We start from the raw sequence: 281423 nt of genomic DNA, 5'->3' as shown, positions 1-281423 counted from the left end.
CATGCTGCCTCCACCTCCCACTGCAGCTCCTCTACACATTGATCAAGTGTCAGCTATGGAAGAGGGCCCAGCGGCTCAAGAGCTTCTGGAAGAGGTTATAAAGTTGGAGCCCATCCACCCTCCTGTCTTTAAATCCTAGAGGGCTGTCGGGGTTTGCTCTCCCATCCTGTGCTTGCTGCTTTGTCTGTTGAGCGTAAGCAAAATCATTCGTGTGAGAGTCCAGCTCCTCCTCTGGTTGGTCCTGGTCCAAATCCCAGCTGCTGCTGCTGCTGCCTGGCTCCTGGCCTCAGCACAGTCCAGATAAGAGGATTTTCCCCGGAAGCATTTTCCTACCTCTGTTGCCAGCTGCTGACTACGCTGAGGTGAGGTTGTCAAATGTAGTTTCACAGCAATGTCATGTCTCATCAGGGGGGTTGTAGTGTCTCTCATGCAGTTTTACTCTGTTTCTCTTTCGGCTGTTACAGCCTCAGAAGCAGCAGTGGAACAGCTTCACAGAGTGCAGGACAGGTCCAACCAGGGGCCCTTAACTTTGTCGTAGCTTCTCATGTGGGTATCAAGGATGGATTACTGAAAAGGCCTATAAGCCACAGGCACAGGTTCAAAGGACTACAGCCTCAGTTTATAATGTTGTTGGAAAATGTCAATGAAACGGTGCAAGAGGACCACGTTAAACAAAAATGATCATATGAACTACATGGACATGAGCAAATATACTACAAAGACCAAACTACTACAATTACAGTTAACAACTGTAAAACAAAATATACAAATCTATAATGATTAAATGCAATGAGCCACAAAAGAGTCATTAAAAAATATAAGCAGCTGCAACCTCTGATGTTGAAAAATAAAGCCCATGTGAAAGTGCAAAAGGCTGCAGTTCCTCAAGTGTCCACTTGATGCTGGCTTCAAAAGCCCTTCAAAAGTCTTATTAACAGCCATGGTAAAATGGCATTTTGTTGTAATGGCTAACTGGCAGATTACACTTTATCCATGTGTGCCGTATTCTGTTGTATGGCACCGTCTCTAGTCAATGCTCATTTCCACTGCTCGGGCCACAGGTCATCTCTGGAGCGGGACAGCAGTGCCAGTCTGCGCTACGCCAAGCCTACTCTTGCACTCGTCAAGCTGATCAGAGCAGATCTAACGGGACAGGAAGTCAGACAAGGGAACGCAAAGAGCATTCTGTCAATTTCAAAATAAAACACAATAAAGGGACACCAAGTTGTACTTACATCTCTTTATCAACATTATTTGGAAAGCGGTACTAAATGAACAACAAACCAACCTCAGCAAAGTAAAGTAACCTTTTGTTTGTACATTTTTCTGTTTATTTTCACATGATCTTTGTGTTTATCTTGATCATATGAACCACCTTTTCTAGCTGCTCATGACTGCGCTGAGCTCCCGCTTCAGAAATGGATCCAGGTTTGAGGGCAAGCCTTTGAAAAGAGCAAAACCACTGCAGAAATTGAGTGTCCACACACGGATGCTGTCGACAAGAGTTTAACATAATAAGTGGTGTGGCTGATCTTTCTGTAGCTGTTAGCAAGGAGGCTCAAGGCCCTTCTCAGCTCTAGCTGTTTTTCTGTTACAAGGTTGACTGAATGTTACTTTGAGACAGCATTTCTAATACGGCCACCGCCATCATTGGGCTTCAAAACTTTGATTCAGAAACCAATGGGTGATGTCATTGAGACTACATTCATGTCCCCTTCTCCTTCATGAGCCACAGCAGGAGAGGTCCAGACGTGCAGAAGCTGCTGCAGCCTGTTCAAGATAAGACACAATTGTTCCCTGTGCGGGCTAAAAGCATGAGACGATGTCTTGACAAACAAAACAGTCCAAACTTACTGCAATGCGGCCCTGTCACACACAATGTTTCCTAGTAAGTATGACTGTTGTTGCAACTTGTAAAACTCCTCTTTTCTTTTTAAAGGTCAGCAGTATTATCGCCATTGTTGGTTCATTGTTGGTTTTCAAAACCAGTTTGCATCACGGCCCGCCTCGTTGATGTGCTTCAACACAAACACAGCTTATTACCCCTGTCTCTGTCACTAACCACTAACCCGGGCTGACACTGATAACTACAACACAGACATACACAGAGCTCTGCCTGCAGCTGGAGATATATGTTTCACCCCCCATGTGGAGCAAGGCTTTACTTCATGTGTCTTTGACAATAAAGAGAGAAAGGAAAGTTAGCTTTCTTCAAAAGTTGGTGTGACAAAGACAGAACCATCATTAAAAATCCGATTCAAGCAACAAAAAAAAAGTGGAGCATAGATACTAGAATATCAAGCAAAGATGAGGGGATGGAACATCTGCTAAATAGGGCACAGATAAGTAAATGTGCAAGGATATGCAACCACCCTCAACCATCTGTGGGCGTTTGCCCTCCAGGACCCATGGCATCTCTCCCTGCCCAGAGGGCAATGCACTGAGCTGGGCAGAAGATAAAAACATCCACGGATGACGCTCCAGAGGCTGGCTGGGTGTGTGACTGAGTGGGCGAGAGCTGGGAGGGGCAACACTTAGATGAAGTTTAGTGGGGAAGAGATGGGAGAGAGAGAATGGGGATCAAGTGTAGATATGATGATGAGAACAGAAACATGGCAGGTGTAGAGAAGACAATTAGACTACATCATAGCCCTTAAAACTCAGTTATAGGCAATATACAAGCATCTTAAGTCGTATAAATAAAAAATAAAAATTTTAGGCAAATCAAAAGAAAGAGGGGGAAGTTCAGCTGAATAGGCTACTTGAATTAAAATACAATATGTATCATTTTATTAGAATTTTACACTAAAATATTTACATTGATTCAAATTGACTATATAATTTTTTGTTGAGTACTTACATTACCTCAAATTATTCCAACAGTTTTTAAAGCCAGAGAAATCCTTAAATTTACAGTTGTAATAAGACGCGCTTTTTCCTTGTCAGACTTTGTTGACTTGAAAAAGGTAAGCTTTTGCTACACATTTAGCTTTTTGTTTATTAAATCAATTCTTTAGTTTTGTCTTGGGCCCTCTTCGTTGTCTTTTTGTACTAACTGTGGCAAGTCCTATATGCTCCCTTTGACATTGCAATGTGTTTCTCAGAATAATATACTAATAAAGACGTTCAGTCAGAGCCAGACTAACCATTTTTCTGTTTCTGATCTTCCTGCTAAGCTCTTTTCTATGAACTTACATGAGATTCATATCAGTCTCTCTAATTATGAGCAAGAAATTCAAAACATTTCTTTAGACATATGTTAGTTTCCTTTTTTCCATTCCAGTGGCACAAGCTTAACGTCCCTATAAAAGTGTCTCATCAAGTATGGGGGCTGTCAGACTGCTGGCGATATATAAGTCATCATCTGCCTCCACTTTGAAGGTGCAGCCAAGCCAAAACAGCCTGCTGAGCGTCCTTAATGTATAGAGATGAATAATCAGACTGGAGCAAGGTTTAAAGGGAACACTTTGATCTGTAAGCACTGCCAAATGAGATGTTTGGAACATTCAGAAGCCATAAAGGATTTACAAATGTAAAGACAGCCGATATTTACCAGCCAGAGACACATCAGTCACTCTTAACTTGTTAAGTAGCAGAGGGTTATTTACGCAGGCAAGGTCAAACCCAAAGCTGAAAGGTCTGCTGAAAGAGAAAGCTGTAAATGAAATCTCTTTCATTTGAGGATAATGCTTCGAGCAAGGCTGTGGCCTTTAATAACAGATGCCACGACAGCTCTTGAATTACATTGGTTTCACTAAATGGTCTTGACGGGCAAAGTGGCAACCTGCCTCTACCTTTCTCTAATTACAATAACACATTGTGTTTATAAAAGAGAGACCACTGAAAGCTCAAGGAGAGCGAAGGTAAAAAAATATATTTTTAAGGCAATCATTCAAGATTTAATATGACAACTTATTAACCTATTATTGCTGTAACTATGAAGCAGTCGAAGGTTTTGACCTTATAATGTGACTGTTACTGTACATTTTGTTGTATACGACGCAATTAAATACACGTTTTTTCATCTAAAAAAGGGCTTTGTCCCATAGACTGGTGCAACAATTATACCAGATTAGACCTGCACACAAGCTAATATGATTGAAAACCATTGCTGGTGTATTAAAATGGACAGCGGTTCTCCGTGTCCTTCTGTTCAAATGAGTTGAAGCCAGAATACCTCCTCGACGGGGACTGACATGCTGATGTTATCTAGAGCCAAGACGTGCACAGGAGGAATCTAGCTGGTCGAATCGCAGAACTGACGCCGCAGCCCTTCCGCTAACCACCGCACACGCTAATCCTACCCATAAAACGTTCAAAATTTGTCAGGATGGTACAGTTCACAGCAGATATTTTGCAGCAGACACTCAAAGTTATGGAAAGTTAGTTGACTGTATTAATAGTTTTTGTGAAGTTCTCTCTAACTGTTCTCATTATGGAGGCAGGGTTTATGGCAGGACCTTTACTGCAGCCAGTCAGTATATAACAGACATAAACTGTCTGTTATAGACCGTTTTCAAATCCCTGATATGGTGAATAAAGGTCGGTCCGTTAGATCAATCAACACATGCCCCTTTTTTTTGCACTCTAACCTTCCCAATAGAAGATGACATATCAGACCGTTTTTGAAAGTCACCCAGCGCTTATTTCTCCCGTTTCATACTGTTTCCATTATGTCATGTTGAAAAGACCTTCCTAATATGTTCTAGGGAACTATTCCAAAACCTCCTGCTTTGCCTCTCAGGGCTGTTGAGTCAGTCATCCCTCCCATCCTGTTTCCATAGTATACCATCCATTCCGCTTCCTCTCCTTCCATCTTCCCTCCCCCTCAATCCACAGAGTCCATCAGTGTGTGAGTCAGTGTTTCAGAGCCGTGGGGAGTCGGGCAGCCTGTCTGCCACTTCATCACTGACCTTCCTCCTTCATCTCCTCCTCCTCCTACACTGTTTCTTTCCCATATGTCTCTGTTTTTGTTTCTGTACTTGCTCTTTTCTTGCTGTTTCCCATTGACCTCTCATGTCTTTTCTTCCTTTCGTTCCTCACTCTGTCTCTCTTCCCTGACCTTTTCTCTCCCCCACTCTTTTCTATATTTTTATAATTGACCTCTCGCTCTGCCTGATGGTCTCTGTCTCTCACCCTCGCTGTCTCCATCTCCCGTTTTCATGTTGATGATTGCAAAATTACTCCGACTTGTTCATTTTCATATAAAGTGTAGATCTGCACCCAAAGCATATTGGAGGAGAGATGGGATGTATTCCTCTGAGTTTTATTAGTGGATATTACAGAGATTGCAGAGCTTTATTGCAGAGAAGGTGAGGAAGGTAGCAGGTGAGGGGAGAGCATTGCTAGAAGCTATATGGAAGAGGAAACGTAAATGCATGAAAAAGACAAGTATATTGCTTAGATGCACATTGCTAGCATTTCAATGCATTTATAGCATTTAAATCTAGATTAAAATATACTTCACTTCTTCAACAACTTTGAAGTCATCATTCTTTGAGCTAATGAGTGGGGAAAAAAGGGGCTTTGGAGTTCCATGGATGATCGAGAAGGACAGGAAGTCAGACAATGAAACAACATTAAAACATCCGGTTTATTTTCAGAATTAAACATTGTGTTTTGACGCTTCAGCGCAATTACGTGTGTAAACCAAGCGGCAACCTCTGGTTTAAAAATTAAGCCAATGGAGTGCAAAAAAGTGCAACATCCGGCAGCTTGTCAAGTGTCCGCTTGAGGCTGGCTCCAGAAACACCAGAAGTCACATACACACCCCAGGTAAAAAATACTTTTTTTTACAGCATACATTAACATGTTTTACAGCCTGGTACAAAAAAACAGAATCGGTCTGATTAGTTATTGTCATAATACTGCTTGTATTATCTTGCGCCGTAATGGAGTGGACATGCAATGCACACATATCTGGTGAAAGTTCTTCGTAATTTTCAGTGACAGATTAAACAACAACAATTACAAAAAAAAATGCTTTTGCAGCAATGGAAACACACAATTAGGGTTGCTGTCTAATTGCAGTTTTACGGTACAGGACTTTGTGATGAGTCTGTTTCCTTTTTCTGTTGAGTAAGAATCTGATGACTGCACGACTAACAGCTCACAATTGGGCTTAAAACTGTACGAACTTCAAAATCATGGGCCTGAAGCTGTACAGTGTACACACAGCTGAAAACACCCTTCATTTAAAAGCTGCAGGAAAAATATTTTGTGATTCAAACTAGAAATCACCTGAAATGTGTTAAAATCAGCCTTGAAGGACCTCAACTCCTCTATTCTGTAACTGACATTGAAAAGTTTGACAGAGGACCTTAGCCTGTGTCAACAAAAGTCCATTCAAGTGCTGTGTGAAATAAACATGATAAGATCAGCTTTATTATACCCCAGGAGGAAAATTGTCTTCTTGGTCTACGAGACAGTTTTTCCCCCCAGAGGGACAGGACAACTTATCTCATGTCATCTCAGATCAAGATGCTTTTGAGGTTCGAGTCAGAGCTGGTAGGCAGCTGTGGATCAATAAAACCCTGTTATGTTTGAGAAACAGATTCATAGCTGCAGTCTGACGCTACAAGCTGCCTGCTTTGTACTTGCTGTTTGTGTGACAACTTTCAACCTGCTGTGCTGTTTAAACCTAATATGTGAGTGAACAGAATAAACATGAAAAAAAAGGCAACATATGAATAATCCACAGCAAACATGAAAATATGAATAAACTTCTGAATATCCGAGATCTGTTCAATAGGCAGTTTACACTGTGTAGTGAAGGGAATTCACCGAATAACCATTAAGAAAAACATACTTTTTTATGACGTGTTTCTTAACTGACTTTTCCCACTTTACAGAGCTTGACAGGCGCTTCATGCCATCAGTAATAATTTAGTCCCAATTTCAACATACTCCCTGTTCCGTCGGATGGCGCATGCCTTTACCTAACGGCCAACTTCCACCAGATGTGTGTTCGGTCCGTCTGCAATAGGTTTTCACTTTATTCAAAGTGCTTTCACTGGGCCCGCTGCACTGCGTCTCAGCTTCTATTTTTGACGGTTGCCGGGGCACGACACATTAATTTAGCACAGAAAAGAACAAGCAGGACAGGAAGTCAGACACCGAAACAACATTAAAACATCCGGTTAATTTTCAGAATAAAACACTCTGTTTTAACGGTTTAGAAAAATGACCATATGTGTGTTTATAAGGTTTATATAGAGTTTTATATTATATATTATATATATTATTATATATATTATTATATTATATTTTCACTGTCACGACTGAATCTGTAAAATTACCGTGGGAATTCCTTTGTCTCGGCCCTCTCTGCGCTGTCCGGCTGCATTCTCCGTGCGGACAGGCAATAAGATAAGATAATCCTTTATTCATCTCACAATGGAGAAATGTACAGTGTTACAGCAGCAAAGCAGGATAGCCAACAAAAGAAAAACACGCAGTGCACAATTAAATTATATAAAATTGTAAAAAATATAGATCAAATAGTTAAAAGAGCCAGCACTAATATCTGGTGGAAGTTCGGGGTTTAGAACTACAAGATCACGTGGGAATAACATTAATAACAATAATAATAATATAACAACATGGAGCTCATGGAGCTTTCTTCAAGATCAACCAATCAGATTTGGGCACAACCTCTCCCATCCAATCATCCTGCAGCAGCAAAAAGGCTAAAACAACTCTCTGTCTTCCGCAGCCCTTCTGTCTTTTCAGGCAACCGCTGTAACCCACCACCGCCACCCCAGGCACCTCCATTCCAGCTCAGCAGAGTCCAGATCAGGCTCGGATACCAATTCCTCATCGCAGCCTCCATTCATCTTCACCACCACCAGTGTCTAGACTCCATAGGGGGGTCTCCTAAACCTGATGTCGGCTTCATTACCTTCCGAGCGTGAAGTTGTCACGATGGAGTCTAATCCCCCAAAGACTTTGCACATTTGGAATTAATTGTTGCACATTTATTGTAAATAAATAATTGTTCATTCTCAATTAAGTCTCTCCTGATTGAAATGTTGCTTTGTCTTTCTGAGGATGCTTAGTTGTTCATTAGGTGTCTGTATTGCACAGTGCTATAACAAACATTTTAATATTTGCTAATAACACATTCAAAAACGTAAAAGAATTGGGAATCGATTTGTCCTTCACACATAATCATTAACATCATTATATTGTTTTGTTGTCCAGACCATGTCTCAGGCTTTATCTTAATAACCTTGTGCTGTAAATGTATTTCACTGAGCCTCCAGGAACAGTGCCAGAATGTGAGGTTCTTTTTGTGTAGTATAGACTAAGAATCATGTCCATTTATCTTCTCTTGTGTCTCAGAGAACTTGGGAAGAGAGAGAGGAAGCTGAAACTGCAACTGACTGCAAAAAATACATGGTGTAGGACACAAGTACATTTCCTTTATACTTTCTGATTTTGCAGAACCAATCCACAGGAAAACACAGGAACATTTCCGCAGTTATCCGAGGCTTTAGAAATAGCTATTCCTTGTGAAAGTGTATTTTAAGTAGTTTTGTTTGTAAATGTAAATAAATATCAGAAAATCTCGAGGTAAATCTAGGTGCTTTCTGACGAACACTTCTGGGGACTTTATGTAGAAGAACTATCCACGAGGGAGTTCCCTGAGGAATACACACCATGAGGACTTTTTTTTGTGAAATACATTTTGGTGTCTTCTTGGCTCATGTGGATGAAAGACACCAAATCCCAGAATGCACAGCATCGCAGGCCAGTCCCACTAAGGTCCTCTATATTTACAGACATATTTACGACAACTCATACGGCCGTTTCCTCAACTGATTCCGAGATTTCTTCCAGAAGTAATTGGCATCTTGCAAATTCCTGGCAGAAAACAGACTCTGTATGTGTCCGTAGGCAAAAAGTGAGAGCACCGAAACCCGGCTCCTCGTCCTCACCGCCACCGACAGGCAGGCCATATGACTAGGAGCTGCCGCAGCAGCCACAGGAGCCAAGCTAGCGGCGGCCGGCGGCCAGCGGGACTCAAGAACAGCTTGTCGGCAGCAGCTGTCGCTATATTGCGGTTTGTAGAGATAGCACAAGCACAAGACCTTCAAAATCCAAGCAATATGGCGGACGTTAAGTTTCGATTCTGGGAGTGAGGTCCTACCCACTGATCTGTGATAGGTCTGTAGCTTCAGTGGTCGAAAATATGTTCTGAGGGCCAGGACAAATGTGGGGACCGACGGTATCCGGCCAGCTAGCTGTACTCTGGGGACCCTGTTAGGACTCGGCACGAGAGTACGGACCCAAAAGCATGACTCCGGACACAGAAGCACAATCCAAACAGTTCTTTAATTGTGCAACAACAAAAAACACAATGCCAAAAAGGGCATTGGCAGCGAGTAACCAAAAAAAAATCGTCCAGGGAGAGACGTCAGCAAGTAAGCAGGCAGGCCAGAGAACGAAACACCGGACACTGAGGCAGAGACACAGAGGTAGAATTTTAGTAACGAGCAACACACGGGAGTAGTTCACACAGAACTATAACCAAAGATGAGAGCCAAACGAGGATAATACCACAGAGAAATATTGTATACTCAGGCGACGAGTGGTGAAAGGACTGGAGTAGATAAACTGTAGATGATGAGGTTGATTCTCTGCTCCTGGGCTGCCTGGGGAGAAAATCATGCCCACCTGCACTCACACACACAGCCATGCACACCTGACACGGGAGGAGAAACAGAGGGTTGAGACAGACAGAGGAAAACTAACAACATACATGAGGAAAGGAGGGGCTGCTAAGGGTGAACCATAACAGACCCCTTCTACACAGCGTCCATTTGGGAGGAAAAAAAAGCAGATGAATGGTGGAAGAGCGTTGTTTCAAACTTTAATGAGCAGTGGATGCAAAACTTCTGAATTAGTGATGTGAAAAGCAGTTCTTTTGAGTGTATTGAATCAGTAGAATCAATTCAGTAAAACGATTCGTTCAAAAGATTCGTTCACCGAATCGTTCTCCCGACTCCGTCCTTTTCTGTGCAGCAGCACAATCAGTCAGTACGTTCAGTACACGAATCGAATCACTGACTGACCAATGCCTTGGAGGCACAAAGTACGAGACATGAAAGGGAGAGGGAGGGTGGGCGTTAGCGACTTTTTGAACGAATCGTTCACCAACGACACATCACTAGTTGGGTCGGAACAAGTGGTTAATGTTCTTACTATAAACAAACTGCACCTAAACTTGAAAAATCGGACAGAGGCCCACCTTTTCAAGCGGTCTGAGTGTTGTGGTTTTGTGCGCACCAGCTTTCACATGAGCACAAACAAACCGCACTAACTAGTACCCAAATGTATCCAAATTTGTTTAGACGGAACCTAACATGTCAGATGTAAAAACGCCCTAAGATGAAGGCTATGGACGCATAGAAAAGTAATCTTTTAGCTCTTTCTGCCTGGAAGATTAATTTTTTTCACAGTAAAAGGAGCACAAAAACCTCAGCTGAAGTCAAGTTTCCAAGCTACCACAATGCCTTTTTTTTCAATTCTGAATATGAATTTGTTTTCTGAGAGAAAAGTCTCCATAAAGTCCCAACCTAGTAGAAAGAGCCATTCAAGGCCTCACAGGAACATATTAGCTGCACTTTATTGGTAATAAAGTAATGCAGAATGCAAAGACTGCAAATTGAAAAATGTACATCTTGTTGAAATGATTGAACTTGATACTATGCTGCTTTCCCCACTTAACTCCTTTTGGCTTGGACCCTAAATAACCTGTATTTTTTTTACCAAAACAAAAAAAAAACTCAACAGCAGAAAGTTGTTCTTTTCTCAGCCAACAATAACAATCAGCCAGGCAGAGTGAAGAGAACCTTTGGTGTAATCAATAAGTCTGCCAAACACTAATTCAACTGGTGGGACAGGAGAGAAGAACAGTGCCTCAGTGTTTGTGAGAGTGCAGATGCTGAGAGTGCAGAGTGTGTATTGTATGTATATGACAGGATGTTGTGTGTGTGTGTGTGTGTCTGTGAGCAGCTGTTTGGTAATCTTGTCCCATGAATTGCGGAGAAGTTATCTTTTCTGACAGAAGAAAGGCCCGGCAGAGGGAGAAGGTGTTCCAAATTCTAATCTCTCAAAGGTTTGTCGATAACGCTACTGGCGGTTGCACAGACTATTCTGCACACCGCTCCGTTGATTGGGTAAACTCAGGACTGGCCAGGATATGCTCTCTCTCTCTCTCTCTCTCTCTCTCTCTCTTGCACACTCCTCACTTTCTGTCTCTCCTTAATCATGATAGGGAAGGAAGGGCATGAAAAGGTTGTCTCTCTGGAAATATGAGTGCCATCCAGCATGTCAGGCTCTCTGCTGAATAATTCTCCATGTAGCTCTGCTCCTCACATGATATCGTGTTGTACAGTAGCTGCTCCTCTAGGAGGAGTCCCTTCTCTGTCCTTATAAATGACACATAGATCAAGCCAATAATCATGGTCACCTATTCACCTTTTTCAACAGTAATTTGGAATTTTATTGTACAAATAATTACACTAACAATAATTTATTTTAACATCATTTTTTTTTTTTTTTTTCTTGATTACAAATGGGCTCTTGCCTTTTTTGCCGTTATTGAAAGGGGCAATTGAAGAGTTTTTAGCAAATTTTAGGAGGTGGGTGGGGTAGGACAGGACATGCATTAAAGGACCAAGGTCAGATTCAAACCCACGGCAGCTGCAAAAGGACTATAACCTCTGTACATGGGACGGACAAAATAACCACTAGTCTACCCCGTGCCTCTTGGTTAATCACATATTTGATTGCACGATTGAAATTCCATTATCTCACATTTAAAAAAAAAAAAAAAAAAAAAAAAGCTTTTATTTTCATTTCCTTTTTTTCTGCTGTCTCAAGATGAGCGTGCTTGACTTGCTGTTTGAATTCAACCCTGCCTTTATTTTGAAAATAAAGTAAGGACTTCCTGGTCGATCGAAGGTTACAAAATGAACTCATACCACAAAAAATGAACTTGTAAAAGAACACAAACTTACGTCAAACAGCTCAAAGGAATGGTAACAAAGGTAAATGTTTGATGTCATTGTTCTCAACTGTCAAAACGGAGTGTTTTATTCTGAAAATAAACCAGATCTTGTAATGTTGTTTAGGTGTCTGACTTCCTGGCCTTTTCGGTCTGCTCTGTGTTAAATTTATGTGCCGTGCTCCAGCATTCAGCCAAAAAAGAGGCAAAGCAAATCTGCTGCAGACAGCATCAATCTATTTTTGGCTCTTCTTTGTCATGGATAAAAAGTCCCTAATATAATATAATGAACACTCCTGGAACAGGGTACAATTAGCCAAGAATTCACCCTGTATTTCCAGTGTTAGTTGCTAAAAGGTCAAATGATAATCCAGCCTTTTTCTGCTTTCTCAGCTTTATATCACCATATAATTATCCAAGGTATAGATGTAGAAGTCTGTGATCAGAGCTCTTACACAATGAATCAAGATTCAGAAATGCACATGTATAGGGACTTTGGCTCACAATGGTGAATGAAAAAAATGACAGATGGAGAACTGGAACTCAGGAACTGGTCAGTGCAGCATTCAAATGTGCAAGAACTGGGGGACCTTTCTGTAAAGTGCTAAAGATGCTTCTGAGTTTCATCTTTTTTCCACATCTGTAGGAGTTCAGCGATGAGCCATCTGCCCATAAACAAGTCACACAAAGCTTTTAGTCAGAATGCATTGGTATGATGGAAATGAAGGGTTATAGTCAGGTTAAAATATGCTTCCATCTGCACTTTGCAGATATTGAATGTGGGAGATAAGTTAAATTTCAAAGGTCCTACCTTCTTACTTACATAATGTAAAATCAGTAAGTCAGAACTCTGTGCAAAGCACTCGATCTGACAATGTTCTCTTCTAAATGGCAGGTGGGTGAGGGATACTGTTGGGGCAAGTTTATGACACCATACTTACTGCTTGAAAATGTGTCTTAAAGTGTAAGTGTTCGCACAGAAAGCTGGACTCTTGAATTTATGAAAAGGCGACATATTCCATGTTTGTAACGGGGGATTGAAATTAAAAAGTTTATGGAGCTTCAAAAACTTATGGTATGACTTGTCTTCAGATTAAAGGTAGAGTCAGTAGCAGTGTTTGTCGAAGTTCTTGAACACATCATTCATATGGGGCCTATCCTCCTGGGCACATCACCACGCGGCCCATCAACAACTTGCAGCATCACGATTCTATGCATGACCTGAAATGTCAAGTTATTTGCATTGGGTGACATTGCCCTGACACACCAAGTAGACATCAAAGAACTAGTGGCGACGAAGGCTGCCTGTGGCGTCGCCTCAAAAAAATCACTGCTGTGGCTCAGTGGTAGAGTGGGTTGTCATGTCATCAGTAGCTTTGTAGTTTGATTCCTGGTTCAATCCATGGCTCCTGCAGTCCATCCGGAAATGCCTTTGGGTACTGAACTATTGCTCCCCAAGGCTTAGCAATTAGGATGTGATGGACAGCTTGGCACTTGGCATAGCATCCTCTGCCAACAGTAAAATAATATGTATAAAAGTGACATGTTGTATAAAGGGTTTTAAGTGGTTGAAAACTTTAAAGATACTTTATAAAAGTATAAATAAATAAATACTTTATTTATGTAGTGCATTTATAATTTGCATTCCATCTAGTCTGAACACACCTTTAGAGCTCAATGGTACACTATTTGTTGGAGAATAACTTTGTTGGTTTGCAATGAAACTCAGCAAATATCTTTAATATACACCATCAACATTTATTTTGCATGTGCGTATTGTCATTCTACCAACAGAAGCTAACTGGTTTGGTGGCATGCATTTCAATAAAAGTCACAATAATGTCAACTTCCTGTTAGGTGTCCTCTGTCCTCTGTAAAATGCTGAATATAATTTTAAAACTAGGTCCAACATGGAGGATGTGGGAGCAGCACAAGGATTATCTGCTATTCCACTTTTGCATTAGAAAGGCAAGTAGCACCAATCAGCTTCAGCTACACAGAGCTTTTATTAAATATGATGGACATGGACACATTAAGACAATCATTGTGTCTACACAGTGATGATGTCAGGGGATTCAAACAGTTACAAAATCTAGGAAGAAAAAAAAGTTGACAGCAGTGTTTTCCTGCCTGGAGATGAGTTCCCCAAGAGACCATACCCAGCAGCAGAATTTAATTTGAGCAAATAGGACCAAGACAAATACACACACTAACACACACACTTAGGCACACAGGCTGTGAGCAGTGAATGTTGTGTAGACTTTTCAGAATGGGGATGGCAGGTCATTCTCTCCTTGGACTCCAGACAAAGCTTTTCCTTGGATACAAACATCCATTATCACCTGTGTGTCCCTGGTGTCCGGTGGCAGGGACGGAAGAGAACACAATAGAAAGCAGTAGCACGCTCACACAGACTGACAAACAATAGTACACAAACTTTGTCTCAGACAAATAATACGTGACTTTAAACAAAGTAAATCATGAGTAAGGGATGAAGATTCAGAAAAATCTCTTTCTATAAAGATTGGACTTTGAAAGATGATGATTCAAAAGGGTTGAGGCTTCAATAGCTTATTCTGATCTACTGTTTCTTTCACTGTTGGAGCAGAGGAGAAGCAGACATTTGAGGATGACAGTGGTCATTGAGGGAAATGCAGAATGTTAAGTCCAGAAACGTAACTGGGGGTGAGGTCAAGGGGTGCCTTCTATTTGATTAACTAGATGTTCTTATTTATTCAGCTCTACCTTCAGCTTTCGTATATGGCCTTATCCATTCTTTGCTGTTGTATTAAAAACATTCATGGAAGGGAAATGCGCAGCAACGTCAAGGGCTGATGAACAAAAATCATGAAACTACCAAACACAGTCTCTCTACACATATTGGGTTAGATTCCTATACGAATCCTCTAAAGAAAAAGAAAAAAACCCTGGCTGTAACTACTGTACTTGAGGAGGAAATTAACATTTCGCTAAAAAATATCACGCTGTAGAAAAATATATTGGACATTAGTGAATAAAAAGCTTAGAAATAACCTGTTGAAAACTTACAAAACAGAGAAAAACATCCTTAGAATTAAAAGTGTTGGTTTTGCAGTAAAAGAGCCCTAGAATCTTTGGAAAGTGAAAATGGATAAATAACAGACAACACCAAAAGAAATGAATGATTTAAAAAAAAAGAAGCTATTATTCACATCTGAACCACTAGATGATTTAACTATGGTTGCTACATTATCAAAGACTTTATTGATCTCCCCAAACAAGCGAGAAGTGGGAATCTGACTTGTGTATTTCTTTAGACAAAGACTAATGGTCTGATTTATGTCAAAACAGTAAATTTATTGTAAATGCTAGATTCACACTCATCAACTACAATTTTCTTCAAACGTTTTAGCTTACCCCACAGAAATGACACCGATATAACTAAACTATCTCAAAGCAGCGATTTAGATGTGGTGTTACTGAGGGCCTCATGCTGCACTGTACGTTGCGGTGTACTAGAATCACAGCTTTTTATGAACTATGTGCAGTACTGGCTAAAAATGTAGAAACACCAATACCAGACCAGACCCATAGATCTGCCTTCTTGGTAACATGGCAGGTCTGTATCTAAACAAAAGTTTCAGAAAATGAATTGATATAGCTCTTGTTGCTGCCAGAAAATGTATTGCTTCGACCTGGAAGTCAGAGTCCCAACTCTCCATCAATCAATCAATCAAGCACACTGTATTTCTATAGCACCTTTCATACAAATTTAAAGCAATTGAAAGTGCTTTACAGAGACTGCAAAACAAGAAAAAAAACATAAAATAGGGACAAAACATGGTATAAACAAAAAGTGCCAATAGCCTAGCGGTCATGACGCGTACCCTGTGGAAGGAGGCAATTATCCTCAGCATAGCAGCCATGGTTCAAATTAGGTTAAAATAAGTTAAAATGTTAAACATGAACAAAAATATAGTTAAGATAATTAAAGATAAAGCGTAATAAATACATTAATAAAATCTCTAAACATATTGACAAAAAATGAGTACTTAAATAGTTAAAGATAAATGATTAAAGACAAATAAAACATTAAAATCAATAAACAACATGATAAAAATTAAAGTATAAAACCCCTACATAAAAGCCAGATTGAATATGTATGTCTGTAGTCTACATTAAAAGGTCACATCTTATGCAGAATACACTTCACCATGTGTTTTTCTCTATGTGTCTGTAGCTTGTTCACAAAATGACATCAGATATGTTCATAGATAATCAATCAAGGGTTACCCTTTATAACGTGTGTGGCCAGAGACAGGCAGCAACGTTCACGATTTTTAGACAGATTTCATGAAACTCTAGGATTCATAGTTGATTGAAGACAAAACCTAAAAACTTCTTAAATTCATCATTGAATGTAGATCCTATATTTTCTCTGAATGAGTGAAATGTCAGGTTAGGGTCCGGTGTGGATTCTGTGTGATTCTTTTGCAGTCCTGTTTAGCGGCTATGAGGTCATGTGGAGGAATCTGTGGACCGAAACCCAAGATCAAAGATGTGAACTGGTACATCAGTTATTATTCCATATATGTTGGCTGCTCATTGTTTCATGTGCAAGGTTGTAGTCATTTTAATCCTAACACTGTTGTCACAAACTATTCCTATTTCTGCCGCAGTGTAATTAAAAACAGACTCTTGGATATGGTGTAAATTGGATGGATTAATAAACTGACGATAGAGGATTAACTGACAAATCTACACCACCACTGAGAAGGATCACACAATCCACCACATACACATCTATTATCCCTTTCACCCCTGTCCGTACATGTCACAGCGTGACATCTATGAGGTTATTAATCACAACCTGCCCTCCCCTCGGCCACTGTATCTTCTGGCAGACCTGACACCCATTACCGCGTAATTGCTAAGCTCCCATTAACATCTGTTACTGTCACAGTGTGCAATATTTATCCAGACGAGACCATCATGTTTAATCTTACCTCATTTACGCCCATCATCGTAAAGCTGTCATATGTCTTACATGTACCATGACCTTGAAGCAAAGTCAACTGACAGTGCATTTATCATATAAAAAGCTTGTGGCTTCAAAGCGGGAAAAACAGTCATCTTTTGCTACAATCAGAACTGTCATATCAACACACTAGGTTTTTTTGTTTTTTTTTACATAATGATGATTGATTGAATTTATATGGTGCCCTGTAAAAGTCACATATTATGCAAAATACACCATGTTTACCAACACTAACATGTGTCTCTAGTCTGTCTCCAAACACCGCAATTATAAGAAAGATCCAGAAAGTCTTTGTCCTGCTCCACTTTTCTGAAAGTCTTTGTCCTGCTCCACTTTTCTGAAAATGTGCATTCAAACAGGCTGTTTGGAGATTTTCCCTTCATGACATCACAGAGGGCAGTAACCCCTCCTCCTGGTGGGTGACACCCCCACAGCTAGGTGTTTGTTCTGCCCTCTGAGTCTGGCTTCTTACCGTATGCAATAGGTCATGGGGCAGGAAAGCCCAAGCCCTTCCGGAGAGGGGTGTGGTCAGATACAGCTAATTTGCATTTAAAGCTACAGACACAGAAATAGCCTTTTCTAAGCAGGGCTGAAGAGGGGTTTTATAGGCATGATAAAATACAGGATCAGGGTGGATTTTTACCAACAAACTTCACAGATATGTTTTGGGGAGCTATGAGGCATATCTAAACTAGTTGAAAATGAGGATAATATGTGACCTTTAAGGGACACATGGACGCTTTAAATGGTGGATTGACCAAACATAGAACACAACTCGAACAGAAAGCAAAAGGATGGGAGACCAATGGAGAGTCAGAATGTCTTTGAGAAGATTTTTGAATGAGGCATTGCAAATGTCTGAGGGGGTGGGGGCTGTGGCACTGAAAGCCCTGTCTCCATAGGTGTGGAGTCCGGTATTTAAGAGAGGTATTTAATCATGCTCTTTATATTATATCTTAAATTGTCCCAAGTGACATCATTCTCTACATGTGCTGCTTTTACTGACCTCACAGAAAAACAGATTATGTGAAGCAGTAGCTTCAACTCAACAAAAACTTAGTTATTATTGGAGGAACTTTTGCATGTTTCTGTGATAAAGGAACCCACAGTGGAAAACAAAGAGTGCCATTTTCTATGCTAAATATATTTTACACTCCACTTGGTCTCCATTTGGTTCATAGATCGTATAGTTTGTAATGTATTCAGCCTCTATTGTGTGAAAGAAACCACTTTTAATAGGCTGACCAAAACAAAAAGTTTGTTGACACTTTATCTTTCGACCAAGCAAAGTTTTTTTTTGTCCCTTGTCTTAATAATTGTTGAGCTCTAATGTGTTGGCAGCGACGTTTGTCTTTTTTCTGTTAAATAATATCCCCGTCTTTATTTGACTGAATGAGGAAACAGTCAGGAAATGGGAAGAGAGAGAAGAGCTGGAAATACAAAACACGTTTGAATTCTTAGCCACTTATTGGGCTATGGAGGAAAAGGCCGAACACATACAAATATTCAAACACTGTGTTCAGATGATTTACAATAGTAAAACAGGGTTTGCTTTTTGAGAAGTCTTAGTTTAAAAATGGTGGCACAAGGAAAGCATGTTTCATTTATTATGGATTAAGGTTATGGATTATGGTTATGGATAAAGCTATGGGTAATGTCAACTTTTTAGGGTTTATTTTGAGCAGACTTGAAAAATGTAATATGAGTTTCACTGTTTAAAACAAAGCTTCCACCCTGAATGGAGCAAGAAAGGGTAACTCGGAAAGAAAAAAAAAACCTTGCATCTCTGTGTGTAACAGATTACCGTCTCCATTGATGTGGATGTAAGCACGCGTTGCTGACAGTCTGCTGATACAAGCCCTGGTTATGGTAAAAAAAAGTCAGACTTACAGACTTTATTTACAGAAAATGTAATTTAAAGTCATAAAGACTTTTTTGCGTGTGACATCTCTCATAAATTCTGAAGCGCAGTTACCACCAGGTCCCATGAGATACTATTTCCTTCACTCTAACTGCATGTGGCTGTTAGTGCTGGTGTATGTGAATGAGACTATTTTTTACAGGTAGGCTGATTTCCATAGAAAGGGGCCAATTGTTCCCCTAATTACAGCTTTATGGATCATTTAAATACGCACAAACAGCGCCAACAGAAACACTGTTGGCACTGCAAGGCAGTTTATAGTAAGTATCAGCAAATATAGTATTGTTAAAGTAAAGTTAATTTATAACTGCACTTTTCACAGACAAAGGTCACAAAGTGCTTTAAATCAACAAAATACAACATACATAATAAAAACAGGAACAATTATCTCATGGGCCGGTATTATAAGATCCTGCTATGACAAGGAACAATAATTATCACAATTAAATGTTAAATGCTGTCTGTGTTGTTGTCAGAGCCGTGTTTACATCATGTTTACATGGCAAAACAGCCTTGTGTATAAAGCTGTTTTAGTTAACCTGGTTTAGTTAAAGAAGAATAACATAGCCTACTCATTGCTTATTTGGATGCCACCTAAGCGTCTTTAAATCACGGCCATTCTGTGTCAATTTATGTGCAATATGAAGCTATGAGTTAACCAAAGTGTGCTAACATTAGCCTGCTAACAAAACAATGCAGGCCACAGGCAATTGTAGCTTGCGCTTCACGGTGCTCAATTATAGAGGTGTCGCCAAACAGCAGTTTGTTTTGGTTTAATGCTGGTGCTCGAGGGTGACACCTACTGGATCAAACAGATGACATTATTCTTCCAAACTTGATGTGCCAAAAAATGCCACTTTACCCTCTTTACATCTGCAAAGACCAGACTGGTTTGTAATAGATTTAAAAAAAATCTATTTATCTATTTAGCTAAATGAAGACATACAACAGGCCACATTCCAGGCTAACATCACGTTATGAATACACCCAAAGGATTGATGAGCATTATTTGTTATCACACCCTTTATAATAGTTTGTAATTGTCCTGAAATGATACATATCATTATGATTTTTCTTTGGAAATAAGTGTTTTTGTCACCTCAGTATGTCTCTTGTAGTCATTATAAACACAATGACTAACAGATGTTCACTGATTAAAAGGTAGAAGGTGTCAAACTGGCACCAGTAGAAGTGTCAGTGCTGCATGTAGCGTTCTTGGCGAGCACATAATGTGTTTATTGTGAGTGTGTTGAATCGTGTGTCTGTTTTGAGCGTATATGTGTGTGTGTGTTTGCGTGAGATAAATGATTCATTAGCACCATGACAATCTGGACAATTGGTATCACTGTCGGGGAGCAGGGATTTGACACACTGAGTAGTAAGCCGGCGTGTTTACACGCAGATATGCTCTTGAACACAAGTATTTCCAACCACACCACTCGCTCTCTCTCCCTCACACACACACACACTCACACACACACACACACACACACACACACACACACACACACACACTCAAAAGCGGTTAAATGTGAGCAGGTGGAGGCAGAGGCCACATGCGTCTGGCTGGTTGACTGATGAGTTTGAGTGTGAATCAGACACATGTGACATATCCTTTAAGCCTCAGCCCGGGGTTTATGACTACTCTCTGTATGTGTGTTCTCAGGATGTTTGTATGTGACCATCACAGTGTGTATGACGGGGTAGGGTGATTGGATAGTACATGAATCGCCATGAAGGGAATAGGAAATTTGTTTGTTAGCATTACGCCCAGGCCTTCAGGAGAACCTCAGGGAAATAGAACAGTAGCCCACGCTGGCTGCATGGGCAGATGATGTCATTCCCTTCATACAACCAGCCAGACCTCCAGCTGTGTGCTGCTTCATTAAGCTTGACTGTGGATGGCTTTGGGCATCATTCACACAGCTTGAGAAGTTACCTGGAAGAGCAACAACAACCTAGAAACTCTACATCATAAAACACCAAGCCTATCTGATTCTTTTTGTAAGAAGAACAAAACACATCAAGAAAAAATGTGGCATTTGCTATTGTTGGGAGAAACATGGAAGCCTGCAGAGAAGAAACAATTTGGCTACTTAAGAGCATCATAAACGCTCACTTGTGCAAGTTTAACCCTTTAGACCACGGAGCAACAAAGAGCTAAGCAGTACTATGATTCACAATAGCACCTGTGAGCTGACACAAAGATAAGCACACTATGGACTTACACAAGAGTCAGAGAGAGCGTTAAAAAAGAGTAAAATGTTTCATGAAGTCCAAGGTTTGGTAAAAGGCAGGGCAAAAAAATAGGAATAGGTTAAAGGCTGGGATAAAATACAGAGATCAAACACACGGAGGCAATACAGCTCTATAGTGACCACCAATTTATTTGGCGGCTTTGGGTCCAGAAGTACATTTTCCCATTCAAATCCTCGGTTGACATTTCACATAATCCTTATATCAAAAGATTGACGCCAGGAACAAAGGCAACCTGCTACTCCTATACTCATGACTATAGTGAATTTGATTCAGCGCCAAAAGGGCACTGAAAAAGGCAAAGGTACAAGACTGCATAATAATAATAATAATAATAATACATTTTATTTAAGTGCTTTTCAGAGACTCAACGACACTGTACATTAGATAAAAAGACAGAAGGAACAGCACAGTAAGGACAGACTAACAGACATTGCAACATTACACATAAATCGTAACGACAACAACATAAAGGTACAGCTACAGAAAACAGAACACACATGACAATCATACATTAAAAGCTTGTTTAAAGAGGTGACTTTTGATCAGTGATTTTTGTACATAATTTTCATCTGGAGTCAAGGAACTACCAATCCCACAATCCTTTGCGAATGATATTGTATTTTCCTAAATGTAACTTTTGTAGTTTTTATAGTGTTTGAACTGTTTATACAAGTGTTGTACTATTTGACATTTGTATTGTGGAATATATAAATTACATACAGTATACTGCTACATAGCAAGGTTATTAGTACATTTCATGTTAGCTTACTAACTAGCTAGCCTAGTTAGTCCATTGTAGGGTGGGAAACTTCGACATGGTAACAAAACAAACAATCAACTGAGTGAACCTTATCAAGGGCACTAGTTACATTTTACAGCTTTTTCACAATTGCTTGCAAACTCAAAGTAAAAATCAGCTATTGAAACTGCATAACACACCATAAATGTCTTCCCTTTGATGTCCTCATTTAGGTCGACATGTTCCCTGAGACTTAACAAAACAGACATTTAACTTTTGACCCATGTGGTTCCACCTGTTTTGTTCAACAGCTCACACCGTAAATAACACAAATTTAAAATCAAACTCCTGCAGTCTGCAGAGTAAAGTAGGATAATTAACAATAATAATAACACAACATGAGTCATGCTATTATCTGTGGGTTTACATACTTGCTCTTCAGGAATAATTGTATCCTTCAAGCAAACATTTTTTACATGTTCTGAAGGGGTTGGGGGGCATAAAACACAGTGTTCAATGTATTGATGTGAAAAAATACAGCTGTGATGAACACAAATACTAATAAGAATTATTGTTATTGAAAGAAAAGGCCTGCCTGCAGTGGTTTTCTTGTGCTGCTACGATGTGTATACAAGTGTATTCCCAGTAAAGCTTTGGAAGAAAAACTCATTAGGACACTTCGGCTCTCTTTCACATGAGCACAATGAGAGTTAGAAACATGCAGTGACCAAGAGAAGGGTCACGTGTGCTTTAAGATACTGATATAGTATATATTAGATATAGTGACTGTCTAAACACACATGGAGAAAAGTGTGTTTATTATACCGGCAAGGTCAGGCGTAAACAAACTAACATGCTGAGGTTAATGCAGTCGCATATGTAGCTATCTGCAATGTCCAAAGGTTATAGCTCACTTAATCACATCTTCTTTGGAAAACAACATTCAGGTTGTTGTTTTTTTTCAACTGCTGTCATAAATAATTCACGAGACCATTCACAGACTGAATCTTGTATTAAACATATTTTGGGATCAGTTTTCAGCATGTGCAGATAATCAAACATAATAAGTCTTTAAGCTGGAGGAGCCATCTGTCTATGTATTTGTCTCACATTTAAAACTATGAATCTGAACCATAATTATTTGTTTGAATTAACCTTTGTGAGTGTTGGATATGGTGTCAGATTATGCACAATTGCACGCTCGCTGTCCACACTGCATCCGTTAACAGAAGCAGCAGGAGCAATTCAAGGTTAAATGTCTTGCCTAAGGACTCATGGGACATGTGGCTGCAGGAACTGGGGATTGAACCCCCAACCTTGTGGTTGAGAGGTGACTGACTACCAACTGAGCCACAGCTGCCCAAGTTGTTATAACAAAGACATCATCAACAACGTCAACTTTGCATTACATGTGACATAATTGACCGAATGACAACATTCATAAACATTCATAAAGCCTCCTTCATGTTAATGATAGTGTCATGTCAGTCTCATGCATACCCCTTCAAATCCAGTGATACCACAGCTTCTAAGTATTTCAGACATGTGGCAGCACACATGACAGGAATCTAAAAGGCCCAGTCATCCAGAGGGCTAACATTTGAATTCAGCTATTTAAAACTGAATGGTCCAGGTGGGAGTCTGAACCACATACCAGCTGCTGCGGAACAAAAATAAAAGAACAAAAAAATAATAATTAGCCCTCAAAGTTCCCAAACTTTCCTTTCTACGGATTAGATTGTGAGGGGATAATAAAAGTTGAAGCAGTTCCAAATGAAGCTCCTGGTAATCATTGTCACATACTTCCGGACCCCCAAAGCAGCTGCTGCAGGATAAATGTTACTCGTTCATTTTCCCCACCAACATCTCTCCACTTGGGGGACTTAAAAGTGTTCATGTTTAACAGCGACAAGCCTGCTGCTCCAAACTCAACAGTCTCCTGGCAGGAAAATGAATTGTGGATTATGTGTGTAAATCCTACAGAGAGGAATAACATTGCACCCACTTGGGGACAGTGCGGCATTAACCTTTGATAGAGCTTTCTCTGTCGGTCCGTTTGACTGACTGTCAGAGGTACTCTGAATTGAAGGCAGTGTATTGGTGTAAAGAGTTATTGCTCAACTGTTTAACACTGTTCGGCTGAAGTGTGGCACATAGTGATTGTTGTTGTATTTGGCCTTGAATCATATTGATTTTCAGGCTAATTTCAAAACTACCTGCAGAGCCAAGGCTTTGTTTTTTTCAGAGAAGATAAAACAAAGTTTTTCTTTTTCTCAACGCAATAATAAAAGTAAAAGTCTAAAACATAAACACAGCCAGGCAGGGCTGCAGTGTACCAGTTGGATTGAACAAAACAAGGTCGACTTTTTAGCCACTGGGGTTACCTCTTAAAATAAATGAGGATTTGAAAGATAAACAAATCAATTAAATTCAGCCTTTATTATCCACGAAGGGTCTCTTCTCTCTCCATTTTAAACACATATACATGTATTATAATGTTTATGTGATGACTATTTATTTCAGTTATTCTCATAAATGTTTACCTAAGCTTCATACAGGGTTGGGGGAGGAAAGGGAGCGGGTAAGACTGGAGGGACAAAGAAGATATGAGTTAATTATTTACTGAGATATGGAATTTGTCCTCCATTAATAAAAAATAAAAAACGTTTGATCACAAAAAAAAAAAGAAATATAGTATAGTGGACATTTTGTTATTGGCTTAAGGTCTGTAAAGTTTTGGTGTGAAACTGTAAAAAATATATATATATCCATGTATCCAAATGTCTCTGTAGCTGTTTTAATTATTTTGCATGCAATACCTATAAAACTGCCAAATAAATGAAACCTACAGTAGAAAAAAAAATGCCTTACTCAAGGAGACGTAAACAATCAGAGAAAAAGTGATTGCAGCACCAGTCAAGTACAACAATACTTCACGTTGAATCTTGTGATATAATATACTTACCACTGCAACACATTCAACAAATGGATGTGAGGGTAAAACACTGCCTTTAAAAAGCCAGTTTTCCTTTAGATTTAACAAGTTGCTTTATTTAAAAACAAATGGTCCTTTTTGTGATGCATCAAGATGCAAACCTTTCACTGAAACAACACCACTCGTCATCTTTCACTCTCTGTTTCCTGCCGTCTTTGTCTCTCTACCCTTTTTCTCAGTCATTTTAGCTGATTAGAGCAGTTAGAGTGGATAGTGGATATCTCTTTCTTCCCCTGAATTCTCTCTCTCTCTCTTCCTCTGGCCTTGATACTGCAATCCTTTCATCATCATCTTATTTCTTCTGAGTGGCTAATTAGGGTATTGGGAAATGTATGCTTTGTCATATTGCCCCCTATCTGAAATAAAAGGGAAAGAAGGAGGGACATTTGTCAGATAACTCACAAAGTTACTAAAATGAACCTGGTTTCATATAGAAGTCGACTTTGAACCTACTGATCAGATTTTATTCACGTTTTGTTCACAATATGAACCAACATAGATGTTGATGAAGTTATTTGGTATGAACAAACAATTATAAAACTGATATTATTATTATTAACATATCGCTTTTACACCGCATGTCGCAACTACCCATTAGCACCCATTCACAAACTGATGGCAAAGGCTGCTTTGTAAAGTGTCCATCAGTGTAATCTAATGCAGGTGCTCCTAAACTTTACCACCCCAAGTATATAGCATTAACCTCAGGCGGAACCCTTCTCTTGCTCTTCTTAAATTCCTTGGACATTATGATGGAAAAAATATCAACCTCGAGACCGAGAACACATTTGGTCACTTCACTGGGATTCTTACTTAATGTATTCAAATTTTAGATATCCAAGTGACATTCTGTGGTTGTGGTTCAGTGATGTTCAATCAGGTTTCCCAGAGGTCTGTTCTTTTTAGCAATGTTTCCATATAACGAGGAAGAAGGTAGCTAGTTTTCAGTGGTCCAAAATGTTCTTATACATCAGTGTCCCTCATAGCAGCTGCTTGATTCTGATTGGCTAGAGTTGTGTATTTTCCATTTTTTTACAGTGCAAGATCTTCATGAAAAAGAACATATTTCAATATGCAGTTATTTATAACATCTCAAAAGACACATTTCAGTTTCATTGTCACAAATAATGTTATATGTTTTTATTCTTGGTTTCTGCAACACCCAAGCTTTATCTGGTGACCCCTACTTTGAAAACACTGAACTAATGCATTCATACACGTTTACACACAGCCGTCGAAGCAGTGGGTGCAACTTGAGGTTTAGTGTCTTGCCCTAGGATATGTCGGACATGTGGCTGCAGGAGCTGGGGATCGAACCCATGAGATGACCGACTCGTCCACTAAACCACTGATCATTGCAGTTGTTATGTGCTAGCAATAAAGTACAGTGTCAGTTCTCCATGCAATTTATATTGTTCTGTTGGAATCGTGTGTATATTTTTTTAGTTAAAGAACACTAACGTGCAGTTTTCATAGCAATAGTAATGAAAGTGAGACACTGACAGCACATTAAATACTGCTTTGTGACACTGACTGTAGTTGTGGGTGGATCGTCCATTTTTGTGTCCTAAATGATGAAGGCCAGGGATAGTTTAACTTGCCCTTTGATGTCTGTGTTGTGAATCTAATCGTGAAGAGGAACCTCAGGGAAGAAGGTCAGTCTCAAAGCAATACATAAGTTCAAAGGGTCTTAAGTGGGTGCAATTAGCCACATCTGTCCTGACTGGCTTGCATTCCCAGGAAATCGAGGTCTTTCAAATTGAACTGAACATTAACCTCCCACTTCAATCGTCTCCTCACAGATATGCTCCTGTGTGACCTGAGACATACAGGCCATAATTCGCTTAAAAAAAGCTTTTACATCTACAGGTAGATGTCTGACTGTTCCTGAACTTTTTGAAACATAGCTTCACATGACATCACAATATTACCTGTATTCCTTGTGTAACACACCTGTGTATGCCCATGGAATTATGCTGGGCGAACCAGAGGAAGCTACTGTTGAAATGCGTTGTTCGCTCTCAATGAAGTGACAGTGAAGTAATTTGCAGTGAGCCATGGTTTAGGTTTTTTTTTTCACTGCATGTTCCTGCAACCAACTGGCACCTGAGAACGTAGTTTGGCTGTGCAAGGGGTACCCTGTTGGTCATTTACACTCATGACAAATTGAGAAACTCTGGATTGACATGCATTGTTAATGACTGCTAAATGCAGTGCTTTGTATGGTTTCCATGGCGAGGCTCAGAGTGGTCAGTTTATGAGAAGATATCCTGAAGATATCTTCACTAAAGGATTCAGGACTGAGACTTGTGACTTGTACTGTTACAAACAGTAGCCATCGAACAAACTAAAAATGTAAACAAGACAACATGGAGGGGCAGCAGAACCTAAAAGGCCACCTCTCAACTAATTTCAGCAAATACACCAGTTATTCAGTGATATCCGATGTGTTGGATTCCCATAAAAAGTTGTTTTATTTATAAACATCGCTCAAAAAGTAAGGACATTTGTGCATGGTAGATTATTTCTTTGTTGTAACAATGCTTCTTGGCAATACATTTTATACTGTTGGAAAGCCTGTTTATTTCCCTTTTCAATGGTGCCACATTTGTAAGGAACATGCCTTTGTGGGATGAGCAGCAGTGCTGAGTATGTGGGTTGCACCCATGAAAAACTTGCTAAATCTTCTCTGCCAATGCCACATGACAACCCTACATAATATAATACTATGAACACTGTGGAACAATGTATATCCTGCTTGGTACAAAGCAACTTGGTATAAAAAAAATATATATTTAAAATGATTGATTGCATGTAGGGGGGCCTCACACAATGAATAACAGGAGGATGATAATACACACTGGACAATATAATACACAATAGCTACATTTTAAAGTGACCAAGAAACTTATGCAGATTCCTTGCTCAATAAAAACATGCATAGTAGAGGCTGCAATATCAGCAACACAGTTATTACATTTAAAAGTAACCAACTTGCTAGTACAGGTTCTTTACTTATTAAAAACCTATAAGTATGTAAGTATACGCTGCTGAGATAGAAAGTGGTATGTAAAACATGCAATAACTGTATTTAAATTTTACCTGATTTACCTGATCAAGGATCAGTGCTGACAAGACTAATTAATTAAAATCAATGGAAAAAATGTAGTTGTTGGTGTTGCTTTTTAGATTGGGAGGAAGGTTATTCCATTCGTTGATGGCCTTATACAAAGTCAGTCAGTTTGGGATGTTGTAGTCACCTCTAGAACATTGGGAGGAGAGAGCGGGTGACATGCAGTAAAGGGCCGAGGTCAGATTTGAAACCACAGTCTCTGCAACAAGAAAGATTGCCGCTGCACATTCTGCTCACAACATAACCACTAGGCTATCCGCCGCCCACTTTGGTTAATATTTTTGTTGAATTTAAATATACTTCACATCATTTTCTTATATGTGGATCATTACATATTGAAGACATCTTCAAATACAATCACAGCCTTATAAAAGAAGAAACAATTACAGTTAACATTGCATTAAACACTCACTCTTACTCTCCTCCTTTTCTTTCCGTCTCTTGTCCTTCATCCCTCTGTTGATCAAGACTTACCTGGAATAATTAGACAAATATTTGGGGATATCTGCAGATGTAAACAGTGTATGTGTGGCTTCAATTTGGTGGGACAGTAACTATGCTCAATAACAAACACAATTATGTACCTGAACAGATGACTGCATATGCTGCTTATCATATGATAAACGAGATTAATATTTGGTAAGGTTATTTGAAGTATGTTTTTTTCAATAGTTTCCTTTCCTTTTCAGAGACAAGGACATTTCACTACTTCAAGCATTTGCATCACATCTTTAAAAACATCATTTTATTTTAACAAGCTTAGAGTGGAGCAGGTTGTCATATTGCAAAGGCTGGAATTATTGTTATTGTGATGAAACATTTTATACTAGCTGAAAGATGAAACTCCATAAGTCAGTTTCCTTTCCCCCCTTTTAGTGGTATGAAATGTAATGCAAGGGTAAAGGATTCTTTCTTTCTCTCTGCCTTTCAAAATACTGACTGCTGTGTTTGACAAGTAAACCATGCCTAAGTTTTCACAGACTTTTTTTCCAGGGGTGAAGTCAAAAAATGTATGAAATTCCCAAACGACTTTCTTTGACCTTGATGGAAAATATCAAGGCAAGTTGTGAAGGACAATCATGGGTGCTTAGGAATAGAGGCATCTAGAGAAGAAATATCAGTGGGCTCCAATTATGGCATTGATGGATGACATGACAGTGCTGTAGTCTAAAGCCTGATTTATACTCCTGCGTCTGAACTACGTTGTAGCATACACTGTAGGAGAGGGTAGCCCTGGATCTATGCAGAAGCCTTCGTACATAGCCTGACGTCAAATTGACGCTGAATGCAAACCCTGTGATTGGTCTACATTTCCCTCTCCTGACTTGCATGTAAAACATCAGTAAACCGGGTCTAATAATGAAGAGAATATAAATATGTTCTTTGTATCATGGCCCTCTGTGTGTTTAACATAGGCTTACAAGTAGCCTGAGCTCACAATACTATAGAATTGAACAGTCCATCAATGCCTTTCCAATGCTGTACATCCATCACCTCAGATGTCTCCTATCTTTTCTTCTTGGCAATAACTGCAGTATGATCAGTTGCTGCACAATATTTATCATCTCCAACTCCAACATAATGTGCTCCGATTCAGTCGCCATGGTTTCCTGCACACAAACAAGTAGAGAATGTGTTCGAGCCAGAAACTGCCAATATAACCAGCATGGAAATCACACTGCCAACTAGCGTTTGTAGGCAGAGTATTGCAGAGCAACATAGACACAGAAACATCCAAGTATGTAGTGCTCACAAAGGCATACAGCACTATAGTATACTGTATACATACTGTAGGTAACTACAGTGAGCTACAATGGAGATTTGGCACAGAAGAACCAGGCATAATGGAACATATAGCTACTTTGTAAGATGCAGGGAATCATCAAGTGGACCCAGATGAAATTCAAACTAAACAAATCCTAAAGCATCACTTGTCTCCTCACAGTTAAGATAAATTGGTAACTGGACTTGAGCTTGTGTAGCGCTTTTCTAGTCTTCTGACAACTCAAAGCTTTTTTAAACAGCACCGCAGGTCTCAACTACCCATTCACACTCTCATTCTCACACTGATGCAGAGGCTGCTATGTAAAGTGGCCATCAGTATAACTAATTCATTCATACACATTCACACACCGCCAACGAAGCAGCGGGAGCAACTTGGAGTTAAGTGTCTTTCCCAAGGATACACTGGACATGTGGCTGCAGAAGCTGGGGATCAAAACCCTGTCTTTAAGGTTGAGACACAACCGACTCTACCAACTGAGCAGAAGCCACTCAGGAGGGGAGCCACCAAGTTCTGCTTTGGCGAAGAGTCAGTTCAAATAGTGTCCAAGCAGCAAATCCAAACCAGGGACAAATGGACAAACTGAGGAACATCCACATGAACCTGCTGTTCTAGAAAGTAAATGTGTGTGCCCACAGCTTTGACTTCTCTTTTGGATAATGTAGCCACTCAGTTTCTTTTATTGTCCAAAGTCCTCTCACCAGTCTGAATAAAAGTCAATTTGTTCCCTATGATGGCTGTCTCTTGTTTGTGATTGATGATGAATGAATGAAAGTTGAAGTAAAATCAAACAGGCTCTTTCCTAGAGCCGTGCACCGTGTAGTTTTTTGTCGGGTGTCCAATTTTAAAGCCTCTGTGTTGTAGTAATCTTCAAGGAGGACCATTTTTTTGTTTGTTTTTTCTCACCAGAATGAGGCGGGTGACACAACTCATGAAAATCATAGTTCGGCCTTTCTGCCTTTAATGCTACCGGGGACAAATACAATGACTAGGTGATGGATAAATCAATGGAATGAAAGCCAACCGATTCTACTTCAAATGAGTCATTTGTTACGGATGCCATCAAAAGGATGCCTTTGTCTTAAATGGATGGAATGGCTTTAAAGATGTATTTTGTAAAATCACACTAAGAGAGGTTTAGTAAACTAGGAAAAACAAAACACTCTTTTTGTGTATATGCAGAATAAATTGGGAACTAATGGTTTGATTTATTTGCTATTTTTTTTTTTTTTTTTTTAACATTTCTCCACAATTCAAACTATAAATATGCCCACAGTTTCCCAATCAAAACCAAATGCTACATTATGCATGCTTTAGTGGCCTAATTTGTGCAACATGTGTCTGACAGCAGCTATGGAGAGGTGAATACATTCTGTACCACACATATCTAAGTGCCCACACAAACACAACTTATACATCATCACTATATATATAGTGCAGCCATTTATTTAGCATATACCCTCCTATTCTAATTCAGGGTCAACATCAGCCTGGAGCCATTTTCAGCTGGCGCTCGCTGGAGAGCATTAAAATAATAATGTAGACTTGTCATTGAATTGAACTGCTGAATGCAAACATGAGTCATATCATGCAGTTGAATAGGTACCTGTGTGTGAGTCACCGAGCATGACTGCTTGATTTACTGCGTGCATCTTATAATTAAATGGCCATACATTAGATTGGTTGTGTTGGTATAGGTGATGTTTGTGTGGGTTTTTGCATGTTGCTCCAATATTTACTTCAAAGCTGGTATACACCCAGTTACAGACACACAGACACAATGTGTATTTAAAAAAGGGTTTATTCCTCAGGTTAATGGGGGAAAAACATAGGCTAAAGGGTTTGGCCTAATTTGTCAACAACACAAATACATTTAAATAAAGCAAAACTAATAATAACTAGTTGCAACTATACCAACATACAATAGGTCTCTTGTAATTACAAGTAGGATATTACTTTGCAAATGTTTGGACCCTATTAAAATCCCACTTTGTTTTGTTGGTGCATACCTGAAACTTAAGATCAACATGCATCCTTATCCATCATAACAATATAAAAAATGCTATAAATAGAAAGGTATATGGTGAATGAAAAACTGTAGTAAATTATATTAGTTTTATTTCTGCATGGGCACTTCAACATGTTCAGTAAAGAATGGAATCACCTCACCTACACAAATCAGCCATAACATTATGACCACTGACAGGTTAAGTTATTAACGTGTATTATCTCTTAACAATGGCAAATAACTGGCAATAACTAGGCAAAAGGGCTCAGAGCATCTCACAAATCTGCAGCTCTTTCAGGTGGGTCTGCAGTGGTCAGTTCTTATCAAAAGTGGTCCAAAGAAGAAAATATGTCAAACAGGGTCCTGGGTGGAATAGGCTCATTGATCAGATGTGAGGTGGAGTCGATCTCAAATTTCGGAAAAATTTCATGTTGGCTTTGATAAAAATGTATCAAAACACACAGTGCATCACAGTTTGTTGTGTGAGGGGCTGGTAGACCTGTCATAGTGCCCATGCTGACCCCTGTCCACCACCAAAAGTGTCCATAAGGGGCAAGTGAGCATCAGAATAGAGCAACAACCTCCAAGTATTGACTTCCATGGTCCCAATTCACAAATTCCAATTTCCAACATCTTGTTTCAATTGAGCATGTGGGTTGCTTAGTGGCGACAGTAGTGTAGTGGTTGGTGCTTGCGCTCCATGTGCAAAGGCTATGGTCCTCCGGCGGCTGGGTCCGGGTTCAAATCCGGCCTGTGGCTCCTTTCCTGCATGTTATTCTCTGATTTCTGGCTCGGTCTACCGTCCTATCTCTAAATAAAAGTCCAAAAAGAAATAAAAATTGAAATGTCACAGACCTCTTTTCAAAGACGGGCATTTCCTTTGGACTTGTGTTTTTGCCTGTGCATTACCAATGTGGAATGTAGCTTTTGTTTTTCTTCCGACAGCTCTCTTTCTTTCTTCTTCTTTATTTCTTTGCCAATCCTGTCCAGTGGTACATTTACATGTTGATTACATTTACAACACAAACTAGCGAGGGGGTTGCCCACCAAAAGTTGCCATATCTGCTGACACACCCTGACATGAGATAAACTTCACCCGCAGCTGCTAAATCCTTATACTGTCTTTGTAAAAGTTTAGACTACTGTTTCAGTAATTTTATGCTGCCTGTGAGTGTTTGTTTAGTGTTTATGCTGATCGGAATAAACAACAACTTCTTAATGTGTTGACTTCAATGATGGATGAAAATGACATTTGATCTCTGTATTAAATGCAACTATTATTCTCAATGTTCACTCTGATTTTGAAAAAAGAAATCAACTATACAGAGCAAACAATCAACACTGAGTATGACTGCTGATTAGCATGCAGTGGGAGTGTTCACACATGCCTCCAGCATTGTTCCTAATCAGACAGCAGACAATACAGATGAGTTTGAATTCCTAGTAGAACAAGATAATGACAGATAACAGAATGAATCAAACTGTACTGACACCAATAATGATGAGCCCCATCCATTCCCTCTTTTTGTACATTCTTTTTTGCTATCTTTCCCTCCTCTTTTCTCCACTCATTTCTATCAGTTGTATCATATCTTTCACTTTACGTCTATCGCTCTGTCAACGAACAGACACTCTCTCTATTAGAACACGGCATTGATAAGAGGCAAACTAATTCTCAGTGGAACTCTAACAATGCTTTACAATAATGTCATGCACCAGACACCAGAACTGATTCATTTTTCTTCCCTCAGTGTTAATCCCCCATGACCAAAATGTTAATTTTTGCAGCGGGGACCCAAAAAAAAAAAAGAGAGGTTTTGTTTCAGTGTCTCATCCAAGACTTTTGAAATAAAGCCTAAATGTAGGGTGTTAATTTTGCAAGAGTTTTTCAAGATGACAGTTTTATTCACTTTGTCCTTCAGCTCATTTGACATCTATTTATGGTTTGTATGGGAAGTACACAAAGGTTATATGGAAGGGATGAAGAGTGAAAGAAAAAGACACGGTACAAGAAGCAACAAAGGCCGAAAAGAACCATTTTAAGAGAGTTTACAGCACAGTTAGAGGTAGGGTTGGTAATTTCCTCCAGATACACATTTTAAGATTATGGTTGAAATTGTCTATAGGTCCTGAAATAAATTAATAACTCATGTGCTCTGAAAAAGGAACAAAGAAAATCCATCATCTGTAGCAGTTGTAAGCCTGTAAAAACTTTGACCAATGTCTGCCATGAGGTACCAATCTGATGAACCAATCAGGCCTCCCTGTCTCCCTGCTTGTTCTCTACCCCTTGCGTGAACTAGCCCACACTCAAAGCGTGTCCCCGATGACATGCAGGAGGAGACTCGCCAAAGGCAATGTTATTGAGGTTGCTGAGTGGACTGGACGCACTCGTCATTGCAACGCAATTTTTCAGTACTCACATGAAATCACTCCGCCAGGATTTTTGAGCCTACTTTTTTGGTATCCTTTTTTGGGGGTGCCAATGGTACCAATCTGACCCTAAAGGGTCCCAAGCTTACTGTGTCCCTTTCTTCTTCTTCTTCTTCGTTGAACTTAAATAATAGCGGGCTTGACTGGGTTGGGCTGCTATGATGTCACACTATTACATAAATGACATGGCTATCTCCATCTGGCTTACACTCCGCTGAACAAATAAGGGTATGGTTGGCTGTGGAAACAGAAGCAAGATCAGGGTTGGTGGGATCAAACTGGACTGCTTGGTGGAAACGGGGCTATAGGTCTTTCTTCGCCCATGACTGTAGAGCAAACCCCCTCGGGCAGCCCTGCAGCATTCTGCCTGCCAGAAGGCTCCCAGAGAGCTCTCCAATCAGAAGAAAGTGGTCACATGCCTTAAATAGACAGCAGGTGAAAAGACACCATTTTAAGGCAGAAAAAAATAATGAATTTTTCAGTTAACCGTGCAGCATTACAGTTGTGAACACAAACTTATGACACCAATTTAAACAAGATTGCTCACGCTGTACGCTGTACGCTGTTGCTGTACAGCTATGCAAGTCAAAGGAATACTGGTAATTAACACAGGGTAACAAACAATGTGTCAGTTAATTATATGGTTCTAGTGCATAGGTGAAACCATGTAAAGGTGTTTAAAACAGAAGTGTTTAAGAGAAGGTACGTTCATGTGTCACAAGTGATATCCAGGTTACTTAATACAGATGAGCAATATGCATCATTTATGAAACTATAGCAGAAGTAGTTGGATACTCCAGACATTTATTTGATGTATGTGTTTGTGTATGTGGTTGTGTGGGAGACAGAAAAATAGATGACACAGATTGTTGCATAGTTCCTGAATAAGAAACTGACATGCATAGTCCTCCCACGTCTCTCTCTCTCTCTCTCTCTTCCCCCCCCCCCCCTTCTTTGAGCTTCTGTCTCTGTATCGGGGTGTGAGTCTTAAACAATACAGGCGAGCAGATGTGGCCCAGAAAATAAGACAGGAATTGAGTTTGTTCTGTTTTCACATACAGTACACAGCCATAAGTTATTCTTCTCAGAGGCCTATGCCAGATTCTCTGAGTTAAGAGACAGCTGGAGCATGTTCAGCTCTGCGAGGTATCCTCAAAATAGAGGGGGATATTCACATTGTGCTGCACTGTTGATGTGTTTTGCTGCATTACTCTTCCCTTAGAGGAAGGAAGTGTATGTAATAGTTGGGTGATTATGAATATTAGTATTGCTTTGTTTACACTTGACACAAATTGTCTACAATCAGCATGTCATTGTCATACCAGTCGGGGACTAATGGATGTTTTATCAGCAATAAGATTTCAAATGAGAAGCATATTTAACTCCCAAAGATGTTCTGAGAGGAGAAACAAAGAATAAATTACATTTTATACCACATCCTGTTGTGAATATCATTATGTTATTATCAGAATAACACTATTCTTAACTTGACTAAGGTAAGAATACCTTGACTCAGACTCAGGAGCCGTTTAGAATGACATCATAAAGCAGTACATTTGCTTGTTTAAGCACCGTTGCGGTCAAATCTCTTGTGGACCATACTCGAGTAAACATGACTTGTGCCCGAGACCACCTCTTCAAGGAGACTTGGGCACAGTATTCAAGTATGGTACATTTGTGTTCATACTGATCAAATGAACCAGACTTTGGGTTCAAGTGTACTCAGAACTCGGCTGGGGTTAGCCATGTTACCAGGTTGCATCTTGTTTGTCGTCTTTTGTTGTCTTTGTAGTGGCCCTGACTTAATCTTAGTTTCTGGCAACTTCAAAATATGTGAGGAAGGAACATAGGTGGATATAAAACAGTGAAATACAACAATTCATTTAGCAGACGCCTTCGTCCAAAGGCAAACATGTGAGAGTAAGCTGTTCAGCTATTCAGTTTGTTTTCTAGCTCCTTATCACACTAGTGATTGAAACAGTCAGAAATATATGATGGAAATTTATTTTATTTTTTTCACCATTAAATACAAAGTCAATTCAAAGATACATAGAGGCCAACATTCACAAGGTGATGTTGCAAAATTAATCAAACAAATACGTGTGTCCGGGTGAGTTTGAAATGTTCACCTCAAGTGAGAGATTGTCTCAAAGGCTGTATGGTTTTCAGATTTCCCTGATTTCCTGACATTGCATCAGCATTGGTCCATCTGTTCAAAATACAAGCAATTTCCCCATTTTTCTGCATGTCCTGCCTTCAAGACAGACCAGGTAATTTACAACATTTTGATATCTCGATCTTGAGTTTTTTTTTTCTTTTTTACCTCACTCGGTGTATTAAACAGAATCAAAGCAAAAATCTGTTCATAGGCCTGCTTTCATCTGTACTGCATACAGTGAAACTTCCACTGACAAGAAACAGATGGACATGCTCTCTCATGCTTAAAAAGAACATAGACAGTTGGAGTCCATCTGAGCTATTCTGGTATGTCACGAATACAAGTCTGACTTAGCTAAACAGTCCTAAAAACTGGGCATTGGTCAGCATTAGGTAGCTTAACCCTCTGGGGTCTATGATCGCGCAGGCGTGATCATGGAACGTGACGTCATCAAACCGCCGTTAAAAAAAACGACGCTCTGGTGACATCACGTGATCTGACCACCCAAAAGTGCAGACTTATACTTCCTCCCAGTTTTTATTTGACCTTCCTAGGTCATGTAAAACCGGAGATATGATAGTTTTAATTTCATGTAACAAAAATATTTTTACAAAATGGAAAAAGTGTTCCAATCAGCTGGTACCTGGAACCTGAAGTCAACCGTGGGGACTAGCCGCGGTGCTGATTCTGAGTGGAGGGAGCGAGTGAAGATGAGAGCGAAAGTGTTTGAGGAAAGAGAAGACAGAGTTTGACACGAATAAGAATAATAATAAGAAGAAGAAGAGTTTCGAGGTGAAAATGCATTCACTGAATGTCCATCAAGCCCTCGGGCTGTTTTACAAACTGGATGAGGCTGAGGGTGAGCCTATTTCTAGTTCATCATCTTACAAGGAGAGCACAGAGGATGAAGAGGTGACTGATCCGTCTTTTGTCGCCGTTGATGAGAGGTAAGGCAAACTTATCATGAATATTTATGGCTTTCGGACTGTTTATTGCTCTACTGTAAACTTTATAAACCTGTTTTATATGCATAAATAGCCTATATATAGGTCTATGTGCAGTGTTTCCAAACCCAAGTAGGCTATATTTACGACCTGTTATTATTTAATTTTTCATTTTTTCATAAATATGCTGCGAGAGATAGACCAGGGTAGAGAGAGAGCACGCGCAAAAGAGTGCAGGCGAGTGCAAGGACCTTATCGCGTTTTATGTACAGTCTATGGTTTATATGTGCCGCTACTTTTCCCTGCTCTTCTGTCTGCTGTCATGACTGTGATGTCGCGGGCCACGCTGAGACACACCAACATACACTGTACACACAGTGTAACTCATCGGATTTTATTCTATTAAGGAAAACGGCTATGCCCATATAAGGGTTGTGTCAGATTTGATTGACAGCTGTGCGCGCTGCATCTGTCTGTCAGGTCAGCAGGTCAGGAGGCTAACAGCTTGATCCGTCTGATTTCTCCTCTTTCTTACTTCGTTTGGAGAGTTTGTTTAACACATATCTGACAACATACATGGCTTGCTGTGCGGTTAACAGACCATCCAACAAGTTTATGCTTCAGTTTTTTTCGGTAAGTGATATAGTAGTGTTATATTTACTGCTTACTCATGTGTTTATATTTACGGACCTAGCTTGTTTAGCGTTAGCTTGTAAACCAGTCGGCTAACTGTATGCAGTGTAGCTCATTATTGACATTATTTATATTATTTACATTATTTACATTATTTAGAAATGTTTGTTGTTAAGATGTTGTTGTTGAAAATAATGAGTTTGTGTGATGTTAGAAGCTAAAGGTTCACCTCGGTGGTTAACCACAGACTGTAAATATGGTTATCTGACATTATGATGAATGTTATTATTAAAAAACAAACTTTGTGTAGTAATTATCCGTCAGTAACATAAACTAAACTGAACCTAATGTGCTGTGTAGGTTATAGAGGATGACATTAAAGTTACATGGTTGATGTAGTGTCTTAAGATTTGTGCAAACTGTTACCAAATTAAAAAAGAAAATCACTTTTTACGAGTTCAGGTAAATTTAATATGGTTATTAATATAGTTCTTAATCATTACAGATGCTCTTATAAAGAATATAGCAGTGAAAATATAAAATATAAATAACATATGGAATGAAAATAAGATATAAAGCAATAAGTATAAGAAATAGTTTGATGAATACAGCCATGTACTGAGCTCATGTTAATAATAAATGAGTTACTGTATGTTCTGTACTAAAGCACAGAGAGTTGGGACCTGTTAATGATTTAAATAATTCAGGTTATATTTGTTTCATGTTAAGATGAAGTACTATCCATAATAAATTGCTTAATTTTTCCTCACACAAAATCTGAGACAATTTGATGTGGAATATCATTGTGTGAGTGAGAGAGCTGAAAACAGCATGATTACAATAATGTTTATCTTCTTAACTTTGAATAGATGTTGATTACCTGAATACTGTACCTTTGTTGTCTGGGTAGTACACTGTTGAATTTATAAATGTAATCTTACACACAGATGAATACAGAAAAATAGATGAGAACAAACAAAATGATTTAATGAATAACTGATATTTTCTCTCTTTCTTTGCCATCCTGAAGACCCCTCACTAAAAGTCCATGTTCTCCTGGATCCATGTCACATGCTCGAGCTTTTTCTGAATGACTTTTCAACAGTTGAAGTTCTGCTGAGAGAAGATGGCCAGCAGATAAGACAGCAGTACATCAAGGAGCTCCACAGGCTTCAGGAGGAGGAGGGTTTGCACCTTGGAAGACTGTATTCATGCTGTTCAAATAAAACTAGATCTCCTCCAAACAATTTGCAATCAAACTGTTTTCTTCCCATTTTAAAACCCTTTGTCCAGTTTAGATGGGAGAAGTTGATATTATGTGATATTGATCTGGGAAGACTACATTTCTAATTCATTTTTAACTGTGTTTTTATTCCCAAGTTATTGATCTTATTTACTCTCCATGTATCTTGATTTAAGAATGGGGCTGTGTTTAAGGTCATCATTTTGCAATGACTCTGTTCCATCCCACTTTCAGAAGTATTTGGTAAAAAAAAAATGTCAAAAGAATAAAAAGTTGTGTAAAAGTAGACTTCCTTCCCTTAGCTATTGAGTTGAGCATTAATGCACATTTTAGTCTTGTCATTTCAAATCTGAAATGTATACTCATAAGTAGACATAATGGAGTGGATTTATATAGAAATATTTATTCAAACTGAAAAACAACATTCAAAAAGTCTATTTTTTACAGCAGAGATTAACATGTTTACAGCTTGGTACAAAACAAACAAATAGGTCTGATTAGCTCATGTCTCGATCGACACACACTGTACGGGGGGTGAATGTTTTGATGAAGGATAAGAGTTATTCACAATAAGGCGTGTAGCTGACCAGCTTGACAGGCGGGCGCGGTGTAACGGTTCGTCAAGAGGCTTAAAACACGTCTCAGCTCTCAGTCTGTGGGTGACATCACTCAGGCCATCCGGGGGAGACCTCCCTCACAGCAAGCTGTTGAAGAGAAGCAATTGAAGTCCACCCCAGAAGAACCAACAAATACAGATGTTGTTGAGGCTCAGTCTTCCTCTGTCTCTGCAGCTCTCTGGGCACCTCGATGGACCAGTCACCAATAATCCACACTGTGTCTATAAGAGAAATACAAAGGTGTTCAATTAATACCTCAGACAAGACAAAATGTACAGTTAACTACATGTGACAGCTCAGGCTGTTTTTTTTGTTATTAGCCACATCTGCAGGAATAATATTGAACAAGGTAGCTGCAACTCATAATAATAGATGCCAGTCTTAAACACTATTTTTTCTAATACTTAAAGTTTTTGGTGTGAAGCTGACGCTGTCCACAGACTTCATGACTTCACAGGTTCAATAGAAAACAAATGTCTTATAATAAATACTAAATAATTATTTTTCAATTGCCATGTTCACCCACCTCGCTGTTGACATCAGTAAATATAAGACACAGACATTCCTCTTTTTGTCAGAACAGTAACATGAACTGTATGCTTTGTAATATTGATTTCTTCTGGATGTCTCATATTTATTTACAGTCTATGGATAAAACTTTGCTAATGTATTTCTCTGCTAACTCTGACAAAGTCTAACTGCTCTGACAAATAACTAATAAACATAGTTGTATATTTAAAAAAGTGTAGTTTTAAGACTTTAATAAAATATTTGTGTTGAATATAATTCGTTTTAACTGTGTTGTAGAAAAGTTAAATGTTAACTTACTGTGTAGAGTTTTCTCAGGACGAGCAGGAATAGTTGATGATAGCAGCCTAGCTGTTAGCTATGCTGTCAAGTGGACTGCTAACATCGAGCTGAATGGGCGGAGTTAAGTCCCGCCGGTCCCGCCTTACTGCTGTTGCTAGGTTGATCCGAAGTTAGGTTGAGACTGCAAATCCAATATGGATGCGGCCGTCGATTGGACTCATTTGCTGCCTATGTAACAGACGGGTCAGGGTTCGTCCAGTAATATTTACAGTCTATGGTGCCAACTAAACTTTTTCACTGTCTGTTTTGCCTTCCAGGCTATTTCTATGTTTTATAATCAGTTTTTTCTGTAATTTAACTCCCCCTACTGTATAGGGTGGTTTTGCATCACTTCCGAACAGGAAGTAGGAAGTTTTAGTATGCACATGGTCTAGTAGAGGGCTAGAATTTGTGGCAGGAGCTCAAGAATAAATCCAGTGCCATTCAGTTGTTTCTCCAGCAGAGGCATTGCTTGTAAGTTGTTCAGATGTTTATTTAGGTTTTCACCTTAAGATATTGGAAAGTATTTTTGTTACATTATTACATTTGCATACATTAAGTAAATTAAGACACAGCTACAAGCATAAAAGTAGTTACCTTGTTTATTATTTTGATGATTACAAATTATCTTTGTATAAAGGACATCTTGTTAATTGTGTAGCTAGAACGCTACATCCTGACTCCCGTGTCGTTTTATATGGAGTTTGGCTGGCTGTCTAGTTGAAGTAACGGCACCTCAGCGAGGACAGTACACTGTCCATCATGTGCACATGATAAATGACCTGAGCAATCTCTAATTTTTACACATACTGTATTATTGTCATGCACGGACAGAGATGAGGAGCCTGTACCCTCTACAGTGAGGCATACCCAGAGAGGCTGTGGGAGAGTGCATGGGAGGAGGAGTCAGATGAGGTCCAGATCTCCACACGCGCAGCCACACCATCGCTTGGAGCCCTGGAGAACTGAAAATGACCCTGACCCTGTTCCACAAATTAGCCGGTTCACACTACGGAGTACACCAGGAGCCCAGGTGGACAGCCATGCAGCCTATTCACCTCTGCACCTGTTCCAGTTATGTTTCTCCCAAACCACAATGCAGACCCTCTGTAGAAACACCAATAGGTATGCTGCAGCCAGGAAATGGGAAAGAAGTATAAATGGGATGACATTGAAGTTGAGGAGCTCTACAAGTTCCTTGGACTACTCATTTACACGTCACTGGTGTCACTGCCGAGTATTGTGGATTATTGGAAGCAGAACAAGATAACATCTGTGCCATTTCCAGCAACCGTGATGTTGAGGGACAGATTCAGGGCTCTGCTGTGGAATATCCACCCCAGTGACCTTGGCCAACATAAGGTTTGGAGCCTGTGGCACATACAGGGATAACAGGAAAGGGTGTCCAAGAGAAAATCACCTCACCAAGAAATCAGAGAGGGGCATGTGAGATGGATCAGGGAGGACCCCAATTGTATGAAGTTTGAAATATTTGTATATAGTGTGATTACATCTCAATTTTACCTTTTATATGTTACATTTTTTATATGTCTGGAACTCTGGGAATACTAAGCACTGATGTAGCTGGTGTGTAATTTTGCACATAATTTGTTTTGAACAGTTGCAGCTAACAAGGAAAAAAACGCCAATAAATAAACATGTTTTTATGGGAAATATATTGTGTATAGTGTTATTATATTTCAATTTTACCCTTATATGTTCATATGTACAACCTATGCAATAATTTTCAAGTTCCAAAACGTTTCATTGAGCATGTTCGTTGCTTTTATTTCAATAAACATTTCAATTTGTCAACTCGGATTTGATGATATTTGTGTATTTTTGGGCCCAATGTGTGAATAAAGTAGGTTAAAGTGAAAAAATAATAGTCAGATCAGATAGTGCTGTAAAAAAGGGATACCAAACATGGGTATGGTAAACATGTTTTATGTGGTATATAAAGAAAAAATCAAAAGTTTTCAAAAACGGGCAAAATAGGCTCAGACCCCAGAGGGTTAAGGTAGCATACAGACAATTTAGACAAAATCCCAGCAGAGGGCAGTGAAAATAACTGAATGTGCACCATCTTCTAAACTTCTAAAACCAGTTACAAATGCATATAGTTTTGTGTCATATCTGTGGAGTGCTGGTTTGCAAGTTGTGTTGTACACAACTGACCCCACAGTCAAACTCAATGTCAAATATATTAAAAATGCAATCCCTTTTGGTTTTGATAAAGCTTATAGTTAGAGCTTGCTCAGGCTTGGACCAGCTCCTAGTTATGCTGCTATAGGCTTAGACTGCTGGGGGACCTGGCAAACTTAACTCTCTCTCTCTCTCTCTCTCTCTCTCTGTATGCATTCATATCATATTACTGCATGTCACTGACTGTAAATATTCATGTACCGATTCAGTAACTAACCATATATATTCCTTGGATTACCTCTGGATCGTTGCTGCAGACAGCCTGCTGCTGTGGATCTGCTCGACTCCAACTGCTACAAGTATTAATATCAGCCTTATGTTTATTATCATTGAACAAATCTTAGAGCTGCTCGCCTTAAACTGCTGTAATGAATATTTTCAGTCCTCCCCTATGTTTCCCATTGTAGTTGGTAGCTTTAATATTAGAATGATTAGTCTATATCACACTTATTTACTGCTAATACTATGGATACTTTTACCATTAGTATTGGCATTGTAGTCATAATATTTGTCTATTTCCTTATCGCTCTGTCCCTCCCTCTCTCCCCTCTTCAAACCCAACACAGTTTTTTCATTTTTATTTTGTATTTATCCTTTGTTTTAGCAGAGAGAACCCACTGAGACTGAGATCTCTTTTCCAAGGGTGCCCTGCAGCAATACAATAAAAGATAGAACAAAAAAGAAAAAAACACATATAAAACACAGTTTAAAATAATTACAAAGCCATTCTTAAACACACAATGATTCTGGCAAACCCATGCTCGGGTTAAAAAGTCACATTTTAAAACAGTTGCAAATACTTTCCATGAGCAGTAAAGAAATGTCTCTCTGAGTCATGACTGTCGACAATGAGTGAGAAGCGTGAGTCCTGCCAGTTGTAATATTGTCGGAGCTGTGTTTACATTATGTTTATAATAATAATAATAATAATACATTTTATTTAAAGGCGCCTTTCAAAACTCTCAAGGTCACCTTACAGAGCAGAGATAAAAAACAACAAAGTAACAACACAATGAACAATGAAAATGAAACAATGAAATTGTTTTATTTTTTATTATTAATTTTATATGGACTGGACGGCCTTATGTATAAAGCTGTTTTAGTCAAGGACTAGAGAAAAGTAGAATAACATAGAATACTCACTGCTTATTTGGATGTCACGTAAGTGTTTTTAGATTAAGGTCATTCCGTGTCAATTTATGTGCAATATGATGCTATAAGTTAACCAAAGTGTGCTAACATTAGCCTGCTAATCCAACAATGAAGGCCACAGGTAATTGCAGCTTGAGCAAGGGACAATTTTGTCCACCACTCTGTTTTGGTGTTGTTCTGGTGCTCAAAGGCGACATTTACTGGATCAGAAAGTTGCACATTCTTCCTTTATAGAGCTAGTGTGGAAGATGATGAATGTATAACAATCTAGAATGAAAATGTGAAGAACTGAGTGTTTGTACGTATGAAACTGTCTAGAGTGGCATGTGTACATGTGTACATTGTGCATGCGCCTGTGACTGTAGGAGTGAGTGTGTGTGTGTATGTGTATGGATACGTAAGCAGACGTTTGGGTCAACTGTAGCACGGATAAGCTAAATGTTTTTTGCACATTTGTAATTACTGTTTTTATATTGTTTTCGATGTATTGTCCATGCAGCAATTTCCCAGCATCCTAGACAAGTTTCTCCCTAGGGAGACGAATAAAGAAACCTTGACCTTGACCTTGTTCATTAATTACATTGAGAGTGTATGGCACTCATGGTGACGTTTATTGTCTACTTACACTAACACCAATATGTAACTCACCAACTGGCTGGATGACTCAGTGGCACAGTTATGCAATATTTATATGGGGACACGTTTTTCTCCAGCACCAATTCATACTGCATTCCATTCATATACAAGTTGAAAAACCTCTTTCCAGTTGTTCCCTCAGCTACAAAAACAAATGTCAGATATATCAGGAAAAAGCCAGCTGGAGAATAATACTGCTTGTTTGTCAGCTATATCAAGAATTCCACTCACCATACTGGAGTGACACAGGTGCATGTGGAGCTTATTGTGAATATCAATAGGGTATTATATAAATCCCATACTGCCTCCAGAAGACTGACAGGTCTTTGGGATGAAGCTTGTTGGCAGCAGAACACGGGAGTGTGTGTGTGTGTGTGTGTGTGTGTGTGTGTGTGTGTGTGTGTGTGTGTGTGTGTTTGAGTATGTGTGTCAGGAACAACACTTTCTGGTAATATTAAGTGTGGGAGTGTTTGTGTGTCTTGAACAGGGACGATGTTAGGGTGCTAAAGATTGTTTTTCTGCCTGTATCAGTTTGCAATATTTCTCGTGCTGCCAAAGAATATGTGTAGATGAATCACAGAGTGTATAGGTGTCAATTGGCAGAGCTTGTGCAGTTAATCTACGTGATTCACTCTTTCATGTTCATAAAATCCACTTGATGATCAATGATTCACTTTGTTATGAAGCAAAGTTTTGACCCACAACAGACTTGTTTTGTCTGTCATACAAGGGCCCTGTCTCTTATTAATCGTGAAAGCGGAACAAAGTTACTTATTCAAGTGTTGGCCTACACAATTTGGTTAAATTGGGTCTTTAGTCGAGGTCAACAAGTAGCAAGTCAGGTACCAAGTCAGGACCAACAAGTCAGAAGTCAAGGGAAAAAAGTCAGGAGTTCCAGAGTTGGATTGCCAGTCATAAGTGACAATTCTGGTCAAAATTAAAGACCATTGAAAACCAGTGAGGAATAAGAATAAGTCCCAAGGCAAGACCAACATGGCAAAAAAGTCCCAAATGAAGGTCCTAGCCTGACAAGGTCAAAGCAAAAGCCAACAAGTCACAGGATATGGTTTCATTGCAGTCAAGACTAATATGTCCCAAGTAAAGTCTAAAGTAGACACCAAAATGGCACAAGTCAAGACCCCAGTAATACCAACATGTCTTATGTCAAGTCTTGACTATATCTTAAAGTCAACAAGTCAACACGTCCAAATTTGTGAGTGAAAAAGTTGTTAGGTAGTGTTAAAGAATCTCAAGCTAAAGATCTGCACAAGATCATTGCATACAAGACAAGTCCAAAGTCAGTTCCAAGTTCCAAGTTAGCTTCCCAGTCTAGAGAATAAGTCGAGTCCCAAGTCAAGACCAACAAGTCCCAGGTCACTTTCTGAACCAAGGATTTTCAAATCATTATTTACTAGTAAGGACCACGACACAACAATATTTGTTTAAACATTCAGTGTAAATTTGTATGGTATATCGAGTCAGTTGTATGAATTTGTATGAGAGGGGTGAGAGATGGCCATCGTCTTTAAGGCCGGTCTAGGAGGTTGATCAGAGATCGGGCAAAGGGAAACTCAGAGTGGGGGTTCCGTCTCGGGCATTAGTCTACCCTGAACTGATTACGGCCCAGACTGTACCCGGAATAAGAGAGACATGTGCCAAGTTGAATAGAAAGGGATGAGGAAGGAGGGTGAATGGATGAGAACTGAGACAAACAGAGTGTGGTGAGGGGACCAGGTATAAGTAGGCTTGCCACGTAATTAAGCGATGGTTTACTGAACCTAAGTTAATACATTAACTTCATTGAATTAGATTACTTTAACAAGAGACATGCTACCAAATTGTTTAATGAATTCCTGAAATTAAGAAATGCTCTTTATCTAAATATTAATGGATGGGATGATTGAATTTAATCTGTCTTCTCCTCGCAGAATTTGTGACCTAACTAAAAAAAATATTTTTGAATTATAGAAGCTGGCCCTCTGTTCTTATGCCATTCACAACAATGTTGAAGTACGACATAAAATACTGTTTTTTATTAATCATGTTAATGTTGTTATACACAGGTTAATGGCTAGAAGAGGGAAAGCAAAGTACTTCCAAGTATTACTGCAAAGATATAAATGCCTTCTATTTCATTCATATATTGTTTTTTCCTATAGTGAATACACTTCAGCAGATAAGTGGATTTTTTCCCGTTGTTTTTTGCATCATGAAGGGAAGCATGTCCTCAAGCCACAGAGCAAGTAAAGCTGTCTCAGAGGTCTCCATAGGGACGTCTTCATCAATGTAACAATATTAGAAGGCCTCAAGGTCTTCAACTGGTCCAGAACGCTGCAGCTCGTGTACTGACCAGAACCAGGAAATGGGACCACATCACTCCTGTCCTGGCTTCTCTGCACTGGCTCCCCATACAGTCTAGAATAGGATTCAAGATCCTTCTTCTCACCTAAAAAGCTCTAAATGGCCAGGCACCATCTTATCTTAAGGAGCTACTAGTGCCGTACTGTCCCTCGAGAGCGTTGCGGTCCCGGAGTGCAGGCCTGCTGGTGGTACCTACAGTCTCCAAGTGTACTATGGGGGGTAAAGCCTTCAGTTATCGGGCTCCTCTCCTCTGGAACCGCCTTCCAGCCGGGGTCCGGGAGGCAGACACAGTCTGTATTTTTAAGAATAGACTTAAAACTTTCCTTTTTGATAAATCTTATAGTTAGTGCTGATGTAGACCAGCTCTTAGTTATGCTGCTATAGGCTTAGACTACCGGGGAAACTGGCACCTTGAGCTCCTCTCTCTCTCTCTCTCTCTCTCTCTCTCTCTCTCTCTCTCTCTGTGAATATACAGAACATCATATTACTGCATGTATCTATCTGTAAATCTCAGTAACTAACCACCTACTTTCCTGAGAGCTCTTGAGCTCTCTTAGGCTCCTCAAGACCGTTGGTTGACGGCCTGCCAGAACAAAAATGACAGCAGCAACCGCACAATGCATGTTCCTCCTCAATAGGAGAAAATTACAGCCTGGGCTTAATTTTCTTCTCAATAGAACTAAATAAGGAAAAAGTAGGTTTCTCTGAAGCGTACTCTGTGAACCTCCAACTATCCAACTTGCAGCATTTTCAAGCTGGTGAGTGAGTTACCTTAAGTATAAATTTAAACGTGCACTTTTTTGGTGCACAACTGCACTAGCAACCCCTCTAACACTGACACGTCAAATTCTAAAACAAAAACTTAAATATTAACAGTTCAGCAAATCCAAGATCAAGTAAAAAAGTCATCATACAACAGTGATACTCAGTTTTGTCTTCAATGAGAGCCACATTAGAAGGAGCAAAGTCAACAGGAGAGCAACTTTTACCACAATCCATCAAAAGCCAGCCAAGTCATTGAGCATTTCTGCATACTTGTTTGCAATCCAGTAACATACAATATGTAACAGAGCCAAGACAGTCCTAACTTAAAACAGGCATGCTTGGGTGATGGTGGCGCAGTGGTTGGTGCGTGTGCCCTATGTGTGGGGGCTATGTTCCTCCAGGTGGGCAGCCCAGGTTCAGGTTTGGCCTGTGGCTCCTTTCCCGCATGTCATTCCCTACTCTCTCTCTCCCTGATTTCCAACTCAATCCACTGTCCTATCTCTCTCCATTAAAGGCACAAAAGGCACAAAAATAAATCTTTAAAAAAACAAAACAGGTTAGCTTTAATACCTGGATGAGCAAAAGCAGGTATACATTACCTGACCTTTATGTTTTATTCATAGTTTGTTGTAACAATCATTCTCAGGCCTTTAAACTTGTATTGGAGAGCCAGTGATGGTTAAAAATATTGACTCATACGTGCATGTGTTCATAAAGAAAGGCATCACTTTTTTGCAAAAGTGATTTTAAAGTTGAAAAGTCTGCTGCAGTAGTGGCCAACATCTGATCTGAGTTCAAATTGTTGAATAGAACCTAGATTGTCTACAACTCAATTGTTTCATGTACCAGAGCAGCATGATTATAAGGGCAAAGCTGCATCAAAGAGTGAGTAAGGACACATCCATGTAGACGGGGATTTTCAGTAATAAAAAAAAAGAAAGTTCTAGAAGAAAAAGATGTTTGCTCCTTGTGCGTTCTCCAGTGTTTTTGTGTAGATCTTTGTTTGCTGCATGATTCTGTACTTTCGTAATCTATCACACATTTTTGTGTCTGTATGTCTGTAATGCAACTTCCTCTGATTAGAAATCGATTCATTTTTATTGACTGTGCATGTCACACAGTCTAGCATGTGACACATAACCAAACTAATGTTACTACTCAGGTGTGCAGTGTTGCCAGGTTGGTGACAGATTCCTCCCTTTTAGGAACATACATTTATTATAGTACACAGAAATATAATGTGAACTAATGCAAACTGTTCTGTGAATACATGTTACACATTTTATTATGTATTGGCTTAATTATCATATGATTATAAACTACCATACTAGCCACCAGTTAAAGCTTGGTGAACCGCATGAGGCTTGCAAGCCTTGCAATGATTAACACTGTCATAGAGGCTTTGAAATGTTACTCCTCTTGCTGAGAACAGTTGAGTAATTGGTGATCACATTGTTGTTAATGTCGAAGAAAAGGTTGCTTTTCTATTGTCTACTTAGTCAGAAATGTGACTTATCTCACTCACAGTAGGGGAACCCTGATAATGAAAGAGATAACCTGACTTGAGGAATGACTGTGTTCTGTTCTCAATGTGTGGCAACACACTTTTAACATCTCAGTTGTGACTTTTAATAACATGCCATTGCAGATGCATTTTGAGTGAACCTGTAGAAAACATGAAATATGAAAAGAAATCAATATTCAACTGACAAGGTAGCTGTAGCTTACTGCTTTATTCTACATGACTTTTAAACTAATCAGAAATGTCAAATTGAATTGTTATTCAGATTAAAGTGTAATGCAATTAATAAATAATATCCTTTCAACAAAATCAGCTTAAACGAAATCAGCTTAAACAAAAGGATGGCAGCTGATTGGACACGTCTGCTCCTTGCTCTGCATGTGGAGAAAATGGCCTCCTTTCTGTATAATAAAGCTACTCTAACAAAACAACCACTAGGAGTTGCTAAAACACTCATAAAGGCACTCAACAGCCTGAGGCAGGATAGACTGCATAGATCCACAAACAACAAGTAGCAGTCAGATGTTGAAGTTAAGTTTAAAAAAGTTAATAGAGTCATATAGTCAATAGTATTTATTTCATTTCCGTTTAATAACCATCATTAAAAGTGAGTAGTCATCTAAAGTGGGATGCCTATCACTCTGCAAGTTCCCACTGAACGGATACTTTGACAACTCCTCCCAACTGTGCCACATTCTCAAATCAAAGCAGTATGCAGCTACAGTGCATGGCCCTCAGAGCACAGAGCAATCGGCTGAACAGGTAAGAGTAATGGTGTGCTGGAAACCCATGTGCAGAGCGTATCAGTCATCATGCGGTGTTGTGTTGGTCCTCCATCAGAGAGATCTCTCGCTTCATTGCCTTTCAGTGCTCTGTTCCCATGGGGAGCATCAGCAGGGCAGCGGCCGGTCAGTGGATCACTGCTCTCCACTGACTTTCATTATTTCTTTCACAGATCCTCCCACCGTCTCTGCACCAATAGATCCCGCTGCTCTATGCAACAACAGTTGGGCTTTGATATGTCTCCTCTCCCCATGAAGGTTAGCTTGTAGTCTATTTTCAGGACATAATAGATTGCTGGACACACTATTATCCATACACTGGTATGCAAAATAATTGAACAAAATGAAATAATTTAAAAGACAGTTGGCATCAAATAGGCTAATTTTTTAAAATGTTTAGAGAACATATAAACCCGATAGTTAAATCTATCCATCATGTCAATGTTGCGTTGGGGACGGTAGGGAGGTAACTCTTAAGGCTTATCTTAGTATTAATTCATAATTAAAGATCACAATTTAACGCTCACCCATGGTCAAGGCAATTGTGCATTGACCAAAGAATGAAATCCCTGATATAAGTGCCATCATGAGTTTCTGCAGCAGGGTGGCCTTACGTAACTTCTAAACATATAGTAGTTGAAAGACCAGTGCTAAAATGAGCAACTATAGAGGTCTACAGGGGGGAAGACACAGATGTTTGGTGTCGCTCTTGATTTCCCCCTCTGCAAATGAAGAGCAGGTAAAAAAAAAAGCAGTAATATAGTTTAGGTTAAGTGATTTTTCAAACAAGCATCACATTAGTCGAACTGTCCCTAGATGTCAGTGTCTCTGAAATTATATATTATCTCTCTTTGGTCAAATCAGAAGTAGTTCCAGACCCGCCATCTTGAGGATCATTCAAAAGCTCTTACTACTGCTCGGAGGATGAAGGAGAGAGGAGGGACATCTGAGGAGAGATGAGCGAGGATACACCAGAGCAGCCTTCACAAAAATCTTTTACTGACAAACACAGCCCACTTATTGAATATCACTTATTGATTGGACGCTGCTGAGGTTGCTGCTTTCTCCGTGCATCTCCTTCTTTTGGAGGTTTTCTAGGTATGTCCAAATGGGACGAGACTCATGGGCTAGATCTGGAGCTCGCTGAAGGGATTATATATCCCGCCTTGCCAGGGTAAGCCTCCCAATCCCCCAGGAAGAGCTGTAGAGCACTGCTGAATTCTGAGTTATCTAGCCTGCTGCCAATGAATAAGACTTTGAGTGGATGGACATACAGGGTGCGTCCAAATTGCAAAGTGTCGATATTTGTTCCTACTTCGTCTGATTCATGTAGTGTGGAAGTGGCGTCATTAGCCCGCCTCATGTTATTGACACTCCAACTCAAATGTGATATGCACGATGACACTTCACACTGCATGTAAACAAGTTTACAACTTAACATTTCAAAGGTGTGTTTCCCGAACTGGCCACATCTATCCTTGTTTTTATTTTTTCATCCTTGTTTGTTTGAATTAATTTGATTTATTTTCGCACAGCATTGTGGGTGTTAAAATGCAACGAATTTCCTGAAAGGATGCATCCAAACCATACTACACAAGCCCCAGAAGTTAGCATCCATCGTGAAATGTTCAGTCCACTGAGGTGGGCCCAAAAATGACCACGACGGTTCAGTCTCCTGAAACCCCCTACTGAAAAGTTTACACTCCATACTGAACTGTGGCTTTTCAGAAAGGGCCACGGACATTAAGAAAGAAATAAAAACTCTATAAATCCTTATGTGGGTAAAGTAAATTGAGCTCCTAAATACAGCATTCCCTGTGCTGTTTGTCCCTTCTCCCCTACTGTATTGTCTCCAGATCTGCCCAGGTGAAGCTACTGAGGTGCACCTGGCCGCAGAGCTTAAAAGCCCAGTGGTGACTTCAGGAGGAGAGGCTCTTTGAGTTGGGACTGCTGTGTGGTGCTTCTCAGTCAGGGATTGTGTGTTGTCTTGTTGATTTAGTCCTTTTTTGACTTTTGTTACAGTTTGAGTTATTTTTGTGTCTCATTAAAAGCCCTTCCTTTTGACTTTGTTCAGGTGTTTTAGGTGCTTTATTGGGTCAAATTGTGGGTTGTTGTTCGCCCTATAGGGCCGCCTTACTGTATAGTGGGGCGTAACAATTCTGTTTTATTCATGCAACATGTGTTTCTGCTGTTTGAAACATCGCGCACGGTTCATGTTTCGTAAAAAAAGTTTTACTCCTCTATGTACAGGGCATAACAAAACCCTGTGTTTACAATAAAAACATTAAAAGATAATAACTCTTTAGTCTTCCTGTTTTTGCTTTCAGTGTCATATTCATGCACCATTACTCAAACTTTATCAATGGATTGGACCTGTGGCACACATTTCTTTTTTATTACTAGGTATATTTATTTCTCAAAAGCTTCTCTGCAGGAGCCGATCAAATTACAGCGCGGAGTGACAGGAAAGACTGCGCAAAACGTCAATTACATCTGACAAGCCATCCAACTAACAGCCTCACACCGCAGGCTGCCACACTCCAATGTGTCTCCAGTTCATTTCCGTTCTCTCTCATATTCATGAGTTACATTTGTGTTATGACTCCCTTGGACTTTTCAATGATTTTGTAAAAAATTAACTTATAACAGTGTGTTTGTCATTTGGAGATATGCAATGACGAGTGACAGAGGCATTGAAATAATGGGAAGTCGAGTAAAAAGAACACTTCCAAAAGAGAAGTGTTACTACAAACACATTTAGCGTACGTTATCCTACACAGAATGGTAATTAAGACTAGTTCATCTATAGGGAGATAAAAAAAGAAGGGGGGGTGTATTTGTTCAAGCATGGGTGACATGTTAGGCCTCCTTAAGCACAAGCCTCCATGAAACATACTGTCCTGAATCAACAAAACAAGGACGTGGTGACCCTGCAGTCCTGTTATAGTGGGCCAGGGAGGGCAAGCATGTGTCTGCTTTAATACATTTCTAAATGATGACAATCCTCTTTGAGCTAACCGAATACAACAGAGCAAGGCTAAGACAATGATCAGCATGTAGCAGCAGTGACCAGGCACATTACCCTGTTTTTTCCTCCAGGCTTTTTTGTGGCTAAATTCAGCAGACCGCAGTTTAGTACAATTCTAAAAACTCTTAAACGAGCTGCCATCTCTTTTGGCTTTTTTGCTGCAGGCGCCACCTGAAAAAGTCAAATGCTGTCTGAACGGGGAACCTTGATTTAAAGTCCTGAGGCAAACTGTATCCTTGTCTGGAATAGGCAGTTTCAAGCACAGTCTCCTGGGCTGCCGTGCTCGGCTGGTGGCTCCATTCTTTGTACTAATTTATACTTGTACTCAGCAAGCATTTCAAAAAAGGTGCCCTGCAGGTCAGCTTCAAACAAAATCAACATTTTTAGTAGGCTAAATAATGATTTTGGAAGATTAAAAAAAAAAAAAAAAAAAAAATTTGAGGAAGCTGCCCAGGGACAAACATGACAGAGGGCTCTCTCTGTCACAGAGATGTATCATTGAACTTTGAACTGTTTATGGCCAGACTTATGCAGATTTTATATTTCAAGCAGATATTTTCATTTCTTTCAGAAAAAAAAAAAAAATTATTGCCGTATGTGCACAAGGAAATAAGTTTGGATGGGGTTTATGTAACAGCTCCATGCAGGTCCCTCATACTCCTCCACTCCAAACTGGGAAAATCACAGGGTTGTTGTAATGTACTAGAGAGAAAGGACAGTGGATAGAGTCTGACATCAGTGAGAAGGAGAGTGGGAAATGACATGCAGCAAATGAGCCACAGGACTGTAGTCTCAGAATGTGGACCCACAAGTCCACCTTGTCACAGGAAATCAATTATTTAAAACTGTCATGTTATCGAATCCAGAGGAATCCGTAATTTTACAGTTGTAACTGGAGTGTCTTGTCAAGGCGGCTGCCATGACAGAGCTGCCATGAATGGCACAACAAGTTTATTGTTGCCGTGGAAACACCGGCTGTTACGTCAAAGACCGCTGCATAAGGACTAGGGAACTGCTACTGAAAGCTGCCGTATTGTTGCTGTTTGTGCTGCTCTGGTAAAAACATTATGTAAATTATAATTGGATAAATGAGCTCGCCTGTAAACATATTCTCTTCCTCAGGTCGGTTTTGCCAGTTCCTCTTCAATACGGTCTACTGGTAGTTCGTTTCATCAGGGGGACGGGGGGAGGGAGTAGCAGAGAGAATCACTCCAATTATTCCCAAAAAACCTCAATGTCATCTTGTGTTATTGTATTGATTGAGAGCCCCCTGACGGCAGAATCTAAATACTGTGCCTTTAAGGAAAGACACTACAGGTGAATAGGGTATAAAAATTAACTCACAGATATCAACATGACACTTCTCCAGTTTATTACCTATATCAAGGCAAATATTTTCAATATTACAAGTTTTCTGAAATGTTATGTTTAAATATGCAAATAAGGCATTATCTAATTAAATTATGTGCTAATCTGCATACATTTCCATCTGAGAAATCTGAACATTGGATAAATCCAGGTTCAAGATTATGTTTTCATTTTGTTGACATATTAAAGACACAGGTATTTACAGAGGGGATCTTGGTTTGAAATTGAACTTGTAGCCGATATTAGCAGCCACGTTTTACAACCTTTGTTTCTGCAGGACTCAGCACTGTGGAATTAACATCTTGGTTACTTTTTACCAATAAACAAAGTAACTGATTAATGTTTTAAGTCTCCCTCTCAGAAAAGCTCTGGAAGACAGGATATTATAAACTTTTACAACGCCTTGTATAAACAACCAAGCAAAAACAACGTGGACCTCTCTGGTAGACCTGGAATGGACATCTTGTCGGAGACTGAAACGGGACCAGTCGGCGGAGTTCATCTGAACCACCTCACAGTAAGAGCATTTGTTCCGCAGTGGGTTTGAGAGATTAGGTCGTGAGTCGTGTCTATTCAGAGCTCCTTTAAATACAAATAGAATCCCAAAATTTGCATATCAACTTTTTCTCCTTCGAGAATTTGCTGATTAAGTCATTCAAAATAATACCACGTTTTAGCCTGTTATTAAATATATAATGTCACCATACGTTATAATTGCATTATCCCGATCCCAAGAATCATATTCTTTATCTGTTTCATCGATATACTTCATTGTTTAGCTTACACTTAAAATTCTGAACTTTGTCTGTGTGTTTTCTGGTTTAAACATTTCTAGAACTTACTTCCTTCAAGATATGAAACTGACTCATTAATGAATTACTACAAGTTATATTAATTTCCTTACTTTGTAAGGTGGTGCTCCGAGGTTAAGGCGAGACACAGCAGGCTAAAACATCCATTTTTTATGTACTGGTCAATTTTGATTTTGTCCAAATTATACATTTATGTGTATATTTTAATACATTTTGTCTGATCGCGGCGTTAGATTTCTCGTCAATTTTCCCGAATGTTAGCATTCTAATGCGACATGCAGTATAACGGCTGTTCTCTGCTGCCCGTCATGACTGATATCTCTGTAAAGCTCTCTCTCTCCTGTACAACGCTATGTAACCCAAATAAGGACACTTCCTTTCTACCAGCAACCAATCGTGAAAGTTCAGAGGGGGGTTTAATGCTAAGAACATAATCTCATTGGCTTGTGTTTGGTTTCTGACAACGTGATGCGTTTCTGATAACGTGATGCGTGATCACGTGGTATGCTTTGACACTTCCTTGTTTATCTTTCCGCGGGACCTTTGAGGAATGAATGAAAATATCTTTGTGTAAATCAATGAAAAGAAAACAACAATTGTCACTTGCAAGGGGATGTAAAAGGAAAAATTGTGATGCATTACCCCGCAAAATGATCTCGGGTAGCGCTTCTGAACGTAAGCTGTCGATGGGAAACCGGGGGGGTGATTTAGATATTAAAGTAACGCGCATGCCACACAGCAGTGGCTGCTTGTTCATGTTGCGCGATTGAATGAGCTACTTTGTGATTTAATTTGTCCGAATTGTGCTGGGTCAGGGCTGAAAATAAATATAGATCCACAGAATCATGGGTTCTGTAGCAGTTTATTGCTCGAGTGCCGTGTGTGTGTGTGTGTGTGTGTGTGTGTGTGTGTGTGTGTGTGTGTGAGAGAGAGAGAGAGTACCGCAGGAGCGTGTAAACATACGCGACTTCAAGATGAGTCCAGGAACGATGTCCCGGTGCTGAACTTTTATAAATAACAGAATTTTTTATATATATATATATATATATATATATATATATCATCTTCTTACTGCTGATGCTGTGCTGAACTCTTAGAAATAACGGAATATCGAGTGGAACTTTTCAAAACGGGAGGGGTCGTCGTTGTATTTATGTCTGTGCGGGTTCGCAGATAAATTAAATAGATTGAAGTTGTTCGTTGAAAAAAAAAATTAATTTAGAGGGGAAAACACATTTGATATAAATACACAACTAATATTAAAATATACCCTAAAATAAGAGTAAAAAAAGACAATATGTCTGTAAATAGTCATTTCCAATAAGAATTTATAGAATTTTACAATACAAATCTTTAATGTCTGTCTTTTCTCAAAATGAGTTTTTTCTCATACTCTGAGACAGAAATCTCCACTTCAGTAGCACTTGCATACACCAAACTTTCCAGTTTTATTCCTATCTGTATTCTGAAGGTATTTACAGAGGGGTTTGTTGATATATCATTCATAGCCTGATTTATATAACAGTTTGTTCTATCCCCTCTGTAAATACCTGTGTCTTTAATATGTCAACAAAATGAAAAAATAATCTTGAACCTGGGTTTATCCAATTTTCAGATTTCTCAGCTGGAAATGTATGCAAATTAGCACATAATTTAATTAGATAATGCCTTATTTGCATATTTAAACATAACATTTCAGAAAACTTGTAATATTAAAAATATTTGCCTTGATATAAGTAATAAACTGGAGAAGTTTCATGTTGATATCTGTGAGTTAATTTGTTTACCCTATTCACCTGTAGTGTCTCGCCTTAAATAAAGATATAATATCTTAATAAATTAATTACGCTACAAACTATAACTTTATAATATATAGTTCACATTATCAATATGTTTACAATAATGGGTAAATATACCAACTTTTCAATTACTTTAAACTTTTCATATTTTTTGGAAGGCATCTCGCGACCCCTTATTGGTGGACCCCCAATTTGGGAACCACTCTATTAATGCACCTTGATACCATCACAGAGGCTGGCTTTTGAGCAGTAATAGGGGGTTGTTTTAATATAATTGTACTATAAATATTGTTTTTACTTGATAAAAGTCAGAAAAGGAGAAAGGAATGGTACATATGTCATCTCATCCACTCAGAGCTGCAGTCTCCTCTCCTCCGTACTAATTTCACACTGGCTGGACAGATACACAGAGTACAGGCTGACTCCTCCTACCTCGCAGCTCACTGACTGATGGGTGCAGGCTGGTTCATGTGTACTTTGTGTGTTTTTTCCCTGTGCATGTCATGATGACATATTGGTTTACACAGCTAAAGCAGTCTGTGATTTGTCTTTGTTGTCTGTGTCCCTGATTAGCTGGCATGTTGGTGACACGTTTTGTGTGATAATGTTGTGAAGCCCCTTGAGTGCTCTCAGAGCCTGTGTCCTCTTCCTCATGCCAGTGTAATTTTTTACGACAAAGACATGTCTTTAATAATTTTATGTGAGCTTGTTATAAAGTTCTCACATGAGCTCTCATGGCTGTATCAGTGGGTGTTGGTGTGTGAGAAAATGGTATAAGCAGACACGTTCTGTGTTTACTGTGACTAACAAACTGTGACCGGTGAACAAAACAAGCAGTACAGGAAGTGAAGGGCGGACATATATGTCACATGTGAGACAAATTACTTTGATGTGAACAATTTGAACCCCCTTCGGTATGAACTCTTAACTTCAGCGCATAGGTACAGAATGAGCAGGATGAGGGGGTGTCACGTCATTGTGTATATACCACGCAGCATTCAGCTGCTCAACAAGCTCTGATCATACAGTATAAACTTGGCACTATGTACTTTATTGAACTTTTTCAGACGATATACTTGATTAATCCTGCAAGAGGAAATATAATTCTAAACTCTGTGGATTGTGGCATTGCTCAAGAAGTGAACTGGCAATCGGCTTTTGGATACAAAAAGAAACTTTATAGTGAAGCTTGTGCCAAGTAAAATACTGGAACAGAGTCTGCTAATGTTAGTACCACTAGGATTTGTGGGGTGACCGATAGCAGCAGCCAGCCAGATCCATGATGAAGTCCAAAAGCAATCTAAGACCTCAGATATCCCCATCAGTGTCCGTTTCCCACAAGACTCGGATACTTACAAGACACAACGGCAAATATCCACAGTATGAGCTACTTCAGCTTCTCCAGGAGACATCGTCTTGATGATATATAAAGGGCGTCAAGTCAATACTGACTTTTACGTCACTTTTCTCTGGAATAGCTTTCACGGTATATAACACTACAGTTTTTCCTCCCAATAGCTGGCGGTTGTTTTTGAGGCCAGTTGTCTACTTGTAGTTAATACAAGTATTGGTGTTGTTTAGGTAGCATCAGTCTGCTGTCTCTTTGTGGTCGTCTGTCTCTGTGTCTCTCTCTCTCTACTTGCTAATTGCTAATAGCTGAGAATCTGGAGACTTTACAATCTATGATCATTGTGATAGGTGAAAATCTGGATACTCTTCTGTGCCACTTCTCACAGGTCCCCATCTGTTCCTTGGTCATTTCATCAACAGACCCGTGCCCTGTGACCATGGTGAGATACCCCATCAGGTAACCCATTCATGTGTTTTGTTGAGGAACTGAGTCTCAACCTCTTGTTTTGCAGTCACTTGATTGTCTATTACAAAGTTTGACATGAGTAACCTCCATTTTTAATTGCGGAGTGCCTAATCCCAACACATAATCACATACCCGTCTTCATGGCGTCTCGCTCAGTCATTGTGACTGGGTTTGTGTAAGTAGGAAGCTAAAGATAAAAATGTCATACATGCACTGGGATGGTTCTTGTGTGTACTACACATTTTAATCCTGCCAGCGACCCAGTGGAACATTTTACACTTACATTTATCTTGACTCTTCCTGAAGCAAAAAAGGTGTGACTATTGTGACATGTGACACAACAGCATCAGTTATATATTCATGAAATATATGGGCAACAATATTACTTTGACACAAAATCTCTGATTTATGATGGCATATTGTGGGGTGAGGAGCTCTTTGTTTAACCAGTTCATGGCCATAATGGGCTGCTGTTGGAAAGCTGTTAAGTGTTTGTTTTGTTGATGTAGCTGCTAAGTGCTAGTAGGTGGCACACATAAAATAAAAAAGTCTAAACTTCACTTTAAAACAAAATTGCACTAGTTAAGAGTAAAAGTTAAGTGAATATCTGGACAGTCCAAAGTGGGCTCTACATGTTTAAGTCAGTTTTATTCCTGTAATTTCACTGTGTGACTGTTAGTGTCCCACTGTGAAGTTATTCTCACAATGCTAGAATGATAACAAACCAGGCTATTGGGCTGTTCATATCCCATTTTTTTACTTTCAAACTGGTGAAATGAAAACCAGACAAACCACCCTGGGAATGCACAAAGATACCTAAGTGAGATGAAAGGAAATACCCACAGGAAGTGATGTTTGCTCAGAATTCTCATCCATCAGGCTATGCTTTCAATTACTGTTATGCTGCCCGCACAACACAAAGTTTGACTCTGCAAGGTGCCAAGCTGGATAATTCAAGGGGAACATATATACAGTACAAACTGTGTACCACACAGAGGAGAACTCTCTTCTTACCTTTCTAATTGTCATTCTAATTGTCTCTAATAGCTATTATCGTCACCGTTCCAATCTGATAGACTCCTTAAAAGACCTCATTACAGTTGGCATTTACTTCCAGAGGTGACTTGCATGTCAAAACCAAAATACTGTTTTGCTATGTAGGAGGTTTGTCAAATGTGGATCTGAATCCTTTTTATGTTAAACTAAGAGAACATGTAGAGATTTGACAGTAGAGGAACAACTACTTACGGGGCTCTTAATTATATACTCCTTAAGATGTGATCATGAATGCAATAATGCTCCAAAGATTTCCTGATCACGAAAAGGTTTTATCTTCCAACGATTTTCTTGTGATTTACTTGCAATTAATGGGAATGAAGTTTGCTGAAATATCAACATCATGATGCAGATTTGTAGAAAATTAAAATACAAGCTTTGTCCGTTCTGACATCAAGAGGAGATGAAAACATGTTCAATGAATGGAGGTCAGACGGATCCTTTCTGGTGATTTCCAGATAGTCAGTGGAAATAGTTAATTGAGAGTTGATTGGCTTCCGTGACACAGGGTCAAGCAGATTTATCACCCAGGATGAAATCAATCATAAAAGTGTTACAGACTTAGGGTCCAGATAAGATAGTACATCTGACAGCACAAAGCACTGTATAAAAACATACAAAATAAATACAATGCATGGTATGAAATCACTAAATAAATCAAAACAATGCCGTCAGAGGATACAACTGTATCAGTGTTTCCATATCTTGGATCGATAGCTTGTACTGTTGCATTGTCATGGCCAGGATCATTTCATTTTGTGAGTTATAGTGTTGTCACATAAATTGAAATGTTTAATCTTTATTTGATCTTTAGCTGCACTTTTATACAGGTTTCTCTTTAGAGACAAATTAATCTTCATTGGAATAATGCCGACGGGAGCCCATATGTCATCAGCAACTGTTTTTCCTTCATACACCAAAGCCTGCTGACACATATTTGGTCAATACAGCTGGGAATTCAAATGTAATACAAACGGTAACCAGAATACTTCTCATGCTGACAATCCAGTTCACTTAGAAAGATTCTTAAATGTATATGTACAATCTGTCAATAGAGATTAGTGATCACATAGCTGCAAGACCAGTGGCACTTTGGCTGAAGAGCTAATTAGCAGATGTTGCTAACATGTTAAATAAGAAGACGATACAGGTAAACTTACCTGCCAGACATCATAATTTCTGGAATTGTAACAGCAAGCATGTTAGTATGCCAAACAGAACCATTGAGCCGATTCAAATATTCTCTGTTCAAGTTTTTACTCTGATGTCATGGGAACACTTTGGCAAGTTGGATGTTAATACCAACAAAAGCAAAAACTGACATCCACACAATAAGCCTGTGTCTTGAATTTGATTTCACACAAAGACCTGCATGAAAATACCCCAAAATAGCCTGGAGCTAAGCTACATCTGTTTTGCATTTAGAAAAACTAATGGTCCCTATGGAAGCTGAATTTTAAATGTGAAATATTCTCAGTGTTTCTTTAGTTGAATTCATAAAAATAGCGAGCTTACTCCGGGTGCAAACAAACTGCCGATAGCAACATTTCACATAATTGTATATGTTTGAACAGTGAAAATGAAATAGATATGCCAAGTATTCATTTACAATTGAAAGTACAAACAAAAGAAAATATGCTAAGCCGATGTGTAAAGAACTCTACTAGCAGCCTTTTGCAAAAAAAACAAAAAAAACAATAGTCGGTTTAACACAAGTCTTTGAAAGGGCAAAATCCAATCACAGTTTGGGATTTTGGGGTGGCCAATTCGATTTCAAGCCATGGCAATCAGATGCCACCCCTGGCTCCCATCATGCCACTGTTCACAACGTACAGGCTGTCTACAGTATCATGGCCACCTGCACCATATCAAAATCCGACATCTTAAATTATGCTCTATGCTCTATGTAACATAGGAGAGACTTGGACCTTTGTAAGTATAAAAGGTTGTACCTGAGGCCAGAACATTATTCAAGTTCTTTAAGTCTACCATTTGTATCTTTGAGTGTGTGCTATTGTAATCTTCTCAGCCATGCTCATAAAGCTGAATGTACTCCCTCTCTGTTTACCACCATACTGTATAATTACCCTGGTAGTATATTCACACAGAATGAGCTGTGATGAGACTGAACACTGATGTTCACTCTAGCTAGCAGTGGCATGTACAATGCATTACTGCCTTGCTATAACAACTAACTCAGAAAGTCACAACTCAGACCCCTTGGTACTTATGTTAACCAAAGATGTATTTTTATTGCTTCCATCTCAATAAAAACCGCTGGTTGCACAAAGTCTTTCATAGTGCTCAATGACTTTGGGGGAACTTTTCTGCTAATCAGGAATAATGTCTGATAAAAAGTTGAAAAAGACACTCGTGTTGTCAGCCCTTGGTCTTTTAGTGGAAAAAGAAAGAAGAGGTGGAGGCGACAAATAAGGAGAAACAGCACTAATGGGGGAAAGCATGGATACTACAGCGGCATGCTCAAGGGGCTTTCCCGAAACCACTGTCGACAGCTTGAGTTAAATGAAACCTCTGAACAGCCAATCAGAGAGAGTCCTCTCACCAATCGTGCCGGCGCCAACCGACACTGATTCAACATGTCGATTTGGCCGAAAAAAGGTTGACGGGGGCCGACGGGTAGCGACGGAGCCAGAAACACCACAAAAACTAGGGCGACAATCACTCACAGACCGACGGCCGACAATCTTCTTGGTGTGTCAGGGCCTTAAAGGGGCAGATGCTTTGCTCCACTTTCAGATGCAAAACAAATACCAGCTTGCCAGAGGACGACAACTTTATGCGCTTGCTTGCTACTTAACATTATTAGCAATAGATAGTGGGAGTAAATGGTACACATTTTCTGGAGCTATAAGCAGCCGCAGTCCACTCTCAGTGAATCAGGTCCTGAGAGTGCACAGAAAAACGAAAGCTGTGGTTCAAGTGGAATTGCAGAATTAACTAATTTTAAGTAATTTCAATCAGATAATTCACCCAAACTTAATATAAAGTTATGCGCAGCATATATAGAAATGGTGCACATTCAAAAGCAAATGCAAACTACCACAACAAATGCAAAGGCTGAAACTCGATGCAAAGACACAAACACGCTGCAAAAGAAACAAAATTATGCAGTTTCATCCTTTGCATTTGTTGTGGTAGTTTGCATTTGCTTTTGAATGTGCAGCGTTTCTATATATGCTGCGCGTTTTTCTAAATGTATGTCGTTTCATCAGTTGCTGAGTGTTTGAGCCCTACCGGCCAAGTGACTCAAAAGAACATGTCAGGGAAAAGAAATGAAGTGAAATTGTCTTTTTTCTGACTTTGTAAGATTATCTACTATATGTGTATCGCCTTTGCCAAAAGGCTCCAGTAGTATTACATTTGGCTGTAAAAACGGTGCTCTCTTTGGCTTCTCCATCTGAATCTTATCTTATTAAAATAGATTTTCCCTGCCTCCAGAATAACTTTGCCTCCCAAAAATGTTTGTACGACTCAAACTCCAATCTGCATTTACACCACTGAGCTCAGCACCATGGACAAAGACTGAGAGTTTCAATGGTGCGCACTAGAGGAAGAGCTGTTCAGTCTAATGTACCAATTCAACATTAAAGACATGAAACCAAGTGTGAAAATCCTAATAATTACTTTCACTTTAAAAAAAATATGGGTGATGGTCAGTGGTTTCCCGGGGAAATAAGCATGCAATGAACTTGTAGTTTACAGAACGAGAAGGTCTGCTTGTAGGCTTCACAGCCATCTCCTCAGCGGGTCAGCGGGCACAGAGAGGTCTGATCTGGGAAAGACACTTTCTAGCAGCTGATGCAGAAATATCACATAAGAGGCTGAAGTGAGGAGTTACAAAAGCACAGGCATCAACGTGTTTTCTTATTCTGTAAGCTTCAGACACCAATAAAGAATATAGCTTTACCCAAAACTCATTCTCAGGGCACAGGGCTTATGAAGCTGTATAAAACTATAAGAACGCAGATTGCTAGGTAAAGGTATGGAACAACACAGACAAGCAATAAATAAGAAGAAAAACCAACATAAATAGGGCTTTAACACTTGCAGAAAACTCCTTAAAAACTGCTGATATTTCCAGGAGGAACTGTATGTGTGACCGCAAACAACCACATCTTTCGCTTGGAATTTAACCCAGAGTTTCTCCTGCCAGACCCCTAGTATTTCTTCCGCAGCAGGAGCCCCCCACCCCCACTCCTGTCTGGCTTAGTATCTCCGTCAGGTGCACATGACAGCCAGGGCAGGAGAATATCCGGAGCAGTCCTCCTAAAATTATCTTGATATTTTCGGGAGTGTATAAGGTAAAACGGCTAAAGTGTCTTCTATCTTTCCGTCTGTCAATTCGTCCATGCTGATATATAGATAGATGAAGAGTTCGGAGAGCTTGTCTTAGAGTGACAATAATAGGAGAATTATATCAGCCTGTTTAGACTCTGTAAGTGGTTTCTCTACTTTATAAATACCAGAACAAATGCAGCTTTATGTATTGCATCCATTAGACATGAAACTGCTGTGACATGTCAGCTGCTAAGGCACAGCAGAAGTTTGTCTGAATGCTGTTGGAAATGTTCAAATGTGAGGTGACAGAGTTTGTCTGAGTCACTCACTCTAACTCTAAGTGGGAGACATTTTTGCTAAAATACAAAATGTTGCGGGGATACTTTTCTTTTTCATCACTTGTCAGACCTATTGAGAGATAAAAATAAAAACAAAGCTACACAAATGAAAAACATGGATGCCGGCACTTATGTCTGCCAAAACAATTTAATCTGGCAAGATTTTAATTTTTCTGGGTAAGCATATCAGGTTTTAATCTCTGATTATAACTTAATTATGGGATGGATTGTTCCATAAAATTGAATCACATACCAATCCAAATTATACCAGAGGATGTTCGCAGTGCTCCATCAGTAGATCAGAATAGTTCTTTTTAATTAAAGCTGATGTTAAGACCTCTCCAGAGCTCCATTAATTAAAACTATACACCGACAGAGCTGTTTTTAAACAATTACTGCACTTTATTGGCTGGCTGACAAAACAGATTTAAAGACAAATCAGATGAGTTAGTTATTTCTGTACATTTTGTGATTATGTACTTCCCTCCTTCATGTGGAGATCTGTAAGTAAATAATGTATATAATACTCATCAAATGCAGTTTAAGAGGAAAAAGCCAATTCAGCTTGAAACAAAGAACCCAAAGGTGGAAGGTTCTCTTGAAAGCAACACCATGTGAGTGCTTCATCCAAAGTCAGAGGTATTTACTGTGACTGTGGCTACAGGATTTGTGTTTTTCAAGATTTTGATCCTTTATTTGCAGTTTGTGCTTCTTTTTTTGTGGTTCCATAGCAGTACTTCAGCTAAAAGCAACTACACCATATACATTGCAAAAGCAAGCAGCAATACTTTGTTTTCCTTGCAAAGTGTACCACTGCCCATTCGTATCCCTTATCTCAGGGGTTCCCAAACTTTTCACACCAAGACCCCTGAAATAAAGGCATTAGAGACTGGGGACCCCCACTGTTCCTGGAGGCGATTATTGCATATAACATTGCGTACAGACGGGCACACGCACTAATAAACCTATTCAAACACTTGCATTAGAGCTAGTGATGTGAAAAGCAGCTCTTTTCAGGGAATCAGTAGAAATCAGTTCAGTAAGGTGATTCGTTCAAAAGACTCGTTCACCGTATCGTTCACCGCATCATTCACCGTATCGTTCAGTACTTCTCCGCAGCTCTGCCTCTGAATCAGAATTTAATAAGCTGAAACACGGCCGAACGTTTAGTTCTGCTCGTGATCGTACTGAGAACAGCCGGTGGTGAATAATAAGCCAATGAGCTGAGAATTTAGTTGGATAAAGCTACAGTTTGCAAACTGAAAGCTGCTAAAACAATCATATTTTCCCCGACCGTTCCGTTCAGTACGTCCAGTGAACTACTGACTGAGTGAGAGGGAGAGAGAGACTCGGAGCTCCAGTTCAGTACGTTCAGTGAACGAATCACTGACTGACTGATGCCGTGGGAGAGAGAGAATCAGGACTCCTGCAGTACTACTGTTCAGTGAACGTGCAAGACTGCGAGTCACACACATACTACTAAAACAGTCAGCTGAGTGAAAGTAAGTTGGATATGAAAGCCGTTTGCAAACCGACAGCAGCTATAAAAAGCACATACATTTTCGCTTCACCTAAATGTTAAATAAAATATTTGCGACTTCCTCAATTTTCGAGACATGAGAGGGAGATAGAGGGGCTTGAGGGACACAGGGCTCCTGACCGACTCTGTCCTGTTTGTTCAGTCAGGACGTATCACTGACATGAAAGGGAGATGGAGGGTGGTCTTGAATGACTTGAGAGAGTGACACGAGATGGGAGAGAGGAGAGCGCAACCGAATTGGAGAAATGAACGACTATTTTCAGTACGTGATTCAGTTCAGTTCGTTCACCCAGATGATTTGTTCTTTTTGAACAAATCTTTCACGAACAACACATCACCAATTAGAGCAACACATACAGTAAGAACACAACAGCCTGAATACCCCAAAAAAATATTTTAGTAATTTATTGAAAGACAGGCTAGAAGCAGAATAAAAATAATCTCCATGTAGGGTCTGTAGCACAGAGTGGACATACAGACAAACAGGTGTGTGTTTGTGTGTTTAGGTGAACCGATACATTGTTGCTGTCATGTGCAAACTTACATTTTAGGGATTCTTTACACATTGTTTTCATTTAGGCACATATCTCAGTTAATGACTATGGTTTTATTTAAAATGTAACTACTATTTTTACAACAATGGGTAATATATATCAAATTTTGATTAATCTAAAATTCGAGTTTTTGGAAGGCATCTTGCAACCCCCATCTTATATTCTCGCAACCCCCACTTTGGGAAACACCTAAAACCTGTGATGATCCCAGCTGTTATTGGGCGAGAGGCGGGGTACACCCTGGACTGGTCACCAGTCATTCTGAAAAAAAAAAGAAGTATAGGTTATGGAAATGTTGTAGTCACTCTTGATAGTGATGGATGATGCAAACGTGTTATTTGGTAAAAAAATAAAATAAAATAAAAATAGCGCCACTCCATCCCCATAATAAATCAGATTTAGTAGCTGAAATAAATCTAATGTTCAAACTTGATTATGCATGCTGACAAAGTGTATGCGCTCGATAAAGTGGGCTCTTGAGATTTGCACTGGGAGCCTGAAAACAAATACATTTAATAGAGTAAACATGGTAATTATAGTAAGGAGTCAATGGTGCAGGTCATGGAAGGGAAATCATTTTGGATGAGGATATATTGTTCAGAGAATCGGGATCACTTAATGGATGCATTCTGCATCAGGCTCAGACCTAATGCACATGTCACAAATGAAAAACAGTCAAAAGTCCAATTGTTTTCAAGCCAGTTGTAATAGAAGGAAGTAGAGTATGTGTCGATAAAGATATACACGTAGCTTTGTAAATTAAACCCAATTAAATAAAGCAGTTTACACTGACAAGACTGAGAAATGGGACCACATGGCGGCAGCAGGATTGCAACCTGAGCACCCTCTGCATCACATAACTGTGTGAATAAATGTCAACTTCCTCTGATATAGTGACATGGTGAAGCTGTTCTCCGTAGTGCACAGTCAACAAACATCTGCTGAATGGCTTCTCTGCAAAGTCAGACACAGAGGGGGAAGACAGATGAAAAATGACGAGGCAGACAGAGATGGAGAAAGTGATGAGATGGGAGGGGATCATTTCCCATCCACACACACGCACACAAACAGAGCTGGGCCTGATCACACTGCATGGATTCGAAAGGAGCTCTTCATCACCTCTGTTGTCTAAGCCTACAAAGCTTGGGATTGAATATTGCTAGTGAATCATGATGAGCAGCAATGTGACTATGAGCTGTCAGTAACACAATTCTTTCTTGTGCAGGCCAAAAAAAGACTAACATGGGATTGCAAAATAATAATGGATCAAAAGTTGACAGAAAATTGAGGGCACTGTGATGGTCTATAGAAGATGCTATGCTTGACCTTGGTGGAAAGCCATTCACCATTTCTCTCTCAACCCTTACTTTTTATCTCCATTGTCAATTTACATAGAAGGCTTTAAAAAGCAAATTCAATGTTACAAGAAAGTTGACATGGTGGTCTTTTTTGTATCCATCCCACAATAAGTGAACATTTGACCAAAGTTGTTCTAAAGAACAGGATGCCCATAGTTAGGACTTTCAAACTGAAATACATGTGCCACACCTTAAAAGGCAACAATCCTATGGTCAGGACACCATAAGACTACACTGCAAACCCCATGTACGGAGGCTATTTCTCTAAGCGGACGGGCCTGTGTTGAGTCCGACCTGTGTCTTCCCACACTTCATTTCCCACTCTCTCTCTGTCTGCACGATTTCTGACTCTACCCACTGTCCTGTCTCATATAACAAAGACAATATAAAAGGCCCAAAACAATCCTGTGGTCTGCTGCACTGTGGAAGAAAAAAAATGATGGCTAGGTTAATTTAGAGCGTCTTTTGATTTCTGTCTGAAGCTTCTTCCCTTCAATCAAACCAAGTGTGCTGAGACATGAATCGTTTTCTTCTTTTGTGAACATGTTTGGCTTTTTAATCTGAGCAACACACAAATTGTGCCATTTGTGTTTAATGTGAATTTTGTTAACCAGCAATCTGACATGATGCCATTGGAAAGATAAAGCCCAAAATGACAACAGAGATAATCTGCCTCCAAGAAACACCAACAGAGAGACTTATCAATAAGTTAGACTTAGACTTAGACTTTCTTTATTGTCATTCAAACTTGTACTTTACAGTGCAGATAAGAACAACATTTTGTTGGATTTGGCTTGTTGTAGTGCAGGATAAAAACAGCAGCAAGTATTTACATAGAAAAATAAGGTGCAGATATAAATAGATATAAAAAGAAAAGTTATGTATAAAATTACTATACAGATAAATATATTGGGTAACACTTTATATTAAGGTGCTTGTAATAAGCACTAATAACAGGTAATAAGTCACTTATAAGACCTTATTAGATTCTTATTAACACAAATAAGACTATATAAGTGTTAATATAGGCATAATTAACACATTTATTATGTCTTATAAGACACTTATAGGCTCTTATTAGATATGTACTAACACTTTATATACCGTCATAAACATTAATAAGATGTTTATTAACATTAATAAGACTTCACGAGTGTTAACTAAACTATAAATTAATTTATACTTGGCTTGTAAGATATTAATTAACACAAATAAACTTGTTTATAGACCACTTATCATCGTTCATAAGCTGTTTATTGACATTAATAAGACTTTATTAGGTTCATATTAATGCTTTATAAAGGGTAATAAATACTTTATTATGCACTTATTAAGCGTTAATAAAGCTCCTCTGCAGGTACTGGATCTAAAGTGGGAACACTACTTATAAAGATTAATAAATACTTTATTATGCACTTATTAAGAGTTAAGAGTTAATAAAGCTCCTCTGCAGGTACTGGATCTAAAGTGGGAACTCTACTTATAAAGCTTAATAAATACTTTCTTATGTACTTATTAACAGTTCAGTGGGAACAGGGTCCAACTTTCAAGTAAATGCAGAAACAAAAAGGAGGTCTATTGAACTTCCACTCAAACAGTTTTTGAATTTTTTTTTTATTATCTTTAACATTAACTGTAAACAACATTATGAAAACATTTGGTGTGTCATAGCTACCAACATATCTGATCAAATTCAGGGGAAAAGCATAGTTGATTTTAACCCATGTTACTGTAAATAAAGTGCTGAAAGTGGACAAACATCAGAAGACTAGGACACCTGGAGCCCAAGGTCTGAATACCAGTCAAGAGACGCATACAGGAATACATTTTCAAACTTTGTATTTAAGGAACACAAATATTGCAGGTCAAGATTACAATACACAATTTACTAATGCAATTAACAACTAATTTAATAAAGTGTGCACATGAAATAAAACAAGCATTTGACGTGTCTAATCCCAGTGTTTTTCATTGGGGTTCAATCCAGGTGTGTGTTTTGGTTTAATCTGTGCTTCTGTGCTCTATGAAGTAGCGAAGGAAGTTCTTCCTTAGAAGAAACAGTCTTCTTAATCCCACTTGAGGTCTCGAAGGTTGGGCTCACTATCCAGTTAACTGCTCACAGTTCCATGGTGGATGCTCTTGTTGGTGGATGGTCTTCTGGATGAGCCCAAAATCCGCATTTTACCAAAACCTGATTTACAGACAGGTCACACCACCCCTATAAAGATAAACATGCATGTCAGCATCAACACAGGCGTCATCTCAATTTAAGCACTTAACATTTAACACCAAGTGTTAATATAATATCTGTTTTTATTCACAATTTTCCATTAGGTCCGTTGTACTACAAAAAAGGATAAAGATTTTCTTCATCAATTTACTGTTGAGCTTTTTATTGATAAGACAATATAGGACACTTTACTGTAATAACTGTACTATGAAACACTGAAGTTCTGTGAGAGACTCCACAAAAGAGAGTGAAATTAACAAAAGAGGAAAAACTTTAATCATAACTTGCATTAAACTATTCCTTACTCATTTACATACATACTGTGGCTAAGCTAAGCTACTTTCACCCTTCATGGTGTCAAACTTTTGCTCTTACATTTCACAAAAAGCCTGAATAAATACTACATTTTTCACAACACAAAAGCTAACTGATTAGCATTGGCATATTATATTTAACATGTATCTTGTTAGCATCGCGGCTAACGCTAATTGCACAGGACTTTCAGTCCTGTGCAATTAGTGTGAAAGTAGCTTAGCGTCGTTCCAGGCTTTCAGCATTACACGTACCTCACTGGTCATCCAGGGTTTCTCGTTGGCCCATGTGGAGATGTTCTTGATCACACTAACATCCTCCATGCACTTCTGAATGTATGCAGACACAGACTCGGCATACTCCTCAACACACGTGTGATGATTGCCCGTAGCAGTTGCCTTGAACATGTCCCAGTCTGTGCATTCAAAGCAGTCCTGTAATGCTTCCATATCTCCCTCAGGCCAGGCCCTCACCTGCTTCACTGTGGGTTTTTTCCTGATCAGCAGGGGCTTGTATGCAGGAATTAGCATCACAGAGAGATGGTCTGAGGAGCCAAGGTGGGGGCGGGGTGCAGCCTTGAATGCCTTTTTGATGTTGCTGTAGGCCAGGTCCAGCATGCTCCCACCCCTGGTTGCAAAATCCACATATTGATGGAAATGAGGAAAAACAGTTTTCATGTTGGCCTGATTAAAGTCCCCTGCCACAATGAAAACTCCCCCTAGATGTGTAGATTGCAGTTCACTGATGGAGCGGTATAAAACATTCAGGGCTTCTCTGGTGTTTGCACTGGGAGGAATGTACACTGCTGTGAAGATCATAACAGTGAATTCCCGGGGTAAATAAAAGGGCCTGCATTTTATAGTCAGTAGTTTTACATCAGGAGAGCAGTGACTTGAGACTAGCTCACCATTGTTGCACCAGTCGTTGTTGGTGTATATGCAAACACCGCCGCCTCTAGATTTACCAGTGAGAGAGCTGCTCCTATCCGACCGAAATAATGTTAGCCTTTCTGCTTCCAGTCACACCGCTTCCGTCTCCTCCGCTGGCGTACACCGCTGGAACGAGGCTCCGCTGCTTCACAGGCCGCTGGATGTAGCCGGCAAAGTATTCCAAGGCTACGTAGAAGGTCCCGAGTGGTCGCATCTACCAGTCTTAAACTGTTTAATTTACCTAAAACTAAAATTGCCCGGTGGTCATATACTACTTTAGAGTAACTACGCTGCAGGTTCACGGTGAAATTATCAGAACTGACTGGGTTATTTGCCATTGTATTCCTGTTGCTATCACGAGCCACTGCAGCCACAGCCGAGCAGGGCGCTGCCATCTTGAAGTTACTAGTTACATTTTGTTTTCGTTTGTCACGATTGGATTTTTATATCGGAATTGAGCTGTTATGAAGTACCAAGAAAGTTTCCCAGAAGAACCATATATTAAATTAGCTGAATCCCTGTTCCTTGGCAGCTCCACCGTACTGTTTTTTTGATATTTTTGATGCCGGGCTATAGACTTGTGTTTTTCCTTTCTTTGTCTTTTAAATCTTCTTTTCAGTAAGTCCTCTGACTCATAAAAACTGGTGTTTTGTGTTGACCTTCTGATGTAAAAGGAAAGATTCAGATTGTGAAATTGCCAAAACTGAGTAAGGTTAAGGCAACAGAACTATGCAATTTGGCATCTCAAATGTCATACATGCTATGAACATGGCATAACATTATTTAAGAGGGGTCATAGCCATTATTTGGTTGGAAACTTTGTCTCCTGCGGCAAAGTCCTGTGTATTTTGACATATCCATTGTAATCCAATCACCATTTTGAGCTCTCTGTCAATTAATTTAGGTATTTTCTGCTGCTGGAGCTACAATTTCCAGTAGACTTGAAATATGATCATATTTTTGATTCTGATTTTTTTGATGGATTTATGTCAGAAGTTGTTGTATTTGTATGCAGATTGTATGCATCCCAACTGTATCCTATAGCAAATGATGCACAAACTCTTTAGGTCAACCAGTGAGAAGTGCACACTAGAAACCCTTTCCTCTTTTTTTCACATTTCATTTTGAGCTGTATACCTGGCCATCATCCTAAAGGTAATGAAATAAAAAAAATAATATTGAAACAATCACAATAATAATCTCTCAGGTTAAATTGTATAAAATATTTGTCAAAAGGAAGCAAATAATACTGATGTTATACCAATTATCTTCTACTAGTCCACATAATAAGAGATTACACAGGAAGAGGAAGATAATTGAGTTCAGACACAAGTGCATAGTGTAGAATCTTTAAATTAAATTCCATTTGATATACTCTGTTGGTGCATGCGTACAGTGGGGAGACTGGCAGACTCCTGGCAGAGGCTTTTTGTAAATAATTTTCTCTTACTCTTTATTTTACCCTTTTCCAATGCAAATTAAAACATTGGTATAGGGGACAGCCCCCTAATGCAGCATTATATGTCCATTTTATAATTTTAAAATATATTACAGAAACTTTCTATTTCAGCTACAATAACTGGTATGAACGGTACAGAAACGCTCTCCAGTACATTAACATGCAAACTTAAATCTCTACCACCTCCAGACAAACACACCGACTCTGCTGTCAATCCAGTAACTGCTAACCATAATAAATGACTCACTAACAAGAGGCTGAAGCTACAGTGTCAATACACAACACCTGTTCTATTAGTAACAGAGTCAATACATGACTCCTGTGACAACATGCCCCACACCAGTCCTTAGGTTTTCCAATTTCAATGCTGTACCAGTAACATTGAAAAGATTCCAGCCTGCTCTCTGGACTGAACAAGTTTCATGACAGCAGAGCAAATGAAACCCACAAAATTGTAGCTTTTTTCAGCTGTGTTAAACCAACAATACTGTAACATTTCCCATTCCTTCTTGGCTTTATTCAGAGTAGAGCCTTTTTATTAAAGCAGTTTATCTGAACTTGATGACTGGACATGAAAAATGTTCTCTTCTCTTTTAATGACCACCCATACCTTCTACACTTCAACAGCCCCTTTTTCCCACCTTGTTTCAGTCACCCTCCCTTTCGATCTTTTCTTTCATCAATGCTGCTCTTCCATTCATCATTGCTCTTGTCTCCAGCTGTTGCTGACTCAGCAGATCTACAGATGCCTCTTTAGATCCCTTTGGAGATGAAACTCAGACACTTCACAGACAGCTGCAATTAACTCACTGACAGTGTGTGCATCATTGTAGCTGGACAGGAGGGGATGGGCCTAATCTTAAATTTAGTACACAGTTATGAATTGCCTGTAAATCTGTGAGTCTATATTTAATTGATTGATTAGCTTAAAGCAATAATAATGTTCCCTTATTTATAAATCAATGTTTTTAAGATAATCCCCAATTAGTGACTTAACTAACTACTTTTAATAAAACATGAGACTAACAATGCAACCATACCTGGAAGAAATTAAAGCCAGAACTAACCAATTGAGCAGGTGGTTAAAAAGAAGCAATTTTTTTTTTAATGAAACAAGTAATTAGACTGTTTATTTATTCAGCTACACAATAAAAAATATGAATAACTTGACATGGGGACAGATGGTGTTTTCTATCTTTACAAAGGAGCAAGATGTAACCCTGACACCTAGTGTTTAAAATGGGTACTGCAGTGCAAATTCAAAACATTGAGGAGAGCTGTCTCTCTCCCGCCCCCTCCTCCCTAGAGCTGATGTGCATGCAGGTTATCGTGTCGCGGAGCCTGAAGCTTCACTTTATCTCCTTTATCTCTTGATCTCCAGTATTTATCCTCGACAACGATTCTGCTCGTGAATCTTAGTAGAAAAATGCAGAGGCTTTTGAGGTTGGGTAGAACCAGTTATATCTGAACCAGTTGGAATGGCAGCTTCCATCATTGTTGGTTTGCCGTTTGTCTGCAAAAACTGAGGGTTGTCCAGAACTGCTGATGGGGTGTCTCTGGTCGAAACAAAAACAGACCATTCTGCACCAGAATTGAAATTTAAAAGGACACACTGGCTGCTGCGTTGTTGACAGATAAGCCAGCACTTCAACATAGCATGTTTCCTTAAAGGCAGGGGTGGTAATTTTCCCCAGATGCACTTTTTAATATTTTGGTTGAAATTGTCTTTAGGTCCTGACAGTAGTTATTATTTAATGTGCTCTGAGAAAGGCACAAAGAAAATATGTCATCTGTAGCAGATGTAAGCCTGTAAAAACTTTGACCAATGTCTGCCACGAGGTACCATTTTGATGAACCAATCAGGCCTCTCTGTCTCCCTGCTCACTCTCTACCCCTTGGGAAGCCTGCATTTCACATTAACCTACCAAAGGAGAACACACACCAATATGTTAATGCAGATCTGAAGTATAGTTATGTCTTTTGTAAAGTGACAACAGAACCTGAAACTAACCCCCAGGATTAAAAAGAGTATTTCTGATTCTAATGTATCTGTGTATCTAATGTATGTAGAGCTTGAGTCAAGATAAAATTAAGCATTTTTAAACACCCAGTGTTTCAGGAACACAGAGGGATATTTTACATTCACATTTGTTTCAGCTTAAACCAGCTGATACCACTTCAAACGAATCAGTCTTTCCTTGGCTTGAATGCCATGTTACCAAGTGTGCTTACATTGTGTTTCAGCGTGCCTGATAGCTCAGCTGTCAGTCAAACACACACACAACAGCCTGCTTGTTTAAAAGCTTCCAGGAGAAATTATCCTTTTGGATAGATATCCAAAGATTGTTCTAATCTTTCAAAAACCAAATGTATTAACTGTAATGGTTTAAAAAGTCACTTTAACAGTTATTTTATGCATTGAAAGAGAACATCTGTGCCCTTGACATCTTTCCTGTATTGTTACTTTTTCTCGAGGGTTTCGAAATGCCCTTACCCCTGCTGTTTCTCTAACAATGTGGCCCCCGGTCAGTTAACCATACGGTTTGTCAGGCAGGTTAAAGCGATCGCCCCTGGAGAACCACAAAGTATTTAACTAACAATGTGACCCTGCTCTGTTGGCCATAAGGTTTTCTGAAGCAGCTAGAGTTGTCATCTGTCAGGGGACGATGCACCCGCCAAGCCAGCATCTGTCCCTCTGACGCACATACACAAACACACAACGTGTAGAAACTCTCTCCCACATGGCCATCGATTCTCATTACCATGTTGCAAAAAATAAAGGTCTTATATATAAAGTGCTTTCCTGTTTGTGGAGCAGTTTATAAAGACATGTATTTTCATTATAATTCATAGCAGTGTGGTGATGGAGGCGTCCGTTTAAGCTAAGAGTTCAAGACAGAGTTACAGAAATCCCTGAAGGGCAGTTAGAAACTTTTCTGTATAAAGACTTCGTCAAGGTTGATCCCCAAAGAAAAAACAATGTTCAGACCTTTCTGAGTGGTACGTTACTCAAACTCTTTGCCAGTTTGGGTGTGATTGTGTACTTTTTATTTCTCTAGAGGTCAATCTACGGAGGTAATGCATGCGTTTAAGACAGAGCCATGAAAACTCCCCTGGTCAATGCAGTCTGGAACTAATCACATCCATAGTGTGTCCATGACCTTGGAGAGCCTCAGGATTGTATTTCTTGACTGTAGGGCTTTTCATTTATACCAAAATGTTATCTCTCTCAACTCTTATTTAATGGTAGCTTGGTCACTTGGTCAGTTTTTCTTTCAACTGTAAGGTTTCACAATAAAATTAGCAATTGTCAATCAAATAATTAGAAATAAGGTTTGCTGGAAAACATTTCATACTTTGGAGACAAGAACAAAAAATAAACCACAGGTTTGCACAGTTAAACAAAATTAACTTTGTTGACCGTTACTCCATCAACAAATATGTTAACTTTGTTAGCAATTTATTTCATTTTTAACTAACTGAAGTTAATGTTAACGTTAACACATCAGCTTTCTGCAATGTCAAAAGATTAGACAGAGTTGTTAACCCAAGAGTATTGAAAATAGAATAATAAAATAATAGAAACTTTTGGGATACTTCCCCACTGTCTTTACTTGCAGTGCTCTGGAAGTTGGTCTAAACTCCATGTAGGTCGAGCAGGATTTCACAGTAAAAGCGTCCAGGGCAGAGACAGGCATTTTGGCTTGTTTTTCACTAAGCTCTCTGAAGTACAGGTGGCTCTATGCTCTTGCAGTTGTCAACTGTGCTCATCTTACCATAGAGCACAGTTTCAATGTTTTGTGAAACCAAATTTACCAGAAGGCAAAGATTTTGATACCTGTTTTTAAAAAAACTGCAAAATTTAACAATGAACCTCAATAGTCATTGTTTGAAGTGGTGGTCCACTGAAAAAAACCTTAACTTGAAAGAGAGGAAAGGCTCCATTCGTGTTCATGCAACGCATCACAAAAACAGTAAAACTAACAGTCCATGTTGACTTTGTTTCGGCCCTACTTAGATTAGTTTTCTAATCCCAACAAAGCACCCCACTGCCTCCCAAAAATCAGTTAATGCAGGTTTAACAGCCTGATTCAAACTATTGTTTTACTTAAGTGTAAATTGCGCATTTACACAGAAATCCTATAATGATGGAATATCACCATACCAGACTCTGTGCTCTACGTCCACTAAAAAGGAACAGACAGTATCACTGCACTGTCAGATTATCTGATCACTCATGTTCTATAATTTGTTGGAGATAATGTTGAAAAACCAACAAGTGCTGGGCCAAACTGTGAGAAAGGTTTGTATTTAAATGAATAATAATAATAATAATAATAATACAATTCAAGTTTACTGCAATAATGTCCATGCCTAAATGAGTACTTTCCTATATTCCAAAAACTGTATGTGTGTGTGTGTGATGGCTTTGTAAAACACACTCTCTCTTCCAAGCTGTCGTTAGGCAGATGTCTGCTGACTCTGTTTGATGTGAGCCCAATGTCTCTTCATCCGCTTGAGTTGACACTAAAGTTATTTTCATATTATAATGATTCTAGTAAAGTGTATGTGTTTGCACATTTGTTTGTGTGTGTGTGTGTGTGTGTGTGTGTGTGTGTGTGTGTGTGTGTGTGTGTGTGTGTGTGTGCATGCGCGTGTGTGTGCGTGCGTGTGTGTGTGCGTGCGTGCGTGCTTGCATGCGTGTGTGAAGGGTAAGAAACAATTTTGCCCCGGCTTTTAAGTATCATTTACCAACAAGCTGTTTCCCTACAAATCTCAGTGTTTTTATGAAAATATGCAGAGTTTAGTGTAGCTGCAACGTCTCTACCCAGCTCCTCTGCTGTCTGCATGTTGCAAGGGCGTGCTGACACACACACACACACACACACACACACACACACACACACACACACACACAAACAGGAACATCAGCCATCACGTGCACAGTCCGTGATCTGTACCGACCAAGTATTTATAGTTGGGAATACACGTGATTCGGTTCGACGTACAGTACAGCTTATATTACTTGTGCTAAATGTTCCCTTTAGTGCTTTTTGTTAGTTAAGTTCAGTCATAATGGTCTTGTTATTTTATTATAAGAACAATGCTAAATGAAATCATTCAAAATTTTGATTCATGTAAATTTAATAGATTTTTACTCTGTCAAATGATGCATTTCATTTGGTGAAGAGAGATAACTTGTTTAGGACTCGGGGTTCAAAGTTTAGGACTTTGGACTTGACTCGGGACTTGCGACCAAAGAGTGAGACGTACTTGTGACTTACAAAGCAATGACTTTGTCTCATCTCTGCCTTTGTCACAGTAAGATAAGCTACTGATTTCTGATGCAGACTTTTTAAAGCCCATCGGTGGTGCCTCATCCATTCGTTAAACCTTGTAACAGGCAAAGAGCTGGAGCTGAGGCAGGTCTTTAGCCTCCTGGCTAACAGCTACAACACTACTGCCTGTCGGTCAGCTGAGCCATGTCACTAACTTTGCATAAATTTTATTCTTCATGAAATCACAACAGATAAGTAAAAAAGGAAAAACATCCCATACAGTGTGTGCGAATAAAGAAAGAAGCTTTTCAGACCAAATTTGTTTTTTGAACCACACTGTAAACATGTTTCTGCTGCAGGTTTAGGAATAGTGTAATAATAAATCTCTGTTAGGGTGTATTATTTATTCCTTTTCCTTTTTCCCTTATGCTTTTCATTGAAGGGCCAAGCAGTCAATCAGTTGGGTTTTGACAGGTTTTCCTGTGCAGGCTTTTATAAAACATTGTAACTAAATAAAATAATGGGAAAAAAAACTAATGCAGAATAAATTAAATGCTTTTTATTATTCTTTCATATTTGTCAATATATGTTGATTTCTTTATTCACTTCCTTATACTCTAAAGATTGTTTTTCTTTTTACAGCACCCCTGTGTATTCATTATTAAAAACTGTGGTTAAAAAACAACAATGCATGATACCTCTGCAACAGTACACACTGAAAACAAGCAGGGTGTAACTTTAATGACATACATGAGTTTGTCGATCCATATATAGGCTGTGAGGGGTTAGAAGTTCAAGCTCCATTTGTTAAATGAGTCAATATCAGCCAGCCCCTACATTAACCTCACCTATGCTGTAACCTCACTTTTCTACAAGCTACAACGTGCCCTTCATGGAGTCAAAGATCAGTTTAACTAGGAGAGAGGTCGGTTTGTATAAAGGTTTTCTGTTAATTATTTAAGAGTATAGAAAATAACCTGTTTAAAGGAAACAGGTTTGAAAATGAAATCTTAAGCACAGAATAAGCAGACAAAAAAGAATGTTTGAGGATTGACTAAACCTATTTTATATATAATTATTTTCTTGAGTACTTACCTTACCTTTAATATTTCCAACACTTATCAAATCCAGAGAAATCCTTTATTTTATAGTTGTAACAGGACATGTCTTGTCGTGGCAGCCGCCATGACAGACACAACATTCTTATCGTTGCCGTGGAAACACTGGCTGTTACGTCAAATACTGCTGCATAAGACGGCAGGAACAGTTACTGAAAGCTGCTATACTGTTGCTGTATGTGCTGCTGTGGCAAAAAACGTCATATAAATGATAGGCCTACTATACATTAGCTCGTCGGTAAACATATTCTCTTCCTCAGATCTGTTTCGCCTGTTTGTCTTGTCTACAGTCAACAACTTTTCAACAGGTGGTTTGTTAGTGTTTTGATTGAGAGCCCCCTGGTGGCGGAATTGACATACTGTGCCTTTAAAGAAATGAGTGGACTTCGGAGGAACTGCAGGTATTTGCACTTGTGCATTATCATAATTTAATACGCCAGAGGTTGCTGCTTTAGGAATGACATGCAGGAAAGTGAGAAGAATTGAACCTGACCGGTTTGAGGACCAGAGGACACACGCCCTAACTGCCATGCAACGAGCAAGTTCCTAGAAATTTCTAAACTTCTTAAAAACGTATATCTTTTTGAAAGCATTTTGGATTTTATCTAATGAATAGTTATCACATTTTATCTCAGTAAGGCATGCTTGCCTTTGTTTTCAAGATTCTAAATAATTACAAAAATAACGTAAATATTTTGTCTTTTTTTGTAGGATTAAGTATAATTAAATGGAAACCCTGTTGAGGATTTAAGGCACTAAAATTTACTCATACCCTGTGTACAGCACATGAAGCACTAAAAAGAGGCACATACAACACAATTACAGACACAAGAGAAAAATATTTTTCAATGCTTCATGATTGCACCTTTCATATTTTTGACACTTTGGTGAGTTAAAATGTTCAAAGGAGCAATGAGAATAGCACAGCTGTCACACTAATACCCCTTTTTTTATCAAGATAATGTACAGAAAACACAAAGTCCATGACCCTGGAATTCTTTGAGCCCACTGAAACCTCACTAAAAAGTACAAATCCATCTTTCTGAAGTCAAGCCATTTATATCCTTCCAAAGTTTGGATTCTTTTTACCTCGGTTATTCGAACATTCCGTTTTCATTTCAGGTTTTGAGTTTGAGGTATTGGACAGTCAGTCACCAAAATAATCATCTTAGTGCTGTTCTGCCTCTTTCAGAATACAGACTAGTAAGATTTAATACGAAAGAAACAAACCTGAGGGCATTTGTTATACCTGTGTGAAGTAAATGAGGCATCCACAAGCTTTTCAGAGCAGCTTATTGCTTTTGTATGGCAACAATTCAGGATGGATTTTCCCATATTATGCCCTTTTTGGGGTTTGTATATTTAATCTATGTACCTACTTTTGTACGTTCACAATAGCTAAAGTCTGAAAAAAGTGTCTGTTTTCATGTACTGCTCCTCCTTGCTCCCTCTCCGCTCTGAGTCTGTCAGCTACGCTCTGCTGAGCCGACACTGTTAGACCCCACGTGGGCCAAGTCTGCTCTGATTGGTCTGCCGATCCACTCTGGCGTTATTGGTTGCTCAGCACACGTCTCGGAAATGAGCTGCAGGGCTTGCCACAACGAGCCAATGGACTTAGATCAGTGATCTCACACTGACAATGACGTCAGACTGACACATTTTTATCGAGGGGGGGGTAGAACCGAGCGCTACATGCGGCTAATGCTACAGCTAACAGGAGGAGGTAGGAGAAGCCGCGTTTCCGCAGACTTTGAATTTTTGCATTAAACATGCACAGGACACTTGGAAAACACACTAAAGGGCATATAAAACTAGAAAAAGCATAATATGGGACCTTTAAGCTATAGATATATTTAACATTGGTCTTTTAAATTATGTTTACGAAGGGTATTTGAGGAAAAAAACTTTCCGCAAGCAAATTTCAAGCATTTAATGAAGCACTCCTGGCATCAGGCAGAATTATTTATCAAATTTGATCATTTCTACAAAAGGTCTTATTACAATATTCATTATTTGGCTTCATTCCCAGACCAATGACCACACTCAAGTCATACGGCAGGTTTGTAAATACTGAACAAATATATCAAAGAATCCCCTATCTGCCACTTAAAGACACCTCCAAACATCTCTTCATCCGTTAGACAAAAGGTGTTGCATTTACCCTGCGATGTCCTGCATGTACACAATGCAGCATGTATCACACTGCAAAGATTTGTTATCACAGTTGTTCCAGTTAAACAAGAGAACTAATCACAGCTACACATAGGGTCTATGTCTGGAAAAAAGATGATTATAAGTAAGTCTGACCCTTTTTGGCCTTTCACTCTCTGTACCATTGCAATCCATCTCAACAGAAAATGAGTTCTGTCGTCATTTGTGAGAAGCAATCAGGCCTGGCCAGCCTTATCCACACATTGCATCATGTCTTTGTTGTGGTCTGAGATGCCCCCAGCTGGCAGCCAACATTGACTACACTGTTACACTGTTGGTGTTAATATGGGATGATGAAAGGTGGAAGGGGAAAGTGTGTTTCTTACATCTTATTAGAAACTATATATGCATATTTTTGCTCAGTTAATTTACCTTTTAAAGTTGAATTTTACACGAGTTTGGACTAGGGAAACAAACTTACCCAACGTAGCTACAATTATAGGATACTAACAACATTGGTAATCTTCCAACAATGCTGTTGTGCCATTTTGAACCAGAACAAACTCTGGCCAGTGCTTGTGTAGCTGGACCATAGGCCATCAATTACCTATACATACTGACATTTCCAAATGAACACCGTGACAAAGCCGAAAAACAGGTGGTGGTTAAAAAAACAAAAACAAAAGAAGGTTAAAAATCATAGGGATAATTGGGAGAATTAAGGGACCCTAACCCCCAATTCACAAATACTCTGTGCGCGCCGCGGTCCGTCAGCGCCGCGCACTACGTTGTACTTAGCTGCCACTCGAATCAATCATTGTGTTCACACAGGGCGCCGCGGGATCTTGTAGTTCTCCTGTGATGTGTAATGGGTGCGCTCCACTGCGCTGACCTCCCATAAACGGATCCAGTGTGAATGGGGGCTAAAGCCCTGGATATTATTTAATTAGCCCCGAATATAATTTTTTTGAAAAAAATAAAAATAAAAATAATTCAACTTTCCGACAGTCCTTGAGCCCCTCGTTTACCGCACGACAACAGAGCAACAAAATCTCCGTATTCAACCGTGGAATTTCCGAGTGTCTCTGAACGCACCGCTGTCAAATTTACCGTCACAGCCTAGGTCACAGCAGAGAAATGGCAGTTCTGTTCTGTCCTGTGAGGTGAGTAGACATGTTTATCCAGCAATCTACCAACTGTGAAACACAACTTTTAGTTGTTTCAACTGTTAAACTATTATTTATGAACATGATATCTGATATGAGTTTACACATCCGAGAAAATACAGCCTCTATGCACCGTTAGCCTACTGGTACTATATTGTCAGCTAAAGTAACGATGCTAACTGCTGGTCAGCCGTTAATACTAACCTTAGCTGTGTAAACTGAGTGACAACGAACAGTTTTTCCCATTAAATAATAAACGTTAACCTACCACTAGTTACCCTAATATGATTGTTGAGCTGTAAAATGTAACATGTTTTTAACCATTAGCAGTTTTTAGTTAGAGAATACATTTTAACTCTGTTACTCAGATGCCTGTGTCTGGCTATGTTTATAACTAGCAGCTTTTAGCCAACATTAAGGTAAGTAAGGCGAATATAACGGCCTTCTTTCCACCATAAACGTTATTAAAAACTGAACTGAACTCCTGCCACTGCTAGACTGTAATGTTTAAATCGATCTAAAACTAAAATCAAATAAGCTAAAACATCATTTTTGTTAAGTAACTACACGGCCGAGTTTCGCGGGGTTGGTAAACGTTTCCATGGTAACAGCGGGCTCCGCCAATCGAAGACGTCGCTGTGACGCTTTCGAATCGTGGGTAGTGTAGTTCTTCTCCCGGAGATCGCGAAAAAACAATGTTTTTCATAAAAACAAAGTTGATATAATGCGGACCAATGTCATGTAAAGGAGCATATAGCATCGATACACTCTGAGGTAGCTGGTGGTGAGTGTAGTTTGGATGGTTATGATATCATGGCTAATAATCAAATCCTCTATGGGGAAAATGAATGGGATTCTTACTTCCAGAACCAGACTGTTGAGCCCTATTACGTTTCATGCTGGACTACCCACAGTAATTCTGCGCTGCCACACAGCGGCGCCACAGGACCAGAATTAGCATAGCTATCTATAGATGGAGCATGAACGGTAGACAGATGCCGCCATCTTGGGAAGGTGATTTCTGACCTTCTCTGATCAATGGAGGCAGACGTTTATGAGTGATATTTATCTTCATAACTCACTTAATTATCAACCAATTTTCAAGCTGTTTGGTTGGTTTCAAACGGTAGACATGTATTCACGATAAGGGATAATTTGTTAAATTAAAAATGTAAGTTTTCCTACCAAAATAGAGTTTTATATACCACAATGCTTCATTGTAAGCCTATGTAGACTATAAACATTATCCTATAAGCCTGGTTTCTGTCTACATATGATGAAGCATTCTCTCTCTCTCTCTCTCTCTCTCTCTCTCTCTCTCTCTCTATATATATATATATGTGTGTGTGTGTGTAGCCTATATATTAATAGCCTAATAATATATTATTATCTCAGGCTCATTAATATAGGCTAATATTAAGCACCGGGGAACCATTTGTATTGCAGTCCCTCAATTATATATTGGGAAGTGTTTGTAACTGAAATTAGTTAACTGATAGCTATGTTGTTTCATCTTCTAGACAGAGAGAACATCCAGCTTCTGCCCTTGATTGAGAATTGTAACGTTATCTGCTGTAGAGTCCCAACCCCCTGGGACCTGCAACAACAACAATATGTCACAAAGAAGGATTTCATCGTTTTTGTTCCAAAGGTGGTTGGCAGCCAAAGAGGTAATGGGAATAGAAGGGATTCTTGTTTAAGTCTTTAAGCATATTATGGCACATCTTTTATTTTTTCAGGTATGATAGCAGATAGGGATGCAGTCAGGGTTCATGCAGGAGACCAAAGGGACGACAGCGCAAGTTCAGAGATAAGTCAGCATACAGAGAGCAGCTGTCAGTGATGCTGCTGACCAGAGTGAGGACAGTGCAAGTTCAGGTACCTGTAGGCATGTGGGGAGTATCTATACCAATAGCCCTAGTCCAGCATTTTATAATATTCAGCACTGTATCCCAGTATACAGCCCTGCCAGGGCCCATTCATTGCAAGTTGTGGATATGACAGCAGAGTTTTATTTAATCATGTAAAAAGAAAATCATCATATGAACTCTGTCTTTGGAACTAGTGGGAGAAGGAGGCCATAGCTTTATTTCTCTCTTTTCCCCTTTTTGGCAATACAGATGGCTCAGGGTCAGGGAGGACAGGGAACCTGTTAGGAAAGAATGATTTAGGGACATGAGAAACAGGCCCAAAGCAACCCAGACTGGACCAGTACCCCTCCACTAGTTTTGGAACGCAGCAACGGTCTTTCTAGAAGAAATAGTTTGACTCTTTTGACTGGCTGGAGTATTCCATGAGCCAAAATTCTTCATATTGTTTCTCATGCAAGCTCTTTGGGAAACACAACCCTAGAGCCAGCAAAGATGCCTCCTCAGCACCGAGGGCTTTAAGAACTGGAAAAGGGCCTTGGATAGCTACCGAGAGCATGAGGCAAGTGCTGTCCACAAGTCGTCTGTCTTGGCCTGGAAGAATTACAGAACTACGCTAACAGAAGACCATGTTGTCGACCAAATGAGGTCGTGGGAAATTCTGGTCAGATCAGTGAAAGGAGAGAATACCTGCGGCGCATTGTGGCTGTCATTAGCCTTTAAGGGAAACAAGGCATTGCTTTCCGTGGTCATGATGAAACGCAACTTGGTCATGGTGGTCATGATGAAACGCAACTTTTTAAGTTATGAAGCTCCTTGAAACCTTTGACCCCTTCCTCCAAAACTACCAGGCCCCTTGTCATTCAACCTATCTATCTCTTGCCTCGCAGAACAGTATGATTGAATGTTGTGCTGATGAAGTGACTGCAACCATAGTAAAAGAGATCAAGGAATCGAAAATGTATGCAGTGATGGCTGATGAGGCAAGAGATGGCCATGTTGAACAGCTTGCTGTATGTGTGCACTATGTTACAGCTGACCGCACAGTGAGAGAGTGCCTCCTTGAACTTGTCAACCTTAAGGGATTAAATGCACAGTCAATCACTGATTCAATTGAACAAGTATTGGAGTCAAATGGCCTTAATGACCTCCTGTGTGTCGCTCAAGCTTACGATGGAGCATCTGTTATGAGTGGTTCAGTCAGTAGAGTTCAAGCTCGCTTTCGTGAGAAACATCCAGAAGCCGTGTACATACACTGCTATGCTCATGAGCTGAACTTGGTTCTCTGCCACACGTGGAGGGCTGTTCCAGAAGCCAGTGACCTGTTTGAAACATTGGAGAGTGTCAACTGTTTCTTCAGTGTATCCATCGTGAATAGTCAGAAATTCTCTGATGTCCAGATGCTCATGTCTACATGCTGGTCATGTTCAGGAGTATGCTGTCAACTACAGAGGGGCTGCACGTGTACCTTCAAAAGGATTCTGTGGACTTGGCCCAAGCAACACTCTTCAAAGATGCAGTCCTTAAAACACTGAAATCAATGCGAATCGATGAAATGGCAGACAAGCTTTACAATGAAGCAAAAGCCATCTGTGATGCCAACAACATATCTGAGAGTCACAGTGGTCGCTGGCACAAGCAGAGGCTAATGGAGGACTTTACAGTAAAGATAAAGATAAAGATAAAGATAATAATAAACTTTATTGAACCCCCATGGGGAACATTTGTGCATTACAGCAACTCCAGAAAACAGGGGACGGGACTATAATTATTAAAAATAAAAATAGAAGTTAAAATTAAATCAAACACATTTACATCAGTTAAATAAAAAAAATACAATAATGGAAAATTACACGGTAACTACACAGGGAAGGGATATTGTTATAAAAACACACACACGCAGTGTGTAGCTTGAGGTGGTGATGCTGTTAAAGAGTCTGATTAAACAGTCTGACGTCAGATGGGATGAACGACCTGTGGTAGCGCTCTGTCTTGCAGGGTGGGTGTCTGAGTCTGCTGCTGAAGGAGCTGCTCAGGGCCCCCACAGTGTCATGCAGGGGGTGAGAGGAGTTGTCCATGATGGATGTCAGTTTCACTAATGTCCTCCTCTCACCCACCTCCTCTACAGAGTCCAGAGGACAGTCCAAGACAGAACTGGCCCTCCTGACCAGTCTGTTCAGTCTCTTCCTGTCTCTCTCTGTGCTCCCTCCTCCCCAGCAGACCATTTCATAGAAAAGTGCAGACGCCACTACAGTGTCACAAAAAGTCCTTAACAGAGTCCTGCACACTCCAAAGGACCTCAGTCATCTCAGCAGGTGTAGTCAACATTGGCCCTTCTTGTACAGGACATCGGTGTTGTGTGACCAGTCCAGTTTATTGTTGAGGTGAACACCCAGGTATTTGTACGTCTCCACCCTCTCAATGTCCAAGCCCTGGATGTTCCCCGGTGCAGCCTGGGGTGACTTCCTGCGGAAGTCAATCACCATCTCCTTTGTCTTGCTGGCGTTGAGCTGAAGGTGGTTGAGCTCACTCCAGTCGACAAAGTCCATGATGACCTGCCTGTACTCCTGTTTGCTCCCCTTAGACACACACCCCATGTTGGCTGTGTCATCTGAGAAATTCTGCAGGTGGCAGCTCCCAGAGTTGTAACAGAAGTCCGAGGTGTACAGGGTAAAGAGAAAAGGGGAGAGAACTGTCCCCTGCGGGGCCCCTGTACTGCAGACCACCATGTCAGACTCATAGTCCTGAAGCCTCACCTACTGTGGTCTGTTGGTGAGGTAGTCCGTTGTCCATGCAGCCAGGTGACAGTCCACTCCCGCCCCCTCTAGCTTCCCCCTGAGCAGTGCAGGCTGGATGGTGTTAAAGGCACTGGAGAAGTCAAAGAACATGACCCTCACAGTGCTGCCTGTGTTCTCTAGGTGAGTCCAGGATCTCTGCAGCAAGTAGATGACGGCATCATCCACCCCGATGTTCAGCTGGTAGGCGAACTGCAGAGGATCCAGATTTGAAGTCACCAGAGGGCGGAGGTTGTTGAGGACGATCCTCTCCATGGTCTTCATCAGGTGAGAGGTGAGGGTGTGACATGTTAAAAAGGAATGCACTTACAGTTAAGAATAAAACAGAGAGTTCATGATCTGTTACAGGGTTAAATAATTGATTGTGGATAAAAAAACATTGCATAGTCACAAGAAGTTATATAGAGAGTGATTAAAAAGTATAAAGAAGTTAAAATGCTTAAATATCAGTTTTATGTTAAAAGAAAAGGTTAAAGATGCTGAAATATTTAATAGACATGATGTAGTTCATTCGTTATTGTTAAAAGTAAGATTTGTTGATGTGTATCTGTGATCTACTGACTTGTCTGAGTTAGATTATCTGGGAGCGATTGCTTTTGTCTCCGCCCACATACCAGGAGAAATCGCTGTGTTTTCCTCATTACACTAAACGCTCTTGATGAGTAAACACACATGAATCACTCTCGTGATTATTTCTCTCCTTATTCAGGTATGTTTATAAGTCATAAACACAGCTAACATGTCCAATATAACTTACTAACAAGTAAAGAGTTTCATGACTAAGTAATTTCAATGTGTGAGTAAGTTTAATGTTAAGTTTCAGAACAGTAAGTTTGCTAGTATATGAGCCCGTGCTCAGAGCCACAGCACAACCCGTAGCTGCACCGCAGCGTGTTCTGTGTGTAGTCCTTTGTGTAGTCTTCTGTTTCACAGGAGTGAGGATGTGTTTAAGTTGTTTCATTGTCTTATGTGGTTGGACTCATGCACTTCTATTAGCTCAATATGAGTTTAAGACATATATTTGATGCTTAAAAGAAATGTGAGGAAAAGATTTATTGCAGGAAAATACTGTTTGTTATTGTTTGGAGAAGGAAAAGGTGTATATCCTACCTCCACCTCTATTCATTCTGAAATGTGAAAGATGTTGTAAATGTGTACTTTTGTACATTGTTATATTTCTGTAAACATGTAATTCATTACACTAAACGCTCTTAATGAGGAAACACAACTGTATCACTCTCGTGATTATTTCTCTCCTTATTCAGGGGTGTAACAAGGGCCACAGGTCTGAAGTGGTTAGGCTCCCTGGGGTGAGATGTCTTTGGGACTGGCACCACGCAGGACATCTTCCACAGAGTCGGGACCCTCTCCAGTCTCAGGCTCAGGTTGAAGATGTGCAGAAGAACCTCACAGAGCTGGTCTGCACAGTCCTTCAGGAGTCTGGAGCTGATGCTGTCGGGACCTGTGGCCTTCCTTGCCTTGATCTTCCTCAGCTGGCTTCTCACCTGATCAGCTGTTATGGAGAGGCCGGAGGAGGAGGAGGAGGAGGAGAGGGCTGTTGAGGGGGGTGGCAGGGTACTCAGATGGAGTGTCTGAGAAGCGGGCTGGTCTGCGTTCTGGTGGGTGGGGGTGGGGTTGGGAGCAGAATCAAATCTATTGAAGAACAGATTCAGTTCATTTGCCCACTCCCTGTCTCCTGCTTCAGGGCCCCTCCCATGCCTTCTGCTGTGACCTGAGATGTTATTCAGGCCCCTCCAGACTTCTCTTGCATTTTTATGTTGTAAGCTGGCTTTCCCCTCCTTGATTTTTTTCTTGAGCTCCTTCTGCACCCTCCTCAGCTCCTCTCTATCTCCAGCTCTAAAAGCCCTCCTCTTTTCATTGAGCAGGGTTTTCAGCTCAGGGGTCACCCAGGGTTTGTTGTTGGAGAAACACTGTATTTTTTTGGTGGGTACAGTGTTCTCAACACAGAAGTTTATGTAGTCTGTGATGCAGTGTGGGCTGCACAGCACCTCCCAGTCAGTGGTGTCAAAGCAGTCCTGCAGCGCCTCAGTGGCCTCCTTAGACCACTTCTTCACATACCTGGTTGTGGGGGGTTGTTTTTTCACCATAGGTATGTAAATGGGATGCAGTCTCACCAGGTTGTGGGGGGGGGGGGGGGAGGGGGGTGATGATCTGTATGCATCCTTGGTGTTTGCATACAGTAAGTCCAAAGTTTTATTGTCCCTGGTATAGCAGTCAACATACTGAGTGAAAGTAGGGAGAGTGGCAGACAGGGAAGCGTGATTAAAGTCTCCTGAGATGAGAATAAGAGACTGAGGGTGTGATGTTTGTAGCTGAGACACTACACTGTGGATGAGTTCACAGGCTGCAGCAGCGTCTGCCGGTAATATGGCCGAATGCCTACAGCCAGCAGCTCCACATCCTTAGTGCAGCGCTGTTCTTTAACGGTGACGTGCCCAGAGTTACACCACCTCTCATTCACATACATTGCTATTCCCTCGCCTTTCTTCTTACCGCTCTCCCTTGTGCACCGGTCCGCTCTGACGAGGTGAAAGCCGTCCAGAGTTACGAGCGTGTCCGGAGTGAGTTCATTCAGCCATGTCTCCGTGAACTGCATGATGCTACACTCTCGGTACTCCCTCTGAAGCCGGGTGAGCGCCGTCAGCTCCTCCATCTTATTAGGGAGAGATCTTACATTCCCCATAATTAAAGACGGCATGGATGGTTTGTACCGTCTTTTCTTTTCCCGACACTTCACTCCGGCTCTGCATCCCCTTCTCTTCCTCCGTAGTTCTGCGGGGATGTCCGGTCTTTCGGCTGGATGTAACTGAGGTTGGCACAGCGCACTCAACTGTTCACGGGTGTAAACAATGGAGCTGTGACTGAATGGGTCTCCCGAGGAAGTTTTAAGTAGTCCACAGAGAATGAAAAACAGCACCAATACTCCAAAAGCAAACAAAAAGCAAACAAAGACAATACATGTAGAGTAACAGTTAATAGTACAGAGACATATTGTACAAGATAAATGAACTAAGAAAAACAATATGTAAAGTATAGAGTAAAAGTTAAGAGATGCATACTGTACAAGACTAATGTACAAGGAGAAACAATTTGTAAAGTGTAAAGTTAAGACAGAGACATACTGTACAAGAAAATAAATTGAACGAAGAAAAACATGTAAAGAGTACATACTGTACATGACACGAGATGTATGAATGCAGAAAGACAAGACTTTAAAAAGGAAAGAAGACATTGTATACTATTGTATTGCCCTGATTTTGTGTTCTTAGTTACGTTCTGTGTAAGGATATGAGAAAAGCAATTTAACTCATTAAATGTACGAAGTAAAACAATATGTAAAGTGTAAAAGTTAAGGCAAAGACCAGAAACATACTGTACACGATAAATGTACGAGGAAAAACAATAGGTAAAGTGGAGAGTAACGGTTAAGACAGAGACACACTGTACAAGATAAGAAATGAATGAAGAAAAACATGTAAAGAATACATACATGACAGTGTGACTCATTAAACATCTCAATGTTTACTTTTGCTGAATGTTTACTGTTGGTGTTTCGTGAATGAGGCACTTTTGGGTTCGGGCAAAGGGAAGTTTGTGAAAATTGGTATTTTTACCATTGGTATTTATTGGTATATTTACTGGTAACCATGGAATGCATTAATTCAATTTAGTCTAGAAGTGATGAAATGATTCTAGTCACTAATGGTAGTTAGTTATTTGTTGTCCCATGTGCTTTACACTAGAAAGAAACATGGGGATTCCAGGAGCATCTCAAAATAAAGTAGCCTAGTCCTTCTAGATAGTCCTTCTGGCAAGAGAATAAACGGTTTAAAAACATAACCAGACTGTTTACCACCTCAAGTGAATTAACCTATCCTATCCCCCGTCAGATCCATATAGGTAATGTAAGGTCTGTCTCACTTGTATTCATTTTACTCTGAAATAACTTGAATGGAACTTTATATGTCTGGGGATAAGCAGCACAGCAGTCAGGTAGTTATTTAAAGCTATAATAAACTGCATATTTTGTTTATTTAGGTAAAGCATTATGAAATTTTTTGCATGCGCGATAAAGCATACAAAAAAATTTGACGCGCGCGCATTTGCCTTTTCCCTCTGGGCTAAGCCCCAGATGTTTCAGAAACCTACAAACGCCCCTGGATTCCCCCCTTCCAACGAAAGTCAGTAAAGGCCCGACTATCTGATGTTCCAAAGATTATCTTGCCAGATTCTCCTGTGGTGTGAGGTGTGTTAAGAGTGTAATGTTGCTTTAAGTTTGATTATTTCATAATTTAATTTATGATCGAAAATATGCACCCCCATATGTTATCATGAGTCGATTTAACTTAAACTCAATGTTGACGTGTGCAGTTGAGGGTTCCATGTTGTGGCTTTTGCATGGACTTCCCAGCCCCAGTGTTAATTTAAAACAAGAACAATTTGCAAATGTCAGAATTCATTTAAAAAACACAAAGACTGCAAGGTGCCCTGATCTTGCATAAGTGTATAATCCTATAGGTGATCATCACATCCTGGGTTCAAATGAATAACTATCTATCTGTCTTTCCTTGTGATCGACCCTGTCGTGTTCAATCCAATAAAGCAGAGATATCATAAAAAGTCATATCTGGGAAAACTATGACAGTTCAGTTTATTTGTATACTGGTTCAAGGTAAAAAGGGTATAAGATGGCATCCTTGGACCAAAGACCATCACAGAGATGAGAAATGACCTCAGGGAAATGGACTATACAGAGAGTAACACATGAGATGTGCACTCACTCTTATGAACACACTCACACATACACACAGACACTACACAAAAGTGGGCAACACACCCGACTTGCAAAGAAATAAATCCTGAATTGACTCAGACACATACTGATTCTGGCAAAGGGGCTGCGTGAATGCACTGACTTGAAGCCACACACTCACTGACACACACACACACACACACATACACAAACACATAAACTTTAAGGACACAAGCACACTCAGACACTTCCTCAATTTGAGGCTCCATCAGGGGTGAAAGAGAATTTAATGGCATCACTTGTGAAGTTGCCCTCAGTAAAAAAAAAAAAAGACAGAAACTTTTGTCTGAGTTCATCTGAGGGACAGTGTCTGCTGAGAGTTTAAAGAGGCCAGTTTGTGGCTGGCAGGTCAGTCTTTAGAATATATTTTGAATCAACACTGATATTCCCATATGGGGAAGGAAAATGAGTCACTTGATGTCCTTGTTTATTTAGTATGCATGTGTGGTTGATTGAGGATGAGTCAGTCATTGGACACCTTTTTGTTTAGACATTTGAAAGTAGGACAAAATAAGTAAATATCGACCTTTAAGTCTTGTTCTGGAAAGATGCTGGTTTCTGTCTAGCCCATCAAAAATGATACATCATGTGTCATGATGTGGTCTTGTTTATAGTATTGTATTTTAGTTTAGATTTCCTTCCTGTTTTAGTTCTCCTTCTTCCCTGGTGTTGCTTGTTTCCCTTGTGTGTTTCTTTATCTTAAAGAGGACATATTATACCCATTTTCTACCTTTTCAAACAGTCCCCTGTGGTTCTAAATGAAACATTTGTGCTGTGCTTTGGTCAAAATATAACATGAATCAAGCACCAGAGGAGGTTTGTGACCCTATATAAACCAGCTCTCTCAGAACGCTCCGTTTTGGTGTTTGTGTCTCTTTAAATGCAATGAGCCCCCCCGAGTGTTCCTGGTAGACATCACTCCTTTGTAGCAAGACAAAAAATGTCAGACCTGCACAAAAGTTTTGTTCTAGGCTGGGGGTGGAGTCCATGGGTGGAGATACATCACAAGCTCAGCAAATTTGAAATGGAGCATTTTTCTGTGTTGTAAGACTTATGCAGGCTACAAACAAAGGACTGGATGAGTTTATTTCACATTTTGTGGGTCGGTAGACACTCAGGTTACCCAAATATATGTTCAAAAACACTGTAAAAGTGGATTTTTCATAATATGTCCCCTTTAAAGTTTCCTAGTTAAGTCTTTAGTGTTTCCTGTTTTTATTTTGTAATTTCTTATCCATGTGTTTCTCTGTTCTAGTGTGGATTGGTATATTCTTGAGTTATTTGTGTTTCTTTAGTGTTTCCTGATTTATGGTGTAGTTCTTGTCACCAGTGTTTCTTGTCTTGTCTTTCTTCTTGCCTCTGTGTGCATTTCCCTACAGTTTTGATTGTCCTCATTGTCTTCACCTGTGTTGTTAGTTTCACCTGTGTTTGATTACCCCAGTGTATTACGTCTCAGGGTGGATTTGGACTGCCCCTCCTATCCCCTTTCATTACTATCCTCTTTATAGTTTGTGTACTTTACACCTGCACATGAAGATCAACCTGCAGTCTGCTTAAAACCAAAAGGACAATTTCTACAGGCAAAAAGTTTTGATAGCCTAAAGAATTTTTTATTTGTTTTGACTAATAATTTGTTAATGACCTCTGTATTTTGTCCTAAGAACACCGATAAATATTTATTAGGTTCTAAATTACTGGGTAAAAAAGACATGACATTTTCCAAACATGAAGATCATTTATGATCTTTTTGAAACTTTATGAATGTAAATAATGATGAATGTAAAATGTGTTTCTGACAGAAAGACTCCATCTGCATCAGAGGGGCAAACAGTCTGAGTGATCATGTAAAGAAAATATAGCCTACCTGTTATAATTATGAAGGAATCGTTTATGATATTTTGGTTTTAACACTTCATATTAACAGACTTTTTGCTTGATGGTGAATCAGAAAACAAATCAGATATAAAGTCAGGAGTGATCGGCCTCCATTATATTAATTTTATAGAACTAATACTTCATATTTCGTTGTTAATCTTCATGTCAAAAACTTTTTTAATCCCAGCTCATGACTGACTCTTTACAAATGTTTAGTCTGTTTAAATGTCCGACGGTCCGTTTAACGTCTTTTTCATGTCCGTCTTTTCTCCGTTATTAAATTCCGCTGATGTTTTTAAGTTTCACTGAAGTCTGACCCTCTGCAGTGTCCAATAAATGAGTGATATTCGATAAGGGGGTGGGTCTGTCAGTTAAAAGACTACCGAAAAGTCAGTTCTTGTGTATCCTCGGTCATCGCTCCTCAGATCTCCCTCCTTTCAGTTACAAGAGCTTTGGGACGTTCCTTAACATGACGGGTCTAGAACTACTTCCAGTTCAGCCGAGGACCGAGGGGACAGCATTTAAGAGAACTGAGATGCAGGGAGAATTTCCTCCCAAAGTGTTCGTGAGGAGCGGCTGATTGGTCAATTGGGCGCACTTGGGGTCTCATTTTTAAATATATTATATATCACGATTAGGGTTGCCACCTTCCAAGCAGAAAAATAAAGGACACCCCACAGCGGGGTGTAACGCAGTAGGGGCCTGACCACCACTGGCCCAACGGTGGGGTGGGGCACCAGTTGTGGTGAATCATGATTTAAAACGTTGTCTTAATGAATTAAGAGTCATGCTTAACGTTTTAAGTGCTTTATTAACACTTTTTTCCAGAAATAATTTATAAATGCAAAACTTCAGTGTAAAGGCAGATACAGTAATGTATGCACAATTAAATGCACCTAACACGACTTCAGCAGATGCTTACTACTAGCTAGGCCTATCTAATTTACAACTTAACTTCAAATACAGTTATTAATTTAACATTAATTCATTAACAAAGTATTATTGAAGTGCTTTTGAGACTACTGTAACATAGAGGGGAGCAGTAAGATGACAGATTTTTTATTAAATAAACAGTACGAATTTAATAGTATTTTTATTCATTTATTCTGTCCTTCTGTCTGTCGTTTTTGTTGTTTTCTCATGAAATCATGAATGATACTATTAATATGGTTTTGAACTATTTTCTTATTGTATTAATTAAGTGTCTACTGTCGATCTATTGATGTTGTATTGATGATATCTTGCCCAGGCCATAGTGTGAATACAGATTTGGATAAAATAAATGTAATCTTCTTGTTTTATGTACTGAAAAATGTTCACACTATCCAAACTATACTGGAATAACCTATCTATAAACATCGGAGAAAATATATTAAGTAAGCCTACAATCGTTTCCTTTACATTATATTCATTTTCACTGACACTGTCAAGCCAGGCATTACTTTCTACTCACGTCTGTATTTCTGCATCCGTTTACATTTCAATGGTGCACGGTGCGGGTATCAGAGGCAGCTGCAGACATGTTTAATTGTTTGCCCGATTTTTTCGTGGGAAACTCCGTCTGCTCTGTGACTAATTATGAGGATATGCAGTATATGCCTAATGATCGTGTCAGAGATGCCCCGACTTAATGTCCACACTTGAATTATTTACACAATAAATAAGTGCAGGTAATGAATATGTGCTGAGGAACGAGAAGGTGAAATGTTTGAAGCCATCGCCGTGTCTCTGTGCGCTCTGTTCGTCTTGCAGATCAGTAATTTTTATTAAAACTAAAAATCACACTTTATGATAAATGCCCGATATTGAAAGATATTAATGAACACTGGTGGGTCTATGGTTTTTGTGTAAGTTAAATTCTGAATTCTACACCAGGCATTACAATAAAGGCTTTATATGCAATTTTTTGATCCAGCAGATGTTGCCCTTGAGCACCAGCATGAAACCAAAACAACTCGCGCTGCATTGTTGTGTTAGCATGCTAATGCTAGCGATCTTTATTATGCTCGTATCTTCACACTGCATGTTAATTTACCCGAAATGACCGTGATCTATAAATGCTTACGTGACATTCAAATAAGCAGTGAGTACAGTATGTTATTCTTCTTTTCTCTAGTCCCTCCATTAAGCAACTTTTATGCGCGAGGGGATGAGCCGGCCGGCCGTCCGGGCCATGTAAACAAAGTTAAGATAGGACTCGGAAAACTCGGAAAGCATCACAGACGGTGGAACTCGGGGTTACACAAATTGTCATGACTCACAGAGTTATTGATTTCTATTGCATTTAAGTGTGAAAAATCGCATATAAAGCCTTTAATGTACAGTCCGGTACTGATGAAATGTGTGATACAGTATATTATCATATTGAAGTTACTTATTGTAGTTTAAAGTTACGTAATGATTGTGATGAAATGGATCTGTCAGTAAAGTTTGATAGGCCCATTTATAAGGTTTTAGCAGGTCAGGTTTGTTTTTATAGATCACACACTTTGTTTTTCAAATAGTTTCAGGCCCCATTTTGTGAGTACGCAACGGTTATAAATGAGGCCCCTGGTCAGGATACAGTATTGCAGCAGTAGTACAGAGACGAGTCACACATGTCGAAGAGGAACTATGAACTTTCTTCAACCTTCTAAATGTGTGGCTGGTGACAGTATAAAAGTTGTTCATGGCGGCCTCACTGTGGGTACGCTTGTTTAGTTGTGTAACTTTAGCATAGTGTGCATGTGGAAATGTGAACAACCAACGCCACTGCACTCTCCACCTTCTATTCACCAAAAAAACAAATATCTGAACTCAGTAACAAAGGAGGGAGCCAGCAGCTCATGGGAGCTGAAGATTGTGTTCATTGGACCACTGTAGAAAGATGCCTTCACCAAGGTCCAAATCTATGTCCGAGCAACAACCAAGTGAGCATTGTTGTGTCACTCACCTCTTGTTTGCAGGAGAGCTCAGTTATTTTCCTTTCAGTATTGCTATGTTGCGCTATAACACATCCAACCACAAACTGCCAATTTTATGCATTTTTGTGGCAGACTTAGGGGCATGGCATTTATTGTTAATATTAAATGTCATATATTATGCCTCCCTTTCAAGTTTTAAATAACTCTCAGCTGCTTAAAACATGTCTGTAAGGTTTCTTGCCAAAAATCCACTCTGATCCTGTATTTTAGTATGCCTATGAACCCCTCTATTTCAGCCCTGCTCAGAACAGGCTGATTTTGTGTCTGTAGCTTTAAATGCAAGTGAGCTGTGATTGACTACGCCCCTCTCTGTAAGGGGATGTTGCACCATGCTATATTGTTTACAGTGGTTGTTTACAGGTTGACTCAGAGGGAACAACTAACACCTAGTTGTGGGAGTGGTCCCCATCTGGGGGAGGGGTTACTTCTCTTTGTGATGTCACAAATCTCCAAACATTTTCTGAAATGTGGAGCAGGCAAAAAAAAAGGAAAAGATGGACTTTTCTCATAATTGGGGGTTTGTAGACAGACTACAGACACATTAGTGTTGGAAAAACATGTTTACGTGTATTTAGCATAATATATGACCTTTAATGTTGCCTTGCTGGCTTATATTCAGCTCAATTTAGTTATATTTGAATCACTGCACCAAAAGTCTCAAGCTGATTTGTTTTATCAGCTGTTTCCTTAATGAAACAATATTGTGGGTTACAATCACTCTTTCCTGCAAATGTTTTATCTTTTACCAAAATAGCAAAATATGATAGACAGCATAGTAAGCTTAACCCTCTGGGATCTATGATCGCGCTGGCGTGATCACGTCACGTGATGTCATCAAAGCGCCAAAAAAAAATAAAAGCAGCGCTTTGATGAAGTCACGTGATCTGATCACACAAATGTGCAGACTCGAAACTTTCTCCCAGTTTTTATTTGACGTTCCTAGGTCATGTAAAACTGGAGATATGATAGTTTTAATATATTTAGTCCACATACATTTTTTTGAGATTTAGGGCGGTCATTGCATTTTTCTTTGTCATTTCTTTGTCATTTTTGTCATAAAACGAACGGAAAAGTGTTGAATCTGCAGGCTCTGTTCAACAGAATTGATTTACCTAAACAAGAGGACAGGCCAATAGCATGCATTGCTTTGTATCTTGTGGTTTTTGACAACCAATCTGAACGACGAGGAAACAAAGAGCTTGTCCCCGCCTCCCTGCTTGAAACGGCTCGTCATGTTGATCCGGTGCTTCTCTCTGTAACAGCGGCAAAACTTTACAAGATAAGTAATACTAATGCCAGAAAACAGAAACATAAAACCTCCACGCATCAAAATGCAACGACGATTGAACATCCATCAAGTCCACGACCTATTTTATCAACTTGGAGGAGAGGAAGATTCTGGCAACTCCTCCTCAGCTCCAGAAAGTGAGGATAGCGACGAAGCTAACATCGATCCTCCAAGAAAGGTAAGTCAAACTTTTGTTGTGTTATTTCCAAGTGTATTATGGGTTATTAGTATAAATATTATATTATTGCTTTGTTGAACATTGCATTTAGTCGAACTATAGACTTTCTTTTTTACAGAAGATATGTAGGTAAACGCACAGAGGTGCTCGCACGCACGAACACACAGTCACACTGACACACACACACAAACACACACACCTTTGAATCCCATGACATTTGAGCAAATATGCATTTTGCCTTTTAGTGTCTTCAGTAGCGGTCCTGCACCACTGCTGCCTCTATGCAGGGGAAACACTGGGAGTGATGTCAAAGATAAATAAATACAGGCATATTGTCTGTGATCTTGAAGTATTTATTAATATAATTTGCATGGAAACATCAAGTGTCTGAAAAACTGTGATGTCCAAGTTACAGTCTATATTAGCCATTTTTTTTTACATCCACACAGAGGAAGATGACCAGCTGAGGACTGCAACAGCTATCCCAACCAGCAGTGGTGAACCTGTGGAGGATATTGACATCCTCCAGGAGAGGTGAGACACATGGCTTTGGTGTTTCTATAAGTTTTGTTATGGATTAATATCCTCATTTTATCATTACTTTGCTGAAATAAATTTTACAGTTGAAACATTGCCTTTACTCAAATCAAAGACGGTCTCTCTATTTTACTTTTTCTTTGTAGAAATGGGTAATTCAAGTGTTTATTTAGTAATTGCTCTCTGTTCTGGGAGGGGGGGGGATACTGTAGAATGTTCTGATGGAAAAATTGTTGCTTTGGTGGAAATGTTTTGTTGTTTCGCTATTTTGTTATTTTACTATGAAATGTCTTTGCTCAGTGCTCTCTTTGTAAACCAGCTTTTAACATTTTACATCCACAGAGATGAAGATGACCAGCCTAGGGACCCAACAATCTATGTTGATCCTGTGAGGGGTCTTCAGTGGAGATCCATTTCTCCTACAACGAGTGCAAAGCGTCGTCGAGAAAGATCTGCAACAGCTCAGGCATCACAGCCAGACCACTCACACACACACACACTGTTGAACTCCATGCCAAATTTCAGCCTCCTATGGCGAAAATATTATATTTCAATTTATTTTCCCATGTCTTATAACCTGAAATCAACCTGAAATCAACCCAAGACTGAATCAAGACTCACAGGACATGAATGAAAACCCCCACTCTTCCCGTTTACTGATAACAAAAGCCATACATGTGATTAACTTTGAAAGACACTTTACATCGGAATGTAAAGAACAGGACGTCATAAAAAAACAATAAGCCTTTAATCCAAGTTGGCGAACCAGACCACTTGGGTACGTGCGAACGAATCTCTGAATAAACAAACCCAGGAAGACAGCCGTCTGCCGAGTTAATCAACACGGCAGGGGAAGCTTTTGATGTGATCTGGACTATCTCAAATGGACTTAATAGCTTTTAGACCCGTTGAACAAACTGCCTTAACCAACGTAATCCATTTCTGTTATAAAAGAATTTCGGTTCAATCCCTGAATCGGATATAGGTATCCATGACATCAAGACTAACACTTTCATGCAAGTTAGATTCCGCTACAATCATTTATGACGAACTTAGATATTGGAAAACTAAATCACATTACCTGATAGACTCTACTTGAATCTTACGTGGAGCACTACTGCCCCCTAGTGGCAAGAGCGCTGTACCAACCTGAGTTTCAGGACGGAGGAAGTACGATAGGTACTGTATGTGATTTAGTTCAAGTTATAAATTTGGTATTTTAAGATATGACTTTATACCCGTCATACTATATTAATGTGTTTTGTTGTGAATGTTGAATGGTATAATGCTGATTTCATTCCCATACAGGCGGAAATCATCTAACTGTCTTCAGGTTGGACGTAATGTCTATTTCATTGCATAATTGTCTGAAATGTTTAATGTCGGAAATAATCCTACATACGAATATTGACATGGTGATGTTCATATGATCAAAGTTCTTATTTATGCTCTTAATAAGTAAAGAAGTCGGAGTGGATTAAATTTAAAGTTAAAAATCGGAGGCGGGTTAGATATTAGGCCCCGCCCCCTCGTAAAGTCATCCTCAGGATAAGTAGCTCGTCTCTCAGGAGCTCAGGGCTTTTTCCTCGCTTTTTTTTTTGTTCGCTTTTTTCCTCTCGTCATTTTTTTTCTCTTCTTGTAAATTTTATTCTGAAACTATTTCTTCCCCCTTTTAGATGTCTCTCGTGAATTATTTTTTCGAACCACGTTGTTTCTTCAAGTTTTGCCGACGCAAAACTCATTGAATTTAAGTCCGGATTCGCAGGACCTGCAGAACTCGAATCCAACTTAAACCAACCCTGATTCTTCACGCACGCATTCTAAGGCTTTTTCTTACAGCCTAAGATTTAGTGCTGCTTTCTTTTCTTTTTGAAGTATTGCTCATTCATCTCCCAGAACATTATTTTCTCTATCCTCACCCTTGACTACAAGTGACCATTCAAGTCAAGTGAGAATCAACGAGCGTCGATCCTGACGAACGTTAATTAAGACTCTTTGAGCCGCTGAGAGAAGGACCCCCGGATAACCGCTTGGACCGCTGTGTTTTTCTTCAAACCCATCTCATTGTCGACTCCGACCAGACCTGCTACGGCGGTTATCGTGGGCCACCGGCATTCCTGAGCTGAAAGAAATCAACGGGAAGTCTTGGTACCACTCGGCGGAGTTCAATTGAACACTACGCATAAATAAGGAAGCGTTCTGATTATGAGATTGGGGTGTTGAGTCAAGCTTGTGGTATCCGAGTCAAAGCCTCAGAGTCAACTTCATCAAATTTATTAAGTTCCCTTTTTATTTTTATTTCTCAAAATCCCACTTTGTTAAATCCCTCAAACAATATAGTTAAACTCCAAACTTGACATAAGGATCTCACCATGACAATCTAAACCATTCAATGTTATTGTTATTCAAGTTATATCACTGTTGTAATTATACTGATATTACCTTTGCATTTCCTTTATATTCTTCTGTTCATCATTTTTCTTTATTAAACTTTCATATAAAATTTCAGTACTTTGTCTGTGTAATTTTATGGTTTTTACTACTTGAGAATTCATCCCAATGATATGAGACAGATTTATAGATTCATTAATTACTACAAGTAATATTAGTTTCCTTACTTAACAAGGATGGTGCCTCGAGTTATGTATATTAGATATTAAAAAGTAGATACGCTACACTTACCTACATTGTAAATGCTGTCATGCTTTTTATTATTCATCAACCAACATGTGTGACAAGGTTAGACAGACTTGTGTTTGTTTTCTCTCATGTTTTTGTTGTTTGAAATGTGTTTGATTGATAAAATACAAAAAACGCCTATGGACAAACCTGCTTTTTTTGTAAATATTTGAATACCAAATGTCCTTTATATATTTCCATTTATTATTTTGATAATTATTATTATTATTTTAGCTTTGTCACTGCTCAAAACAGTTCCCAGGAGCAGTTTTGAGTAGTGGCAGGGACTTTTTGGAGCAGTGGCATAGCTAGAATACAAAAAAGGCCTATGTACAAGCCTACTGTTTTTGTAAAAATTTGAATCAATTCTTGTTCTTTTCCAAATTTTATTTTTATATTTCAATTTGTATACATTTGAAGTTCATTTTTATCAAGTTCCTCCAGCACTCTGTGTTTTTTAGAATAAAAAAGTAATCAATTAAAAAACAAATTCTCTATTTTTAGTGTGTGTTTGAGTCCTGTGTGTTGATACAGTATCTCTAGGTGACTAAGGAATGGTCAAATCATAAAGGTGAGGTTGTGCTGAAAAAAATGATACCAGGCACTGACATGATAAACATTTTTGATGTAGTCAGATATAAGTAAAATGACAATTATAGCGAAACGGTCAAAACAGCCTCAGACCTCAGAGGGTTAAAGCATTTTAAAAAATTAAGATATCATGTAAGCTGTCACAAAAAAATACACATTTATGTCAGCATATTCATTTTGTGTTTTTGTACGTGTGTGAAGAAGATGATTGCTATACCAGTATTTCACTTTTTACAGAAGATCGAGCACTCAAAATGTGGCTTACTCTGTTGGGCTAAGATCTAGGTAAAATAAATACTTGGCTTACAAACCATTTTCTCTCATTCTACATGACAGCTTGCAAGCCCTGGCAGAAAGAACATTGTCTATTGTATTCAGCCATGACAAGCTATGTGAAAACTGTGTGTTGACCAATCTCTATTATTTACCGTTCTGTTGGTTCACATGGTGTGTAGGTTTTTGGTGGTGCAAGCTGTTGGTTCTGGTTGGCATCAGCAGCAGTCGCTGTTTGGTGTTATGATCGAGAATCCCTTTTTTATTTTTTTACCACTGATGTGGGTAGGTAGATATGTTAAGCAAGGTTAATGTGCTGTTCAAAGTTACCATTCGTGAGAACAAGAATTGAATGGTGCTTCAATTATAAAAACTTAACTAAAGCAAAATGCGAGATAAATCCAAAAAAGCTGACATTTTCTTAATTTTTGAGCAGCTAAAGAGATTTCATTTATTTTCATTTGTTTAGCATATTTCATGCAAATGTAAATTCAATGTGCTTTATAGAGACTGTGCTGAACATATGATGAGCAAGCACAAGGCAGCTGGGGCAAGCAAAATGTACCTTTACTGCAGAAAGAGAGAATGAATAGAGTCAAAGAAGTAGATAGACAAATGGACAGACAGAAGGGTGGGTATATACGGTATCAAACTGTTTTCCTCTTCAATTATGCTGAGAAAATATATTCAAAAAGATCAAAGTCTTGGCTATCAAAACCTGTAATGGGCCACCCTCCCAGTGATTTATTTTTTCCTAAAATACCATTTTCTGCAGCTCAAGACTTTTGTCAACTCTGTCAGACAAACAAAAAGTTACAGTATTTTAAAATAAAACCTCGAGAAAATGTTTAATACATTTATTTTTATTAAAAACAACATTATTTAATAAACTGTACTATCCCAAAGTTTGGTTTCTTTTGATTCTACAAATAAATCTATCTGACAAAGGTGACACCTCAATGACGGAGTTGGCATCATATAAAGACCTCAGACTATATAATATCCATCCATTAAAATTACGTGTTTAAAGGAAGAATATGCAATTTTTTGATCCATCAGTTGTCGCCCTTGAGCACCAGCATGAAACCAAAACAACTCGCGCCCCTTTGTAGTGTTAGCATGCTAATGCTAGCGATCTTTAGTAAAATATCGTAATAGAAAATGAATTAAACAAGGGACATGGAAATTGACAAATTTTGAAAAAAAAAGTATTAAATTACTCCATTAAAGAAAATGGAGTTACATCACACCTGTCAGACGGATGCATTTTACGGAGTTGACACAAATGTTATATTTTTTTCATTTAACAGCATATCGGCATATCGGAGGGTTGCCAGTTCAAGTCCAGAAATTGGCCTGGAAGCTGGAGAGGTGCCTGGGCACTGCCGAGGCAGCCCCCTCACTCTGAGACCTCTTCATTAGTGCATGTCCATAGGATCCTGTTTGTGTATTTCGGCCTTTGTTTGTGTAGCATGTTTACTAGACAGAGTGTAAAAATGAATTTCCCCTCGCGGGATCAATGGAGTATAAATTATAATTATGATATATGTGGTAAGTTGCCATTTCAGTTTTTTAAGTTTCTCAGAGTTCTGATTTTAGACAAGGGTCCTTTAGTTGTAGCTCACCTCTTTTTAGGCCTGATTGTTTTCTGACGGAGTTGAGAAAAATCTGGGACACATTTTAACTGGTCAAAATGTTAATTAAAAAATACATTTTAATATATAGATGACTATAATAGTACATTTTTACACCTATTGTATCAGTCAGTTTTGTAGTTTTGTAGCAGGTAAAATACCTGTAATAATTGTTCTGGCATCTCGAGGAGCCTAAGAGAGCTCAAGAGCTCTCAGGAAAGTAGGTGGTTAGTGACTGAGATTTCCAGATAGATACATGCAGTAATATGATGTACTGTATATGCAGAGAGACAGAGAGAGAGAGAGATAGAGAGAGAGAGAGAGAGAGAGGAGCTCAAGGTGCCAGTTCCCCCGGTAGTCTAAGCCTATAGCAGCATAACTAAGAGCTGGTCTATACCAGCACCAGCCCTAACTATAAGAGTTAACAAAAAAGAAAGTTTTAAGTCTATTCTTAAAAATACAGACTGTGTCTGAAGACGATTCCAGAGGAGAGGAGCCCGATAACTGAAGGCTTTACCTCCCATAGTACACTTTACCTCGAGAACATTACGGTCCCAGCATTCTGGGACCGTAATGTTCTCGAGGTACAGTACGGCACTAGTAGCTCCTTAAGATAAGATGGTGCCTGGCCATTTAGAGCTTTGTAAGTGAGAAGAAGGATCTTCAGTTCTATTCTAGACTGTATAGGGAGCCAGTGCAGAGAAGCCAACACAGGAGTAATGTGGTCCCTTTTCCTAGTTCTAGTCAGTACACGAGCTGCAGCATTCTGGACTAGTTGAAGAGTCTTTAGAGACTTACCAAAGCACCCTGACAAAAGACAATTACAATATTCCAATCTGGAGGTAACAAATGCATGAACTAGTTTTTCTGCATCATTTTGCAACAGGATATTCCTGATCTTGGATATATTACGAAGGTGAAAATAGGCTGTTCTTGAAATGTGCCTGATGTGAGAGCTAAAGGACATATCTTGATCAAATAGAACTCCTAGATTCCTAACAGTGGTGCTAGATGCCAGGCTGATGTCATTAAGGACAGTCAAATCACTAGAAAAAGTCTCTTTGAGGTTTTTAGGGCCTAACACAATAACTTCAGTCTTGTCTGAGTTAAGTAGCAAAACAATTCTGGTCATCCAGGTCCTAATGTCCTTAAGGCATGTTTCTAGCTTACATAACTGACTGGTGCCATCAGGCTTTATTGATACATAAAGCTGAGTATCATCTGCATAACAATGAAACTGTATGGAGTGTTTCCTCAGAATATTTCCAAGAGGAAGCATATATAATGTAAAGATAATTGGAGAATCTGGCCCTCCTTGGTGTTACTGGCCTGGCTGTACATCTAAATGAGGTCTGCCACCATGACAAACAGGCCAGGTCCTCCCTGTGCAGTCAGGATGCTGATGAGGATCATCTGTCACTGTGTGGCCCCCTTTGCTGGCCCTGCGAGCTTCTTGGTGATCTATAAAAATACACCCCAAAATGAAAAAGGTTGTGAACTAAATACTTCTAATTGTATTTATTTACATGATGTTAAGTAATTTGAGATACTATTACCTTAGTACCATTTTCAAAATAGACCAAACAACTGAAGTGATTCTGGCCTTGATGTGATCCATTATGGTCATGATGTCCTTCGCATACACTCTCATGAGTCATCTGTTGGTAGGTACAGCTACAGGCTCTGGAGGCTCTTGACAGACCACAGGGAGGAGGCAAGGACATGCCATAAAATCTGCACACATGACAAAGTACTTAGGCAGGTGCTGCTGCCACCCCTCACTATGATTCTCCCAACAGCTTACTTGTGTGTCAGGATGATGCGGAACTCTGACCAGTGCACTTCCGACAGTTAAAACAATGGATCCTTTATCATCGGAAAAAAAGAACACATAAGGTCAGAGTGACCTAAAGGACTGCCATCTCTTCATGTCATGGACTATTTACTTGAATAACCTCTAAATGTTGATAGAATATTGCAAAACACTAAGTGGGAAAAAGTGCTTGCCAAAGGCAAGAACCTGTATCTACAGCCATTGAAAACATAAACCATCAAGGAAGTCGCTCTTACTCATTTGGCAAAGGCACTAGATGCTTTGTGCCCTCCCACAATGAGTGTTGGCAGGTTTTCTAAGGACCAATCGCATGAAAAAATTTCTGGACAAGAGGGAAAAATGTGAATTGGAATTCTGATTTTAATTTGTTCATGTTAAAAAAGGTATGCCGAGTGGTCTATGTCTAGATGCTTTGTGCCCTCCCAGAGTGTTTTTTGGGCGTCTTGGCTCACTAGTTTTCACTGCTTTCTTTAGCCTTAAACAGAAAAGCAAGCCTCACACGTACAAGCCCCGTCCATGAAAACTAACAGCAGAGTGGCGCAGCGGAAGCGTGCTGGGCCCATAACCCAGAGGTCAATGGATCGAAACCATCCTCTGCTAATTGATGTCCATCTTTATTGGTCTGTGGTGTGTCCTTTGGATCAGTCTGACCTTATGTGCCAAGGGTAGCTCGCGCAACCTTCAGATTCCCCATAATTGAGCAAACATCTGCAAGTATCCAGCACATTGGCCTCCCCAATAGCACCAGGTCTTCTCAAAAGGTAGTGTGGCCGAGTGGTCTAAGGTGCTGGATTAAGGCTCCAGTCTCTCAGGAGGCGTGGGTTCAAATCCCACCACTGCCATCTGACAAGTACAACTGTATCCTTGCATATTTATGTGTGATAACCTAATTACATAAATAACCTCCAAAAGTTGATGCAAAACACTGAGTGGGAAAAAGTGCTTGCCAAAGGCAAGAACCTGTATCTACATCCATTTAAAACATTAACAAGGACTGCCATAAAACATTGACAAGGACTGCCATCTCTTCATGTCATCTAAATGTTGATAAAATGTTGCAAAACACTGAGTGGGAAAAAGTGCTTGCCAAAGGCAAGAACCTGTATCTACAGCCATTGCAAACATGAACCATCAAGGAAGTCGCTCTTACTCATTTGGCAAAGGCACTAGATGCTATGTGCCCTCCCAGAGTGTTTTTTGGGCGTCTTGGCTCACTAGTTTTCACTGCTTTCTTTAGCCTTAAACAGAAAAGGAAGCCTCACACGTACAAGCCCAGTCCATGAAAACTAACAGCAGAGTGGCGCAGCGGAAGCGTGCTGGGCCCATAACCCAGAGGTCGATGGATCGACACCATCCTCTGCTAATTGATGTCCATCTTTATTGGTCTGTGGTGTGTCCTTTGGATCAGTCTGACCTTATGTGCCAAGGGTAGCTAGCGCAAACTTCAGATTCCCCATAATTGAGCAAACATCTGCAAGTATCCAGCACATTGGCCTCCCAAATAGCATCAGGTCTTCTCAAAAGGTAGTGTGGCCGAGTGGTCTAAGGCGCTGGATTAAGGCTCCAGTCTCTCAGGAGGCGTGGGTTCAAATTCCACCACTGCCATCTGACAAGTACAACTGTATCCTTGCACATTTATGTGTGATAGCCTATTTACATAAATAACCTCCAAATGTTGATGCAAAACACTGAGTGGGAAAAAGTGCTTGCCAAAGGCAAGAACCTGTATCTACATCCATTTAAAACATTAACAAGGACTGCCATAAAACATTGACAAGGACTGCCATCTCTTCATGTCATCTAAATGTTGATAAAATGTTGCAAAACACTGAGTGGGAAAAAGTGCTTGACCAAGGCAAGAACCTGTATCTACAGCCATTGCAAACATGAACCATCAAGGAAGTCGCTCTTACTCATTTGGCAAAGGCACTAGATGCTATGTGCCCTCCCAGAGTGTTTTTTGGGTGTCTTGGCTCACTAGTTTTCACTGCTTTCTTTAGCCTTAAACAGAAAAGCAAGCCTCACACGTACAAGCCCAGTCCATAAAATCTAAGAGCAGAGTGGCGCAGCGGAAGGGTGCTGGGCCCATAACCCAGAGGTCGATTGATCGAAACCATCCTCTGCTAATTGATGTCCGTCTTTATTGGTCTGTGGTGTGTCCTTCGGATCAGTCTGACCTTATGTGCCAAGGGTAGATCGCGCAACCTTCAGATTCCCCATAATTGAGCAAACATCTGCAAGTATCCAGCACATTGGCCTCCCCAATAGCACCACATCTTCCTGAAAGGTAGTGTGGCCAAGTGGTCTAAGGCTCCAGTCTCTCAGGAGGCGTCGGTTCAAATCCCACCACTGCCATTTGACAAGGACAACTGTGTCCTCACATATTTGTGTGTGATAGACTATTTACATAAATAACCTCCAAATGTTGATGCAAAACACTGAGTGGGAAAAAGTGCTTGCCAAAGGCAAGAACCTGTATCTACATCCATTTAAAACATTAACAAGGCCTGCCATCACTGCCATAAAACATTGACAAGGACTGCCATCTCTTCATGTCATCTAAATGTTGATAAAATGTTGCAAAACACTGAGTGGGAAAAAGTGCTTGACCAAGGCAAGAACCTGTATCTACAGCCATTGAAAACATGAACCATCAAGGAAGTCGCTCTTACTCATTTGGCAAAGGCACTAGATGCTATGTGCCCTCCCAGAGTGTTTTTTGGGTGTCTTGGCTCACTAGTTTTCACTGCTTTCTTTAGCCTTAAACAGAAAAGCAAGCCTCACACGTACAAGCCCAGTCCATGAAAACTAAGAGCAGAGTGGCGCAGCGGAAGCGTGCTGGGCCCATAACCCAGAGGTCGATGGATGGAAACCATCCTCTGCTAATTGATGTCCATCTTTATTGGTCTGTGGTGTGTCCTTTGGATCAGTCTGACCTTATGTGCCAAGGGTAGCTCGCGCAACCTTCAGATTCCCCATAATTGAGCAAACATCTGCAAGTATCCAGCACATTGGCCTCCCCAATAGCACCAGATCTTCTCAAAAGGTAGTGCGGCTGAGTGGTCTAAGGCTCCAGTCTCTCAGGAGGCGTGGGTTCAAATCCCACCACTGCCATTTGACAAGGACAACTGTGTCCTCACATATTTGTGTGTGATAGACTATTTACATAAATAACCTCCAAATGTTGATGCAAAACACTGAGTGGGAAAAAGTGCTTGCCAAAGGCAAGAACCTGTATCTACATCCATTTGTAACATTAAGAAGGACTGCCATCACTGCCATAAAACATTGACAAGGACTGCCATCTCTTCATGTCATCTAAATGTTGATAAAATGTTGCAAAACACTGAGTGGGAAAAAGTGCTTGCCAAAGGCAAGAACCTGTATCTACAGCCATTGAAAACATGAACCATCAAGGAAGTCGCTCTTACTCATTTGGCAAAGGCACTAGATGCTATGTGCCCTCCCAGAGTGGTTTTTGGGCGTCTTGGCTCACTAGTTTTCACTGCTTTCTTTAGCCTTAAACAGAAAAGCAAGCCTCACACGTACAAGCCCAGTCCATGAAAACTAACAGCAGAGTGGCGCAGCGGAAGCGTGCTGGGCCCATAACCCAGAGGTCGATGGATGGAAACCATCCTCTGCTAATTGATGTCCATCTTTATTGGTCTGTGGTGTGTCCTTTGGATCAGTCTCACCTTATGTGCCAAGGGTAGCTCGCACAACCTTCAGATTCCCCATAATTGAGCAAACATCTGCAAGTATCCAGCACATTGGCCTCCCCAATAGCACCAGATCTTCTCAAAAGGTAGTGTGGCTGAGTGGTCTAAGGCTCCAGTCTCTCAGGAGGTGTGGGTTCAAATCCCACCACTGCCATTTGACAAGGACAACTGTGTCCTTGCATATTTGTGTGTGATAGCCTATTTACATAAATAACCTCCAAATGTTGATGCAAAACACTGAGTGGGAAAAAGTGCTTGCCAAAGGCAAGAACCTGTATCTACATCCATTTAAAACATTAAGAAGGACTGCCATCACTGCCATAAAACATTGACAAGGACTGCCATCTCTTCATGTCATCTAAATGTTGATAAAATGTTGCAAAACACTGAGTGGGAAAAAGTGCTTGCCAAAGGCAAGAACCTGTATCTACAGCCATTGAAAACATGAACCATCAAGGAAGTCGCTCTAACCCATTTGGCAAAGGCACTAGATGCTATGTGCCCTCCCAGAGTGTTTTTTGGGCATCTTGGATCACTAGTTTTCACCGCTTTCTTTATCCTTGAAAAGAAAAGGAAGCCTCACACGTACAAGCCCAGTCCATGAAAGCTAACAGCAGAGTGGCGCAGCAGAAGCGTGCTGGGCCCATAACCCAGAGGTCGATGGATCTAAACCATCCTCTGCTAATTGATGTCCATATTTATTGGTCTGTGGTGTGTCCTTTGGATCAGTCTGACCTTATGTGCCAAGGGTAGCTCGCGCAACCTTCAGATTCCCCATAATTGAGCAAACATCTGCAAGTATCCAGCACATTGGCCTCCCCAATAGCACCAAGTCTTTTAGAAAGGTAGTGTGGCAGAGTGGTCTAAGGCGCTGGATTAAGGCTCCAGTCTCTCAGGAGGCGTGGGTTTAAATTCCACCACTGCCATCTGACAAGTACAACTGTATCCTTGCATATTTATGTGTGATAGCCTATTTACATAAATAACCTCCAAATGTTGATGCAAAACACTGAGTGGGAAAAAGTGCTTGCCAAAGGCAAGAACCTGTATCTAAATCCATTTAAAACATTAACAAGGACTGCCATCACTGCCATAAAACATTGGCAAGGACTGCCATCTCTTCATGTCATCTAAATGTTGATAAAATGTTGCAAAACACTGAGTGGGAAAAAGTGCTTGACAAAGGCAAGAACCTGTATCTACAGCCATTGAAAACATGAACCATCAAGGAAGTCGCTCTTACTCATTTGGCAAAGGCACTAGATGCTATGTGCCCTCCCAGAGTGTTTTTTGGGCGTCTTGGCTCACTAGTTTTCACTGCTTTCTTCAGTCTGACCTTATGTGCCAAGGGTAGCTCGCGCAACCTTCAGATTCCCCATAATTGAGCAAACATCTGCAAGCACATTGGCCTCCCCAATAGCACCACGTCTTCCTGAAAGGTAGTGTGGCCGAGTGGTCTAAGGCGCTGGATTTAGGCTCCAGTCTCTCAGGAGGCGTGGGTTCAAATCCCACCACTGCCATTTGACAAGGACAACTGTGTCCTCACATATTTGTGTGTGATAGACTATTTACATAAATAACCTCCAAATGTTGATGCAAAACACTGAGTGGGAAAAAGTGCTTGCCAAAGGCAAGAACCTGTATCTACATCCATTTAAAACATTAACAAGGACTGCCATCACTGCCATAAAACATTGACAAGGACTGCCATCTCTTCATGTCATCTAAATGTTGATAAAATGTTGCAAAACACTGAGTGGGAAAAAGTGCTTGACCAAGGCAAGAACCTGTATCTACAGCCATTGAAAACATGAACCATCAAGGAAGACCAAGGCAAGAACCTGTATCTACAGCCATTGAAAACATGAACCATCAAGGAAGTCGCTCTAACTCATTTGGCAAAGGCACCAGATGCTATGTGCCCTCCCAGAGTGGTTTTTGGGCGTCTTGGCTCACTAGTTTTCACTGCTTTCTTCAGTCTGACCTTATGTGCCAAGGGTAGCTCGCGCAACCTTCAGATTCCCCATAATTGAGCAAACATCTGCAAGTATCCAGCACATTGGCCTCCCCAATAGCACCACATCTTCCTGAAAGGTAGTGTGGCCGAGTGGTCTAAGGCGCTGGATTTAGGCTCCAGTCTCTCAGGAGGCGTGGGTTCAAATCCCACCACTGCCATTTGACAAGGACAACTGTGTCCTCACATATTTGTGTGTGATAGACTATTTACATAAATAACCTCCAACCTCCAAATGTTGATGCAAAACACTGAGTTGGAAAAAGTGCTTGCCAAAGGCAAGAACCTGTATCTACATCCATTTAAAACATTAAGAAGGACTGCCATCACTGCCATAAAACATTGACAAGGACTGCCATCTCTTCATGTCATCTAAATGTTGATAAAATGTTGCAAAACACTGAATGGGAAAAAGTGCTTGCCAAAGGCAAGAACCTGTATCGACAGCCATTGAAAACATGAACCATCAAGGAAGTCGCTCTTACTCATTTGGCAAAGGCACTAGATGCTATGTGCCCTCCCAGAGTGTTTTTTGGGCGTCTTGGCTCACTAGTTTTCACTGCTTTCTTTAGCCTTAAACAGAAAAGCAAGCCTCACACGTACAAGCCCAGTCCATGAAAACTAAGAGCAGAGTGGCGCAGCGGAAGCATGCTGGGCCCATAACCCAGAGGTCGATGGATCAAAACCATCCTCTGCTAATTGATGTCCATCTTTATTGGTCTGTGGTGTGTCCTTTGGATCAGTCTGACCTTATGTGCCAAGGGTAGATCGCGCAACCTTCAGATTCCCCATAATTGAGCAAACATCTGCAAGTATCCAGCACATTGGCCTCCCCAATAGCGCCACATCTTCCTGAAAGGTAGTGTGGCAAAGTGGTCTAAGGCTCCAGTCTTTCAGGAGGCGTGGGTTCAAATCCCACCACTGCCATTTGACAAGGACAACTGTGTCCTCACATATTTGTGTGTGATAGACTGTTTACATAAATAACCTCCAAATGTTGATGCAAAACACTGAGTGGGAAAAAGTGCTTGCCAAAGGCAAGAACCTGTATCTACATCCATTTAAAACATTAACAAGGACTGCCATCACTGCCATAAAACATTGACAAGGACTGCCATCTCTTCATGTCATCTAAATGTTGATAAAATGTTGCAAAACACTGAGTGGGAAAAAGTGCTTGACCAAGGCAAGAACCTGTATCTACAGCCATTGCAAACATGAACCATCAAGGAAGTCGCTCTTACTCATTTGGCAAAGGCACTAGATGCTATGTGCCCTCCCAGAGTGTTTTTTGGGTGTCTTGGCTCACTAGTTTTCACTGCTTTCTTTAGCCTTAAACAGAAAAGCAAGCCTCACACGTACAAGCCCAGTCCATAAAAACTAAGAGCAGAGTGGCGCAGCGGAAGCGTGCTGGGCCCATAACCCAGAGGTCGATTGATCGAAACCATCCTCTGCTAATTGATGTCCGTCTTTATTGGTCTGTGGTGTGTCCTTTGGATCAGTCTGACCTTATGTGCCAAGGGTAGATCGCGCAACCTTCAGATTCCCCATAATTGAGCAAACATCTGCAAGTATCCAGCACATTGGCCTCCCCAATAGCACCACATCTTCCTGAAAGGTAGTGTGGCCAAGTGGTCTAAGGCTCCAGTCTCTCAGGAGGCGTGGGTTCAAATCCCACCACTGCCATTTGACAAGGACAACTGTGTCCTCACATATTTGTGTGTGATGGACTATTTACATAAATTATCTCCAAATGTTGATGCAAAACACTGAGTGGGAAAAAGTGCTTGCCAAAGGCAAGAACCTGTATCTACAGCCATTGAAAACATGAATCATCAAGGAAGTCGCTCTTACTCATTTGGCAAAGGCACTAGATGCTATGTGCCCTCCCAGAGTGTTTTTTGGGCGTCTTGGCTCACTAGTTTTCACTGCTTTCTTCAGTCTGACCTTATGTGCCAAGGGTAGCTCGCGCAACCTTCAGATTCCCCATAATTGAGCAAACATCTGCAAGTATCCAGCACATTGGCCTCCCCAATAGCACCAGATCTTCTCAAAAGGTAGTGTGGCTGAGTGGTCTAAGGCTCCAGTCTCTTAGGAGGCATGGGTTCAAATCCCACCACAGCCATTTGACAAGGACAACTGTGTCCTTGCATATTTGTGTGTGATAGCCTATTTACATAAATAACCTCCAAATGTTGATGCAAAACACTGAGTGGGAAAAAGTGCTTGCCAAAGGCAAGAACCTGTATCTACAGCCATTGAAAACATGAATCATCAAGGAAGTCGCTCTTACTCATTTGGCAAAGGCACTAGATGCTATGTGCCCTCCCAGAGTGTTTTTTGGGCGTCTTGGCTCACTAGTTTTCACTGCTTTCTTCAGTCTGACCTTATGTGCCAAGGGTAGCTCGCGCAACCTTCAGATTCCCCATAATTGAGCAAACATCTGCAAGTATCCAGCACATTGGCCTCCCCAATAGCACCAGATCTTCTCAAAAGGTAGTGTGGCTGAGTGGTCTAAGGCTCTAGTCTCTCAGGAGGCATGGGTTCAAATCCCACCACAGCCATTTGACAAGGACAACTGTGTCCTTGCATATTTGTGTGTGATAGCCTATTTACATAAATAACCTCCAAATGTTGATGCAAAACACTGAGTGGGAAAAAGTGCTTGCCAAAGGCAAGAACCTGTATCTACATCCATTTAAAACATTATGAAGGACTGCCATCACTGCCATAAAACATTGACAAGGACTGCCATCTCTTCATGTCATCTAAATGTTGATAAAATGTTGCAAAACACTGAGTGGGAAAAAGTATCTAGCACATTGGCCTCCCCAATAGCACCAGGTCTTCTCAAAAGGTAGTGTGGCTGAGTGGTCTAAGGCTCCAGTCTCTCAGAAGGCGTGGGTTCAAATCCCACCACTGCCATTTGACAAGGACAACTGTGTCCTCACATATTTGTGTGTGATAGACTATTTACATAAATAACCTCCAAATGTTGATGCAAAACACTGAGTGGGAAAAAGTGCTTGCCAAAGGCAAGAACCTGTATCTACATCCATTTAAAACATTAAGAAGGACTGCCATCACTGCCATAAAACATTGACAAGGACTGCCATCTCTTCATGTCATCTAAATGTTGATAAAATGTTGCAAAACACTGAGTGGGAAAAAGTGCTTGCCAAAGGCAAGAACCTGTATCTACAGCCATTGAAAACATGAACCATCAAGGAAGTCGCTCTTACTCATTTGGCAAAGGCACTAGATGCTATGTGCCCTCCCAGAGTGGTTTTTGGGCGTCTTGGCTCACTAGTTTTCACTGCTTTCTTCAGTCTGACCTTATGTGCCAAGGGTAGCTCGCGCAACCTTCAGATTCCCCATAATTGAGCAAACATCTGCAAGTATCCAGCACATTGGCCTCCCACATAGCACCAGGTCTTCTCAAAAGGTAGTGTGGCCGAGTGGTCTAAGGCGCTGGATTAAGGCTTCAGTCTCTCAGGAGGCGTGGGTTCAAATCCCACCACTGCCATTTGACAAGGACAACTGTGTCCTCACATACTTGTGTGTGATAGACTATTTACATAAATTATCTCCAAATGTTGATGCAAAACACTGAGTGGGAAAAAGTGCTTGCCAAAGGCAAGAACCTGTATCTACATCCATTTAAAACATTAACAAGGACTGCCATCACTGCCATAAAACATTGAAAAGGACTGCCTTCTCTTCATGTCATGTAAATGTTGATAAAATGTTGCAAAACACTGAGTGGGAAAAAGTGCTTGCCAAAGGCAAGAACCTGTATCTACAGCCATTGAAAACATGAATCATCAAGGAAGTCACTCTTACTCATTTGGCAAAGGCACTAGATGCTATGTGCCCTCCCAGAGTGTTTTTTGGGCGTCTTGGCTCACTAGTTTTCACTGCTTTCTTTAGCCTTAAACAGAACAGCAAGCCTCACACGTACAAGCCCAGTCCATAAAACCTAAGAGCAGAGTGGCGCAGCGGAAGCGTGCTGGGCCCATAACCCAGAGGTCGATGGATCGAAACCATCCTCTGCTAATTGATGTCCATCTTTATTGGTCTGTGGTGTGTCCTTTGGATCAGTCTGACCTTATGTGCCAAGGGTAGATCGCGCAACCTTCAGATTCCCCATAATTGAGCAAACATCTGCAAGTATCCAGCACATTGGCCTCCCCAATAGCACCACATCTTCCTGAAAGGTAGTGTGGCTGAGTGGTCTAAGGCTCCAGTCTCTCAGGAGGCATGGGTTCAAATCCCACCACTGCCATTTGACAAGGACAACTGTGTCCTCACATATTTGTGTGTGATCGACTATTTACATAAATAACCTCCAAATGTTGATGCAAAACACTGAGTGGGAAAAAGTGCTTGCCAAAGGCAAGAACCTGTATCTACATCCATTTAAAACATTAACAAGGACTGCCATCACTGCCATAAAACATTGACAAGCACTGCCATCTCTTCATGTCATCTAAATGTTGATAAAATGTTGCAAAACACTGAGTGGGAAAAAGTGCTTGACCAAGGCAAGAACCTGTATCTACAGCCATTGAAAACATGAACCATCAAGGAAGTCGCTCTTACTCATTTGGCAAAGGCACTAGATGCTATGTGCCCTCCCAGAGTGGTTTTTGGGCGTCTTGGCTCACTAGTTTTCACTGCTTTCTTTAGCCTTAAACAGAAAAGCAAGCCTCACACGTACAAGCCCAGTCCATGAAAACTAACAGCAGAGTGGCGCAGCGGAAGCGTGCTGGGCCCATAACCCAGAGGTCGATGGATCGAAACCATCCTCTGCTAATTGATGTCCATCTTTATTGGTCTGTGGTGTGTCCTTTGGATCAGTCTCACCTGATGTGCCAAGGGTAGCTCGCACAACCTTCAGATTCCCCATAATTGAGCAAACATCTGCAAGTATCCAGCACATTGGCCTCCCCAATAGCACCAGATCTTCTCAAAAGGTAGTGTGGCTGAGTGGTCTAAGGCTCCAGTCTCTCAGGAGGCGTGGGTTCAAATCCCACCACAGCCATTTGACAAGGACAACTGTGTCCTTGCATATTTGTGTGTGATAGCCTATTTACATAAATAACCTCCAAATGTTGATGCAAAACACTGAGTGGGAAAAAGTGCTTGCCAAAGGCAAGAACCTGTATCTACATCCATTTAAAACATTATGAAGGACTGCCATCACTGCCATAAAACATTGACAAGGACTGCCATCTCTTCATGTCATCTAAATGTTGATAAAATGTTGCAAAACACTGAGTGGGAAAAAGTATCTAGCACATTGGCCTCCCCAATAGCACCAGGTCTTCTCAAAAGGTAGTGTGGCTGAGTGGTCTAAGGCTCCAGCCTCTCAGGAGGCATGGGTTCAAATCCCACCACTGCCATTTGACAAGGACAACTGTGTCCTCACATATTTCTGTGTGATAGACTATTTACATAAATAACCTCCAAATGTTGATGCAAAACACTGAGTGGGAAAAAGTGCTTGCCAAAGGCAAGAACCTGTATCTACATCCATTTAAAACATTAAGAAGGACTGCCATCACTGCCATAAAACATTGACAAGGACTGCCATCTCTTCATGTCATCTAAATGTTGATAAAATGTTGCAAAACACTGAGTGGGAAAAGTGCTTGACAAAGGCAAGAACCTGTATCTACAGCCATTGAAAACATGAACCATCAAGGAAGTCGCTCTTACTCATTTGGCAAAGGCACTAGATGCTATGTGCCCTCCCAGAGTGTTTTTTGGGCGTCTTGGCTCACTAGTTTTCACTGCTTTCTTTAGCCTTAAACAGAACAGCAAGCCTCACACGTACAAGCCCAGTCCATAAAACCTAAGAGCAGAGTGGCGCAGCGGAAGCGTGCTGGGCCCATAACCCAGAGGTCGATGGATCGAAACCATCCTCTGCTAATTGATGTCCATCTTTATTGGTCTGTGGTGTGTCCTTTGGATCAGTCTGACCTTATGTGCCAAGGGTAGATCGCGCAACCTTCAGATTCCCCATAATTGAGCAAACATCTGCAAGTATCCAGCACATTGGCCTCCCCAATAGCACCACATCTTCCTGAAAGGTAGTGTGGCTGAGTGGTCTAAGGCTCCAGTCTCTCAGGAGGCGTGGGTTCAAATCCCACCACTGCCATTTGACAAGGACAACTGTGTCCTCACATATTTGTGTGTGATCGACTATTTACATAAATAACCTCCAAATGTTGATGCAAAACACTGAGTGGGAAAAAGTGCTTGCCAAAGGCAAGAACCTGTATCTACATCCATTTAAAACATTAACAAGGACTGCCATCACTGCCATAAAACATTGACAAGCACTGCCATCTCTTCATGTCATCTAAATGTTGATAAAATGTTGCAAAACACTGAGTGGGAAAAAGTGCTTGACCAAGGCAAGAACCTGTATCTACAGCCATTGAAAACATGAACCATCAAGGAAGTCGCTCTTACTCATTTGGCAAAGGCACTAGATGCTATGTGCCCTCCCAGAGTGGTTTTTGGGCGTCTTGGCTCACTAGTTTTCACTGCTTTCTTTAGCCTTAAACAGAAAAGCAAGCCTCACACGTACAAGCCCAGTCCATGAAAACTAACAGCAGAGTGGCGCAGCGGAAGCGTGCTGGGCCCATAACCCAGAGGTCGATGGATCGAAACCATCCTCTGCTAATTGATGTCCATCTTTATTGGTCTGTGGTGTGTCCTTTGGATCAGTCTCACCTGATGTGCCAAGGGTAGCTCGCACAACCTTCAGATTCCCCATAATTGAGCAAACATCTGCAAGTATCCAGCACATTGGCCTCCCCAATAGCACCAGATCTTCTCAAAAGGTAGTGTGGCTGAGTGGTCTAAGGCTCCAGTCTCTCAGGAGGCGTGGGTTCAAATCCCACCACAGCCATTTGACAAGGACAACTGTGTCCTTGCATATTTGTGTGTGATAGCCTATTTACATAAATAACCTCCAAATGTTGATGCAAAACACTGAGTGGGAAAAAGTGCTTGCCAAAGGCAAGAACCTGTATCTACATCCATTTAAAACATTATGAAGGACTGCCATCACTGCCATAAAACATTGACAAGGACTGCCATCTCTTCATGTCATCTAAATGTTGATAAAATGTTGCAAAACACTGAGTGGGAAAAAGTATCTAGCACATTGGCCTCCCCAATAGCACCAGGTCTTCTCAAAAGGTAGTGTGGCTGAGTGGTCTAAGGCTCCAGCCTCTCAGGAGGCATGGGTTCAAATCCCACCACTGCCATTTGACAAGGACAACTGTGTCCTCACATATTTCTGTGTGATAGACTATTTACATAAATAACCTCCAAATGTTGATGCAAAACACTGAGTGGGAAAAAGTGCTTGCCAAAGGCAAGAACCTGTATCTACATCCATTTAAAACATTAAGAAGGACTGCCATCACTGCCATAAAACATTGACAAGGACTGCCATCTCTTCATGTCATCTAAATGTTGATAAAATGTTGCAAAACACTGAGTGGGAAAAGTGCTTGACAAAGGCAAGAACCTGTATCTACAGCCATTGAAAACATGAACCATCAAGGAAGTCGCTCTTACTCATTTGGCAAAGGCACTAGATGCTATGTGCCCTCCCAGAGTGGTTTTTGGGAGTCTTGGCTCACTAGTTTTCACTGCTTTCTTCAGTCTGACCTTATGTGCCAAGGGTAGCTCGCGCAACCTTCAGATTCCCCATAATTGAGCAAACATCTGCAAGTATCCAGCACATTGGCCTCCCCAATAGCACCACGTTTTCCTGAAAGGTAGTGTGGCCGAGTGGTCTAAGGCGCTGGATTTAGGCTCCAGTCTCTCAGGAGGCGTGGGTTCAAATCCCACCACTGCCATTTGACAAGGACAACTGTGTCCTCACATATTTGTGTGTGATAGACTATTTACATAAATAACCTCCAAATGTTGATGCAAAACACTGAGTGGGAAAAAGTGCTTGCCAAAGGCAAGAACCTTTATCTACATCCATTTAAAACATTAACAAGGACTGCCATCACTGCCATAAAACATTGACAAGGACTGCCATCTCTTCATGTCATCTAAATGTTGATAAAATGTTGCAAAACACTGAGTGGGAAAAAGTGCTTGACCAAGGCAAGAACCTGTATCTACAGCCATTGAAAACATGAACCATCAAGGAAGTCGCTCTTACTCATTTGGCAAAGGCACTAGATGCTATGTGCCCTCCCAGAGTGGTTTTTGGGCGTCTTGGCTCACTAGTTTTCACTGCTTTCTTCAGTCTGACCTTATGTGCCAAGGGTAGCTCGCGCAACCTTCAGATTCCCCATAATTGAGCAAACATCTGCAAGTATCCAGCACATTGGCCTCCCCAATAGCACCAGGTCTTCTCAAAAGGTAGTGTGGCTGAGTGGTCTAAGGCTCCAGCCTCTCAGGAGGCGTGGGTTCAAATCCCACCACTGCCATTTGACAAGGACAACTGTGTCCTCACATATTTGTGTGTGATGGACTATTTACATAAATTATCTCCAAATGTTGATGCAAAACACTGAGTGGGAAAAAGTGCTTGCCAAAGGCAAGAACTTGTATCTACAGCCATTGAAAACATGAATCATCAAGGAAGTCGCTCTTACTCATTTGGCAAAGGCACTAGATGCTATGTGCCCTCCCAGAGTGTTTTTTGGGCGTCTTGGCTCACTAGTTTTCACTGCTTTCTTCAGTCTGACCTTATGTGCCAAGGGTAGCTCGCGCAACCTTCAGATTCCCCATAATTGAGCAAACATCTGCAAGTATCCAGCACATTGGCCTCCCACATAGCACCAGGTCTTCTCAAAAGGTAGTGTGGCCGAGTGGTCTAGTTTTCACTGCTTTCTTTAGCCTTAAACAGAAAAGCAAGCCTCACACGTACAAGCCCAGTCCATGAAAACTAAGAGCAGAGTGGCGCAGCGGAAGCGTGCTGGGCCCATAACCCAGAGGTCGATGGATCGAAACCATCCTCTGCTAATTGATGTCCATCTTTATTGGTCTGTGGTGTGTCCTTTGGATCAGTCTGACCTTATGTGCCAAGGGTAGCTCACGCAACCTTCAGATTCCCCATAATTGAGCAGACATCTGCAAGTATCCAGCACATTGGCCTCCCCAATAGCACCACATCTTCCTGAAAGGTAGTGTGGCCAAGTGGTCTAAGGCTCCAGTCTCTCAGGAGGCGTGGGTTCAAATCCCACCACTGCCATTTGACAAGGACAACTGTGTCCTCACATATTTGTGTGTGATAGACTATTTACATAAATAACCTCCAAATGTTGATGCAAAACACTGAGTGGGAAAAAGTGCTTGCCAAAGGCAAGAACCTGTATCTACATCCATTTAAAACATTAACAAGGACTGCCATCACTGCCATAAAACATTGACAAGGACTGCCATCTCTTCATGTCATCTAAATGTTGATAAAATGTTGCAAAACACTGAGTGGGAAAAAGTGCTTGACCAAGGCAAGAACCTGTATCTACAGCCATTGCAAACATGAACCATCAAGGAAGTCGCTCTTACTCATTTGGCAAAGGCACTAGATGCTATGTGCCCTCCCAGAGTGTTTTTTGGGTGTCTTGGCTCACTAGTTTTCACTGCTTTCTTTAGCCTTAAACAGAAAAGCAAGCCTCACACGTACAAGCCCAGTCCATGAAAACTAACAGCAGAGTGGCGCAGCGGAAGCGTGCTGGGCCCATAACCCAGAGGTCGATGGATCGAAACCATCCTCTGCTAATTGATGTCCATCTTTATTGGTCTGTGGTGTGTCCTTTGGATCAGTCTGACCTTATGTGCCAAGGGTAGATCGCGCAACCTTCAGATTCCCCATAATTGAGCAAACATCTGCAAGTATCCAGCACATTGGCCTCCCCAATAGCACCACATCTTCCTGAAAGGTAGTGTGGCCAAGTGGTCTAAGGCTCCAGTCTCTCAGGAGGCGTGGGTTCAAATCCCACCACTGCCATTTGACAAGGACAACTGTGTCCTCACATATTTGTGTGTGATAGACTATTTACATAAATAACCTCCAAATGTTGATGCAAAACACTGAGTGGGAAAAAGTGCTTGCCAAAGGCAAGAACCTGTATCTACATCCATTTAAAACATTAACAAGGACTGCCATCACTGCCATAAAACATTGACAAGGACTGCCATCTCTTCATGTCATCTAAATGTTGATAAAATGTTGCAAAACACTGAGTGGGAAAAAGTGCTTGCCCAAGGCAAGAACCTGTATCTACAGCCATTGCAAACATGAACCATCAAGGAAGTCGCTCTTACTCATTTGGCAAAGGCACTAGATGCTATGTGCCCTCCCAGAGTGTTTTTTGGGTGTCTTGGCTCACTAGTTTTCACTGCTTTCTTTAGCCTTAAACAGAAAAGCAAGCCTCACACGTACAAGCCCAGTCCACGAAAACTAACAGCAGAGTGGCGCAGCGGAAGCGTGCTGGGCCCATAACCCAGAGGTCGATGGATCGAAACCATCCTCTGCTAATTGATGTCCATCTTTATTGGTCTGTGGTGTGTCCTTTGGATCAGTCTGACCTTATGTGCCAAGGGTAGATCGCGCAACCTTCAGATTCCCCATAATTGAGCAAACATCTGCAAGTATCCAGCACATTGACCTCCCCAATAGCACCACATCTTCCTGAAAGGTAGTGTGGCCAAGTGGTCTAAGGCTCCAGTCTCTCAGGAGGCGTGGGTTCAAATCCCACCACTGCCATTTGACAAGGACAACTGTGTCCTCACATATTTGTGTGTGATAGACTATTTACATAAATAACCTCCAAATGTTGATGCAAAACACTGAGTGGGAAAAAGTGCTTGCCAAAGGCAAGAACCTGTATCTACATCCATTTAAAACATTAACAAGGACTGCCATCACTGCCATAATACATTGACAAGGACTGCCATCTCTTCATGTCATCTAAATGTTGATAAAATGTTGCAAAACACTGAGTGGGAAAAAGTGCTTGACCAAGGCAAGAACCTGTATCTACAGCCATTGCAAACATGAACCATCAAGGAAGTCGCTCTTACTCATTTGGCAAAGGCACTAGATGCTATGTGCCCTCCCAGAGTGTTTTTTGGGTGTCTTGGCTCACTAGTTTTCACTGCTTTCTTTAGCCTTAAACAGAAAAGCAAGCCTCACACGTACAAGCCCAGTCCATGAAAACTAACAGCAGAGTGGCGCAGCGGAAGCGTGCTGGGCCCATAACCCAGAGGTCGATGGATCGAAACCATCCTCTGCTAATTGATGTCCATCTTTATTGGTCTGTGGTTTGTCCTTTGGATCAGTCTGACCTTATGTGCCAAGGGTAGATCGCGCAACCTTCAGATTCCCCATAATTGAGCAAACATCTGCAAGTATCCAGCACATTGGCCTCCCCAATAGCACCACATCTTCCTGAAAGGTAGTGTGGCCAAGTGGTCTAAGGCTCCAGTCTCTCAGGAGGCGTGGGTTCAAATCCCACCACTGCCATTTGACAAGGACAACTGTGTCCTCACATATTTGTGTGTGATAGACTATTTACATAAATAACCTCCAAATGTTGATGCAAAACACTGAGTGGGAAAAAGTGCTTGCCAAAGGCAAGAACCTGTATCTACATCCATTTAAAACATTAACAAGGACTGCCATCACTGCCATAAAACATTGACAAGGACTGCCATCTCTTCATGTCATCTAAATGTTGATAAAATGTTGCAAAACACTGAGTGGGAAAAAGTGCTTGACCAAGGCAAGAACCTGTATCTACAGCCATTGCAAACATGAACCATCAAGGAAGTCGCTCTTACTCATTTGGCAAAGGCACTAGATGCTATGTGCCCTCCCAGAGTGTTTTTTGGGTCTCTTGGCTCACTAGTTTTCACTGCTTTCTTTAGCCTTAAACAGAAAAGCAAGCCTCACACGTACAAGCCCAGTCCATGAAAACTAACAGCAGAGTGGCGCAGCGGAAGCGTGCTGGGCCCATAACCCAGAGGTCGATGGATCGAAACCATCCTCTGCTAATTGATGTCCATCTTTATTGGTCTGTGGTGTGTCCTTTGGATCAGTCTGACCTTATGTGCCAAGGGTAGCTCACGCAACCTTCAGATTCCCCATAATTGAGCAGACATCTGCAAGTATCCAGCACATTGGCCTCCCCAATAGCACCACATCTTCCTGAAAGGTAGTGTGGCCAAGTGGTCTAAGGCTTCAGTCTCTCAGGAGGCGTGGGTTCAAATCCCACCACTGCCATTTGACAAGGACAACTGTGTCCTCACATATTTGTGTGTGATAGACTATTTACATAAATAACCTCCAAATGTTGATGCAAAACACTGAGTGGGAAAAAGTGCTTGCCAAAGGCAAGAACCTGTATCTACATCCATTTAAAACATTAACAAGGACTGCCATCACTGCCATAAAACATTGACAAGGACTGCCATCTCTTCATGTCATCTAAATGTTGATAAAATGTTGCAAAACACTGAGTGGGAAAAAGTGCTTGACCAAGGCAAGAACCTGTATCTACAGCCATTGCAAACATGAACCATCAAGGAAGTCGCTCTTACTCATTTGGCAAAGGCACTAGATGCTATGTGCCCTCCCAGAGTGTTTTTTGGGTGTCTTGGCTCACTAGTTTTCACTGCTTTCTTTAGCCTTAAACAGAAAAGCAAGCCTCACACGTACAAGCCCAGTCCATGAAAACTAACAGCAGAGTGGCGCAGCGGAAGCGTGCTGGGCCCATAACCCAGAGGTCGATGGATCGAAACCATCCTCTGCTAATTGATGTCCATCTTTATTGGTCTGTGGTGTGTCCTTTGGATCAGTCTGACCTTATGTGCCAAGGGTAGATCGCGCAACCTTCAGATTCCCCATAATTGAGCAAACATCTGCAAGTATCCAGCACATTGGCCTCCCCAATAGCACCACATCTTCCTGAAAGGTAGTGTGGCCAAGTGGTCTAAGGCTCCAGTCTCTCAGGAGGTGTGGGTTCAAATCCCACCACTGCCATTTGACAAGGACAACTGTGTCCTCACATATTTGTGTGTGATAGACTATTTACATAAATAACCTCCAAATGTTGATGCAAAACACTGAGTGGGAAAAAGTGCTTGCCAAAGGCAAGAACCTGTATCTACATCCATTTAAAACATTAACAAGGACTGCCATCACTGCCATAAAACATTGACAAGGACTGCCATCTCTTCATGTCATCTAAATGTTGATAAAATGTTGCAAAACACTGAGTGGGAAAAAGTGCTTGACCAAGGCAAGAACCTGTATCTACAGCCATTGCAAACATGAACCATCAAGGAAGTCGCTCTTACTCATTTGGCAAAGGCACTAGATGCTATGTGCCCTCCCAGAGTGTTTTTTGGGTGTCTTGGCTCACTAGTTTTCACTGCTTTCTTTAGCCTTAAACAGAAAAGCAAGCCTCACACGTACAAGCCCAGTCCATGAAAACTGACAGCAGAGTGGCGCAGCGGAAGCGTGCTGGGCCCATAACCCAGAGGTCGATGGATCGAAACCATCCTCTGCTAATTGATGTCCATCTTTATTGGTCTGTGGTGTGTCCTTTGGATCAGTCTGACCTTATGTGCCAAGGGTAGATCGCGCAACCTTCAGATTCCCCATAATTGAGCAAACATCTGCAAGTATCCAGCACATTGACCTCCCCAATAGCACCACATCTTCCTGAAAGGTAGTGTGGCCAAGTGGTCTAAGGCTCCAGTCTCTCAGGAGGCGTGGGTTCAAATCCCACCACTGCCATTTGACAAGGACAACTGTGTCCTCACATATTTGTGTGTGATAGACTATTTACATAAATAACCTCCAAATGTTGATGCAAAACACTGAGTGGGAAAAAGTGCTTGCCAAAGGCAAGAACCTGTATCTACATCCATTTAAAACATTAACAAGGACTGCCATCACTGCCATAATACATTGACAAGGACTGCCATCTCTTCATGTCATCTAAATGTTGATAAAATGTTGCAAAACACTGAGTGGGAAAAAGTGCTTGACCAAGGCAAGAACCTGTATCTACAGCCATTGCAAACATGAACCATCAAGGAAGTCGCTCTTACTCATTTGGCAAAGGCACTAGATGCTATGTGCCCTCCCAGAGTGTTTTTTGGGTGTCTTGGCTCACTAGTTTTCACTGCTTTCTTTAGCCTTAAACAGAAAAGCAAGCCTCACACGTACAAGCCCAGTCCATGAAAACTAACAGCAGAGTGGCGCAGCGGAAGCGTGCTGGGCCCATAACCCAGAGGTCGATGGATCGAAACCATCCTCTGCTAATTGATGTCCATCTTTATTGGTCTGTGGTTTGTCCTTTGGATCAGTCTGACCTTATGTGCCAAGGGTAGATCGCGCAACCTTCAGATTCCCCATAATTGAGCAAACATCTGCAAGTATCCAGCACATTGGCCTCCCCAATAGCACCACATCTTCCTGAAAGGTAGTGTGGCCAAGTGGTCTAAGGCTCCAGTCTCTCAGGAGGCATGGGTTCAAATCCCACCACTGCCATTTGACAAGGACAACTGTGTCCTCACATATTTGTGTGTGATAGACTATTTACATAAATAACCTCCAAATGTTGATGCAAAACACTGAGTGGGAAAAAGTGCTTGCCAAAGGCAAGAACCTGTATCTACATCCATTTAAAACATTAACAAGGACTGCCATCACTGCCATAAAACATTGACAAGGACTGCCATCTCTTCATGTCATCTAAATGTTGATAAAATGTTGCAAAACACTGAGTGGGAAAAAGTGCTTGACCAAGGCAAGAACCTGTATCTACAGCCATTGCAAACATGAACCATCAAGGAAGTCGCTCTTACTCATTTGGCAAAGGCACTAGATGCTATGTGCCCTCCCAGAGTGTTTTTTGGGTCTCTTGGCTCACTAGTTTTCACTGCTTTCTTTAGCCTTAAACAGAAAAGCAAGCCTCACACGTACAAGCCCAGTCCATGAAAACTAACAGCAGAGTGGCGCAGCGGAAGCGTGCTGGGCCCATAACCCAGAGGTCGATGGATCGAAACCATCCTCTGCTAATTGATGTCCATCTTTATTGGTCTGTGGTGTGTCCTTTGGATCAGTCTGACCTTATGTGCCAAGGGTAGCTCACGCAACCTTCAGATTCCCCATAATTGAGCAGACATCTGCAAGTATCCAGCACATTGGCCTCCCCAATAGCACCACATCTTCCTGAAAGGTAGTGTGGCCAAGTGGTCTAAGGCTTCAGTCTCTCAGGAGGCGTGGGTTCAAATCCCACCACTGCCATTTGACAAGGACAACTGTGTCCTCACATATTTGTGTGTGATAGACTATTTACATAAATAACCTCCAAATGTTGATGCAAAACACTGAGTGGGAAAAAGTGCTTGCCAAAGGCAAGAACCTGTATCTACATCCATTTAAAACATTAACAAGGACTGCCATCACTGCCATAAAACATTGACAAGGACTGCCATCTCTTCATGTCATCTAAATGTTGATAAAATGTTGCAAAACACTGAGTGGGAAAAAGTGCTTGACCAAGGCAAGAACCTGTATCTACAGCCATTGCAAACATGAACCATCAAGGAAGTCGCTCTTACTCATTTGGCAAAGGCACTAGATGCTATGTGCCCTCCCAGAGTGTTTTTTGGGTGTCTTGGCTCACTAGTTTTCACTGCTTTCTTTAGCCTTAAACAGAAAAGCAAGCCTCACACGTACAAGCCCAGTCCATGAAAACTAACAGCAGAGTGGCGCAGCGGAAGCGTGCTGGGCCCATAACCCAGAGGTCGATGGATCGAAACCATCCTCTGCTAATTGATGTCCATCTTTATTGGTCTGTGGTGTGTCCTTTGGATCAGTCTGACCTTATGTGCCAAGGGTAGATCGCGCAACCTTCAGATTCCCCATAATTGAGCAAACATCTGCAAGTATCCAGCACATTGGCCTCCCCAATAGCACCACATCTTCCTGAAAGGTAGTGTGGCCAAGTGGTCTAAGGCTCCAGTCTCTCAGGAGGTGTGGGTTCAAATCCCACCACTGCCATTTGACAAGGACAACTGTGTCCTCACATATTTGTGTGTGATAGACTATTTACATAAATAACCTCCAAATGTTGATGCAAAACACTGAGTGGGAAAAAGTGCTTGCCAAAGGCAAGAACCTGTATCTACATCCATTTAAAACATTAACAAGGACTGCCATCACTGCCATAAAACATTGACAAGGACTGCCATCTCTTCATGTCATCTAAATGTTGATAAAATGTTGCAAAACACTGAGTGGGAAAAAGTGCTTGACCAAGGCAAGAACCTGTATCTACAGCCATTGCAAACATGAACCATCAAGGAAGTCGCTCTTACTCATTTGGCAAAGGCACTAGATGCTATGTGCCCTCCCAGAGTGTTTTTTGGGTGTCTTGGCTCACTAGTTTTCACTGCTTTCTTTAGCCTTAAACAGAAAAGCAAGCCTCACACGTACAAGCCCAGTCCATGAAAACTGACAGCAGAGTGGCGCAGCGGAAGCGTGCTGGGCCCATAACCCAGAGGTCGATGGATCGAAACCATCCTCTGCTAATTGATGTCCATCTTTATTGGTCTGTGGTGTGTCCTTTGGATCAGTCTGACCTTATGTGCCAAGGGTAGATCGCGCAACCTTCAGATTCCCCATAATTGAGCAAACATCTGCAAGTATCCAGCACATTGGCCTCCCCAATAGCACCACATCTTCCTGAAAGGTAGTGTGGCCAAGTGGTCTAAGGCTCCAGTCTCTCAGGAGGCGTGGGTTCAAATCCCACCACTGCCATTTGACAAGGACAACTGTGTCCTCACATATTTGTGTGTGATAGACTATTTACATAAATAACCTCCAAATGTTGATGCAAAACACTGAGTGGGAAAAAGTGCTTGCCAAAGGCAAGAACCTGTATCTACATCCATTTAAAACATTAACAAGGACTGCCATCACTGCCATAATACATTGACAAGGACTGCCATCTCTTCATGTCATCTAAATGTTGATAAAATGTTGCAAAACACTGAGTGGGAAAAAGTGCTTGACCAAGGCAAGAACCTGTATCTACAGCCATTGCAAACATGAACCATCAAGGAAGTCGCTCTTACTCATTTGGCAAAGGCACTAGATGCTATGTGCCCTCCCAGAGTGTTTTTTGGGTGTCTTGGCTCACTAGTTTTCACTGCTTTCTTTAGCCTTAAACAGAAAAGCAAGCCTCACACGTACAAGCCCAGTCCATGAAAACTAAGAGCAGAGTGGCGCAGCGGAAGCGTGCTGGGCCCATAACCCAGAGGTCGATGGATCGAAACCATCCTCTGCTAATTGATGTCCATCTTTATTGGTCTGTGGTTTGTCCTTTGGATCAGTCTGACCTTATGTGCCAAGGGTAGATCGCGCAACCTTCAGATTCCCCATAATTGAGCAAACATCTGCAAGTATCCAGCACATTGGCCTCCCCAATAGCACCACATCTTCCTGAAAGGTAGTGTGGCCAAGTGGTCTAAGGCTCCAGTCTCTCAGGAGGCGTGGGTTCAAATCCCACCACTGCCATTTGACAAGGACAACTGTGTCCTCACATATTTCTGTGTGATAGACTATTTACATAAATAACCTCCAAATGTTGATGCAAAACACTGAGTGGGAAAAAGTGCTTGCCAAAGGCAAGAACCTGTATCTACATCCATTTAAAACATTAACAAGGACTGCCATCACTGCCATAATACATTGACAAGGACTGCCATCTCTTCATGTCATCTAAATGTTGATAAAATGTTGCAAAACACTGAGTGGGAAAAAGTGCTTGACCAAGGCAAGAACCTGTATCTACAGCCATTGCAAACATGAACCATCAAGGAAGTCGCTCTTACTCATTTGGCAAAGGCACTAGATGCTATGTGCCCTCCCAGAGTGTTTTTTGGGTGTCTTGGCTCACTAGTTTTCACTGCTTTCTTTAGCCTTAAACAGAAAAGCAAGCCTCACACGTACAAGCCCAGTCCATGAAAACTAAGAGCAGAGTGGCGCAGCGGAAGCGTGCTGGGCCCATAACCCAGAGGTCGATGGATCGAAACCATCCTCTGCTAATTGATGTCCATCTTTATTGGTCTGTGGTTTGTCCTTTGGATCAGTCTGACCTTATGTGCCAAGGGTAGATCGCGCAACCTTCAGATTCCCCATAATTGAGCAAACATCTGCAAGTATCCAGCACATTGGCCTCCCCAATAGCACCACATCTTCCTGAAAGGTAGTGTGGCCAAGTGGTCTAAGGCTCCAGTCTCTCAGGAGGCGTGGGTTCAAATCCCACCACTGCCATTTGACAAGGACAACTGTGTCCTCACATATTTGTGTGTGATAGACTATTTACATAAATAACCTCCAAATGTTGATGCAAAACACTGAGTGGGAAAAAGTGCTTGCCAAAGGCAAGAACCTGTATCTACATCCATTTAAAACATTAACAAGGACTGCCATCACTGCCATAAAACATTGACAAGGACTGCCATCTCTTCATGTCATCTAAATGTTGATAAAATGTTGCAAAACACTGAGTGGGAAAAAGTGCTTGACCAAGGCAAGAACCTGTATCTACAGCCATTGCAAACATGAACCATCAAGGAAGTCGCTCTTACTCATTTGGCAAAGGCACTAGATGCTATGTGCCCTCCCAGAGTGTTTTTTGGGTCTCTTGGCTCACTAGTTTTCACTGCTTTCTTTAGCCTTAAACAGAAAAGCAAGCCTCACACGTACAAGCCCAGTCCATGAAAACTAACAGCAGAGTGGCGCAGCGGAAGCGTGCTGGGCCCATAACCCAGAGGTCGATGGCTCGAAACCATCCTCTGCTAATTGATGTCCATCTTTATTGGTCTGTGGTGTGTCCTTTGGATCAGTCTGACCTTATGTGCCAAGGGTAGCTCACGCAACCTTCAGATTCCCCATAATTGAGCAGACATCTGCAAGTATCCAGCACATTGGCCTCCCCAATAGCACCACATCTTCCTGACAGGTAGTGTGGCCAAGTGGTCTAAGGCTCCAGTCTCTCAGGAGGCGTGGGTTCAAATCCCACCACTGCCATTTGACAAGGACAACTGTGTCCTCACATATTTGTGTGTGATAGACTATTTACATAAATAACCTCCAAATGTTGATGCAAAACACTGAGTGGGAAAAAGTGCTTGCCAAAGGCAAGAACCTGTATCTACATCCATTTAAAACATTAACAAGGACTGCCATCACTGCCATAAAACATTGACAAGGACTGCCATCTCTTCATGTCATCTAAATGTTGATAAAATGTTGCAAAACACTGAGTGGGAAAAAGTGCTTGACCAAGGCAAGAACCTGTATCTACAGCCATTGCAAACATGAACCATCAAGGAAGTCGCTCTTACTCATTTGGCAAAGGCACTAGATGCTATGTGCCCTCCCAGAGTGTTTTTTGGGTGTCTTGGCTCACTAGTTTTCACTGCTTTCTTTAGCCTTAAACAGAAAAGCAAGCCTCACACGTACAAGCCCAGTCCATGAAAACTAACAGCAGAGTGGGGCAGCGGAAGCGTGCTGGGCCCATAACCCAGAGGTCGATGGATCGAAACCATCCTCTGCTAATTGATGTCCATCTTTATTGGTCTGTGGTGTGTCCTTTGGATCAGTCTGACCTTATGTGCCAAGGGTAGATCGCGCAACCTTCAGATTCCCCATAATTGAGCAAACATCTGCAAGTATCCAGCACATTGGCCTCCCCAATAGCACCACATCTTCCTGAAAGGTAGTGTGGCCAAGTGGTCTAAGGCTCCAGTCTCTCAGGAGGCGTGGGTTCAAATCCCACCACTGCCATTTGACAAGGACAACTGTGTCCTCACATATTTGTGTGTGATAGACTATTTACATAAATAACCTCCAAATGTTGATGCAAAACACTGAGTGGGAAAAAGTGCTTGCCAAAGGCAAGAACCTGTATCTACATCCATTTAAAACATTAACAAGGACTGCCATCACTGCCATAAAACATTGACAAGGACTGCCATCTCTTCATGTCATCTAAATGTTGATAAAATGTTGCAAAACACTGAGTGGGAAAAAGTGCTTGCCCAAGGCAAGAACCTGTATCTACAGCCATTGCAAACATGAACCATCAAGGAAGTCGCTCTTACTCATTTGGCAAAGGCACTAGATGCTATGTGCCCTCCCAGAGTGTTTTTTGGGTGTCTTGGCTCACTAGTTTTCACTGCTTTCTTTAGCCTTAAACAGAAAAGCAAGCCTCACACGTACAAGCCCAGTCCATGAAAACTAACAGCAGAGTGGCGCAGCGGAAGCGTGCTGGGCCCATAACCCAGAGGTCGATGGATCGAAACCATCCTCTGCTAATTGATGTCCATCTTTATTGGTCTGTGGTGTGTCCTTTGGATCAGTCTGACCTTATGTGCCAAGGGTAGATCGCGCAACCTTCAGATTCCCCATAATTGAGCAAACATCTGCAAGTATCCAGCACATTGGCCTCCCCAATAGCACCACATCTTCCTGAAAGGTAGTGTGGCCAAGTGGTCTAAGGCTCCAGTCTCTCAGGAGGCGTGGGTTCAAATCCCACCACTGCCATTTGACAAGGACAACTGTGTCCTCACATATTTGTGTGTGATAGACTATTTACATAAATAACCTCCAAATGTTGATGCAAAACACTGAGTGGGAAAAAGTGCTTGCCAAAGGCAAGAACCTGTATCTACATCCATTTAAAACATTAACAAGGACTGCCATCACTGCCATAAAACATTGACAAGGACTGCCATCTCTTCATGTCATCTAAATGTTGCAAAACACTGAGTGGGAAAAAGTGCTTGACCAAGGCAAGAACCTGTATCTACAGCCATTGCAAACATGAACCATCAAGGAAGTCGCTCTTACTCATTTGGCAAAGGCACTAGATGCTATGTGCCCTCCCAGAGTGTTTTTTGGGTGTCTTGGCTCACTAGTTTTCACTGCTTTCTTTAGCCTTAAACAGAAAAGCAAGCCTCACACGTACAAGCCCAGTCCATGAAAACTAAGAGCAGAGTGGCGCAGCGGAAGCGTGCTGGGCCCATAACCCAGAGGTCGATGGATCGAAACCATCCTCTGCTAATTGATGTCCATCTTTATTGGTCTGTGGTGTGTCCTTTGGATCAGTCTGACCTTATGTGCCAAGGGTAGCTCACGCAACCTTCAGATTCCCCATAATTGAGCAGACATCTGCAAGTATCCAGCACATTGGCCTCCCCAGTCTCTCAGGAGGCGTGGGTTCAAATCCCACCACTGCCATTTGACAAGGACAACTGTGTCCTCACATATTTGTGTGTGATAGACTATTTACATAAATAACCTCCAAATGTTGTTGCAAAACACTGAGTGGGAAAAAGTGCTTGACCAAGGCAAGAACCTGTATCTACAGCCATTGCAAACATGAACCATCAAGGAAGTCGCTCTTACTCATTTGGCAAAGGCACTAGATGCTATGTGCCCTCCCAGAGTGTTTTTTGGGTGTCTTGGCTCACTAGTTTTCACTGCTTTCTTTAGCCTTAAACAGAAAAGCAAGCCTCACACGTACAAGCCCAGTCCATGAAAACTAAGAGCAGAGTGGCGCAGCGGAAGCGTGCTGGGCCCATAACCCAGAGGTCGATGGATCAAAACCATCCTCTGCTAATTGATGTCCATCTTTATTGGTCTGTGGTGTGTCCTTTGGATCAGTCTGACCTTATGTGCCAAGGGTAGATCGCGCAACCTTCAGATTCCCCATAATTGAGCAAACATCTGCAAGTATCCAGCACATTGGCCTCCCCAATAGCACCACATCTTCCTGAAAGGTAGTGTGGCCAAGTGGTCTAAGGCTCCAGTCTCTCAGGAGGCGTGGGTTCAAATCCCACCACTGCCATTTGACAAGGACAACTGTGTCCTCACATATTTGTGTGTGATAGACTATTTACATAAATAACCTCCAAATGTTGATGCAAAACACTGAGTGGGAAAAAGTGCTTGCCAAAGGCAAGAACCTGTATCTACATCCATTTAAAACATTAACAAGGACTGCCATCACTGCCATAAAACATTGACAAGGACTGCCATCTCTTCATGTCATCTAAATGTTGATAAAATGTTGCAAAACACTGAGTGGGAAAAAGTGCTTGACCAAGGCAAGAACCTGTATCTACAGCCATTGCAAACATGAACCATCAAGGAAGTCGCTCTTACTCATTTGGCAAAGGCACTAGATGCTATGTGCCCTCCCAGAGTATTTTTTGGGTGTCTTGGCTCACTAGTTTTCACTGCTTTCTTTAGCCTTAAACAGAAAAGCAAGCCTCACACGTACAAGCCCAGTACATGAAAACTAACAGTAGAGTGGCGCAGCGGAAGCGTGCTGGGCCCATAACCCAGAGGTCAATGGATCGAAACCATCCTCTGCTAATTGATGTCCATCTTTATTGGTCTGTGGTGTGTCCTTTGGATCAGTCTGACCTTATGTGCCAAGGGTAGCTCACGCAACCTTCAGATTCCCCATAATTGAGCAGACATCTGCAAGTATCCAGCACATTGGCCTCCCCAATAGCACCACATCTTCCTGAAAGGTAGTGTGGCCAAGTGGTCTAAGGCTCCAGTCTCTCAGGAGGCGTGGGTTCAAATCCCACCACTGCCATTTGACAAGGACAACTGTGTCCTCACATATTTGTGTGTGATAGACTATTTACATAAATAACCTCCAAATGTTGATGCAAAACACTGAGTGGGAAAAAGTGCTTGCCAAAGGCAAGAACCTGTATCTACATCCATTTAAAACATTAACAAGGACTGCCATCACTGCCATAAAACATTGACAAGGACTGCCATCTCTTCATGTCATCTAAATGTTGATAAAATGTTGCAAAACACTGAGTGGGAAAAAGTGCTTGACCAAGGCAAGAACCTGTATCTACAGCCATTGCAAACATGAACCATCAAGGAAGTCGCTCTTACTCATTTGGCAAAGGCACTAGATGCTATGTGCCCTCCCAGAGTGTTTTTTGGGTCTCTTGGCTCACTAGTTTTCACTGCTTTCTTTAGCCTTAAACAGAAAAGCAAGCCTCACACGTACAAGCCCAGTCCATGAAAACTAACAGCAGAGTGGCGCAGCGGAAGCGTGCTGGGCCCATAACCCAGAGGTCGATGGATCGAAACCATCCTCTGCTAATTGATGTCCATCTTTATTGGTCTGTGGTGTGTCCTTTGGATCAGTCTGACCTTATGTGCCAAGGGTAGCTCACGCAACCTTCAGATTCCCCATAATTGAGCAGACATCTGCAAGTATCCAGCACATTGGCCTCCCCAATAGCACCACATCTTCCTGAAAGGTAGTGTGGCCAAGTGGTCTAAGGCTCCAGTCTCTCAGGAGGCGTGGGTTCAAATCCCACCACTGCCATTTGACAAGGACAACTGTGTCCTCACATATTTGTGTGTGATAGACTATTTACATAAATAACCTCCAAATGTTGATGCAAAACACTGAGTGGGAAAAAGTGCTTGCCAAAGGCGAGAACCTGTATCTACATCCATTTAAAACATTAACAAGGACTGCCATCACTGCCATAATACATTGACAAGGACTGCCATCTCTTCATGTCATCTAAATGTTGATAAAATGTTGCAAAACACTGAGTGGGAAAAAGTGCTTGCCAAAGGCAAGAACCTGTATCTACAGCTATTGCAAACATGAACCATCAAGGAAGTCGCTCTTACTCATTTGGCAAAGGCACTAGATGCTATGTGCCCTCCCAGAGTGTTTTTTGGGTGTCTTGGCTCACTAGTTTTCACTGCTTTCTTTAGCCTTAAACAGAAAAGCAAGCCTCACACGTACAAGCCCAGTCCATGAAAACTAACAGCAGAGTGGCGCAGCGGAAGCGTGCTGGGCCCATAACCCAGAGGTTGATGGATCGAAACCATCCTCTGCTAATTGATGTCCATCTTTATTGGTCTGTGGTGTGTCCTTTGGATCAGTCTGACCTTATGTGCCAAGGGTAGCTCACGCAACCTTCAGATTCCCCATAATTGAGCAGACATCTGCAAGTATCCAGCACATTGGCCTCCCCAATAGCACCACATCTTCCTGAAAGGTAGTGTGGCCAAGTGGTCTAAGGCTCCAGTCTCTCAGGAGGTGTGGGTTCAAATCCCACCACTGCCATTTGACAAGAACAACTGTGTCCTCACATATTTGTGTGTGATAGACTATTTACATAAATAACCTCCAAATGTTGATGCAAAACACTGAGTGGGAAAAAGTGCTTGCCAAAGGCAAGAACCTGTATCTACATCCATTTAAAACATTAACAAGGACTGCCATCACTGCCATAAAACATTGACAAGGACTGCCATCTCTTCATGTCATCTAAATGTTGATAAAATGTTGCAAAACACTGAGTGGGAAAAAGTGCTTGACCAAGGCAAGAACCTGTATCTACAGCCATTGCAAACATGAACCATCAAGGAAGTCGCTCTTACTCATTTGGCAAAGGCACTAGATGCTATGTGCCCTCCCAGAGTATTTTTTGGGTGTCTTGGCTCACTAGTTTTCACTGCTTTCTTTAGCCTTAAACAGAAAAGCAAGCCTCACACGTACAAGCCCAGTACATGAAAACTAACAGTAGAGTGGCGCAGCGGAAGCGTGCTGGGCCCATAACCCAGAGGTCAATGGATCGAAACCATCCTCTGCTAATTGATGTCCATCTTTATTGGTCTGTGGTGTGTCCTTTGGATCAGTCTGACCTTATGTGCCAAGGGTAGCTCACGCAACCTTCAGATTCCCCATAATTGAGCAGACATCTGCAAGTATCCAGCACATCGGCCTCCCCAGTCTCTCAGGAGGCGTGGGTTCAAATCCCACCACTGCCATTTGACAAGGACAACTGTGTCCTCACATATTTGTGTGTGATAGACTATTTACATAAATAACCTCCAAATGTTGATGCAAAACACTGAGTGGGAAAAAGTGCTTGCCAAAGGCAAGAACCTGTATCTACATCCATTTAAAACATTAACAAGGACTGCCATCACTGCCATAAAACATTGACAAGGACTGCCATCTCTTCATGTCATCTAAATGTTGATAAAATGTTGCAAAACACTGAGTGGGAAAAAGTGCTTGACCAAGGCAAGAACCTGTATCTACAGCCATTGCAAACATGAACCATCAAGGAAGTCGCTCTTACTCATTTGGCAAAGGCACTAGATGCTATGTGCCCTCCCAGAGTGTTTTTTGGGTGTCTTGGCTCACTAGTTTTCACTGCTTTCTTTAGCCTTAAACAGAAAAGCAAGCCTCACACGTACAAGCCCAGTACATGAAAACTAACAGTAGAGTGGCGCAGCGGAAGCGTGCTGGGCCCATAACCCAGAGGTCAATGGATCGAAACCATCCTCTGCTAATTGATGTCCATCTTTATTGGTCTGTGGTGTGTCCTTTGGATCAGTCTGACCTTATGTGCCAAGGGTAGCTCACGCAACCTTCAGATTCCCCATAATTGAGCAGACATCTGCAAGTATCCAGCACATTGGCCTCCCCAGTCTCTCAGGAGGCGTGGGTTCAAATCCCACCACTGCCATTTGACAAGGACAACTGTGTCCTCACATATTTGTGTGTGATAGACTATTTACATAAATAACCTCCAAATGTTGATGCAAAACACTGAGTGGGAAAAAGTGCTTGACCAAGGCAAGAACCTGTATCTACAGCCATTGCAAACATGAACCATCAAGGAAGTCGCTCTTACTCATTTGGCAAAGGCACTAGATGCTATGTGCCCTCCCAGAGTGTTTTTTGGGTGTCTTGGCTCACTAGTTTTCACTGCTTTCTTTAGCCTTAAACAGAAAAGCAAGCCTCACACGTAGAAGCCCAGTACATGAAAACTAACAGTAGAGTGGCGCAGCGGAAGCGTGCTGGGCCCATAACCCAGAGGTCGATGGATCGAAACCATCCTCTGCTAATTGATGTCCATCTTTATTGGTCTGTGGTGTGTCCTTTGGATCAGTCTGACCTTATGTGCCAAGGGTAGATCGCGCAACCTTCAGATTCCCCATAATTGAGCAAACATCTGCAAGTATCCAGCACATTGGCCTCCCCAATAGCACCAAATCTTCCTGAAAGGTAGTGTGGCCGAGTGGTCTAAGGCTCCAGTCTCTCAGGAGGCATGGGTTCAAATCCCACCACTGCCATTTGACAAGGACAACTGTGTCCTCACATATTTGTGTGTGATAGACTATTTACATAAATAACCTCCAAATGTTGATGCAAAACACTGAGTGGGAAAAAGTGCTTGCCAAAGGCAAGAACCTGTATCTACATCCATTTAAAACATTAACAAGGACTGCCATCACTGCCATAATACATTGACAAGGACTGCCATCTCTTCATGTCATCTAAATGTTGATAAAATGTTGCAAAACACTGAGTGGGAAAAAGTGCTTGACCAAGGCAAGAACCTGTATCTACAGCCATTGCAAACATGAACCATCAAGGAAGTCGCTCTTACTCATTTGGCAAAGGCACTAGATGCTATGTGCCCTCCCAGAGTGTTTTTTGGGTGTCTTGGCTCACTAGTTTTCACTGCTTTCTTTAGCCTTAAACAGAAAAGCAAGCCTCACACGTACAAGCCCAGTCCATGAAAACTAACAGCAGAGTGGCGCAGCGGAAGCGTGCTGGGCCCATAACCCAGAGGTCGATGGATCGAAACCATCCTCTGCTAATTGATGTCCATCTTTATTGGTCTGTGGTGTGTCCTTTGGATCAGTCTGAGCTTATGTGCCAAGGGTTGCTCACGCAACCTTCAGATTCCCCATAATTGAGCAGACATCTGCAAGTATCCAGCACATTGGCCTCCCCAATAGCACCACGTCTTCCTGAAAGGTAGTGTGGCCGAGTGGTCTAAGGCGCTGGATTTAGGCTCCAGTCTCTCAGGAGGCGTGGGTTCAAATCCCACCACTGCCATTTGACAAGGACAACTGTGTCCTCACATATTTGTGTGTGATAGACTATTTAAATAACCTCCAAATGTTGATGCAAAACACTGAGTGGGAAAAAGTGCTTGCCAAAGGCAAGAACCTGTATCTACATCCATTTAAAACATTAACAAGGACTGCCATCACTGCCATAATACATTGACAAGGACTGCCATCTCTTCATGTCATCTAAATGTTGATAAAATGTTGCAAAACACTGAGTGGGAAAAAGTGCTTGACCAAGGCAAGAACCTGTATCTACAGCCATTGAAAACATGAATCATCAAGGAAGTCGCTCTTACTCATTTGGCAAAGGCACTAGATGCTATGTGCCCTCCCAGAGTGTTTTTTGGGTGTCTTGGCTCACTAGTTTTCACTGCTTTCTTTAGCCTTAAACAGAAAAGCAAGCCTCACACGTACAAGCCCAGTCCATGAAAACTAACAGCAGAGTGGCGCAGCGGAAGCGTGCTGGGCCCATAACCCAGAGGTCGATGGATCGAAACCATCCTCTGCTAATTGATGTCCATCTTTATTGGTCTGTGGTGTGTCCTTTGGATCAGTCTGACCTTATGTGCCAAGGGTAGCTCACGCAACCTTCAGATTCCCCATAATTGAGCAGACATCTGCAAGTATCCAGCACATTGGCCTCCCCAAAAGCACCACGTCTTCCTGAAAGGTAGTGTGGCCGAGTGGTCTAAGGCGCTGGATTTAGGCTCCAGTCTCTCAGGAGGCGTGGGTTCAAATCCCACCACTGCCATTTGACAAGGACAACTGTGTCCTCACATATTTGTGTGTGATAGACTATTTACATAAATAACCTCCAAATGTTGATGCAAAACACTGAGTGGGAAAAAGTGCTTGCCAAGGCAAGAACCTGTATCTACAGCCATTGAAAACATGAATCATCAAGGAAGTCGCTCTTACTCATTTGGCAAAGGCACTAGATGCTATGTGCCCTCCCAGAGTGTTTTTTGGGTGTCTTGGCTCACTAGTTTTCACTGCTTTCTTTAGCCTTAAACAGAAAAGCAAGCCTCACACGTACAAGCCCAGTCCATGAAAACTAACAGCAGAGTGGCGCAGCGGAAGTGTGCTGGGCCCATAACCCAGAGGTCGATGGATCGAAACCATCCTCTGCTAATTGATGTCCATCTTTATTGGTCTGTGGTGTGTCCTTTGGATCAGTCTGACCTTATGTGCCAAGGGTAGCTCACGCAACCTTCAGATTCCCCATAATTGAGCAGACATCTGCAAGTATCCAGCACATTGGCCTCCCCAAAAGCACCACGTCTTCCTGAAAGGTAGTGTGGCCGAGTGGTCTAAGGCGCTGGATTTAGGCTCCAGTCTCTCAGGAGGCGTGGGTTCAAATCCCACCACTGCCATTTGACAAGGACAACTGTGTCCTCACATATTTGTGTGTGATAGACTATTTACATAAATAACCTCCAAATGTTGATGCAAAACACTGAGTGGGAAAAAGTGCTTGCCAAAGGCAAGAACCTGTATCTACATCCATTTAAAACATTAACAAGGACTGCCATCACTGCCATAAAACATTGACAAGGACTGCCATCTCTTCATGTCATCTAAATGTTGATAAAATGTTGCAAAACACTGAGTGGGAAAAAGTGCTTGACCAAGGCAAGAACCTGTATCTACAGCCATTGAAAACATGAATCATCAAGGAAGTCGCTCTTACTCATTTGGCAAAGGCACTAGATGCTATGTGCCCTCTCAGAGTGTTTTTTGGGTGTCTTGGCTCACTAGTTTTCACTGCTTTCTTTAGCCTTAAACAGAAAAGCAAGCCTCACACGTACAAGCCCAGTCCATGAAAACTAAGAGCAGAGTGGCGCAGCGGAAGCGTGCTGGGCCCATAACCCAGAGGTCGATGGATCGAAACCATCCTCTGCTAATTGATGTCCATCTTTATTGGTCTGTGGTGTGTCCTTTGGATCAGTCTGACCTTATGTGCCAAGGGTAGCTCACGCAACCTTCAGATTCCCCATAATTGAGCAGACATCTGCAAGTATCCAGCACATTGGCCTCCCCAATAGCACCACATCTTCCTGAAAGGTAGTGTGGCCAAGTGGTCTAAGGCTCCAGTCTCTCAGGAGGCGTGGGTTCAAATCCCACCACTGCCATTTGACAAGAACAACTGTGTCCTCACATATTTGTGTGTGATAGACTATTTACATAAATAACCTCCAAATGTTGATGCAAAACACTGAGTGGGAAAAAGTGCTTGCCAAAGGCAAGAACCTGTATCTACATCCATTTAAAACATTAACAAGGACTGCCATCACTGCCATAAAACATTGACAAGGACTGCCATCTCTTCATGTCATCTAAATGTTGATAAAATGTTGCAAAACACTGAGTGGGAAAAAGTGCTTGACCAAGGCAAGAACCTGTATCTACAGCCATTGCAAACATGAACCATCAAGGAAGTCGCTCTTACTCATTTGGCAAAGGCACTAGATGCTATGTGCCCTCCCAGAGTATTTTTTGGGTGTCTTGGCTCACTAGTTTTCACTGCTTTCTTTAGCCTTAAACAGAAAAGCAAGCCTCACACGTACAAGCCCAGTACATGAAAACTAACAGTAGAGTGGCGCAGCGGAAGCGTGCTGGGCCCATAACCCAGAGGTCAATGGATCGAAACCATCCTCTGCTAATTGATGTCCATCTTTATTGGTCTGTGGTGTGTCCTTTGGATCAGTCTGACCTTATGTGCCAAGGGTAGCTCACGCAACCTTCAGATTCCCCATAATTGAGCAGACATCTGCAAGTATCCAGCACATTGGCCTCCCCAGTCTCTCAGGAGGCGTGGGTTCAAATCCCACCACTGCCATTTGACAAGGACAACTGTGTCCTCACATATTTGTGTGTGATAGACTATTTACATAAATAACCTCCAAATGTTGATGCAAAACACTGAGTGGGAAAAAGTGCTTGCCAAAGGCAAGAACCTGTATCTACATCCATTTAAAACATTAACAAGGACTGCCATCACTGCCATAAAACATTGACAAGGACTGCCATCTCTTCATGTCATCTAAATGTTGATAAAATGTTGCAAAACACTGAGTGGGAAAAAGTGCTTGACCAAGGCAAGAACCTGTATCTACAGCCATTGCAAACATGAACCATCAAGGAAGTCGCTCTTACTCATTTGGCAAAGGCACTAGATGCTATGTGCCCTCCCAGAGTGTTTTTTGGGTGTCTTGGCTCACTAGTTTTCACTGCTTTCTTTAGCCTTAAACAGAAAAGCAAGCCTCACACGTACAAGCCCAGTACATGAAAACTAACAGTAGAGTGGCGCAGCGGAACCGTGCTGGGCCCATAACCCAGAGGTCAATGGATCGAAACCATCCTCTGCTAATTGATGTCCATCTTTATTGGTCTGTGGTGTGTCCTTTGGATCAGTCTGACCTTATGTGCCAAGGGTAGCTCACGCAACCTTCAGATTCCCCATAATTGAGCAGACATCTGCAAGTATCCAGCACATTGGCCTCCCCAGTCTCTCAGGAGGCGTGGGTTCAAATCCCACCACTGCCATTTGACAAGGACAACTGTGTCCTCACATATTTGTGTGTGATAGACTATTTACATAAATAACCTCCAAATGTTGATGCAAAACACTGAGTGGGAAAAAGTGCTTGCCAAAGGCAAGAACCTGTATCTACATCCATTTAAAACATTAACAAGGACTGCCATCACTGCCATAAAACATTGACAAGGACTGCCATCTCTTCATGTCATCTAAATGTTGATAAAATGTTGCAAAACACTGAGTGGGAAAAAGTGCTTGACCAAGGCAAGAACCTGTATCTACAGCCATTGAAAACATGAATCATCAAGGAAGTCGCTCTTACTCATTTGGCAAAGGCACTAGATGCTATGTGCCCTCTCAGAGTGTTTTTTGGGTGTCTTGGCTCACTAGTTTTCACTGCTTTCTTTAGCCTTAAACAGAAAAGCAAGCCTCACACGTACAAGCCCAGTCCATGAAAACTAACAGCAGAGTGGCGCAGCGGAAGCGTGCTGGGCCCATAACCCAGAGGTCGATGGATCGAAACCATCCTCTTCTAATTGATGTCCATCTTTATTGGTCTGTGGTGTGTCCTTTGGATCAGTCTGACCTTATGTGCCAAGGGTAGCTCGCGCAACCTTCAGATTCCCCATAATTGAGCAAACATCTGCAAGTATCCAGCACATTGGCCTCCCCAATAGCACCACATCTTCCTGAAAGATAGTGTGGCCGAGTGGTCAAAGGCGCTGGATTTAGGCTCCAGTCTCTCAGGAGGTGTGGGTTCAAATCCCACCACTGCCATTTGACAAGGACAACTGTGTCCTCACATATTTGTGTGTGATAGACTATTTACATAAATAACCTCCAAATGTTGATGCAAAACACTGAGTGGGAAAAAGTGCTTGCCAAAGGCAAGAACCTGTATCTACATCCATTTAAAACATTAACAAGGACTGCCATCACTGCCATAAAACATTGACAAGGACTGCCATCTCTTCATGTCATCTAAATGTTGATAAAATGTTGCAAAACACTGAGTGGGAAAAAGTGCTTGACCAAGGCAAGAACCTGTATCTACAGCCATTGAAAACATGAATCATCAAGGAAGTCGCTCTTACTCATTTGGCAAAGGCACTAGATGCTATGTGCCCTCTCAGAGTGTTTTTTGGGTGTCTTGGCTCACTAGTTTTCACTGCTTTCTTTAGCCTTAAACAGAAAAGCAAGCCTCACACGTACAAGCCCAGTCCATGAAAACTAAGAGCAGAGTGGCGCAGCGGAAGCGTGCTGGGCCCATAACCCAGAGGTCGATGGATCGAAACCATCCTCTGCTAATTGATGTCCATCTTTATTGGTCTGTGGTGTGTCCTTTGGATCAGTCTGACCTTATGTGCCAAGGGTAGCTCGCGCAACCTTCAGATTCCCCATAATTGAGCAAACATCTGCAAGTATCCAGCACATTGGCCTCCCCAATAGCACCACATCTTCCTGAAAGATAGTGTGGCCGAGTGGTCAAAGGCGCTGGATTTAGGCTCCAGTCTCTCAGGAGGCGTTGGTTCAAATCCCTCCACTGCCATTTGACAAGGACAACTGTGTCCTCACATATTTGTGTGTGATAGACTATTTACATAAATAACCTCCAAATGTTGATGCAAAACACTGAGTGGGAAAAAGTGCTTGCCAAAGGCAAGAACCTGTATCTACATCCATTTAAAACATTAACAAGGACTGCCATCACTGCCATAAAACATTGGCAAGGAATGCCATCTCTTCATGTCATCTAAATGTTGATAAAATGTTGCAAAACACTGAGTGGGAATAGTGCTTGACAAAGGCAAGAACCTGTATCTACAGCCATTGCAAACATGAACCATCAAGGAAGTCGCTCTTACTCATTTGGCAAAGGCACTAGATGCTATGTGCCCTCCCAGAGTGTTTTTTGGGCGTCTTGGCTCACTAGTTTTCACTGCTTTCTTCAGTCTGACCTTATGTGCCAAGGGTAGCTCGCGCAACCTTCAGATTCCCCGTAATTGAGCAAACATCTGCAAGTATCCAGCACATTGGCCTCCCACATAGCACCAGGACTTCTCAAAAGGTAGTGTGGCCGAGTGGTCTAAGGCGCTGGATTAAGGCTCCAGTCTCTCAGGAGGCGTGGGTTCAAATCCCACCACTGCCATTTGACAAGGACAACTGTGTCCTCACATATTTGTGTGTGATAGACTATTTACATAAATTATCTCCAAATGTTGATGCAAAACACTGAGTGGGAAAAAGTGCTTGCCAAAGGCAAGAACCTGTATCTACATCCATTTAAAACATTAACAAGGACTGCCATCACTGCCATAAAACATTGACAAGGACTGCCATCTCTTCATGTCATGTAAATGTTGATAAAATGTTGCAAAACACTGAGTGGGAAAAAGTGCTTGCCAAAGGCAAGAACCTGTATCTACAGCCATTGAAAACATGAATCATCAAGGAAGTCGCTCTTACTCATTTGGCAAAGGCACTAGATGCTATGTGCCCTCCCAGAGTGTTTTTTGGGCGTCTTGGCTCACTAGTTTTCACTGCTTTCTTTAGCCTTAAACAGAAAAGCAAGCCTCACACGTACAAGCCCAGTCCATGAAAACTAAGAGCAGAGTGGCGCAGCGGAAGCGTGCTGGGCCCATAACCCAGAGGTCGATGGATAGAAACCATCCTCTGCTAATTGATGTCCATCTTTATTGGTCTGTGGTGTGTCCTTTGGATCAGTCTGACCTTATGTGCCAAGGGTAGATCGCGCAACCTTCAGATTCCCCATAATTGAGCAAACATCTGCAAGTATCCAGCACATTGGCCTCCCACATAGCACCAGGTCTTCCTGAAAGGTAGTGTGGCCAAGTTGTCTAATGCTCCAGTCTCTCAGGAGGCGTGGGTTCAAATCCCACCACTGCCATTTGACAAGGACAACTGTGTCCTCACATATTTGTGTGTGATAGACTATTTACATAAATAACCTCCAAATGTTGATGCAAAACACTGAGTGGGAAAAAGTGCTTGCCAAAGGCAAGAACCTGTATCTACATCCGTTTAAAACATTAACAAGGACTGCCATCACTGCCATAAAACATAGACAAGGACTGCCATCTCTTCATGTCATCTAAATGTTGATAAAATGTTGCAAAACACTGAGTGGGAAAAAGTGCTTGACCAAGGCAAGAACCTGTATCTACAGCCATTGAAAACATGAACCATCAAGGAAGTCGCTCTTACTCATTTGGCAAAGGCACTAGATGCTATGTGCCCTCTCAGAGTGTTTTTTGGGTGTCTTGGCTCACTAGTTTTCACTGCTTTCTTTAGCCTTAAACAGAAAAGCAAGCCTCACACGTACAAGCCCAGTCCCTGAAAACTAACAGCGGAGTGGCGCAGCGGAAGCGTGCTGGGCCCATAACCCAGAGGTCGATGGATAGAAACCATCCTCTGCTAATTGATGTCCATCTTTATTGGTCTGTGGTGTGTCCTTTGGATCAGTCTGACCTTATGTTCCAAGGGTAGATCGCGCAACCTTCAGATTCCCCATAATTGAGCAAACATCTGCAAGTATCCAGCACATTGGCCTCCCCAATAGCACCACATCTTCCTGAAAGGTAGTGTGGCCGAGTGGTCTAAGGCTCCAGTCTCTCAGGAGGCGTGGGTTCAAATCCCACCACTGCCATTTGACAAGGACAACTGTGTCCTCACATATTTGTGTGTGATAGACTATTTACATAAATAACCTCCAAATGTTGATGCAAAACACTGAGTGGGAAAAAGTGCTTGCCAAAGGCAAGAACCTGTATCTACATCCATTTAAAACATTAACAAGGACTGCCATCACTGCCATAAAACATTGACAAGGACTGCCATCTCTTCATGTCATCTAAATGTTGATAAAATGTTGCAAAACACTGAGTGGGAAAAAGTGCTTGACCAAGGCAAGAACCTGTATCTACAGCCATTGCAAACATGAACCATCAAGGAAGTCGCTCTTACTCATTTGGCAAAGGCACTAGATGCTATGTGCCCTCCCAGAGTGTTTTTTGGGTGTCTTGGCTCACTAGTTTTCACTGCTTTCTTTAGCCTTAAACAGAAAAGCAAGCCTCACACGTACAAGCCCAGTACATGAAAACTAACAGTAGAGTGGCGCAGCGGAACCGTGCTGGGCCCATAACCCAGAGGTCAATGGATCGAAACCATCCTCTGCTAATTGATGTCCATCTTTATTGGTCTGTGGTGTGTCCTTTGGATCAGTCTGACCTTATGTGCCAAGGGTAGCTCACGCAACCTTCAGATTCCCCATAATTGAGCAGACATCTGCAAGTATCCAGCACATTGGCCTCCCCAGTCTCTCAGGAGGCGTGGGTTCAAATCCCACCACTGCCATTTGACAAGGACAACTGTGTCCTCACATATTTGTGTGTGATAGACTATTTACATAAATAACCTCCAAATGTTGATGCAAAACACTGAGTGGGAAAAAGTGCTTGCCAAAGGCAAGAACCTGTATCTACATCCATTTAAAACATTAACAAGGACTGCCATCACTGCCATAAAACATTGACAAGGACTGCCATCTCTTCATGTCATCTAAATGTTGATAAAATGTTGCAAAACACTGAGTGGGAAAAAGTGCTTGACCAAGGCAAGAACCTGTATCTACAGCCATTGAAAACATGAATCATCAAGGAAGTCGCTCTTACTCATTTGGCAAAGGCACTAGATGCTATGTGCCCTCTCAGAGTGTTTTTTGGGTGTCTTGGCTCACTAGTTTTCACTGCTTTCTTTAGCCTTAAACAGAAAAGCAAGCCTCACACGTACAAGCCCAGTCCATGAAAACTAACAGCAGAGTGGCGCAGCGGAAGCGTGCTGGGCCCATAACCCAGAGGTCGATGGATCGAAACCATCCTCTTCTAATTGATGTCCATCTTTATTGGTCTGTGGTGTGTCCTTTGGATCAGTCTGACCTTATGTGCCAAGGGTAGCTCGCGCAACCTTCAGATTCCCCATAATTGAGCAAACATCTGCAAGTATCCAGCACATTGGCCTCCCCAATAGCACCACATCTTCCTGAAAGATAGTGTGGCCGAGTGGTCAAAGGCGCTGGATTTAGGCTCCAGTCTCTCAGGAGGTGTGGGTTCAAATCCCACCACTGCCATTTGACAAGGACAACTGTGTCCTCACATATTTGTGTGTGATAGACTATTTACATAAATAACCTCCAAATGTTGATGCAAAACACTGAGTGGGAAAAAGTGCTTGCCAAAGGCAAGAACCTGTATCTACATCCATTTAAAACATTAACAAGGACTGCCATCACTGCCATAAAACATTGACAAGGACTGCCATCTCTTCATGTCATCTAAATGTTGATAAAATGTTGCAAAACACTGAGTGGGAAAAAGTGCTTGACCAAGGCAAGAACCTGTATCTACAGCCATTGAAAACATGAATCATCAAGGAAGTCGCTCTTACTCATTTGGCAAAGGCACTAGATGCTATGTGCCCTCTCAGAGTGTTTTTTGGGTGTCTTGGCTCACTAGTTTTCACTGCTTTCTTTAGCCTTAAACAGAAAAGCAAGCCTCACACGTACAAGCCCAGTCCATGAAAACTAACAGCAGAGTGGCGCAGCGGAAGCGTGCTGGGCCCATAACCCAGAGGTCGATGGATCGAAACCATCCTCTTCTAATTGATGTCCATCTTTATTGGTCTGTGGTGTGTCCTTTGGATCAGTCTGACCTTATGTGCCAAGGGTAGCTCGCGCAACCTTCAGATTCCCCATAATTGAGCAAACATCTGCAAGTATCCAGCACATTGGCCTCCCCAATAGCACCACATCTTCCTGAAAGATAGTGTGGCCGAGTGGTCAAAGGCGCTGGATTTAGGCTCCAGTCTCTCAGGAGGTGTGGGTTCAAATCCCACCACTGCCATTTGACAAGGACAACTGTGTCCTCACATATTTGTGTGTGATAGACTATTTACATAAATAACCTCCAAATGTTGATGCAAAACACTGAGTGGGAAAAAGTGCTTGCCAAAGGCAAGAACCTGTATCTACATCCATTTAAAACATTAACAAGGACTGCCATCACTGCCATAAAACATTGACAAGGACTGCCATCTCTTCATGTCATCTAAATGTTGATAAAATGTTGCAAAACACTGAGTGGGAAAAAGTGCTTGACCAAGGCAAGAACCTGTATCTACAGCCATTGAAAACATGAATCATCAAGGAAGTCGCTCTTACTCATTTGGCAAAGGCACTAGATGCTATGTGCCCTCTCAGAGTGTTTTTTGGGTGTCTTGGCTCACTAGTTTTCACTGCTTTCTTTAGCCTTAAACAGAAAAGCAAGCCTCACACGTACAAGCCCAGTCCATGAAAACTAAGAGCAGAGTGGCGCAGCGGAAGCGTGCTGGGCCCATAACCCAGAGGTCGATGGATCGAAACCATCCTCTGCTAATTGATGTCCATCTTTATTGGTCTGTGGTGTGTCCTTTGGATCAGTCTGACCTTATGTGCCAAGGGTAGCTCGCGCAACCTTCAGATTCCCCATAATTGAGCAAACATCTGCAAGTATCCAGCACATTGGCCTCCCCAATAGCACCACATCTTCCTGAAAGATAGTGTGGCCGAGTGGTCAAAGGCGCTGGATTTAGGCTCCAGTCTCTCAGGAGGCGTTGGTTCAAATCCCTCCACTGCCATTTGACAAGGACAACTGTGTCCTCACATATTTGTGTGTGATAGACTATTTACATAAATAACCTCCAAATGTTGATGCAAAACACTGAGTGGGAAAAAGTGCTTGCCAAAGGCAAGAACCTGTATCTACATCCATTTAAAACATTAACAAGGACTGCCATCACTGCCATAAAACATTGGCAAGGAATGCCATCTCTTCATGTCATCTAAATGTTGATAAAATGTTGCAAAACACTGAGTGGGAATAGTGCTTGACAAAGGCAAGAACCTGTATCTACAGCCATTGCAAACATGAACCATCAAGGAAGTCGCTCTTACTCATTTGGCAAAGGCACTAGATGCTATGTGCCCTCCCAGAGTGTTTTTTGGGCGTCTTGGCTCACTAGTTTTCACTGCTTTCTTCAGTCTGACCTTATGTGCCAAGGGTAGCTCGCGCAACCTTCAGATTCCCCGTAATTGAGCAAACATCTGCAAGTATCCAGCACATTGGCCTCCCACATAGCACCAGGACTTCTCAAAAGGTAGTGTGGCCGAGTGGTCTAAGGCGCTGGATTAAGGCTCCAGTCTCTCAGGAGGCGTGGGTTCAAATCCCACCACTGCCATTTGACAAGGACAACTGTGTCCTCACATATTTGTGTGTGATAGACTATTTACATAAATTATCTCCAAATGTTGATGCAAAACACTGAGTGGGAAAAAGTGCTTGCCAAAGGCAAGAACCTGTATCTACATCCATTTAAAACATTAACAAGGACTGCCATCACTGCCATAAAACATTGACAAGGACTGCCATCTCTTCATGTCATGTAAATGTTGATAAAATGTTGCAAAACACTGAGTGGGAAAAAGTGCTTGCCAAAGGCAAGAACCTGTATCTACAGCCATTGAAAACATGAATCATCAAGGAAGTCGCTCTTACTCATTTGGCAAAGGCACTAGATGCTATGTGCCCTCCCAGAGTGTTTTTTGGGCGTCTTGGCTCACTAGTTTTCACTGCTTTCTTTAGCCTTAAACAGAAAAGCAAGCCTCACACGTACAAGCCCAGTCCATGAAAACTAAGAGCAGAGTGGCGCAGCGGAAGCGTGCTGGGCCCATAACCCAGAGGTCGATGGATAGAAACCATCCTCTGCTAATTGATGTCCATCTTTATTGGTCTGTGGTGTGTCCTTTGGATCAGTCTGACCTTATGTGCCAAGGGTAGATCGCGCAACCTTCAGATTCCCCATAATTGAGCAAACATCTGCAAGTATCCAGCACATTGGCCTCCCACATAGCACCAGGTCTTCCTGAAAGGTAGTGTGGCCAAGTTGTCTAATGCTCCAGTCTCTCAGGAGGCGTGGGTTCAAATCCCACCACTGCCATTTGACAAGGACAACTGTGTCCTCACATATTTGTGTGTGATAGACTATTTACATAAATAACCTCCAAATGTTGATGCAAAACACTGAGTGGGAAAAAGTGCTTGCCAAAGGCAAGAACCTGTATCTACATCCGTTTAAAACATTAACAAGGACTGCCATCACTGCCATAAAACATAGACAAGGACTGCCATCTCTTCATGTCATCTAAATGTTGATAAAATGTTGCAAAACACTGAGTGGGAAAAAGTGCTTGACCAAGGCAAGAACCTGTATCTACAGCCATTGAAAACATGAACCATCAAGGAAGTCGCTCTTACTCATTTGGCAAAGGCACTAGATGCTATGTGCCCTCTCAGAGTGTTTTTTGGGTGTCTTGGCTCACTAGTTTTCACTGCTTTCTTTAGCCTTAAACAGAAAAGCAAGCCTCACACGTACAAGCCCAGTCCCTGAAAACTAACAGCGGAGTGGCGCAGCGGAAGCGTGCTGGGCCCATAACCCAGAGGTCGATGGATAGAAACCATCCTCTGCTAATTGATGTCCATCTTTATTGGTCTGTGGTGTGTCCTTTGGATCAGTCTGACCTTATGTTCCAAGGGTAGATCGCGCAACCTTCAGATTCCCCATAATTGAGCAAACATCTGCAAGTATCCAGCACATTGGCCTCCCCAATAGCACCACATCTTCCTGAAAGGTAGTGTGGCCGAGTGGTCTAAGGCTCCAGTCTCTCAGGAGGCGTGGGTTCAAATCCCACCACTGCCATTTGACAAGGACAACTGTGTCCTCACATATTTGTGTGTGATAGACTATTTACATAAATAACCTCCAAATGTTGATGCAAAACACTGAGTGGGAAAAAGTGCTTGCCAAAGGCAAGAACCTGTATCTACATCCATTTAAAACATTAACAAGGACTGCCATCACTGCCATAAAACATTGGCAAGGAATGCCATCTCTTCATGTCATCTAAATGTTGATAAAATGTTGCAAAACACTGAGTGGGAATAGTGCTTGACAAAGGCAAGAACCTGTATCTACAGCCATTGCAAACATGAACCATCAAGGAAGTCGCTCTTACTCATTTGGCAAAGGCACTAGATGCTATGTGCCCTCCCAGAGTGTTTTTTGGGCGTCTTGGCTCACTAGTTTTCACTGCTTTCTTCAGTCTGACCTTATGTGCCAAGGGTAGCTCGCGCAACCTTCAGATTCCCCATAATTGAGCAAACATCTGCAAGTATCCAGCACATTGGCCTCCCACATAGCACCAGGTCTTCTCAAAAGGTAGTGTGGCCGAGTGGTCTAAGGCGCTGGATTAAGGCTCCAGTCTCTCAGGAGGCGTTGGTTCAAATCCCTCCACTGCCATTTGACAAGGACAACTGTGTCCTCACATATTTGTGTGTGATAGACTATTTACATAAATAACCTCCAAATGTTGATGCAAAACACTGAGTGGGAAAAAGTGCTTGCCAAAGGCAAGAACCTGTATCTACATCCATTTAAAACATTAACAAGGACTGCCATCACTGCCATAAAACATAGACAAGGACTGCCATCTCTTCATGTCATCTAAATGTTGATAAAATGTTGCAAAACACTGAGTGGGAAAAAGTGCTTGACCAAGGCAAGAACCTGTATCTACAGCCATTGAAAACATGAATCATCAAGGAAGTCGCTCTTACTCATTTGGCAAAGGCACTAGATGCTATGTGCCCTCTCAGAGTGTTTTTTGGGTGTCTTGGCTCACTAGTTTTCACTGCTTTCTTTAGCCTTAAACAGAAAAGCAAGCCTCACACGTACAAGCCCAGTCCATGAAAACTAAGAGCAGAGTGGCGCAGCGGAAGCGTGCTGGGCCCATAACCCAGAGGTCGATGGATCGAAACCATCCTCTGCTAATTGATGTCCATCTTTATTGGTCTGTGGTGTGTCCTTTGGATCAGTCTGACCTTATGTGCCAAGGGTTGCTCACGCAACCTTCAGATTCCCCATAATTGAGCAGACATCTGCAAGTATCCAGCACATTGGCCTCCCCAATAGCACCACGTCTTCCTGAAAGGTAGTGTGGCCGAGTGGTCTAAGGCGCTGGATTTAGGCTCCAGTCTCTCAGGAGGCGTGGGTTCAAATCCCACCACTGCCATTTGACAAGGACAACTGTGTCCTCACATATTTGTGTGTGATAGACTATTTACATAAATAACCTCCAAATGTTGATGCAAAACACTGAGTGGGAAAAAGTGCTTGCCAAAGGCAAGAACCTGTATCTACATCCATTTAAAACATTAACAAGGACTGCCATCACTGCCATAAAACATTGACAAGGACTGCCATCTCTTCATGTCATCTAAATGTTGATAAAATGTTGCAAAACACTGAGTGGGAAAAAGTGCTTGACCAAGGCAAGAACCTGTATCTACAGCCATTGAAAACATGAATCATCAAGGAAGTCGCTCTTACTCATTTGGCAAAGGCACTAGATGCTATGTGCCCTCTCAGAGTGTTTTTTGGGTGTCTTGGCTCACTAGTTTTCACTGCTTTCTTTAGCCTTAAACAGAAAAGCAAGCCTCACACGTACAAGCCCAGTCCATGAAAACTAAGAGCAGAGTGGCGCAGCGGAAGCGTGCTGGGCCCATAACCCAGAGGTCGATGGATCGAAACCATCCTCTGCTAATTGATGTCCATCTTTATTGGTCTGTGGTGTGTCCTTTGGATCAGTCTGACCTTATGTGCCAAGGGTAGCTCGCGCAACCTTCAGATTCCCCATAATTGAGCAAACATCTGCAAGTATCCAGCACATTGGCCTCCCCAATAGCACCACATCTTCCTGAAAGATAGTGTGGCCGAGTGGTCAAAGGCGCTGGATTTAGGCTCCAGTCTCTCAGGAGGCGTGGGTTCAAATCCCTCCACTGCCATTTGACAAGGACAACTGTGTCCTCACATATTTGTGTGATAGACTATTTACATAAATAACCTCCAAATGTTGATGCAAAACACTGAGTGGGAAAAAGTGCTTGCCAAAGGCAAGAACCTGTATCTACATCCATTTAAAACATTAACAAGGACTGCCATCACTGCCATAAAACATTGGCAAGGAATGCCATCTCTTCATGTCATCTAAATGTTGATAAAATGTTGCAAAACACTGAGTGGGAAAAAGTGCTTGGCAAAGGCAAGAACCTGTATATACAGCTATTGCAAACATGAACCATCAAGGAAGTCGCTCTTACTCATTTGGCAAAGGCACTAGATGCTATGTGCCCTCCCAGAGTGTTTTTTGGGCGTCTTGGCTCACTAGTTTTCACTGCTTTCTTCAGTCTGACCTTATGTGCCAAGGGTAGCTCGCGCAACCTTCAGATTCCCCATAATTGAGCAAACATCTGCAAGTATCCAGCACATTGGCCTCCCACATAGCACCAGGTCTTCTCAAAAGGTAGTGTGGCCGAGTGGTCTAAGGCGCTGGATTAAGGCTCCAGTCTCTCAGGAGGCGTGGGTTCAAATCCCACCACTGCCATTTGACAAGGACAACTGTGTCCTCACATATTTGTGTGTGATAGACTATTTACATAAATAACCTCCAAATGTTGATGCAAAACACTGAGTGGGAAAAAGTGCTTGCCAAAGGCAAGAACCTGTATCTACATCCATTTAAAACATTAACAAGGACTGCCATCACTGCCATAATACATTGACAAGGACTGCCATCTCTTCATGTCATCTAAATGTTGATAAAATGTTGCAAAACACTGAGTGGGAAAAAGTGCTTGACCAAGGCAAGAACCTGTATCTACAGCCATTGCAAACATGAACCATCAAGGAAGTCGCTCTTACTCATTTGGCAAAGGCACTAGATGCTATGTGCCCTCCCAGAGTGTTTTTTGGGTGTCTTGGCTCACTAGTTTTCACTGCTTTCTTTAGCCTTAAACAGAAAAGCAAGCCTCACACGTACAAGCCCAGTCCATGAAAACTAACAGCAGAGTGGCGCAGCGGAAGCGTGCTGGGCCCATAACCCAGAGGTCGATGGATCGAAACCATCCTCTGCTAATTGATGTCCATCTTTATTGGTCTGTGGTGTGTCCTTTGGATCAGTCTGACCTTATGTGCCAAGGGTTGCTCACGCAACCTTCAGATTCCCCATAATTGAGCAGACATCTGCAAGTATCCAGCACATTGGCCTCCCCAATAGCACCACGTCTTCCTGAAAGGTAGTGTGGCCGAGTGGTCTAAGGCGCTGGATTTAGGCTCCAGTCTCTCAGGAGGCGTGGGTTCAAATCCCACCACTGCCATTTGACAAGGACAACTGTGTCCTCACATATTTGTGTGTGATAGACTATTTACATAAATAACCTCCAAATGTTGATGCAAAACACTGAGTGGGAAAAAGTGCTTGCCAAAGGCAAGAACCTGTATCTACATCCATTTAAAACATTAACAAGGACTGCCATCACTGCCATAATACATTGACAAGGACTGCCATCTCTTCATGTCATCTAAATGTTGATAAAATGTTGCAAAACACTGAGTGGGAAAAAGTGCTTGACCAAGGCAAGAACCTGTATCTACAGCCATTGAAAACATGAATCATCAAGGAAGTCGCTCTTACTCATTTGGCAAAGGCACTAGATGCTATGTGCCTTCCCAGAGTGTTTTTTGGGTGTCTTGGCTCACTAGTTTTCACTGCTTTCTTTAGCCTTAAACAGAAAAGCAAGCCTCACACGTACAAGCCCAGTCCATGAAAACTAAGAGCAGAGTGGCGCAGCGGAAGCGTGCTGGGCCCATAACCCAGAGGTCGATGGATATAAACCATCCTCTGCTAATTGATGTCCATCTTTATTGGTCTGTGGTGTGTCCTTTGGATCAGTCTGACCTTATGTGCCAAGGGTAGATCGCGCAACCTTCAGATTCCCCATAATTGAGCAAACATCTGCAAGTATCCAGCACATTGGCCTCCCCGATAGCACCACATCTTCCTGAAAGGTAGTGTGGCCAAGTGGTCAAAGGAACCATCATGAACCATCAAGGAAGTCGCTCTTACTCATTTGGCAAAGGCACTAGATGCTATGTGCCCTCCCAGAGTGTTTTTTGGGTGTCTTGGCTCACTAGTTTTCACTGCTTTCTTTAGCCTTAAACAGAAAAGCAAGCCTCACACGTACAAGCCCAGTCCATGAAAACTAACAGCAGAGTGGCGCAGCGGAAGCGTGCTGGGCCCATAACCCAGAGGTCGATGGATCGAAACCATCCTCTGCTAATTGATGTCCATCTTTATTGGTCTGTGGTGTGTCCTTTGGATCAGTCTGACCTTATGTGCCAAGGGTAGCTCACGCAACCTTCAGATTCCCCATAATTGAGCAGACATCTGCAAGTATCCAGCACATTGGCCTCCCCAAAAGCACCACGTCTTCCTGAAAGTTAGTGTGGCAGAGTGGTCTAAGGCGCTGGATTTAGGCTCCAGTCTCTCAGGAGGCGTGGGTTCAAATCCCACCACTGCCATTTGACAAGGACAACTGTGTCCTCACATATTTGTGTGTGATAGACTATTTACATAAATAACCTCCAAATGTTGATGCAAAACACTGAGTGGGAAAAAGTGCTTGCCAAAGGCGAGAACCTGTATCTACATCCATTTAAAACATTAACAAGGACTGCCATCACTGCCATAAAACATTGACAAGGACTGCCATCTCTTCATGTCATCTAAATGTTGATAAAATGTTGCAAAACACTGAGTGGGAAAAAGTGCTTGACCAAGGCAAGAACCTGTATCTACAGCCATTGCAAACATGAACCATCAAGGAAGTCGCTCTTACTCATTTGGCAAAGGCACTAGATGCTATGTGCCCTCCCAGAGTGTTTTTTGGGTGTCTTGGCTCACTAGTTTTCACTGCTTTCCTTAGCCTTAAACAGAAAAGCAAGCCTCACACGTACAAGCCCAGTCCATGAAAACTAACAGCAGAGTGGCGCAGCGGAAGCGTGCTGGGCCCATAACCCAGAGGTCAATGGATCGAAACCATCCTCTGCTAATTGATGTCCATCTTTATTGGTCTGTGGTGTGTCCTTTGGATCAGTCTGACCTTATGTGCCAAGGGTAGATCGCGCAACCTTCAGATTCCCCATAATTGAGCAGACATCTGCAAGTATCCAGCACATTGGCCTCCCCAATAGCACCACATCTTCCTGAAAGGTAGTGTGGCCGAGTGGTCTAAGGCTCCAGTCTCTCAGGAGGCATGGGTTCAAATCCCACCACTGCCATTTGACAAGGACAACTGTGTCCTCACATATTTGTGTGTGATAGACTATTTACATAAATAACCTCCAAATGTTGATGCAAAACACTGAGTGGGAAAAAGTGCTTGCCAAAGGCAAGAACCTGTATCTACATCCATTTAAAACATTAACAAGGACTGCCATCACTGCCATAAAACATTGACAAGGACTGCCATCTCTTCATGTCATCTAAATGTTGATAAAATGTTGCAAAACACTGAGTGGGAGAAAGTGCTTGACCAAGGCAAGAACCTGTATCTACAGCCATTGAAAACATGAATCATCAAGGAAGTCGCTCTTACTCATTTGGCAAAGGCACTAGATGCTATGTGCCCTCTCAGAGTGTTTTTTGGGTGTCTTGGCTCACTAGTTTTCACTGCTTTCTTTAGCCTTAAACAGAAAAGCAAGCCTCACACGTACAAGCCCAGTCCATGAAAACTAAGAGCAGAGTGGCGCAGCGGAAGCGTGCTGGGCCCATAACCCAGAGGTCGATGGATCGAAACCATCCTCTGCTAATTGATGTCCATCTTTATTGGTCTGTGGTGTGTCCTTTGGATCAGTCTGACCTTATGTGCCAAGGGTAGCTCGCGCAACCTTCAGATTCCCCATAATTGAGCAAACATCTGCAAGTATCCAGCACATTGGCCTCCCCAATAGCACCACATCTTCCTGAAAGATAGTGTGGCCGAGTGGTCAAAGGCGCTGGATTTAGACTCCAGTCTCTCAGGAGGCATGGGTTCAAATCCCTCCACTGCCATTTGACAAGGACAACTGTGTCCTCACATATTTGTGTGTGATAGACTATTTACATAAATAACCTCCAAATGTTGATGCAAAACACTGAGTGGGAAAAAGTGCTTGCCAAAGGCAAGAACCTGTATCTACATCCATTTAAAACATTAACAAGGACTGCCATCACTGACATAATACATTGACAAGGACTGCCATCTCTTCATGTTGATAAAATGTTGCAAAACACTGAGTGGGAAAAAGTGCTTGCCAAAGGCAAGAACCTGTATCTACAGCCATTGCAAACATGAACCATCAAGGAAGTCGCTCTTACTCATTTGGCAAAGGCACTAGATGCTATGTGCCCTCCCAGAGTGTTTTTTGGGTGTCTTGGCTCACTAGTTTTCACTGCTTTCTTTAGCCTTAAACAGAAAAGCAAGCCTCACACGTACAAGCCCAGTCCATGTAAACTAAGAGCAGAGTGGCGCAGCGGAAGCGTGCTGGGCCCATAACCCAGAGGTCGATGGATCGAAACCATCCTCTGCTAATTGATGTCCATCTTTATTGGTCTGTGGTGTGTCCTTTGGATCAGTCTGACCTTATGTGCCAAGGGTAGATCGCGCAACCTTCAGATTCCCCATAATTGAGCAGACATCTGCAAGTATCCAGCACATTGGCCTCCCCAATAGCACCACATCTTCCTGAAAGGTAGTGTGGCCGAGTGGTCTAAGGCTCCAGTCTCTCAGGAGGCATGGGTTCAAATCCCACCACTGCCATTTGACAAGGACAACTGTGTCCTCACATATTTGTGTGTGATAGACTATTTACATAAATAACCTCCAAATGTTGATGCAAAACACTGAGTGGGAAAAAGTGCTTGCCAAAGGCAAGAAACTGTATCTACATCCATTTAAAACATTAACAAGGACTGCCATCACTGCCATAAAACATTGACAAGGACTGCCATCTCTTCATGTCATCTAAATGTTGATAAAATGTTGCAAAACACTGAGTGGGAAAAAGTGCTTGACCAAGGCAAGAACCTGTATCTACAGCCATTGAAAACATGAATCATCAAGGAAGTCGCTCTTACTCATTTGGCAAAGGCACTAGATGCTATGTGCCCTCTCAGAGTGTTTTTTGGGTGTCTTGGCTCACTAGTTTTCACTGCTTTCTTTAGCCTTAAACAGAAAAGCAAGCCTCACACGTACAAGCCCAGTCCATGAAAACTAAGAGCAGAGTGGCGCAGCGGAAGCGTGCTGGGCCCATAACCCAGAGGTCGATGGATCGAAACCATCCTCTGCTAATTGATGTCCATCTTTATTGGTCTGTGGTGTGTCCTTTGGATCAGTCTGACCTTATGTGCCAAGGGTAGCTCGCGCAACCTTCAGATTCCCCATAATTGAGCAAACATCTGCAAGTATCCAGCACATTGGCCTCCCCAATAGCACCACATCTTCCTGAAAGATAGTGTGGCCGAGTGGTCAAAGGCGCTGGATTTAGACTCCAGTCTCTCAGGAGGCGTGGGTTCAAATCCCTCCACTGCCATTTGACAAGGACAACTGTGTCCTCACATATTTGTGTGTGATAGACTATTTACATAAATAACCTCCAAATGTTGATGCAAAACACTGAGTGGGAAAAAGTGCTTGCCAAAGGCAAGAACCTGTATCTACATCCATTTAAAACATTAACAAGGACTGCCATCACTGCCATAAAACATTGGCAAGGAATGCCATCTCTTCATGTCATCTAAATGTTGATAAAATGTTGCAAAACACTGAGTGGGAATAGTGCTTGACAAAGGCAAGAACCTGTATCTACAGCCATTGCAAACATGAACCATCAAGGAAGTCGCTCTTACTCATTTGGCAAAGGCACTAGATGCTATGTGCCCTCCCAGAGTGTTTTTTGGGCGTCTTGGCTCACTAGTTTTCACTGCTTTCTTCAGTCTGACCTTATGTGCCAAGGGTAGCTCGCGCAACCTTCAGATTCCCCATAATTGAGCAAACATCTGCAAGTATCCAGCACATTGGCCTCCCACATAGCACCAGGTCTTCTCAAAAGGTAGTGTGGCCGAGTGGTCTAAGGCGCTGGATTAAGGCTCCAGTCTCTCAGGAGGCGTGGGTTCAAATCCCACCACTGCCATTTGACAAGGACAACTGTGTCCTCACATATTTGTGTGTGATAGACTATTTACATAAATTATCTCCAAATGTTGATGCAAAACACTGAGTGGGAAAAAGTGCTTGCCAAAGGCAAGAACCTGTATCTACATCCATTTAAAACATTAACAAGGACTGCCATCACTGCCATAAAACATTGACAAGGACTGCCATCTCTTCATGTCATGTAAATGTTGATAAAATGTTGCAAAACACTGAGTGGGAAAAAGTGCTTGCCAAAGGCAAGAACCTGTATCTACAGCCATTGAAAACATGAATCATCAAGGAAGTCGCTCTTACTCATTTGTCAAAGGCACTAGATGCTATGTGCCCTCCCAGAGTGTTTTTTGGGCGTCTTGGCTCACTAGTTTTCACTGCTTTCTTTAGCCTTAAACAGAAAAGCAAGCCTCACACGTACAAGCCCAGTCCATGAAAACTAAGAGCAGAGTGGCGCAGCGGAAGCGTGCTGGGCCCATAACCCAGAGGTCGATGGATAGAAACCATCCTCTGCTAATTGATGTCCATCTTTATTGGTCTGTGGTGTGTCCTTTGGATCAGTCTGACCTTATGTGCCAAGGGTAGATCGCGCAACCTTCAGATTCCCCATAATTGAGCAAACATCTGCAAGTATCCAGCACATTGGCCTCCCCGATAGCACCACATCTTCCTGAAAGGTAGTGTGGCCAAGTGGTCAAAGGAACCATCATGAACCATCAAGGAAGTCGCTCTTACTCATTTGGCAAAGGCACTAGATCCTTTGGATCAGTCTGACCTTATGTGCCAAGGGTAGATCGCGCAACCTTCAGATTCCCCATAATTGAGCAAACATCTGCAAGTATCCAGCACATTGGCCTCCCCAATAGCACCACATCTTCCTGAAAGGTAGTGTGGCCAAGTGGTCTAAGGCTCCAGTCTCTCAGGAGGCGTGGGTTCAAATCCCACCACTGCCATTTGACAAGGACAACTGTGTCCTCACATATTTGTGTGTGATAGACTATTTACATAAATAACCTCCAAATGTTGATGCAAAACACTGAGTGGGAAAAAGTGCTTGCCAAAGGCAAGAACCTGTATCTACATCCATTTAAAACATTAACAAGGACTGCCATCACTGCCATAAAACATTGGCAAGGAATGCCATCTCTTCATGTCATCTAAATGTTGATAAAATGTTGCAAAACACTGAGTGGGAAAAAGTGCTTGCCAAAGGCAAGAACCTGTATCTACATCCGTTTAAAACATTAACAAGGACTGCCATCACTGCCATAAAACATAGACAAGGACTGCCATCTCTTCATGTCATCTAAATGTTGATAAAATGTTGCAAAACACTGAGTGGGAAAAAGTGCTTGACCAAGGCAAGAACCTGTATCTACAGCCATTGCAAACATGAACCATCAAGGAAGTCGCTCTTACTCATTTGGCAAAGGCACTAGATGCTATGTGCCCTCTCAGAGTGTTTTTTGGGTGTCTTGGCTCACTAGTTTTCACTGCTTTCTTTAGCCTTAAACAGAAAAGCAAGCCTCACACGTACAAGCCCAGTCCATGAAAACTAACAGCAGAGTGGCGCAGCGGAAGCGTGCTGGGCCCATAACCCAGAGGTCGATGGATAGAAACCATCCTCTGCTAATTGATGTCCATCTTTATTGGTCTGTGGTGTGTCCTTTGGATCAGTCTGACCTTATGTTCCAAGGGTAGATCGCGCAACCTTCAGATTCCCCATAATTGAGCAAACATCTGCAAGTATCCAGCACATTGGCGGCCCCAATAGCACCACATCTTCCTGAAAGGTAGTGTGGCCAAGTGGTCAAAGGAACCATCATGAACCATCAAGGAAGTCGCTCTTACTCATTTGGCAAAGGCACTAGATGCTATGTGCCCTCTCAGAGTGTTTTTTGGGTGTCTTGGCTCACTAGTTTTCATTGCTTTCTTTAGCCTTAAACAGAAAAGCAAGCCTCACACGTACAAGCCCAGTCCCTGAAAACTAACAGCGGAGTGGCGCAGCGGAAGCGTGCTGGGCCCATAACCCAGAGGTCGATGGATAGAAACCATCCTCTGCTAATTGATGTCCATCTTTATTGGTCTGTGGTGTGTCCTTTGGATCAGTCTGACCTTATGTGCCAAGGGTAGATCGCGCAACCTTCAGATTCCCCATAATTGAGCAAACATCTGCAAGTATCCAGCACATTGGCCTCCCCAATAGCACCACATCTTCCTGAAAGGTAGTGTGGCCGAGTGGTCTAAGGCTCCAGTCTCTCAGGAGGCGTGGGTTCAAATCCCACCACTGCCATTTGACAAGGACAACTGTGTCCTCACATATTTGTGTGTGATAGACTATTTACATAAATAACCTCCAAATGTTGATGCAAAACACTGAGTGGGAAAAAGTGCTTGCCAAAGGCAAGAACCTGTATCTACATCCATTTAAAACATTAACAAGGACTGCCATCACTGCCATAAAACATTGGCAAGGAATGCCATCTCTTCATGTCATCTAAATGTTGATAAAATGTTGCAAAACACTGAGTGGGAATAGTGCTTGACAAAGGCAAGAACCTGTATCTACAGCCATTGCAAACATGAACCATCAAGGAAGTCGCTCTTACTCATTTGGCAAAGGCACTAGATGCTATGTGCCCTCCCAGAGTGTTTTTTGGGCGTCTTGGCTCACTAGTTTTCACTGCTTTCTTCAGTCTGACCTTATGTGCCAAGGGTAGCTCGCGCAACCTTCAGATTCCCCATAATTGAGCAAACATCTGCAAGTATCCAGCACATTGGCCTCCCCAATAGCACCACGTCTTCCTGAAAGGTAGTGTGGCCGAGTGGTCTAAGGCGCTGGATTTAGGCTCCAGTCTCTCAGGAGGCGTGGGTTCAAATCCCACCACTGCCATTTGACAAGGACAACTGTGTCCTCACATATTTGTGTGTGATAGACTATTTACATAAATAACCTCCAAATGTTGATGCAAAACACTGAGTGGGAAAAAGTGCTTGCCAAAGGCAAGAACCTGTATCTACATCCATTTAAAACATTAACAAGGACTGCCATCACTGCCATAAAACATTGACAAGGACTGCCATCTCTTCATGTCATCTAAATGTTGATAAAATGTTGCAAAACACTGAGTGGGAAAAAGTGCTTGACCAAGGCAAGAACCTGTATCTACAGCCATTGAAAACATGAATCATCAAGGAAGTCGCTCTTACTCATTTGGCAAAGGCACTAGATGCTATGTGCCCTCTCAGAGTGTTTTTTGGGTGTCTTGGCTCACTAGTTTTCACTGCTTTCTTTAGCCTTAAACAGAAAAGCAAGCCTCACATGTACAAGCCCAGTCCATGAAAACTAAGAGCAGAGTGGCGCAGCGGAAGCGTGCTGGGCCCATAACCCAGAGGTCGATGGATCGAAACCATCCTCTGCTAATTGATGTCCATCTTTATTGGTCTGTGGTGTGTCCTTTGGATCAGTCTGACCTTATGTGCCAAGGGTAGCTCGCGCAACCTTCAGATTCCCCATAATTGAGCAAACATCTGCAAGTATCCAGCACATTGGCCTCCCCAATAGCACCACATCTTCCTGAAAGATAGTGTGGCCGAGTGGTCAAAGGCGCTGGATTTAGGCTCCAGTCTCTCAGGAGGCGTGGGTTCAAATCCCTCCACTGCCATTTGACAAGGACAACTGTGTCCTCACATATTTGTGTGATAGACTATTTACATAAATAACCTCCAAATGTTGATGCAAAACACTGAGTGGGAAAAAGTGCTTGCCAAAGGCAAGAACCTGTATCTACATCCATTTAAAACATTAACAAGGACTGCCATCACTGCCATAAAACATTGGCAAGGAATGCCATCTCTTCATGTCATCTAAATGTTGATAAAATGTTGCAAAACACTGAGTGGGAAAAAGTGCTTGGCAAAGGCAAGAACCTGTATATACAGCTATTGCAAACATGAACCATCAAGGAAGTCGCTCTTACTCATTTGGCAAAGGCACTAGATGCTATGTGCCCTCCCAGAGTGTTTTTTGGGCGTCTTGGCTCACTAGTTTTCACTGCTTTCTTCAGTCTGACCTTATGTGCCAAGGGTAGCTCGCGCAACCTTCAGATTCCCCATAATTGAGCAAACATCTGCAAGTATCCAGCACATTGGCCTCCCACATAGCACCAGGTCTTCTCAAAAGGTAGTGTGGCCGAGTGGTCTAAGGCGCTGGATTAAGGCTCCAGTCTCTCAGGAGGCGTGGGTTCAAATCCCACCACTGCCATTTGACAAGGACAACTGTGTCCTCACATATTTGTGTGTGATAGACTATTTACATAAATAACCTCCAAATGTTGATGCAAAACACTGAGTGGGAAAAAGTGCTTGCCAAAGGCAAGAACCTGTATCTACATCCATTTAAAACATTAACAAGGACTGCCATCACTGCCATAATACATTGACAAGGACTGCCATCTCTTCATGTCATCTAAATGTTGATAAAATGTTGCAAAACACTGAGTGGGAAAAAGTGCTTGACCAAGGCAAGAACCTGTATCTACAGCCATTGCAAACATGAACCATCAAGGAAGTCGCTCTTACTCATTTGGCAAAGGCACTAGATGCTATGTGCCCTCCCAGAGTGTTTTTTGGGTGTCTTGGCTCACTAGTTTTCACTGCTTTCTTTAGCCTTAAACAGAAAAGCAAGCCTCACACGTACAAGCCCAGTCCATGAAAACTAACAGCAGAGTGGCGCAGCGGAAGCGTGCTGGGCCCATAACCCAGAGGTCGATGGATCGAAACCATCCTCTGCTAATTGATGTCCATCTTTATTGGTCTGTGGTGTGTCCTTTGGATCAGTCTGACCTTATGTGCCAAGGGTTGCTCACGCAACCTTCAGATTCCCCATAATTGAGCAGACATCTGCAAGTATCCAGCACATTGGCCTCCCCAATAGCACCACGTCTTCCTGAAAGGTAGTGTGGCCGAGTGGTCTAAGGCGCTGGATTTAGGCTCCAGTCTCTCAGGAGGCGTGGGTTCAAATCCCACCACTGCCATTTGACAAGGACAACTGTGTCCTCACATATTTGTGTGTGATAGACTATTTACATAAATAACCTCCAAATGTTGATGCAAAACACTGAGTGGGAAAAAGTGCTTGCCAAAGGCAAGAACCTGTATCTACATCCATTTAAAACATTAACAAGGACTGCCATCACTGCCATAATACATTGACAAGGACTGCCATCTCTTCATGTCATCTAAATGTTGATAAAATGTTGCAAAACACTGAGTGGGAAAAAGTGCTTGACCAAGGCAAGAACCTGTATCTACAGCCATTGAAAACATGAATCATCAAGGAAGTCGCTCTTACTCATTTGGCAAAGGCACTAGATGCTATGTGCCTTCCCAGAGTGTTTTTTGGGTGTCTTGGCTCACTAGTTTTCACTGCTTTCTTTAGCCTTAAACAGAAAAGCAAGCCTCACACGTACAAGCCCAGTCCATGAAAACTAAGAGCAGAGTGGCGCAGCGGAAGCGTGCTGGGCCCATAACCCAGAGGTCGATGGATATAAACCATCCTCTGCTAATTGATGTCCATCTTTATTGGTCTGTGGTGTGTCCTTTGGATCAGTCTGACCTTATGTGCCAAGGGTAGATCGCGCAACCTTCAGATTCCCCATAATTGAGCAAACATCTGCAAGTATCCAGCACATTGGCCTCCCCGATAGCACCACATCTTCCTGAAAGGTAGTGTGGCCAAGTGGTCAAAGGAACCATCATGAACCATCAAGGAAGTCGCTCTTACTCATTTGGCAAAGGCACTAGATGCTATGTGCCCTCCCAGAGTGTTTTTTGGGTGTCTTGGCTCACTAGTTTTCACTGCTTTCTTTAGCCTTAAACAGAAAAGCAAGCCTCACACGTACAAGCCCAGTCCATGAAAACTAACAGCAGAGTGGCGCAGCGGAAGCGTGCTGGGCCCATAACCCAGAGGTCGATGGATCGAAACCATCCTCTGCTAATTGATGTCCATCTTTATTGGTCTGTGGTGTGTCCTTTGGATCAGTCTGACCTTATGTGCCAAGGGTAGCTCACGCAACCTTCAGATTCCCCATAATTGAGCAGACATCTGCAAGTATCCAGCACATTGGCCTCCCCAAAAGCACCACGTCTTCCTGAAAGTTAGTGTGGCAGAGTGGTCTAAGGCGCTGGATTTAGGCTCCAGTCTCTCAGGAGGCGTGGGTTCAAATCCCACCACTGCCATTTGACAAGGACAACTGTGTCCTCACATATTTGTGTGTGATAGACTATTTACATAAATAACCTCCAAATGTTGATGCAAAACACTGAGTGGGAAAAAGTGCTTGCCAAAGGCGAGAACCTGTATCTACATCCATTTAAAACATTAACAAGGACTGCCATCACTGCCATAAAACATTGACAAGGACTGCCATCTCTTCATGTCATCTAAATGTTGATAAAATGTTGCAAAACACTGAGTGGGAAAAAGTGCTTGACCAAGGCAAGAACCTGTATCTACAGCCATTGCAAACATGAACCATCAAGGAAGTCGCTCTTACTCATTTGGCAAAGGCACTAGATGCTATGTGCCCTCCCAGAGTGTTTTTTGGGTGTCTTGGCTCACTAGTTTTCACTGCTTTCCTTAGCCTTAAACAGAAAAGCAAGCCTCACACGTACAAGCCCAGTCCATGAAAACTAACAGCAGAGTGGCGCAGCGGAAGCGTGCTGGGCCCATAACCCAGAGGTCGATGGATCGAAACCATCCTCTGCTAATTGATGTCCATCTTTATTGGTCTGTGGTGTGTCCTTTGGATCAGTCTGACCTTATGTGCCAAGGGTAGATCGCGCAACCTTCAGATTCCCCATAATTGAGCAGACATCTGCAAGTATCCAGCACATTGGCCTCCCCAATAGCACCACATCTTCCTGAAAGGTAGTGTGGCCGAGTGGTCTAAGGCTCCAGTCTCTCAGGAGGCATGGGTTCAAATCCCACCACTGCCATTTGACAAGGACAACTGTGTCCTCACATATTTGTGTGTGATAGACTATTTACATAAATAACCTCCAAATGTTGATGCAAAACACTGAGTGGGAAAAAGTGCTTGCCAAAGGCGAGAACCTGTATCTACATCCATTTAAAACATTAACAAGGACTGCCATCACTGCCATAAAACATTGACAAGGACTGCCATCTCTTCATGTCATCTAAATGTTGATAAAATGTTGCAAAACACTGAGTGGGAAAAAGTGCTTGCCAAAGGCAAGAACCTGTATCTACAGCCATTGCAAACATGAACCATCAAGGAAGTCGCTCTTACTCATTTGGCAAAGGCACTAGATGCTATGTGCCCTCCCAGAGTGTTTTTTGGGCGTCTTGGCTCAATAGTTTTCACTGCTTTCTTTAGCCTTAAACAGAAAAGCAAGCCTCACACGTACAAGCCCAGTCCATGAAAACTAAGAGCAGAGTGGCGCAGCGGAAGCGTGCTGGGCCCATAACCCAGAGGTCGATGGATCGAAACCATCCTCTGCTAATTGATGTCCATCTTTATTGGTCTGTGGTGTGTCCTTTGGATCAGTCTGACCTTATGTGCCAAGGGTAGATCGCGCAACCTTCAGATTCCCCATAATTGAGCAAACATCTGCAAGTATCCAGCACATTGGCCTCCCCAATAGCACCACATCTTCCTGAAAGGTAGTGTGGCCAAGTGGTCTAAGGCTCCAGTCTCTCAGGAGGCGTGGGTTCAAATCCCACCACTGCCATTTGACAAGGACAACTGTGTCCTCACATATTTGTGTGTGATAGACTATTTACATAAATAACCTCCAAATGTTGATGCAAAACACTGAGTGGGAAAAAGTGCTTGCCAAAGGCGAGAACCTGTATCTACATCCATTTAAAACATTAACAAGGACTGCCATCACTGCCATAAAACATTGACAAGGACTGCCATCTCTTCATGTCATCTAAATGTTGATAAAATGTTGCAAAACACTGAGTGGGAAAAAGTGCTTGCCAAAGGCAAGAACCTGTATCGACAGCCATTGAAAACATGAACCATCAAGGAAGTCGCTCTTACTCATTTGGCAAAGGCACTAGATGCTATGTGCCCTCCCAGAGTGTTTTTTGGGCGTCTTGGCTCACTAGTTTTCACTGCTTTCTTCAGTCTGACCTTGTGTGCCAAGGGTAGCTCGCGCAACCTTCAGATTCCCCATAATTGAGCAAACATCTGCAAGTATCCAGCACATTGGCCTCCCACATAGCACCAGGTCTTCTCAAAAGGTAGTGTGGCCGAGTGGTCTAAGGCGCTGGATTAAGGCTCCAGTCTCTCAGGAGGCGTTGGTTCAAATCCCACCACTGCCATTTGACAAGGACAACTGTGTCCTCACATATTTGTGTGTGATAGACTATTTACATAAATAACCTCCAAATGTTGATGCAAAACACTGAGTGGGAAAAAGTGCTTGCCAAAGGCGAGAACCTGTATCTACATCCATTTAAAACATTAACAAGGACTGCCATCACTGCCATAAAACATTGACAAGGACTGCCATCTCTTCATGTCATCTAAATGTTGATAAAATGTTGCAAAACACTGAGTGGGAAAAAGTGCTTGCCAAAGGCAAGAACCTGTATCTACAGCCATTGCAAACATGAACCATCAAGGAAGTCGCTCTTACTCATTTGGCAAAGGCACTAGATGCTATGTGCCCTCTCAGAGTGTTTTTTGGGTGTCTTGGCTCACTAGTTTTCACTGCTTTCTTTAGCCTTAAACAGAAAAGCAAGCCTCACACGTACAAGCCCAGTCTATGAAAACTAAGAGCAGAGTGGCGCAGCGGAAGCGTGCTGGGCCCATAACCCAGAGGTCGATGGATCGAAACCATCCTCTGCTAATTGATGTCCATCTTTATTGGTCTGTGGTGTGTCCTTTGGATCAGTCTGACCTTATGTGCCAAGGGTAGATCGCGCAACCTTCAGATTCCCCATAATTGAGCAAACATCTGCAAGTATCCAGCACATTGGCCTCCCCAATAGCACCACATCTTCCTGAAAGGTAGTGTGGCCAAGTGGTCAAAGGAACCATCATGAACCATCAAGGAAGTCGCTCTTACTCATTTGGCAAAGGCACTAGATGCTATGTGCCCTCCCAGAGTGTTTTTTGGGCGTCTTGGCTCACTAGTTTTCACTGCTTTCTTCAGTCTGACCTTATGTGCCAAGGGTAGCTCGCGCAACCTTCAGATTCCCCATAATTGAGCAAACATCTGCAAGTATCCAGCACATTGGCCTCCCACATAGCACCAGGTCTTCTCAAAAGGTAGTGTGGCCGAGTGGTCTAAGGCGCTGGATTAAGGCTCCAGTCTCTCAGGGGGCGTGGGTTCAAATCCCACCACTGCCATTTGACAAGGACAACTGTGTCCTCACATATTTGTGTGTGATAGACTATTTACATAAATAACCTCCAAATGTTGATGCAAAACACTGAGTGGGAAAAAGTGCTTGCCAAAGGCAAGAACCTGTATCTACATCCATTTAAAACATTAACAAGGACTGCCATCACTGCCATAAAACATTGACAAGGACTGCCATCTCTTCATGTCATCTAAATGTTGATAAAATGTTGCAAAACACTGAGTGGGAAAAAGTGCTTGCCAAAGGCAAGAACCTGTATCTACAGCCATTGCAAACATGAACCATCAAGGAAGTCGCTCTTACTCATTTGGCAAAGGCACTAGATGCTATGTGCCCTCCCAGAGTGTTTTTTGGGCGTCTTGGCTCAATAGTTTTCACTGCTTTCTTTAGCCTTAAACAGAAAAGCAAGCCTCACACGTACAAGCCCAGTCCATGAAAACTAAGAGCAGAGTGGCGCAGCGGAAGCGTGCTGGGCCCATAACCCAGAGGTCGATGGATCGAAACCATCCTCTGCTAATTGATGTCCATCTTTATTGGTCTGTGGTGTGTCCTTTGGATCAGTCTGACCTTATGTGCCAAGGGTAGATCGCGCAACCTTCAGATTCCCCATAATTGAGCAAACATCTGCAAGTATCCAGCACATTGGCCTCCCCAATAGCAACACATCTTCCTGAAAGGTAGTGTGGCCAAGTGGTCTAAGGCTCCAGTCTCTCAGGAGGCGTGGGTTCAAATCCCACCACTGCCATTTGACAAGGACAACTGTGTCCTCACATATTTGTGTGTGATAGACTATTTACATAAATAACCTCCAAATGTTGATGCAAAACACTGAGTGGGAAAAAGTGCTTGCCAAAGGCGAGAACCTGTATCTACATCCATTTAAAACATTAACAAGGACTGCCATCACTGCCATAAAACATTGACAAGGACTGCCATCTCTTCATGTCATCTAAATGTTGATAAAATGTTGCAAAACACTGAGTGGGAAAAAGTGCTTGCCAAAGGCAAGAACCTGTATCTACATCCGTTTAAAACATTAACAAGGACTGCCATCACTGCCATAAAACATAGACAAGGACTGCCATCTCTTCATGTCATCTAAATGTTGATAAAATGTTGCAAAACACTGAGTGGGAAAAAGTGCTTGACCAAGGCAAGAACCTGTATCTACAGCCATTGCAAACATGAACCATCAAGGAAGTCGCTCTTACTCATTTGGCAAAGGCACTAGATGCTATGTGCCCTCTCAGAGTGTTTTTTGGGTGTCTTGGCTCACTAGTTTTCACTGCTTTCTTTAGCCTTAAACAGAAAAGCAAGCCTCACACGTACAAGCCCAGTCCATGAAAACTAACAGCAGAGTGGCGCAGCGGAAGCGTGCTGGGCCCATAACCCAGAGGTCGATGGATAGAAACCATCCTCTGCTAATTGATGTCCATCTTTATTGGTCTGTGGTGTGTCCTTTGGATCAGTCTGACCTTATGTTCCAAGGGTAGATCGCGCAACCTTCAGATTCCCCATAATTGAGCAAACATCTGCAAGTATCCAGCACATTGGCCTCCCCAATAGCACCACATCTTCCTGAAAGGTAGTGTGGCCGAGTGGTCTAAGGCTCCAGTCTCTCAGGAGGCGTGGGTTCAAATCCCACCACTGCCATTTGACAAGGACAACTGTGTCCTCACATATTTGTGTGTGATAGACTATTTACATAAATAACCTCCAAATGTTGATGCAAAACACTGAGTGGGAAAAAGTGCTTGCCAAAGTCAAGAACCTGTATCTACATCCATTTAAAACATTAACAAGGACTGCCATCACTGCCATAATACATTGACAAGGACTGCCATCTCTTCATGTCATCTAAATGTTGATAAAATGTTGCAAAACACTGAGTGGGAAAAAGTGCTTGCCAAAGGCAAGAACCTGTATCTACAGCCATTGCAAACATGAACCATCAAGGAAGTCGCTCTTACTCATTTGGCAAAGGCACTAGATGCTATGTGCCCTCCCAGAGTGTTTTTTGGGCATCTTGGCTCACTAGTTTTCACTGCTTTCTTCAGTCTGACCTTATGTGCCAAGGGTAGCTCGCGCAACCTTCAGATTCCCCATAATTGAGCAAACATCTGCAAGTATCCAGCACATTGGCCTCCCACATAGCACCAGGACTTCTCAAAAGGTAGTGTGGCCGAGTGGTCTAAGGCGCTGGATTTAGGCTCCAGTCTCTCAGGAGGCGTGGGTTCAAATCCCACCACTGCCATTTGACAAGGACAACTGTGTCCTCACATATTTGTGTGTGATAGACTATTTACATAAATTATCTCCAAATGTTGATGCAAAACACTGAGTGGGAAAAAGTGCTTGCCAAAGGCAAGAACCTGTATCTACATCCATTTAAAACATTAACAAGGACTGCCATCACTGCCATAAAACATTGACAAGGACTGCCATCTCTTCATGTCATGTAAATGTTGATAAAATGTTGCAAAACACTGAGTGGGAAAAAGTGCTTGCCAAAGGCAAGAACCTGTATCTACAGCCATTGAAAACATGAATCATCAAGGAAGTCGCTCTTACTCATTTGGCAAAGGCACTAGATGCTATGTGCCCTCCCAGAGTGTTTTTTGGGCGTCTTGGCTCACTAGTTTTCACTGCTTTCTTTAGCCTTAAACAGAAAAGCAAGCCTCACACATACAAGCCCAGTCCATGAAAACTAACAGCAGAGTGGCGCAGCGGAAGCGTGCTGGGCCCATAACCCAGAGGTCGATGGATAGAAACCATCCTCTGCTAATTGATGTCCATCTTTATTGGTCTGTGGTGTGTCCTTTGGATCAGTCTGACCTTATGTTCCAAGGGTAGATCGCGCAACCTTCAGATTCCCCATAATTGAGCAAACATCTGCAAGTATCCAGCACATTGGCCTCCCCAATAGCACCACATCTTCCTGAAAGGTAGTGTGGCCGAGTGGTCTAAGGCTCCAGTCTCTCAGGAGGCGTGGGTTCAAATCCCACCACTGCCATTTGACAAGGACAACTGTGTCCTCACATATTTGTGTGTGATAGACTATTTACATAAATAACCTCCAAATGTTGATGCAAAACACTGAGTGGGAAAAAGTGCTTGCCAAAGTCAAGAACCTGTATCTACATCCATTTAAAACATTAACAAGGACTGCCATCACTGCCATAATACATTGACAAGGACTGCCATCTCTTCATGTCATCTAAATGTTGATAAAATGTTGCAAAACACTGAGTGGGAAAAAGTGCTTGCCAAAGGCAAGAACCTGTATCTACAGCCATTGCAAACATGAACCATCAAGGAAGTCGCTCTTACTCATTTGGCAAAGGGACTAGATGCTATGTGCCCTCCCAGAGTGTTTTTTGGGCGTCTTGGCTCACTAGTTTTCACTGCTTTCTTCAGTCTGACCTTATGTGCCAAGGGTAGCTCGCGCAACCTTCAGATTCCCCATAATTGAGCAAACATCTGCAAGTATCCAGCACATTGGCCTCCCACATAGCACCAGGTCTTCTCAAAAGGTAGTGTGGCCGAGTGGTCTAAGGCGCTGGATTAAGGCTCCAGTCTCTCAGGAGGCGTGGGTTCAAATCCCACCACTGCCATTTGACAAGGACAACTGTGTCCTCACATATTTGTGTGTGATAGACTATTTACATAAATTATCTCCAAATGTTGATGCAAAACACTGAGTGGGAAAAAGTGCTTGCCAAAGGCAAGAACCTGTATCTACATCCATTTAAAACATTAACAAGGACTGCCATCACTGCCATAAAACATTGACAAGGACTGCCATCTCTTCATGTCATGTAAATGTTGATAAAATGTTGCAAAACACTGAGTGGGAAAAAGTGCTTGCCAAAGGCAAGAACCTGTATCTACAGCCATTGAAAACATGAATCATCAAGGAAGTCGCTCTTACTCATTTGGCAAAGGCACTAGATGCTATGTGCCCTCCCAGAGTGTTTTTTGGGCGTCTTGGCTCACTAGTTTTCACTGCTTTCTTTAGCCTTAAACAGAAAAGCAAGCCTCACACGTACAAGCCCAGTCCATGAAAACTAAGAGCAGAGTGGCGCAGCGGAAGCGTGCTGGGCCCATAACCCAGAGGTCGATGGATCGAAACCATCCTCTGCTAATTGATGTCCATCTTTATTGGTCTGTGGTGTGTCCTTTGGATCAGTCTGACCTTATGTGCCAAGGGTAGATCGCGCAACCTTCAGATTCCCCATAATTGAGCAAACATCTGCAAGTATCCAGCACATTGGCCGCCCCAATAGCACCACATCTTCCTGAAAGGTAGTGTGGCCAAGTGGTCAAAGGAACCATCATGAACCATCAAGGAAGTCGCTCTTACTCATTTGGCAAAGGCACTAGATGCTATGTGCCCTCCCAGAGTGTTTTTTGGGTGTCTTGGCTCACTAGTTTTCACTGCTTTCTTTAGCCTTAAACAGAAAAGCAAGCCTCACACGTACAAGCCCAGTCCATGAAAACTAACAGCAGAGTGGCGCAGCGGAAGCGTGCTGGGCCCATAACCCAGAGGTCGATGGATGGAAACCATCCTCTGCTAATTGATGTCCATCTTTATTGGTCTGTGGTGTGTCCTTTGGATCAGTCTGACCTTATGTGCCAAGGGTAGCTCACGCAACCTTCAGATTCCCCATAATTGAGCAGACATCTGCAAGTATCCAGCACATTGGCCTCCCCAAAAGCACCACCTCTTCCTGAAAGGTAGTGTGGCCGAGTGGTCTAAGGCGCTGGATTTAGGCTCCAGTCTCTCAGGAGGCGTGGGTTCAAATCCCACCACTGCCATTTGACAAGGACAACTGTGTCCTCACATATTTGTGTGTGATAGACTATTTACATAAATTATCTCCAAATGTTGATGCAAAACACTGAGTGGGAAAAAGTGCTTGCCAAAGGCAAGAACCTGTATCTACATCCATTTAAAACATTAACAAGGACTGCCATCACTGCCATAAAACATTGACAAGGACTGCCATCTCTTCATGTCATGTAAATGTTGATAAAATGTTGCAAAACACTGAGTGGGAAAAAGTGCTTGCCAAAGGCAAGAACCTGTATCTACAGCCATTGAAAACATGAATCATCAAGGAAGTCGCTCTTACTCATTTGGCAAAGGCACTAGATGCTATGTGCCCTCCCAGAGTGTTTTTTGGGCGTCTTGGCTCACTAGTTTTCACTGCTTTCTTTAGCCTTAAACAGAAAAGCAAGCCTCACACGTACAAGCCCAGTCCATGAAAACTAAGAGCAGAGTGGCGCAGCGGAAGCGTGCTGGGCCCATAACCCAGAGGTCGATGGATCAAAACCATCCTCTGCTAATTGATGTCCATCTTTATTGGTCTGTGGTGTGTCCTTTGGATCAGTCTGACCTTATGTGCCAAGGGTAGATCGCGCAACCTTCAGATTCCCCATAATTGAGCAAACATCTGCAAGTATCCAGCACATTGGCCGCCCCAATAGCACCACATCTTCCTGAAAGGTAGTGTGGCCAAGTGGTCAAAGGAACCATCATGAACCATCAAGGAAGTCGCTCTTACTCATTTGGCAAAGGCACTAGATGCTATGTGCCCTCCCAGAGTGTTTTTTGGGTGTCTTGGCTCACTAGTTTTCACTGCTTTCTTTAGCCTTAAACAGAAAAGCAAGCCTCACACGTACAAGCCCAGTCCATGAAAACTAACAGCAGAGTGGCGCAGCGGAAGCGTGCTGGGCCCATAACCCAGAGGTCGATGGATGGAAACCATCCTCTGCTAATTGATGTCCATCTTTATTGGTCTGTGGTGTGTCCTTTGGATCAGTCTGACCTTATGTGCCAAGGGTAGCTCACGCAACCTTCAGATTCCCCATAATTGAGCAGACATCTGCAAGTATCCAGCACATTGGCCTCCCCAAAAGCACCACGTCTTCCTGAAAGGTAGTGTGGCCGAGTGGTCTAAGGCGCTGGATTTAGGCTCCAGTCTCTCAGGAGGCGTGGGTTCAAATCCCACCACTGCCATTTGACAAGGACAACTGTGTCCTCACATATTTGTGTGTGATAGACTATTTACATAAATTATCTCCAAATGTTGATGCAAAACACTGAGTGGGAAAAAGTGCTTGCCAAAGGCAAGAACCTGTATCTACATCCATTTAAAACATTAACAAGGACTGCCATCACTGCCATAAAACATTGACAAGGACTGCCATCTCTTCATGTCATGTAAATGTTGATAAAATGTTGCAAAACACTGAGTGGGAAAAAGTGCTTGCCAAAGGCAAGAACCTGTATCTACAGCCATTGAAAACATGAATCATCAAGGAAGTCGCTCTTACTCATTTGGCAAAGGCACTAGATGCTATGTGCCCTCCCAGAGTGTTTTTTGGGCGTCTTGGCTCACTAGTTTTCACTGCTTTCTTTAGCCTTAAACAGAAAAGCAAGCCTCACACGTACAAGCCCAGTCCATGAAAACTAAGAGCAGAGTGGCGCAGCGGAAGCGTGCTGGGCCCATAACCCAGAGGTCGATGGATGGAAACCATCCTCTGCTAATTGATGTCCATCTTTATTGGTCTGTGGTGTGTCCTTTGGATCAGTCTGACCTTATGTGCCAAGGGTAGATCGCGCAACCTTCAGATTCCCCATAATTGAGCAAACATCTGCAAGTATCCAGCACATTGGCCTCCCCAATAGCACCACATCTTCCTGAAAGGTAGTGTGGCCAAGTGGTCTAAGGCTCCAGTCTCTCAGGAGGCATGGGTTCAAATCCCACCACTGCCATTTGACAAGGACAACTGTGTCCTCACATATTTGTGTGTGATAGACTATTTACATAAATAACCTCCAAATGTTGATGCAAAACACTGAGTGGGAAAAAGTGCTTGCCAAAGGCAAGAACCTGTATCTACATCCATTTAAAACATTAACAAGGACTGCCATCACTGCCATAAAACATTGACAAGGACTGCCATCTCTTCATGTCATCTAAATGTTGATAAAATGTTGCAAAACACTGAGTGGGAAAAAGTGCTTGACCAAGGCAAGAACCTGTATCTACAGCCATTGAAAACATGAATCATCAAGGAAGTCGCTCTTACTCATTTGGCAAAGGCACTAGATGCTATGTGCCCTCTCAGAGTGTTTTTTGGGTGTCTTGGCTCACTAGTTTTCACTGCTTTCTTTAGCCTTAAACAGAAAAGCAAGCCTCACACGTACAAGCCCAGTCCATGAAAACTAAGAGCAGAGTGGCGCAGCGGAAGCGTGCTGGGCCCATAACCCAGAGGTCGATGGATCGAAACCATCCTCTGCTAATTGATGTCCATCTTTATTGGTCTGTGGTGTGTCCTTTGGATCAGTCTGACCTTATGTGCCAAGGGTAGCTCGCGCAACCTTCAGATTCCCCATAATTTAGCAAACATCTGCAAGTATCCAGCACATTGGCCTCCCCAATAGCACCACATCTTCCTGAAAGATAGTGTGGCCGAGTGGTCAAAGGCGCTGGATTTAGACTCCAGTCTCTCAGGAGGCGTGGGTTCAAATCCCTCCACTGCCATTTGACAAGGACAACTGTGTCCTCACATATTTGTGTGTGATAGACTATTTACATAAATAACCTCCAAATGTTGATGCAAAACACTGAGTGGGAAAAAGTGCTTGCCAAAGGCAAGAACCTGTATCTACATCCATTTAAAACATTAACAAGGACTGCCATCACTGCCATAAAACATTGGCAAGGAATGCCATCTCTTCATGTCATCTAAATGTTGATAAAATGTTGCAAAACACTGAGTGGGAATAGTGCTTGACAAAGGCAAGAACCTGTATCTACAGCCATTGCAAACATGAACCATCAAGGAAGTCGCTCTTACTCATTTGGCAAAGGCACTAGATGCTATGTGCCCTCCCAGAGTGTTTTTTGGGCGTCTTGGCTCACTAGTTTTCACTGCTTTCTTCAGTCTGACCTTATGTGCCAAGGGTAGCTCGCGCAACCTTCAGATTCCCCATAATTGAGCAAACATCTGCATGTATCCAGCACATTGGCCTCCCACATAGCACCATGTCTTCTCAAAAGGTAGTGTGGCCGAGTGGTCTAAGGCGCTGGATTAAGGCTCCAGTCTCTCAGGAGGCGTGGGTTCAAATCCCACCACTGCCATTTGACAAGGACAACTGCTTCCTCACATATTTGTGTGTGATAGACTATTTACATAAATTATCTCCAAATGTTGATGCAAAACACTGAGTGGGAAAAAGTGCTTGCCAAAGGCAAGAACCTGTATCTACATCCATTTAAAACATTAACAAGGACTGCCATCACTGCCATAAAACATTGACAAGGACTGCCATCTCTTCATGTCATGTAAATGTTGATAAAATGTTGCAAAACACTGAGTGGGAAAAAGTGCTTGCCAAAGGCAAGAACCTGTATCTACAGCCATTGAAAACATGAATCATCAAGGAAGTCGCTCTTACTCATTTGGCAAAGGCACTAGATGCTATGTGCCCTCCCAGAGTGTTTTTTGGGCGTCTTGGCTCACTAGTTTTCACTGCTTTCTTTAGCCTTAAACAGAAAAGCAAGCCTCACACGTACAAGCCCAGTCCATGAAAACTAAGAGCAGAGTGGGGCAGCGGAAGCGTGCTGGGCCCATAACCCAGAGGTCGATGGATCGAAACCATCCTCTGCTAATTGATGTCCATCTTTATTGGTCTGTGGTGTGTCCTTTGGATCAGTCTGACCTTATGTGCCAAGGGTAGATCGCGCAACCTTCAGATTCCCCATAATTGAGCAAACATCTGCAAGTATCCAGCACATTGGCCTCCCCAATAGCACCACATCTTCCTGAAAGGTAGTGTGGCCAAGTGGTCAAAGGAACCATCATGAACCATCAAGGAAGTCGCTCTTACTCATTTGGCAAAGGCACTAGATGCTATGTGCCCTCCCAGAGTGTTTTTTGGGTGTCTTGGCTCACTAGTTTTCACTGCTTTCTTTAGCCTTAAACAGAAAAGCAAGCCTCACACGTACAAGCCCAGTCCATGAAAACTAACAGCAGAGTGGCGCAGCGGAAGCGTGCTGGGCCCATAACCCAGAGGTCGATGGATGGAAACCATCCTCTGCTAATTGATGTCCATCTTTATTGGTCTGTGGTGTGTCCTTTGGATCAGTCTGACCTTATGTGCCAAGGGTAGCTCACGCAACCTTCAGATTCCCCATAATTGAGCAGACATCTGCAAGTATCCAGCACATTGGCCTCCCCAAAAGCACCACGTCTTCCTGAAAGGTAGTGTGGCCGAGTGGTCTAAGGCGCTGGATTTAGGCTCCAGTCTCTCAGGAGGCGTGGGTTCAAATCCCACCACTGCCATTTGACAAGGACAACTGTGTCCTCACATATTTGTGTGTGATAGACTATTTACATAAATTATCTCCAAATGTTGATGCAAAACACTGAGTGGGAAAAAGTGCTTGCCAAAGGCAAGAACCTGTATCTACATCCATTTAAAACATTAACAAGGACTGCCATCACTGCCATAAAACATTGACAAGGACTGCCATCTCTTCATGTCATGTAAATGTTGATAAAATGTTGCAAAACACTGAGTGGGAAAAAGTGCTTGCCAAAGGCAAGAACCTGTATCTACAGCCATTGAAAACATGAATCATCAAGGAAGTCGCTCTTACTCATTTGGCAAAGGCACTAGATGCTATGTGCCCTCCCAGAGTGTTTTTTGGGCGTCTTGGCTCACTAGTTTTCACTGCTTTCTTTAGCCTTAAACAGAAAAGCAAGCCTCACACGTACAAGCCCAGTCCATGAAAACTAAGAGCAGAGTGGCGCAGCGGAAGCGTGCTGGGCCCATAACCCAGAGGTCGATGGATGGAAACCATCCTCTGCTAATTGATGTCCATCTTTATTGGTCTGTGGTGTGTCCTTTGGATCAGTCTGACCTTATGTGCCAAGGGTAGATCGCGCAACCTTCAGATTCCCCATAATTGAGCAAACATCTGCAAGTATCCAGCACATTGGCCTCCCCAATAGCACCACATCTTCCTGAAAGGTAGTGTGGCCAAGTGGTCTAAGGCTCCAGTCTCTCAGGAGGCATGGGTTCAAATCCCACCACTGCCATTTGACAAGGACAACTGTGTCCTCACATATTTGTGTGTGATAGACTATTTACATAAATAACCTCCAAATGTTGATGCAAAACACTGAGTGGGAAAAAGTGCTTGCCAAAGGCGAGAACCTGTATCTACATCCATTTAAAACATTAACAAGGACTGCCATCACTGCCATAAAACATTGACAAGGACTGCCATCTCTTCATGTCATCTAAATGTTGATAAAATGTTGCAAAACACTGAGTGGGAAAAAGTGCTTGCCAAAGGCAAGAACCTGTATCTACAGCCATTGCAAACATGAACCATCAAGGAAGTCGCTCTTACTCATTTGGCAAAGGCACTAGATGCTATGTGCCCTCTCAGAGTGTTTTTTGGGTGTCTTGGCTCACTAGTTTTCACTGCTTTCTTTAGCCTTAAACAGAAAAGCAAGCCTCACACGTACAAGCCCAGTCCATGAAAACTAAGAGCAGAGTGGCGCAGCAGAAGCGTGCTGGGCCCATAACCCAGAGGTCGATGGATCGAAACCATCCTCTGCTAATTGATGTCCATCTTTATTGGTCTGTGGTGTGTCCTTTGGATCAGTCTGACCTTATGTGCCAAGGGTAGATCGCGCAACCTTCAGATTCCCCATAATTGAGCAAACATCTGCAAGTATCCAGCACATTGGCCTCCCCAATAGCACCACATCTTCCTGAAAGGTAGTGTGGCCAAGTGGTCTAAGGCTCCAGTCTCTCAGGAGGCGTGGGTTCAAATCCCACCACTGCCATTTGACAAGGACAACTGTGTCCTCACATATTTGTGTGTGATAGACTATTTACATAAATAACCTCCAAATGTTGATGCAAAACACTGAGTGGGAAAAAGTGCTTGCCAAAGGCGAGAACCTGTATCTACATCCATTTAAAACATTAACAAGGACTGCCATCACTGCCATAAAACATTGACAAGGACTGCCATCTCTTCATGTCATCTAAATGTTGATAAAATGTTGCAAAACACTGAGTGGGAAAAAGTGCTTGCCAAAGGCAAGAACCTGTATCGACAGCCATTGAAAACATGAACCATCAAGGAAGTCGCTCTTACTCATTTGGCAAAGGCACTAGATGCTATGTGCCCTCCCAGAGTGTTTTTTGGGCGTCTTGGCTCACTAGTTTTCACTGCTTTCTTCAGTCTGACCTTGTGTGCCAAGGGTAGCTCGCGCAACCTTCAGATTCCCCATAATTGAGCAAACATCTGCAAGTATCCAGCACATTGGCCTCCCACATAGCACCAGGTCTTCTCAAAAGGTAGTGTGGCCGAGTGGTCTAAGGCGCTGGATTAAGGCTCCAGTCTCTCAGGAGGCGTGGGTTCAAATCCCACCACTGCCATTTGACAAGGACAACTGTGTCCTCACATATTTGTGTGTGATAGACTATTTACATAAATAACCTCCAAATGTTGATGCAAAACACTGAGTGGGAAAAAGTGCTTGCCAAAGGCGAGAACCTGTATCTACATCCATTTAAAACATTAACAAGGACTGCCATCACTGCCATAAAACATTGACAAGGACTGCCATCTCTTCATGTCATCTAAATGTTGATAAAATGTTGCAAAACACTGAGTGGGAAAAAGTGCTTGCCAAAGGCAAGAACCTGTATCTACAGCCATTGCAAACATGAACCATCAAGGAAGTCGCTCTTACTCATTTGGCAAAGGCACTAGATGCTATGTGCCCTCTCAGAGTGTTTTTTGGGTGTCTTGGCTCACTAGTTTTCACTGCTTTCTTTAGCCTTAAACAGAAAAGCAAGCCTCACACGTACAAGCCCAGTCTATGAAAACTAAGAGCAGAGTGGCGCAGCGGAAGCGTGCTGGGCCCATAACCCAGAGGTCGATGGATCGAAACCATCCTCTGCTAATTGATGTCCATCTTTATTGGTCTGTGGTGTGTCCTTTGGATCAGTCTGACCTTATGTGCCAAGGGTAGATCGCGCAACCTTCAGATTCCCCATAATTGAGCAAACATCTGCAAGTATCCAGCACATTGGCCTCCCCAATAGCACCACATCTTCCTGAAAGGTAGTGTGGCCAAGTGGTCAAAGGAACCATCATGAACCATCAAGGAAGTCGCTCTTACTCATTTGGCAAAGGCACTAGATGCTATGTGCCCTCCCAGAGTGTTTTTTGGGCGTCTTGGCTCACTAGTTTTCACTGCTTTCTTCAGTCTGACCTTATGTGCCAAGGGTAGCTCGCGCAACCTTCAGATTCCCCATAATTGAGCAAACATCTGCAAGTATCCAGCACATTGGCCTCCCACATAGCACCAGGTCTTCTCAAAAGGTAGTGTGGCCGAGTGGTCTAAGGCGCTGGATTAAGGCTCCAGTCTCTCAGGGGGCGTGGGTTCAAATCCCACCACTGCCATTTGACAAGGACAACTGTGTCCTCACATATTTGTGTGTGATAGACTATTTACATAAATAACCTCCAAATGTTGATGCAAAACACTGAGTGGGAAAAAGTGCTTGCCAAAGGCAAGAACCTGTATCTACATCCATTTAAAACATTAACAAGGACTGCCATAAAACATTGGCAAGGAATGCCATCTCTTCATGTCATCTAAATGTTGATAAAATGTTGCAAAACACTGAGTGGGAAAAAGTGCTTGCCAAAGGCAAGAACCTGTATCTACAGCCATTGAAAACATGAATCATCAAGGAAGTCGCTCTTACTCATTTGGCAAAGGCACTAGATGCTATGTGCCCTCCCAGAGTGTTTTTTGGGCATCTTGGCTCACTAGTTTTCACTGCTTTCTTTAGCCTTAAACAGAAAAGCAAGCCTCACACGTACAAGCCCAGTCCATGAAAACTAAGAGCAGAGTGGCGCAGCGGAAGCGTGCTGGGCCCATAACCCAGAGGTCGATGGATGGAAACCATCCTCTGCTAATTGATGTCCATCTTTATTGGTCTGTGGTGTGTCCTTTAGATCAGTCTGACCTAATGTGCCAAGGGTAGATCGCGCAACCTTCAGATTCCCCATAATTGAGCAAACATCTGCAAGTATCCAGCACATTGGCCTCCCCAATAGCACCACATCTTCCTGAAAGGTAGTGTGGCCAAGTGGTCAAAGGAACCATCATGAACCATCAAGGAAGTCGCTCTTACTCATTTGGCAAAGGCACTAGATGCTATGTGCCCTCCCAGAGTGTTTTTTGGGTGTCTTGGCTCACTAGTTTTCACTGCTTTCTTTAGCCTTAAACAGAAAAGCAAGCCTCACACGTACAAGCCCAGTCCATGAAAACTAACAGCAGAGTGGCGCAGCGGAAGCGTGCTGGGCCCATAACCCAGAGGTCGATGGATCGAAACCATCCTCTGCTAATTGATGTCCATCTTTATTGGTCTGTGGTGTGTCCTTTGGATCAGTCTGACCTTATGTGCCAAGGGTAGATCGCGCAACCTTCAGATTCCCCATAATTGAGCAAACATCTGCAAGTATCCAGCACATTGGCCTCCCCAATAGCACCACATCTTCCTGAAAGGTAGTGTGGCCAAGTGGTCTAAGGCTCCAGTCTCTCAGGAGGCATGGGTTCAAATCCCACCACTGCCATTTGACAAGGACAACTGTGTCCTCACATATTTGTGTGTGATAGACTATTTACATAAATAACCTCCAAATGTTGATGCAAAACACTGAGTGGGAAAAAGTGCTTGCCAAAGGCGAGAACCTGTATCTACATCCATTTAAAACATTAACAAGGACTGCCATCACTGCCATAAAACATTGACAAGGACTGCCATCTCTTCATGTCATCTAAATGTTGATAAAATGTTGCAAAACACTGAGTGGGAAAAAGTGCTTGCCAAAGGCAAGAACCTGTATCGACAGCCATTGAAAACATGAACCATCAAGGAAGTCGCTCTTACTCATTTGGCAAAGGCACTAGATGCTATGTGCCCTCCCAGAGTGTTTTTTGGGCGTCTTGGCTCACTAGTTTTCACTGCTTTCTTCAGTCTGACCTTGTGTGCCAAGGGTAGCTCGCGCAACCTTCAGATTCCCCATAATTGAGCAAACATCTGCAAGTATCCAGCACATTGGCCTCCCACATAGCACCAGGTCTTCTCAAAAGGTAGTGTGGCCGAGTGGTCTAAGGCGCTGGATTAAGGCTCCAGTCTCTCAGGAGGCGTGGGTTCAAATCCCACCACTGCCATTTGACAAGGACAACTGTGTCCTCACATATTTGTGTGTGATAGACTATTTACATAAATAACCTCCAAATGTTGATGCAAAACACTGAGTGGGAAAAAGTGCTTGCCAAAGGCGAGAACCTGTATCTACATCCATTTAAAACATTAACAAGGACTGCCATCACTGCCATAAAACATTGACAAGGACTGCCATCTCTTCATGTCATCTAAATGTTGATAAAATGTTGCAAAACACTGAGTGGGAAAAAGTGCTTGCCAAAGGCAAGAACCTGTATCTACAGCCATTGCAAACATGAACCATCAAGGAAGTCGCTCTTACTCATTTGGCAAAGGCACTAGATGCTATGTGCCCTCTCAGAGTGTTTTTTGGGTGTCTTGGCTCACTAGTTTTCACTGCTTTCTTTAGCCTTAAACAGAAAAGCAAGCCTCACACGTACAAGCCCAGTCTATGAAAACTAAGAGCAGAGTGGCGCAGCGGAAGCGTGCTGGGCCCATAACCCAGAGGTCGATGGATCGAAACCATCCTCTGCTAATTGATGTCCATCTTTATTGGTCTGTGGTGTGTCCTTTGGATCAGTCTGACCTTATGTGCCAAGGGTAGATCGCGCAACCTTCAGATTCCCCATAATTGAGCAAACATCTGCAAGTATCCAGCACATTGGCCTCCCCAATAGCACCACATCTTCCTGAAAGGTAGTGTGGCCAAGTGGTCTAAGGCTCCAGTCTCTCAGGAGGCGTGGGTTCAAATCCCACCACTGCCATTTGACAAGGACAACTGTGTCCTCACATATTTGTGTGTGATAGACTATTTACATAAATAACCTCCAAATGTTGATGCAAAACACTGAGTGGGAAAAAGTGCTTGCCAAAGGCGAGAACCTGTATCTACATCCATTTAAAACATTAACAAGGACTGCCATCACTGCCATAAAACATTGACAAGGACTGCCATCTCTTCATGTCATCTAAATGTTGATAAAATGTTGCAAAACACTGAGTGGGAAAAAGTGCTTGCCAAAGGCAAGAACCTGTATCGACAGCCATTGAAAACATGAACCATCAAGGAAGTCGCTCTTACTCATTTGGCAAAGGCACTAGATGCTATGTGCCCTCCCAGAGTGTTTTTTGGGCGTCTTGGCTCACTAGTTTTCACTGCTTTCTTCAGTCTGACCTTGTGTGCCAAGGGTAGCTCGCGCAACCTTCAGATTCCCCATAATTGAGCAAACATCTGCAAGTATCCAGCACATTGGCCTCCCACATAGCACCAGGTCTTCTCAAAAGGTAGTGTGGCCGAGTGGTCTAAGGCGCTGGATTAAGGCTCCAGTCTCTCAGGAGGCGTGGGTTCAAATCCCACCACTGCCATTTGACAAGGACAACTGTGTCCTCACATATTTGTGTGTGATAGACTATTTACATAAATAACCTCCAAATGTTGATGCAAAACACTGAGTGGGAAAAAGTGCTTGCCAAAGGCGAGAACCTGTATCTACATCCATTTAAAACATTAACAAGGACTGCCATCACTGCCATAAAACATTGACAAGGACTGCCATCTCTTCATGTCATCTAAATGTTGATAAAATGTTGCAAAACACTGAGTGGGAAAAAGTGCTTGCCAAAGGCAAGAACCTGTATCTACAGCCATTGCAAACATGAACCATCAAGGAAGTCGCTCTTACTCATTTGGCAAAGGCACTAGATGCTATGTGCCCTCTCAGAGTGTTTTTTGGGTGTCTTGGCTCACTAGTTTTCACTGCTTTCTTTAGCCTTAAACAGAAAAGCAAGCCTCACACGTACAAGCCCAGTCCATGAAAACTAAGAGCAGAGTGGCGCAGCGGAAGCGTGCTGGGCCCATAACCCAGAGGTCGATGGATGGAAACCATCCTCTGCTAATTGATGTCCATCTTTATTGGTCTGTGGTGTGTCCTTTAGATCAGTCTGACCTAATGTGCCAAGGGTAGATCGCGCAACCTTCAGATTCCCCATAATTGAGCAAACATCTGCAAGTATCCAGCACATTGGCCTCCCCAATAGCACCACATCTTCCTGAAAGGTAGTGTGGCCAAGTGGTCAAAGGAACCATCATGAACCATCAAGGAAGTCGCTCTTACTCATTTGGCAAAGGCACTAGATGCTATGTGCCCTCCCAGAGTGTTTTTTGGGTGTCTTGGCTCACTAGTTTTCACTGCTTTCTTTAGCCTTAAACAGAAAAGCAAGCCTCACACGTACAAGCCCAGTCCATGAAAACTAACAGCAGAGTGGCGCAGCGGAAGCGTGCTGGGCCCATAACCCAGAGGTCGATGGATCGAAACCATCCTCTGCTAATTGATGTCCATCTTTATTGGTCTGTGGTGTGTCCTTTGGATCAGTCTGACCTTATGTGCCAAGGGTAGATCGCGCAACCTTCAGATTCCCCATAATTGAGCAAACATCTGCAAGTATCCAGCACATTGGCCTCCCCAATAGCACCACATCTTCCTGAAAGGTAGTGTGGCCAAGTGGTCTAAGGCTCCAGTCTCTCAGGAGGCATGGGTTCAAATCCCACCACTGCCATTTGACAAGGACAACTGTGTCCTCACATATTTGTGTGTGATAGACTATTTACATAAATAACCTCCAAATGTTGATGCAAAACACTGAGTGGGAAAAAGTGCTTGCCAAAGGCGAGAACCTGTATCTACATCCATTTAAAACATTAACAAGGACTGCCATCACTGCCATAAAACATTGACAAGGACTGCCATCTCTTCATGTCATCTAAATGTTGATAAAATGTTGCAAAACACTGAGTGGGAAAAAGTGCTTGCCAAAGGCAAGAACCTGTATCGACAGCCATTGAAAACATGAACCATCAAGGAAGTCGCTCTTACTCATTTGGCAAAGGCACTAGATGCTATGTGCCCTCCCAGAGTGTTTTTTGGGCGTCTTGGCTCACTAGTTTTCACTGCTTTCTTCAGTCTGACCTTGTGTGCCAAGGGTAGCTCGCGCAACCTTCAGATTCCCCATAATTGAGCAAACATCTGCAAGTATCCAGCACATTGGCCTCCCACATAGCACCAGGTCTTCTCAAAAGGTAGTGTGGCCGAGTGGTCTAAGGCGCTGGATTAAGGCTCCAGTCTCTCAGGAGGCGTGGGTTCAAATCCCACCACTGCCATTTGACAAGGACAACTGTGTCCTCACATATTTGTGTGTGATAGACTATTTACATAAATAACCTCCAAATGTTGATGCAAAACACTGAGTGGGAAAAAGTGCTTGCCAAAGGCGAGAACCTGTATCTACATCCATTTAAAACATTAACAAGGACTGCCATCACTGCCATAAAACATTGACAAGGACTGCCATCTCTTCATGTCATCTAAATGTTGATAAAATGTTGCAAAACACTGAGTGGGAAAAAGTGCTTGCCAAAGGCAAGAACCTGTATCTACAGCCATTGCAAACATGAACCATCAAGGAAGTCGCTCTTACTCATTTGGCAAAGGCACTAGATGCTATGTGCCCTCTCAGAGTGTTTTTTGGGTGTCTTGGCTCACTAGTTTTCACTGCTTTCTTTAGCCTTAAACAGAAAAGCAAGCCTCACACGTACAAGCCCAGTCTATGAAAACTAAGAGCAGAGTGGCGCAGCGGAAGCGTGCTGGGCCCATAACCCAGAGGTCGATGGATCGAAACCATCCTCTGCTAATTGATGTCCATCTTTATTGGTCTGTGGTGTGTCCTTTGGATCAGTCTGACCTTATGTGCCAAGGGTAGATCGCGCAACCTTCAGATTCCCCATAATTGAGCAAACATCTGCAAGTATCCAGCACATTGGCCTCCCCAATAGCACCACATCTTCCTGAAAGGTAGTGTGGCCAAGTGGTCAAAGGAACCATATTGAACCATCAAGGAAGTCGCTCTTACTCATTTGGCAAAGGCACTAGATGCTATGTGCCCTCCCAGAGTGTTTTTTGGGCGTCTTGGCTCACTAGTTTTCACTGCTTTCTTCAGTCTGACCTTATGTGCCAAGGGTAGCTCGCGCAACCTTCAGATTCCCCATAATTGAGCAAACATCTGCAAGTATCCAGCACATTGGCCTCCCACATAGCACCAGGTCTTCTCAAAAGGTAGTGTGGCCGAGTGGTCTAAGGCGCTGGATTAAGGCTCCAGTCTCTCAGGGGGCGTGGGTTCAAATCCCACCACTGCCATTTGACAAGGACAACTGTGTCCTCACATATTTGTGTGTGATAGACTATTTACATAAATAACCTCCAAATGTTGATGCAAAACACTGAGTGGGAAAAAGTGCTTGCCAAAGGCAAGAACCTGTATCTACATCCATTTAAAACATTAACAAGGACTGCCATCACTGCCATAAAACATTGGCAAGGAATGCCATCTCTTCATGTCATCTAAATGTTGATAAAATGTTGCAAAACACTGAGTGGGAAAAAGTGCTTGCCAAAGGCAAGAACCTGTATCTACAGCCATTGAAAACATGAATCATCAAGGAAGTCGCTCTTACTCATTTGGCAAAGGCACTAGATGCTATGTGCCCTCCCAGAGTGTTTTTTGGGCATCTTGGCTCACTAGTTTTCACTGCTTTCTTTAGCCTTAAACAGAAAAGCAAGCCTCACACGTACAAGCCCAGTCCATGAAAACTAAGAGCAGAGTGGCGCAGCGGAAGCGTGCTGGGCCCATAACCCAGAGGTCGATGGATCGAAACCATCCTCTGCTAATTGATGTCCATCTTTATTGGTCTGTGGTGTGTCCTTTGGATCAGTCTGACCTAATGTGCCAAGGGTAGATCGCGCAACCTTCAGATTCCCCATAATTGAGCAAACATCTGCAAGTATCCAGCACATTGGCCTCCCCAATAGCACCACATCTTCCTGACAGGTAGTGTGGCCAAGTGGTCAAAGGAACCATCATGAACCATCAAGGAAGTCGCTCTTACTCATTTGGCAAAGGCACTAGATGCTATGTGCCCTCCCAGAGTGTTTTTTGGGTGTCTTGGCTCACTAGTTTTCACTGCTTTCTTTAGCCTTAAACAGAAAAGCAAGCCTCACACGTACAAGCCCAGTCCATGAAAACTAACAGCAGAGTGGCGCAGCGGAAGCGTGCTGGGCCCATAACCCAGAGGTCGATGGATCGAAACCATCCTCTGCTAATTGATGTCCATCTTTATTGGTCTGTGGTGTGTCCTTTGGATCAGTCTGACCTTATGTGCCAAGGGTAGCTCACGCAACCTTCAGATTCCCCATAATTGAGCAGACATCTCCAAGTATCCAGCACATTGGCCTCCCCAAAAGCACCACGTCTTCCTGTAAGGTAGTGTGGCCGAGTGGTCTAAGGCGCTGGATTTAGGCTCCAGTCTCTCAGGAGGCGTGGGTTCAAATCCCACCACTGCCATTTGACAAGGACAACTGTGTCCTCACATATTTGTGTGTGATAGACTATTTACATAAATTATCTCCAAATGTTGATGCAAAACACTGAGTGGGAAAAAGTGCTTGCCAAAGGCAAGAACCTGTATCTACATCCATTTAAAACATTAACAAGGACTGCCATCACTGCCATAAAACATTGACAAGGACTGCCATCTCTTCATGTCATGTAAATGTTGATAAAATGTTGCAAAACACTGAGTGGGAAAAAGTGCTTGCCAAAGGCAAGAACCTGTATCTACAGCCATTGCAAACATGAATCATCAAGGAAGTCGCTCTTACTCATTTGGCAAAGGCACTAGATGCTATGTGCCCTCCCAGAGTGTTTTTTGGGCGTCTTGGCTCACTAGTTTTCACTGCTTTCTTTAGCCTTAAACAGAAAAGCAAGCCTCACACGTACAAGCCCAGTCCATGAAAACTAACAGCAGAGTGGCGCAGCGGAAGCGTGCTGGGCCCATAACCCAGAGGTCGATGGATCGAAACCATCCTCTGCTAATTGATGTCCATCTTTATTGGTCTGTGGTGTGTCCTTTGGATCAGTCTGACCTTATGTGCCAAGGGTAGATCGCGCAACCTTCAGATTCCCCATAATTGAGCAAACATCTGCAAGTATCCAGCACATTGGCCTCCCCAATAGCACCACGTCTTCCTGAAAGGTAGTGTGGCCAAGTGGTCTAAGGCTCCAGTCTCTCAGGAGGCGTGGGTTCAAATCCCACCACTGCCATTTGACAAGGACAACTGTGTCCTCACATATTTGTGTGTGATAGACTATTTACATAAATAACCTCCAAATGTTGATGCAAAACACTCAGTGGGAAAAAGTGCTTGCCAAAGGCGAGAACCTGTATCTACATCCATTTAAAACATTAACAAGGACTGCCATAACTGCCATAAAACATTGACAAGGACTGCCATCTCTTCATGTCATCTAAATGTTGATAAAATGTTGCAAAACACTGAGTGGGAAAAAGTGCTTGCCAAAGGCAAGAACCTGTATCTACAGCCATTGCAAACATGAACCATCAAGGAAGTCGCTCTTACTCATTTGGCAAAGGCACTAGATGCTATGTGCCCTCCCAGAGTGTTTTTTGGGTGTCTTGGCTCACTAGTTTTCACTGCTTTCTTTAGCCTTAAACAGAAAAGCAAGCCTCACACGTACAAGCCCAGTCCATGAAAACTAACAGCAGAGTGGCGCAGCGGAAGCGTGCTGGGCCCATAACCCAGAGGTCGATGGATCGAAACCATCCTCTGCTAATTGATGTCCATCTTTATTGGTCTGTGGTGTGTCCTTTGGATCAGTCTGACCTTATGTGCCAAGGGTAGCTCACGCAACCTTCAGATTCCCCATAATTGAGCAGACATCTGCAAGTATCCAGCACATTGGCCTCCCCAAAAGCACCACGTCTTCCTGAAAGTTAGTGTGGCCGAGTGGTCTAAGGCGCTGGATTTAGGCTCCAGTCTCTCAGGAGGCGTGGGTTCAAATCCCACCACTGCCATTTGACAAGGACAACTGTGTCCTCACATATTTGTGTGTGATAGACTATTTACATAAATAACCTCCAAATGTTGATGCAAAACACTGAGTGGGAAAAAGTGCTTGCCAAAGGCGAGAACCTGTATCTACATCCATTTAAAACATTAACAAGGACTGCCATCACTGCCATAAAACATTGACAAGGACTGCCATCTCTTCATGTCATCTAAATGTTGATAAAATGTTGCAAAACACTGAGTGGGAAAAAGTGCTTGCCAAAGGCAAGAACCTGTATCTACAGCCATTGCAAACATGAACCATCAAGGAAGTCGCTCTTACTCATTTGGCAAAGGCACTAGATGCTATGTGCCCTCTCAGAGTGTTTTTTGGGTGTCTTGGCTCACTAGTTTTCACTGCTTTCTTTAGCCTTAAACAGAAAAGCAAGCCTCACACGTACAAGCCCAGTCCATGAAAACTAAGAGCAGAGTGGCGCAGCGGAAGCGTGCTGGGCCCATAACCCAGAGGTCGATGGATCGAAACCATCCTCTGCTAATTGATGTCCATCTTTATTGGTCTGTGGTGTGTCCTTTGGATCAGTCTGACCTAATGTGCCAAGGGTAGATCGCGCAACCTTCAGATTCCCCATAATTGAGCAAACATCTGCAAGTATCCAGCACATTGGCCTCCCCAATAGCACCACATCTTCCTGAAAGGTAGTGTGGCCAAGTGGTCAAAGGAACCATCATGAACCATCAAGGAAGTCGCTCTTACTCATTTGGCAAAGGCACTAGATGCTATGTGCCCTCCCAGAGTGTTTTTTGGGTGTCTTGGCTCACTAGTTTTCACTGCTTTCTTTAGCCTTAAACAGAAAAGCAAGCCTCACACGTACAAGCCCAGTCCATGAAAACTAACAGCAGAGTGGCGCAGCGGAAGCGTGCTGGGCCCATAACCCAGAGGTCGATGGATCGAAACCATCCTCTGCTAATTGATGTCCATCTTTATTGGTCTGTGGTGTGTCCTTTGGATCAGTCTGACCTTATGTGCCAAGGGTAGCTCACGCAACCTTCAGATTCCCCATAATTGAGCAGACATCTGCAAGTATCCAGCACATTGGCCTCCCCAAAAGCACCACGTCTTCCTGAAAGGTAGTGTGGCCGAGTGGTCTAAGGCGCTGAATTTAGGCTCCAGTCTCTCAGGAGGCGTGGGTTCAAATCCCACCACTGCCATTTGACAAGGACAACTGTGTCCTCACATATTTGTGTGTGATAGACTATTTACATAAATTATCTCCAAATGTTGATGCAAAACACTGAGTGGGAAAAAGTGCTTGCCAAATGCAAGAACCTGTATCTACATCCATTTAAAACATTAACAAGGACTGCCATAAAACATTGACAAGGACTGCCATCTCTTCATGTCATGTAAATGTTGATAAAATGTTGCAAAACACTGAGTGGGAAAAAGTGCTTGCCAAAGGCAAGAACCTGTATCTACATCCGTTTAAAACATTAACAAGGACTGCCATCACTGCCATAAAACATAGACAAGGACTGCCATCTCTTCATGTCATCTAAATGTTGATAAAATGTTGCAAAACACTGAGTGGGAAAAAGTGCTTGACCAAGGCAAGAACCTGTATCTACAGCCATTGAAAACATGAATCATCAAGGAAGTCGCTCTTACTCATTTGGCAAAGGCACTAGATGCTATGTGCCCTCTCAGAGTGTTTTTTGGGTGTCTTGGCTCACTAGTTTTCACTGCTTTCTTTAGCCTTAAACAGAAAAGCAAGCCTCACATGTACAAGCCCAGTCCATGAAAACTAACAGCAGAGTGGCGCAGCGGAAGCGTGCTGGGTCCATAACCCAGAGGTCGATGGATAGAAACCATCCTCTGCTAATTGATGTCCATCTTTATTGGTCTGTGGTGTGTCCTTTGGATCAGTCTGACCTTATGTGCCAAGGGTAGATCGCGCAACCTTCAGATTCCCCATAATTGAGCAAACATCTGCAAGTATCCAGCACATTGGCCTCCCCAATAGCACCACATCTTCCTGAAAGGTAGTGTGGCCGAGTGGTCTAAGGCTCCAGTCTCTCAGGAGGTGTGGGTTCAAATCCCACCACTGCCATCTGACAAGGACAACTGTGTCCTCACATATTTGTGTGTGATAGACTATTTACATAAATAACCTCCAAATGTTGATGCAAAACACTGAGTGGGAAAAAGTGCTTGCCAAAGGCAAGAACCTGTATCTACATCCATTTAAAACATTAACAAGGACTGCCATCACTGCCATAAAACATTGGCAAGGAATGCCATCTCTTCATGTCATCTAAATGTTGATAAAATGTTGCAAAACACTGAGTGGGAATAGTGCTTGACAAAGGCAAGAACCTGTATCTACAGCCATTGCAAACATGAACCATCAAGGAAGTCGCTCTTACTCATTTGGCAAAGGCACTAGATGCTATGTGCCCTCCCAGAGTGTTTTTTGGGCGTCTTGGCTCACTAGTTTTCACTGCTTTCTTCAGTCTGACCTTATGTGCCAAGGGTAGCTCGCGCAACCTTCAGATTCCCCATAATTGAGCAAACATCTGCAAGTATCCAGCACATTGGCCTCCCACATAGCACCAGGTCTTCTCAAAAGGTAGTGTGGCCGAGTGGTCTAAGGCTCCAGTCTCTCAGGAGGTGTGGGTTCAAATCCCACCACTGCCATTTGACAAGGACAACTGTGTCCTCACATATTTGTGTGTGATAGACTATTTACATAAATAACCTCCAAATGTTGATGCAAAACACTGAGTGGGAAAAAGTGCTTGCCAAAGGCAAGAACCTGTATCTACATCCATTTAAAACATTAACAAGGACTGCCATCACTGCCATAAAACATTGGCAAGGAATGCCATCTCTTCATGTCATCTAAATGTTGATAAAATGTTGCAAAACACTGAGTGGGAAAAAGTGCTTGCCAAAGGCAAGAACCTGTATCTACAGCCATTGCAAACATGAACCATCAAGGAAGTCGCTCTTACTCATTTGGCAAAGGCACTAGATGCTATGTGCCCTCCCAGAGTGTTTTTTGGGTGTCTTGGCTCACTAGTTTTCACTGCTTTCTTTAGCCTTAAACAGAAAAGCAAGCCTCACACGTACAAGCCCAGTCCATGAAAACTAACAGCAGAGTGGCGCAGCGGAAGCGTGCTGGGCCCATAACCCAGAGGTCGATGGATCGAAACCATCCTCTGCTAATTGATGTCCATCTTTATTGGTCTGTGGTGTGTCCTTTGGATCAGTCTGACCTTATGTGCCAAGGGTAGCTCACGCAACCTTCAGATTCCCCATAATTGAGCAGACATCTGCAAGTATCCAGCACATTGGCCTCCCCAAAAGCACCACGTCTTCCTGAAAGTTAGTGTGGCCGAGTGGTCTAAGGCGCTGGATTTAGGCTCCAGTCTCTCAGGAGGCGTGGGTTCAAATCCCACCACTGCCATTTGACAAGGACAACTGTGTCCTCACATATTTGTGTGTGATAGACTATTTACATAAATAACCTCCAAATGTTGATGCAAAACACTGAGTGGGAAAAAGTGCTTGCCAAAGGCGAGAACCTGTATCTACATCCATTTAAAACATTAACAAGGACTGCCATCACTGCCATAAAACATTGACAAGGACTGCCATCTCTTCATGTCATCTAAATGTTGATAAAATGTTGCAAAACACTGAGTGGGAAAAAGTGCTTGCCAAAGGCAAGAACCTGTATCTACAGCCATTGCAAACATGAACCATCAAGGAAGTCGCTCTTACTCATTTGGCAAAGGCACTAGATGCTATGTGCCCTCTCAGAGTGTTTTTTGGGTGTCTTGGCTCACTAGTTTTCACTGCTTTCTTTAGCCTTAAACAGAAAAGCAAGCCTCACACGTACAAGCCCAGTCCATGAAAACTAAGAGCAGAGTGGCGCAGCGGAAGCGTGCTGGGCCCATAACCCAGAGGTCGATGGATCGAAACCATCCTCTGCTAATTGATGTCCATCTTTATTGGTCTGTGGTGTGTCCTTTGGATCAGTCTGACCTAATGTGCCAAGGGTAGATCGCGCAACCTTCAGATTCCCCATAATTGAGCAAACATCTGCAAGTATCCAGCACATTGGCCTCCCCAATAGCACCACATCTTCCTGAAAGGTAGTGTGGCCAAGTGGTCAAAGGAACCATCATGAACCATCAAGGAAGTCGCTCTTACTCATTTGGCAAAGGCACTAGATGCTATGTGCCCTCCCAGAGTGTTTTTTGGGTGTCTTGGCTCACTAGTTTTCACTGCTTTCTTTAGCCTTAAACAGAAAAGCAAGCCTCACACGTACAAGCCCAGTCCATGAAAACTAACAGCAGAGTGGCGCAGCGGAAGCGTGCTGGGCCCATAACCCAGAGGTCGATGGATCGAAACCATCCTCTGCTAATTGATGTCCATCTTTATTGGTCTGTGGTGTGTCCTTTGGATCAGTCTGACCTTATGTGCCAAGGGTAGCTCACGCAACCTTCAGATTCCCCATAATTGAGCAGACATCTGCAAGTATCCAGCACATTGGCCTCCCCAAAAGCACCACGTCTTCCTGAAAGGTAGTGTGGCCGAGTGGTCTAAGGCGCTGGATTTAGGCTCCAGTCTCTCAGGAGGCGTGGGTTCAAATCCCACCACTGCCATTTGACAAGGACAACTGTGTCCTCACATATTTGTGTGTGATAGACTATTTACATAAATTATCTCCAAATGTTGATGCAAAACACTGAGTGGGAAAAAGTGCTTGCCAAAGGCAAGAACCTGTATCTACATCCATTTAAAACATTAACAAGGACTGCCATCACTGCCATAAAACATTGACAAGGACTGCCATCTCTTCATGTCATGTAAATGTTGATAAAATGTTGCAAAACACTGAGTGGGAAAAAGTGCTTGCCAAAGGCAAGAACCTGTATCTACAGCCATTGCAAACATGAATCATCAAGGAAGTCGCTCTTACTCATTTGGCAAAGGCACTAGATGCTATGTGCCCTCCCAGAGTGTTTTTTGGGCGTCTTGGCTCACTAGTTTTCACTGCTTTCTTTAGCCTTAAACAGAAAAGCAAGCCTCACACGTACAAGCCCAGTCCATGAAAACTAAGAGCAGAGTGGCGCAGCGGAAGCGTGCTGGGCCCATAACCCAGAGGTCGATGGATCGAAACCATCCTCTGCTAATTGATGTCCATCTTTATTGGTCTGTGGTGTGTCCTTTGGATCAGTCTGACCTTATGTGCCAAGGGTAGATCGCGCAACCTTCAGATTCCCCATAATTGAGCAAACATCTGCAAGTATCCAGCACATTGGCCTCCCCAATAGCACCACGTCTTCCTGAAAGGTAGTGTGGCCAAGTGGTCTAAGGCTCCAGTCTCTCAGGAGGCGTGGGTTCAAATCCCACCACTGCCATTTGACAAGGACAACTGTGTCCTCACATATTTGTGTGTGATAGACTATTTACATAAATAACCTCCAAATGTTGATGCAAAACACTCAGTGGGAAAAAGTGCTTGCCAAAGGCGAGAACCTGTATCTACATCCATTTAAAACATTAACAAGGACTGCCATCACTGCCATAAAACATTGACAAGGACTGCCATCTCTTCATGTCATCTAAATGTTGATAAAATGTTGCAAAACACTGAGTGGGAAAAAGTGCTTGCCAAAGGCAAGAACCTGTATCTACAGCCATTGCAAACATGAACCATCAAGGAAGTCGCTCTTACTCATTTGGCAAAGGCACTAGATGCTATGTGCCCTCCCAGAGTGTTTTTTGGGTGTCTTGGCTCACTAGTTTTCACTGCTTTCTTTAGCCTTAAACAGAAAAGCAAGCCTCACACGTACAAGCCCAGTCCATGAAAACTAACAGCAGAGTGGCGCAGCGGAAGCGTGCTGGGCCCATAACCCAGAGGTCGATGGATCGAAACCATCCTCTGCTAATTGATGTCCATCTTTATTGGTCTGTGGTGTGTCCTTTGGATCAGTCTGACCTTATGTGCCAAGGGTAGCTCACGCAACCTTCAGATTCCCCATAATTGAGCAGACATCTGCAAGTATCCAGCACATTGGCCTCCCCAAAAGCACCACGTCTTCCTGAAAGTTAGTGTGGCCGAGTGGTCTAAGGCGCTGGATTTAGGCTCCAGTCTCTCAGGAGGCGTGGGTTCAAATCCCACCACTGCCATTTGACAAGGACAACTGTGTCCTCACATATTTGTGTGTGATAGACTATTTACATAAATAACCTCCAAATGTTGATGCAAAACACTGAGTGGGAAAAAGTGCTTGCCAAAGGCGAGAACCTGTATCTACATCCATTTAAAACATTAACAAGGACTGCCATCACTGCCATAAAACATTGACAAGGACTGCCATCTCTTCATGTCATCTAAATGTTGATAAAATGTTGCAAAACACTGAGTGGGAAAAAGTGCTTGCCAAAGGCAAGAACCTGTATCTACAGCCATTGCAAACATGAACCATCAAGGAAGTCGCTCTTACTCATTTGGCAAAGGCACTAGATGCTATGTGCCCTCTCAGAGTGTTTTTTGGGTGTCTTGGCTCACTAGTTTTCACTGCTTTCTTTAGCCTTAAACAGAAAAGCAAGCCTCACACGTACAAGCCCAGTCCATGAAAACTAAGAGCAGAGTGGCGCAGCGGAAGCATGCTGTGCCCATAACCCAGAGGTCGATGGATCGAAACCATCCTCTGCTAATTGATGTCCATCTTTATTGGTCTGTGGTGTGTCCTTTGGATCAGTCTGACCTTATGTGCCAAGGGTAGATCGCGCAACCTTCAGATTCCCCATAATTGAGCAAACATCTGCAAGTATCCAGCACATTGGCCTCCCCAATAGCACCACATCTTCCTGAAAGGTAGTGTGGCCAAGTGGTCAAAGGAACCATCATGAACCATCAAGGAAGTCGCTCTTACTCATTTGGCAAAGGCACTAGATGCTATGTGCCCTCCCAGAGTGTTTTTTGGGTGTCTTGGCTCACTAGTTTTCACTGCTTTCTTTAGCCTTAAACAGAAAAGCAAGCCTCACACGTACAAGCCCAGTCCATGAAAACTAACAGCAGAGTGGCGCAGCGGAAGCGTGCTGGGCCCATAACCCAGAGGTCGATGGATCGAAACCATCCTCTGCTAATTGATGTCCATCTTTATTGGTCTGTGGTGTGTCCTTTGGATCAGTCTGACCTTATGTGCCAAGGGTAGCTCACGCAACCTTCAGATTCCCCATAATTGAGCAGACATCTGCAAGTATCCAGCACATTGGCCTCCCCAAAAGCACCACGTCTTCCTGAAAGGTAGTGTGGCCGAGTGGTCTAAGGCGCTGGATTTAGGCTCCAGTCTCTCAGGAGGCGTGGGTTCAAATCCCACCACTGCCATTTGACAAGGACAACTGTGTCCTCACATATTTGTGTGTGATAGACTATTTACATAAATTATCTCCAAATGTTGATGCAAAACACTGAGTGGGAAAAAGTGCTTGCCAAATGCAAGAACCTGTATCTACATCCATTTAAAACATTAACAAGGACTGCCATAAAACATTGACAAGGACTGCCATCTCTTCATGTCATGTAAATGTTGATAAAATGTTGCAAAACACTGAGTGGGAAAAAGTGCTTGCCAAAGGCAAGAACCTGTATCTACATCCGTTTAAAACATTAACAAGGACTGCCATCACTGCCATAAAACATAGACAAGGACTGCCATCTCTTCATGTCATCTAAATGTTGATAAAATGTTGCAAAACACTGAGTGGGAAAAAGTGCTTGACCAAGGCAAGAACCTGTATCTACAGCCATTGAAAACATGAATCATCAAGGAAGTCGCTCTTACTCATTTGGCAAAGGCACTAGATGCTATGTGCCCTCTCAGAGTGTTTTTTGGGTGTCTTGGCTCACTAGTTTTCACTGCTTTCTTTAGCCTTAAACAGAAAAGCAAGCCTCACATGTACAAGCCCAGTCCATGAAAACTAACAGCAGAGTGGCGCAGCGGAAGCGTGCTGGGTCCATAACCCAGAGGTCGATGGATAGAAACCATCCTCTGCTAATTGATGTCCATCTTTATTGGTCTGTGGTGTGTCCTTTGGATCAGTCTGACCTTATGTGCCAAGGGTAGATCGCGCAACCTTCAGATTCCCCATAATTGAGCAAACATCTGCAAGTATCCAGCACATTGGCCTCCCCAATAGCACCACATCTTCCTGAAAGGTAGTGTGGCCGAGTGGTCTAAGGCTCCAGTCTCTCAGGAGGTGTGGGTTCAAATCCCACCACTGCCATCTGACAAGGACAACTGTGTCCTCACATATTTGTGTGTGATAGACTATTTACATAAATAACCTCCAAATGTTGATGCAAAACACTGAGTGGGAAAAAGTGCTTGCCAAAGGCAAGAACCTGTATCTACATCCATTTAAAACATTAACAAGGACTGCCATCACTGCCATAAAACATTGGCAAGGAATGCCATCTCTTCATGTCATCTAAATGTTGATAAAATGTTGCAAAACACTGAGTGGGAATAGTGCTTGACAAAGGCAAGAACCTGTATCTACAGCCATTGCAAACATGAACCATCAAGGAAGTCGCTCTTACTCATTTGGCAAAGGCACTAGATGCTATGTGCCCTCCCAGAGTGTTTTTTGGGCGTCTTGGCTCACTAGTTTTCACTGCTTTCTTCAGTCTGACCTTATGTGCCAAGGGTAGCTCGCGCAACCTTCAGATTCCCCATAATTGAGCAAACATCTGCAAGTATCCAGCACATTGGCCTCCCACATAGCACCAGGTCTTCTCAAAAGGTAGTGTGGCCGAGTGGTCTAAGGCGCTGGATTAAGGCTCCAGTCTCTCAGGAGGCGTGGGTTCAAATCCCACCACTGCCATTTGACAAGGACAACTGTGTCCTCACATATTTGTGTGTGATAGACTATTTACATAAATAACCTCCAAATGTTGATGCAAAACACTGAGTGGGAAAAAGTGCTTGCCAAAGGCAAGAACCTGTATCTACATCCATTTAAAACATTAACAAGGACTGCCATCACTGCCATAAAACATTGGCAAGGAATGCCATCTCTTCATGTCATCTAAATGTTGATAAAATGTTGCAAAACACTGAGTGGGAAAAAGTGCTTGCCAAAGGCAAGAACCTGTATCTACAGCCATTGCAAACATGAACCATCAAGGAAGTCGCTCTTACTCATTTGGCAAAGGCACTAGATGCTATGTGCCCTCTCAGAGTGTTTTTTGGGTGTCTTGGCTCACTAGTTTTCACTGCTTTCTTTAGCCTTAAACAGAAAAGCAAGCCTCACACGTACAAGCCCAGTCCATGAAAACTAACAGCAGAGTGGCGCAGCGGAAGCGTGCTGGGCCCATAACCCAGAGGTCGATGGATCGAAACCATCCTCTGCTAATTGATGTCCATCTTTATTGGTCTGTGGTGTGTCCTTTGGATCAGTCTGACCTTATGTGCCAAGGGTAGCTCACGCAACCTTCAGATTCCCCATAATTGAGCAGACATCTGCAAGTATCCAGCACATTGGCCTCCCCAAAAGCACCACGTCTTCCTGAAAGTTAGTGTGGCCGAGTGGTCTAAGGCGCTGGATTTAGGCTCCAGTCTCTCAGGAGGCGTGGGTTCAAATCCCACCACTGCCATTTGACAAGGACAACTGTGTCCTCACATATTTGTGTGTGATAGACTATTTACATAAATAACCTCCAAATGTTGATGCAAAACACTGAGTGGGAAAAAGTGCTTGCCAAAGGCGAGAACCTGTATCTACATCCATTTAAAACATTAACAAGGACTGCCATCACTGCCATAAAACATTGACAAGGACTGCCATCTCTTCATGTCATCTAAATGTTGATAAAATGTTGCAAAACACTGAGTGGGAAAAAGTGCTTGCCAAAGGCAAGAACCTGTATCTACAGCCATTGCAAACATGAACCATCAAGGAAGTCGCTCTTACTCATTTGGCAAAGGCACTAGATGCTATGTGCCCTCTCAGAGTGTTTTTTGGGTGTCTTGGCTCACTAGTTTTCACTGCTTTCTTTAGCCTTAAACAGAAAAGCAAGCCTCACACGTACAAGCCCAGTCCATGAAAACTAAGAGCAGAGTGGCGCAGCGGAAGCGTGCTGGGCCCATAACCCAGAGGTCAATGGATCGAAACCATCCTCTGCTAATTGATGTCCATCTTTATTGGTCTGTGGTGTGTCCTTTGGATCAGTCTGACCTTATGTGCCAAGGGTAGATCGCGCAACCTTCAGATTCCCCATAATTGAGCAAACATCTGCAAGTATCCAGCACATTGGCCTCCCCAATAGCACCACATCTTCCTGAAAGGTAGTGTGGCCAAGTGGTCAAAGGAACCATCATGAACCATCAAGGAAGTCGCTCTTACTCATTTGGCAAAGGCACTAGATGCTATGTGCCCTCCCAGAGTGTTTTTTGGGTGTCTTGGCTCACTAGTTTTCACTGCTTTCTTTAGCCTTAAACAGAAAAGCAAGCCTCACACGTACAAGCCCAGTCCATGAAAACTAACAGCAGAGTGGCGCAGCGGAAGCGTGCTGGGCCCATAACCCAGAGGTCGATGGATCGAAACCATCCTCTGCTAATTGATGTCCGTCTTTATTGGTCTGTGGTGTGTCCTTTGGATCAGTCTGACCTTATGTGCCAAGGGTAGCTCACGCAACCTTCAGATTCCCCATAATTGAGCAGACATCTGCAAGTATCCAGCACATTGGCCTCCCCAAAAGCACCACGTCTTCCTGAAAGGTAGTGTGGCCGAGTGGTCTAAGGCGCTGGATTTAGGCTCCAGTCTCTCAGGAGGCGTGGGTTCAAATCCCACCACTGCCATTTGACAAGGACAACTGTGTCCTCACATATTTGTGTGTGATAGACTATTTACATAAATAACCTCCAAATGTTGATGCAAAACACTGAGTGGGAAAAAGTGCTTGCCAAAGGCAAGAACCTGTATCTACATCCATTTAAAACATTAACAAGGACTGCCATCACTGCCATAAAACATTGGCAAGGAATGCCATCTCTTCATGTCATCTAAATGTTGATAAAATGTTGCAAAACACTGAGTGGGAAAAAGTGCTTGCCAAAGGCAAGAACCTGTATCTACAGCCATTGAAAACATGAATCATCAAGGAAGTCGCTCTTACTCATTTGGCAAAGGCACTAGATGCTATGTGCCCTCCCAGAGTGTTTTTTGGGCATCTTGGCTCACTAGTTTTCACTGCTTTCTTTAGCCTTAAACAGAAAAGCAAGCCTCACACGTACAAGCCCAGTCCATGAAAACTAAGAGCAGAGTGGCGCAGCGGAAGCGTGCTGGGCCCATAACCCAGAGGTCGATGGATCGAAACCATCCTCTGCTAATTGATGTCCATCTTTATTGGTCTGTGGTGTGTCCTTTGGATCAGTCTGACCTAATGTGCCAAGGGTAGATCGCGCAACCTTCAGATTCCCCATAATTGAGCAAACATCTGCAAGTATCCAGCACATTGGCCTCCCCAATAGCACCACATCTTCCTGAAAGGTAGTGTGGCCAAGTGGTCAAAGGAACCATCATGAACCATCAAGGAAGTCGCTCTTACTCATTTGGCAAAGGCACTAGATGCTATGTGCCCTCCCAGAGTGTTTTTTGGGTGTCTTGGCTCACTAGTTTTCACTGCTTTCTTTAGCCTTAAACAGAAAAGCAAGCCTCACACGTACAAGCCCAGTCCATGAAAACTAACAGCAGAGTGGCGCAGCGGAAGCGTGCTGGGCCCATAACCCAGAGGTCGATGGATCGAAACCATCCTCTGCTAATTGATGTCCATCTTTATTGGTCTGTGGTGTGTCCTTTGGATCAGTCTGACCTTATGTGCCAAGGGTAGCTCACGCAACCTTCAGATTCCCCATAATTGAGCAGACATCTGCAAGTATCCAGCACATTGGCCTCCCCAAAAGCACCACGTCTTCCTGAAAGGTAGTGTGGCCGAGTGGTCTAAGGCGCTGGATTTAGGCTCCAGTCTCTCAGGAGGCGTGGGTTCAAATCCCACCACTGCCATTTGACAAGGACAACTGTGTCCTCACATATTTGTGTGTGATAGACTATTTACATAAATTATCTCCAAATGTTGATGCAAAACACTGAGTGGGAAAAAGTGCTTGCCAAAGGCAAGAACCTGTATCTACATCCATTTAAAACATTAACAAGGACTGCCATCACTGCCATAAAACATTGACAAGGACTGCCATCTCTTCATGTCATGTAAATGTTGATAAAATGTTGCAAAACACTGAGTGGGAAAAAGTGCTTGCCAAAGGCAAGAACCTGTATCTACAGCCATTGCAAACATGAATCATCAAGGAAGTCGCTCTTACTCATTTGGCAAAGGCACTAGATGCTATGTGCCCTCCCAGAGTGTTTTTTGGGCGTCTTGGCTCACTAGTTTTCACTGCTTTCTTTAGCCTTAAACAGAAAAGCAAGCCTCACACGTACAAGCCCAGTCCATGAAAACTAAGAGCAGAGTGGCGCAGCGGAAGCGTGCTGGGCCCATAACCCAGAGGTCGATGGATCGAAACCATCCTCTGCTAATTGATGTCCATCTTTATTGGTCTGTGGTGTGTCCTTTGGATCAGTCTGACCTTATGTGCCAAGGGTAGATCGCGCAACCTTCAGATTCCCCATAATTGAGCAAACATCTGCAAGTATCCAGCACATTGGCCTCCCCAATAGCACCACGTCTTCCTGAAAGGTAGTGTGGCCAAGTGGTCTAAGGCTCCAGTCTCTCAGGAGGCGTGGGTTCAAATCCCACCACTGCCATTTGACAAGGACAACTGTGTCCTCACATATTTGTGTGTGATAGACTATTTACATAAATAACCTCCAAATGTTGATGCAAAACACTCAGTGGGAAAAAGTGCTTGCCAAAGGCGAGAACCTGTATCTACATCCATTTAAAACATTAACAAGGACTGCCATAACTGCCATAAAACATTGACAAGGACTGCCATCTCTTCATGTCATCTAAATGTTGATAAAATGTTGCAAAACACTGAGTGGGAAAAAGTGCTTGCCAAAGGCAAGAACCTGTATCTACAGCCATTGAAAACATGAACCATCAAGGAAGTCGCTCTTACTCATTTGGCAAAGGCACTAGATGCTATGTGCCCTCCCAGAGTGTTTTTTGGGTGTCTTGGCTCACTAGTTTTCACTGCTTTCTTTAGCCTTAAACAGAAAAGCAAGCCTCACACGTACAAGCCCAGTCCATGAAAACTAAGAGCAGAGTGGCGCAGCGGAAGCGTGCTGGGCCCATAACCCAGAGGTCGATGGATCGAAACCATCCTCTGCTAATTGATGTCCATCTTTATTGGTCTGTGGTGTGTCCTTTGGATCAGTCTGACCTTATGTGCCAAGGGTAGCTCACGCAACCTTCAGATTCCCCATAATTGAGCAGACATCTGCAAGTATCCAGCACATTGGCCTCCCCAAAAGCACCACGTCTTCTTGAAAGTTAGTGTGGCCGAGTGGTCTAAGGCGCTGGATTTAGGCTCCAGTCTCTCAGGAGGCGTGGGTTCAAATCCCACCACTGCCATTTGACAAGGACAACTGTGTCCTCACATATTTGTGTGTGATAGACTATTTACATAAATAACCTCCAAATGTTGATGCAAAACACTGAGTGGGAAAAAGTGCTTGCCAAAGGCGAGAACCTGTATCTACATCCATTTAAAACATTAACAAGGACTGCCATCACTGCCATAAAACATTGACAAGGACTGCCATCTCTTCATGTCATCTAAATGTTGATAAAATGTTGCAAAACACTGAGTGGGAAAAAGTGCTTGCCAAAGGCAAGAACCTGTATCTACAGCCATTGCAAACATGAACCATCAAGGAAGTCGCTCTTACTCATTTGGCAAAGGCACTAGATGCTATGTGCCCTCTCAGAGTGTTTTTTGGGTGTCTTGGCTCACTAGTTTTCACTGCTTTCTTTAGCCTTAAACAGAAAAGCAAGCCTCACACGTACAAGCCCAGTCCATGAAAACTAAGAGCAGAGTGGCGCAGCGGAAGCGTGCTGGGCCCATAACCCAGAGGTCGATGGATCGAAACCATCCTCTGCTAATTGATGTCCATCTTTATTGGTCTGTGGTGTGTCCTTTGGATCAGTCTGACCTTATGTGCCAAGGGTAGATCGCGCAACCTTCAGATTCCCCATAATTGAGCAAACATCTGCAAGTATCCAGCACATTGGCCTCCCCAATAGCACCACATCTTCCTGAAAGGTAGTGTGGCCAAGTGGTCAAAGGAACCATCATGAACCATCAAGGAAGTCGCTCTTACTCATTTGGCAAAGGCACTAGATGCTATGTGCCCTCCCAGAGTGTTTTTTGGGTGTCTTGGCTCACTAGTTTTCACTGCTTTCTTTAGCCTTAAACAGAAAAGCAAGCCTCACACGTACAAGCCCAGTCCATGAAAACTAACAGCAGAGTGGCGCAGCGGAAGCGTGCTGGGCCCATAACCCAGAGGTCGATGGATCGAAACCATCCTCTGCTAATTGATGTCCATCTTTATTGGTCTGTGGTGTGTCCTTTGGATCAGTCTGACCTTATGTGCCAAGGGTAGCTCACGCAACCTTCAGATTCCCCATAATTGAGCAGACATCTGCAAGTATCCAGCACATTGGCCTCCCCAAAAGCACCACGTCTTCCTGAAAGGTAGTGTGGCCGAGTGGTCTAAGGCGCTGGATTTAGGCTCCAGTCTCTCAGGAGGCGTGGGTTCAAATCCCACCACTGCCATTTGACAAGGACAACTGTGTCCTCACATATTTGTGTGTGATAGACTATTTACATAAATTATCTCCAAATGTTGATGCAAAACACTGAGTGGGAAAAAGTGCTTGCCAAATGCAAGAACCTGTATCTACATCCATTTAAAACATTAACAAGGACTGCCATAAAACATTGACAAGGACTGCCATCTCTTCATGTCATGTAAATGTTGATAAAATGTTGCAAAACACTGAGTGGGAAAAAGTGCTTGCCAAAGGCAAGAACCTGTATCTACAGCCATTGCAAACATGAATCATCAAGGAAGTCGCTCTTACTCATTTGGCAAAGGCACTAGATGCTATGTGCCCTCCCAGAGTGTTTTTTGGGCGTCTTGGCTCACTAGTTTTCACTGCTTTCTTTAGCCTTAAACAGAAAAGCAAGCCTCACACGTACAAGCCCAGTCCATGAAAACTAAGAGCAGAGTGGCGCAGCGGAAGCGTGCTGGGCCCATAACCCAGAGGTCGATGGATCGAAACCATCCTCTGCTAATTGATGTCCATCTTTATTGGTCTGTGGTGTGTCCTTTGGATCAGTCTGACCTTATGTGCCAAGGGTAGATCGCGCAACCTTCAGATTCCCCATAATTGAGCAAACATCTGCAAGTATCCAGCACATTGGCCTCCCCAATAGCACCACATCTTCCTGAAAGGTAGTGTGGCCAAGTGGTCTAAGGCTCCAGTCTCTCAGGAGGCGTGGGTTCAAATCCCACCACTGCCATTTGACAAGGACAACTGTGTCCTCACATATTTGTGTGTGATAGACTATTTACATAAATAACCTCCAAATGTTGATGCAAAACACTGAGTGGGAAAAAGTGCTTGCCAAAGGCAAGAACCTGTATCTACATCCGTTTAAAACATTAACAAGGACTGCCATCACTGCCATAAAACATAGACAAGGACTGCCATCTCTTCATGTCATCTAAATGTTGATAAAATGTTGCAAAACACTGAGTGGGAAAAAGTGCTTGACCAAGGCAAGAACCTGTATCTACAGCCATTGAAAACATGAATCATCAAGGAAGTCGCTCTTACTCATTTGGCAAAGGCACTAGATGCTATGTGCCCTCTCAGAGTGTTTTTTGGGTGTCTTGGCTCACTAGTTTTCACTGCTTTCTTTAGCCTTAAACAGAAAAGCAAGCCTCACATGTACAAGCCCAGTCCATGAAAACTAACAGCAGAGTGGCGCAGCGGAAGCGTGCTGGGTCCATAACCCAGAGGTCGATGGATAGAAACCATCCTCTGCTAATTGATGTCCATCTTTATTGGTCTGTGGTGTGTCCTTTGGATCAGTCTGACCTTATGTGCCAAGGGTAGATCGCGCAACCTTCAGATTCCCCATAATTGAGCAAACATCTGCAAGTATCCAGCACATTGGCCTCCCCAATAGCACCACATCTTCCTGAAAGGTAGTGTGGCCGAGTGGTCTAAGGCTCCAGTCTCTCAGGAGGTGTGGGTTCAAATCCCACCACTGCCATCTGACAAGGACAACTGTGTCCTCACATATTTGTGTGTGATAGACTATTTACATAAATAACCTCCAAATGTTGATGCAAAACACTGAGTGGGAAAAAGTGCTTGCCAAAGGCAAGAACCTGTATCTACATCCATTTAAAACATTAACAAGGACTGCCATCACTGCCATAAAACATTGGCAAGGAATGCCATCTCTTCATGTCATCTAAATGTTGATAAAATGTTGCAAAACACTGAGTGGGAATAGTGCTTGACAAAGGCAAGAACCTGTATCTACAGCCATTGCAAACATGAACCATCAAGGAAGTCGCTCTTACTCATTTGGCAAAGGCACTAGATGCTATGTGCCCTCCCAGAGTGTTTTTTGGGCGTCTTGGCTCACTAGTTTTCACTGCTTTCTTCAGTCTGACCTTATGTGCCAAGGGTAGCTCGCGCAACCTTCAGATTCCCCATAATTGAGCAAACATCTGCAAGTATCCAGCACATTGGCCTCCCACATAGCACCAGGTCTTCTCAAAAGGTAGTGTGGCCGAGTGGTCTAAGGCGCTGGATTAAGGCTCCAGTCTCTCAGGAGGCGTGGGTTCAAATCCCACCACTGCCATTTGACAAGGACAACTGTGTCCTCACATATTTGTGTGTGATAGACTATTTACATAAATAACCTCCAAATGTTGATGCAAAACACTGAGTGGGAAAAAGTGCTTGCCAAAGGCAAGAACCTGTATCTACATCCATTTAAAACATTAACAAGGACTGCCATCACTGCCATAAAACATTGGCAAGGAATGCCATCTCTTCATGTCATCTAAATGTTGATAAAATGTTGCAAAACACTGAGTGGGAAAAAGTGCTTGCCAAAGGCAAGAACCTGTATCTACAGCCATTGAAAACATGAATCATCAAGGAAGTCGCTCTTACTCATTTGGCAAAGGCACTAGATGCTATGTGCCCTCCCAGAGTGTTTTTTGGGCATCTTGGCTCACTAGTTTTCACTGCTTTCTTTAGCCTTAAACAGAAAAGCAAGCCTCACACGTACAAGCCCAGTCCATGAAAACTAAGAGCAGAATGGCGCAGCGGAAGCGTGCTGGGCCCATAACCCAGAGGTCGATGGATCGAAACCATCCTCTGCTAATTGATGTCCATCTTTATTGGTCTGTGGTGTGTCCTTTGGATCAGTCTGACCTTATGTGCCAAGGGTAGATCGCGCAACCTTCAGATTCCCCATAATTGAGCAAACATCTGCAAGTATCCAGCACATTGGCCTCCCCAAAAGCACCACATCTTCCTGAAAGGTAGTGTGGCCAAGTGGTCTAAGGCTCCAGTCTCTCAGGAGGCATGGGTTCAAATCCCACCACTGCCATTTGACAAGGACAACTGTGTCCTCACATATTTGTGTGTGATAGACTATTTACATAAATAACCTCCAAATGTTGATGCAAAACACTGAGTGGGAAAAAGTGCTTGCCAAAGGCAAGAACCTGTATCTACATCCGTTTAAAACATTAACAAGGACTGCCATCACTGCCATAAAACATAGACAAGGACTGCCATCTCTTCATGTCATCTAAATGTTGATAAAATGTTGCAAAACACTGAGTGGGAAAAAGTGCTTGACCAAGGCAAGAACCTGTATCTACAGCCATTGAAAACATGAATCATCAAGGAAGTCGCTCTTACTCATTTGGCAAAGGCACTAGATGCTATGTGCCCTCTCAGAGTGTTTTTTGGGTGTCTTGGCTCACTAGTTTTCACTGCTTTCTTTAGCCTTAAACAGAAAAGCAAGCCTCACACGTACAAGCCCAGTCCATGAAAACTAAGAGCAGAGTGGCGCAGCGGAAGCGTGCTGGGCCCATAACCCAGAGGTCGATGGATAGAAACCATCCTCTGCTAATTGATGTCCATCTTTATTGGTCTGTGGTGTGTCCTTTGGATCAGTCTGACCTTATGTGCCAAGGGTAGATCGCGCAACCTTCAGATTCCCCATAATTGAGCAAACATCTGCAAGTATCCAGCACATTGGCCTCCCCAATAGCACCACATCTTCCTGAAAGGTAGTGTGGCCGAGTGGTCTAAGGCTCCAGTCTCTCAGGAGGTGTGGGTTCAAATCCCACCACTGCCATCTGACAAGGACAACTGTGTCCTCACATATTTGTGTGTGATAGACTATTTACATAAATAACCTCCAAATGTTGATGCAAAACACTGAGTGGGAAAAAGTGCTTGCCAAAGGCAAGAACCTGTATCTACATCCATTTAAAACATTAACAAGGACTGCCATCACTGCCATAAAACATTGGCAAGGAATGTCATCTGAATGTTGATAAAATGTTGCAAAACACTGAGTGGGAATAGTGCTTGACAAAGGCAAGAACCTGTATCTACAGCCATTGCAAACATGAACCATCAAGGAAGTCGCTCTTACTCATTTGGCAAAGGCACTAGATGCTATGTGCCCTCCCAGAGTGTTTTTTGGGCGTCTTGGCTCACTAGTTTTCACTGCTTTCTTTAGCCTTAAACAGAAAAGCAAGCCTCACACGTACAAGCCCAGTCCATGAAAACTAACAGCAGAGTGGTGCAGCGGAAGCGTGCTGGGCCCATAACCCAGAGGTCGATGGATCGAAACCATCCTCTGCTAATTGATGTCCATCTTTATTGGTCTGTGGTGTGTCCTTTGGATCAGTCTGACCTTATGTGCCAAGGGTAGCTCACGCAACCTTCAGATTCCCCATAATTGAGCAGACATCTGCAAGTATCCAGCACATTGGCCTCCCCAAAAGCACCACGTCTTCCTGAAAGTTAGTGTGGCCGAGTGGTCTAAGGCGCTGGATTTAGGCTCCAGTCTCTCAGGAGGCGTGGGTTCAAATCCCACCACTGCCATTTGACAAGGACAACTGTGTCCTCACATATTTGTGTGTGATAGACTATTTACATAAATTATCTCCAAATGTTGATGCAAAACACTGAGTGGGAAAAAGTGCTTGCCAAAGGCAAGAACCTGTATCTACATCCATTTAAAACATTAACAAGGACTGCCATAAAACATTGACAAGGACTGCCATCTCTTCATGTCATGTAAATGTTGATAAAATGTTGCAAAACACTGAGTGGGAAAAAGTGCTTGCCAAAGGCAAGAACCTGTATCTACAGCCATTGCAAACATGAATCATCAAGGAAGTCGCTCTTACTCATTTGGCAAAGGCACTAGATGCTATGTGCCCTCCCAGAGTGTTTTTTGGGCGTCTTGGCTCACTAGTTTTCACTGCTTTCTTTAGCCTTAAACAGAAAAGCAAGCCTCACACGTACAAGCCCAGTCCATGAAAACTAACAGCAGAGTGGCGCAGCGGAAGCGTGCTGGGCCCATAACCCAGAGGTCGATGGATCGAAACCATCCTCTGCTAATTGATGTCCATCTTTATTGGTCTGTGGTGTGTCCTTTGGATCAGTCTGACCTTATGTGCCAAGGGTAGATCGCGCAACCTTCAGATTCCCCATAATTGAGCAAACATCTGCAAGTATCCAGCACATTGGCCTCCCCAATAGCACCACATCTTCCTGAAAGGTAGTGTGGCCAAGTGGTCTAAGGCTCCAGTCTCTCAGGAGGCGTGGGTTCAAATCCCACCACTGCCATTTGACAAGGACAACTGTGTCCTCACATATTTGTGTGTGATAGACTATTTACATAAATAACCTCCAAATGTTGATGCAAAACACTGAGTGGGAAAAAGTGCTTGCCAAAGGCGAGAACCTGTATCTACATCCATTTAAAACATTAACAAGGACTGCCATCACTGCCATAAAACATTGACAAGGACTGCCATCTCTTCATGTCATCTAAATGTTGATAAAATGTTGCAAAACACTGAGTGGGAAAAAGTGCTTGCCAAAGGCAAGAACCTGTATCTACAGCCATTGCAAACATGAACCATCAAGGAAGTCGCTCTTACTCATTTGGCAAAGGCACTAGATGCTATGTGCCCTCTCAGAGTGTTTTTTGGGTGTCTTGGCTCACTAGTTTTCACTGCTTTCTTTAGCCTTAAACAGAAAAGCAAGCCTCACACGTACAAGCCCAGTCCATGAAAACTAAGAGCAGAGTGCCGCAGCGGAAGCGTGCTGGGCCCATAACCCAGAGGTCGATGGATCGAAACCATCCTCTGCTAATTGATGTCCATCTTTATTGGTCTGTGGTGTGTCCTTTGGATCAGTCTGACCTTATGTGCCAAGGGTAGATCGCGCAACCTTCAGATTCCCCATAATTGAGCAAACATCTGCAAGTATCCAGCACATTGGCCTCCCCAATAGCACCACATCTTCCTGAAAGGTAGTGTGGCCAAGTGGTCTAAGGCTCCAGTCTCTCAGGAGGCGTGGGTTCAAATCCCACCACTGCCATTTGACAAGGACAACTGTGTCCTCACATATTTGTGTGTGATAGACTATTTACATAAATAACCTCCAAATGTTGATGCAAAACACTGAGTGGGAAAAAGTGCTTGCCAAAGGCAAGAACCTGTATCTACATCCGTTTAAAACATTAACAAGGACTGCCATCACTGCCATAAAACATAGACAAGGACTGCCATCTCTTCATGTCATCTAAATGTTGATAAAATGTTGCAAAACACTGAGTGGGAAAAAGTGCTTGACCAAGGCAAGAACCTGTATCTACAGCCATTGAAAACATGAATCATCAAGGAAGTCGCTCTTACTCATTTGGCAAAGGCACTAGATGCTATGTGCCCTCTCAGAGTGTTTTTTGGGTGTCTTGGCTCACTAGTTTTCACTGCTTTCTTTAGCCTTAAACAGAAAAGCAAGCCTCACATGTACAAGCCCAGTCCATGAAAACTAAGAGCAGAGTGGCGCAGCGGAAGCGTGCTGGGCCCATAACCCAGAGGTCGATGGATAGAAACCATCCTCTGCTAATTGATGTCCATCTTTATTGGTCTGTGGTGTGTCCTTTGGATCAGTCTGACCTTATGTGCCAAGGGTAGATCGCGCAACCTTCAGATTCCCCATTATTGAGCAAACATCTGCAAGTATCCAGCACATTGGCCTCCCCAATAGCACCACATCTTCCTGAAAGGTAGTGTGGCCGAGTGGTCTAAGGCTCCAGTCTCTCAGGAGGTGTGGGTTCAAATCCCACCACTGCCATCTGACAAGGACAACTGTGTCCTCACATATTTGTGTGTGATAGACTATTTACATAAATAACCTCCAAATGTTGATGCAAAACACTGAGTGGGAAAAAGTGCTTGCCAAAGGCAAGAACCTGTATCTACATCCATTTAAAACATTAACAAGGACTGCCATCACTGCCATAAAACATTGGCAAGGAATGCCATCTCTTCATGTCATCTAAATGTTGATAAAATGTTGCAAAACACTGAGTGGGAATAGTGCTTGACAAAGGCAAGAACCTGTATCTACAGCCATTGCAAACATGAACCATCAAGGAAGTCGCTCTTACTCATTTGGCAAAGGCACTAGATGCTATGTGCCCTCCCAGAGTGTTTTTTGGGCGTCTTGGCTCACTAGTTTTCACTGCTTTCTTCAGTCTGACCTTATGTGCCAAGGGTAGATCGCGCAACCTTCAGATTCCCCATAATTGAGCAAACATCTGCAAGTATCCAGCACATTGGCCTCCCCAAAAGCACCACTTCTTCCTGAAAGGTAGTGTGGCCAAGTGGTCTAAGGCTCCAGTCTCTCAGGAGGCGTGGGTTCAAATCCCACCACTGCCATTTGACAAGGACAACTGTGTCCTCACATATTTGTGTGTGATAGACTATTTACATAAATAACCTCCAAATGTTGATGCAAAACACTGAGTGGGAAAAAGTGCTTGCCAAAGGCAAGAACCTGTATCTACATCCGTTTAAAACATTAACAAGGACTGCCATCACTGCCATAAAACATAGACAAGGACTGCCACCTCTTCATGTCATCTAAATGTTGATAAAATGTTGCAAAACACTGAGTGGGAAAAAGTGCTTGACCAAGGCAAGAACCTGTATCTACAGCCATTGAAAACATGAACCATCAAGGAAGTCGCTCTTACTCATTTGGCAAAGGCACTAGATGCTATGTGCCCTCTCAGAGTGTTTTTTGGGTGTCTTGGCTCACTAGTTTTCACTGCTTTCTTTAGCCTTAAACAGAAAAGCAAGCCTCACACGTACAAGCCCAGTCCATGAAAACTAACAGCAGAGTGGCGCAGCGGAAGCGTGCTGGGCCCATAACCCAGAGGTCGATGGATAGAAACCATCCTCTGCTAATTGATGTCCATCTTTATTGGTCTGTGGTGTGTCCTTTGGATCAGTCTGACCTTATGTGCCAAGGGTAGATCGCGCAACCTTCAGATTCCCCATAATTGAGCAAACATCTGCAAGTATCCAGCACATTGGCCTCCCCAATAGCACCACATCTTCCTGAAAGGTAGTGTGGCCGAGTGGTCTAAGGCTCCAGTCTCTCAGGAGGCGTGGGTTCAAATCCCACCACTGCCATTTGACAATGACAACTGTGTCCTCACATATTTGTGTGTGATAGACTATTTACATAAATAACCTCCAAATGTTGATGCAAAACACTGAGTGGGAAAAAGTGCTTGCCAAAGGCAAGAACCTGTATCTACATCCATTTAAAACATTAACAAGGACTGCCATCACTGCCATAAAACATAGACAAGGACTGCCATCTCTTCATGTCATCTAAATGTTGATAAAATGTTGCAAAACACTGAGTGGGAAAAAGTGCTTGACCAAGGCAAGAACCTGTATCTACAGCCATTGAAAACATGAATCATCAAGGAAGTCGCTCTTACTCATTTGGCAAAGGCACTAGATGCTATGTGCCCTCCCAGAGTGTTTTTTGGGCATCTTGGCTCACTAGTTTTCACTGCTTTCTTTAGCCTTAAACAGAAAAGCAAGCCTCACACGTACAAGCCCAGTCCATGAAAACTAAGAGCAGAGTGGCGCAGCGGAAGCGTGCTGGGCCCATAACCCAGAGGTCGATGGATCGAAACCATCCTCTGCTAATTGATGTCCATCTTTATTGGTCTGTGGTGTGTCCTTTGGATCAGTCTGACCTAATGTGCCAAGGGTAGATCGCGCAACCTTCAGATTCCCCATAATTGAGCAAACATCTGCAAGTATCCAGCACATTGGCCTCCCCAAAAGCACCACTTCTTCCTGAAAGGTAGTGTGGCCAAGTGGTCTAAGGCTCCAGTCTCTCAGGAGGCGTGGGTTCAAATCCCACCACTGCCATTTGACAATGACAACTGTGTCCTCACATATTTGTGTGTGATAGACTATTTACATAAATAACCTCCAAATGTTGATGCAAAACACTGAGTGGGAAAAAGTGCTTGCCAAAGGCAAGAACCTGTATCTACATCCGTTTAAAACATTAACAAGGACTGCCATCACTGCCATAAAACATAGACAAGGACTGCCATCTCTTCATGTCATCTAAATGTTGATAAAATGTTGCAAAACACTGAGTGGGAAAAAGTGCTTGACCAAGGCAAGAACCTGTATCTACAGCCATTGAAAACATGAATCATCAAGGAAGTCGCTCTTACTCATTTGGCAAAGGCACTAGATGCTATGTGCCCTCCCAGAGTGTTTTTTGGGCATCTTGGCTCACTAGTTTTCACTGCTTTCTTTAGCCTTAAACAGAAAAGCAAGCCTCACACGTACAAGCCCAGTCCATGAAAACTAAGAGCAGAGTGGCGCAGCGGAAGCGTGCTGGGCCCATAACCCAGAGGTCGATGGATCGAAACCATCCTCTGCTAATTGATGTCCATCTTTATTGGTCTGTGGTGTGTCCTTTGGATCAGTCTGACCTAATGTGCCAAGGGTAGATCGCGCAACCTTCAGATTCCCCATAATTGAGCAAACATCTGCAAGTATCCAGCACATTGGCCTCCCCAAAAGCACCACATCTTCCTGAAAGGTAGTGTGGCCAAGTGGTCTAAGGCTCCAGTCTCTCAGGAGGTGTGGGTTCAAATCCCACCACTGCCATTTGACAAGGACAACTGTGTCCTCACATATTTGTGTGTGATAGACTATTTACATAAATAACCTCCAAATGTTGATGCAAAACACTGAGTGGGAAAAAGTGCTTGCCAAAGGCAAGAACCTGTATCTACATCCGTTTAAAACATTAACAAGGACTGCCATCACTGCCATAAAACATAGACAAGGACTGCCATCTCTTCATGTCATCTAAATGTTGATAAAATGTTGCAAAACACTGAGTGGGAATAGTGCTTGACAAAGGCAAGAACCTGTATCTACAGCCATTGCAAACATGAACCATCAAGGAAGTCGCTCTTACTCATTTGGCAAAGGCACTAGATGCTATGTGCCCTCCCAGAGTGTTTTTTGGGCGTCTTGGCTCACTAGTTTTCACTGCTTTCTTCAGTCTGACCTTATGTGCCAAGGGTAGCTCGTGCAACCTTCAGATTCCCCATAATTGAGCAAACATCTGCAAGTATCCAGCACATTGGCCTCCCACATAGCACCAGGTCTTCTCAAAAGGTAGTGTGGCCGAGTGGTCTAAGGCGCTGGATTAAGGCTCCAGTCTCTCAGGAGGCGTGGGTTCAAATCCCACCACTGCCATTTGACAAGGACAACTGTGTCCTCACATATTTGTGTGTGATAGACTATTTACATAAATAACCTCCAAATGTTGATGCAAAACACTGAGTGGGAAAAAGTGCTTGCCAAAGGCAAGAACCTGTATCTACATCCATTTAAAACATTGACAAGGACTGCCATCTCTTCATGTCATCTAAATGTTGATAAAATGTTGCAAAACACTGAGTGGGAAAAAGTGCTTGACCAAGGCAAGAACCTGTATCTACAGCCATTGCAAACATGAACCATCAAGGAAGTCGCTCTTACTCATTTGGCAAAGGCACTAGATGCTATGTGCCCTCCCAGAGTGTTTTTTGGGTGTCTTGGCTCACTAGTTTTCACTGCTTTCTTTAGCCTTAAACAGAAAAGCAAGCCTCACACGTACAAGCCCAGTCCATGAAAACTAAGAGCAGAGTGGCGCAGCGGAAGCGTGCTGGGCCCATAACCCAGAGGTCGATGGATCGAAACCATCCTCTGCTAATTGATGTCCATCTTTATTGGTCTGTGGTGTGTCCTTTGGATGAGTCTGACCTTATGTGCCAAGGGTAGATCGCGCAACCTTCAGATTCCCCATAATTGAGCAAACATCTGCAAGTATCCAGCACATTGGCCTCCCCAATAACACCACATCTTCCTGAAAGGTAGTGTGGCCGAGTGGTCTAAGGCGCTGGATTTAGGCTCCAGTCTCTCAGGAGGCGTGGGTTCAAATCCCACCACTGCCATTTGACAAGGACAACTGTGTCCTCACATATTTGTGTGTGATAGACTATTTACATAAATAACCTCCAAATGTTGATGCAAAACACTGAGTGGGAAAAAGTGCTTGCCAAAGGCAAGAACCTGTATCTACATCCGTTTAAAACATTAACAAAGGACTGCCATCACTGCCATAAAACATAGACAAGGACTGCCATCTCTTCATGTCATCTAAATGTTGATAAAATGTTGCAAAACACTGAGTGGGAAAAGTGCTTGACAAAGGCAAGAACCTGTATCTACAGCCATTGAAAACATGAACCATCAAGGAAGTCGCTCTTACTCATTTGGCAAAGGCACTAGATGCTATGTGCCCTCCCAGAGTGTTTTTTGGGCGTCTTGGCTCACTAGTTTTCACTGCTTTCTTCAGTCTGACCTTATGTGCCAAGGGTAGCTCGCGCAACCTTCAGATTCCCCATAATTGAGCAAACATCTGCAAGTATCCAGCACATTGGCCTCCCAAATAGCACCAGGTCTTCTCGAAAGGTAGTGTGGCCAAGTGGTCTAAGGCGCTGGATTAAGGCTCCCTTCTCTCAGGAGGCGTGGGTTCAAATCCCACCACTGCCATTTGACAAGGACAACTGTGTCCTCACATATTTGTGTGTGATAGACTATTTACATAAATTATCTCCAAATGTTGATGCAAAACACTGAGTGGGAAAAAGTGCTTGCCAAAGGCAAGAACCTGTATCTACATCCATTTAAAACATTAACAAGGACTGCCATCACTGCCATAAAACATTGACAAGGACTGCCATCTCTTCATGTCATCTAAATGTTGATAAAATGTTGCAAAACACTGAGTGGGAAAAAGTGCTTGCCAAAGGCAAGAACCTGTATCTACAGCCATTGAAAACATGAATCATCAAGGAAGTTGCTCTTACTCATTTGGCAAAGGCACTAGATGCTATGTGCCCTCCCAGAGTGTTTTTTGGGCGTCTTGGCTCACTAGTTTTCACTGCTTTCTTTAGCCTTAAACAGAAAAGCAAGCCTCACACGTACAAGCCCAGTCCATGAAAACTAAGAGCAGAGTGGCGCAGCGGAAGCGTGCTGGGCCCATAACCCAGAGGTCAATGGATCGAAACCATCCTCTGCTAGTTGATATCCATCTTTTTTGGTCTGTGGTGTGTCCTTTGGATCAGTTTGACCTTATGTGCCAAGGGTAGCTCGCGCAACCTTCAGATTCCCCATAATTGAGCAAACATCTGTAAGTATCCAGCACATTGGCTTCCCCAATAGGACTATGCCATATAGAAAGGTAGTGTGGCCGAGTGGTCTAAGACGCTGGATTTAGGCTCCAGTCTCTCAGGAGGTGTGGGCTCAAATCCATCATTCCAAAAACCATCTCTGGCTATTTACATGAACAACCTCTAAATGTTGATCTAATGTTGCAAAACACTGAATGGGAACAAGTCCTTGCCAAAGGCAAGAACCTGTATCTGCACCCATTTAAAACATTAACCACAAAGGAAGTTGTCCTTACTGATTTGGCAAAGGCACTAGATGCTTTGTGCACTTCCAAAGACCATGTGTCTGCACCCATTTAGGTCTAAGGCGCTGTATTTAGGCTCTAGTTTCTCAGGAGGCGTGGCTTCCGGTCATGGCGGCGAGACAAGCTGTGGCATAATCTGTTAGCTCCCAGAAAGGTCTGACAAATTGCCTATTATAGAAAACTCTAAATATTTGTTTAACTAAAAGTCTTATTGGGAAATATAACCTAAGGACAGCTCAGACCACAACAAGTAAAAAGAGCAAGAAACACGAAGAAATGGCGACCGGAGAGACCGAAGAATCTCTCGGCACAGGTGAAGCTAGAGAGCAAGTTCAGCTGGTCGCACTGCATAGCATTAGGGCTATTTACACCGACATAATAGCAGGCCACGTGGACATGAAGAAGGAATTAAACGGAGTTTGTGAGACTATTAAACGAGACATGAAGGAAGAGCTCGGAAACTTAAAAAAAGAGGAAGTTAACCTCAAGTTGAGTGAGATCGGGGCAGAGTTGAAAAGCATGGGGGCCAGGATGGATGAAGTAGAGAAACGAGTGGCGGAGAGGGAAGAATGGAACGCTAATGCCAAGGACGTGCTTCTCCAAGTTTTGCAGGATCAAGAACATATTCAATCTAAATTAACAGATTTAGAAGCACGTTCCTGCAGAAACAACCTCTGCATTTTCAGAATCCCTGAGGAGGAGGAGGGGGAAAATGCGTGTGATTTCCTGGAGAAGTTTATTAAGTCAGAGTTATCACTCCCGGACATTGACCTTAAATTACAATGCTGTCACCGATCACTCGGGCCAAAACCATCACCGCAAGCAGCCCCGAGATCCATGATCGCCTGCTTCCTCATCTACAGAACCAAGGAGCTGGTGTTAAATACCCCATTGAGGAAAAAAGAGGTACATCTCAATGGAAAGAGAGTTTATTTCAACCACGATTACCTCCGGGCAGACACAACCTTGACAGCCTACAAGAGACCATGAAAACCTTTGGCAGAGTGGCGCTTTTCACAGCATACTCGACCGCTAACCACGTCCATTTCATACCAATCACAAAATACTCCCTGTCCATTTCTTGCCAATCAATTCAGACCTCTTCTCCATTTCTTACCAATGACATTGCTGTTGTTACAACTCTCCATTTCTTACAAAAAAAAAAAAAAAACTCCTTTTCCTCAACTCCCGCCCCCGCTGCCTCAATCAATCGGAAGACTGTTGCTACCGCTCTGAGAACAAGTTCCGTCAAGCGGTTACTTCAGTGTTTCTTCTGACTTGGAAAGTCAGTGATGATAGTGATGTATTTTTCACTTAGAACTATGTCTTAGTATTAATTTATTTACTGTAATAGCCTCTCTGGATGGAGTAGCCTAACCGTAAACACCGGCACATTTATTGTGTCAAGCCTGTAAAATGTTGTCAGTAACTAGCTGTAATCGCAGTATTATTAACTTATCATCCTGGTATTTCAATGGTTAATTTAATGTATGTCGAGTTTTTGTTGGCCTATAACTTATTATCATAAATGAAACCAAAAACGAAGGCACATCTAATGTATCAAGCCTGTAAAGTGTTCTCTATTGAATTACGCATTTTGACCAAGTGGGATACTCTTTAGTTATTTCTAATGGTTAAATAATTTTACGTTGATGTAGTCTACCGTCGTAAACGTGTTTAAAAAACATATATTCAGCCTGTAAAAAGTTACTTAAATTCAGGAATTCACCCCGTAGGCTACCTTTGGTCGTGGTTCCCTTTTCTTTCAAGGTCAATAGTTTGTTCCCAAAAGTGAGTGACTGGCTCATTCACTTTCACTGAAGAACATACTTGTGTGTATGCACTTTTTGTGAATGAGGCCCATTGTCTCTATTAAAAATGCCTGTGACTGGTGACTGAAGGTTTAGCTGTTGTTCTTGGTTTATATTTTTTAGATTGACTAACATCTTTTAATTTCTAGTTCTCATCACAAATATCTTATAAGAGTAACAGAACAATGTCTCTGTGGAGCAATGTTTCCAAATCCTTTGTGTCGTTTTTATTCATACAGGTCTTACTTCAATGCTTCTGCAGCAACTGAGGAACTTCCCAAAGTCATACACAATACAGCTATGGAGTCCCAGTGGAGGAAATGCACACATTAGATTTACAGAGACTGCCAAAACACAATTTAAACTTCTGAAAAACTTTGCCTGTAATCAAAGCCAAAGCAAACATTAACATTAATTTCACACAAAATGTAGCAGATAAAGCCTGCATTTATTCATTCAAATTATTTTTATCATCAAGCAATATTTTTCAAACTTTCTCAGCAAGAAAACTGAATTCAGCCTAATGTCTGCTTCAAATATACACCAACCATTATGTCTTATGCTGCAGACAATGGTGATGAAAGCCCCATAGTTTTCTTTCACCACAAAGACTTTAGGATGTGTTGCTCAGACAGTCAATGTATGTGCTATAAAACCCTTATAAACACAACAACAAACAGACATAAGATAATTGTTCTGAACCATCAAAAAGGACTTTTATTCTGAAAATAAACCCTATGTTTAAAAATTTTAGTTTTTGTGATTGACTTCCTGTACCACTTGATCTGCTCTGTGGTAAATTGATGAGCCGTGCTCTGGCATCTGTCAAAATAGAAGCCTTGCGTATATCTGCTGCAGAGGGCTCCGGACTGCTGGAGCTGGGACGGAGCTGAGATGCAACGCACTGGAGCCAGTGAAAGCACACATTGCAAATAGTACAAACCTGTCAGCTCACATCTGGTGGAATTTTGTAGTAAGAACAAGGAAAAAGTGTCCTATGGTTAAATGTCAAGCACAGTTGCAGTTTTCCCACTATTGGCATGGCAAAAGTAAAATCTATCATGTCGTTTAAGTATCAAACACCTCCTATATAATACACTTTAGAGTGAGGAAAAACAACTCAACTCTTAAAGAGTTTAAGGTTTGTTCCAGCTTTTCACCAAAACATGGCTGAATTTGACAGATTCTGCTGTGCAAAGTCACGGTTGGAAATCAAGTTTATTCCTGGTATCAAATACTTTACAACAAATGTAATGGACAAGTGTGTGTGTGATTTAAAATAAAGTTACAATGAAGTTATACCATAGCCAGTATGTAATGAAGTCTGAGTGACGTCACCCACTGGTTTTTGAAGAGCAGTTTGAAAGCCCATCCATGGCCATATTTGAAATGTTGACTCGATCAAACTTTCACTCCCCTTCAGAACGGGAAATAGCTGGAGCTGATGCAGGTCTCCTTAAAAATCAGAATGCGGCTGCTTCCAGTCAGATCAGTCATGCCCATAATTCTATTTTAATTTTAATTTAAGGTCCAGCCTCAAATGGAAACTTGAGGAAGGGCAGTTTTTTGCTTCTTATTTTAAAATCGGAGGTTGCAGCTAGAGTTATTAAAGAAGTTGTCCGTTATCCTTGACATTTCAACTTTGCTCTTAACCTTCTGAATGTATTTCTGGTATTTCAACTTCAAATTAATAATAGAACAAAACAGAATCTAAGAATCTTTCACCTTTGCCTTTTTTTCTTTTTCTTGGCACTTGTACTAAACGTTAGATTTTACTCTAGGCTCAAACACTCTTCTGCATACTTCTTCTTCAGACCCTTTGGCTCTGCCAAGCAGAAAAAGAAGGGTATTACGATGATGAAACAAAAACACACAAAAAAACAGATAAAGGGGGGAGAGGACAGATGATGGGTTGGAAAATAAAGTAGTGGTAGAACGTTGAAAAAGGGAAAGGTGAGAAAGTAGGGTTATTAATTTCATGCATGAACAAACTCTTATGTACACAGTAGTCATTCACTGAGGTGATTGATAATGAAGCCCATAACATCAACGTCCACGTGTGTTCTTTATTATTTTGTGTTTTATGTTGTGCGTTTGTGTGTGTGTGTGTGTGTGTGTGTGTGTGTGTGTGTGTGTGTGTGTGTGTGTGTGTGTGTGTGTGTGTGTATTTGTAGGCATCCATGGTTACAGTTCGCCACAGCTCCCTTTCTCATCCTCACCATCTCCTCTCTCTCGCCATGTCTCTCTTCCTCTCTCTCTCTTTCTCTCTCTTACTCTATAATCTTGGCCAGGTATCTCCTCCTGCCCTCCTTCCCGCTCTCTCTTTCTTCAGTCATCCATCTGATGTGGAGGGCAGCCGTTTGGGCTCAGGCTGATCACCACATTTCATCACAACACATGAGTAAAGAAGGAAATTACTATCAGTCACACTGTGTGTGTGGGTGTGGGTGTGGGTGTGGGTGTGTGTGTGGGTGTGTGTGTGTGTGTGTGTGAGTGTGGGTGTGTGTGTGGATGTGAGGAGTGGAGGTTGCACAGAACTGAAGTTACATTTATTATGCATCTCTGGTCGATCTGTTTACATACTGCAGATGTGTCCATGATTTATTTAGCAAGAATTTATATATTTTGTGTAACATTACAGCACATGGCCATTCTCTACTGTTTATAATGCAGATAATACATTAGTGAAATAACTTCTGGTTTGTGCAATAAGCAGTGCAATTTTAGTTTATTTAGTTTATTTACTGAAAATTACCAATCCTCAGGAATCTCATATGAGCTAAAATGTCATCCCACCTGTATTCAATGCCCAGGCCAGTCCATGGATTTAAGTACAAAATCACTTGTGACTGTTAACACAGCCAGAACTTGTCTTTAGTCCCTGAGATCTTTAGCAGCAGCACCAAAGCGTTAAATAGAGGAATTTCAGCAGCACCAAAAGCATTAACAGCCACGTCATTCTCGCTCCAGCTCTCTGTCCCATTTTCATTTGGCTTCTCAGACACGTCCCTCCTGTCAAACGTGGACTCATGCCTCTTTTACTTGGTTATTGGAAAAGGTCCAATGCCCTCCTCAAAGATTTCACATTTCTTTTTCCTTCTACATTCTCACCTATTGGAGGAGATCCAATAAAGTCTGTACTGATCTCGCTCACACTTTGCACCCACCCCCTCGCCTATCTCTCTCACACTCTCTCTCTCTCTCTCTCTCTCTCTCTCTCCCTCTCTCTCTCTCTCTCACACACACCCTCTCTCTGTGTCTCTGCCGGCACACCTCAGACTTTTAAGATCTCAGAACTCAGAGGGTGATTTCATCCTTCACTGGGCCATGAAAGCTCTTTATAAGTACATTGCCACCGCCAGCGCATTAATCGCCTCGGCCATATTGATTTGACTGTTCTGTTGTGCAAGCCAGCATATGGAGGAGAGGGGGAGACAGACAGTAAGGGGGAGAAAAGGGTAAGGGAGAAAAGATGCTGGAGAAGGAGTGAGGTTGGGGAAGAAAACAGAAAGTATTAAGATCTTGTAATTACACTTACCTAATGTGATGGTTTGAAACTCGTTGAGAGGAAGTGAAATATGCAGAAAAAAATCAAGTTTGATCTTTTAAGTCTCGAGACAGCAGAAAAATTGCAATTAGAGAAAACAGATTTTAATGAAAAAATATTGCGCTATAACCCCATATGTAACCAGTATGTCATGTTATTTTACTTTTTTACTATTACATTATAAATGAACATTCCTGAAAATATAGTTAGTTTTCCAAGCAGATTGCTAGAAAATAGCAGCTATACAAAGTTAATAGGAAAAATGCCCATATAACACAAATGGAAGGTCAGTATTCATGACAGAATGGAACAAGATAACAGTTGAATAAATGCATTGATACCATTACATTTATTTAAAATTGTGGCCAAAGTTGATCCAAACAGGTAGGTCAGGAAACAAGTTTTGAGAAGAAACATTAAGCTGGAGGACCTGGCATTGCTAACGCTTCAAGTTCAGCTCCTCCCTAGAGTCGATGCTCATGGGGTTGCCATGTGGTAGACACTGAAGCTTCAGTGTCATTGTTGTTCACATAAAGTAATATGTCTATTTATTTCAATCAGGTGTGAGTTAAGTAAAACAATTATTTATTTAACAGTTTAGGAAAATATAAATATGTCTCTGGCAATAAGACTCATGCTCATGCAAGCAGAGGTGTAATGAAGCCGACAGTAGGATAGGATACCCTGGTGACCCTGGTGGTGGAGATGATAGAAGAATGCAGGAAGTGATGACAAGTGGGTTTCTGAGGCTGGATCTGTACTCTGCTGAGCTAGAATGGAGGTGACTAGGGCTGAGGAGGGTCGCAGAGATTGAACTGAAATGACAAACTGACTGTGGAAGAGAGAGAACAGGTTTTAAGATTTGACAGCAGCAGGATGATTGGTTGAAAGAGGTTGTGGAAGAATATGGTTGGTTTATTACTTTAAGAGCAAATGACCATAATCAGATGATCACCAGAGCAGAGAGACAGTGGAAGTGGTAGAGAGGGAGTGGCAAAGTTGAATGAAGAAAATTGAATGAATGTGTCTTCCTGCTTGAATATGCTGAGCGATATCACTCTAAATCTTTTTTTAATTTATCCATATAACATGTGAGGGCCACAAGGGCTGGTATTATGTTCTGACAAAGTGCGATGCTGAAAAATTGAGAACCTGATTGTAACCCCTGACTAGCACTGTGTGCAATCAGCAGTTTGATGAACTTTTCTTTTGATAGAAAAATGAGACAGCACAAGTCTGATATAATGCCCCTTTACTATAAAGACTGTGCGGGAATATTCTATTTTCCTTGTAGTTGGTCGAAGTTCACAAGCAGTTGTTGCAGAGAGATGATTCAAATCCGTTGGCCATCCGTCCTTTTTGTTGTGGCTGATAAGAGGAAGTGAGATGTCCTGAAGTGGGGTTTAAGCTGCTGAGAGAGGGACTGTAAAGACGTCGTTTCTTCACAATTCTGGAAAATGAAGAAGAAACAGTTTGATTTCTAAGGGAGGTATAATTTTTGGCTTGACCTTATTATTTAGTTCAATACTTTGATCTGAAATAAAATAAAATACATTCTACAGAAAAGACATCATGGTTAGATAATCACGGTTGTGTGAAAGAAGTTAATCTAGTTGGGGATTTCTGAAGTCTTTCTTTATTCCTCATTAAATGCCTAACTCTGAAAATTGTCACTGACAGCATTTGTTCCGTTTTTTTGCTGACTGCATGTCCCTGACACGAAGAGGGCCATTAAATGCATGGGTCAGTAAAGAGCAGTGAGGGCAAGACTTTTGCCCTCAAACTTATATTTCACCAGAATCACAGTCCATGTATTTATTTCAGAAAAGTGGCTCCAACAACACTGTCTCAAAATCAAAAAAATGTCCTCTCCCTTTAAACCTTGTTTTCACACTTTAGTTATTGGAGATCTTTGTCTGCGCTCTGTAAATAGTTATCGTTACAGAGTATGTTCATATCAGTCAAGGGCAAATGAGAAATCAATCACTTTAAATGATGAAGTCATCACAGTGTCTCTGAAGAATAGAATAGAGAATAGAATAGAATTACTTTAATGATCACAAACTGGGAAATTGTGGCGTTACAGCAGCAGGTTGTCCAAATACACAATATGAGCAAAAAACATAATATTTGCAAATTTAAACACAATATAATATTAAATACAAAGTAAATAAGCATTAAAACTAAAACTAAGAATGAGAGTATATACAACCAGGATTTAAGAGGGTTCAGTAGAGCAGAGATAATGATTCACAGTGTATATTTGTTCACAAAAACCTAAAATCTTCCTGCCAAATGTTCTCAGCTTTAAAATGTGATATTATTAATCTGCCACACCAATTCAACAGCAGCTGTCTACAAATCCATATTTCACTGAGCAGAAGGCTTGCAGAGCGGTAGTCAGAGATGTAGCTCTATTTTGCTGTGTTGGCATTTTAAAAAAAAGAAGCTGAACTGTTCACTTGAACAGAGCCTGAATAGAAGTTTTGAAATATGGAATTCCTTTACCCTTTACATGGACAATGCAGCTTAAATTACTCAACATTCTGTGCTTTCCCACAGCCAGGAGGACAAGTTTCTGCCATAAACCTCCATTTGAGTAACCATAAACCCAATGACACATCCATAAATCACTGTAACAGCATCACAAATACAGGACTAGTCACTGAAATGCTTCACAGGCAAAATCTGAGTATTGAATGTCAGTCCTGTGTACCCCTGCAACATTTTATATCAGTCTTGTTAAAATTGCATCAATACAAATATGAAATTTGGCTGCTGGCCTACATGCCCCTAGGTTTCAAAGAGTTAATTATGGATATGGATAATTAATGAAGATCATTTTCCATTGTCTGCTTTATACAGTAATTCATAAGTGTTGCTAGTTTGTATTTAGCTAAAGCAAGAGTTTGTGCCCTCCCGCATGTTTCTATTCATCCATTACATGTTCAATTTGCATCAAGAAAAGAAACTAAATATTAGGCAGAAATAGGCGATTTTTCCACAGAGCCTGGAAAATTAACCATCTCTAAAAGGTATGTACAAAACTATTTAGGAATCACCTTCTAAACAGCAAACTGGGATCTGGAAGCATGTGGATCAACCTCCAGTTTCATCATCAAAGTGGGAAGCTGCGGTCGCTGGATCAGATCAAACAGCTTGTCAATATTCAAGCAGCAGACACTTAAAGAAATCAAGGAATAGATGAGAGTTGCTCTCTATCCTTGTTGATTGTTTCCTGCTGCTCCAAAAGGAGCGCTTCATACTCACATAAGGGATCTAGGATGAGAACATCAACTTTCTTCCACAGGACGCCCAGGAGCAGGCTGCTAACTGCTGTTAAGGGTAATAAGGGTCTATGAATTATCATGAATTTCATGCATGAACTTAGCATGAATTAATCATGATTTAATGCATGTATTTATGATGAATACAACTAGAACTGAGTTAGGGAAGTAATCTTTTAGAAAAAAAAAGAATCTTCTGTTCCTTTGGCTTGGAACAAACTGCAGTCGGATTTTAAACAGCAAAACTTAGTTAGTCTGAATATTTTTAAACCATTCTGAAAAGACTTGAATCCAAACTTTCTACATTCAACTCTCTTAGCTGATGATTTTTTTTTCTTATTATTATTATGTAATGTGTAGTGTATGAGTTTGAGTGTTTCTGTGGTTGAAACTGTGGTGCTGCTTTCTCGGGCAGGTCTCCCTTGAAAAAGATATCTGCATGGTTGCATGGTTTGGCATGAAAAAAAACGGATCCGATTGATTCAGACTGCATGGAAAATGATAGGAGGTAAACATCACACACCCCTATTTTTGAACTGGCTACTCTAAAGCAAGCCAATAAGATTGCCAGTGACTCATCATATGTTCTACATACAGAGTTTGAACTGCTGCCCCCTGGTAAGAGGTTCAGTGTTCCCCATTGTAGACTGAAAATGTTTATCCCTGTTTCGATAAAACTTTTAAGCAGTGGTAAACAAGACAGATAGGCACTTGAATATAATTTATTTTAGCCTGTTTGCACTGGTATATTAAGAACCTGATGTTATTTATGTACTTGTTTTTTTCTGGACATTACTGTTGGGGTTGTATCAAGTCAACTTTGGTTATATTCTTTAATAATTATACTTAATTATTAATAATATAAATAAAATATCATTAAACTATGTTTAATCTCGTTTTGGGGCACCAACCTGTAATCAGGTAAATATAACCAAAATATCACTCAAATCAGTCTCAAATATTAGTTATTTAATTATTAATATTATTAATAATGAATAACTATATTTAATAAATTGAAGGCGTGAAATCCGTACACAAAGCCTTTGCACCCAGCTTATATCACAATGCAAATACACCAGTAACCACAAACAACTGCTCTCTTAAATTATAACAGAATTTATTTAAACAAAGCAACATCAATCCAAAATCAATGAACAATGGAATTAAACAAATAACTATTATAAACTAATCTAAGCAACAAACATTATCAAGCAAAGGCTTGTGGAAGGGGTGTGAATGTAGGTGTGTGTGTGTGTGTGTGTGTGTGTGTGTGTGTGTGTGTGTGTGTGTGTGTGTGTGTGTGTGAGAGAGAGAGGGGGGGGGAAGAAGAAAAGGGGGGAGATGGTTTCGTACCCACGTGGTCGTTCACGATGGCGCAAACCTAACAAAGACCTGGGTGCGTGCTTGTGTGGATGAAAGGGAGAGAGAAGGGGGGGAAGATTACTTCGTCCCACGTGGTCGCCCTTCCGATGGCGCACACCTAACAAAGACTTAAATGTGGCCTTAATGTCTAAAAGAGACCGAGTTCGGCCCTACACGATCTGTGTCTCTGAGGCATCTGGATAGCCGCGAGTGTATAGCTCTCTGTGTGTGTGTGTGTGTGTGTGTGTGTGTGTGTGTGTGTGTGTGTGTGTGTGTGTGTGTGTGTGTGTGTGTGTGTGTGTGTGTGTGTGTGTATGTGTGTGTGTGTGTGTGTGTGTGGCCTATGTGCGTAATGGCGCGGTGGTGGAGTTAGTCTCCAGATGTAAGTTTACACGGGAATATGTGTGTGTGTATGTTTGTAGAAGGGGAAATAAAAGAGGATAAAAGAGAATTAAAGACAAATGCGTGCCTGAAGAGGCCGGATCACAGTCCGACTCCCGCGTCACAACTCGGAGTAATTCCCTTCATTCACAGAAACAAACCAATGGCCGAATTCAAGTTAATACGGCTTACACTGGCCTTTCTGATCAGAAGAGTAATACCCGGTTATAACGCTGTTACGCTAAACACATATAGGACGCAGCGGTCCGAAACAACAACAAGAGTTTTAAACAGTTAAAACTCAGGACGCAGCAGTCCAACAAAAATTATAGTTTCTGCTTCAATCAACAATTGTTAAAAAACACTCTCTAAAGCTAATTCTGCCCAGACCTAATTAAGCCTCACTTGTGAATCGCTTTGTCCGCGATCGGTGAAAGGAAAAGAGTCCGGCGATGGAGCAGATCTTCTGTCCGTCCTGGTGCAGAGGCGTCTGATGGCGGCGAGGGTCCCTTACGGCGAGAGCAGCTTCGTTGGTTCTCTGTCGAGTGGAAAGATGTCCTTTGATGTTCTTTCGTTGCAGGACGGAATAAGACCGTTATCTTTCTGATAATCTGGTATAGTCTGATGCTCTCCGAGAAACTGAGATGCGTTCACTGGACAATCCGAGCTCGGAATTTAGAACACTGCCGGCCGCGGATTCCCTGCGCGCCAAAAAAAACTTAAAACAAAGGAAGATTGTTGCAGAAACAGGAGGTGAGCTTGGGTCTCCGAGCACTTGAAGTCAGCGCGTGGAAAGAGGAAGAACAATGGAAGTCTTGGAGTTTTGTAGCCTGGCCTGCTCCATGGGGGGTCTACCTCAGGTCCCCTCCAATGAGGAGAGAGAGGTTCCGGTCCCCCCTTACTTCACGCATAGGTGTGAAGTACCGCAGGGGATTCTGGGATTAAGAGTCCTTTTAGGCCTCTTTGTGATCTCAGTGAATAACTCAAATGAGGCTTCAAACAGAGGTGCAGGCCCAAGTCCATTGTTTGACTGTCCTAAGCCTGTGTGGCCCAACATTACTAAATAATGTTTATCGTTTCATATTTGATGTGAATGATGTTGATTGTTGTCCTTTTTATGGCTGCAGCACAGGCCAAGAGCCCAAGACAAACTTCTCACTTGTGAGACAATAAAGTTAATCTTGAATCTTGAAAAGGTTAAATGAATAAAATTCATGCTTTTTCTGTTTTTGTAATTTCAAATATGCTCTGTAATTTGCTGTTGTACAATCGACAAAATCTGAAGAAAAAAATACATTTCTATTTCTCTGTCTAATCTCAAAAGCAATAGAGAGAGTTTCTCTGAGCACCGTGAATATTTAAGTGACTCAGATTCATGATAGATTAAACATTAATTATCACACAATGCTCTATTTAGTTGACGAGAGAGTTGATTAGATGTTGGTAAAGAGCAGCAAGGAGAGTCAAGCATCAACATATTCTCAAGACCCCAACACTGTGAAATGCAATAGTGCTATCCTGTCACATCAATTCTGCATCAGCAGATCTTTACTTTCCCACAACATCAGTTACGTCTGAGAGACAGGCAAAGGCTGAACAAGTTCCTCTAAGCCTGACGGAAAAGGAGCCACATGGTAATTCTTCATATTTTTTAAACATATAAATGTACTGTAAATACTGGATCAATGAAGTTTGACTTTCCTCGGGATAACTGAAGTATCTATATCTAGTAACTACAAATACTGACCGTTGTAACTAATGTAATTTTTCTGTGTTGGTGCTAGTGTTCACCAAACTTTTTAAATATCACTAGAATACGATTGATATCTTCTTTGCATATGATGCAATAATTGGCAATCTTTCCAGATGGATATTTATCAACTGGAGGCAGGTTCCGATCCTATTTATCCTATTTAGCCTACTTAGCCTTGTACATATTAGTCTTTGCTTATTTTTGTGTTTATTGTTGATATTTTATATCATACCTTTGTACAAAGAGAGAACAGTTTACCAAAGTGTTTAAGCATACCTGGCCAATAAAGCTGATTCTGATTCTGATTCTGATACACTTGTAATACAAGCTGGTTACAAGGACAAACACCACTACAGTACATATGTAGTTTAAATGGACGAATATAACATGAATCAGTAAGTCTTTTATCCCTAAATGATTATTTCCAACAATGCTACCACTGAAGAAAAGCTAGGATACACTCATTTCGCACCAATCAAAGCAAGCTAATCACTTACTAAATACAGAGCAGTAGCAACTAAATAGCTGAAACAAACCGTTTCAGACAGAGGCTGAAATGAGGCCGATAAATAAGGAGTTTTTTTGAGCTTCAAATCATGCAAATCTATTCTATAGATTTCACAGACTGACAACATGAAAGGTATAAATTAGTATTCGTTTTTTTTAAATCCACCTAAAAACAGTTTATCTCAGGGGAATGATGGTCCCGCCCCAGAAAACAAACACAATTGATACAACTGAGAAGGCAGAGTTGGGAATGGCTTCTGGTTGCTTTAACTACAGAGAGTGTGCTGTTTGTAACCCCCAATTCACACATACGGTCCATCTCCGTCTTTCCCCGAACTGTAATCATGTGAAATACTTTTTCATTCATCGAATAAAACTGTAAGGATTCTGCATTATGCCACATTTCTCCAATTTTTAAATTAAAAAGTTTTTCTTTCCTTCCTGTGTGAAGTTTTGAGAGTGTTAAAAATCGTGACTTTGGACTTAAAAATGTCAACTTTAAAGAAATAAAACAAACTAAAAAGTCATGCCGATTTACTATCTTGCAGAGTGTTACAAGAAAATATAAATATCACTTAGTAATAAACTGTTGGCAAAAAGCTATAATTGAATGGCCAGGGGCAAATAAAAGGATTGAATGGTAGCCAGTTAACAGGGATCTGATAATGATGTTAGATGGGCTTTGAAGACAGCTCAAGGCTTCAAAACAAGAGGTAGAGGAACATTTTAAAAGACACACTCAGATCCACTCAAGAACAGATAAGTAGGTTTTCCTCCCAATATACCTGCGCAAGGAGCGATAGATTGGTGAATGGATATTAGGCCATAATTGTCTTTGCTTAGTTAGCCATTCGACTGGCCTTCCCCCTTTCCCAGGGCTATAAGTAAAGGGAGCTTATTAGGTTTTGGCTTGATACTAATTTTTGTTCGCTTTATCCATTTTAATCCCTTGTGATTTTAATATTTATCCCTCCAGGATATCTTTAAGACACCCTTGTTCTGCAATTGTGTCCCACTCCCCACATCATGTCAGACATATTCCAACTGGATTATAGATTAACTTTTTGTTATGTTTATTTCTTTTTGCTGGCAAAGTCCCAACAACCTGATATGAAGATGATATGCATAGTTCCAGGATAAAAAAAAATCGTATTCATGACCATATCTGTAGACCTGCGCTTTCCCCTCACTTTATCAGAGTTGATTCCATGCCCTGCAAGGATTTGACATTGAATACATATCGACATGACTGCCAGACGCTACTTTCCCAGCTGCTTGCTGGCAAAACGGAAGCTAAGATGACCATTTCTATTTACCTCACCGTACTATTGAGAAAATAGTTGTGTGTGTTTGGGCTGATTTAGACAACATCACTGCCAGTCTGAGGCTTGCTGAAATCACTGTCTATGGATTGCAGGAAGCTGTGCCATCATTGCAGCAGTGAAAGGAGCAGGGAGTACTTTAAAGTCTGTGTTACAATTTTATAAAATTTGAAAGGGAATGCTGCTGTAATGAATACAGATGAAGCGAGGTCTCCTGGCGTGGGCTGAATGTGAGGTTATCTTGTTGGGCATGACCAAGTATGTTTTCTGGTGGAAATCACTTCTTTCTTTACATAACTGCTGGTGTATAAGGCCAAACAGAAGCTGTGATAGCGAGGGCACTGAGTAAATGTCAGCATACTCTACTGCATATCAATAACCTTGAACAACTGTTGCTTGCAGTCTAGTGTGTTAACAATACAAATGAGGTTTATAAAAGAGAAAGTAAACCATATTTCATTGAAATTCCCAGTTTTTACACAAATGTTAATTGGACCATTAAATGTCCCATATTATGCTTTTTCTGGTTTTATATGCTCTTTAGTGTGTTTTCCAAGTGTCCTGTGCATGTTTAGGCACATCTATGTGAAAAAATTCAAAGTCCGCAGAAACGCGGCTTCTCCTACGTCCTCCTGTTAGCTGTAGCATTAGCCGCATGTAACGCTCAGTTCTAGCCCCCCTCGATAAAAATGTGTCAGTGCGGCGTCATTGTCAGTGTGAGATCACTGATCTAAACCCATTGGCTCGTTGTGGCAAGCCCTGCAGCTCATGTTGAAATTTCCGAGAAGCGTGCTGACCAATAAAGACAGAGCGGATCGGCAGACCAATTAGAGCAGACTTGGCCCACGTGGGGTCTAACAGTGGGGGCTCAACAGAGTGCAGCTGAAGGACTCAGAGTGTAGAGGGAGCAAGGAGGAGCAGTACATGAAAACAGACACTTTTTTTTGGACTTTAGCTATTGTGAACATACAAAAGTAGGTACATAGATTAAATATACTGTTGGGCCACGCAGGCTTAGGACAGTCAAACAATGGACTTGGGACTGCACCTCTGTTTGAAGCCTCATTTGAGTTATTCACTGAGATCACAAAGAGGCCTAAAAGGACTCTTAATCCCAGAATCCCCTGCGGTACTTCACACCTACGCGTGAAGTAAGGGGGGACCGGAACCTCTCTCTCCTCTTTTTGGCGCGCAGGTAATCCGCGGCCGGCAGTGTTCTAAATTCCGAGCTCGGATTGTCCAGTGAACGCATCTCAGTTTCTCGGAGAGCGTCAGACTATAACAGATTATCAGAACGATAACGGTCTTATTCCGTCCTGCAACGAAAGGACATCAAAGGACATCTTTCCACTCGACAGAGAACCAACGAAGCCGCTCTCGCCGTAAGGGACCCTCGCCGCCATCAGACGCCTCTGCACCAGGACGGACAGAAGATCTGCTCCATCGCCGGACTTTTTTCCTTTCACCGATCGCGGACAAAGCGATTCACAAGTGAGGCTTAATTAGGTCTGGGCAGAATTATCTTTAGAGAGTGTTTTTTAACAATCGTTGATCGAAGCAGAAACTGTTTTTATCTTTGTTGGACCGCTGCGTCCTGAGGTTTAACTGTTTAAAATGTTTGTTGTTGTTTCGGACCGCTGCGTCCTATATGTGTTTAGCGTAACCGCGTTATAACCGGGTATTACTCTTCTGATCAGAAAGGCCAGTGTAAGCCGTATTAACTTGAATTCGGCCATTGGTTTGTTTCTGTGAATGAAGGGGATTACTCCGAGTTGTGGCGCGGAGTCAGACTGTGATCCGGCCTCTTCAGGCACGCATTTCTCTTTTATTCTCTTTTATCCTCTTTTATTTCCCCTTCTACAAACATACACACACACATATTCCCGTGTAAACGTACATCTGGAGACTAACTCCACCGGCGCGCCATTACGCACAGATCCATACACTTGCGGCTATCCAGACGCCTCAGAGACACAGATCGTGTAGGGCCGAACTCGGCCTCTTTTAGACATTAAGGCCACATTTAAGTCTTTGTTAGGTGTGCGCCATCGGAAGGGCGACCACGTGGGACGAAGTAATCTTCCCCCCCTTCTCTCTCTCTTTCATACACACACACACACACACACACACACACACACCCACACATGCACGTACCCAGGTCTTTGTTAGGTGTGTGCCATCGTCAGCGACCACGTGGGTACGAAACCATCTTCCCCCTCTATTTTATTTATATTATTAATAATTAAGTATAATTATTAAAGAATATAACCAAAGTTGACTTGATACAACCCCAACAATACGAACCCCAAAAAGGGCATAATATGGGCTGTTTAAATGGTTTGAGGTATACTGAGGCCTTAACCGTCTACAACCAAATTATGATCCTCTGGGATTCGATAATGATCACTGTGAAGAAAACCACATAACAGGAAGTTTACGAGTATTGGTCCAACTTCCTTAACCTGAAGAGTTGTGTGAAATGTAAATATGGTAGATGCTGTGTTGAGAAGTTAGCAAGGCTAGTTAAAATCTATAATAAAACAGTGTAACAGCAAAGTATGTTGGCATTAGCTTAGCCAAGTTTAGCATTACTATCTATGTGAAGAGGAAAGCTGCAAAAAGTGGGACCATCTGATTTATAAAAATAATGTGGAAATGTGGAATAGCAATCATAATTGGCTGAATTATAATGAATACATGATTTGAGTTGGTTATGTTGAGCATTAAAGAACTTTCATGCATCAACTTTGACCTTGGTGGGAATTCTCCACAGCGTTCTGCAGTGGGAGTCCAGTGGTCTGATCTGGGGACAGTAGCTCGTCTGTAAAAGGCTGTGTTAGCAGGAGATGAATATGGATGATTTTGAGCTGGTCAAGAAGCATAATATACTTTGTTAGATGTACTCCAGATGCTGGTTCATCAAAAGCCAAAATTAGATAGACATGGAATATAAACTTCACTTGTCTGAGTAACTCAAAATGAATGCCAGTGATAAAACTTTTCAAATAAAAGAGTGAGATTTCTTCAGATAGAAATTTCAGGGAAAAAACATAGGCCTGCTTTGAGGCTGGTTCATTTCAAAACACTCCACATTTGCAAAAGATTACAAGAAGAAAAACGTGTGAGCAGTGAAAAATACTGCCAAGATAAAGTGTGATTCAAAAATGACAAACCAAAATGAAGAATTTGAAAACTTAGCAGTGTTTCCAAAATTTCAAAAAGAGACTTCAAAAGCCATAAAGTTGATGAGAGAAGAAGAGAAGAGAGACAAAAAAGCAGAAGGTCAGAGAGACAGATTATAAATACAAATGAGGGAAAGTAGTTTAATCACCACTCTAGAGGACAGGGAGCCTCATTTTGAGGCTATCTCTGGTCACGGTGTAATTTTTTAAAACCCTCTGTCTTCTGTTTCTCAGTCCATTATTTCTACCAATATTGTTCATAATGGTACACAGAAGTCATTAATTTGCAGTTTTTCACCCACAAATTCACATTTATTCACAACTACCAACAGTGAGCTTATACACATTTCCTTTTCAGCACTATCCAACACTATTATTCAGAAAACCTAAATTGTTCAAAGATCACCTCAACAGTCACATGAAGTTTCCAACAGATTATCTTTTCAGAAATTTGTATTTTTAACATTACTCACTGAAATAAAATTGTACAGAAATATTGACTTTTTAGTACAAATTTTCATGAATTCATTCATCTTGGTAACGTTGTGGATGTACCATTTAAATCTATCTACCACCTAAGAGTATTTCTCCTTTTAAGTCTATGCAGAAGGAACAGAATGTAAAAGACGCTCATAGCAGCAGATCTATATTTGGATAGGAAACAACTATATGTTGTGAACTTACAAGGATACAAGGTTTGCTGAGACTGGAATGTATATGTCTGACATTTATAGATCATGGTCATGTCATCTATTTAGCCTTATAGAGGTATACCAAAATAGAAAGGTTTTTTTAGGCTGTACCTTCTAACAGAATACTAGCAACACTGTTGTAGAAAGATGAAAACTGTCAGTCGGTTGTCTAACCTTGGCTGAATAAATTCTGAGATAATCCACAGTCTGTTTTTTTCAATTTCATAATTGAACATCTACAGCAGAAACAGCCCCCACCTAACAGGCGTATAGACTGTAAATATTAATGGAAGAAGCCTGAGTGACGTCACCCATCTGTTACTGTAGGTGGCTATTGAGCCCCATCGATGGCCGTCGCTATGCTGGAAATGCTGTCTAAACCTACCTTTCAGTCAACCTAACAACAGGCAGAACTGGAGCCCCTTGACAAACCATTACACCACAACTCGCCTGTCAATCGATCGAAACCCTGTCGATCATTCATGAAATCAAAATTGATGAGTTATCAAAAGATTCACCCCCCATACACTGTGTGCTGACTGAGACATGATCTACTCAGACCTATTTCTTATTTTAAACATGGCTGTAAACATGTGAATTTCTGCTGTAAAAACTGACTTCTTTGAATGGATGTACTTCTGCTGCCAGTCTCAGGTGGACACTTGACAAACTGCAACAGGCAAAACTGATTTTGCCCTTCTGCATTGACCACATTTTTTAACACCAGAGGTTGCTGGTGATGGTGTAAACATGGCATTCATAATAACGTCTAGTTACATGTTTCTGAAATACGTATGAAACGTACACATGCATGAATAAATGCATGTTTAAGGACATAAAGTTAAACTGGGAATGAACAGGGACAAGAGGCAGAAAAGAAAGGTGCTGCTTTGTGCCTTTGTGCCACATGTTTTTTTGGACGTGCAAGGGAAAATGGTCGAACAATCGCCCGGCAACGAGATGATGAAGGATAAGGTATTGTTTAAAAAACAAAGAGAAACACAGCAACCCTAATGTGCAAACATGTCACCAATAAACGTAGGGTCATGATCAGAGCTGAAAAGTGCCTTCTAGTTTAAGATTTTATCAGCTGTTTCAACATTTTGTTTGTGAGTCAAAACACCATTTCCAGCTGTTTGCTTTAACTAAAGTAATTTAACTTGCACTGTGGATTAAAAGGCAAAATGTAAAATTTTAACTTCTAAAATACTTTGTATGGAAGAAATACTAAATCATCGGTTTTTGTAAAAAAAAAAAAACATAAATGGAACCATACATCAACCTACCCCATTAGCATAAACAACATGGACATTTCTGCGATACTAACATCTTTGGGAAAGCAAATAAATGTCTGTAAAAGCAGCATGCAAAAGCACATGCTTCCATATAGCCTTCTATTAGATAAATGCAGTTTACATTTAGGCATTGGGCAAATGCCTTTATCCAGAGTGACCTACAGGAGAGCAAGAGTGAAATAGTGCACATTTTTAAAACATCTAGTGGGTAAAAAGCCTTCAGGGTGCAATTAGCACTGAGTGCTACATTAGTCAAGAAGAGTAAATAGGAACATCTATACTGTCAGCAGTCTAAAGATATGGTAAGAGCAAGGACACAGGCTTGTTTGAAGGGGATGAAGAAGTTGTGGTTGGATAAAAGTCTTGGGATCAGGGAGAAAGGCATGATTGGATGAAGTTGATTTTCTGTAAGTGATGTACTGAAAGATCGAAACAGAGTATTAAGCCTTATCAATTTATAGCTTCCACATGGCATCACACTCCTATGGAACCTCCTCTCCCCCCCCAAAAAAGGCTTTCTACTGCTGCACACTATGGAGAAATCACTGCTCTCAGTTGCTGCCTACATTATTTAAACAGTTTTATTTCTTATTTGTTAAGTAAAATACAGTTGTTTAATTGTATGCACTAGACAAGCAGACAAGCCCCGGGTTGAACTTCTACAGAATCGTTAGAAAGAAGACCCAGAGAGAAAGACATTGTGGATTGATGCTGTAAAACACTAAGCTCCCACTTAAGGGAACTGACTGCAAGAGACTGCTGACAGGAATCCTTTATTCAGTTGTATGGTTAAGTACCTTAACTAGCTAGTTTTAGCTAATTATGAATTACTTATTCTTTGATGATTAATTTCTTTCCTTTCACTTCTCAGACAGCAGCATCATTGACCCAGCCACATCGAAGATATTTAAAGCAATCTGTACTTTTGTAGACTTTAATCCTGGCAGCATTCACCATTTAATACATATAAACATTGCTGAAGTGACGTTCTAGCAAGGACTTTGTGGTTTTTAATTATTTAAATATTTCTGAGTCTTTTATGGGGTCACAAGTGCTTAAAAACTTGCAATTTATCATAGTATCTCAGTTTTTCAGGTGATTTAAGCATGAATACTTTTGAAATGTTACTTCTTGTACCATAAACACTTAGAAACATCCATCAAGAGTCCACTTCATTCATTTGAGATAAAAACATTTTTCTCACATATATCCCTCCTCTTTTTGGATCAGTGACTCCTGAAGAAAATGTCAGCTGTTCTATTTCACCTCCTCTCTTACTTACTTACTAATATGCTATTCATATTAATACTCAAAGCACTTTACACCACAGGTCACACCTACCCATTCACACACTGATGGCAGAGGTTCCTATGGAAAGTGTGCATCAGAAGTAACTAAACGCATTCATAATAATTCATACGCTGCCGCCAAAGCAGCGAAAGCAACATAGGGGTAAGTGTTTTGCCGAAGGACACATTGGACATGTGGCTGCAGGACCTAGTGATCGAACCCCTGGCCTTCAGGTTGAGACACGACCGACTTTACCAACTGAACCACAGCCGCAAAAATGAAACAAATGATTCACAAACAGGATAAAGTGTAGGTGAAAAATTACTTCAGGTGCAATTGAAGAAATGTGTAAAGTTATCTATGTTGAGTGATACTTATATTGTGAAGTTTAAATAAATCAAGCAACAATTTTAGTTCTGCTTCCACAAAAATATAAATCCACCACCAAAGACTCAAGTGTGTACAAAGTTTGTACTCCCACAACACCCTATAGGACTAGTAGCTTGGATGGATCTTCTCCCTGCCCTTGGGGACTGCACTTAAACATTTTGACAATACAATAATCGCTTTACAGTATATGCCAGATTCACATTCACACACTGAAGGCACAAGGTGCCCACCTGCTCACCAGGCTGTTTTTTACTTGTAAACACTCTTGGCTAAGCCTTTTTGGAACAGTTCTGTATCTTGTCAAGGACACTTCAACTTACAGACTGTAGGAACCATGAACTAGAATTTGCCAATCTTCCGATAGGAGGTTGACCCACTTTACCCCTTGAACCACAACGGTCCCACAGCGGAAAGACATGACTGTGTGAATATTGATTGACCATTGAGCGATTGAGACAGGAATGTGGCAAACTTACTGTTATCCTTCACACATCTTCTGTGAGAGAGTGAGTGAAGGGTGAACACAACATAGAGGTCACTGACAAGAACCAAGCTTCTTATAATTCCCACACATAACTTAGATGATGAGTTCAGTGACATGAATCGCTGAAATAATCACTAGCAGACAGTTAGTAGCAAGACTGTCTTATAGCCACCACAGCACTAATTTTGCACAATCCTCTTTTACATTAAATGTGTGACTTGTAAAAATATTTATCCCTAGCGTTGTCATATTTTCTTGGTGATAAAAACGTCAGTCCTTAAATATCTACAGCTAGAGGATTTATGACCACAGAGCTGTTCTTGCTCATTTTAGGTGACATTCCCCTACAGAAACCCCCACCACCACCATCACCACTCCTCCTCCCACACACATACAATCACCATCTTAACCAACTAAAGGCTATATTAACAAGCCCAACCACAAGTTGTAAGAGGAGACATCATATTTTGGAGTTTTCAACTGAAATATTTCTCAAGTAGGTGGCCAGTGGGAACCCAGTGATTATATGATGGTGGCAGAGATATGTAAAGTATCCATCAGTGGTAACTAATCCATTCATACTCATTTACATGCAGCAGCAGGGGCACAGCAATCTGTGTCTTGCCCAAGGACTGCAGGAGCTGGGGATCAAACCCTTAACCAGTTGAGAGACAACTGACTCAACCTCTGAACCACAGCCACCACAAGATTCTTCCTGAAATGAAATACCACAGCAAATGCATTTAAGTATGAGTTGGTGCCAATAGATGGGAAAAAAAACTGTCATAATAGTGCAGACGCTGCAGCATCTGGTGTTACAAACATGAAAAAAGGCACAATGGAGAGAGGCCAGCTCTGTGATGCTGTGGGTTAACAGTGTGTGCGAGTCCCTGTTATAACACAGTCACCCACTGAATTATTTCACCATCTGGGATGCTGAATGAAATTAAGGACAAGTTTACAATCTGGTGATTCTGGTGATTCTCTCGAGGTTAGGGAAGCAGTCATGTAATGCTGTTTATAAAATTATCCTTATACTAATAATAATACTTAATTTAGATATAAACCAATAAAGGCAAAATTCCCTCCCCCCAAAAAGTGCTTCACATAGTCACAGACTGGACAGACACACACATATGCACAAACAGAAAAAGCAGGGGGGAGAAAAAACATGTTGTAGCAAGAAAACAAAAAAGATGGTATAACAAATCTTGTCTAGTTTTCAGCAAGAACTGGGCAGTAGCAGTAGCATGATGACTGTCATCAACCATGACAATTATTGTTATTGTTTTATTGCATCCATCATGGAAGTCATGGAGAGTCATCAAATGCCACTGTGTCACAAAATCAATCCAATGCACACACATCTCAATTTATCTAACCCATTTCCCCCAGAAATGTGTCTTGATGAAGGCATCACTTTAACTAAACATTGCCCGGTGTGATGATGTGTTACTAGGGATTTGTACCACAAAATGTCCAATAGACACCTTCTACATGTTGTTAATGGTATGGGATGATTGTCTGATTTAAGTAGGTCTCCATTATCTACCAATATTCTCTTGCGTGCATTGTATGCAAACATGGGAATGCTCTGCCACAGCAAGCCAAACTCTTGCACACAGTATCTTAATACAGTTATTATACATAACAGCACAACATTCACTCCATGGATTGACACACCTCTGCTGCTGTACCGTGATGACTTTTCTTTTATGTAGGATCACAGAGAGCCACAAGTTTCCCCAGGGGATTATTGCGCGAGGTGAAATTGAGTCAAAACCTGTGCCCTTTCTTCATAGACTCATGACTCAGTCAAAATCTGAACACACAGACATGACATGTATTGAGATCATTCAGTGCAGCTTACACTTCCTGAGGATATCATTAACTTTAATGTCCATGGTATATAAATAGCCATAGATCTATCCTCTAAAAAGCACATCAATGAAACATGCTTCAGAACAAGCCTTAGAGTACTGCTGTTGTTGTTCTTTTGTTTCTTTCAGTAACAAAGTAGTTCAGTAATTCACCTTAACATACTGGATATGTCTGTTATGTGGGCATTTGATAATAGATAGCAGTAAGTTCACAGAAGAATAAAAGGTAGTTGGAGCTGAAAGGCCTTAGGTTAATAATTGCTCATATGCGATTGAAGTCCTTGCAGATATTGTTAGAATCACCCACCTTCCAAATGAGCTTAAATACAACAGCCCTGCAATAGTTCTCACCATAATAGTTCAAATAGCTTACCATCAGGAGTATAAATACAGAGGGGAAAATGCTGGAAATATCCATTCATCCATCAGTTAATTATACCACTTTTCCTGTTCTGGGTCACAGGGGGATGGAGCCGATCCCAGCTGTCATTGTGGGCAAGACGCCGGGGTATGATGGAAATATGATTTTGTTACATACCTGGTCTAGGGGGAACCTAGGCATAACGTTAAAGGCCCTACACTCAGGGCTGCCGCTGGCCCAAGTAGGGTCCTAAGCGGGATTTTTTAAGAGCAAGCAGAGTGGGATTTGATGCGTTGTCTCTCTGAAAATAAATGAGGAAATACATATAGGCCTATTGACTGTTAAAGGGATACTTCACCCATTTGCATTAAGCTTTGTATCATTAGAAACCTGGTATTATTTTTGAATGGTCGTGCATCCTGCCATCATTTTTCCCTGAGACAGGAAATCTTTGTATTTCTTGTCTGAAAAAGAGCCTACGATGACACAAAAATTAGTAAATTTTTTGCCAGGAATTTCCAAGATGCCAATTCCTTCTGAAAGAAATCTTGGAATCAGTTGAAGAAACGGCCGTATGTGTTGTAGTAAATGTCTGTAAATATAGAGGACCCTAGCTTCAGTGGGAGTGGCCTGTGGTGCTCATGGAGTGTGAAGTGGCTTACTTGACAAAAAATACTTAATGAACAGTCTGACATGGACAGAAGCACACATATTGGCATGTTTTCCAGGTTGAGTTGTTTTTTGTGTTTGTCACTTGCATCATTTAAAACAAACCAACGCAGTGCAGAGGGAATAAAACAGAGAGAAAGAGGTAGTGGAAGAGATAGAACAAAATCAGGGGCCAAAAAGATTAGTCATGGAGGAAAATTGGAGAGGGAAGATATACACAACAAATATATATGAGAAACAAGAAAGAGATGAGCCGGAACAAATTGGATGCGAGTTCAGAAGTGGGGAAAGGCAGCAGTGGAGATGTAAGAGATGTGCGAAGAAAACGGAAGGAGAGGGAAGACAGAAAATGAAGGTCACAAAAGCGAGGGGGGAAGAGAAGATTATTACTGTTGGATTCAGAGTAACGAGCAGTCGGAGCAATCATCACTGGCTCTCGGAGCGACATCCTCTCCTGTACTACACACACATAAACACAGGTGTTAATCAGGCCTGTGTACTGTGATATAATGTATTCACAGCAGCAGTTCTGGTCTAATGATACCCCAACTGATAGTGGGATAGCAGTTTAATATATCACTCTGTGTGTGAGCCTCAATGAGATTACCTTTCACTGCACATTGTGTTGGTGTACAACAACAGACTTGACACACACACACACACACACTCACACACAAGCAATCGAAAGATTTCTCATGTGCCAGCATATAAAACACAGCTGGCATTTCACTGATTTCCTCAAAGGGTGAATGTAAACAGGAAGAAAGGATAGAGAAAACAGTGGCTTGATGTACAGAATGACAATCAGTGAGTTTGGGATTTGCAAGATTCTCATTTTTAGATCCTATATTCTCTCTCTTTGTTGTATCTTGCAAGGAGAAACTGTTCTTTCTTCTTTGATGGACATTGTCACCTGTACTCAACATCAAAATCACAGTGGTCCTTTGGACACTGAAATCGACTACTGCAATTCACTATATTTTGATATTAATACTGCCTCTATACTCCGTCTACAACGTGTGCTGCAGCCAGACTCCTTTGCAGATGCAAAAAAAAAAAAAAAGGATCACACAACACCTCAAACACCATCCTTGCACTGGCTCCCAATTCAGTATAGAATCCCAAACAAAGTTATCCTGCCCTTCATGGCCTTGCTCATATCTACATCACGGAACTCTTACCACCAAACATTGCAGATAGGCCCCTCAGATCATTACATCAAGAAATACTTCTAACCATCCCACGATCAAATCGAATCAAAACTTTTCAGAGACAGGGCTTTCTCTGTAGCTGCACTGAGACTGTGGAACAACCCAACGTTTCATATACGATCAGCAGATTCTCTGGACTGCTTTTAAAAAACTCAGTTTTATACCCTGGCCTTTTCTTGCTGTTGATTCTTGATCTTTTTTGCAACTTAACTTGTTCCATGCCTGTATAAGTCTCTATATTGGTTTACGTTTCGATGGCGGTTGCTGCACGCATCCTGACTGAGATAGTTGACCTTCACTCCTCAACTATGGCTGTGTGAGTCTTTGTGCAAGTGTTTTTGTAAGTACACTTAATACTCTTGCCATGATGATATTTTAATTTTGGGTTGCATGCCCTATGTACAGAGTCTATAGTCCTCATTGCAGCTGGCTGAGTTTGAATCTGACATTGGCCCTTTGCTGCATGTCATCCCCCTGGTCTGTACCCCAACATTCCCTCTCTCTCTTCAGCTGTCCTGTCCAATAAAGGAAAAAGGTACCAAAATAACTTCAAAAAGTGCAAAAAAAAACAATGTCAAGTTCTTGTAAAACAAAAAAACAGTAAAAAGATGATATATATACAAAAGTACAAAAACTTATTGCAGTCCATTTAAAGCATGACAAAGTATCTAACTTTTAATGACTCATGTACATTTTATTGTGACTTCATTAGATAATTAATTAACCTACGCCCCCAATGTAGGTTTTAAGAAAAAAAAAATGGCGAGCAGGTGCTTGTTCCCTGACAGAGAACTTTGAAAGTGACTCCTGAGTCACAGTTATTAGACATGACCCACCTCCTGCCCCTCCTCTGTGCAAAATTAGTTTTGTGTATCAATATACAAGGTGAAACTTTAATGCAAAGATAATTGTTTTCTGTAACTTTACATGGCAAAGTTTCTCTGACACGTGGGATTGATAACAAAAAAGAAAAAATCTGCTGCAATGCCACAAATGCCAGTCAAAAAGAACAAGAGAGAGAGATAGGCAAAAGTTCTTGAAATAAAATAAACAGGGTACTTGTGCACTTGATTCCCCTGCTGATAAGTTATGGCCCTTAGTTGCCACCACAACCAAAACAGCGTTGCCACCGAGCGAGCTAGCCAGGTAGTGACAACACCGATACTATCTACTACACCGATACTATGGCCCTTTCTTGTCCCGACATCTCAACCATGTAAACCGATGGGCAGCCACAGCACAGGACATCAGTGGGGATGTCAAGTCAAGTAAAGGTCATAACAGCTTGGATTTCATTGGTCTCTCAAGCTGAACAGTAAAAGGAAGTGTTATGGTATTGTTTGGATAAAGGTTTAAATGTGTACATTGGACTCATTCAAAATAAAAGCTTCATTTTCAGTTGCAAGACGTTTTTTTCAAGGAGAACACAAAGAACATGATATCAATTCCTCTTCTGGGGTGAAATCATCTTTAGGTACAAATAGTTCAATTTTTTTCCCCAACATTGTATTTATGTTATTGAATAAATATATTTCCAGAGAAACTTGATGCATAAAAACATACAGGAATATCGTTTGGACATCCTGGATATCTGTATGCTTAATATTTGAGACCATTTCAACATCTCTCATCTATTCTTACTCTAATTTGCATAAAGGCAAAATCAAATAAATGCTATGTTAAGGGTTACATTTCTGACCAACTAGTCCCTGGCTTTTTCTGTCATTGTTAACAGATAACCGTGTGATATGCTCACATTGTCATTTTAACCATGTTTGTCCCATTGAGATAAAGAACTTCTTTTCCAAGAGAGATCTAGCTGAGACAGTGATCAGTAAAAACACAGAGTTGCAGACAGAGACCTAAAGGGAGTAGAATTTACTAAAACACTCAAATATGCATTGAAAGATAACCATTTAACAGTCAAATCTGGGAGTCCATCGTTCAAGCTGTCAAGATAAAAGCATTGGCATCCTATAGTATCATGTCTTTCAGTTTTGATTTGAAAACATTTAAGGACACCAGCTCATTGAGTTTCAAGTCATTCTGCAACAGATTCTAGCTGAGAGTGCGAGACCCAAAAGCCCTTTTCCCAATTTCTGTTCAAGCCTTTGGGACAGAAGATGTGTGAAATTGTGGAAAAGTTGGCAATTATGTTATCCAGCAATGTAAGTTGGGCAGTTCTAAACGGGTAAAGAGCTGCAGCAAGTACTTTTTAAAAGAAATAAAACTGTTAGTAAGGTTTGCAAAGCACATTCATAAATGATGGTGGAAAAACTTTGAGTAAGTTGTTGGTTAGAAAGTCAGAAATAATGATGTGAGGTAAATGTATGCTAATGTAGGCAAAGGTGCCCGGAGGGTAAACGACTACACAGGAGGTGTGTCAGAAGGTGAGCTTGAGAATCAGCTCCCATCTGTTGAAGCCCTTTAGAGGCCATGGACTTGAACACTGTGGACAAGAAAGGACAGGTGCTAGAGGTCAGAGACCGAGGGCACATGGCATCTGTATTTGTATCCAAAAAGAGCCGTTTTATTTTTGTGCTGTGTTAGGTGTGTGTGTGTCAGGGAGACAGATGCTGGCATAGCGGGTGCACCTTCCTCCTGACAGGTGACAACTCTAGCTGTGTTTAAAACCTTATGGCCACCAGAGCAGGGTCACATTGTTGTTTAAATATTTTCTGATTCTCCAGGGACGCTCATTTAAACCCGCCCAACAGGCCGTGGGGATACTGTTAATTAGGTTCTTTTAGATGCACTGGCCGCACAAGATACACGGCCACCATCTTGAGACCAAAGATTAAGCCTCTTTGGTCTCAAGCTTTGGTCTGCAGCCTCCGCTCACCTCCAGCAGCATTGTTGTGTTAGCAGGCTAATGTTAGCACACTTTGGTTAACTCATAGCTTATTGCACATACATTGACATGGAATGACCTTGATCTAAAGACACTTACGTGACATCCAAATAAGCAGTGAGTAGACTATGTTATTCTTATTTTCTCTAGTCTTTGAATGAAACAGCTTCATACGAAAGGCCATCCCGTCGATGTAAACATGATGTAAACACAGCTTCGACAATAGTACAGCTGGACTCACGCTTTTAACTCACTGTAGACAGTTATGACTCAGAGAGACATTTATTAAGGATATGCTTGATTTCTGCTGTATTTATGTGTATAATGTTGCACACTTCTGGCTTGGGTGCAACATTGTTGAATTAAAGGTATGACATTTTGGATGGATATTTTTAAGAAAATAAATGTTATTTAATTGCTTTTTGATAACGACTTCATGTTTTAGTTTTTTTGCTTACCACTGCTCTACAATACTGCCATACCTACAGCTATACAATTCATCTTCAGTGGAGCTATAAATGTTTCCTCATTTAAAAATAACACTGAAATCCCTGAAAAGGAAAAAAGTGGTGGGCGAATATATCCACATTCAAAGCTTTTAAGTGGGTTTATGAAGCAGATATATGCAAATGGTTCCTTAATGACCTTCATTTGAGGGTATAATTTTATTAGCACCCAGGCGTATCTTTAATTGTATTTTGATTCAACTTGTCAGTCTCCATTCATAAGCCTTGAAAAGACAGGGCTTTGAGCCAAACTGAAGGGCATTGACAGTGATGTCTAAGTGCCTTCATCACTCCCCAGGTTCACACAGAATAAATGCATAATTGCCCCAAATCTGAAAGTAAAGTCTTCTTTCACCTTGGACAATCAGGAGTGTGGAGATTTACAATCTTCTAAAAACTGGCCCAGTGGGTGCCATTTTGTCTACCACGGCTGCAAGACAATTCCCCCATAACAAGGTAGAAGTGGCTCGCATACATCAACCACTTGCACCACATTCAATTACTTCTACCTACTCCTATCTGTTGGTTTTTTTGTAGGTGAATGTTGTGTGTGGCTTAAGAGCTTATAATTTTCAAGGGGAAAATCAAGAAAATATATGCGTTTCGCCCCAGGCCTGCTGCTTAAGTCTGATAATTTCAAAGTGACTAATTTTGTTTTTGTACATTATAGGAAACTATGCGTCGTCTTCATTTGTAAGCTATAAATAAATGTTGAAATAGCTGTATCTATCCTCGTCATGTAAGTAAATGTATTCATTCTCTGAACTAATAAAAGAGACATTTTGTTTACAAAGACTGAGCTCTTCCCACAACAAAGGGGTCACTTCTATGGAAGCGATTAGTGATCAAAATTCAAATGATAAAGCTAATTTGAAAATTCAAATGCATTAACAGAAACGCTTTTTCATTTTCAGAATATGAGTGTATTATTTGACTCAAAAATAAAATGATGATTAATTTATCTAATTTGAATTTTAGTTTTCAACTTCAAAAATGCACATTCATTGACTAAATTAAAATGAGGAAGAAAATTACATTTGCTTTATCATTTTCAAAAAATGCCCCGCTAAATCTGTATCATAATTCAAATGAAAAAGCTAATTTTAAAATGAAAATACAGTAAAAGAAACACTTTTTAACTTTCAGATTATAGATGCATTATTTGACCTATATTTAAAATGAATATTCAGTCATCCAGTTTGCATTATACTTTTACTCTCTATGTATGCATATTGTATGACATCATTCAAATGAAAACAAAAAGGTCTTTGGCTTTTCGTTTTCAAACTTGCTGTGCTAAAAAGTTCTCACAATTCAAACCAACTCGAAAACGAAATGGCAAAGTGGACGGCTCAGGAAAGTGACGTCAGACTCCAGCTCCCAGGCAGGTGAACGTAATATTTACAGTCTATGAGGCGGGTGAATCTTTAACACTAGGGCAGACTTTAGTTCACATTGTGATGCAGGTGGTGATCGGAGTGTTTTTTTCAGCGCACACTGAACTTTCAGTGAGCATGGCGCAGCAGCTTTATAACCAGGTCTCACGCGTGACACCATGCCCACTACCTCTGACCGTGAGAGTCACTCAGCATCTGCACGCCGTGAAATTCAAATGCATGGTTGTAATGGTTGTTCTGTTACTTGCTTATTAATTTTCCATTTTTAAAAATATTCATGGCCAATGTGTCTTTTTATTTATTGTCTTGCCTTATAATTGTTTTATAAATATCCTTTATAATTGTATTATTGTTATTGTAAAATGTATAATCAAAATAATTATTCAAATATTTATGAATGTTATTTTCCAAAAAAAATTGTTTAAATGGGAGGGGCATATATCAAACATTTTAACAGCTCACAGGTGACCAATAACAACAGATCTGCTGTCCAATGACAAAAGAGTTTTGTTGTGAAAAGTCTAGTCTAGAGGTAAGGCAGGCTAGACACCAGTGACATTGAAATGCTAATGAGAGCTATTCAAACCCCCTGCGACTTGAACCCCCTCGTTCCTTCAGACATTCCCAGGCATTCACCAGTGTTTAAGGGCCTGATAATCTGGTTGTTCATGCAGTGTTCGTCCTTTAATATTTACAGTCTGTGGTTCAAACTGAGGATTTCTAAAATGTCAGTTGAGCTGCTTGGTTCCCAGTGGTCCTAATGACTTTTTACATCTGTTTTTTAGAGCTATTTTAAAAAGAACTGTAGGAAAAGATGCTAAACAGATGTCAAAATAAGTCTCTTATATTTTAACTTTTGCAGAGAATAACATGTTCAAAGATGAAGACAAACAGCCAGATTCGTGCTGGAAAGAGTAATGGTACTTTGATGGCTGTCCTGTGTACACCTGTGGTTGTTTGTAAAAGTGTTTATGAAGAAATCTTGAGCCTGATCCTATGTGAGTGTTGTCATGGTGCAGTACCCATCCATGATATAAGTACAGATGTTGCACAGATATCTGTGTGTGTATGCTTGTGTGGGCGTGTGTGGTCACAGCAGCTAATCTGTGAGCAGGTGTGGTTTTTGAACCCACCCACACCCACAGTAAATCACTTAAGTCTTGCTGTCGGTGGATGATGCATGACGCAACTACAAGCACATCACTCACACTGTCATGACATACATTTGAGCCAAACGCTCACAGTGATTTCTCCTTTAAACTTTCTCCCAACACTTGACTTTAGAAGTATCTGAACTTGCCGAAAGTGCTTGTTGTCCAATTTAATGATTGAAAAAAAAAAAACTATTATGAAGCCAAATATCATCGGAATTGTATGCAGCAGTGACAAATTGCTCATTTTGCTTTGCGTTCACTACTTGTTGTTACACTGCATGAATGAAAGCATCATCACTGCTGCTCGTGGTACACAATAACAAATGCTTTCTCTTTGTATCTAACTCAAATTTAAATTTGATTGAAATATCTTATAGGAAGCATAGCTATCAGATGTGGCCGCTAATGCACATCAGTGTACAGCATTGTCGGAGCCTATAAAATCTACTTGCATAACATGTGTGGTTTATTATATTAATTTGTAACCAATAAACTTTGACTGACAGGTGTAAAATGTGTAACTTTGTACACATATATTAACTCATTAACTCATGCAAACTTTGATTAAATCAAGTTAATGATGATCGCTTGTGAACCCTTTGGTCCTTAAACAACAGTGCAAGTTTTAAACCTTAAAATAGTCGTTGATCTAATTTTACAATCACTTTTAACAGGGAGAATGGCCTCTATCTAATTTTGACAGAGTGTTACGGTCAAGTGTTTTCAGCACTATGTAACTTGGCTGCAACGGGCTGCAGTTCTCTTATCAGAAGTACTTACTCTCTTTACTGTTCAAAACAATGGCTGAGCTAATTGGCTAAAAAAAGATTAAGCTAAGAAGAGCTAAAGAGAGCGACTGAGCCGTAAGCCGGACTAGAGTTAATATTGGACATTGTCTGTGGACTTGGTTCTTTAGCTTCTCAAGTCTTTTGCCGGTGTTCTGTCGAGATGTTGCGCTTGATGAGAGCGCTACATTTTTAAAAAAAGAGAAAAGAAGCTCATGAATCCCCTATCAAATGATGCTCCCAGTACAAAAAACATCACATCTCGCTGCATCTACACTGTAAGTAAACAGCAAGCATTTTTTTGTTACTGTTAAAAAATATATTATTCAAGATTGTAGAGGAAGCATTTCACTATACACAAAATGCCCCTCTTCTCCACCCTGCATGATGTCTATAGAGAGGAGGTGTAACAGCACTGTGTTTTACAGCAGTGCAGTTGCACTCAGGGACCTTCAGTTGGCGTTGTATTGCTAAACACTCCCAGCACTTTTCTAAGATTTCTACCAGAGGGGATTTAAAAATGTCAATAAAAACTGCCAACTATAAACAAAACGTATATTTTTTTATTGTTAATAAGAAAGGGTGATTATTAAGGGGTAAAACTAAATTGTGTTATCCTTGCTTTAGTTAAACAAATTACATTGATAATGAGGAACTAACAGCATCACAGAAAGTAAGAATTACATAATGAAACCTATTTTAATACCATTGCTCATAACAGAAAAAGAAGAGAGAAAGAACAAAGCAGATACAACTACACAAAAGAACACTGATTATATCAAACAAACAACTCTTTCATGCTGTCCTTTACAATAATGAAACATACCTGGGACCAAAGGTTGAAACTTCTATAGGAGGCCTGTTATTGCAATGTGCTGTAAACCCTCACAAACTCCTATCATCTCACATTTGTCTTGATGCTATATTTATATGGAGCGATAAGCAGCTTGTTTGATTGGCACTGCAGAGTAGTGTTCGTCCTTCTACACCATTTTCTTCTGCTTCTGGTATTTCCAGTTTCTTATGGATGGGGAGTAGATGAGGCTGAGGGAAAGGCATGATGTTTCATTTAAAGTTTGATATGATCTCAGCGTTAAATGTGACAGAATGTAACTACTTTAATAATCCGCCTAATTAAAACAATACCTCATACCACGAACATAATCATACTCACTCAGACACACCCAGCGACCTTTTTTTCCTTGACCCAAATAGAAAAAAAGAAATCGGCAGATGTACCTTTAAATATAAAGCTCCTTCTGACTGGAGTCATTTGCCAGATGACCACAGAACAACTCATTCTTTTAGTACCTTTAAAAACTCATGATGTTTTCTTAAATCACCCTGACAACAGTTATGTCTTCCTACCCCATTCTTCTGCTTGTAACCTTTGTTATTAGTACCACTAGTGTCAATACTATCAGTGTTATTAGTGTAATGTGTGACGTGAAATCTCGTTCCTGTTTACATTGTGTTGGTGTAGTGGCCATACAGGAATTATGTGCTGGTGTGTTGGTGTATGGGAGCCTTTAGTGTATGTGTTACTGAGTGTGTGTGTGTGTCACTTGTATTGTATTATAAGTGTTGGACCCCCTTAAAAAGACTATTCATCTCAAAGGGCTTTTTGTCAGTGCATTTTCAAATGTTCATTGTAGGTACAGTATATTGTATGTGTACAGGTTTTGACTTTTTACATTTGGTAAGAAAAACGAGTGGATTGAAAAATGTTGACTAACACCGTATTGTACTTCTGAATTATTGTGGAAGATAAAAATGCATCATTATTTTATGTATGACTGGTAGGACATGATCCACATATGCATGTTTTCTCAACACAACAGAACATTTCTTCACATGAAGCATCTTTTATATCTCTCTGCCTTTTTTTCCCCTGTCTTCTGTGGTCTGTGTCTCCCCCCGATGTCCCGGTGTAAAGTGGTGGAGCTGTCAGTGTTAGACATGGTCTGTGGGTTATCAGAGTTGGAAGCTGCTTTCCAGTGCAGGACAGGACCGTTAAGCAGACGGGCTGACAGGCTGACAGGTGTCAACTCTGCAGGATTCAGGCAGATCCAGACCTCTCACTCTTTGCGGTGCTTCAAGAACAGGTGGCTCACGCTGATATATCACACACAAAGCCATGTTGGGGTTGAAAAAAACACACACACACACACACACACACACACACACACACACACACACACACACACACAAACACAGCATCAGAAAAAAAACATTCTCTCCGAGTGGCTGGCGTGGATAGAAGAAAGCATGAGCACACAGGTGCAGTAAGCATGCATATTAAGCACATAAACTGGTGTATCACTTGTTGTTATGTTCACAATTAAAGGTGCCAAAATCACAGACGGAAAAAAATTAACTCCTGCCAGCAAAAATTAAAATACACATGCATGTTTCATAAGCTGAACATTAAAAATAATGACTTGCTTGAAAGGATTCAAATATGAAGGACTATACTTTGACCTCAGAGGACTCTCTTTTGACGGCATGCTGGATTGCACCATCTACCTCAGGTTAATCAATCAATCAATCTTTATTTGTAAAGAGCCAGTTAATCACAGATGTTATCGCAAGACACTTTACAAAAAGAGCAGGTCTAGACCTTACTCATTGATATCTATATATTATAAGACCCAACATTAATCCATCATCAGCACTGAGCAACATTTAGCAAAGAAAAAACTTCCTACTTTTTTAAGTTCCCTTTTCTTGCCAGTGGTAAGAAAAGACTTCCTTTAAGACGCAGAAATCTTGGGCAAAACAGCCGGGTTTGAAAAATGGGAAAGAGGAAGATTCAGGAAGAAGGATAGGGAAAAGCCAAGGACGTCCCCACCAACGATCCAGAGGAACCTATGAGAGAAAAGAGCTCAGCAGCTCCCAGGAAGATATGTGGTAAGTAACTAACATAGTACATGAAGATTTACAGATAGTGACATGGAGTAAATTCGCTTGACATCTTCACTTTTGAAGCATTTGACACCAAAAGATATTTTCCCACAAATGCTTTTACACAATTTTCATTGTGTAATTATATTTTTTGCTTTATACTTGTTCGAAGATGAATCATGAGACAGATAGATTATTTTAGGATTCATTTGCCTGAGGTAAGACAGAACAGCAACAGAGCACAAATGGCTAACAAACTTTTCAAGTTAACAGTCTTACTTAAATTCTGTTAGCAGGTACAGCCTACAAATTCATTTCTATTTGGGTAGACTTCTAAAAGGCTAGAAAGAAGACCCTTATATTTCAGTCTTAGCAAACCTTGGTTCCTTTCAAGCCCACAACATATACTCGGCTCCTATCCGAATATAGATCTGCTGCTGTGAGTGTCTTACACATCCTGTTATATCTATGCAGACCTAAAAGAAGAATTAGATGGTATATAGATTAAAAATAATATCTCGACAAATATGACAAAGATGAATGAATACATGAGAATACATAGTAACAATACTTCATAATTCTTGCATCTCTTTCTCTTTCATGAAGATATGTCCATGGAGAAGTAGCTGCACATGCTCCGTTTTCGTGTCGTCAGTAAACCCTGCCCAGGGCGCTGAATGTTTCTTCGAAAGTCACATGTTCCTCTGTCTTGGGTCTTGGCTACAGGGCTCTCTATCAACAAAGACATTTTAAACTGTGATTTGCTGAAGGGCACCAGCATTGCACACGGAATTGTGTGTAATTATTTGTCACTGAGCTTTGGGGATAACCAAATATAACCCCCCTTACACAGGAGCCCCTACCTTCTGCCACAGCAGCCAGGTCCAGATAGCGATTCCATCTTGTAAGTGAGAGAAGAAGGAAGAAAGCTGAAGCACAGGGTGAGAAAAGAGAGGCCGCCATGGAGCACCTAGATCAACTTAAAAAGAGGAGCAATCTGGGACGTGGGTTTGGAAGTCTGGCCAGAGCAGCAGACAAAATCAGCAGAGCTCATTACCGAGTCTAATATTTTCAGAAAGAGCCAAATGGAGAAGTTGCCAAAAAAATAAAAATAAAAATAAACAGATAGATGGGTTTGTTTCAGAGAGAGTGGATTGTTTCACCTTGGGATTCTAATCTGTCCTGTCTGTTATTATTATTGGAGTATGGATTCAGCTTCAAGTCCGTACTGTTTTTCATTATTAATAACGGTAACACTTTATATTAAGGTGCTTGTAATAAGCATTAATAACAGGTAATAAGTCACTTATAAGATCTTATTAGATTCTTATTAACACAAATAAGACTATAAAAGTGTTAATATAGGCATAATTAACACATTTATTATGTCTTATAAGACACTTATAGGCTCTTATTAGAAATGTACTGACATTTTATATACCGTTATAAACATTAAGAAGATGTTTATGAAGACTTCTTGAGTGTTAATTAAACTCTAAATTAATTTATAATTGGCTTGTAAGATATTAATTAACACAAAAAAAAACGTGTTTATAGACCACTTATCAGTGTTCATAAGATGTTTATTGACATTGATAAGACTTTATTAGGTTCATATTAATGCCTTATAAAGGTTAATAAATACTTTATTATGCACTTATTAAGAGTTAATAAAGCTCCTCTGCAGGTACTGGATCTAAAATGGGAACACTACGTGTAAAGATTAATAAATACTTTATTATGCACTTATTAAGAGTTAATAAAGCTCCTCTGCAGGTACTGGATTTAAAGTAGGAACACTATTTATAAAGACTAATAAATACTTTATTATGCACTTATTAACAGCTCAGTGGGAACAGGATCCAACTTTCAAGTAAATGCAGAAACAAAAAGGAGGTCTATTGAACTTCCACTCAAACAGTTTTTGAAAAAAAAATGCTACTACAAATACAAGTATTATCTTGAACGTTAACTGTAAACAACATTATGAAAACATTTGGTGTGTCATAGCTACCAACATATCTGATCAAATTCAGGGAAAAAGCATAGTTGTTTTTAACCCATGTTACTGTAAATAAAGTGCTGACAGTGGACAAACATCAGAAGACTAGGACACCTGGAGCCCAAGGTCTGAATACCAGTCAAGAGACGCATACAGGAATACATTTTCAAACTTTGTATTTAAGGAACACAAATATTGCAGGTCAAGATTACAATACACAATTTACTAATGCAATTAACAACTAATTTAATAAAGTGTGCACATGAAATAAAACAAACATTTGAAGTGTCTAAGCCCAGTCTTTTTTGTTGGGGTTCAATCCAGGTGTGTGTTTCTGTTTAATCTGTGCTTCTGTGCTCTATGAAGGAAGGAAGTTCTTCCTTAGAAGAAACAGTCTTCTTAATCCCACTTGAGGTCTCGAAGGTTGGGCTCACTATCCAGTTAGCTGCTCACAGTTCCATGGTGGATGCTCTTGTCGGTGGATGGTCTTCTGGATGAGCCCAAAATCCGCCTTTTACCAAAACCTGACCTACAGACAGGTCACACCACCCCTATAAAGATAAACATGCACATCAGCATCAACACAGGCTTCATCTCAATTTAAGCACCTAACATTTAACACCAAGTGTTAATATAACATCTGTTTTTATTCACAATTTTCCATTAGGTCCGTTGTACTACAAAAAAAGGTTGAAGATTTTCTTCATCAATTTACTGTTGAGCTTTTTATTGATAAGACAATATAGGACACTTTACTGTAATAACTGTACTATGAAACACTGTGTGAGAGACTCCACAAAAGAGAGTGAAATTAACAAAAGAGGAAAAACTTTCATCATAACTTGCATTAAACTATTCCTTACTAATTTACATACTACCATACTACTAACCCTTTACTACCAATTATTTTTCTTTTATAGCTCTTTTTTTCATTATTATTATTATTTTATATATCTATATAGCTATCTATATATATATAGATAGCTATCTATATATATATATATATATATATATATATATATATATGTGTGTGTTTGATTGACAGTGAGAGTGAACTTTCCAACCAATCAGGTGAGACTCCCAGCCTTCTTAGCTGGCTGTTGTTCTGCCTGCCAGCCATATATTCCTGCTTATCCCAGCATCTGTGTTGAGAACATGCGTGTTAGTTTAAATCCAACTCTTCTGTCCTGACTGAGGGTACAAACATCTAATAAGGTCTTACAAGTGATTTATAAGTGACTTATTACCTGTCATTAATGCTTATCACAAGCACCTTAATATAAAGTGTTACCTTAATAACTTTATCTGAGGATCCCAGTCTACTTTCCCCTCCTCTTTTCCCTCTCAGTATGTTTTCTGGTTTGTCCTGTTTATGTGTACGTGTGTGTGTATGTGTATGTGTGCGCCTATGTGGTATAGACTGCCTTTACACCAGGTTACCCACCAGCATTCCCCGGACCTCATGCCTATGACTATGCCTAAGTCTGGCTAATTCAGAAAGTGTATCTACATTAGTTAGTGTCTAGCTAACATAAATTCAAATTTTGTTTGATAGTCCATCTATACCACTTGACCTGACAATTTGTGTATCCCAGTGTATCGAACAGCGTAACCTACAGCTTGGGATGGATTTGCACTTTCTTACACATTTTTGATACACACGGTGCAAATTAGGCGGGATGTCCTGTGATTGGCTGGTTAAGTTATGTGGGCGGGGCCTACCGAACGTTGAGTCCAAGGTCCGCCCTCACCCTCCATACTTTAATAATTAAATGGACCTACACGCAGCAGAGACCGCAAGGACTAAACAACATTCTGGAATTGTTTCTTTCTGAAGGTAAGCTTTCACATTTGTGGCTTAAGCTTCATTTTGCTTTTATGTTCTCAGTTTAGGATAAGTTGAGGAAAGTTGGCATGTATTTTTACATTAAAAACTTGCACAGCAAGCCACACATGCTTTGTGCTAACTGAGCTATGTTTTCGAGACCTCCACTTGCACATAAAACCTTTAAAGGAGACAGTAGGTGCAGAGAGGGGCATTGGCAACTAGTTTTCGCCCCATTTTTATATCTTTGAGGAAAAATAGTCAAATATATTATCTGTTTCAACTCCTGGTTTTGTTTGCTTGGCAAGCTAGTTAGCTAGCCTGCAGCTATGCCCTGCTTGTTTAGCCTTGTGAAAGTTGTTTCTGTGTGTAGCATAGTGTAGCCTACTCCCGAGTCTGTCGTGCATTAATGAACTCTGTGGATCTTTTTTACTCCGGGTTTTTGTGCATGCCTTTATTCTGCAGAAGACTGAGAGGTTCAGGTGTGGCATTTGGAAAAAAATCAGTGAGAGGTTGTTAAGCTCTATCATGGATGATTTCACTTTTTATTATATCAGGATTGAATGAGTCTTGAATCTGTTAGGTTCTTTATTTTTTGGACTGGACAAATTGATATGAATATGTGTCTTGAGCTAATTTTTAATGTCTGTTTCTGGCTGAGATCTTTGTCTTCATTTCTGTCAGTCACTTTTTTTTAGTAATACTAAAAGAATATAGGTAATCTGATGTCAGAAGCACACCAAGGTAGTGATACATCTGAAAATAATCATTTAAGAATGCTTTGTTCTGCACAAATTTAAGCCACAAATATTTGATATATAGCTGTAAGTAAAAAGTGAGTTTTTAATGCCAGAACTACACACAAAGTGACAATGTCATATTGTGCAAAGAGCAGAGAAACAGAAAAATTCAAATTAATTAAATTAAACATCTATCCAAAAAACATGGTTGCTAGTGAACATTGTTCTTTTTTTCTTTCAAAGCCTAAAGTATGAAGCTTCATAGGTGAATTTTCATTGGTCATTAAATTAGATAAATATTCAAATGTTCTTTATATTTTTGATCTCTACATTATTAGTTATGAAAAATTAGATTAAAAGAATGAAGTCAGTTTGAATGTGATCCAGAGTCTATCATCCTCCTCCAGTTACTTAATATTCAGATTCCCCCCTCAATAATATATGGGTTTATAGTTTTTCAAATATCATGAAGCCTTTCACATGACATTCCTCAGAGAGCATGCAATCTTTAAGATGTATTAATGTCTGATATTATCTCCATTCCTTTTCTAAATCAGAACCATGATGAGGACACAGATTCACAGACTACCTGCAGATGCTGAAGAGGTAAATGTTCAGGCTAGTCTGTCTTTTACAGTTACCCGGGGAGATTCAAAGCAGTGTTTCTCTCATTCTTCATGTAAATAGTAAGATTGCTTTATATTGAACCACAAATGTGCATTCTAGATGCTCTTATGACCTGTCAATTTATTTCCATTTTTTTCAGATGTTGTTTACTGATACCGAGAGCATCATGATCCCGACATCGGTGAGCTTTCCAGATCAGACTCTGAAAAGTCCAATGAGGGATCCACTCAACCAGCATCAAGAGGTGATTTAAAACACACTCAAACACACTCTGCTAAAGATTTATGGAAACTCAGATACATGTACACAACAGTAAGCAATGTGTTGGAAATCAGTTCAGATGAAACAGCAGGCATGTTTCTTAATATATTCAGTTTTTGGCTGAGGAAGTTGAGTACATGTCAGTAATGCTCCTTACTCTTGCGTCCATAGTCTAGCAATATAAATATAAAAAGCTGCACGACACAGATCATACATTGTGGTATTGCTATTCATAGAGACAGGGAGGTGTCTCTCTGTCTGTGGTTAAAAAAAGCTATGCATTTTTAGTGACAAATCAGAATGTGTGGATGCTTAATGGGAATCTTTAACTTTGACATCATCCACGTATATTGCATTTCCAAATAGGGTTACATTAGATGGCAAGATAAAAGGACTACCAATGAGTATCTTTTTGTATTTCAAGTCTAATTCAGTGTTAGAATGAGTTCATGTGTTAGTGTAACTGAGTCTCAGTGTGGTTTACCTGGACACTGTTATACAGAGACACTTTAGAATGAGTTACGTGTTAGTGTAACTGAGTCACAGTATGGTTTACCTGGACACTGTTATACAGAGACACTTTAGAATAAGTTCATGTGTTAGTGTAACTGAGTCACAGTATGGTTTACTTGGACACTGTTATTCTAAGTCTGAGTCGGTGTAACTAGTAATAATCAGGTCTACCTCCATCATCAATCATTTAGAAGATGAGTTTTCACACTCTACACCCTGCAGTCATATTTTCTTTTGATTGACATAACAATAATTCCTTACTTAATTTCAACATGGTTCTTAAAGAAACCATGAAACCTTTCACATGATGTTCCTCAGAGAGCATGTAGTCTTTAAGATGTATTAATGTCTGATATTATCTCTGCTTTCTCTTCTCAACTAGAACCTTGGTGAAGACATGCCTCAGAAAGTGTCTGGGGCCACAGATTCACATACTTGCGTTGCAGATGCTGAAGAGGTAAATTGTCACATAATACCCTTTTCACACATACGGAAAGCTCCTGTAAAACCCAGGATATTTCCAGGTGCTGTGCCCCCCCCCCCCACCATAGTCTCATAAAATCCTATGTTTTTTCTTAGTATAAGGTGGAAAGCTAACTGTTCCATACTTAATTTAGTTTTTAATTCAGTTCAGCTTGTAGTTAAAGGAGCAATATGTAAGATATTAACTTAATTAAACAATAAAGTGACCTTACTATATGATCAGACATTAAGGAAAGGAAAGCTATGTTGAAGTGCTGGCTTCTCTGACAACAATGCAGCAGCCAGTATGTCCTCCTTCTAACTTTAGATTCTGGTCCTGAATGCTCTGGATTTGTTTGGACCAGAGAAGGTAGGCGCTTTTAAGGAACCCTCACATGGTCGTTTTGGACACCCCTCAGTTTACCAGATATGAGAGCAGTTATCAGTTCAAACCAACAGGTGTTGCAGTGATGGAAGCGGTCAAGAGAACTGGTTCAGATAGAAGTGATTGTACCCGACCTAAAAAGCCTCTGCATGTTTCTAAAAAGCTCCACGAGCAGAAACGTGCTCAAACTAGGATCAATATTGGAGATGTTTTTGAAAAAAGGAGAGAAGTATGGGCGCAGAAAGGTTTGCTTCCGTGTAAGGAAGTGAAGGGGAGAACGCAGGGGGCAGCTATCCCCCATGTTATTAATTTAATTTTTGAATATTTTTAAGTTTTGATATTTCTCGGACTGCGGTACACATTTAAACGCTGATTCTTGCATATTGCTCCTATAATTTTGTTTAACCAGAGTACACAAGACAAGACTGCACAAGAAATGCAGCACAGTTAGGCCAAGTCTTTGATAGCAATGGAATAACGCTTAATTATATGTCTTTATAACCAAACTGATTTTCATTCACTAAATTTGTCAATAAAACTCTCTTAACTAAAAATCTGACCTGCCACTCTTAACAACATCTGAAAGAAACCCTACAATAGGTACATAACTTAATGTTTTTTTTGTTTTGTTTTTTGAATCTTTTGTTTTTGTTCACTTCATTAGATGATCCCTGAGACGAAGCAGAATCGGCTCACCTCACCAGGTCAGATGAACCTGGAGGTCCAAAGTGTAAAGGTAAATTGCAAGTTGCATTTAAATGGTTTTGCTCCTATGACAAATGACATCTTTAATATGTAAATACAAAATACCTTCTTCTAAATACTTAAGTTACGTTCTGCCAACAGTGTCAAAAACATTGGCTGGTGTCCACAACCATACCCTCAATGGACAAATGTGTGCAATGTGTCGGACCTGTATCCTCATTTAAGTGGCTTGGCTATCAATGTACAGGTGAGATACTTGGAGAATCGACACATTTTGTGTTAAAAGGCAAAACAATATATATGTAAAGTCAATAATATGCACTGTGGTCGAGGAAATGTTTTAGCATCCTTGACAGATACACCTCAAAAACGTCCTTTGTTTACAGTGTAGGCTGATATACAAACATTTGCATGCTCTGCATTATATTTAAAAGGACATGTTTTCTGTCTACATTGCGTTAACTGAACGTTTTTAGTATTTGATGGGATGTTTTGAAAAATGAAGACTGGGGAATTATCATAGCAAATATGAACGCAGAAAATAAAACTCAAATGACCAAAATTGTCTTGGAGGTCACAAGAGTTAAAAAAGGATGTTTATGGTCCTTATGACCACAAGGAGGGGTTAAGAAATATCTCTGGTGGCTTTTAGTGTGTCTTAGAGTTCTACAAGCAACACATATGTGACGGGTATGGAAGAGAGGAGATTTTAATTGGTTTTATCAAGTTTAAGATCACTTAGTCTGCAAATATACCTTGGCGGCTGTATGCTTTGCAGACATATTTATCATGTTTAGGCTTATTATAATATTGATTCATAAAGCTGAAATGGTTTATAAATATTGAGCTTCTCATGTGAGTTTTGATCATACCTCTAGATGACATACAGTTAAGTGATGCTGAGGTCAAGGACAGTGGGAGTGAAGCCGATGACAGTGGCACAGAAGCTTCAGCGTGTGGAACCAGGCAGCCTGTGGATGTGGCATCAGAGTTTACTATCATTGATCAGGTCCATGACTCTGAAGAGACAGGTAGGTGACCTCACTTTATTGAGTATCAACTGATTCAAGTTAGTTTTTCCCGCAGAAAAATAAACTGTCAAATATTTGTCTTACAGAAACTGTGTCTTTGGTTCCATCAACGAAAGATGAGACTGCCATTCTTCCTGAAAGTAAGCAAAGTCTAATTGTAAAGCCCATCTTGTGCTATAAGTGAGACACAAAAGTAAATCTTTGTATCATTTTATCTCAGTGTGTTTAATCTTTCTTTTCAAGCATGCAAAAATGTTAAAAGAAACATAGAAAGTGCAGGATTATTATATCTTCCTCCCTTTAAAAAATTTACCTTAAGAACTAAAATTACACTAAACTAAGAAGCTATTCTCTCAATCTCAGGGGACCACATGTATAAACGGTGCGTGCAAACTAAAATCTTGAGTATGCTGTGTTTCACGCACACGTCGTGCTGTATAAGAATCAGCGTGATGCGAGAATGTGCAGACCCTGCCGCAAACTGTTTTTTGACAGTGCCAAATGATATAGTTCTGAAACTTGCCAGATAAGCCATAATAAATTTGCCAATCAATTTACTAAACTATTTTCATGAAGTGGGATAAATTAAAACATATTTTTTATAGTTTGAGCAACAAAAACACATCTAAACGAACAGATGTCTTAACCTCTGTGCAAAAACAAAAATCACTATTTGTGTGACATGGAGATGTTAACACACATCAGGGACTGAACAGTCTCCGAGGCGCACAGATATTCATGACACAAAGGCAACAAGGCGCACTCCCACCTCCTGTACAAGCAGGTAGTGCGCTGCACAGTGTGGCAAACGTGATGTGCTTGTGCCTCAGGAGCTACAAATGGACGAACCTGACACTGGCCCGGCACCGGACACCGAGCCAAACGCAGCTATACAGCACCGTTAGGATACAGAGAACGTGAAACAATGCGGGAAGTTGAGGCAAAAATTTCTCCTCATTATTTAACAAGGTATTTACTATCAGTCTCTGTGATTCAGCACAGCGTTAGGTAGGACGCCACCTGACTGGTGCTCCTCGTCAGTCGAAGCCCAGGGAGCAGTGGATTCAGTGGTCAGCTGCTTTAGAGACGCTGGCCTCAGATCTAGTATCTAATTCCTGAGAAAAGAACACGTAATAGAATGTGTTTTGTGGCCTCCACCTCAGTAACAAACACCTTAATGTCACAGTCAGTGAAATCCCTCTGTTTACGTAAAGTCAGTGCATTGACTTGAAAATGTTAAAAAGGATGTTTTCTTAAATACGGATTTGTTTTTGCTCAAGTTTTGATCTTTCTTAATTGTCCATTCCTTTATTCATGTTGGTAAGATTTATTTTGTCATGTTTTTTTAGGAGACAATGGTGTTGCAGAGAGTGAGTCAAAAAGAGTGACGAGGAAACGCTGGTCCAAGGCTGAAGTGGCTGCAGTAATGCGGCATTTCAGAAAACACATATGCAACGGGAGCTTGGCCACCAAAAAGGAATGCAGTCACTGTAAGGTGGTAGAAGAGCCTGTGTTAGCGGAAAGAACTGTGCAAAATATAAGGGACTTAGTCAGAAACAGAGGAATAGCAGCAAAGAGACGGTCACAGAAAGGTAAGCTGTAAACAAACTAGATACATCTTTGTTTTGGTTGTGTGAGCTATTTGGTAGTGCAGTTGCAGCCAAGCAAAGTATGGCAATATAATCTATACTATCCTGACAAGTTGATTTACAAATGTGTGACACAGATGTGTAAATATATAAATATAATCAGTAACTTAGTGATTTGTTAATTTCTTTAATACTTTTTTTATTGTTTTTATTTCACATCATGATTTGTTGTTGTTTTGTGATTTGTTGTTGTGTTACATTATTTGTTGATTTTTTTTATTTGTTGTGTTATTTCTTGTTTTGTTTGTGGTTTGGTAAATTATTTTGTTGTTGTGTTCTATGTTTTGTGTTCTGTATTTTATTTTTGTATTTTGTTGTTGTGTTCTGTATTTTTTTAATGGTTTGTGAGTTGTCCTCATTTTTGTTACTCCATGGCCACATTAATTTACACATTTGCAATTTGTTTTTATACTCTCATTATCTCCCTGGAAATGTTAGACAGCCTGTCTCAAACCACAACATTGTTTAACTGTCTTAGTGTCACCACGTCACTGTGAGTTACACACAGCTGTATCCTTTAAAGCTTGGTGGACAAATAAAGCCAAGGAAACAAGAACTATATCGCTTCAAGTGTCAAGGCTTTATTTACATAGTCAATGAACAATTGTTGACATCACTTGGGCTCCATGCACTACATTTAAGAGTTTTGTTTGATATATGTTTTTATAATTTAGGATCGTTATAATGCTGATGATTTATATCGCAACAATTGTCTCACATCTGTCCAAGAAAGGATAATCTTGAATACAAAAGCATATTTACTTAATTTTCAGAATCATTGGACTCCTGTGACAGGCAGGCAGAGTGCCTGTTGTGTTATAGGAAGTTGTACAACTAAGAACTTATTTATTTTAATGATAAACTAAATGTCCAATTAATGCAGCATTCTGTCAGGTTTGTGTATGTATGCTAATGAGGTGGCATTTAAATGTGACATCATTGTCCCTTTAATGTCCCCATAGTGTTTTTTTGTGTTCCTATAAACCACATATTTGTCCAAAATGCATCAGTCTACCTAAACCACAATTTTGTTAGGGTGCTGTGTATGAGGTTCTGTAGGGTGTATTTGAAAGCTAAAGTGACCCGAATTTTTTTCAGATTTTTTAGAGTGTTTTTATCTAACTCCCAAAGCTGTAGGACCTCAGGAAGTAGTAGTCCATCTAAACCACCACCGGGGTTGTTTGGAGAAAAAGTCCAGCCTAACCACATAGGCCCATATGCGTGTGTGTCTGTGTGTGTGTGTGTTTGTGTGTGTTTAGCTGGAGCTGGGAGTGGATCCACACACCTTGCCACCAATCTGCATCCTTTAAAACACTTACCAGTGATTTTAAGGATGTCTATTTTTAAGAACAAGAATTATTTTCAACAAGGAATATAACGTTTACCTTTCCACAAAGTTGAAGATGGCAACATTGAACATTAGCACAGCCTTCCTCACAAGAGCCTCTGAGAGTCACAACAATAAAAATTGTACTGAACCATCTGGAACGACAAACTACAGCCGCTCCTGGTAGCAGGTAAAGTTGAATTGAATATGTTTTAATGTGATGCAAATAGAATGAGATGCACAATGTCAAGCGCAAAGAAAAATCGACTAATTATTTTGAAAAAGTCATGTAGGTTAAAAAAAAGAGGACAGGATTTAGATTGAGGTGGGCATTCAAATGAAATTAGTTTTAGATTTGTTGTCATCCTATTAGGGGTGAGGGAGTGCGGGAGGGGTGCTCATTTACTAGCCTTGGACCACCCATAACTTACACAATTGCTGCTCCACCTCGATCATATCCATCAGTGGAAGTTGGAATGTAAGCATCGGATATATTCTAGCAGTGAATGGTTCTGTCTTTTAAGTTAATTTGACTGAATGGATATTTTTCATCCAAACTAAAGTAAATCGTTGTTTCTCTAAGCCGAAACTGACTGTAATAGAAAGTGAAAAGCACTTTCTGAAGAGTCAGAACAAGGAGCAACCACATATTGAACCAGCCCTATAGCACGCCAATAGAAGGTAAAATATTTCTGATTCTTATGACGAGATAACTGAGACTTTATCATCCAATAGAGCTCTGTCTAAGCTTTTCAGACATGTATGGTGTGATTGATTGGCTGGTTGTTCACTGCCCCGACCGTGAGATAGATAGTACACACAGCAAGAGAAACACCATTATCCAATCCTTAAAGCCTCAGTACATTTACATATCAAGCTCAACGTTGTTCACTTATGAAGACAAAGTGTAGACTGTGAGTATTGCAGGAGGAATAAGATGGTCAAGATGTATTACACAGAAAAAAAACATAATGCAGTTATACAGATTGGGTTCTTCCAGCGTTGGTTGTGAGATAAGACTATCATCCATACTGTGCTTGGAAAATGGGCCTTATTCTTCTACTAAAGATAATATGGGCCATCCCTCCTTCTTATAAAACACCAATTAGAGCCACTTTACTAAAAAGCCTGCAAGAAGAGAAACCGTTAAGTAAAGATACTGTGAAGTAAAATATTCAAACAGAACTGCACTTTTTCTCAGTGAGAAATACTGATGTGAAATACTTGATAGCTTTTTATTAACCTTTATCCCACATGAAACATCATCATAAAAGGGTGTTTCATTGCAAAAGTGCAATAAGCTGTTATTTGCAGTTTCAACTTTCAAAATACATTAAAACCTATCCCAAATTTCCCCTCTGGGGATCAATAAAGTACTATCCTACTATCCTATGAGAACTCAGAGAGTGACCTTAATAAGGGGTTGAAGTTTCAATTCGTGTGGTCCACCAATGAAACGCACAGTATGTAATTATGTGTGTAGCATGTCCCCTTGTGGGATCAATCAAGTTTATGAAAAATGAAAAAATACAGAGAGAGTTTCGTCTGGAACATATCCACAGAGTTGTCTCTGGTTTAGTTATTACAGTTAACAGAAATGGTTGTCAAGGATGAAGGTGACAGAAACATATCATACGTTCTAGCCACAGATTCTTTCTCACCTCCACACAGGGTGAGGTGGGTTTTTAAAAAGTAACAAAAATGATCCACACGGCAAACCAGCCCCCTCAAGCACCCCATCCCTATTCTGACGACTAAAAGGCAAAATGAATTAAAAAATATTCATTAACCACTGAAGCAGCTCTGAGAGAGTATGGACCCACTGCATGACCCTCAATCCCGCCTTCAAAATATGGCTTGGTGTTGTTTTTGCACCCCGAAAAAAGAAAATAAATAAAAAGAATATATAAACAAAACGTATAACATTAGCATTTGTTGGAATTAAACACAACTTCATGGCTTTATGGTAGGACATGACTGATAAAAAAAGGTGTCTTCATGATTCTCTATTTAGATTTGAGATAATTTGTGAATTCTTTATTATTGTATAATCACTGAGCTTTGTTCAGAGTTTGAAATATTGTATTTTTCCTAAAAAGTGGGCATAAACCAAAGGCCACACACACAGAATCAGATTTCAGCAGTGACTGTGGAAGGAGGGAAAAAAAGAAAACAGAGTTTTGTCACTTCATGAGAATAAATGGATACTGCTTCTGTGGATCATTTTAACGCATCATAAACTCTCCTCCTCTTTTGCTTACCCTCCTACCTTTACCTTTCAGTTTTTTTTTTCTGTCCGCAACTCTCTGACTGGTTTCATTTGAAAGGTGCATGCCTCAGAGGTTTGAGTAATATTCCCAACTGGCTGTCAGATTTCATATGCTGGCAGCGTTTTTTTCCCCCCTCGCTAACGCACCATCCGCCCGTTGGCCTTTGTGAGAGGAATGAGTGGCACCTCAAAGGGAAGCAGTATTAAAGGGAATCATTTTTTTGGACAGCAGAGACAAAAGAGCAGAGAATAAATACAAAGCATGAAAACGAGCTATCACAAAACACGATGACTGTAGACCGTAATGTCTCTTCTTTTTGATCAGTGAGCTTACCTCACAGACAGCAAGTTAAACTTTAGTCACGAAAAGTGTTCCTCCTGCTCATTGTATGGCAATGAAGTCACATTAAAACCCTCAAGACATAACCAAAGTCTTCAGAGGGAAACTTTGTTGATATGCTTTCCTCCGTAGACACCCACATTTGTCAGATTGGAGACATTATCTAGTCAGTATGGAGACTTTGGTTTGATCAAAGGATCATCAAACCCTTCAAAAAGCCAAACGTAAGAGTCAAACGTCAGCTCCAAAAATACATTGTCACTTTTATAAGGAGATAAATATGCCAAATTTGTCTTTAGTTTGGAATTCAAAACACTTTCTGATGATTAAGTCTTGTTTGAAAGGGTTATTTTGGCGCATGTGTTCACAGAGCTCTTCAAGCACAATAGAATAAAGAAAACAATGATTAAAAAGAAAATGTCCAAAAGAACCAAAAACACAAAGCAGTTAGATCACACATTTTTAAACAAAGCACGAGGAAGCCTGAGGATAACAACATCAAGACTCTAATCAGTTGAATAATTCGTAAAAGAAGTGGCTTTGATATGGATTTCATGGCATTAGTCCTATGAACTTCAATTGGTTTTTGTTTAACCAAAGAGCTGTCTTGCCTCAATAAGAAGGAGGTGTTGGTTTATTTAGAGGATAAAATATGAGCTTGTTTCTGCAGTCAATGAAAGTCTGAATATGTTGGTTTAATTGAGCACAATAATGATCTTTCCATAGTTCTTTTTAAAAAAAATAAAAATGTCTTTGAGTCAGTAGCATAACAAACTTGTCCTTGGCTTTGGTGCAAATATATCTTTCAGGCCTTCCTCCTTGCCCGTAAAAGATTCAAATGCTCGCCTGCACAATCACCCACGGACACCCACGGATTACTATGAAGCTGTCATCCAAACCAGCCTCTGATCAGCATCACGGACAGCAGCCGGAGCGACACATGCCTTAATAGACATCATCAAACCAGCTCAGCAGTTTAATGAAACTATCAAACGTCTGAACTCGTATTGTTCTAACCATCACCTATGGTCATGATGTGGTAGTGACCGAAATAATAAGATCTTGGATACAAGCGGCCGAAATGAATTTCCTCCAGGAGGATGGCTGGGCTCAGACATTCAGGGGGAGCTCAGAGTAGAGTTGCTGCTCCTTCGTATCAAAAGGAGCCATATGAGGTGGTTCAGGCATCTGATTAGGATGCCTCCTGGACGCCTCCCTTTGGAGGTTTTCCGGACATGCCCAACTGGGAGGAGACCCCTTGTAGACCTGGATACTACCGGAGTAATTATATCCCATATATATATATATATATCCCATCTTGCCTGGGAGCGCCTTGGAATATGCCTGTTGCCAACTTGACCTGACCTTGGATAAGCAGAAGAAAATTGATGGATGGATGGATGGAATTAAACCAATAGTCAAGCAGGAACGCTTCATATATGCCAACACATTATGGATGACAGCATCTGATACATTTACATACCGACATCATCAGTTATCATTAACGGCATGGGGTCAAAATTTGATTACAGACCCGCAGTAGGTGCGCATGTTTTCAACATCAGCTCATCATGCTCATCATTCAGCAATGGATGCAAAAAGGCGGGCCTTTAGGCTAATGTTGCATAGTCATAATAATGATATAGTACCAAAGCATTTAGTACCCGACCAAATAAGATGGATATTTTACAGATGGTGGGGCATTTCCTCTTGATTTGACTTCCTGCCTACTGCCAAACCCCCACTCCCGAGTTGTACTCACCTGCGTGTCATTATCCCCTGATTGTCGGTGTATTTCAACCCTATTTCTTGTGAATGACCAAGGCTTGATTTTGACTGTTGCCTTTTGCCTGCTCCCTTTTTTGGATAGTTTGCCTTGTGAGACTGATTACTGTTTACCGACCTGGACTGTTCATTAAACTCTGCCTTAAATCGAACTCTGCCCCGGTGTGAGCCGTGTGTTCTTAAGTCTCTTTGTTCTGCTTTCACTTGCAGTGATAATGAGCTTCAACAGGACCTGCCCTGACTACATTTACCAGACCAACAGGAACCGCAGGACTTAGCAAAATCAGAGTATTTTATTCCTTTATTTTCCATTAACAGAGACACATACAATGAAAATTGCTCCTTAGGTAAAATTCAAAGTAGATGCCATGCTTACAGGTTTCTAGACAAGGCTAATTTGCAACCCCAGTCCCTGGCTACACTTTAAGGATTCAAACAGAAGAATTAGACTTTAAGACATTAAGAAACAGTGCTATACAAACCAAATGCAGACTTAATAAAATACAAATAAGAGACTATATTTTAAGGACAGAGTGAAATGAGGGTTAAAAAAAGGCACAGTCAATGCTCAGAGACCTGCTTCAGTTTCAGTCGCTGTTTTACATGGTGTCTTTAAAACCTTGAACTCTGTCAGCTTTTGTAGTTCTGTGTTTTGGTTGAGCTGTAGCTCTATTTCTGATTTCACTGTTTGGTTTGTTTAAGAGATCGACAGATTGTTTCTGGAGCAAGGTTGTTAAAACACTGAAAAATTGGTTTTATAAAAGGAAAGTTTATGAAAATGTCAAAGTAAGTATATTGTATTTTTCTTAGAGTGAGGAAATGGTGCATCTAACTCAATCTATCTATTTTTTGTAGCACCAAGTCATAAACAAATCTTATCTTATGACCCTTTACAAAAAGAGAAAATCGAGACCATATGCTTTGTTATATTGTTTACAAAGACCCAACATTTATCCACCGTGAGCACTAAGTGAGATTTAGCAAAGTTACAGTGGCAAGAAAAAACACCAGAGGGCAGACCCCAGACTCATGTTGAACAGCCATTTGCTGTTCATAATCCTGATCCATTATTTTCATCAATGTATCATCAAACTTTAAAGTACTGACAACTCCATTGTAATGGAAGTGTCCTAACTTGGAGTACATGTATGAGAACAGTCCTTGAGCACTCAGTGAAACATTGCAGCACATAAGACACATTTTTTATTTAATTAAAAAGACAGCAGAAGATATCCAATCATGTATTCTTCTAAGGCAATTTTTTGTGTTAGCTCCAGCTTTATCAGCCTTTGGATGGAGTTAATTTGAATAGCAGGATGCACTGCAGCATGTAATGATCTCCCCCTTTCATCTGGCTCTGCTGTCACAGCGAGTAATGCACAAGCTCTGATGTAAAAAAGCAAATTGTGTCTCTCAAGTTTCTCTAATCCCCTACCCCAATTACTGAAATCAGGTTTCATGCATACATAACTTTTTAAGAAATCCACATGCATCTTTTGCAACGTTGGTTCAGAGAACCAAAGACAAATACGGATCAACGCCCACTCTGTTTATAGTGTTCATGTCGTGTTGGTATGGTTTCAGAAGTTCCACATCCCCTTATCTTGTCCTGATGTGTGGACAGAAATGCTCTCTCAAAGTTTTTGCTGTTCTTGATGATTTTCTTCCTTTTTATCACGTGCAATAGAAAATATGTACAGCGCTGTGGCTTCATTTTTTGATGATATCATAACAGTTACAATAGATCGTGATATGCGTTTTAGGCCATGTCATCAAGCCCTGAACTATTTGGAAACAGTAAAGTAAAATAAAGCCATTGCTATACTTGAACTGGTTTATCAAGACCACATTATATGTGTGAAATGGCCTCATTAGGTACAGTACTCTACATGTCTACCAAGTTGGTCTTCAACTCTGTGTGATCGTTACATATGGCTTTATGCCCAGAAAGAAACCCAGCCAAAAGGAAAAAGAACTGATCCAACCGACACTTTTGGTCTCATCACCACCGATATAGAGGTCAGTGTGCTTGAACCTATCAATGGAAAAACTGAACTGTCTTAAGCATGCTTCTTCAGGAAATAAAAGATCTACGAACAAGTTTAGACTATCTCCCTAACAAATTGCTGATATCTAAATAGACTCCAACACTCTGTAGATTTACTCACCTCACAGATGGACACTTTCATAAAAGAAAAAAAAACACATTTAAAGAACCTGCCTCTAACATACTAACAAGAAGTTTGGAGACAGTTTCATCTTATCTGGAATACCCGAAAGCACAACGTAGATCCCTGAAACATCTGTCAACAACTTCATACACATCACTCTGACAATCTTGATTGAAAACTGTGAACCAAATCACATTCCACCAGGAACAAAGACTCTGACCCCACTAAGAAAACAGACCCATAGCAAATTTCTTAATGATTTCAATGAAAATAATTGATTTAAAGCAAAAGATGGAAACTAAAAGGTCCCAAAATCCTATATCCCATGTTCAGACAGAATAGACAAAACAGAAAGAGAACATCTCCGGTGGTTGATAACCTTTGAAGGACAGTTAAAACTTCCAAAAGTTTGAACTACATATAACAGAGTAATTTTGAGTAAATACTTATTTTTTCAAACATTAATATAAAATGTAGTTGCTCGATACAATTCAAAACTCATTTGATCAGGCACATATAATTGGTAGGTTTGTCAGTTAAATCATGTGCTGGAGCTGAACTGTTTGCATCTTGGAACTAACTCAACATTTTACTGAAAATCAGACATCAAAAACCAGAAAGAGAGTGTGGGAGGATACACTGCTTTGGTGCTTTTCATAGAAAAGAAGTTGGAGAAGAAAACAGAGACAGACTGAGAGCCTGCAGTCCACTGGCAGGCCAGCCAGTAGTCAGTAATTTGGACTAAAAAGGTCAGAGCGGCTGATAGCTCCATCCATCTGAAATGGCAGCTGAACTGTGAGTGTGGGTTTGGGGTCACTGTGTCTCAAAAAGAGGGAGAGACACGCACATGCCAACTTCAGAACAATGAATGTAGTTCAAATGCAACACAAAGTTTAGGCTGTGTTTCTGCTGTGATGACAGTGAATCTGAATGAGTGCGGTTTCGGGGGAGCTTGTCTTTCCCCATTTCCTGTTTACATTTCATTAAGTCAATGATGCGTCCTAATACCTCTGCTTCATCTCATCTCAAGTGAGGAGTCACATCAGGCTGTCTGATGGCCTAATCTATCTAACATGGCAGGTGACCCCATTAGTGTACACTGAAAGTGAGAGGTGGGACGACGACACATGGAAACGCAGGTGCAGACATAAACGCAAAAGAAAATGGGTGAATAGATATAACACGTCACAGATGAAAAAGGTAGAGTATTACTGCATACAAGCAACAGCCAGATGGAGAACAGAGAAGTGAACCAAAGCTATACTGTTCTGTACCAAGACATGCTTCTGAGTTTTGTTTGAGTGTCTTCAACATTCTGTACCTCAATCATGTCTTACACTCCTCTCCACCACAGGCTGTCTGCTGATGACTTCATCCATCTAACATGACAACCAACCTCTGAGAATTGCTTTGGGGTCATAATGGGTCAAAGCTGGAGAGACAAAAATCCAAGTACAAAGAGAAAGAAAAGGTGAGTGGTTAGGTTTAATTCTTTATAATACAGCTATCATGATAAAGGATGTAATCAAAGACAAGATACTGATGTGATAAGGTCATGTGTAACCTGAAGTTGAATATATTTCTATCTCATCGGAACAACTTAACAAAGCTGGATTTACATTTCATTTTACCTTTATTTTAACAGGAAGTCCCATTGAGATTAAACATTTCTTTTAAGAGACCTGACCAGGGTATCAGCCATACAAAATCACAAACCAATAACAAAAACAACTTTGTTGTCAACCTTAACCCACCCCCAAACATGTATGCTCAACTGTCATGTGTATCTCTCATTCTGTGAATTATGTTTTTTAACATGTCAAATGGTACTTCCTTCCCTATGTCATTTCCATCCCCAACATGCTTAGACAGGGTAATGGAAATATCTATTCATGAAAAGATTAGAGGTTAAGGCATAACTTTGTACAGTTTTAAACTCGGATATTAGACTTTTTGTATTCACCCTTTGAATCTGGGAAGGGTTGATGCAGGAAAGATTTGTGGGATAGTCATGTTAGATTACATCATCAGATTTTTGGGTTGAAGCATTATTTTTGTTCAATGTAAGATTAACTTGAAGCAAAATAAAAGGGGTTGATTATCATACAGTTTTATTTAAAACCAAAAAACAGATGACTTACAGTTTTAAACATGTAATTTACGGAGTGCAGCAGAGAATTGTTCTGGGGTCATTTTTGTTTTTATGTATATAACTTATTTGAATTCTGCTTGCATGTACTGACGATGATTCTTTGTAAACATTGCATAGAGATAACACTGAATTACCACACACTCTTTAGCATTTGAAGATAGAAATTTAAAAAAATATTCATACCACGTGTGTTATGAAGAGTTCAAGTGAAGTTCCAAAAAACTATTGATCTCGGGGGGTTGGGTTGATTGTTAAATATGCTTGCCTTGTGCCTTTGTAGTTAAAGAATCAGTAGATTACTGACTTACAGCCCCATGGGTATAGATTTTAATTTTATTTTAATTTCAAATGAGTTGGCTTGCTTGCTCAAGACACCATGTTCCCAGGCACAGCTAATTATCATTGCCTTAGAAATATCAAATGATGTCTCGTAGGATTGTGCAACAGGATCAGGAAAGAGGTCAAATTACAGGGGAAAAAAAGGATCAAAGCATAATTCTTGTTGCGGTGGATGTGGTGTATTAAACCTTAAAACAGCATGAAGAACGAAAAGCAGTGTCAAGACAAAAATGATTAACAGAGTCACATTTTAGTCATTTTTGCCCTTTATAGTTTGGACTAAAATGTTTTGAAATGTCTCGACTAAACTTGACTCAATTCTAGTCAATCAAAGTCCTTACATTTCAGTCATTATGAATCACAATCACCAATCCAAGTACTTAAACATCATATTTGTGGAATTACTGACATACTTTAAATGCAGGAAATGTCCAAGTAATGGAGTACATACTGTGTGGTAAGAGTGCTCTTACTAATAGCCCTGGCATACATGAGATGAGAGATGAGATTCAACTTTATTGTCATTACACATATACAAGTATAGAGTAACGAAATTAGGTTTGGCATCTCACCAGAAGTGCAAATAAGCAGAAAGTGCAAGAGTCTGTGCTATGTACAGTAATTACAAAATTTACAGATGTAGACTAAAAAAAGTGAATTATTAGGTATATATGGATGGCTGGATTAATGGGATGCTATAAATATAAATAAATGCTATAAATATAAGTGTATTCTTAGGATTATAATATACAATATAATATACAGATTAAGGTGCAGTGAGCACCTTAGCACCTAGCATGCTATACTAGTTTACAGATAATATAAAGAATATGGACATATTGTACAGGTCGATAACTTATTGAGGTGATATGAACATACTATAATACAATAATACAGGTGGATGAGAGATGTGTGTGTGTGACCAGGAGGAGTGGTGGGGGGATGATGGGTGTGAGGTGATATGCAGGGGAAAGGGGGGGGGTCAGCAGGGGGCGGAGAGAGAGAGGGAGAGAGAGAGGGAGAGAGAGAGAGAGACAGAGTTCAGAGTTCGGGGGGTAGAGTTCAGTAGAGAGACAGCTCTGGGGAAAAAGCTGTTCCTCAGTCTGCTGGTTCTGGTCCGGAGGCTTCTGAAGCGCCTACCGGAGGGCAGGAGGGTAAACAGTCTGTGGGCAGGGTGGGAGGAGTCTTTAAGGATGCCGTGAGCTCGCCGCAGACAGCGTTTTCTTTGGACATCCTCAATGGCAGGAAGTGGACACCTTGTGATGCGCTGGGCGGTTTTTACCACCCGCTGTAGCGCCTTACGGTCTGTGACAGAGCAGTTTCCGTACCAGACTGAGACACTGCTGGTCAGGATGCTCTCGATCACACAGCGGTAGAAGTTCATCAGTACAGCTGAAGACAGGTGGTGTCTCTTCAGTGTCCTCAGGAAAAAGAGGTGTTGATGAGCCTTCTTAACCAGACTGGAGGTGTTAGTGGACCAGGAGAGGTCCTCTGTGATGTGGGTCCCCAGGAACTTGAAGCTGGAGACACGTTCAACAGCCATCCCGTTGATGTGAATGGGGTTGTGCGTGCTTCCTCTTTCTCTCCTGAAGTCCACGATGAGCTCCTTCATCTTGCTGGTGTTGAGGAGCAGGTTGTTGTCAGCACACCAGGCGGCCAGATGCTGTACCTCCTCCCTGTAGGCCGTGTCATCGTTGTTGCTGATGAGGCCAATCACTGCCGTATCGTCCGAAAACTTGATGATTGTGTTGGATCCATGTACAGGTCTGCAGTCGTGGGTGAAGAGGGAGTAGAGGAATGGGCTCAGCACACAGCCCTGTGGTAACCTGCTCCACCACCATCACACTCAACACAGGCGTGTCCTGACCTAACATACTGGGGTCGGTTGGTCAGAAAGTCCATTATCCAGTGACGGAGGGAGGTGTTGAAGCCCAGGTCTCCGAGTTTAATGTTTAACTTGGAGGGGATGACAGAGTTGAATGCTGAGCTAAAATCAACAAACAGCATTCGTACGTATGTGTTGTTATTGTCCAGATGTGTGAGCACAGAGTGCAGCGCAGTGGAAACTGCATCCTCTGTACTCCTATTGCTGCGGTAGGCAAACTGGTATGGGTCCAGTGTGGGTGGGAGGCAGTTTTTCAGGTGTGCTAGGACCAGTCGCTCAAAGCACTTCATTATGATGGGTGTGAGTGCTACAGGGCGGTAGTCATTCAGGCCTGTCGGGCTGGAGTGTTTCGGCACTGGGACAATGGAGGTGGCTTTGAAGCATGCTGGCACAGCTGCTTGGGCGAAGGACAGGTTGAAGATGTCCGTAAAAACCCCAGTGAGCTGCTCCGCACATGCTCTAAGCACGCGCCCGGGGGTGCCGTCTGGGCCAGCAGCCTTTCGAGCGTTGAGCCGGCTCATGCAGCGTGGACGTCTGTGGAGGTGAGCGAGAGGGGCTGGTTGTCTGCAGGAGGTCTGGTCGTGGTCTGCGTCTCCCTGTTGTCTCTATCGAAACGAGCATAAAAGTGATTTAGCTCGTTCAGGAAGGAGACATCTGTGGTTATCGGGGTGGAGTTTCTGGGTTTATAATCACTGATGGCCTGGATGCCCTGCCACATGCGTCTGGGGTCGGAGTTGGAGAAGTGTTCCTCTACCTTCAGCTTGTAGCAGTGCTTGGCCTTGATGATGCCCCTCCTCAGGTTTGCTCTGGATACGCTGTAGGTCATTGCGTCATCTGATCTGAAGGCGGTGTTGCGGGCCTTCAGCAGGAGACGCACCTCCTTGTTCATCCATGGCTTCTGATTTGGGTACGTGGTGATCTGCTTCCATGTTGTAACACTGTCGATGGTGGTATTGATATAGTCCAGCACAGAAGAGGTGTAGGTGTCAATGTCTGTGTGAGAGGCCAAGGTAGCCTGAGAAGCAAACATACTCCAGTCTGTGTGATGGAACTTGTCCTGAAGTACAGAGTCTGTCCCCGCTGGCCACACTTTAATCGTTGTTACTGATGGCTTCACACGTTGGATGAGTGGGGAGTACTTGGGGATGAGGAACAAAGAAAGGTGGTTTGACTGTCCCAGGTGGGGGAGGGGGGTCGTGGTGTAGGCCCCTGCGATGTTTGTGTAAACATGGTCCAGAGTTTTGTTTCCTCTTGTATTACAGGAAACATGCTGGTGAAATTTAGGGAGCACTGTCTTTAAGTTTGAGTGATTCAAATCACCTGCAACTATAAATGCAGCCTCCGGGTGAGCAGTCTGTTGTTTACTGATAGCAGTGTAAAGTTCATACATCACAGAAGAGCTATAGATTTAACTAATCAAACTGTTTATCGTCCATCTTTATTGAGGGAGGCCTTAACCTTTTCAGGTAACTATTGATATTATCAGAGCTGGACACAAGTCTGTTAATCTGTTAAACGTTAATTATCAGCGTTAAAAGTTTTAATCGATTTTGAAATAGTTAACATGGTCGGAATCAAAACAATCATTGCTTTCTAGCGATGTCGCACGAGTGACATACACAGAACAGCAGTTGTTGAATAAAAGGGTGATGTTTTTGTTGTTTGTTTTTTTGATAATACTGATAATATTTTTTCTTGAGTTAAATATTAACAGATATAACTGATTAACTAACATCGAAGTTACCGTCCTTGTTAATCGATTAACAGTTTAGAGAGTTACATTTTTGATTAACTTTGCCCACCTCTGATAATTACAACTTATAGATCATCATTGTCTAGTCTTCATCATAGAAGTAGAGCATATTGAAGAACATTTTTGGTCATTATTTTCATTAAAGAAAATGAATACTGGCAGAAAGCACCCTGGAATGATCCCAGCATTTGAAGATTGTGTCAGAGGGCTGAGATAATCTGAAGTTTACTTATATCATTGTTTCTGGTGCAGTAAAATAATGGCAATAAAACTGTGAACAGAGTATGGACCTGTAATAGAGGTGTCCTACAACATGACTTTATTTCACACCTATATGTAAGATGCCATGTGTTTACTACATTAGCCTATTCTCTATAGGACAAATGCGGCAGTCGATCTTATAAACTGCTAATTGAATGAGGACCATATGCATGTACAGCCACAATATGCCATAGGCCCAAAGACAGTCTGTACTTCCTATCTATTCGGATTCTGCAGTGTACAGCAGGCACCCTTGGGCAATTTGACAAAATGTGTGCTTTAAGTCATTGTTGACATCACCATATGCCCGGGAGCCACACAGAAGAAGAGATCTGGGATGGAGCAAAGGGAGGAAGGGAGGGAACAAGGTGAAAACAGCAATAAAGCTTAAAGATGAGATGAAGGGTGTGAGGGATAAAGGTGCACAAGTGCAATGGAGTAAGAACATAGTACAAAGTACAGGTACAATTCCTCCTCCAGCTGGTTGTGCACAGGGTAGGAGGGAAGATTGATGATGAAAAGAAAACAAAGAGAGAAGATCTATTTGATTAAAGTTGCTATCCGGACAGTGTTTTTAGCTTCTTTTCTTTGAGAAATAGAGAATGGGGATGTGGTTAAAAGTCAGACATCAGCCATTTCCCTGGCAATCTAGCATACAGTCATTCTAACATAAATCAAGCTGGAGATTTTTACTACAGTACTAAGATGGATTCCCGACAAAAGCCCAGCTCAGGCCTCTGGACTTCAGTGCAGATTGATGCCCAGCCTCTCCCTTGCTCCTCTCCTTCCTCATGCCTCTCTTGTCCCTGCCTGAACCTGCTATGACTTCATCTTACCCAGGATCAGCAGGATCAGGAGCCCTTTTTGACAAGACTGTTATGCCACTGTTACACCCATGGACTGTAACTAATAATGGACGAAGCCGGAGTGATGTCACCCATCTGACTTTTAGGCCAATAAACTCACTACAGAATATACAGTAAAAGCTGTGCTGGTTAAAATGATCATTTTTGGCTGGTCAATAGTATGTTGTGCTTCACCTGTCCAAGCTTGTTCTCCAAAATTAGCCTTTTTCACATACATTAAACATGTTACAATTATCAGAAATTCCTCAGTTATTGTTTATTGACTAATATGACCTCCTGGTTTATCTTATGCTAGAGATATGAGACAATAGAAAATATATCCCAATAAACAACTATGTAAGCTTTGCCTCTTTCTATTCTAGCAGTTTGAGGGTGAGTCATGATAGGGATGGATTCACTGTAAATACTGACAAATACAACTGTTGATGTCTCCTACTTTTTACTGTGCTATTTAGGGTCATTCTTTTGTTGTGATAAAATGTATTTCCCTTATCTCCAGTGTGTGTGTGCTTTTCCATGCGTGAGTGAGAATGTGTGAGTCTTTACGCTGTGGGTGAGTATATGTGTGTGTGTGTGTGTGTGTGTGTGTGTGTGTGTGTGTGTGTGATCTCCATGTTCAGAGCAGCTCTGTTATAAATCTTTGTTCTCCTGGGTGTGTGTGCAACAGGGCGAAGCTTTGTCGCCTGACAGGCAACATACGGACTGAAATCGCTCCTCCAAGATGTCTGTCATTTCCTTCCCGCCACAGCACTCTCCTGGGACACAGGCAGTCGCCCTGTTTTCCACTCTTTTCTTTCTTTCCTCTACTGTACTTACTGCTGTTGTCTTGGCTAGCTCGTCTTTCAGTGTAAGTGGGTGCTATTCACACAGAGAAGGGATTTAGTGCTGAAATGTTGTTAACATGGGGCATCTTCTGGAACTCACACACGGCTTATTTTTAATCCAAGTGCTGTATAACACTGAGGCTTTTTTAGACAAGTTTTGTATAAACCTTGTTTGCAGCCATTACATGATCCGTGTTACAAATTGTGCTCTTTAGGTAGCAGCAAGGGATCTAAGAATTATATATTACTAAGAAGGCTAAGGGGTTCAACACAGTCTCCTCTTTGAACTACATACGGTCATTACATACATTAGGTCAGTGCCCTAATGCTTCAATATGTGATATGTAAGAGAACCTGTAGCATCAGTTTGTGCATCCTGTGCTCAACACTCAAGTTAGCCATAGTAAATTGGCAACATTCAATTTCAAATAAAAACCTTATTTCACACATTATGTGTGAATAAAGGACATATGGTAACCGTTGCAAAACTGTAAAGGTTTGGTCATGTCAGAGTGTCTAAACTTCTTGGACAGTTGTAGGAAAAGGTTTGGGTTTGTACAAATATACAAACTTAACTTGCACAACTTACACGACCATATAGCTAACTCATGTTATCTGACTAACATAACTGAAAGAACCCATAGTACATCCAATTTCACATCTCTTCGCAGCAAAAAAATAACAGATTTCCGCTTCTAAAACTGTTCGTTTCAGTTGCTGTCTCTTAAGGCCCCCCTCCATACTCACCTACTTTCTTCTGATTGGCCAGATCTCTGGAGGCCTTCTGGGGGGCATAATTCTGCAGGGCTGCCAGGGGAGTGCTGTTCTTCATTGCTGGGGGAAAAAGCAAAACATTGTTTTAACGATTTTAAACATAACAATCCAGGGACTGAGCCAAATACAGAGTACAAATATACAACCACATAAATGCCTGGTCAGCCCCCCCACCCAACACCAACCACATCCCTCCCTAACTAGATCTCCCCCTTCAGTTCAAACTTCGATCTCTTCAGCGTGAGTGCCCGTTCTTTATCTTCAAAAAAAAAAAAAGAATTGCGTGATTTGCAGAACAAGCTGTTTAGCTCCCTCAGCAGACTCATCCTGGGATTAGGGTCGGAAATCAGGGAGAGAGAGTGGGGAATGACATGTGGAAAAGGAGCCACAGGCCGTACTCACCCAGGCCGCCTGCCTTGGAAGACTATAGCCTCCATACCTGGTGCGGTGCACTAACAACTGCGCCACCAGCACCCCTATGATATTTTTATTTTTTTGTCATAAAACACCACTTAAACATGTGTAGGACAAGATCATCAAAAAGGAAAGGTACCACTTTGTTCACAGGGTGGGAACAAAATTGGCCTAAACTGCCTAAACACTTGTGGTGCACCGGTGTTAGTGGTTAGTACAGGTAATGAGGTTGTGCCCACACAGAAAGCTTGCAACCTGTCACTGAGGAAGTTGGGAATGAGGTGGATCAGGCAGGAGGGGGTGTTGAACTGGTGTCATTTTTGGATCATCAGATGCCTTTGGATGGTGATAAAAACAGAGCTGAAGTCCACAAAGATGATCCAAAGTGACCTGGGGAGTCTAGGTGCTGAATGAGGAGGGGCAGCAGGCAGGCAACAGCGTCCTCTGTGCCCCTCTTAGCCTTGTATGAAAATTGGAGGGGGTTTAGCTGTGGGGCAACAACTCACAGAATGGTGTTCAGCAGCAGCTTCAGGAACTTCTTTAACATGGATGTGAGAGCCGACAGGGCGATAGTGGTTGAGTTTGCCAGGGTTTTTTGGGTACAGGAATTACGGCAGCAGTTTTCCAGAGGGACAGTATGGTGGTAGTCCGGTTGGATTTGCAGAGAGTGAGTACTGGAGAGAGTTCGTGGGCACAGGCCTTCAGCATTCTTACCATGATGCGATCAGACTTACTCAGTTCTTTCATATCAATTACTCGCGTTTGTCATAGGTATTTAAGGGTCGGGATGAGAATGGTCTGAAAATCACAAGAACTTTTTTCTGTAAACGGCTCAAGCCAGTAATTATATACATATACAATAACTAATTGAAATGTTTTCTTTATACGTAAGCACAAAATCAACATAGGAAATGACAGGACATTGCTCTGTGTGTAGTGAGATATTAGTACATGATTTAGAGCGGGGGTCCCTAATAGGCGGACCGCGGTCCGTGTCCGGACCTGGAAGCTGTCCTATCCAGACCCAGACCTGTAACTGTGAAATGAGTGAAAATTATACAATTTTGACGGAGCGTTTCTATTTTAACCGGCGCAACTTTTATCATCTTTACGGTACTGGCTGAAACTCACAAAACAATTGCATGCGTTGTAATCATCTGATGTAATGATACTCAGCCAATCAAATCTGTGCATTCGAGTCAGGGAGAATAAACAGTAGGCTACCGCTAATCCGCTACACAGCGGAGGAGAGGAAAACAAAGATGAGAGACAGACAGTCGGAGAGGAAAACCAAGACGAGAGACAGACAGTCGGAGAAGAGAGTCAGAGAGAGGAAATACATGGCGTGCTCTAAAAAAAGAAAGGTAGACAGTGAAAACAGAGCTTTTAATCAAGAATGGACAGACTGTTACATGTTCATTCTTCCCTCTGGCAGTTCAAAACCAGTATGTCTCATATGTTCCAAGACTGTGGCGATCATTAAAAGCGGGAATGTGAAACGCCACTACGAGATAAAGCACAGCTCTTTTGCGCCAACATACCCACTTAAATCCGAACTGAGGGCGCAGAAAATAAGCGACCTAAGAGCCCAATATGATCGATCCACCCGGAT

At 41.8% G+C, this 281423-nt stretch overlaps 1 protein-coding gene and 117 non-coding genes across 118 annotated transcripts; all 118 read left to right on the top strand.

Moving 5' to 3' along the window:
* Positions 1-106889: 106889 nt before the first annotated feature.
* Positions 106890-106971, top strand: trnal-aag (transfer RNA leucine (anticodon AAG)). The gene has a single exon. It is a non-coding gene; the product is annotated as a tRNA-Leu (tRNA).
* A 681-nt stretch (positions 106972-107652) lies between these two features.
* Positions 107653-107734, top strand: trnal-aag (transfer RNA leucine (anticodon AAG)). The gene has a single exon. It is a non-coding gene; the product is annotated as a tRNA-Leu (tRNA).
* Positions 107735-110692: 2958 nt separating this feature from the next.
* On the top strand, positions 110693-110774 carry trnal-aag (transfer RNA leucine (anticodon AAG)). Its single transcript has one exon. It is a non-coding gene; the product is annotated as a tRNA-Leu (tRNA).
* A 512-nt stretch (positions 110775-111286) lies between these two features.
* trnal-uag (transfer RNA leucine (anticodon UAG)) lies at positions 111287-111368 on the top strand. The gene has a single exon. It is a non-coding gene; the product is annotated as a tRNA-Leu (tRNA).
* A 573-nt stretch (positions 111369-111941) lies between these two features.
* Positions 111942-112023, top strand: trnal-uag (transfer RNA leucine (anticodon UAG)). Its single transcript has one exon. It is a non-coding gene; the product is annotated as a tRNA-Leu (tRNA).
* A 3283-nt stretch (positions 112024-115306) lies between these two features.
* Positions 115307-115388, top strand: trnal-aag (transfer RNA leucine (anticodon AAG)). The gene has a single exon. It is a non-coding gene; the product is annotated as a tRNA-Leu (tRNA).
* A 4275-nt stretch (positions 115389-119663) lies between these two features.
* Positions 119664-119745, top strand: trnal-uag (transfer RNA leucine (anticodon UAG)). The gene has a single exon. It is a non-coding gene; the product is annotated as a tRNA-Leu (tRNA).
* A 10162-nt stretch (positions 119746-129907) lies between these two features.
* trnam-cau (transfer RNA methionine (anticodon CAU)) lies at positions 129908-129979 on the top strand. The gene has a single exon. It is a non-coding gene; the product is annotated as a tRNA-Met (tRNA).
* A 2205-nt stretch (positions 129980-132184) lies between these two features.
* trnam-cau (transfer RNA methionine (anticodon CAU)) lies at positions 132185-132256 on the top strand. Its single transcript has one exon. It is a non-coding gene; the product is annotated as a tRNA-Met (tRNA).
* Positions 132257-132932: 676 nt separating this feature from the next.
* trnam-cau (transfer RNA methionine (anticodon CAU)) lies at positions 132933-133004 on the top strand. The gene has a single exon. It is a non-coding gene; the product is annotated as a tRNA-Met (tRNA).
* Positions 133005-135008: 2004 nt separating this feature from the next.
* Positions 135009-135080, top strand: trnam-cau (transfer RNA methionine (anticodon CAU)). The gene has a single exon. It is a non-coding gene; the product is annotated as a tRNA-Met (tRNA).
* Positions 135081-138550: 3470 nt separating this feature from the next.
* On the top strand, positions 138551-138622 carry trnam-cau (transfer RNA methionine (anticodon CAU)). Its single transcript has one exon. It is a non-coding gene; the product is annotated as a tRNA-Met (tRNA).
* Positions 138623-138782: 160 nt separating this feature from the next.
* On the top strand, positions 138783-138864 carry trnal-uag (transfer RNA leucine (anticodon UAG)). Its single transcript has one exon. It is a non-coding gene; the product is annotated as a tRNA-Leu (tRNA).
* A 454-nt stretch (positions 138865-139318) lies between these two features.
* On the top strand, positions 139319-139390 carry trnam-cau (transfer RNA methionine (anticodon CAU)). Its single transcript has one exon. It is a non-coding gene; the product is annotated as a tRNA-Met (tRNA).
* A 160-nt stretch (positions 139391-139550) lies between these two features.
* Positions 139551-139632, top strand: trnal-uag (transfer RNA leucine (anticodon UAG)). The gene has a single exon. It is a non-coding gene; the product is annotated as a tRNA-Leu (tRNA).
* A 540-nt stretch (positions 139633-140172) lies between these two features.
* Positions 140173-140254, top strand: trnal-uag (transfer RNA leucine (anticodon UAG)). Its single transcript has one exon. It is a non-coding gene; the product is annotated as a tRNA-Leu (tRNA).
* Positions 140255-140712: 458 nt separating this feature from the next.
* Positions 140713-140784, top strand: trnam-cau (transfer RNA methionine (anticodon CAU)). Its single transcript has one exon. It is a non-coding gene; the product is annotated as a tRNA-Met (tRNA).
* Positions 140785-143117: 2333 nt separating this feature from the next.
* Positions 143118-143199, top strand: trnal-uag (transfer RNA leucine (anticodon UAG)). The gene has a single exon. It is a non-coding gene; the product is annotated as a tRNA-Leu (tRNA).
* Positions 143200-143657: 458 nt separating this feature from the next.
* Positions 143658-143729, top strand: trnam-cau (transfer RNA methionine (anticodon CAU)). Its single transcript has one exon. It is a non-coding gene; the product is annotated as a tRNA-Met (tRNA).
* Positions 143730-144489: 760 nt separating this feature from the next.
* On the top strand, positions 144490-144571 carry trnal-aag (transfer RNA leucine (anticodon AAG)). The gene has a single exon. It is a non-coding gene; the product is annotated as a tRNA-Leu (tRNA).
* Positions 144572-147486: 2915 nt separating this feature from the next.
* Positions 147487-147568, top strand: trnal-uag (transfer RNA leucine (anticodon UAG)). Its single transcript has one exon. It is a non-coding gene; the product is annotated as a tRNA-Leu (tRNA).
* Positions 147569-148258: 690 nt separating this feature from the next.
* On the top strand, positions 148259-148340 carry trnal-uag (transfer RNA leucine (anticodon UAG)). Its single transcript has one exon. It is a non-coding gene; the product is annotated as a tRNA-Leu (tRNA).
* Positions 148341-148798: 458 nt separating this feature from the next.
* On the top strand, positions 148799-148870 carry trnam-cau (transfer RNA methionine (anticodon CAU)). Its single transcript has one exon. It is a non-coding gene; the product is annotated as a tRNA-Met (tRNA).
* Positions 148871-149630: 760 nt separating this feature from the next.
* Positions 149631-149712, top strand: trnal-aag (transfer RNA leucine (anticodon AAG)). The gene has a single exon. It is a non-coding gene; the product is annotated as a tRNA-Leu (tRNA).
* A 2036-nt stretch (positions 149713-151748) lies between these two features.
* Positions 151749-151830, top strand: trnal-aag (transfer RNA leucine (anticodon AAG)). Its single transcript has one exon. It is a non-coding gene; the product is annotated as a tRNA-Leu (tRNA).
* A 458-nt stretch (positions 151831-152288) lies between these two features.
* Positions 152289-152360, top strand: trnam-cau (transfer RNA methionine (anticodon CAU)). Its single transcript has one exon. It is a non-coding gene; the product is annotated as a tRNA-Met (tRNA).
* A 160-nt stretch (positions 152361-152520) lies between these two features.
* trnal-uag (transfer RNA leucine (anticodon UAG)) lies at positions 152521-152602 on the top strand. The gene has a single exon. It is a non-coding gene; the product is annotated as a tRNA-Leu (tRNA).
* A 458-nt stretch (positions 152603-153060) lies between these two features.
* trnam-cau (transfer RNA methionine (anticodon CAU)) lies at positions 153061-153132 on the top strand. Its single transcript has one exon. It is a non-coding gene; the product is annotated as a tRNA-Met (tRNA).
* A 160-nt stretch (positions 153133-153292) lies between these two features.
* On the top strand, positions 153293-153374 carry trnal-uag (transfer RNA leucine (anticodon UAG)). Its single transcript has one exon. It is a non-coding gene; the product is annotated as a tRNA-Leu (tRNA).
* Positions 153375-153891: 517 nt separating this feature from the next.
* Positions 153892-153973, top strand: trnal-aag (transfer RNA leucine (anticodon AAG)). Its single transcript has one exon. It is a non-coding gene; the product is annotated as a tRNA-Leu (tRNA).
* A 458-nt stretch (positions 153974-154431) lies between these two features.
* On the top strand, positions 154432-154503 carry trnam-cau (transfer RNA methionine (anticodon CAU)). Its single transcript has one exon. It is a non-coding gene; the product is annotated as a tRNA-Met (tRNA).
* Positions 154504-154663: 160 nt separating this feature from the next.
* On the top strand, positions 154664-154745 carry trnal-uag (transfer RNA leucine (anticodon UAG)). Its single transcript has one exon. It is a non-coding gene; the product is annotated as a tRNA-Leu (tRNA).
* An 890-nt stretch (positions 154746-155635) lies between these two features.
* Positions 155636-155707, top strand: trnam-cau (transfer RNA methionine (anticodon CAU)). The gene has a single exon. It is a non-coding gene; the product is annotated as a tRNA-Met (tRNA).
* A 160-nt stretch (positions 155708-155867) lies between these two features.
* On the top strand, positions 155868-155949 carry trnal-uag (transfer RNA leucine (anticodon UAG)). The gene has a single exon. It is a non-coding gene; the product is annotated as a tRNA-Leu (tRNA).
* A 1217-nt stretch (positions 155950-157166) lies between these two features.
* trnam-cau (transfer RNA methionine (anticodon CAU)) lies at positions 157167-157238 on the top strand. The gene has a single exon. It is a non-coding gene; the product is annotated as a tRNA-Met (tRNA).
* Positions 157239-157398: 160 nt separating this feature from the next.
* On the top strand, positions 157399-157480 carry trnal-uag (transfer RNA leucine (anticodon UAG)). The gene has a single exon. It is a non-coding gene; the product is annotated as a tRNA-Leu (tRNA).
* A 447-nt stretch (positions 157481-157927) lies between these two features.
* trnam-cau (transfer RNA methionine (anticodon CAU)) lies at positions 157928-157999 on the top strand. The gene has a single exon. It is a non-coding gene; the product is annotated as a tRNA-Met (tRNA).
* A 687-nt stretch (positions 158000-158686) lies between these two features.
* On the top strand, positions 158687-158758 carry trnam-cau (transfer RNA methionine (anticodon CAU)). Its single transcript has one exon. It is a non-coding gene; the product is annotated as a tRNA-Met (tRNA).
* Positions 158759-158918: 160 nt separating this feature from the next.
* On the top strand, positions 158919-159000 carry trnal-uag (transfer RNA leucine (anticodon UAG)). The gene has a single exon. It is a non-coding gene; the product is annotated as a tRNA-Leu (tRNA).
* Positions 159001-159518: 518 nt separating this feature from the next.
* Positions 159519-159600, top strand: trnal-aag (transfer RNA leucine (anticodon AAG)). Its single transcript has one exon. It is a non-coding gene; the product is annotated as a tRNA-Leu (tRNA).
* A 2825-nt stretch (positions 159601-162425) lies between these two features.
* Positions 162426-162507, top strand: trnal-uag (transfer RNA leucine (anticodon UAG)). The gene has a single exon. It is a non-coding gene; the product is annotated as a tRNA-Leu (tRNA).
* Positions 162508-162965: 458 nt separating this feature from the next.
* Positions 162966-163037, top strand: trnam-cau (transfer RNA methionine (anticodon CAU)). Its single transcript has one exon. It is a non-coding gene; the product is annotated as a tRNA-Met (tRNA).
* Positions 163038-163197: 160 nt separating this feature from the next.
* On the top strand, positions 163198-163279 carry trnal-uag (transfer RNA leucine (anticodon UAG)). Its single transcript has one exon. It is a non-coding gene; the product is annotated as a tRNA-Leu (tRNA).
* Positions 163280-163796: 517 nt separating this feature from the next.
* On the top strand, positions 163797-163878 carry trnal-aag (transfer RNA leucine (anticodon AAG)). The gene has a single exon. It is a non-coding gene; the product is annotated as a tRNA-Leu (tRNA).
* A 458-nt stretch (positions 163879-164336) lies between these two features.
* On the top strand, positions 164337-164408 carry trnam-cau (transfer RNA methionine (anticodon CAU)). Its single transcript has one exon. It is a non-coding gene; the product is annotated as a tRNA-Met (tRNA).
* A 160-nt stretch (positions 164409-164568) lies between these two features.
* Positions 164569-164650, top strand: trnal-uag (transfer RNA leucine (anticodon UAG)). The gene has a single exon. It is a non-coding gene; the product is annotated as a tRNA-Leu (tRNA).
* An 890-nt stretch (positions 164651-165540) lies between these two features.
* On the top strand, positions 165541-165612 carry trnam-cau (transfer RNA methionine (anticodon CAU)). Its single transcript has one exon. It is a non-coding gene; the product is annotated as a tRNA-Met (tRNA).
* A 160-nt stretch (positions 165613-165772) lies between these two features.
* On the top strand, positions 165773-165854 carry trnal-uag (transfer RNA leucine (anticodon UAG)). Its single transcript has one exon. It is a non-coding gene; the product is annotated as a tRNA-Leu (tRNA).
* A 458-nt stretch (positions 165855-166312) lies between these two features.
* Positions 166313-166384, top strand: trnam-cau (transfer RNA methionine (anticodon CAU)). Its single transcript has one exon. It is a non-coding gene; the product is annotated as a tRNA-Met (tRNA).
* A 687-nt stretch (positions 166385-167071) lies between these two features.
* Positions 167072-167143, top strand: trnam-cau (transfer RNA methionine (anticodon CAU)). Its single transcript has one exon. It is a non-coding gene; the product is annotated as a tRNA-Met (tRNA).
* Positions 167144-167891: 748 nt separating this feature from the next.
* Positions 167892-167973, top strand: trnal-aag (transfer RNA leucine (anticodon AAG)). Its single transcript has one exon. It is a non-coding gene; the product is annotated as a tRNA-Leu (tRNA).
* A 458-nt stretch (positions 167974-168431) lies between these two features.
* trnam-cau (transfer RNA methionine (anticodon CAU)) lies at positions 168432-168503 on the top strand. Its single transcript has one exon. It is a non-coding gene; the product is annotated as a tRNA-Met (tRNA).
* A 421-nt stretch (positions 168504-168924) lies between these two features.
* Positions 168925-169006, top strand: trnal-aag (transfer RNA leucine (anticodon AAG)). Its single transcript has one exon. It is a non-coding gene; the product is annotated as a tRNA-Leu (tRNA).
* A 458-nt stretch (positions 169007-169464) lies between these two features.
* Positions 169465-169536, top strand: trnam-cau (transfer RNA methionine (anticodon CAU)). The gene has a single exon. It is a non-coding gene; the product is annotated as a tRNA-Met (tRNA).
* Positions 169537-171192: 1656 nt separating this feature from the next.
* Positions 171193-171274, top strand: trnal-uag (transfer RNA leucine (anticodon UAG)). The gene has a single exon. It is a non-coding gene; the product is annotated as a tRNA-Leu (tRNA).
* A 1278-nt stretch (positions 171275-172552) lies between these two features.
* trnal-aag (transfer RNA leucine (anticodon AAG)) lies at positions 172553-172634 on the top strand. The gene has a single exon. It is a non-coding gene; the product is annotated as a tRNA-Leu (tRNA).
* Positions 172635-173092: 458 nt separating this feature from the next.
* Positions 173093-173164, top strand: trnam-cau (transfer RNA methionine (anticodon CAU)). The gene has a single exon. It is a non-coding gene; the product is annotated as a tRNA-Met (tRNA).
* A 592-nt stretch (positions 173165-173756) lies between these two features.
* Positions 173757-173838, top strand: trnal-uag (transfer RNA leucine (anticodon UAG)). Its single transcript has one exon. It is a non-coding gene; the product is annotated as a tRNA-Leu (tRNA).
* Positions 173839-174960: 1122 nt separating this feature from the next.
* On the top strand, positions 174961-175042 carry trnal-uag (transfer RNA leucine (anticodon UAG)). The gene has a single exon. It is a non-coding gene; the product is annotated as a tRNA-Leu (tRNA).
* A 1217-nt stretch (positions 175043-176259) lies between these two features.
* Positions 176260-176331, top strand: trnam-cau (transfer RNA methionine (anticodon CAU)). The gene has a single exon. It is a non-coding gene; the product is annotated as a tRNA-Met (tRNA).
* Positions 176332-176491: 160 nt separating this feature from the next.
* On the top strand, positions 176492-176573 carry trnal-uag (transfer RNA leucine (anticodon UAG)). Its single transcript has one exon. It is a non-coding gene; the product is annotated as a tRNA-Leu (tRNA).
* A 518-nt stretch (positions 176574-177091) lies between these two features.
* trnal-aag (transfer RNA leucine (anticodon AAG)) lies at positions 177092-177173 on the top strand. Its single transcript has one exon. It is a non-coding gene; the product is annotated as a tRNA-Leu (tRNA).
* A 1122-nt stretch (positions 177174-178295) lies between these two features.
* On the top strand, positions 178296-178377 carry trnal-uag (transfer RNA leucine (anticodon UAG)). The gene has a single exon. It is a non-coding gene; the product is annotated as a tRNA-Leu (tRNA).
* A 2037-nt stretch (positions 178378-180414) lies between these two features.
* On the top strand, positions 180415-180496 carry trnal-aag (transfer RNA leucine (anticodon AAG)). Its single transcript has one exon. It is a non-coding gene; the product is annotated as a tRNA-Leu (tRNA).
* Positions 180497-180954: 458 nt separating this feature from the next.
* Positions 180955-181026, top strand: trnam-cau (transfer RNA methionine (anticodon CAU)). Its single transcript has one exon. It is a non-coding gene; the product is annotated as a tRNA-Met (tRNA).
* A 421-nt stretch (positions 181027-181447) lies between these two features.
* On the top strand, positions 181448-181529 carry trnal-aag (transfer RNA leucine (anticodon AAG)). The gene has a single exon. It is a non-coding gene; the product is annotated as a tRNA-Leu (tRNA).
* Positions 181530-182410: 881 nt separating this feature from the next.
* trnam-cau (transfer RNA methionine (anticodon CAU)) lies at positions 182411-182482 on the top strand. The gene has a single exon. It is a non-coding gene; the product is annotated as a tRNA-Met (tRNA).
* Positions 182483-183230: 748 nt separating this feature from the next.
* On the top strand, positions 183231-183312 carry trnal-aag (transfer RNA leucine (anticodon AAG)). Its single transcript has one exon. It is a non-coding gene; the product is annotated as a tRNA-Leu (tRNA).
* A 458-nt stretch (positions 183313-183770) lies between these two features.
* On the top strand, positions 183771-183842 carry trnam-cau (transfer RNA methionine (anticodon CAU)). The gene has a single exon. It is a non-coding gene; the product is annotated as a tRNA-Met (tRNA).
* Positions 183843-184590: 748 nt separating this feature from the next.
* Positions 184591-184672, top strand: trnal-aag (transfer RNA leucine (anticodon AAG)). The gene has a single exon. It is a non-coding gene; the product is annotated as a tRNA-Leu (tRNA).
* Positions 184673-185562: 890 nt separating this feature from the next.
* trnam-cau (transfer RNA methionine (anticodon CAU)) lies at positions 185563-185634 on the top strand. The gene has a single exon. It is a non-coding gene; the product is annotated as a tRNA-Met (tRNA).
* Positions 185635-186382: 748 nt separating this feature from the next.
* On the top strand, positions 186383-186464 carry trnal-aag (transfer RNA leucine (anticodon AAG)). The gene has a single exon. It is a non-coding gene; the product is annotated as a tRNA-Leu (tRNA).
* Positions 186465-186922: 458 nt separating this feature from the next.
* trnam-cau (transfer RNA methionine (anticodon CAU)) lies at positions 186923-186994 on the top strand. The gene has a single exon. It is a non-coding gene; the product is annotated as a tRNA-Met (tRNA).
* A 421-nt stretch (positions 186995-187415) lies between these two features.
* On the top strand, positions 187416-187497 carry trnal-aag (transfer RNA leucine (anticodon AAG)). The gene has a single exon. It is a non-coding gene; the product is annotated as a tRNA-Leu (tRNA).
* A 458-nt stretch (positions 187498-187955) lies between these two features.
* Positions 187956-188027, top strand: trnam-cau (transfer RNA methionine (anticodon CAU)). Its single transcript has one exon. It is a non-coding gene; the product is annotated as a tRNA-Met (tRNA).
* Positions 188028-188387: 360 nt separating this feature from the next.
* trnam-cau (transfer RNA methionine (anticodon CAU)) lies at positions 188388-188459 on the top strand. Its single transcript has one exon. It is a non-coding gene; the product is annotated as a tRNA-Met (tRNA).
* A 160-nt stretch (positions 188460-188619) lies between these two features.
* Positions 188620-188701, top strand: trnal-uag (transfer RNA leucine (anticodon UAG)). Its single transcript has one exon. It is a non-coding gene; the product is annotated as a tRNA-Leu (tRNA).
* A 458-nt stretch (positions 188702-189159) lies between these two features.
* On the top strand, positions 189160-189231 carry trnam-cau (transfer RNA methionine (anticodon CAU)). Its single transcript has one exon. It is a non-coding gene; the product is annotated as a tRNA-Met (tRNA).
* Positions 189232-189918: 687 nt separating this feature from the next.
* Positions 189919-189990, top strand: trnam-cau (transfer RNA methionine (anticodon CAU)). Its single transcript has one exon. It is a non-coding gene; the product is annotated as a tRNA-Met (tRNA).
* A 160-nt stretch (positions 189991-190150) lies between these two features.
* On the top strand, positions 190151-190232 carry trnal-uag (transfer RNA leucine (anticodon UAG)). Its single transcript has one exon. It is a non-coding gene; the product is annotated as a tRNA-Leu (tRNA).
* A 458-nt stretch (positions 190233-190690) lies between these two features.
* Positions 190691-190762, top strand: trnam-cau (transfer RNA methionine (anticodon CAU)). Its single transcript has one exon. It is a non-coding gene; the product is annotated as a tRNA-Met (tRNA).
* Positions 190763-191122: 360 nt separating this feature from the next.
* On the top strand, positions 191123-191194 carry trnam-cau (transfer RNA methionine (anticodon CAU)). Its single transcript has one exon. It is a non-coding gene; the product is annotated as a tRNA-Met (tRNA).
* Positions 191195-191354: 160 nt separating this feature from the next.
* Positions 191355-191436, top strand: trnal-uag (transfer RNA leucine (anticodon UAG)). The gene has a single exon. It is a non-coding gene; the product is annotated as a tRNA-Leu (tRNA).
* Positions 191437-193380: 1944 nt separating this feature from the next.
* trnam-cau (transfer RNA methionine (anticodon CAU)) lies at positions 193381-193452 on the top strand. Its single transcript has one exon. It is a non-coding gene; the product is annotated as a tRNA-Met (tRNA).
* A 160-nt stretch (positions 193453-193612) lies between these two features.
* On the top strand, positions 193613-193694 carry trnal-uag (transfer RNA leucine (anticodon UAG)). Its single transcript has one exon. It is a non-coding gene; the product is annotated as a tRNA-Leu (tRNA).
* Positions 193695-194152: 458 nt separating this feature from the next.
* On the top strand, positions 194153-194224 carry trnam-cau (transfer RNA methionine (anticodon CAU)). The gene has a single exon. It is a non-coding gene; the product is annotated as a tRNA-Met (tRNA).
* A 360-nt stretch (positions 194225-194584) lies between these two features.
* trnam-cau (transfer RNA methionine (anticodon CAU)) lies at positions 194585-194656 on the top strand. The gene has a single exon. It is a non-coding gene; the product is annotated as a tRNA-Met (tRNA).
* Positions 194657-194816: 160 nt separating this feature from the next.
* Positions 194817-194898, top strand: trnal-uag (transfer RNA leucine (anticodon UAG)). Its single transcript has one exon. It is a non-coding gene; the product is annotated as a tRNA-Leu (tRNA).
* Positions 194899-195356: 458 nt separating this feature from the next.
* On the top strand, positions 195357-195428 carry trnam-cau (transfer RNA methionine (anticodon CAU)). Its single transcript has one exon. It is a non-coding gene; the product is annotated as a tRNA-Met (tRNA).
* A 687-nt stretch (positions 195429-196115) lies between these two features.
* Positions 196116-196187, top strand: trnam-cau (transfer RNA methionine (anticodon CAU)). Its single transcript has one exon. It is a non-coding gene; the product is annotated as a tRNA-Met (tRNA).
* A 160-nt stretch (positions 196188-196347) lies between these two features.
* trnal-uag (transfer RNA leucine (anticodon UAG)) lies at positions 196348-196429 on the top strand. Its single transcript has one exon. It is a non-coding gene; the product is annotated as a tRNA-Leu (tRNA).
* An 890-nt stretch (positions 196430-197319) lies between these two features.
* On the top strand, positions 197320-197391 carry trnam-cau (transfer RNA methionine (anticodon CAU)). Its single transcript has one exon. It is a non-coding gene; the product is annotated as a tRNA-Met (tRNA).
* Positions 197392-197551: 160 nt separating this feature from the next.
* Positions 197552-197633, top strand: trnal-uag (transfer RNA leucine (anticodon UAG)). The gene has a single exon. It is a non-coding gene; the product is annotated as a tRNA-Leu (tRNA).
* Positions 197634-199050: 1417 nt separating this feature from the next.
* trnal-aag (transfer RNA leucine (anticodon AAG)) lies at positions 199051-199132 on the top strand. The gene has a single exon. It is a non-coding gene; the product is annotated as a tRNA-Leu (tRNA).
* A 458-nt stretch (positions 199133-199590) lies between these two features.
* trnam-cau (transfer RNA methionine (anticodon CAU)) lies at positions 199591-199662 on the top strand. The gene has a single exon. It is a non-coding gene; the product is annotated as a tRNA-Met (tRNA).
* Positions 199663-199822: 160 nt separating this feature from the next.
* Positions 199823-199904, top strand: trnal-uag (transfer RNA leucine (anticodon UAG)). The gene has a single exon. It is a non-coding gene; the product is annotated as a tRNA-Leu (tRNA).
* Positions 199905-200794: 890 nt separating this feature from the next.
* Positions 200795-200866, top strand: trnam-cau (transfer RNA methionine (anticodon CAU)). The gene has a single exon. It is a non-coding gene; the product is annotated as a tRNA-Met (tRNA).
* A 160-nt stretch (positions 200867-201026) lies between these two features.
* On the top strand, positions 201027-201108 carry trnal-uag (transfer RNA leucine (anticodon UAG)). The gene has a single exon. It is a non-coding gene; the product is annotated as a tRNA-Leu (tRNA).
* A 458-nt stretch (positions 201109-201566) lies between these two features.
* Positions 201567-201638, top strand: trnam-cau (transfer RNA methionine (anticodon CAU)). The gene has a single exon. It is a non-coding gene; the product is annotated as a tRNA-Met (tRNA).
* A 360-nt stretch (positions 201639-201998) lies between these two features.
* trnam-cau (transfer RNA methionine (anticodon CAU)) lies at positions 201999-202070 on the top strand. The gene has a single exon. It is a non-coding gene; the product is annotated as a tRNA-Met (tRNA).
* Positions 202071-202230: 160 nt separating this feature from the next.
* On the top strand, positions 202231-202312 carry trnal-uag (transfer RNA leucine (anticodon UAG)). Its single transcript has one exon. It is a non-coding gene; the product is annotated as a tRNA-Leu (tRNA).
* A 458-nt stretch (positions 202313-202770) lies between these two features.
* trnam-cau (transfer RNA methionine (anticodon CAU)) lies at positions 202771-202842 on the top strand. Its single transcript has one exon. It is a non-coding gene; the product is annotated as a tRNA-Met (tRNA).
* A 687-nt stretch (positions 202843-203529) lies between these two features.
* Positions 203530-203601, top strand: trnam-cau (transfer RNA methionine (anticodon CAU)). Its single transcript has one exon. It is a non-coding gene; the product is annotated as a tRNA-Met (tRNA).
* A 160-nt stretch (positions 203602-203761) lies between these two features.
* On the top strand, positions 203762-203843 carry trnal-uag (transfer RNA leucine (anticodon UAG)). Its single transcript has one exon. It is a non-coding gene; the product is annotated as a tRNA-Leu (tRNA).
* A 458-nt stretch (positions 203844-204301) lies between these two features.
* On the top strand, positions 204302-204373 carry trnam-cau (transfer RNA methionine (anticodon CAU)). The gene has a single exon. It is a non-coding gene; the product is annotated as a tRNA-Met (tRNA).
* A 360-nt stretch (positions 204374-204733) lies between these two features.
* trnam-cau (transfer RNA methionine (anticodon CAU)) lies at positions 204734-204805 on the top strand. Its single transcript has one exon. It is a non-coding gene; the product is annotated as a tRNA-Met (tRNA).
* A 160-nt stretch (positions 204806-204965) lies between these two features.
* Positions 204966-205047, top strand: trnal-uag (transfer RNA leucine (anticodon UAG)). The gene has a single exon. It is a non-coding gene; the product is annotated as a tRNA-Leu (tRNA).
* Positions 205048-205496: 449 nt separating this feature from the next.
* On the top strand, positions 205497-205568 carry trnam-cau (transfer RNA methionine (anticodon CAU)). Its single transcript has one exon. It is a non-coding gene; the product is annotated as a tRNA-Met (tRNA).
* Positions 205569-207074: 1506 nt separating this feature from the next.
* On the top strand, positions 207075-207156 carry trnal-aag (transfer RNA leucine (anticodon AAG)). The gene has a single exon. It is a non-coding gene; the product is annotated as a tRNA-Leu (tRNA).
* A 2194-nt stretch (positions 207157-209350) lies between these two features.
* trnal-uag (transfer RNA leucine (anticodon UAG)) lies at positions 209351-209432 on the top strand. Its single transcript has one exon. It is a non-coding gene; the product is annotated as a tRNA-Leu (tRNA).
* Positions 209433-209881: 449 nt separating this feature from the next.
* trnam-cau (transfer RNA methionine (anticodon CAU)) lies at positions 209882-209953 on the top strand. The gene has a single exon. It is a non-coding gene; the product is annotated as a tRNA-Met (tRNA).
* A 3551-nt stretch (positions 209954-213504) lies between these two features.
* trnam-cau (transfer RNA methionine (anticodon CAU)) lies at positions 213505-213576 on the top strand. Its single transcript has one exon. It is a non-coding gene; the product is annotated as a tRNA-Met (tRNA).
* A 687-nt stretch (positions 213577-214263) lies between these two features.
* Positions 214264-214335, top strand: trnam-cau (transfer RNA methionine (anticodon CAU)). Its single transcript has one exon. It is a non-coding gene; the product is annotated as a tRNA-Met (tRNA).
* Positions 214336-215082: 747 nt separating this feature from the next.
* Positions 215083-215164, top strand: trnal-aag (transfer RNA leucine (anticodon AAG)). The gene has a single exon. It is a non-coding gene; the product is annotated as a tRNA-Leu (tRNA).
* Positions 215165-215590: 426 nt separating this feature from the next.
* trnam-cau (transfer RNA methionine (anticodon CAU)) lies at positions 215591-215662 on the top strand. Its single transcript has one exon. It is a non-coding gene; the product is annotated as a tRNA-Met (tRNA).
* A 160-nt stretch (positions 215663-215822) lies between these two features.
* trnal-uag (transfer RNA leucine (anticodon UAG)) lies at positions 215823-215904 on the top strand. The gene has a single exon. It is a non-coding gene; the product is annotated as a tRNA-Leu (tRNA).
* Positions 215905-216423: 519 nt separating this feature from the next.
* trnal-aag (transfer RNA leucine (anticodon AAG)) lies at positions 216424-216505 on the top strand. The gene has a single exon. It is a non-coding gene; the product is annotated as a tRNA-Leu (tRNA).
* Positions 216506-258726: 42221 nt separating this feature from the next.
* LOC114921475 (uncharacterized) lies at positions 258727-263328 on the top strand. Its single transcript, XM_029281557.2, has 6 exons — positions 258727-258876; positions 259931-260002; positions 260113-260218; positions 260850-261002; positions 261089-261142; positions 262352-263328. The coding sequence occupies exons 1-6, from the start codon at positions 258817-258819 to the stop codon at positions 262603-262605; spliced, it is 699 nt and encodes a 232-aa protein (XP_029137390.2). The 5' UTR covers positions 258727-258816; the 3' UTR covers positions 262606-263328.
* The last annotated feature ends 18095 nt before the right edge of the window (positions 263329-281423 follow it).

The sequence above is a fragment of the Labrus bergylta genome, chromosome 9 (genome assembly GCF_963930695.1).
Source record: "Labrus bergylta chromosome 9, fLabBer1.1, whole genome shotgun sequence".
Classification (NCBI taxonomy): domain Eukaryota; kingdom Metazoa; phylum Chordata; class Actinopteri; order Labriformes; family Labridae; genus Labrus; species Labrus bergylta.
This window is presented reverse-complemented; position numbering and strand designations above follow the sequence as displayed.

What these genes read in the sequence shown, in the direction of transcription:
- LOC114921475 (XM_029281557.2), top strand. Translation starts at nt 258,817, where the DNA reads ATGCCTCAGAAAGTGTCTGGGGCCACAGATTCACATACTTGCGTTGCA. An exon ending in TGGAGGTCCAAAGTGTAAAG is followed by an intron (nt 260,003 to 260,112) that starts GTAAATTGCAAG and finishes TTCTGCCAACAG; the next exon opens with TGTCAAAAACATTGGCTGGT. An exon ending in CCATGACTCTGAAGAGACAG is followed by an intron (nt 261,003 to 261,088) that starts GTAGGTGACCTC and finishes TTTGTCTTACAG; the next exon opens with AAACTGTGTCTTTGGTTCCA.